The following is a 288,358-nucleotide window of genomic DNA, read 5'->3' as shown; positions in this document are numbered from 1 at the left end:
ATAGATGTCTCTCATTCAGAAGCAATTCTGTCATTGTTTTGCCATTTATAAAATGTGAGTACGTTTGCAGTACCATAGCCACCTTTACTTAACAAGCCATGAAGTTGAAACTTGGCAACATCTATTGGTAGACCGATTAATTCTGACAGTTCTCATTTGTTTTTAAATAATTTTCACTGTATTTACAGAGAAACTGAAATATTTTACAATATTTCGTGCTCCAAATTATAAAGAACATTAAAAGGTATGTTATTAAGATGATTTTAGTTCAATATAATATATTATTATATAAACTTGCGTGCATATAGAAATCCGTCCACTTAAAAATTTTGTCATTTTTAATGTCTTATATTTTCTAAACCTGTTGGCAGATTTAAGTGATTTTTTAATATGTTATAGACTAATTCTTTATCAATACCGCTGTAATAATATTGTTGCTAACCAGTCAAATTTTTATGGTGTACAGGGCATTTATAAAATACTGAAATTAAAACCCAACTATAGACTCCGGTTTTCTTAACACTCTGTTTTTTTGATTAATTCGCTTATGTTTAACAACTAGATTTATTCTTTATCAATTCAGGGTGTTTCGAAATAAGTGCGACAAACTTTAAGGGGAAAGGAACAAAATGAAAAATTTTGACGCGGCTATTTTAAATGTAATCATTTTTATCGAATTCTGAGAAAACTAATAAGTATTTTTGAAAAATTTAGACGCAGAATAAAAGATTACTTTATTACCGAGGGCCGAAAGTCCCTTAGACTGAATAAAAAGTTTTTTTTAATGACATATTTGAAACTAAAAACACACTAAATTTTCTAAGTTTTTCACCCCTGTAACTTATTAAAATAAACATATAAGTTTTCAGGGACTTTGAGCCCTCGGTCCTAACGTAATCTTTCACTCTGCGTTTAAATTTTTGAAAAATACTTATTAGTTTTCTTAGGATTCGAAAAAAATGAATCCCGTTTATATTCTTGTTATTGGTTTTTTTTTGTATAATAAACGTTACTTACAAGGAATTACTTTTAATATTATTTTGTACAAACTTCTAATTAACAATATTTTCTTGTTCGACTCAAAAAATACTATAAATTTTACCAGAATTTGTACTTTAAAATCGTAGTTTCGAAAGCTTTAGTCCGAAAGTCAGACTACCAACGTCATCAATTGCGACGTTGCCTTTTTCTCTTCATGGCTTGTAAAGTAAAGGTGGCTATGGCAGTACATAATATATCTAACCTAGAGCTGTTGAATAAAGTGCCGATATTTTACAGCAAATTTTGTGTTTTGTGAATTTATTTTTTGTAGGTATTAAGAACATTGTTTAAACTTTACGTTAAATAAATAAATCATTTTGATTATTTGAAATTTAGTGGAAAGAACACTACTATGGTTTTGCCCCGCATATATTAGCGGAATGGGACGTTTCATCGCCGCCGGTTCATCGCCGCCGTTTCGATGCCGCCGGTTCATCGCCGCCGTTTCGATGCCGCCGGTTCATCGCCAGTCCATTTCATCGCCGTCATATCTCGCATTTCCTAGAATTCCTAATTAATACTAAAAATAAATAATAATTGTAACTGTCGAAAATTCGGAAATATATCAGATAGCGACTAATTGACTGGCGATGAATCGGCCGGCATCGGCATCGAACTGGCGGCATCGAAACGGCGGCGATGAAACGTCCTAGACCCTATATTAGTACACGGGACAAGTTCGGTGCATGTGGCACGGTAAGATCGGGATTGTGGTTTTTCCAGTCAATTTTAAAGATTTTTTCTGTAAGTAAAATTTAATAAAAAATTTTGGTCTTGGTAAAAGGTATATTATTTTAAAAAGCCCTATAGGGCTACAAACATCGAACAGAACGTTTTCGCTCTAAAAAGAGCATCATCAGTGTTGCAAGAACATGGTGAGCCAACCAAAAAATACGAAGGTCAAAGCCTTTCAAAAATGGACTAAAAGTCACATCAAAATGCTAACATAGCAAATTCCAAAGGATGGATATAATCCCTAAGGTAAAGCATTTTGGTGTGACTTTTAGTCCATTTTTGAAAGGCTTTGACCTTCGTATTTTTTGGTTGGCTCACCATGTTCTTGCAACACTGATGATGCTCTTTTTAGAGCGAAAACGTTCTGTTCGATGTTTGTAGCCCTATAGGGCTTTTTAAAATAATATACCTTTTACCAAGACCAAAATTTTTTATTAAATTTCACTTGTAATTAATGGTATACAGCCAGCTACAGGAAATTCTTCCTAGTGGATTTTTTCTGTACTTTTTATGGGTTCTTGCTCAAATTATTTAATTATAACTTTTTTTAGATCCAAAGTGGTTAGATATTATTTTAGAAAAACGAAACGGAGAGCGCAATCAGCAGAAACAATTAAACAAGCAGTGATAGAAATTCGGGCAGGCGCAAAAATGCCATGCAAAATACCATTCTTTATATTTAAATATACATATAACTTTTAAAATGATCAACTTATTTTAATCTGGCAAAAAGCAATTTATAAATGATGGATTAGTAATTCCAATTTTATTTCATAACATATAAAGATAGATTTCAATGAGGTTTAAATAGTCCAGAGAAATAAGGTTTTTGTCGGGACACTTGAGCAGCTAGGTTGCAAATGGGTTTTTTGGGTACTATATACCTAATACATTATAAATACAAAAATGCCCTTCACAGTTCGGACGAGAAATTTAGTTATAACAGTTTACTAAAATAGAGTCATTTTTGGCTTATAAACAATTTTAATAGCTTTGTTAAAATGACTGTACAGTAAATCAATTTTGGTATTTCAAAAGCTGGTATTTTACACGAATTTTCAAAAAAAAAACTTTTTGCCTAGGTTAATTAGGGTCACAGTTAGCCCCTTTTATTATTTAATTCACAGTTACTCCTATATACATAAAATTCTCCTGTAACAGTGTTAGTTACCATACTACTCCGAAACGACTTGGCCGATTTTTATGAAATTTTACACATATATCCTATAAGCCTGAGAATAGGTTTTTTTTCTATTTGTCATTTTTTTTATTTTTTGGACATAATTACCTACCTTAATTTTATATGATGAAGAAACCAAAAATACAAACAACCCTTAATTTTCACTCCTATTACCAACCCCTATCTGTTAATAGCCATCTATATATTTACATCTATAAAATTCTCCTGTCACAATGTTAGTTGCCATACTTCTCCGAGACAGCTTGACCGATTTTTATAAAATTATATATGTATATTCGGTAGGTCTTAGAAGCAGTTGTAATCTATTTTTCATATCCCTGAGTGATAAGGGGGGTTCCCCCTACCATTTTGTAATGTTAGGTGGGGATGTGTGTACATAACGTACTCTATAACACTACGAGTACATACAAATTAAAAAAATATGATCAAAATCCATCAACAAGCTCTGGCCATATTAATTGCAGCATTTGTTTGAAGAATCAGTTTCATTCTTTGAGTGCACGGATTTAAATACTTCCCCTCCGCCGACCACGAATCCATTTCGTTAGGACGTCATTTTCAAAGCTTTATTAACCACTCTTCTGAGGTTCAAAGTTCACTCAAACTTTTATACATAAACTACATACCTTCAAGTTCAAAATGGCTCTAGTTAGGTTGCTTAATTGGTATAAACAAAGTAGCCGTTAATTAAATAAAAAAAAAGTAGATAATTTTGTACCATAATTATTAACCTAGTCAAAAAGTTTTTTTTGAAAACTCGCGTTAGAAATACCAGTTTTGCAAATCCCATTGTAGTTTTAGCCTACAGTCAATATTAAAAAAGTTATTCAAATTGTATATAAGCCAAAAAGACTTTATTTTAGTAAAATATTTTCGGAGTGATAAAAATGACTTTTTATTAATTTTTTTAAATGCTTTAAAAATATGACAATTCTTCTTTCATTTGGTTTCCACAGAATTGATATATTATTATCATTTTCTGAACAATAACTTTGCGAAAAAAAGCTCTGTGGGATAAACAAATTGAATAAAATTTAAAGTAATTGGCGAATCGTCTTACAATTTTTTGTGCATTATATGGACTGATTACAACTTTTCGTGCAATATGAAAATCTTAAATTCATTTTCGCAAAAGTTATAGCAACTTTTTCATTTTCGAAATTGTAGATTTATTTTGCCATTTTGGAAGCAACAAATCTGACAAAAACGATCGCTCAGTAAACGCTAAAAATATGAAGGGGGACACTAAAAAATCAGTTTTTTCGAATTTTGAGAAATTTCCAGCGAGAAAATGGCAAATCTGTCCCCGCCATTAAAAAGAATGGAAAAAATACACTAAAAATAATTATTTCGCAGCTAGCCAAAAATGATATACATAACCTAAAAAATTTTGAAAAATTCAAAAATTTTCCCTAAGCTCAATTTTGATCAAAAAATTTGAAAAAAATCAGTATGCTTTTGGGCATCACAACCTTTTTTAAGGTTTTTAAAGCAAAGCATCGCTCAAAAAAAATGTTTTCGAAAAAACACATTTTTTGCGATAGGGACACCTGGGGCCACGTAGACAGTTAAAAATTTGGTTAGGGGGGTTTTTAGATATATACTTTCTATTGCCCTATCCCAAGTAAGAATCCAGCCGAGTGCAGAATTTACCATTTTTTCCCGCTATAGTCTTTTGTTAGTTAGTTACATAAATACATTATTTAAAAATGAAAAAATGACTTTTGTTATTTGAGGAAGCTGGAAATATGTATAACATGGGAGTAAAGTGCCTCTTCCTCCCTTGAATGATTACTACAGTAAACTTTATTCTCACTTTCCTCCCTTGTTATACAAATAGCTATTAAATATAAATAAATGTAAATAAGAATAAAGTCGATAATTTCAGAGTATACAACAGAAAACGTTCCATATTGTTTAAATAATAAGAATATATTTACTTAACATGAATTTACTCAAATTAAATGTACAACAACTCTTCAGTATAGTCGACTATGAAATTCACTCCCTCTTTTGATAAAATACACACAAGGCATTTGAATGAATACCTACTTCATTCCCCATGTTGATATTCACTCGGCAACTCCTTTAGCTGATCAGAATAAGTTATTAAACTACATTATCCGGAAACAAAAAACTTTGGCGAAATAAACGAGTTCGAATATGGTTTGTTGAAAATTGTATAGCCCCTAGAGAAAGGCCAATTTGAAACAAAAGAACAAAAGAGTTGTTGTGTTTCCAGTACGAGTAACCTGACAAATTGTAAATAAGGTTAATTTGAATAATAAATTGAATAAAAAAATTATTATGAGTCGGAGTTTTATTAAATGGTTATTTGTGGTAATTTTGCGTTTTATGTCAAAAAAACACTCTCAAGCGAGCTCGAAAAATAAAAGTAACCCTAACAAAATGTTTAAAAGCTTTAATTACTGTCGTGGATGACCAGTGTTTAGCAGTCCTAAAGACAATATTTCAACTTCATGTTTGACAATATTTCTGAAGCTGCGAAATACCCGTATAGTCCAGAGTAATAAGGATTTTCTCGGGACACTCAAAGATACAGGTAGCTGAATACTTTTTCAGTTATTGTAGACCTATAGGAAGGAAACCTACCTGTTTCCTACCTAAAGTTCGCGTCCGTTTTTTAAATATTAACAATTTAGTGCAAAAATCGCGATTTTTTCGATTTTTCTTTACTCCATTCAAAAGCTAAATAGTTGAAAAATTACAAAATTCAGTTTTTTATTGAACATTGAAAAACCTTCAACTAGCCGATTTTTGAAAGTTAAAAAATTAATCTGTTGTTAAGTAAACTGTAAAATAAGTGAAAATTATTATTTGTTAATATCTTTTACTAAAATTACCTTAGAACTTTAGTGTTTCACCCAAAATTTGGGTATCGGCGTACTTAACAAACCTTCCAAATTTGAGACCGATCCATTAATTAGTTTAAGAGATATTCTTTTTGTTTTTCCCAGAGACCTTTATTTTGCAATAAGATAAGACAGAAAATAATAAAGATAATGCAATTCCGAGTATGCCAAATGAAAGTAGAAGAGTAATAGTATCAAAATTTATTAAGAAAGATAAAAAAATACTTAATATAGTCAAAAATCCTAATGCCAAATTTTTGAAATTTTGTAGTTTATAAACGTTTAGAATAAATTTAATAATGTTGTCCGTAGAAACAATTTTTTTATATATTCGAAAAGTTAGTATTTTAACAATAATTTTCAAAAAAAAAAAGTTAGCCTGGGTTCATTTGAAACAAAGTTAGCCATATGTTTTTTACTTCACAACTAATTTGTTTATAATAATTAAGGAATCTCATTATTGTCATTTAAAGAATGGGATTTGTATTTTTTCTTAAAAAATTTGCACAAACATTGAACCTTCACTGCACCGTCTACGATTTTTCAAAAATGTTGTTCAAACGATTACTAGGGGGAACCTAGAAATCCACCGAGTTAAAATACCGAAAAAGCAATTTCAAACGAATATAATTTTCTGTATCTCCGGACCAATTCATTGGATTTTGATTTTCCTTTATTTAATTTGTCTGTAATTTCTACGTACATTACAAATATGCGATTTGTTTATAAATTTATTAATTAATAAACAGTCTAATTTGTTTAAACAATTCTTTAAAAAATATTTTTTACATCTTATTTTTAAATTGTAGGTCATTAATGATCATAGAAAAAGTTAAAGTACACTTTAATAAATAAATGATTTTTATTGGATAATTATTTATTAAAGATATTTTATTTATTAAAGTATACCTTAACTTTTTCTATAATTAATAACAATAGTATGATTAAAATCATGGATTTTTGGGAAAAAATTATTTTTTCAAAATTGGTTTAAACAAATTAGACTGTTTATTAATTAATAAATGTCTAGAAAATTGCATATTTGTAATGTACAGATAAAATAACATACGAATTAAAAAAAGAACGGTTACAATATATTCAGTAGATCCCGAGATATAGAAAATAATAATAGTTTTAAGTTGCCTTTTTTAGTTTTTGAACTCGTGCATTTGTCGGCTCCCAGCTCCCCCTTCACTTACCTAGACTAGTCACCAATTAAACTGCATTTTTAAAAATTCGTGTAAAATACCAGCTTTTCTAATATGTAAAATAATTTTTTCTACGGACAATATTTTTAAAGTTATTCTAAATGTTTATAAACTACAAAATTTCACAAATTTGGCATTAGGTTTTTTGACTATATTAGATAATTATTTTATCGTTTTTAGTACACATTGATAGCATTAGTTTTCTGCTTTGATTTGGCATAAGCAGAATTGCCCTATCTTCATTATTTTCTGTTCTATGTTATTGCAAAATAAAGGTCTCTGGGAAAAGCAATTAGAATAACTCTTAAACTAATTAATAGATCGGTCTCAAATTTTGAGGGTTTGTTAAATACCCTAATACCCAACTTTAGGTGAAACACTAAAGTTCTAAGGTAGTTTTAGTAAAAGTTATTAACAAATAACGATTTTCATTTATTTTGCAGTTTGCGTAACAACAAATTAACTTTTTAAATTTCGACAATCGGCGTTATGAAGGTTTTTCAATTTCTAAAAAACTGAATTTTGTAATTTTATGTCAACTGTTTAGCTTTTTAGCCCGATCAAAGAACAAGCTGACCCCAAAAAAAAAGGAAGGATGAAAATTTGGGAATAGGTAGTTGAAATTGTCTATTATTTTATAAGAAAAAGTTTACAGTTCTACATCCCCTCCATTTTTCAAAAATGGAGGGGAATACCCCCTCTCGAAGGTGCAAAATATGCATTCAAAATAAGTCCGGGATTGGATAAAATGACTAACTCTAAGCAACTTTTGTTCTATAGAGCTTTTTCCCTAAGTCAATATTTTTCGAGTTATTTGCAAGTGAATATTTTCATTTTCAACAGAAAAAAACAAGTTTTTGGACGGTTTTTCGGAGATAACTCAAAAAGTATGTATTTCAGCGAAAAACATATTGTTAGCAAAAATATAGCATATAAAAAACTGAAAAAAATGGTGTATACTTGTGATCTGTAGACCCAATAGAAGCAGAGTTGTAGCTAATGAAAAGTAGGTTGTTCTTCATCAAATTCCAAATCGAATATTTCAATGTGAAATAACCCAAAAATGGAGAACTTTTCGGGGAAACTTCATTTTAACTTTTTTAAAGTGTTTAAAAAAAGGTTTAATTTTGTTTTATAAAAAAATTGTTACATTAAAAGTAAGTGAATTACGCTCAAAATATTGTTGGTCCCTTTTATTTCTTGGTAAAAAATCGCGAAAATCACTCCCTAATTAGCATTACAAATAAATTTTATAATTACTACTTCAGAAGTTACTTTGCGTATGTACTATTTCTACGATCTGTAAGTTTCATCGGTTCAAAGTGCTTATTTTTGAAAAAGCTATAGTTAAAATGGCTTAAACGAGTAGGCCGCACCTACATTGGATCCGATTTTCTCCGATCAGATCATATCCGACGTCGGCCGACGTCGGAATAGAAAATAAACCCATAGTATTAAATGGGGGTGCCTACATTGGATCCATTTTTCTCCGATCCGATCAGATCAGATCAGATCCGACGTCGGCCGACGTCGGAATAAAAAATAAACCCATAGTATTAAATGGGACTGCCTACATTGGATCTGTTTTTCTCCGATCCGATCAGATCAGATCAGATCCGATATCGGCCGACTTCGGGAGTAGCTTCTCCTATTCTCATCGAGAAGTGTTTGGTTTCATTCCGATTGGTTGCAAGTTGAGTTGCAATTTTAGTTGCAAGTTGGTTGCAAGTTGGTTGCAACTTGGTTGCAAGTTGGTTGCAAGTTGGTTGCAAACTGGCTGCAAACTGGTTGCAACCTGGTTGCAAGTTGGTGGCAAGTTGGGGGTTGCAAGCTAACATGTTTAAATAAATTCAATGTCATCATCTCCTTAACACATCTTCATCGGAACTCATTGTCGGTGGTCGGTGGTCGGAAGATTACTGAACCAATGTAGGCACCCTCGCCGGAAAACCGGTCTGATCGGATCTGATCTGATCGGAGAAAGACGGATCCAATAGGGCTTTTCATTCACAGTCATTTGTTTCGAGCTTCTGTCATGTGTCATTTAATATTAATATATCTACGTCATACGTTATTGGTATTGCTAATGATATAAACCAAAGACGTATGACGTAGATATATTAATATTATGTGACACCTGACAGAAGCTCGAAACAAATGACAATCGATGAAAAGCCCTATGTAGGCGCCGCCTGTCGGATCGGATCGGATCTGATCTGATCTGATCGGATCGGAGAAAAACGGATCCAATGTAGGTGCGCACTAACTAATCACGAGTTTAGGCAAATTTTGAACACCCATAGCATAACCAATTTTTGTCTAACAAGAAAAAAAAATGCAAAAATATTCAGAAAAGAAAAACGTACATTTTATTACTCTTTAAGATTTTTGGTATTACTAATAATTTTTAAGTTAATTCCATGAACAATTCCATTTTTTTTTTAAATAAAAAAAATGTTTTATTTTAACACAATTTTTTTCAAAAATTAGCATTTTGAACCAATGAAACTTATAATAGATAATATAAACAATACATAAGTAAAGTAACTTATGAAGTGGTAATGATTAATTTTATTTGGGAAGCTAATTCTGGGGTGATTTTCGCGATTTTTTTAACAAAAAATAAAAGGGCCAACAATATTTTGAGCATAACTCACTTATTTTTAATGTTATAAGTTTTTTAACAAAAATAAACCTTGTTTTAAACACTTTAAAAAAAGTTATAATGAATTTTCCCCGAAAAGTGCTCTGTTTTTTGGTCATGTCACATTGAAATATTCAATTGGGAATTTCACAAAGAAGAACCTACTTTTTATTAGCTACAACTCGGCTTCTACTGGGTCTGCAGACCCCACGCTTACACAATTTTTTTCAATTTTTTATAGGCTATATTTTTCTAAGAATATCTTTTTCTCTAGATTACTTACTTTTTGAGTTATCTGAGAATAACCGTCCAAAAACATTTTTTTTTGTGTTAAAAATTAACTCATTCACTCGCAAATAACTCCAAAAGTATTGCCTTCGTGAAAAAACTCTATAGAACAAAAGTTGCTTAGAATTAGTCATTTTATCTAATTTCGGGCCTATTTTGAACGTATATTTTTTTACTCCCGAGAAAATATTTTTAACCCCTTATTTCACAATTTTTGTAAAATGGAGGGGAGAATTGTAAACTTGTTCTTATATAATTATAGACAATTTCAACTAACTATTCTCAAATTTTCATCCTTCGTTTATTTTTTTGGACGTTTTCGTAAAATTTTGTGTTTCCTGATCGGACTATTTGAATAGAGTGCAAAAAATCGAAAAAATCGCGATTTTTGAACTAAATTGTTAAAAATTGAAAAACGGACGCGAACTCTAGGCAGGAAACAGGTAGGTTTTCTTCCTATAGGTCTACAATAACTAAAACAGTAGTCAGCTACCTGGATCTTTGAGTGTCCCGAACATGGTCTATTTCTAGCTAATTACCCTGGAGTAGTAAAGCAATTTCTCACTTTATGAGAAACTCCAAAGGTAACATAATTCTCGACTTGGATGAAAAAAAGGAAGAATGGATTAACTATATAAAAGAGCTCTTCCTGGATACGAGGCCACCACTTAACACCACAAAGTATACGAATACTGGTCCTGGTATTTTAAAAGCGGAAGTAGAGAAAGCCATCAAACAGAGCAAAAATGGGAAATCTCCAGGCCCTGACCAAATACCATCAGACTGGCTCAAACTTCTGGATGACGATAATGTCTCACAATTAACAAACATTTATAACCATATATACGAGACTGGAATGATGCCACAGATATGGTTGGAGTCTACATTTATTCCACTCCCAAAAAAACCTAATACATCATCATGTAAAGACTTTAGACTAATTAGTCTCATGAGCCACTCTCTCAAGCTACTTCTTAAGATAATTCTTAATAGAATCAAGCAGAAATGTGAAGAGACAATGGGAAACAAACAATTCGGTTTCAGAGAAGGATTGGGAACAAGGGAAGCTTTATTCTCAATGTTAACATTACTTCAACGATCATGGGAAGTACAGAAACCAATTTACGTCTGCTTTATAGATTTTGAGAAGGCGTTTGATAGAGTTCAACATGATAGGTTGTTTGAATATCTAGAACTGATTGGAATAGATGATAAAGATCTGAGACTTTTACAACATCTATATTGGAATCAAGAAGCTTCTATTCTGGTAGACGGCAAGGAAACAGACAAAATTTGCATTCAAAGAGGTGTCAGACAGGGTTGTGTGTTATCCCCAACTTTGTTTAACGTATACTCAGAAATAATTTTTAATGAAGCCTTGGAAGGAGAATGTGGAGTTCGAATCGGGGGAGAAACTATTAGCAACATTAGATATGCAGACGACACATCGATCATGGCTGAAAATATCGAAGATCTTCAATTCCTTATTGATCGAGTCACTAGAGAATGCTCCAATAACGGACTTAACATAAATGCAACAAAGACAAAGTTACTTGTGGTTAGTAAACAAGACGTCGGCCCTATGCAACTAATTGTCAGTGATGAATAAATAACAAAAGTTAACCATTTTAAATACCTAAGATGTTGGATAAACGAGACACTAAATCCGGATGAAGAAATTAAAACTCGTATAGAAATTGCAAGAGGAGCATTTATGAAACTTAGATCTATTCTGAGCAACTCTCAGCTGAATTTACAACTAAGAATCAAGTTCCTAAAATGTTATGTGTATCCTGTATTACTATATGGATGTGAAACCTGGATCATGAAGGTTAACATGATGAACAATTTAGAAGCCTTTGAGATGTGGTCGTATCGTAGAATGCTCAGAATATCTTGGGTTCAACGCATTTCAAACAGAGAAGTCTTAAACAGAGTAGGTCAAGGCGAAGGTGACTTAATGAAGATGATAAAAAAGAGAAAACTTGAATATCTGGGGCATATAATGAGAGGTAGCAGATACAGGATGCTGCAGTTAATACTCAATGGAAAGATCGACGGAAAAAGAGGAATTGGTCGAAAGAAATATTCATGGCTCCGAAACCTTCGTCAATGGACTGGCTTATCAGCAGATCAATTGTTACATGCCGCACAAGATCGAGAACGATATCGGCAAATTGTTATGGAAGCTACCCACGCCTAAAAATTTGGGCACGGTACTTAAAGAAGAAGAAGTAAAGCAATACCATGTCATTCTTCTTCTGCTGGCCATTCATGTCATTCTTTTCCTTCTTGCATTGCTTATCGGTTTATTATTGGCGATAATTATGGCAATTTTTATTTTGTCTACAGGTGCTCGACATATTGAACCAAGTTATTAAGTTATGGAGCCACGAAATACGTCGTCTTTCCGTGCCTCCATACCAAACACTTTTCTTTCAATAAATAATTAAAAACCTTATTTAAACACAATGGTATTAAGCCACAAAATAAGAAAGCTGATATAATGAGGTTTAAAGTTTTTCTCCTTCTTCTTTATCATAATCCTTAGTGTCCTTCAGGACATTGGATGTAGGGTTCCGCCCCTTATCCATTTTTTCCATGCGCTTCTATTGATGGCCAGGTTCTTCATATGTCCTATATTCATGTGTCTCAATTCAACTATATCATGGATATGGTCCTTCCATATTGTAACGTTACAAACGTCACATCTTTGACATGTTATTTTGAAATGATTATTTTACTCTATTTTCTTTAATATTTCATTAACAATAATTTTCCTCTATTTGTTTTACCTGTTTTCTTCGTTAAAAACTCGTTGGCGCCCTCTTTTATTATCCTCTTTTATTATATATTTATTTTATTCTATTTACTATATTTCTTTTCATCTAACATCTAGATGGATGTCAGGCCATGGAGTGGTGTGTTACGTTGTAGAGAATGACGTGCACCCTATCCTTCATGCTATGGTATGCTGGACGAGCCATACAGCCTGTAGTCAACACCCCGAAGTATGAGCGGGAACACAAAGTGTATTAATACTCATACGCTTATGAACTGCACCTAGCGGGTCATAAGGGCCTTCACATTTTACTCTTCTTCAACTGGTCTTGAGTAAAATGTCTTTAATCTTTGCTATCAGCCTCCCTTGGCTAACTCTTGTTTCGTCCGACCCCGTATGGCTATTAGGTTTACGAAGGTAGACGGGTCACTATATTTCCTTCTACTATTTTCTCTAAAACTCACCAACCCGCATGGCAGGCGTGGTGTTTTATTTTTGCCATACCCCCTCAACTAATGTCACATAATGTCAAGATTTAAAAAATTACCCGGGGTGAGTAGGATGAATCCAGAATCTCACACTGATTTATCAGTCTGTCCCAGGAACTCGGATTATGGGGGGGACAAACCTTGACTCAGAGAATATTTAAGATGAATGTCGCAACGTACAATGCTCGAACGCTACTATCGGATGCCAAGATCACTGAAATGGAGATGGAGATGGAAAAGATCAGGTGGGACGTAATTGGGCTCTGCGAGGTAAGAAGACATGGTGAACACCTACAGACACTAAAATCTGGCCATATATTCTATCACGTTGGTGAAGATAACAAATCAGTGGGAGGTGTAGGTTTCCTCATAAATAAACGGCTTTACAGTAGAATCGTTACAATACATGGTATATCCACTAGAGTAATATACACCATTCTAAAGCTAAACGACAGATACAATATCAAAATAATACAGGCTTATGCACCAACCACAGACCACAGCGAAGAGGAAATAGACATTTTCTATGACGAAGTAATGAAAGCCCTGAAAGGAAATCACACCCATTTTTCAATCCTATATGGTGATATGAATGCAAAAATTGGCTTGAAATCCGATCTGTCAGAATTTGCACTTGGAAACTTTGGCAGCGGTGGAAGAAATGAACGCGGACAAACTTTATTAAACTATCTCCTTCAAAACAAATTATATGAAATGAATAGCTTCTTTTACAAAAAACATTATAGAAGGTGGACATGGAGAAGCCCGGATGGGAAAACGCAAAATGAAGTTGACTATATAATTACAGACAAAAAATTTATAGTTAAAGATGTCACTGTCCTAAACAGCTTCACAACAGGAAGTGATCACAGAATGGTTCGCGCTAGAATAGAAATTAACATCGACAAAGAGAGAACTAAACTAATAAGAAAGAAACAAATGAAAGCATGGTCACAACCAAAAAATGAAACAGAGTTTGCAGATCATATTGTACATCTACAAAACAGACCCCCTACAAATGATATAAATCAGCTAAATAAATTAATTACTAATACCATAGCAGAAGCTCAAAGGAAATGTTGTACGGTCAACAAGAGAGAGGAGAGAATCACTGCTAACACCAAACTTAAAATGGAAGAAAGAAGAGAAATGCTAAAAGATAAGAATATAAAACAACAAAGCTTAAATAAAATAAACAAAGAGGTCTCTAAAGCTATTAGAAAGGACATAAGGGCATATAAAAATGAGAAAATCTCGCAGAAAATCGAGCATAACAAGAGCATGAAGATATTAAGAAGGAAATTGACGAACAGCAGAAAAGAAATTATCAGACTCAAGGGAAAAAATAGCAAACTAACGTCCAATAGAGAGGAAATGCTAGAGATAGTGGAAGACTTCTATAAAACACTATATACAAATAAACTTGACCTAAACCCTACAGACCATTCAGAACAAAAAATTATGAACCAAGGTTCAGAGGATATTCCCGAGATAACAACGGCTGAAATCTATCATGCTTTAAAGAAAATGAAAAATAACAAAGCACCAGGAGAGGATGGAGTAGTGGCAGACGCGCTAAAATAAGCATCGGAGGCGCTCTGCTCTCATCAGGGCAATCAAACACATTTTCAATATATGCTTAGAAAACCAAGCAATACCAGCTGAATGGAATAATTCTATAACGCTCCTCATACATAAGAAAGGAGATGAAACAGACCTCGAAAACTATAGGCTAATTAGTCTTCTAAACCACCTGTATAAATTGTTTCCTCGAATAACCACTGCCAGAATTGAGAACAAGCTAGAAACATGCCAACCTAGAGAACAGGCAGGTTTCCGTCCTGGGTATGGTACAAATGACCATCTAACTTGCCTAAAGGTCATAATCGAAAAAACTGTGGAGTACAACCGGCCGCTAGTTCTAGTATTTGTTGACTACAAAAAAGCCTTTGACACTATCGAAATGGTAGCCATATTAAGAGCTCTGAGAGATTGTAGAAAGGACTACCGATATTCCAACATGATTCAACATAAATATGCAAATGCCACAACAGCAATAAACCTCTATAGCCAAACTCAAAAAAAAACTAAAAAGGGGAGTTAGACAAGGAGATAACATGTCACCAAAACTATTCAATGCCGTAATGCAGCATGCATTCCAGATGTTAGAATGGAAAAACAGAGGTTTGAATGTCGATGGCGAAAGGCTGAACCACCTACGATTTGCAGATGATATACTTTTAATAACCGACGATTTAAAGGAAGCCCACGAAATGCTGCAAGAACTACAACGAGTTTCTTAAAAAGTAGGGTTGGAAATAAACTTTGGGAAAACTAAAATGATGACCAATTTAGTACCTAGCGGACCACTGACTCTAGAAAACTGCCATATCGAAACAGTTCACAAATACATCTATCTGGGACACGAAATACAAATAAGTAGAGACAACCAGACATGCGAAGTATCTCGAAGAATAGTTTAGGATGGGCAGCATATGGCAAACTAAGAGACGTGTTCAAGGAAAACATCCCAATAAAGCTAAAAAGAAAAGCATTTAACCAGTGCGTACTTCCGGTGCTTACTTATGGAGCTGAAACACTGACATTGACTAAAACATCAATAAGAAAACTACAAGTAGCGCAACGAAAAATGGAAAGATCCATGCTTGGCCTAACTTTGAGAGACAGAATACGAAATGATGAGTTACGGCGAAGAACTGGAGTGGAAGACATCATAAAGCGCATTACGAAGTTGAAGTGGAAATGGTCAAGACACGTCGCAAGACAAAGAGACAACAGATGGACAAGGAAGATCTTAGAGTGGAGGCCAAGGGCGGACAAACGAAGTCATGGAAGACCACCTACCAGATGAACCGACAATATCAAGAGAATAGCGACAAACTGGATTGCAGCTGCCCAGGACAGAGAAGGGTGGAGACATCTTGAGGAGGCCTATGTCCGACAGTGGACAAATTTGGCTGTGTGATGATGATGATGATGAACATCTAAATCATCAACTAAACATACTGAACGTACCCCGTATATTCTTACTTTTGAAGTAACTGTCTTTCAATACGGAACATGCCTGCTACTTCATAGTACTTGGTCGTCATTTCAAATGTCGTTTTCAATGACAGTGTCACTTCATCCCTACTCCCTGACACAAACTGAAAGGGAAGAATTATTCCTTAAAAAGGCATGTAATTTGAAAATTAGAATTATTTTTTTCATCAACAATAATTATTCTCTTGGGGTGAGTTTTGTATTCTAAGTTTTTTATAGTCTACCTATAACTTTTTATAATATTCTTTATACCTAACCTTCAAATGTTCAACCATGTGTTTGGTTTCTATATTTCTTTTTATCTATTAATATGCACGTGTAAATCAAATTTTTAACTAGAATCAGTATTAATTCCATTTAATTTATCCCTTGCCATCTGCTACTCTTTGAATACTTTTTGGCAAAGGGTACCTTTTCTTCTTGATGTCAAAACTTATACACGCATTATTTTTCTAGTTTTTTGGGAATAAGATCACCGTCCTCCCTCTGGGAGCTTCAAAAAGCCTATCGCCGGCGATGACACTAAGGTTGACAGCAATGGGACCATGACACCTGGACTACAGCACCAAACATATTTAGCTGCAGGGATCTGAGGCCGAACATCTGCCCGAGTCTATAAGAAATCTACAGCAGTACCATTCGACATCTAGAAGTTACCGTCAAATACCAGCTACCAAAAGCCATAAATATAATCCAGAAATTGTTAATTTTTGGCAAGAATTTGAATATATTTGTTAATGCACATAATAAGTCATATTTTTATTATATCTTTATTGAACAATAAACATGATTATTTAAAATACTGTTTTGTTTGCTTTCATTCCGAATTTTTGTAGTTCATTTCTAAGATTAGGAAAAGACGAACACACACCTTGAGAGACTGAGCTAAGCTAAGGGTGTAGCGATGGCTGTCTTGGATGATTGGGGTAATATTTTCGAATATTATTTCAATTAGCAGGGGTAGTCCATCGCCTTTTTTCGTTTCATCTTCTTTGGCCTTTCCTTTTTTCTTTGGTTTCCATTTTGGCTTCATGTACCTTCCATTCGCTCTATGTATCCAAACCAGATTATTTGTTTGTTATATTGTCAAAACAATAAAAATACACACAAAAATGACAAAAATACATAAATACACAATATAAAATATTTACGCAAAGACAATCAAAGCGAAAAATTGAATCTTGTGTCACTTCTAAAAGAGGTAATTTTGAACATTGATTATAGTTTTGAGCATATTTTAAAATTTTTATTAGTGTTACTTTCTGTTATTGTTGTGGTTTAATGTTGCTGTACCCATTCAATAGTTCTTGGTCATGTAGAGAAATGAAAAATACGCGTTAAGATGTTTTATTTTTCTGCATAAAACAGCGCCTCCTACGAAAAATAGACAAGAAAATTTATATACTTAATATCAAACTGTCATTTTTTATGGATAATCATCCCTGGTGTTTGTCGTAGGTATTTATTAACATTTTATATATTAATTAGAAGAATAAAATAATACAAAAAAAATCCAGAACGATATTATTTTATATCAATTGACTAAATCACAATACTATATTATTTTGAACATCAATTAATGAGTGCCTTTTAGTTCTTGTGACATTGTATAAATATATCCATATTATCCATTGTATAAATATCTAGAAAAATATAAAAAAAAAACTCCAGAGCTAGATTATTTTACATCAATATAATAAATCACCATACTATATTATGTGGAACATCAATTAATGGGTGTCTTTTAGTTCTTGTGAGAGTGTATAAATAAACAGAGAAGTTTAATTCTTAAGACCGAAATATATTAATTGTTACACATTATCTCTCTTAGAAAAAAAAAGAAGAAATAAATACGGAACTAAGGAATGATTGATGTCAACTTAATGGCTATTTTAATGCAAACAAGGGGAAACGAAAAAAGTTTTAACGTCCTACTGTTTTTTATTGGAAAAGGGTCAACAAAGTTTCACAAAAATAAATCAAATAGACTTTTAAGAAGAATAAGTTAATTATCGTTGGAAAACTTAGATAACAAGTTCTGGACCAAGCTTAGGATATGTTTTTGTGCTACCAAGGAATAAACAGATTAAAAAGTAATACAGTAAAAAACTGTTCTGTATAGTATTTCATGCATAACTAAGGCTATGAAATTAAATAAGTAAGGCTCATGGGAATACGTTGTTATATGAGTTTTCAAAAATGAAAATAAGTCAAATCTTTATCTCCCTCTCTCTCTCTACTGCCTGTCCTCCTTATGAATTATAGCACGCTCTTGCGTTTCTTAGCCGAATGTGAAAGATTGAAAATGCCTGGTTATATTATTATACAGGGTGTTTCATTGGGAAACGGATATACTTGGATGGTGAATAAAGGTCACTGAGATGGTTCTAGATATACCATATATTATTATGCTCTCTATTTTCTCTCTGTTAAGAGATTGATCAGCATCTTATTAATTCGATTAACCTTCGGATGACCAAGCGGGGGAAATTCTTAAGTTTAATCCATTTCCAACAACTCTCAATAAATATATTAGCTATTTTCGAGGTGGACATTTTTTACTCACCCTTGGGCGTACATGGAACCTATAAAAGGTTGGGCGTTTAAGGGTTAAAGGCTAGAACAATACAATTTTGGAGAAGCTAGTCAAATGACTTTCCGATTTGACTAAAGTATCTCCTGAATAAATTTAAGTAAAGTTTGCAAAACTACTTCTTAGCAATATATTCTTTTAAAAGAAACAAATACTCTTTTCACAAAAATATCTACGAACATATTCGGCCGATGTACTCTAAGTAATCAGACAAAGCGTCTAGTTTATTTTGGAAATAAAGTTGGAATTTTAACTCCAAAGGGCTATAACTTTTTTTATGTGCATATTTGTACTAAGGTAAGTTAGATTCATTCGAACTATTTTTGGTCCCAGAATATGTGATTTAATTTATGATCTGTATTTTTGTTACACCCTGTATATGTTTTATAGACCTGAAAAAGGCTTTCGATTGCATCAAAGTCGAAGACGTCCTACATTTACTGTATAGAAGGAACATACAAATCAATATTATACAAACCATCGAAAACATCTGCTTTCATAGGTAATCGAATACAGGCAAAGCTAAATGGAAAGCTAACGCAGTTTATACCAGTACAAAGCGAAGTCAGACAAGGTAACTCGTTAAGCCCACTGCTTTTTAATATAATAATGGACGAAATAATAGAATCAGTACGTAAAGCTCTTGGTTACAGAAGGGGGAACAAAGAAATCCAATTATTATGTTATGCAGACGACGCCGCATTAATCGCCGAGACAGAAGACGATCTCCAAAGATTACACACATCTTCAATATAACAGCCAAGAAATACAATATGATAATATCAGCAAAAAAACCAAATGTATGACATTTGGTTTGTGGCAAAATGTATTGATAGCGAGTAATTATATAATAAAAAAAAATCAAAATTTCAATATGAAAATTAAAAAAAAATAGTCATCAAACTTACTTCATAAGCAGTTAAACTGTATTGTATTAAAAAGAAAAATTACTCACGAATATGGGTACATGTGTCTATGCATTTGGTCCTGGATTCTGGGCGTCTAACCTCAGCATCTCTATCGATTTAGATATTTCCTGTCGGATGTGGCGTCGAAGCTGCTTCTTCCATCGTCGATACAGTATCCATCCAACGATGATTATGGCCAGGCTGAACGATACAATTCCCAAAACTCCAGGGATTGATAGCTTCTCATTTTCGCCGGTTTCAGCTGTCACACCTCCGCTGTTGCCTGCTTGGTTTATGAAGATCTGTTCCTCTTTTTCTTTGTTCTGGTTGTTTCCCATCTTACGTGTAGAGCTGCATACCTCAATTTATATGCGAACCAGAAAACTCCATTCTTTAACTTAAGGCAGGGTCGCCATGTGAAGTTGGGGGTTGCTGGACGAAGACACTACCCCGAACAAACAAACTTAAACTTTTTTCATAAACTTTATTCTTATAAGGTTAAAGGTACAATTACAATTACGTCGACCGACATTATCGTTATGATAGGTCAAGGTGACCCATATCTCGGTAACTATATCCCCTGACTACGCGCGACAGAGTGCAACGAACGCAAAAGATGTCTCAGGTACTCGAACTTCCTATTTATATCTATTATATTAAAAAAATGCCCATATGTATCACCATATATGGTTATACTATACGTATTTCAATAATGACGTGTGCTTTGTTTGCAGTCCTTCGAATGAGTTGAATACTTTGAACTTTGCTACTCTCGTAATAAATTATACAAATTGCAACTATAATATTGACCTTATTTTTATAACAAATAAATTAGGAAAATTCCGTGAGGGTTGTCGTGTACCATCACAAACATCTAAATACCCACTACGATGTAAAATCGAAATTTATGGGAAAATAATAAAGCAGGAAGCCAGGTTTGATATCTGGGAATAGATATAACCAGTTACGGAGATGTTGTAGAGGAAGTACGACAAGAAGCAAGTAAAGCGGCGGGGTCTCTTAATGACACAATCTGGAGGAACAAACACCTAACACAAGACACAAAAGCAAGAATCTATAAAGCAGAAATTAGACCTATATTGACCTACACGGTGGAGACAAGACCTGACACATTTTAAACGATACGACTACTAGAAACAACAGCGATGAAAATACTCCTACGAATATCACGGAAAAGTCTGTTAAATAGAGAGAGAAGCGAAAACATAAGAAGATCATGCAATGAAGAAAACATAAATGGATGGGTGACAAAACGGAGACAGGAGTGGAACGAACACATTAGTAGAATGGCAGAGGATAGGATAGTACGAATAGCACGAGATAAGTCACCAAATAGACGAAGAGGTATTGGCAGACCAAGAAAAAGATGGTGCAATAACTTAAACAATTTAGGAGGCTAATATTGAAGAAGAAACAGGCTTTAAAGCCTGCATACAAGAAGAAAGAAGAAGAAGTCATACTCAAGAGCCCCCAGTTATAAATTTTTATACATAAATGTCCACAAATGTGAAAGTTGTGAAATAGCGAAAAATAAAATTTTAAATTTTAACCATAACACCCTGTACCTTTCTTAACCTCAATGTGTTATTAAAACAAGTTTGGTAAAATCGTAATATTTTAAAGAGCATTTTTTTGTACTGTTATTTAGAGACCACGCTGTATAACACATAAAATCTGTTGAACCAAATACACTTTGCCGAAATTATACTGTTTTCTTAATGTCGTTTTATATTAATCTAGCCGTTAGTTTAATTTTTGCTTACTACTTATTTTCAGGAAGTATCCATTTCCTTGTAGATGTCTCCGAAACTAACAGACTAATGGATAAAGATCTAGAAAGCGCGTTGGCCATTTAACTGATGTCTCGATTCCACTTTCTATCCAACGAAACGTACTGAATATTCTTGACAGAAAAACGTTCCAACTTTATTTCGAAAATAAACTAGACGCTTGCTTTGTCTGATTACTTAGAGTACATCAGCCGAGTATGTTCGTAGATAATTTTGTGAAAAGAGTATTTGTTTTTTTTTAAAAGAATATATTGCTAAGAAATAGTTTTGCAAACTTTACTTAAATTTATTCAGGAGATACTTTATAGAGTAGTAAGGATCTGTTTTAAGGTGGATGTGAGAGGTGGCATTCAGATTTTTGCGGATAAAGTTAGGTGATAACTTCTATAATAATAATTGATTTATGCTCCTTCTCAAATATGCCCGGAACATTAATAAAAACAATAAAATATTTAAAAATTTCAAAAAATTTCTTTTTTTTTTTCTAATTTTTTTGCTTATAACTTAAAAACTATTCATTTTAGAACAGAATCCTAGAGGAATAAAACAAAAACAATTAAATTTTCTATCAGATGCGATTGGTTAAAAATGTCTTAATTTATCACCCTTGCTTCAAAATAGCAATAAATATAAAATAAGGGGGCAAAACAAGCCTGTCCTTATTCAATGATTTTCCATCATTTAGGTTACACTTGGAACCTTCCTAATTCGCTTAGAAAATTTTTGTAATGTGCTAAAACCGTACACCAAATTTAATTAAAATTGACTTACTAGATTTTGCATAATAATTTTGCAATCTAAACTTTTTTTAAAAAATTAAAATTTTTAAAATCTTGCACAACAAAAACTAGAACATACAAAGATTTGTCAATTTTTTTACATATAAAGAAGTACTCCACCTATCTAATGCACTTTACATAATTGAAATCGGATTATTTAAGCAGCCTCAGCAATGTTTTAAAGTTATAAACAATTTTTTGGCTTATAAACAAATTAATGCTGTGGCCAGGAGGGGGTGCTACGGGCTCCTTTATTTAGATGGACTTACCCAAGTTTTTTTATGTATTTTGATCCGTAGAACACGAATTTTTTGGGTAACAGTTGATCCGGATGTCGATAAGATTGTTATAAACAAAGAACTTGAGGAATTACATAAAATCAATTTTTCGCAAAATAAAATATTTTTTTGTATTTCTTGGGTAATTCTAAGCAAAAAATGTTCTTACAAGTTTTTTCGTAGGATGCATAGTTTTCGAGATAAACGCGGTGGAACTTTCAAAAAATCGAGAAATTGCAATTTTTGAACGCGAATAACGTTTGATTAAAAAATAAAATAGCCATTCTGCTGACAGCATTTGAAAGTTTAAGTCAAATTATACCGGTTTTAATTATTTACATTGCTAAAAATTAATTTTTTTATTATTAAACAAAGCTATTTTTATAAGCCAAAAAATTGTTTACAAATTTAAAACATTGCTGGGGCCCCTTATATAATCCGATTTTAATTCTGTAAAGTGTATTAGATAGGTAGAACACCTCTTTATATGTAAAAGAATTAGCCAACTTCTAAATGGTCTACTTTTTGTTCAGAAAGATTTTAAAAAATTTGAACTTTTTTAAAAACATTTAGATTGCAAATTTATTATGCAAAATTTATTACGTCGATTTTAATGAAATTTGGTACACGATTTAAGTATGTTCCAAAGAATTTCCTAAGTGAATTACTAAGGTTCTAAGTGCCACCAAAGTGGTTAAAAATATTGAATAACAACAGACTTATTTTGTATTTATTGCTATATTGCAGAAAAGGTAATACCTTAAGACATTTTTTACCAGTCGTATATCATACAAAATTCAATTATCTTTATTTTATTTTTCTACGACTTTGTTCCAAAACAAATCGTTTTAAAGTTATAAGCAAAGAAAGCAGAAAAAAATCGATGTTTTTCGAAATTTTTAAATATTTTAATTTTTTTATTAATGTTCCGGACATATTTGAGAAGGAGCATAAGTCAATTATTATTACTGAAGGTGTCACCTAACTTTATCTGCAAAAATCCGAATGCCACCTCTCACATCCAAAAATAGACGTTTCTTCGCAGATCCTTACTGGTCTATTAGTCAAATCGGAAAGTCATTTGACTAGCTCCTCCAAAATTGTATTGTTTTGCCTTTAAGGGGAAAGGCGCAAAATTTCTTCTGCCAAAATTTTCAGTGTGTTTTAAATATACTCATTTTTTTCGAATCCTGAGGAAACTAATAAGTATTTTGAAAAATTTAATCGCAGAATGAAAGATTTAGTTATGATCGAGGGTCTAAAGTCCCTTAGAATAAATAAATAGCTTCTTTTGAATGAAATATTTGCAATTAAAAATCACACTAGATTGTCTCTTTTATTTTCACCCCTGCAACTTATTAACGTAAACATTATAGAAGTTGTTAGGGACCTTTGGCTCTCAGTATTAATGTAGTCTTTCATTTTGCGTTTAAATTATTCAAAAATATTTAATATTTTTCTCAGGATTCGAAAAAATGAATACATTTAAAACAAATTGAAAATTTGGACGGGCGACGTTTTGCGCCTTTCCCCTTAAGCGTGGTCAATATTAGTGTAAATTTAGAATTGCTACCGAATCCCACCTCTGCGGTAGTCGCCATCTTCATATTTTTATACAGGGTACAGCTAGATCTGTGATGCATATATTTATCTATAGTCATCAACACACAAGCTAGGCGCATAGTGCTGAAAATAGAAAGCTAGCTGAGGAGCTAAATGCAGATATTGTAATGGGGCAATCTATCCATGCAACAGCTATGAGATATATGTAGCTTTGTCAATAAATTCAAATATTATACCAGATAAGGAAGACTTCTTCTTTAGGTGCCGTATCCGTAGTCAGACGTTGGCCGTCATCATGATTACAAGTTCCTGAAACCGTTCTCTATCGGCTGCTGCGCGAAATAATTCTTCTACTGTGCAGCCACACCATTGTCTAATATTATGCAACCATGAAAGTTTCTTTCGACCAATCCATCCCATTTTCTCCACTATTTATTGTATTAAAGGCGAAGTAGAGGATATTTAGTATTTAGGTCCTCTAATTATATGGCCGAACTATTCTGTTTTTCTCCTCTATATGATGTCCATGAACAGACGTTCCGAATTCATCATTTGGAGAATATTTTCATTGGAAGTGTGCGAAACACACGATATCTTTAGGATTCGTCGATAGCACCCTAAGTCGAATGATTCTAAATTATTTAGCATTGTGGTTTTTAACGTCCATGTCTCACAACAATACAATAATATAGACCGCACATAAAATTTCAGGACCTTCTTTCGAATATTAATCGACAGGCTTCGGTTACATAAAACTGGTTTCCAGGTCATAAAGGCTTTACGTGATATTTCGATCCTGGTTATTATTAGGGGTCGCCAAATTCTTGAAAATTTCAAGATCTTGTCTTGATCTTGTCTTGATTTCAAGACAAGATCAAGACAAGAAGTAATTTTAGATTTCAAGACAAGACAAGAAATTTTATATCAATACCAAGATTTCTTGTCAAGAAAACAAGAAATCTTGAAATATCTTGACTAATAATGAAAACTCTAAAACGTATTTATTTGTGAAAAAAAAAACATTATTTTAAAATAACATATTTTAATTTATTGAACACTTTTTTGAATAAAACGATTTGCAAAATCGTATATTAAAAATAATAATTAACGATACTACCTAATCCTCTTGAAAATACAATTGCAAACTAGATTTTATTTTAAATAACAAATTTAATACATTTTTAAATCGGAATTGATAAGCCATGATAACAGGCAGATAACATTTCTCATGGAGTAAACGCCTCGCAGATTTCTTGGCTTTCTTATTGTCAAAGCTGCTCTTGAAAATAGCCTTTCCGCAGATACAGATGTTGCTGGCGTTCCGAGAAAATCCTTGGCCATTTTCGATAATGACGGGTAGATATTTTCTTGTTTTCTCCACCAATCAAGTATATTCTCAGACCAGTTATATTCTGACCTAGGCTCATTTATGTATTTTTCAATTTCATAATTCCAAGATTGTAAGTTATCATTGTCAGCGTCCTTAAATAGATAAGCAATATCTAAATCAAATTCGCTATCTTCTTTTTTCCGACTAAGTGCTGTCTCTGGTATTGGATTCTGTAGATCATTCGGGGATTTATTAAAATAGTAAGCTTTAAATATTTCTTCAAATTTTTGTACTACCTCTGATTGTAGAACCTTTCCCCAAGATGAAGAGGAAAATGCCTCTACTTTATGCCGAGGATCCAAAATAAGAACTATACAGTATATCCAATTAGTTTTGTTATAATGTTTGAGTATTTTATCTCTCGCAGCTTGAATGAAGTAAATTAATTACTCGTCGGTAGTGTCTCTATCAATTTAATTATCAAGTTAATGAGCCCAATATTTCCAGTTTGTCTAAAAGTAAGTTTACTCCAATTACCACCAATGGGAGTGTGCAATATTTTCCCCCTTTGAGCCTTCGAGTATTGAAGAAAGTGTTTTAAAGCTTCTCAGATGCTGACAAAATTTACTGATCAGGACCCATTCTTTATCTAATATTTTGCATTTATTTCGATTTTCGATCGGAACTCCCCCCAGTGGCCGTGTTAGCACGCAACGCAATAAAAAGTTCGCTGGGGAATCACCGGACCGGGTAATCAATAAATTTCAAGATCTTGAAATTTCTTGAGTCAAGACAAGATGTAAAATATCAAGAAAACGTCATGACCAGATTTTATTAAATTACTTGATTTTTTCTCAAGACAAGACAAGAAGTTGTTGTCAATACAAAAATTCTTGTCTTGTCGACCCCTAGTTATTATCTCTTCATCACAGTCGCAATTTACATTTAACCAACTGCCAAGGTATTTAAAATGGTTTACTCGTTCTATCTCCTCTCTATCAAGAGAAAGCACACCTTGATCTACATTAATCTTTTTAACTGTCATCCACTTTGTCTTTGAAATCTTGATTTTTAGGCTTCTCCGATAACTTGCTTCACTGACTAGATCTACTAATGTCTGGAAATCTTGTGAATCTGCAAGCATGGCTGTGTCGCCAGCGTATCTTATATTGTTGATTAATTCTCCGCCCAATGTTACTCCCTCTTGTCTGTCGTCCAAAGCCTCACACACAGAGAAGACTGGAAGGAACGTATTCCCATACATGCTGAAACTACCTGGTACACTGATGGCTCAAAATCATGTAGGAGCCGGTGTAGTAGGGACAAAATCAGGGATACATTTACCTGTAAGTATATCTAAGGATGCCACAATTTCTCAGTCGGAAATAACAGCAATCCATCACTGCGTGTAAGAAAAATAGAAAGACATAAAATAAAGTACCGTTCAATTACCACCTTCACAGATAGCCAGGCAGCGCTTAATGCACTCTATTCTGTAGAGGTAAATTTTAATCTAGTTTGGGATAGCGTGGGTGGCCTACATAAACCAGGAGACCGTAATAAGATGACGGTAGCTTGTATACCATGGCACGTGGGTCATAAAGGTAATAAAAAGTAGATGATGATGATATAGCCAAATAAATCTCATTAATATCAGTCATTGGACCTAAACCCTTCCGCGACGCTGCAATAGCAGTGACAAGAACCTCTACAAAGACAGACGAAACAGTTCGTTATAGAAGATTCGCCAAAAATTTGTGCAGATCTAATAAACCTGTGATGACTTATGATGCTGAAACTTTGACATTGACAGCTACAACTTCTAAAATGCTGCAAATAGCTCAGAGGAAAATGGAAAGGTCAATGCTGAGTATATCGCTTCGTGACCGAGTTACAAATGAAGACTTAAGACGAAAAACAGGAGTTACCGATATAATTTCCCGAATTGCCACCCTGAAATGGAACTGGGCCGGACACGTCGCCCGAATCAGTGATGGGAGATGGACGAAGAGATTACTTGAGTGGAGGCCGAGATTAGGCAAAAGAAGTAGAGGAAGACCACCTACTCGTTGGACTGACAATCTCAAGAAAATGTCAAGGAATTGGAGACCAAGTGCTCAAAATAGAGCACAATGAACAAAAATGAGGGAGGTCTATGTCCAGCAGTGGACGCAAAGGGCTGGATGATGAATAAGCAAAGACAGGAAGACAGTCCAAGCCATAATAGGTCGACTAACAGGGCACTGTAAGCTGAATAAACAGTTAATAGGATTGGCAGGTGATGACCTAGACAGATTCTGTCAACTGAGGAATACATTCAGAGCATATTTTGTGTCAGTGCGACAGCCTATCAAATGAATGTACGTAAAGAAAACTGCAGAGAATTATGTTTTATGCAATTTTGATCTATTTAATTTTTTGCTATTTAAGATCGTAGGCTCGTTCTTGTTTCTGGCCTGCTCCTGATGTCTGTTATGACATCAGCGTCTAGGGTTCGTTAATCGCTTGTGTCTTGTTAGGCTTTTCATAGCCTTATGATCTTAAATGTTGGTTGTAGCAAAAAATTCAAAAAAATCAAAATTGTAAAAAATATTATTCTTTAAATTTTTGTTTATGTACATTTATATCGCAAAATTAATAATAAACTAGATAATTCAATAATTATATTTAGTCATTATTTTCCCTCTTAACTCGTAAAATATCGACCGCAGAAAAATTGCAAAAATGAAAGTGTAAGAAATCTCACTTCAAACAATTTTAGTCCTTATCATTTTGTCAAAAAGTTGAAAATCGCCGATATATTGAACAAAAAGAATTCCTATCAAACTAATCACCGCAAAGTCTTACGCTCGCGTCTTTCCCGCATACGACCTCAAATATTGGTTTAGTAAAAAAATTTAAGATCAAAATTGTATAGTCAATAGTATATTACATACCTAGCGGGAAAGTACTCTATTTCAGCCGAGCGGCAAGGTAGTTTACCGAGGTGCGAAGCACCGAGGTAAACTACAGACGCGAGGCTAGAATGAGTTCCCGCGAGGTTTGTATACTATTTTACTCACAATCGGTTAGTAGTTTATGGATTTCTAATACTCACAATCTACCAATAATAATTTCGTTTCAAATATCTGTATCCATTTTCATTATGTGATAAGATGAATTATTTTAAGTAACCTGTGAGATCGTTGCTAGGTAAAAAAACAAGTTTGTTGAATCTGACATTTAGGCGATACACGACGCCATTAATTATACATATAATCAAATTATGTTTATTTTACAAAAAAAAAGTTAATTTTTTGGTGCGATGAACTTTTAAAAATGAAAATAAGTGACCTGGATATTTTAGAAAATCGAATTATAATAGTGATTCCTGTCACAAAAACCTACTCTTCCCGTATTTTATTAATATTACGTCGGCGTCATCATCTATTACGTCGGCGTCCACAGATATGGTTAGAGTCTACATTTATTCCACTCCCAAAAAAACCTAATACATCATCATGTAAAGACTTTAGACTAAGACTCTCAAGCTAGGTACTTCTTAAGATAATTCTTAATAGAATCAAGCAGAAATGTGAAGAGACAATGGGAAACAAACAATTCGGTTTCAGAGAAGGATTGGGAACAAGGGAAGCTTTGTTCTCAATGTTAACATTACTTCAACGATCATGGGAAGTAGAGAAACCAATTTACGTCTACTTTATAGATTTTGAGAAGGCGTTTGATAGAGTTCAACATGATAGGTTGTTTCAATATCTAGAAATGATTGGAATAGATGATAAAGATCTGAGACTTTTACAACATCTATATTGGAATCAAGAAGCTTCTATTCTGGTAGACGGCAAAGAAACAGACAAAATTTGCATTCAAAGAGGTGTCAGACAGGGTTGTGTGTTATCCCCAACTTTGTTTAACGTATACTCAGAAATAATTTTTAATGAAACCTTGGAAGGACAATGTGGAGTTCGAATCGGGGGTGAAACTATTAATAACATCATATATGCAGACGACACCGCGATCATGGCGGAAAACATCGAAGATCTTCAATTCCTTATAGATCGAGTCACTAGAGAATGCTCCAATAACGGACTTAACATAAATGCAACAAAGACAAAGTTACTTGTGGTTAGTAAACAAGACGTCGGCCATATGCAACTAATTGTCAGTGATGAATCAATAACAAAAGTTAACCATTTTAAATACCTAGGATGTTGGATAAACGAGACACTAAATCCGGATGAAGAAATTAAAACTCGTATAGAAATTGCAAGAGGAGCATTTATGAAACTTAGATCTATTCTGAGCAACTCTCAGCTGAACTTACAACTAAGAATCAAGTTCCTAAAATGTTATGTGTATCATGTATTACTATATGGATGTGAAACCTGGATCATGAAGGTTAACATGATGAACAAATTAGAAGCCTTTGAGATGTGGTCATATCGTAGAATGCTCAGAATATCTTGGGTTCAACGGATTTCTAACAGAGAAGTCTTAAACAGAGTAGGTCAAGGCGAAGGTGACTTAATGAAGATGATAAAAAAGAGAAAACTTGAATATCTGGGGCATATAATGAGAGGTAGCAGATACAGGATGCTGCAGTTAATACTCAATGGAAAGATCGACGGAAAAAGAGGAATTGGTCGAAAGAAATATTCATGGCTCCGTAACCTTCGTCAATGGACTGGCTTATCAGCAGATCAATTGTTGCATGCCGCACAAGATCGGGAACCATATCGGCAAATTGTTATGGAAGCTATCCACGCCTAAAAATTTGGGCACGATACTTAAAGAAGAAGAAGTCATCATCTATTTCTGAAACTCATAATTTTGAGCCACACGGTCTTACTTTAACCGTTAATAGTAATCATAATTCCAATGTAACTATTAATATTTATAATTCCAAATAGTTTCCTTTTTGTTATTGTTGTTGTTGTTTCTTAATTATATGAATGTTGAGTGGATTCTATTCTTTCTAAACCATCTTTTAATCAAAATTGACATTTGCAGGTAGAAAAGTGACAGATGCTAGCCGGGAAAGTACTTTCCCGGCTATCTGGGAAAGTAAAGTAAGTAATAAGTCGCTTCCTGATTACTTCAAAAGTTAGAAATCCATAAATTACTAACTGATTGTGAGTAAAATATAATTCTCGACATTTTTTTTCTCCAATTTTATGTCGTTAAGTTAATAATAATAAAAAATTTTGGCTTCAAAACCTGAGAAAGTGGTTTAATACATCGACAACCGGACTATTCAGAATAGCAGCAAGCAAAGTTAGGATAGCCATGCTGGTCGCCAACATCCGGAACGGATAGGCACCTTAAGAAGAAGAAGAAGTTAATAATAAACGAGATATTTCAATAAATAGCACTATCACTTTATCACTATTTTGACTCTTAACACGTTGACGTACAGAAAGTCTGTAGACTTCTAATTTCCATCGATGTAATGTGATACAACATCTATTAGACGAAGCAATAAAGCACTAAAATCTGCCTTACCTCCGAAAAAAAAACGACAAGACGGATCTTAATAATTCTTTTTGCATTCGATTCGTGCATGCGCCAGGAAACTTTGTGACCCAGAGCCATGATATAATATTGAAAAATTGCATACAAAAAATGCATTCTTAAAGTGCATCTCAAACAGACAATAAAAAAATTTAGAACTCGGAAATTATCTGCGGAAATGAGTTCAATTTTGTTACTCGGGGGGTTTTTGCTGTCGCTGAAAACTAATATGACGTCAAAAGTGATCTCCGGAGTACCTGTTGCCAAGGGTATCTACAACTTAGCTCGTCATTAAAATTCATTAAAAAATTAGTCAAAAATAATTACTCGGGGGTTTTTGGGGTCGCTAACGACGAATATGACATCGGAAGCGATCTCCGGAATACCTGGTGCCCAGGGTACCTACTTCTTATGGAGTTTTCGGCAAATTCAGTAAAAAATTAGCAAAAATCATTACTCGGGGGGTTTTTGGGTCTCTGACGACGAATATGACATCGAAAGTGATCTAAGGAGTACTTGGTACCCAGGGTACCTACTATTTACCTCGTTTTCTGGAGTTTTCGGCAAATTCATTAAAAAATTAGTTAAACATAATTAGCTACGAGATAAACAGTAGGTACCCTGGGCACCAGGTACACCGGCGATCATTTCCGATGTCATATTCGTCGTCAAAGGTCCTAAAAACACGTAAGTAATGAACTTTAACTACTTTTTTAATGAATTTACCAAAAACTCCAGAAAACGGAGTAAACAGTAGGTACCCTGGGTACCAAGTACTCCGTAGAGCACTTTCAATGTCATATTCGTCGTCAGAGACCCAAAAAACCCCAAGTTATGACTTTTGGGTAATTTTTTAATGAATTTTCCGAAAACTCCATAAGAAGTAGGTACGCTGGGCATCAGGTATTCCGGAGATCGCTTCCGATGTCATATTCGTCGTTAGCGGCCCCAAAAACCCCATGAGTAATGATTTTTGACTAATTTTTTAATACATTTTTTGCCGAAAACTCCACAAGACGAGGTAAACAGTAGGTACCCTGTGCACCAGGTACTCCGAAAATTACTTCTGATGTCATATTCGTCGTTAGCGGCCCCAAAACCCCCAAGTAATGATTTTTGACTAATTTTTAATGAATTTGCCGAAAACTCCACAAAACGAGGTACACAGGTAGGTACCCTGGGCACCAGATACTCCGGAGATCACTTTTGACGTCGTATTCGTTTTCAGCGACTCCAAAAACCCCCGATTAACAAAATTGAACTCATTTCCGCCGATAATTGACGAGTTCTGAATTTTTTTATTGTCTGTTTGAGATGCACTTTAAGAATGCATTTCTTGTATGCAGTTTTTCAATATTATATCATGGCTCCGGTTCGCAAAGTTTCCTTTTTTTTCGGAGGGTGAGTTGTTTATTGCTTCGACTATATAGGCGTTGCATTTTTCCCTATTCTACTTTACAAAATTGTCACAACACTTGCTTATACAGTTGACGCACTGTCCGTCAACGTGTCAATTCAGAAAATGACGACTGCGCGAAAGAATATTGTAAAAAAAAATTGTGCCTTACCATTTTTGTCGAAAATTTATAAATGGAGAAGATATTGAGCAAAAACATTTCTGGTTTCAATTCAAGATAAATGCGTGAAAATAGATAAACCTTGAAATGATAAAAAGGAAGAAGATGAAATATTACGTTACATTAGCAGTATGTACACAATTGAACATTTTGTGCACAACAACATCATGGTCAATTTTGAAAAACTACAAAATTGTTTTCCTAGTGTATTTTTAATGTAATAATAAGGGTAGTAAACAGTTTATAGGACACTGGGGCAACCTAAAAACGTGACCTCAATGTGTTAAATGCATTCAAGTAAATCTAATATAAAGAATTTCCCATTAAGTGACCGAAGAGAACTTCTGCTACCACTTCCGCATACCAAATGGTTAATGGGAAAATGTTTCAAAGAATTGTATTAACCGACAATGTAAAAGGGTTGTGCTGCGTTATAAAATAAAGTAAATGAAAACTTTGTATGCGGTACTAAAACAAAATACTATTTTAATACCTCAGGCTGTGGGTGAAAAATAGGTCGATTTCAGGATATAATTCAGGAATTTTTGAAACCTATCAGGTGTTGTAAAGGACGATGCCAGGAATAACTTCTACTAAAATGTAACCAAAAATATTGTGCGCTTTTTTTTTATATTGAGATTTTCATTTGTTAAATTTGCAATTTTTATTGATTTTTAATTTTGTAGCTTAGGACATTGATTTTAGAGAAAAACTTTTTAATAGAAAGTTGTAGTAAATTAAAAAACTTACAATCTGAGCTATGGTAAGTTTAATTTCGTTAATTGGTTATTGCAAAACAGCCTGCGAAATGTCCAAAATGGCCGTTTTTTACAATTGCATTATTTATCTTACAAATAATTTTTTTTATTTTTTAAAGCTTTAAAATAAAGATCTTTCAATTCCAAACACAAAAAAAAATTGTAAAGCCAGATTAACGAATTTGTTGCTTAGATATTATAAATTGTTTATCCCAAGAGGTAAAATGTCGAAGGCTCTAACTTTTTGAAAAAAAAATCGTAGAAAGTGAGTGAAACATCCAATCTCCTTCGAAAGATTTATATTTTCATATTCTTATATAAATAAATGCGTAAAACATTTTTAAACCCCTAATTTTTGGGTTTGAAAATAAGGGGGCAAATTTCGTTATAAACATTTAGAGCTGAAGCGGCCCTGTACATCCTATGAGTTTTTAACTTACAAATTATTGTTACTAAAGATGAAACAAAGATTTATAAGAAAATAAAAAATTTCTACGACCAACTGAAGCCGAGATAATTTTTGGGTTTGCAAATAAGGGGGCAAATTTCGTTCTAAACATTTAGAAGTGAAGCGGCCCTGTACATCCTATGAGTTTCTAACTTACAGATTATTGTTGCTGAAGACAAAACGAAGATTTATAAAAAAATAAAAATTTTCTACAAGCAACTGAAGCCGAGATAATTGTTTTTATTTTCTTAAGTCATAGTGCCTTTATTTATAACAATTAAGAAATTATTTTACAGTCATTGACTAAAGAAAGACTTATATTATCTTAAAATAAAAATTATTGTGAAATATAATTACATTTAATTATTAAAAATTATTTTTAAATTCGGTGCTTTTGCGAGCGGCCGAATTTTGCAAATCGGCCGGCTCGCTTCAAATCCGCGCGGTCGGAAAATTTTTACGTAACTTGTATTAAATTTTGACAGAAAACAATTTAATAATATTACCGTTATAATATACAATCTATTTACCACTGTATTTGTTTTTCTTGATAAACTTTTATATGTGAAATTTCATTTCTGAAGAAATAATATTACAAAAATGATACATATATATGAAATATATAACTATATTTTAAATTTTTTCATTGTTATACAAATATAATAATAATAATGTTACTTCTTACTATAATATACAATATAAAACTTTTTCTTCTTGTAGTGACTATTCTTTTTGGATTTCACATATAAATGTTTATCAAGAAAAACAAATACAGTGGTAAATAGACTGTATATTATAATGGAAATATTATTAAATTGTTTTCTGTCATTTATTACAAGTTACGTAAAAATTTTCCGAGCGCGCGGATTTGAAGCGAGCCGGGCGATTTGCAAAATTCGGCCGCTTGCAAATGCACCGATTTAAAAAATTATTTTTAATAATTAAATGTAATTATATTTTATAATAATTTTTATTTTAAGATAATATAAGTCTTTTTTTAGTCAATGTCTGTAAAATAATGTCTTAATTGTTATAAATAAAGGCACTATGATTTAAGAAAAAAACAATTATCTCGGCTTCAGTTGGTTGTAGAAAAATTTAATTTTTTATAAATCTTGGTTTCGTCTTTAGCAACAATAATCTGTAAGTTAGAAACTCATAAGATATACAGGGCCGCTTCAGCTCTAAATGTTTATAACGAAACTTGCCCCCTTATTTTCAAACCCAAAAATTATCTCGGCTTCAGTTGGTCGTAGAATTTTTTTATTTGTTTTATAAATCTTCATTTCATCTTCGGCAACAATAATATGTAAGTTAAAAACTCATAGGATGTACAGGGCCGCTTCAGCTCTAAATGTTTTTAACGAAATTTGCCCCCTTATTTTCAAATCCAAAAATTAGAGGTTTAAAAATGTTTTACGCATTTATTTACATCAGAATATCAAAATATAACTCTTTTCAAGGAGATTGGATGTTTCACCAACTTTCTACGATTTTTTTTTCAAAAAGTTATAGCCTTCGACATTTTACCTCTTGGGATAAACAATTAATAATATCTAAGCAACAAATTCGTTAATCTGGCTTTACAATTTTTTTTTAAGTTTGGAATTGAAAGATCTTTATTTTAAAGCTTTAAAAAAATAAAAAAAAAATTATTTGTACAATAAATAATGCAATTGTAAAAAACGGCCATTTTGGACTTTTCGCAGGCTGTTTTGCAATAACCAATTAACAAAATTAAACTTACCATAGCTCAAATTGTAGGTTTTTTAATTTGCTACAACTTTATTTTAAAAAGTTTTTCACTAAAATCAATATCCTAAGCTACAAAATTAAAAATCAATAAAAATTGCAAGTTTAACAAATGAAAATCGCAATTAAAAAAAAAACGCACAATATTTTTGGTTACATTTTAGTAGAAGTTATTCCTGGCATCGTCCTTTGCAACACCTGATAGGTTTCAAAAATTACTGAATTATATCACGTTTTTTCACCCACAGCCTGGGGTATAATATTTTTGACTTAAACTATGAAAAATTTGCTTTGTATTAAAAATTTTTCATATAGAGTGCTTCCATAAAGTAACGCATAAATTCATTATTACCTAAATAAGCAACATTATTAGAAATTCCCGAAAGAGGTTTTTATTATTTTTAAATTACAATTGTTCTGCATATACCAGGTGTCCCAATAAGAATGGCTCTCGGCCATATCTCAGGAACCGTTTATACTAAAGCTTTGGGAAAAAAAAATTATAACAAAAGTTGCCTCGAGAAAAGCCTGGAAATTATTTTCATAATTGTAAGTCCACCGCTAGAGGGCGTAATTGAATATCAAAAATTAAAAAAAAGAAATTTTACAAAATTTGTCTATTGAAACGGCACTGGAAATCTGATCATCATATTCCTCATACAATTCTGCGTATATTTTATTTCAGAAATTTAAGTCTACCTGTGCAAGTAAGAGGTGGGGGTGAGTGGGAACCTTGTTATGAAAAAATCGCTGTAAGTCCGGTTCTGCTTAATCGATTTTGCAAACTTGATCTTGTTTAAAACAGCTCTTTTTCGTCAATGTAATAGTTATAAGTTAGAGACAGCCTATTACGTCATATGCCGGCTAGGAGGCGCTCTTTATTTTTTTTTAGAAATCTAGTTTTCTTTGGAAAATATTAAATACAAGTATGTGTTTTGTTCCTTGTATTATAAAATTGGACTAAATTAGCAACAGAATACCGAAAACCGCATGTCGATACCTTTTTTTCTATCTCGAGATATCTTAGGAAACGTGTAAATTTTAAACATAACTGTTGCTGTCATATAAGTGGAAATATATAGAAGGAAGTAGTGTGTTATGAAAAAAAACAAAGGAACATTGTCCAGATGTCACCGTATATAATGAATCAAAACAACAATAACACTATAAAATATAACAAAAATTGAGTGTGTGTACTTTGTACGCCCGTAAGAAATTATACTTCTATTATTATGATTTTAACGAAATAAATATTTTTTAAACAGTTTAATTTTATTTTTATTTAAATAGTACACTAATTTTAATGTTTAAAATAATACCAATACTTAGAAACAGCGTTAATATATAAATTTTTATGAATTGTTGCCTCCGCGAAGTTGCGTTTCGTTCGATGAATCGTAGAAGATGTAAAAACGTCAGATTTTCTACGCAAATTTTTAATTTTTATTTCATTATTTTTTAATACTAATCATCTTATTCCTATACTAAGATAAATACATACCTACTATATCCTATCCTAAGATAAATACATGACTGTTAGTGTCACCGGTAAACTAAGTTAAGGAAAATCTACTCTTGAAAGAGCAATCTACTCATCGAAAATGATGGGCAGCAATTTGAACATTTAGGTCATCACTAAGTAGTTGTCTTTATTGTTAACAGAGACAAAAGTGGGTTTATAGTAGTTGTACTGACTTTTTAAATTAAATAGATTTAATATATATTTTTGGACATATTAATATAGAAAAATAGAATTTGTGTATACTTTTTACGCACGTTAGAAGTTACACTTCTATTAAAATTGGGTAGAAAATCTGACGTTTTTTAGATTTTCTACGATTCTACGTATTAACGTTATTTTTAATTTTTGGTAATATTCTAAGTATTAAAATTAGTTTAATAGTTAAATTAAAATACAATTAAACTGAAAATTAAACTAAAATAAATTAATTATATACGGTGACAATTGGAAAACGCTTCTTTGTTTTTTTCCATAGCACACTACTTGCTTCTATATATATTTCCACTTATATGACAGCAACAGTTAAGTTTAAAATTTACAGGTTTCTTAAGATATCTCGAGATAGAAAAAAGATATCGAGATGCGGTTTTCGGTATTCTGTTGCTAATTTGGTCTAATTTTGTAATACAGGAAAAAAATACATACTTGCATTTAATATTTTTCAAAGAAAACTAGATTTCTAAAAAAAAATAAAGAGCGCCTCCTAGCCGGCGGCATATTACGTAATAGGCTGTTTCCAAATTATAACCATTACATTGACGAAAAAGAGCTGTTTTCAACAAGATCAAGTTTGCAAAAATAGATTAAGCAGAACCGGACTTACAGCGATTTTTTCATAACAATGTTCCCATTCACCCCCACCTCTTATTTGCACAGGTAGACTTAAACTTGTGAAATTAAATATGCGCAGAATTTTATGAAGAATACGATGATCGGATTTCCAGTGCCCTTTCATTAGGCAAATTTTGTTGTTTTTTTTTTCCCAAAGTTGTACTATAAACTGTTCCTGAGATATGGCCGAGAGCCATTCTTATTGGGACACCCGGTACATCATACTAGTGACGTCATCAATCTGGGTGGGATGACGTAATCGATGATTTCTTTAAATAGAAATAGGGATCATGTGATAGCTCATTTGAAAGGGTATTTAATTCTCTATTTAGTAATAAAAACATTAACACCATTATTTATAGAGGGTGTCAAAAAAAAACTAATTAAATTAATTGAGATAAAAAAGAGAATTGATGAAATATATTTAATTCAAAGTACGTTTTACGGTCGTCAAAAAAAAGGCAAAACATGTTTATTTGACAAATCGATATTGTATTTCGCTTAAATTCAATGTTAAAATGAATGCATAAAAAATGCCACCCACCTGTTTGAACATTTCATTTAAGCGAAAATCAATGTGTATTTTTCAAATATTTTTTTTTATGTTTTCTGATAGTAGTAAAATATATTTAGAATTAAATAAATTACATACATTCTTCTTTTGTGTCAATTAATTTAATTAAAAGAAAATATTGTACTTGTATATTTTGACACCTTGTATAAATAATTTTGTTAATGTTTATATTACTGAATAGAGAATTAAATACCCTTTTAAATGAGCTATCACATGATCCCTATTCTCGTTTAAAAAAATCATCGATTACGTCATCACGCCCAGATGGATGATGTCACTTGTATGATATATATGCGAAAAAATCGTAATTTAAAAATAAAAATCGCCTTGTTTCGGAAATTTGTTATAGTGTTGTTTATTTTGCTAATAATGAATTTATGCGTTACTTTATGGACGCACTGTATAGTACAGTATATAATAATATGTAGGTGTAAGTAGAAATCAACTATTACTTCCGATTTCGGTTAACCTTCATAGATTTTTATAAAAATTGGTGAGTGGTGAGAGGTTACCTCAAAAAACAAAAGTGACATGGTGGGCACTTGCGCTTTTACCCTGTTGGTGGAAGCCACCCCTTCTCTAGGGTGAAAATTATTTTATTAAAAATAACTCCATGAATCGACAGGGCGATAAATTCTAAGCAAAAATTGTTATAAAAAGTTATTAAATAAATCAATACTTTTTGAGTTATTAAAGATCAAAGATTTAAATTTTTGTGAAAAAATTAATATTTTAAGCCGTTTGTCATAAATAACTCAAAAACTATAAGTTACTTCAAAAATTTTACTATTACCAAAATTAAAGCTAATAAAATATTGAATAAATTCCTTACTAGAAAATCCTTTTACGAATAAGGGGAAAGGCGCAAAATGTGGCCTGTCAAAATTTTCAATGTGTTTTAAATGGATTAATTTTTTTGAATCCTGTGAAAACTAATAAGTATTTTTTTAAAATTCTAACGCAGAATGAAAGATTATGTTATTACCGAGGGCCGAAAGTCCCTTAGAATAAATAAAAAATTTCTTTCGAATGAAATATTTGCAATTAAAAATCACACTAAATTTTCTCTTTAATTTTCACCTCTAACTTATTAAAATAAACATTAAAGAGCTTTTAGGGACTTTCGGCCCTCATTAATTATTTAGCCTTTCATTCTGGGTTTAAGTTTTTCGAAAATATTTATTAGTTTTCTCAGGATTCGAGAAAAATTAATACATCTAAAACACATTGAACATTTTGACAGGCGGCATTTTGCGTCTATGTCCTTAATAATTCAAAGTGAGTTATAGGTAATTGAATGGATTTTTTTTTTCGGTGAGAACTCAATTTTATAAATTCAAGCTTAAATAGCGGGAAAACCATGTATTATAATATAGTTATTTTATTATATTATCTTTGCACAAATATACATACATGAAATTATTCAAGCATTACTTTGTATACTCACAGAAACTAGCATGGCAAAACTAAACGGCTTGACCATAAAAACGACAATAAGTTAAACAAGGATAAACAATACGGAATGTTGGAGACCGGTCCTGCATCGATAACTATAATGTATTCAATGTGGGCTCCGAATATTTTTAATATTAACAAAGTTTAATATATGTTATAAATTGTGAATCTCAGTGATATATTGAAATAAACTGTAAGTGTACAAACTCTTTACATAATATCCAGTTAAACTAGCATTAAAATCAGCAAATTGCAATTATTTGTTATTGTTGTCAATAAACTAATCCAGTTTTACCAGCAAAATAACCGCTTTTAGTAAATACCGATATACCTGTTTTAGCAGGTGTACAGGGTCGGACTTACTTTTCACTTAACGTTTATCGAAATGAATTCAAATATGGAATCACACAACATTTCTACAATACAAGACCATCAAAGTCAAATAAACGCATCACAGTCATACTCTTTGGCAGCGTCGAGAGTGCAATTTCCTTGAAAGTGCCAAGCAATTATCTTTAGTGCCTTCGAAAACACCAAACTTCAAGACTACCTTCTCCCACTTGGAAATATATTTCAACCGAAAAATATAATCTTCTCTTCTAGATTATCTAATAATCGCATGTGTATGTATTTATCCAATAAACAAATAGTGGATGATTCTATGAATAATCATGGTCAAATAGAAATACAAGGTTAGTTACACTAGCGGAACGACGTGTGCTCTCCGGCGTATATCCTTCAATACCGCACGACTTGCTAATCAATGAGTTACAAAAAATCGGCACAGTTCCTGTCTCCCCATGACATTCCTCAAAATTAGTGCTTCTATGCCTGAGTACAATCACATCCTTAGTTTTCGAAGACAAATCTATATCAGTCCTCGCAGTCTAACACTACCAGAGTCAGTTACTCTTGTTTTTGACAACACGATATATAAAATATTCATTTCTCAAGACAGTTTAGTTCGCTTTAGATGCAAGAAGCCAGGTTATATTGCATCACAGTGCTCCACACCACTGGCTCAACTAAACCCCAACCAAGACAATGAAGCATCGGTATCCAGCGCAACAAATATATCTTCGCATGCACCCAATGATACAAACCCTTCTCAGTATGAACAAATGTATATTTATAATGTCCCGGAGATACCGAAAAAGAAGATGCATCAAATAAGGACAGTCACATAATTAATCAACCAAAACGTAACTTTGATGAAAATATTTCCCCTGAAGCAGATTTATCTTCAAAAGAACGTAAACCTAAAGTCCAAGCAAAAACTAAAGAAGCTAAAATTAGTTCAGCAAGCACTTCTGAATGTTCATTTATTTTCTCTCTTACTTGATCCTGCCAAAAACTTCATAGAAAATCACCCTCTACCATTTCCTCTAAACTTTTTTCAACTTAACATGCTCCTAACGAACGTCACGGGATCAAAAGATCCTATAGCCACGATTCAAGAATATACCACAGACCTACCAGCCTTGACCGATATGCTCACTTAAGTTTACCCCCATTGAAAGGAAAGTTCTATAAAACGCAAAATCACATCCTTAAGGAAAAACATTTATAAAGACCTTCATAGTGAGGTATCGGACTGGGAAAGAAGTGACACATCTGAATTAAGTCAACATTAAGATTAAAGTTTCTACTTCAAAAGAATATTGATGGATTTTTTCATCGCCTTGCTATGCTTCTACATCTTTCTTTGAATTCCTGCATCTATACTGCAGAGCTCTTTGGTTTGTTTACAGCCATCAAACATGTATATATTAAAAACCTCCCTTGTTGTTCAGTCCTTTCCGACTCTCTTAGCACAGTCAAAGCTATGCAAAATATATACCATAAACATCCCATTGAGAAAAGAATCAAGGCCGAACTAATGGAAGCTCAAGAAAGTTTCAGAAGAATCCACTTTCTGTGGATACCATCCCACATAGGCATAGAAGGAAATATAAACAATCAGATACTAGTGCGCGTAACGCTATCACTAATGATGCATCAGAAAGAGAGTGTCGGAGTGTCGTTGGCGATCTAAAAGTTCATTTCCAAAATAAAGTGTTAGTGCGTGGAATCCAATTATTGCTCCAAAGGTTTAATTGTCTACAAATGTTAATTCATTTTTACCAATTTTTAATTTAAGATTGTTACAAATGTTACAGAAATGTCGCTAATAACCTTCGGGTGGATGCGACTTTGTCTTTTTTTTTGAATAAAGAAAAAAAACATACAGAATGTTTTTGATACCTTCTTTACTATGAATTTTGCCGTTTATGATTTTCTTTCAGTGACAGTGACATTAGTGCATTTGTTCTGTTTTTTGGAATATATAACTTATATTGCGTTTACTTTGTACAGTTATGTTGTGTTAAATAAATTAAAACATAGTTAGATATAAACGTACAATATAACTTTTTAAAATACGTCCACCGAAAATAACCATTTCCTAATTATTACATTGACCTAGTACATATTATCAATGATAATACGTATCGACGTACGTTGCACTTAATGTTTTGATTTAACTTGTTTACAAATGAATCATGACGTTTGTGCAAAGATAAAATGGAACAACTAAATAACATCTTTTTATTAAGTACATTCTTGCTAAAGCACTCAGACATACCTATCAAATGAGCTCCAAAGAAATTGAGAGCATCAAAATTTATGCTCCAAAAATTTGTCCACAAGAACGTTATTGTTTTTTTAGGCTAACTCCGTTAATTTCCATTATCAAGTTCATCTAAAAATCTTTTATTTTTTTTAAGATAGGGGAAAGGGCTTCGGTTACATGGTTGTCGCAGTATAATTTAAGATTTAAACGTTTCTATCTCGGTTATTATTTATCCTACAAAAAAATAAAAAATCTTTAGATATTAAAAAAAAAACTAATATTTCATTCTGTAAGATTTTTTACGTATATCAAGTATTGTTGGATGTACTATCAAAATGAAATGAATTCTACGAAAATTTGAAAAATTGTGATTTTTTTTAAATAATTTTTTTTAAGTATGCATTCTAAGCCGGCAAAATATTTGAGATTATTACCTATACTAAAATAAAGAAAGTCTGATAGGGATTACTACATATTATTTTTATTTTTGTGGAAGTAGCGTATGTTTTATTTTTCACTTTTTCCTAAAAAATTGGAACGGGTCCTCTAATCTTCGTCATAACTTGCTTAATTTTGATTCTATCGACTTTTTGTGGACCTCGTTTGATAGATATTCATAAGCACTTTGACAAATGTTTGACAACTATATTTCATATCGTTTTCCCGTTAGTTAAGCTTGAATATATTAAATTACCTAAAACTCACTTTATCCAAATTTTTAAAATTGAATAAAGTAGGCCAAAGAAGGCGTGGCATCCTCCCCAGGGTAAAACCGCAACTTGTCACCATGTAACTTTAGGTATCCTCTAACTACTCACCAATTTTCATAAAAATCGATGGAGGTTCAACGAAATCGGAAATCAAACCCTTCAGTGACTATACTAATTATATGTCAACGTTAGTGTAGAGAGGATATTATGGTCCTGTCGCCAGGGGGGTACAACGGCCTCCTTTATTCAGATGGTCTTGCCCAAGTTTTTTTATGTATTTTGACCCGTAGAACACGAATTTTTTGGGTAACAGTAGATCCGCATGCCGATAAGATTGTTATAAACAAAGAACTTGAGGAATTACATAACAGCAATTTCTCGCAAAACAAATCATTTTTTCGTATTTTTTGGGTCATTCTAAGCAAAAACTGTTATAACAAGTTTTTTCGTAGGATGCATAGTTTTCGAGATAAATGCGGTTGAACTTTAAAAAAATCGAAAAATTGCAATTCTTGAACCCGAATAACTTTTGATTAACCGTTATGTCTATACCCAAGTACCTGATACGGTAGTCTATACCCGTACTACCCAGGTACCCGGCATTGTTTCGGTACACTTCGCTCATAGTTTCGACGATAATTCGCTTGACGGTAATTCGTATCCACTTTCTAGAAAAATATATACTGGAAAAAATTCAACTGGACGTGAAACTACTCAAGGTGAATGCGTAGTAAAAGATTTGTGTTACAGATACAAAAATTCTGGACGAAACATAACATTGGATAATTTTTTCACAACTCTTCCACTACCCCATCTCCTGTTGTCTTGGAATTTATCATTAGTTGGTACTAACTAATGATAATAAAAAGAAACAATCCACAAGAAATGCTGCCTTCGCCAGAGCGTGAGCCTGAATCGTCATTATGTGGATTCAGTGCAGTCATGTTACCACTTGTTCATTATGTGCGGCAAAAGGAAAAATCTTATTTTGTTGTCAACAATGCATGACAACGATAATTTAAATGGTTAAAAAAATAAACCTGAAATAATTCAGTACTATAATAAAACTAAAGGAGGCGTAGACAACATGGACAAAATGGTTTCTCAATATTCCACTAAACGCAGAACTTTGCGTTGGCCAGTAGCTTCCTTTTACCATATCCCAGACGTAGCGTGCCTAGCAACCTATAATACAAATCCACAGAGTTCTACTGAAACTAGTAAGCGTAGAATTTTTCTACAAGACTTAGGGAAACAACTAGTGATGCTTGCAATTTATGCTAGATCTAAAGTGTCAAATGTTTTTCATCCAGGTCAGGAATTGAGTGCATGTTAGGAAAACCTCTATCTACAGATTCAAGTAATACAGCAGAGTCATTACCTCCCCCAGATTCCACTGGACGCCTCAAAATTGTTGGAAATTGCTACATTTGCATATCTTTACCGAAAAAAGGCTAAGAAAGACACCAAAATCATGTAATGTTTGTAATCGTCCACTATGTAACAAACACTCAGTAAAAATAAGTAAGTGCGGACAATATGTTTGAAATGTAACTTTTATTTATGTCTCTATATCACTTTTATAAAAGAAAACTAGACACAGCTTAATGATTTACTAAGCATTACTGTTACCCGGGTGCCACGGGTGTGGACTTAATGGTGTAAAAACTTTGACAGGTATTTTTAATATATTATATGCATTTTTTTCTTTGGATTTTATTATAAGTCTCTTCGTTTTGAATAATTTTAGGACTAACTTGAAGCTGGAATAAAAATATTTGTACTATCGCAAATGATTTAGATAAAACAAGTACCAATGATACCCAGGCACCTGGGTATAGACACAAAGGTCAAAAAAGAAAATAGCAAAATTCTGCTTATCGTATTCGAAAGTTCAAGTCAAACTGTATCGGTTTTGATTATTTGCATTGCTAAAAAATCAATTTTTTTATTGTTAAACAAAGCTATAAACACATAGTATTTGAGTGATGTTTTCAGTGATCTCCCATTTAAAATCGAACGAGTAGGTAGAGTAGGTAGAGTAGGTACAATACAAGCAAGGCAATTTCTACGTAGCATGCATTAAAACGCATATATTGTTCACTGGAAACACTATGTGTTTATAGCTTTGTTTAAAAATAAAAAAATAAATTTTTAGCAATGCAAATAATCAAAACCGATATAATTTGACCAGAACTTTCAAATACGATAAGTAGAATTGCTATTTTATTTTTAATCAAAAGTTATTCGGGTTCAAACATTGCAATTTTTCGATTTTTTTTTAAATTCAACCGCGGTTATCTCGAAAACTATGCATCCTACGACAAAACTTGTAAGAACATTTTTTGCTTATAATGACCCAAAAAATACAAAAAAATGATTTGTTTTGAGAGAAATCACTGTTTTGTAATTCCTCAAGTTCTTTGTTTATAGCAATCTTATCGACATCCGGATCCACTTTTACCCAAAAAATTTGTGTTCTACGGGTCAAAATACATAAAAAACTGGGGCAAGTTCATCTGAATAAAGGAGGCCGTTGTACCCCCTTGGCGACAGGACTAATATTTGATAAAATCCGTTTCATCCTTTTTTGCAGATTTGATATTAAAAACCATTGAAGTAAGATTAAACAGTCAAATTACGAAAGGCGGATACAAATAAATTTTACAAATTAAAATGAATTGAACTGAATCGCAATTGAATTATATATACAATTGTAAGCTTGCATCAAAATGATGAAGGGCCTTTTTAGTAAATAAATTTTGCCTTTGTTGTTTGTTAAACTTCAGTAAATTTTATTATTTTCATCAGAAAATCAAAGAGAGATATTAAGCTAGTTATATCATCAACAACTTAATCATTAGCACAGGATATAATTTGTTTATACACTCCTTGCAAAAAAAATCGGAACACCTTAAAAATGGGTCATTTTTTATGCCTCGAATCTTCTAAACCTGTCGTCCGATTCTAGTGATTATTTTAGTATGTAAAATAGCCTTGTTCTTTAAGAATCTCGATGTAGTAATATTGTTGCTGAACATGTAAATACCATTTCATTATACACCGGGTGTAACAATAATACTGTCTTTTTTCCTCAAAGTTCGGAACACCCTGTGAAATATTATAGCATTTAAAAAATATTGAAATTAAAATTCAATTGTAGACTTAGGCCTTCTTAACATTATGTTCTTTGACTCATTCACTTATGTTGAATAATAAAAAAGTTAGGTACTTTAACAATTAGCCATGTTCTTCATCAATACAGGGTGTTTCTAAATAAGTGCGGCTCATTTAAGGGTTAATTCTACATGAAAAAATAATGACAGTTTGCTTTATAAAGTTATGTCCCCAAATACTTCGTTTTCGAAATACGGGATGTGGAATTTTTTCCTACAAACTGACGATTTATTTATTGCTCTAAAACCGGTTGATGTATGCAAATTAAACTTGGTACGTTTTAAGAGTTATTTTACATTTTTTGATATACAACTAAAAATTCTATTTTCACTATTGGCGTGCATACAGGGTATATGACCCGTATGCACGCCAATGGTGAATATAAAATACATAATTGTACGTCAAAAAATGCGCAATAACTACTCATTAAAACCCACCAAATTGAGCAAATATAGAGCAATACATAAATCGTTATTATGAAAGAAAAAATTCAACATCCCGTATCTCGGAAACGAAGCATTTGCAGAGATATGTTCATCAATCAAACAGTCATTATTTTTTCATGCAGAATTGCCCCTTAAAGTTTGTAGCTCTTATTTAGAAACACCCTGTATTGATAAAGAACATGGCTAATTGTCAAATTACCTAACTTTTTTATTACATAGGTAAATGAGTCACAAAGCAGAATGTTGAAAAAAGGGTAAGGCTACAATTGAGTTTTAGTTTCAATATTTTTTAAATGCTAGAATATTCCACAGGGTGTTTCGAACTTTGAAGAAAACACAGTATTATTGTTACAACCGGTATTCAATGACATTTACTTCTACAGCAACACTGTTATTACATCGATATTCATAGAGAATAAGGCTATAACATATTAAAAAAATCACTAAAATCGGACAACAGTTTTCGGAGATTCGAGACATCAAAAATGACCCTTTTTTAAGGTGTCCAGATTTTTTTGGCCAGGAGTGTATTTGCTTTAAAAAATTAAACTGGATTGTCCTTTTCATTGGACTAGTCATCAACGTCATCTGAACTATCTGTTAGATCTATACCTAGTGTTTTCTCTTCGTCGTATGTGACAATGTGACAAGCTTTGCCAATCATCTTATACCAAATTTTCTGTGTTATTTACACAGTTGGCCCAAACTTTTTGTGTTGTTTCACTTACAGCATTGTCTTGTTTCCTGCGTATCTCCGCGAATTTCTTTCAATTTCAAAGGCAGCCTATTCCAATGAGTTTCCCAGCAGTTGAGTGTTAAACGTTTAAAATGACGATTTAGATCTATATCTATTTGAACACTTTCAGGATCACTGGTTGATGATAGTGCTGATACGGCTGTATAAGGCGTCTGCTATTTCATTGCCCTGAATTCCTAAATGGGAGAGTACCCAGATGATTGTCAGGAAGAATCCTTGTGAGACTAGTAAACAATTTAGTTTGCTACAAATAATATCTTATCGAATTTTCTGTAGGGTCGCTACTTTTTCAGATATAGCGCGAAAACCCTTTACACCCGTATTTCCAGGAATAGTGCAGTTACTGAAGGGGTATGAGCTATTACCTCCGATTTCGTTGAACCTCCATCGATTTGTGCGAAAGTTGGTGAGTGGTTAGAGGATATCTCAAGGATCAAAGCACTTAGAAATATCTATTAATCGAGGCACAGAACAAGTTGATAACATTAAAATTTTTACTCCAAAAATTTTTCAGAATTTATTTTTTTTTTAATTTTTCCAAAAAATATTATTGTTTTTTTTTAATAACTCCGTTAATTTTTACAATATCGGGTTCTCTTAAAAACCATTTGAAAGATAAATTCAAAGTTCTATTAAACCACGTTAAAGGACACCGCACACATCTTATGGAAAATATAATGTCACTCAAATTCAATAAAATTTATATGAATAGATTCGTTTTAAATTAACGGTCAATTCTTATCATTGAGCCAACTCTTCATTTTGATTAATTACGGCGCAAATTGAAATTAAAGTTTATCGAAACCACATTTTTGGAGTTCATAAATGTGTCAGTTACAATCACTATTGCTCTGGGTGCTATTCAAAACAGCTTATACCCCGCTGGGCCTAAGCGGATTAGTGAAACTAATCCGCTGATTTATGGAGTACCGATAATTTGGGCATTTTAAAATATTTTTTCTCTCTCTATCTTTTGTACGTACCCATTTGATTTTAGATTTATTTATATTAATTTCTGCTCTTATTATTGAAAATACAGAGTTGGCGCAATGATAAGAATTGACCGGTAATTTGAAACGAATGTATTCATATAAATTTTATTGAATTTGAGTGACACTATATTTTCCATAAGATGTGTGCGGTGTCCTTTAGTCTTTTAGACCCCTTACTTTTTAAAAAAATAAAATGTTAAATGGCCCCGGTTACATGGTTCTCGCAGCAAAATTTAAGCTTTAAACCAGAAGTATCTATATCGGTTATTTTTTACCCTACAGAAGGGAAAGTACTGGTACTAACAGGTAAAATGTTTGATACAGAAAAACCTAAAATTTGCTTATGTACCATTTTTTAGGTATATTATGTATAAAATGTAAAGTAGTGAGTTTTTGCAGGAAATTGACGACAATTAACTTTAACTATATAATTCAGAACTCTGTTTTGGAAAAATGTAATAGCCTCAAAGACTTAGGTGTCATTTTTGACTGCAAGTTAACTTTCAATTTGCATATTGAACAAAAAGTTTCTGAAGCTATGAGAATGTACGGTTTCATTATTAGGAATTGCAGAAACTTCACCAACATAACACCAATAAAATTATTATACTATTCTCTAGTACGTCCAAAATTAGAATATTGCAGTTTAGTTTGGTATCCTATATATAATTGTTATACAAAAGATATTGAAAAAGTACAGAGAAAACTTATAAAATATCTGATATTTAAAATTGATGGAATCTATCCTAACCGTGGATGTGATAATAATACATTATGTTGTAGAGTTGACATGGTTAGTTTAGAATTAAGGAGAGAAATTAGTTCATTAACATTTTTGTATAAATTATTACATAACAGTATTGACTGTAGTGATTTATTAGCACAAATTAATTTCAACGTTCCTCGAGTTAGATCTAGATCAAACTTTTTATTTAAGTGTCCAAGAGCAAGAACAAATATATTAGATAAATCGCCTCTTTTTGTCATGTGTAAGAATTATAATAGTATTTGCAATCATTGTGATATTTTTTCGTGCTCACTTAATGATTTGTTAAAAATGGCTTCTCTTTACTTAGATTAGGTCTCTACTATTACTTTGTAGATGTTATACTAATGAATTATGTGATTTTTTTTTCTGTATTTGTCCTATAAATGGGAAACTGTTGGGCAATAAAGCTATTATTATTATTATTATTATTATTATATTGAATATTTTTGAAGTTATTATCAAAAGAAAACGAAAATTGGATATAATTAAAAGTTCTATTTTTTTTTAAATTATAATTTTTTTTAATATGCGTTCTAAACCGATCAACACTGTTAAAACTATTACTTATGCTAATATGAAGAATTTATTGTAAATGATTACTATAAATTTTAATTTTTGTGGAAATGGCGTATGTTTAATTTTTCATTTTTTCCTAAAAAAATCGAGAGGGCTCTCTTATTTTCTTCATAACTTGCTTAATGTTAATGCTATTAAATTCTTCTGGAACTCATTTGACAGGCATTCTAAAGTACTTTGAAAAACGTTTAGCAGATAGTTTATACAATGCATCGTTGCCCCGTTATATAGGCTTGAATAATTAGATTGGAGTACTCGTCGAAAAAAATATACATTCAATTACCCCCAACTCACTTTGAATTAACATAAGTTTAGTTCTTTAAGTGAGAAGTGTATTCAATTTTTTATTATCTTTAAGTTTGATAATTATAACTTTTTTGTAAAAGCTTACAGTTTTTGAGTTATACGTGAAAAACAGCTTTAAAAATGCATTTTTTTACAAAAAATAAAATCTCTGATCTTTAATAACTCAAAAAGTATTGATTTATATTAATAACTTTATATACCAAATTTTCTTTAAAATTCGTCACTCTATCGATTTATGGTATTATTTTTAATAAAATAATTTTAACCCCCGAGAAGGAGTGGCACCCACCCCCAGGGTAAAAGCGCAAGTTGGCATCATGTCACCTTTGTTTCTTGAGGTATTCTCGAACGACTCACCAATTTTCATGAAAATCGATGGAGGTTCAACGAAATCGGAGGTGAAAACCTTCAGTGACTGCACTAGAAGGCGGCCGGGGGACAAGGGTGACGGCCCCACAAACTTAAGCTTTTACTTAGGTACCTTCCCTATACATAAAGAAATAAAATTGCGTCCTCTAAAAAATATATCCCTATATGAATGTAATTTTCGATGGACTAAATATGTAAAATTCGGTAAACTGAGTTGTCATTGATACAAATGTGACAACTGCGCAATTTAAATTTTCGAATTGAGCTTCTTTTTGGGTATTATTTATTTTGGTAATAATGCAGGCAATTTTTTTGGATTTATGTGAAACGATATTTAAAAAAGATGTTAACCGAAAAAATACTACCTAATTCCCAACGCCCGCTAAAAAATGTAACTAACTTGTAAGTTAATTAACACCAGCAAGAAAATTTGTAAATCCCATTAAAGAAGTATGCTGAGTGATTTATTACCCTCTTGCTATGTGCAGGTCGATATTAGATTCTTAATTCAAAAACAAGCTTAAACTTTCATAAACGTAGTGCTAAAATACACATAAAATGGGGTTTACGACTTTCTATCTCCTTTTTAGCGTATTCCAGTGTGTATTCCACTATCTCAACTTTTTCACTAGCTTTTGTCTTTTTATTATAACTCCTATTTTATTAGTCTGTAATTCCAATAAGAAAATTTGGACATTAAAAAATTAACCGATTTACTATATAAATAAGAAACGACGGAACTTGCTGTATTGTTTTCATAAATGAGGAAGCGAACTTAACTTCTTCTTACTCTTCTTTTTTCTCATAATCCTTCGTGTCCGTCAAGGCGTCGAATGGTTCCGCCTCTTCCCCATTTCTTCCATGCACTTTTGTTGGTGGCCAGGATCTTCATGACTCTTTTAGTCATGTCTCTCTTTTCACTCACATATATCATGGATTTGGTCCATTTCTTCAGTCTTTCCTTTCTTCTTTTGTTTACCATTTTCTTCCCATTTCCGTAGGGAGGTAGGAAAATAGTGTTGAATATCCCTGTTCGAGCCAGCGCGCTTGAACGTAGTGGACAACGGTCAACAGGTATTCTCATTTTCTTTTGTAAATTACTCCGCGATTTAAAAACATATTCCAGTGTGCATCACTTTACAATTTTATAGACAAAATTAAATTGAAAACAACAGTAAACAATACTTTAAACGCGTTTTCTTCAAAACTGCTTTTCTCAAAAGGCCCTATGTAGACATTATAACTCAAAAACTACAGGACTGACCCACCTGAAAGATTGTATATATTTCCTTTGACATTCCTTGAGGAAACGCTGTAGAGATATTTTTGTTTGATGCTTATGTTTTGTTTAGCAAAAATAAGTATATTGATTTTCACCCTTTTTGCAAAAAAAAAATTCGTTGTTTTGACTTCTGAGTGATACCAAAAGGTCAAAAGTCGATAAAACTAAAAAACTCGACAAGCAGCGTTACCTCGACAAACTCGTATGCTGATAAAATATTTTTGAATTTTTTGTTTACCAATGTCCACCAAAAAATTCATTGTTTTTTGAGGCGTCTTTAAAAATTTGCCACCCTTGGCTTATTTTTCAATATTTTTCACAATCAAAAAAAAGGAAGGTGCCATATTTGTCTAAGAAAGAAAGATTGCAAATACCAAAGCAAATGTTCTAAACGTATTAATATTAAAATGTATAAACATTTTCAATTTCTTTGCAACAAAATGCAGCAGCTGCATAATACTCTGGTTAGATCGGAGAGTGCAGGAAGAGTCTATACCGATTTCGGAGGTTTTTATCCTCCTCATCAGTACTCCCATATCCTCTTCTACTGATGAGGCGGAAAAAACCTCCGAAACCGGTATAGACTCTTCCTGCACTCTCCGATTTAACCAGAGTATTATGCAGCTGCTGCATTTTCGTCTTGCAAAGAAATTGAAAAATTTTTACATTTTAATTCATTTACTCTTTTGTTGAGTACTAAGGAATCTTTCTTGTTGGAACTTTTACCACGCTGACCAGATGGGTTGTGAATTATTTAAAATTATCTCATCTTAATTTACTCGGCATTCTGTATGATTTATAATTTTTGAAACTCTCGGGAGGTTGTAACCAAAGAAAGTATTCCACCTGTTGTCAATCTGGTGGTATGGAGACGATATTTGTTGTCGTTTTCTGTGCTACTTCGACTGATGACTTACTTTGTATTAATATTATTTTTCCACCACAGAGCAAGAAACTTGAAACTTAAATTATGCAGTAAATGTGTTACTTCGTTATAATGTTAATCAATGAGACCTATTATTAATATTATATTAATTTAAATATTTTTGAAAAAAAATTATGCTTCATAATGGTTAAATTATTTCTATTAATAGTTAATGGCAAAAATGTCTTAAAAATTATAACATCTTAAAATATTACAGCTTTTATATATTTTTAACAATTATTTTGTATAAACAGTTTTTATTTGCTCTCAATTTGCTGTTGGTAATATCGAAATTTTGCTTTTTGTATTAGCGAAGTTAATTTATTTCTGTATATTTTGTATCTGTTTTTTAGAATAATGTTATTTGGGTCGTTAAGAAGTTCAGTATACATTTTATTTTTTTTATTTACAGAAATTAGCAGTGCGCTTGTTATCCAAGGAGCGATTTTATCACGTTTCCTCCTTAGCTGTTTTTTCTCACTACACGCTTCCAGATTATGTTTCAAGATTCTCATAAATGTATTCGTCGCAACTTCTGGGTCCTGTAAAGAATATATTGAATCCCATTTAATATTTTGAAATGTATAAGTTAACTTTGTTGTAATAATAATATTTCTGAATTTTCGAGCGTTTTTTTTGTATGCTTCCACCAGTTACTAATTGTAGAATTGTTATATAATGATCAGTAACTGAAGATTTCAAGACTAGTGGCAAAACATAGTCCAAATTGTTAACTTCTGTTTTCAAAAAAATATGATCTAAACATGACTTGCTGCTGGCCTGAACCCTAGTAGGTTCATTTATTGTTGAGATATAGCCAAACTCACTTAAAATATTTAAGTACTCGGCAGTGTAGTTATCATCAGGTTGCAACAAGTCAATGTTTATATCTCCCACAAATACAGCATACTCATCTGAATCAGTCTCAGTCTTTTCTAGAAACTCATACAAACTGTGATTAAAATCATTTATGTTAGTACTGGGTGATCTGTACAAAGCAGTCACTTTAATTAATTGACGATTTTCTAGTTTTATCTGAATTTGCAACAAATTTATATTGTTATAAAAAGGAAGTATTTCAAATTTGTACTTTAAAGATGTTTTTATGTATATAACAACACCATCGTTTTGATTGTAATGGCTCTCATTATATACGACATCATATCCCGGAACATGAAATACATTTATATCAATTATTTCCCATGTTTCACATAAGATTATACAGTCAATATCAGAATTAATTTTATTTAATGTTATTAAAAATTCATCTAGATTTTTGTTTATACTGCGAATATTCATATGCAAAATTTTTAAATTTTGATTGTTTTTATTTATTTCTGAAATCTGTGAACATTCTTGTGGTGTGTCCAGAGTGTAAGTTGGTAATGAGTATATTTCAAACTCCCGAATATATTGATCCATTGTTATTAATATTATCACTAATTATGTGTACCGCAAATCGATAAGAATATTACTTCTATACTAACAAATAAACAGTTTACAACACTATAAATTTACATCTAACAACTATCCTATTGATAGCAAGTACCCACTATTTTTTATTTGTGGATCCAAAACGTGTTCTGGATTTTATTTCACTAGTCTTTGATGTCGGATTTGTTGGTTTTGGTACTTTTTCGTTAATATGTGTGTTTTTATCGTACGAATCTATATCTGCAACTGACGATTTTTCGGTTGTGCCTCTTTTGGGGGTGTTGTGAGCGCTGTTTGCCTGTATTTGATTCCTTGTCGCTTCAATTTCTTCAATTTCTAATATGTCTGGAGCAGTAAATACTGTGCTATCAACAAACAGTTTTTCACCTTTAATGTAGCACTTATTCGATGAATTTTTTAATCTTTTTAGATGTCTGCTAAGTATTGCATATGTTTCTCGCTGAGCTGTTGTTTGATCATGTGATATTATAATGTTTGAACCCTTCAATTTAGAACAATTTCTGAGAATTTTTGTTTTATTGATGTTAGATATAAATTCTACTTTTATCGGTGCTTCTGGTGACTTTCCCAGACTATAAACGTTATTAATATGATCGACTTCCAATTGTAAATTCAACAAATTATTTAATTTATTACAAACACTATCCACTGATACATCTGGTATATTTTGTTTAATACCGAATATTACAATATTATTTTTTTTATTTTGTCTTTCTAATAGCTCTACTTTCCCTTTTAATATTAAGTTTTCTTTTTCTAAAGTTTTAATTTCTCTATTTAACTTTTCTTCTATCTTTAATAATATTCGAACTTCACTTGCTTCTACCAAATTTCTTATTTTCTTAATTTCGTCTAATATTTCGGCATTGGTTGGCTGTGACATGTTTTTGTGCATGGACCGCTTTATAATATTTAATGAATGTTTACGGTTCGATTGAGGTTTTTGCGGTTTTTGCCAAAATAGCAACTATGTTAAGTATGTGTTTTGCTTTAGTTTTTCTAATAGTCCATTTTCAAAATATTAGTTGTAGATAAAAATTAAAAAGATATTATGTCTTACAGTTTAGATGCTCATCCACTGATGCACTTGTATACATTTATTTTCCTGTTTTTACCATGTTTTAAAACATTTCACTACGGAGCTCACAAAATACACGTCCGCATTACACGGAACCATACACCGATGCACCGAGTGGATCGGTGCACCGAGAGTGTTTTGGTAAAATAACCATTATTGTTATCAGCGAGTCAAAAAATAAAAAAATTCGTTTATTTCTTACAAAGACAACACTTTTTTAATGAAAACACTTTTTAAAACAATGCTTTGCTGCTATTTGGACATCGGTGGTGCATACCGGTGTCAGACACTAATCGTTGGCCTCACATGAAAAGTGCCTAAGTCCCAAAATAAAAAAAAATAAGATTTCTGCACCGTCTGATTAATATTTATGTTACGCATGCATAGCAAGACAAAAAGTTCAAAAAAGTCAATAGATGTCGCTAGAACCACAAAAAAGAATTTTACCCATCTCCACGGCGTTGGGTGAATCACATGAAACTTGCCAAAGTCCATCATTTTCATTGAGGTTAGATGTACTTTTTCTGCGCTGCTGTGTTATACCTTCAAGAAAAGTATTATAAACTTAATATATCTTAATGGAAATAGTGTAAACTTATTGAAGGTAAGTTCAATTTGATCATATTATTATAGTTTTTGTGTTAACTACATTAAAGTAGCATTATTATCCTTATAACCTCACATTTTTTCGGGTGGGACTTAAGCATTTTTCACAGTTTATTTTTGGCAACTTTTTATGTAGTTACGCATTTTGTTTTCATGATTTTCGTTATTATATGTGCATAACTCCAAAATTTTTTCTTATTTCAAAAATGGAAGTTGCCTAACTCCATTTTTAAAGTAATAATATTTTAAAAATAGACCTATCTTTATGAGAAGGCTAACAGACACACTATTCTAAGTTGACGGACACTATTCTAAGTCATCATCATCATTCTCTTTGCCTTATCCCTATGCGGGGTCGGCTTCCCTAATTGCATTTCTCCGCACAATTTCATCTTGGGTCATATCAATGTCAATCCCATTTACCAACATTTTCTGCCGTATCGTCTTCCCCCAGGTTTTCTTTGCTCTTCCTCTCCTACTCCTTCCAGAAATCTGCACTTCAGCTATTCTTCGTATTGTGTGATTAACGTCTCGACATTGAACATGACCAAACCATCTTAACCTATTCTTTCGCATTTTGGCATCAATTGGTGCCACACCTAGACTTCCCCTAATATACTCATTTCTAATTTTATCCTTTTTTGTCACTCCACTCATCCATCTAAGTATTCTCATTTCCGCCACATGCATTCGTTGTTCCTCTTTCTTCTTCACTGCCCAACATTCAATTTCGTACATCATAGCCGGTCTTATGGCTGTTTTATAGAATTTTTCCTTCAGCTTCATTGGAATTTTTCTGTCACACAACACACCACTCGCTTCTTTCCACTTCATTCTACACATTATTCTAAGTAACTGTGTCAAATAAGATAAAGTTTTAAGTCAAAATCATTCTTTAAATCAGTTTTTTTCATCTCCTGTAAAATTTGTTAATTTGGACTTAGGCACTTTTCATATGAGGCCGGCGCAATGTCTTAGTCTGAAAGGGTACTTACTCATCAATAGCATATACCATTTTTATGGTGAGCGGCCGTGGGTAACGGCATAAACGCTGGCCTCATACGCCAGTAGACGTGGGTTCGATCCCTGCCAAAGACAAACCATTTTCATTTCCAATAATGACACGAGCCGTCTCACCGTGCCTCGGAGAGTACGTTAAGCCGTCGGTCCCCCTGGGCTAATGTACATCGACACTAGTTACTTGAAACAGGGTTAAAGATGTAATTGGCGCTGGAACTATCCGAAAGGATCTCCCCGGCAAAAATGCCATACGATATTATTATTATACCATTTTTTTGAATTATTATTAAATAAAAACGAGAAATGAGAAATCCCAGATCTAAACAATACATCTGAAACTTTTGTGGAACTACTTCCTGGTAACATACTGAATCTCCGCGTTTTACAAATTATAAGGCAATCAGACCTACAATATGCAATTGAAACATGAGCTGTTTTTTTTTATCTTTAATGAATATTGATTATTTTATACATTATACATTAAATAAATGCAATTAATTTATTCTTAGTCGCAGAAAGAACAAAAAAGTTAAGGTGTAATTGTGATATTTGACCAAACTCAACTTCAAGTCTAAACTTATCCGAAAAGTGCCGCGAGAAAAACGTTAACAAAGAGATAAACATTTCTCTCAGGTATCAATTTTCTTTGAACGTACCTTGTATTCTGATGAAGCCGGTGAAATATTATGTTACCTATATTTATATTGACAATAAGATGAACAAAGAGACATAATAATGAGGATTTGCTATTTAAAGATGTATGGCCTCCAAATATTAATTCGAAGTTTATACCTCAAAAAAATTGTTTTACAGTAGACACGTGAAAACCTCGAAATAAAAGTGGAAGGAGCGAGTATTTTTAGTTATTTTTTTGCCAATCCACTTTTATAGTAATATAACGTAACTTTTAATAATACTGTTATACATAAGGCAAATTAGTAAAAAAATGAAAAATGTTTTCTAAAGTTTATGATAGACAAAGGTATGTGGGAATATGTATAATAATACACAAAATAAATATAATGTAAATTGTTAAAAAGTTTTAAATAAGGGATTGATTTGGAGGTCAGAAAAGAATGAAAAAGTTTTTTTTAATTTTCGGATATTTGACATCCTATTTAAAAAATTTCACACAAAAAATTTGTAAATAAAAAAATCTTCAACTTTTATTGTATGTATAAAAATATCTCACTTAAATTCGAAACTAGAATGAAAAATAAACAAAATCGTTTTTTTAGTGTTTCCGTTTTATATTTTTAATTTTAGTAAAAGCTGTTCAAATTTAATTAATCTTGGCGAAGATATACTTTAATATTATCTTCTTAATTATATCGATTAAAAAATTCAAACAATATAAATTTTAAATATTTTCAAGTTTATTATAAGATCTACTATATTTTTTATTTCATCAAAATTAGATGCTATAATAAAAGAAGCCTTAACCGAATTGGAAGAGAAAACATTTCACTATTCAATTTTTTTAAAGCATTAAAATCATCATCAATAAAATTAGAAACTTTTTTGTATAATACAACGAAAATTAATCAAAATATATTTTTTCAGTTAGTAATCAATTTGCTAAGATCATAAACATTCCGAATTCTATAAATAAAATTTTTGAAAAAGAATTTCTTTAACCTGTAAACACAGCTGAAAATGAAACAAAACTAATTGGATATTTGTTACACTTTAATTAAAATGTAATAAATATTAAATCACCTGCTTAGCCAAGCAGAAACAACACTCCGCTTCACCCATTTCAACTTAGTTTAAATAAATATAAACCTCCTCCTACACACTTCTCAGAATGTTTAGAGAAACCTTCCTACATTTATTTCGAATTTAACTCGCCCCAAACAAGGCTAAATGAAAAACAACAAAATTAAAACCTCTTAAATCTTACCTAAAGAAAAATCCCGCTCACTCTCCTCTATCAAAGGACCAACTTCCTTAATCAATTTCAAAGGACCGCCGGGAGCGACTTTCGGAAAATTCCGCTCAATCAAGTTTCCTCAACGAACGACCGAAGCACTACTGAAAATGCAGCCAAGTTTCAGCGGTCTTTAGCCCTGAAGCCTGTTGCTGAAAACTCTTCACGTGCGCATTGAACAGATTGAGGGTTAATACTTTTATTAAATATAAACAGTTGGTATTGATAATGAATAGAAAATGTATAAAAAGGTGTCGTAATCAGAATATTAATAGAAGTTTATAAATAGCTAATTGCATTGTTTTTAAAAATCGATTATGTTTACCGTAGATTTTAACTTTGTAACATTTGATTAACATTTTTATATTTATGTTTATTATTTATTAAGCGCAACAGGCATGTAGGCCTAGGGCTAAAATGTTTACATTTCTGATTACATAAATAATATAATAAATAACTTAGTATAACTTACATAACTTACAAAACTTGTAAATTTTATTTAAATACACTTCAGTCTTTTTATACACTCCTTCACCACCTCTCTCCATCTCTTTCTGTCCAATGCTAGTTCTTTCCATCTCTCAATGTTACTTTTCTTTAAGTCTTCATATACACTGTCCTTCCATCTTTTCCTTGGCCTTCCTTTCCTCCTCTTTTGTATTGGTCTTCGTGAGAGTACCATTTTTGGCATTCGTTTACTTCCCATTCTCTCTATGTGCCCCAAGTATCGTATTCTCTGTGCTTTGATAGTCATCGTAATCGTTGGCTCTTGATATAGTTCTTCCAATTCTTTATTGGTTCTTCTTCTCCACTGACCTTCTATTTTCACACCTTCATATATTGCTCTTTGCATTTTTCTCTCCCATCTTTCTAATAGGTCTGTTTCTGACTTTTTGAGCACCCATGTTTCACTTGCGTATGTTACTGTAGGTCTGATAACAGTCTTATAAATTCTTATTTTTGTTTTTCTTGATACGTATTTGGATTTCAATAGTGTGCGTAATGCTCCATATTTTTTATTTCCTTTAGCTATTCTTGCCTTTATCTCCCCTTCTTCATGACCATCTTCATCTATTTTGGCTCCCAGGTAAATAATTTCTTTGGCTCTTTTGAACGAGTATGTTTTTTCTCCATCTATTTGTACTATGATGTTATTCTCTTTTTCTTTTTGGATCTCTCCCATTATCATATACTTTGTCTTTTCTTCATTTATTTTAAGTCCGAATTTTTTGCCTTCCGTTATTATGTTTTTCATTAACTTTTGTAGTTCTTTTTTGCTTGTTGCTAATAGCGTCAGATCATCTGCAAATGCTATGCATTGGTGGCCGTTTTTAAATATCGTTTCTTGCATGTTTATTCTGCTTTTCCTTATTATTCCTTCCAATTAACATTTTTAGCCAATTAAAACTTGGGCGCGCATAATCCAGTCCTCTTTTTGTGAGTGTGTTCAATCTCAAATATAAACAAACAAATAATAATGGTAGATAATATCGTAATTATACAGAGGAAACTACGATAGGTCGTTTATTATCATTAAATTTTTAATTTCATTAATAAATTCCGTCCCTGAATAATTTTTATTTTATTTAGTAAACACCAATATGCTTAAGAATATTACAATCTAATTAGATAATAATATGATCAATGAGCAACTTTTTTCTAGCCTAAATTACCACTAAAAGCTAAGATTAACTAGTGTCATGTAGGTTCTGTTAATTTATTGCACAAGTATTAACGTGGACCATTAGTTACAATATACTCTCCTTTCCACTTATATAACTCAAAGGATTCCTTCCTTTTGAGTCTTCTAGCCAGATCCGTGTTGTCGAGGAGTTGGCTGGCCTCAACAATGACGTGATGAAACAGTCGTTATTCGTGACTCTTGGCAAATTGTTGAATGGTGTTGTTAACAATATCTATTTCTAGATCCCTGTGAAGGTTGCTAATCCTATTGTACTAAGTGTTGATAATACTCCTTAGCACTTTATTTGGAATTGCTGAATGGTGTCAACATTACTCTTACTATCACAACTCCACAGCTGGATGACATTTGTCCATATAGGACTTAGAATCTGTTTATTCAAAAGTATTTCGGTGTAGATTGGTAAATAAAACACATTTTACAGTGGATTGTCCTCCCAATAGACAATCATTTTTTAGTTAGAATGTTTCGTTTTTTTTTTGAACGTGGGTCCTCCAGCGTAACCTAGTGTCTAATATAATACCCAAATATTTTGCAGTATACGCATAATGGGTATCTGAGTATTATTTAGATTAAGAGGACTGTGTTGTTTTTTCTTGTTTGTAAAATTAATGTGCACTGACTTCATTTCGTTTAATTAATTCGCCAGAATTTAGTACAGTTGTTAAGTTTATTAACAGATGATTGTAATCTTCTTGATTATCAGTATTAATTGCACAAGAGCTCTAAAATTATTGAATTTTTCCCGAGTGACACTTTGACAGTTTTAATTTCACGAGCCGAATTTGAGTGAAATTATGTCAAAGTGTTACGAGGGCAAAATAAAATTTCATGAATAAATATTTCACGAATAAAATATTTCATGAATAAAACTGCTCAAAACCAAAATTTTATCGTAATTTATTTATGTAAGTACAAATTAGTACAATTAAAGACACAGTTGTTATAAATATTTGACGGTTGAAAGTCATCACTTTTATAACCTTTTAAAACATTAATTAATTGTTATTAATGTCACTGAATGTATTTTTTCATAGCAACGAAGGGCATCTGACGTAATATACTTGACGACGGGAAATTATCAAAAATTATCAGTTTAATGTTTATTTATGTAGCTTTCTATTGGTCAGAATCTCCTATGAATGAAATAATCAGAAAAATTATAGTGTTATGATTTATTTTAGGGATATCACTAGTATATATTCGGTACAGGACTGGTCCTCTCACACGACCTTGTGGTACACTTGCACTGATTTCATTTAGTTCCGAGTAGGTTTCTTGTTGCTTAACCCTAAAAACTCTAAGTGATATATAAGATTCCAATCATTCTGTGTATTGTCTTGACAAAATCTTGCTTAATTTGTCCTAATTTTAAGTCCTTTATAGAGAGAATAATCAGTTGTGCTATAATTTGTTGATTCTCAAAATATTTTCGGAAAATTCCGCTCAATCCAGTTTTCTCAACGAACGACCGAAGCACTACTGAAAATGCAGCCAAGTTTCAGCGGTCTTTAGCCCTGAAACCTGTTGCTGAAAATTCTTCACGTGCGCATTTAACAGATTGAGGGTTAATACTTTTATTAAATATAAACAGTTGGTATAATGAATATAGTATTGATAATAAATGAAAACGATGGATGTATAATGTATGTGTATAAAAAAAAGGTGTCGTGATCAGAATATTAATAGAAGTTTATAAATAGGTAATTGCATTGTTTTTAAATATCGATTTTTAACATTTGATTAACATTTTTGACTAAACAAAAGTGAGGCGCACATAATCTAGTACTTCTTCTATGAGTGTGTTTTATCAGTAATATAAACAAATAAAAATGGTAGAGATTATCAGTAGTAATTGCACAAGAGCTCTAAAATTAAATTGTTCCCCAGTGACACTTTGACAGTTTTAAATTATATCAAAAGTGTCATAGTGCAATCACTGAAGGTTTTCACCTTCGATTTCGTTGAACCTCCATCGATTTTCATGAAAATTGGTGAGCAATTAGAAGATACCGCAAGGAACAAAGGTGACATGATGCCCACTTGCGATTTTACCCTGGGGGTGGATGCCACCTCTTCTCGAGAGTGAAAATTATTTTATTAAAAATAATTCCATAAGTCGATAGAGGGACAAATTATCAGCAAAATTTGTTATATAAAGTTATTAAAATAAATCAACACTTTTTGAGTTATTAAAGACAAAAATTTTATTTTTTCGAAAAAAAAAAATGCATCTTTTAAATCGGTTTTTCACGTATAAATCAAAAACTGTAAGCTTTTACAAAAAAGTTATTATTTCTGAAATTGAAGATAATAAAAAATTGAATACATTTCTCACATAAAGAACTAAACTAATGTTAGTTCAAAGTGAGATATTGGCAATTGAATGTGCATTTTTTTCGACGAGTACCTACTCAAATCTAAGTATTTAAGTTTAAATAACGGGAAAACGATGCAATGTATAAAATATTCCTGCTAAACATTTGTCAAAGTACCTCGGAATGCCTTATCAAATGAGTTCCAGAACAAGGTAATAGCGTCAAAATTAAGCAAGTTTTAATGAAAATTAAAGAACCGTTTCGAATTTTTTAGGAAAAAGTGAAAAATAAAACATACGCCATTTCCACAAAAACTAAAATTTGTAGTAATCCATACAAGAACTTCATTATATTAGGATAAGTAATGTTTTCGATAATTCTGAAAAAAAGAGATTATTTAAAAAATCATAATTTTTAAATTCATTGTAATTCTCATATTCTTTTGATAATAACTCCAAAAATACTCAATATACGTAAAAAATTATATAACCAAATTTTAGTTTTTTCTTCGCCAAATGTTTTACCTGTTTTACTATTTCTATGTGGTAAAAATAACCGAGATAGAAACGTTTAAATCTTAAATTTTGCTGCGAGAACCATGCAAACGGGGTTATTTAACATTTTATTTTTAAAAAAGTAAGGGGTTTAAAATATTAGTTTCAACGTGCTTAAATAGCACTTGGAATTAACTTTCAAACAGTTTTTAGATACACCTGATATCGTAAACACGAATGGAGTTATTAAAAAAAAATAATAACATTTTTTGGAAAAATTTTTAAAAGATAAATTTTGAAAAAATTTGGAGCATAAACTTAACGCTATCAACACGATCGAGGGCCAATTTGATAGATATTTTTAAGTACTTTGACAAATATCTAATAAGTTTATGTTATAAAATGCATCAATTTCCCATTATTTCAGCTTTAATACTTAAAGTTTTTTACTCGCCGACAAAAATATACATTCAATTACCTATCACTCACTTTTAGTTAATATTAAAAGATTCTTCTAGTAAGGGGTTTATTCCATTTTTTATTAGCTTTAATTTTGATAATAATAACTTTTTTGTAAAAGCGTACACTTTTTGAGTTATTGATGAAAATTTGGATAAACACATGCATTTCTCTCAAGAAAAATTAAAATATTTGATCTTTAAAACTCAAAAAGGTTTGATTTATTTTAATAACATTATATAACAAATTTTGCTTGAAATTTGTCCCTCTATCGAATTATTGGGTTAATTTTAATAAAATAATTTTCACCCACGAGAAGGGGTGGCATCCACCACCAGGGTAAAAGCGCCAGTTGGCACCATGTCACCTTTGTTCCTTGAGATATCCTCTAACCACTTACCAATTTTCATGCAAATCGACAGAGGTTCAACGAAATCGGAGGTAATAGCTCATATTTACCTTTAGTGACTGCACTATCACGAGGGCAAAAATTCTATATTAGTTTTAGAGATCGATTGCAATTTGTTGCGATTATTTCATAAATAAAACTGTCCAAACCACAATTTTATTGTAATTTATTTATGTAAGTACAAATTAGTACAATTAAACACACACTTGTTATAAATATTTTACGGTTGAAAGTCATCACTTTTATAATTTTTAAAACATTAATTGTCATTAATGTCACTGAATGTATTTTTTCGTAGCAACGAAGGGCATCTGACGTAATATACTTGACGACGGGAAATTATCAAAAATTATCAATTTAATTTAGATTTCTGTAGCTTTCTATTGGTTAGAATCTCCTATTAATGAAATAATCATAATTATATAGAGGAACACCTGGAACACACCTGGAACAGAGGAACACCATTATACTTTCTCTTTCCTGGCGGGGCACCTTATTGTTTCTGACTGGGCACCTTCCATGATGTTTCGTACATTTTGCCACTACTGGTATTTGGTCAGGTTTGAATTTGTTGCTTATTCTTCCATTGCCGGGAATTTTTTTTGTATGTTTATTAAATACTTAAATCTGTTCATTAGCAGGAAGACCGACTTTTACCGTTCCACCTGATCGCGTTGGATCTGTTCTAACTAATAATTCCCATACAGTTCCCATCATGTTGTGAGAGCTGATGATGTTGCTATCCGCTGTAAGCTCGTCGGTAGAGGGGGTTATTTAAAAGTTCGTGAGCGCCAGTAGTGACAAATCAGTGACCGTTTGCTGGAAAATTGACATAAAAATGTCAAAGTGATTAATTTAAAACATTGAAATTAAAAACATGATAGGAAACATATTAGTTGGCATAAGCTGTGGCAATTTTTACCTTAAATATATTTACGTGTTAAATACTCAAATTTGGTTTTTTACATTCTATAATATAAATTAATCTATTAATTTAGCGCCATCTATACGATAATTATGAAAGTATCTGAAGTAGGAGAGAAGGAAACTAGTCAATATAACGTCAAAATGATAAATAAAATTTTAAAAGAATGATCATAATGAATAAAAAATTCTGTACTTACTGATATTAAAGATCGATTAAAATCTAACTACTTCTTGCGTTGCAAATATTACAGGATAAGAATTAGATCAATTTTCCGGCGAAGTTGCACAAGTAATCCGCTAGTTGGCGATACCAGCGAAGCTCACAGCGAATAGTAACCCCTATAAATAAGCACACGGTCGATCTGGTTGCGTGTCCTTCCGTTAACCTTCCGATGACCAACCTTTTTTGTTACACGGATGACCAAGGGGGGGGGGAATGACCCCAGGTCAAAAATGTCAAAAATGACAAATAACAAAAAGATAAAGTTTTTTTTTTAATTTTTTTTTGGCATGGACTTTATGTCATTCAGCCAGTCACAACATAAGTATTAGTATCATGTGTAGTGTGTATGTTGAGTAAGTGTCTTGTTACTTTGCAAAGTCGACGTCATTAGCGTAAAACTAGTTGTAATTACACATAATAGACGCTATTTTACTAAACATCAACTTCAGAATATATTTTTTATTCGTAAAATATAGGGAATTTTTTTTATTTCCAAATATGATATCTAGAATGATATTAAAGTCAAATAAAAAAATAATGAGTTAAAAATTAAAAATACTTTTGAATTTATTAAAGAAAAACATACGCTGGGGTCACAATTTCCCCCGCTTGGTCATCCGAAGGTTAATGGAGCCCAGGGTACCCTTTATGTATCTTTTCTTTGGAAGTGTATAATTTTTACCAGCTGTACCTGTTGGCTACAGCATACTCCTACAATCGTGTTCCATTGTAGTAAGTGGTATCATAACGGCCAATCACTGCCAACGAAAAATGCCGTTAACTGTCATCCATCTGCGCAAAGAACAAAAATTGTTGATGAATTCAGTGATATTGTCACCAAAATGGAACAGAGAGAACAAAGAATTTTTCGCCCAGTGGTCCTAATGATTCGATAGCATTATAGAGTGCCCCAATCATAAAATTATTTTTTACGTACTGTCAAGTTGACAACTAACAACCTAACTAAAACTAGGGTTATGATAGTCCAGAGAAATAAGGTTTTTCTCGTGACACATCCCCCTCCAGGCCGAAACCAAATTTTTTGAGTAGTATGGACGTCTATATTATTAACCTATATGTTTCCTGCAGCCGATTTTGATGATATACATAGTTATAAACAAATGAAGATCGAAAAACGGCAAATTATCGCTTTTTTCGTCTATTACCAAAAAGTTAAGCACTTTAAACAAATTTAAGAGTAAGAAACTCATAAATCGTATAAAAAACTTCAATATGGCATTCGCTGAATATGTCCAACCTTATTGGTTGCTTAGAAAATTGCAAAATAAATCATAAATATTGAGTTTTTATAAATATTCGTAACTTAGGTAAAAATTAACTTAGAATCTTCTTATTACGCGGAATGCCGAGACTTCTTGTACTTAAATTATATTTTAAATTTCAAAGCAATTGGTCAAATATTTTAAAAGTTATTTAATTTATTTTTCCCAAATTCATTTTTTTTGCAACACTATAAGTCAGAAAATTATGAGGTTACAATAATACTTCGGACAGTTTATGAAAGAAGAACATTTATACTATTACCTTAATTAAAAATAAATGACAAAAAATAATTTTAAACAGTGTAAAATTATTTTGCAAAAACATGTCCATTTTTTGCTTACTTATAAACAATTAGAATAACTTTTTAACCGTTACCCGTAGAAAAATTATTTTTTCATATTTAGAAAGACTGAATTTTTATACACATTTAGAAAGAAAAACAACTGTTCTAGGACATTTAGGGACAAAGTTAGCCCCCCCAATTTTTTAATTCACATGTTTTTGCAAAATTATTTTGCAATATCTATAATTATTTTTTGTCATTTTTTTTAAATTAAATTAATACTGTAAATTTTCTTCTTTCATAAACTATCCAAAATATTACTGTAACTTCATCATTTTCTGACTTCGATGTTGCAAAAAAAATTAATTTTGGATAAACAAATTAAATAACTTTTAAACTATTTGACCAATTGCTTTGGAATTTAGGGTGTAATTTAAGCACCATAAGTCTCAGCATTCCATGTAATAAGAAGGTTCTAAGTTAATTTTTACATAAGTTATGAATATTTATAGAAACTCAAAATTTATGATTTATTTGGCAATTTTCTAAGTAACCAATAAGGATAGACATATTCAGCGAACGCCATATTGAAGTTTTTATACGGTTTATGAGATTATTACTCTCAAATTTGTTTAAAATGCCCAATTTTTTAGTAAGAGACGAAAAAAGCGAAAATTTACCGTTTTTTGATCTTCATTTGTTTATAATTATGTATATCATCAAAATCGGCTGCAGGAAACATATAGGTTATTATTATAGATGACCATATTACTCGAAAAATTTGGTTTCAGCCTGGAGGGGGATGTGTCACCAACACGATATTTTTTTTCCTTATTTCTCTGAACTATGATACCACAATTACGTTACAGTTATTAATGTCCGACTGGTATGTTATTTGACAAATACTGACATGATTTCGAAGTCAGTTAAATATGATATAATGCCCTAGAGCGCTATTTTGAAAAATAATGCCCTTGGGCATTAAATTTAAATAACTGGTTAAATACTGTCAAGTTGACAAATAGAAACCTAAGTTCAACTATGGTTACCACAATTACGTTACGACTATTGCTGGTAATGTACATATTTAAAAACTAATTAATTCAAAATTCATTCAAATTTTTTGCATATTAAGAAGAATTTAGTCGGACATTAAACGTTGAAGGCACCACGGGTATTATAGATAAGAACGCTTTCGGTCAACATATATACCTCGGGCCATAGGCCCTCGGTATATACACAATTGACCTCAAGCGTTATTATCCTTATAATACCCTTGGTACCTTAATAACACAGACGTATTCTAAAAATACCATGGACGGCTATGCTGACAAATGTGGCAGTCCTTAAGAGAGCAAATGCTACCCGCGAGCTGCTTGATAACATCAAATATAGAAAGATGGCCTATTTTGGACACGTAGTAAGGGGAGACCGGTATAATATTCTTCAACTTATTATGATGGGTAAAATCGAAGGACGCAGAGGAATTGGTAGAAAGCAGGCCTCTTGGTTGAAGAATATCCGGGAGTGGACAGGAATAAAGAAAGCAGAACACCTATTTAGAATAGCTCGAGACAGAGACAGTTTCGCCATGTTAATCGCCAACGTCAAGGGGACTTGATAGGGCACGTTAAGAAGAAGACCTTAATAACCTTAAGGTACCAAGGGTATTATAAGGATAATAACGCTTGAGGTCAATGTTGTATATACCGAAGGCCTTCGGCCCGAGGGAGATACGTTGACCGAAAGCGTTATTATCTATAATACCCGTGGTGCCTTCAACGTTTAACGTCCGACTAAATTATTCTTTATATGCACAAAACTTGAATGACTTTTGAATTAATTTGTTTTCAAGTAAGTACATTTACCAGCAATACTCGTAACGTAATTGTGGTAACCATAGTTTTACCTAGGTTGATATTTGTCAACTTGACACTATCGAACTAGTTATTTAAATTTAATGCCCTAGGGCGTTATTTTTGAAAATAACGCCCTTGGGCATTATTTCATACTAATCTGACTTCGAAATCATGTCATTATTTTGTTAAATAATATACCAGTCGGACATTAATAGTCCAGAGAAATAAGATTTTTCTCGTGACACATCCCTCTCCAGGCCGAAACCAAATTATTTGAGTAGTATGGACATCTATATTAATAAGCTATATGTTTCCTGCAGCCGATTTTAATGATATACATAGTTATAAACAAATAAGAATCAAATAAAAAAATATGAAAAAAAAATTTAAGAAACGCTTTTCTTTAGTTAGGAGTGACTAAAATTAGAAATATAAAAAATCAACCAAAAAGCAAATAATAAAAAAAAGTGAAAAAATCTAACATATTCGTCAAAGAAAAGCGTGGCACGTGTTCATCGAATAAACGGTTTTCGCCCCACGCTTTTCTTTAACGAATGTGTTAGATTTTTTCAATTTTTTTTTATTATTTGCTTTTTGGTTGATTTTTTTATATTTCTAATTTTAGTCACTCGTAACTAAAAAAACGCATTTCTTAAAATTTTTTTTTCATATTTTTTTATTTTTTACTTTTTAGTCTTACACTTTTCAAACATTAAAATATATCGTCATGTTTATTAAAATATGTATAAAACATATGATGTACTAACATGAAAAGTAGTTGGAATCGGCAAAAAATTTGAAACTTTATTGTTTATTTATGAAGCATAACATAAACAATTAACGTAAAAAAGTGAAATTAACGTATTGTTCATATCATTAGCTACAATCCGTAAAAGTTTCAAGTTTTTACATTGTAAAAAACAAGAGAATTTAAGCATTTTCCAATAAAATTGTTTTTTTTTATTTAAAGAATTAATAAACACGAAAAAAATTTTTTTATTGACTATTCGTGTATTGTTCCCGCGAATGCATATGTCTACAAATTTTCATTCATTTGTATTGAAGAAAAGGTAGTCAAATTAACGTCTAAAGATTTGACGCAAACTATTGAACTAAATAAAAGCGTTTAAAAACGGTAAATTTTTGCTTTTTTCGTCGATTACCAAAAAATTAAGCATTTTAAACAAATTTGAGAGTAAGAAACTCCTAAATCGTATAAAAAACTTCAATATGCCTTTCGCTGAATATGTCTATCCCTATTGGTTGCTTAGAAAATTGCAAAATAAATCATAAATTTTGAGATTTTATAAATCTTCATAACTTATGTAAAAATTAACTTAGAACCTTCTTATTACACGGAATGCTGAGACTTCTTGTGATTAAATTATATTTTAAATTTCAAAGCAAGTGGTCAAACAGTTTAAAAGTTTAATTTAATTTGTTTTTCCCAAATTCATTTTTTTGCAACATTATAAGTCAGAAAATGATGAGGTTATAGTAATACTTCGGACAGTTTATGAAAGAAGAACATTTATACTATTAACTTAATTAAAAATAAATGACAAGAAGTAATTTTAAACAGTGTAAAATTATTTTGCAAAAACATGTCAATGTTTTGCTTACTTAAAACAATTAGAATAACTTTTTAACCGTTACCTGTAGAAAACTTTTTTTTCACATTTAGAAAGACTGAATTTTTATACACATTTAAAAACAAAAACAACTGTCCTAGGACAATTAGGAACGAAGCTTGCCCCCCATTTTTTTTAATTCAAATGTTCTTGGAAAATAATTTTGCAATATTTATAATTATTTTTTGTCATTTTTTTTAATTAAATTAATACTGTAAACTTTCTTCTTTCATAAACTATCCAAGGTATTACTGTAACTTGATCATTTTCTGACTTATAGTGTTGCATAAAAGATTAATTTGAAATTAACAAATTAAATAACTTTTAAACTATTTGACAAGTTGCTTTGAAATTTAGGGTATAATTTAAGCACCATAAGTTTCAGCATTCTATGTAATAAGAAGGTTCTAAGTTAATTTTTACATAAGTTATGAATATTAATAAAAACTAAAAATTTATGATTTATTTTGCAATTTTCTAAGCAACCAATAAGGATAGACATATTCAGCGAACGCCATATTGAAGTTTTTTTATACGATTTATGAGCTTCTTACTCTCAAATTTGTTTAAAAGGCTTAACTTTTTGGTAATAGACGAAAAAAGTGAAAATTTATCGTTTTTTGATTTTCATTTGTTTATAATTATGTATATCACCAAAATCGCCTGCAGGAAACATATAGGTTATTATTATAGATGTCCATACTACTCAAAAAATTTGGTTTCGGCCTGGAGGGGTTGTGTCAACAACATGATATTTTTTCTTTATTTATCCGAACTATAAGACCATTAAGGTAATAGACCTGTATCCCTCGTACCAAAAAAAGTTGATTAATAGTAAGCTGAAAATTTGTTAATAGCTTAACGGTGTCTAGTCGGAAAAACTTTGATATATGGGAACACTGGAACAGGAGAAGTTTTAATTATTGTGGAACAGGTTAAAAATTTGGAACGTCAGACAACGAAATCGTTCCATGTATTTTGTCGGACAGAACTTCCAATTGATTTGTTACCATCTCATTAAACTCTCATGTAAAAATCAGACTGGTGTTTATCACTAACTCGGCATTTTAATGAGTCGAACACGAAGAACCTATCAAATAACAGGAATCGTGGTGGTTAGTAAGAGCAGTCTACTTTTTGCTTGAGAGTTTAATGAAAGGGTAACAAATCAATTGGATATTCTATCCGACAAAATACATGGGGTGTTTTTTTAATCTGATGTTCCAATTTTTTAAATTGTTCCACAATTAAAACTTCCCCTGTTCCAGTGTTTCCGTACATCAAAGTTTGTCCGACTAGACACCGTTAAGCTAATAACAAATTTTCAGCTTGCTATTAATCAAATTTTTGAAGTTATACTTCTTTAACGGCGATATGTGGGTGAATTTTTATATGTTAAAACCTATGACCCCGGCGCATGCGCATTATAACTTTGTTCTGATTGGATGTTTAAATGACATGGCTGTGGCACAGCTGTAGTTAGATTATTTATGGTTGTTGCGTTTTAAAATTTGTGTGAAAAGAAACAACAAACAAAAGTTAGTTAATAGTTATACTGCCTTTTTAAATAGTTTTCATATACCTATATTTTTGGACTTTTGGACTATTTTGGACAAGGAAAACTCATTCTAATTTGTTAAGTAGTTTTTATTATAATCATATTGTAATTATACGTTTGGATTAGGTTGAAATACAGTAGAGCGTCGATTATCCGAACTAATTGGGGGACATAGGTGTTCGGAAAACCGATTTGTTCGGATAATCGAACTTCAATATATTGATACATATTTATAGTCATACATATTTATCCACAAGTGAATAAGAGCCATATTTATATACCTACATATTTATTTATATCTTGATAATGACAACTAGCAACTAAGTAAACAAAAAAGTGCAGTCTTTGCAACAACATAATTATTTTTGGATACAATATTGAAGAAAATTGAAGATATTTTAAGCGTCAACTACTAACGCTTGCTCGGTATTCGAGTGCGGGACGCGGGAGTCGATAGTTCGAATAAGCGGTCGTTCAGTTGATCGACGGTCGGATAATAGACGCTCTACTGTACATTTATTTTCTCAAGAATGGGGATTTTAGAGAGAAATCCCAAATTAGGTCCGATTTTTATTTTTAAATTATGATTTTTTGGCGTAGATTTATTTATCTAGTAGGTATGTAATGCTTTGATTTACATACTTAATTTGATTACCAACAAAAGTTCTACCAATCTTCATCTAATATATTGTTTTCTTACTGTTTTGTTATATTTTAATATTATCTTCCACAAAATTTAAACTACATAATTTAATTATATTCAAAACAACTGTCAAACAGTAAAACGTTCAGTTACCCTGTTTTTCCACATGACAAATAATGTGGAATTGGACGAATGAGTCTAGGCTTCGATTACGAATTAAAGCGCCCCGAAATTCACGGGTTCGATTCCCGATGCAAATTTTTATTTTTTTATGCATTTTATGATTGTAAGTATATTTGTTATATAATTTTTTTTTCAGAAAATGCGTATTTAAAATTTTTGCCAACAATTATTATCGTTCAGAAATCATTTTTTCTTTGTGGCATTTTTCAATGTGTTTGTGTGCGTTTTATTCTTTTATTTTTTTAAAATTTTTGGTATTGTCTTGAAAATCACATATATAGTAGAAGTATAACTTCTTACGCGCGTACAAAGTACACACACATTCTTTTTTTTTTGGTACGCGGGATCCAGGCCTATAAATGCTGGTACTTATTTGAAAACTAATTTGTTCAAAATTCATGTAAACTTTTCTCATATCGCCGGTCCGGAATCAGAATGACGTAACTACAAAAAGCGAAATTTCTCAGGAGACCAAAAAACTATTTTTAAATATTTAAAATAGGGGTTAAATGAGGAGTAATCGTCCAGGAGCATCGGTATGGCGTTTATTCTTACAATGATGGCTTTTATTTTTATCCCTAATGGTTCGAATTTCTTTATCTTAATTTAATCCCCCCATTTCAACTCTTTTTACAGTTGCGTCATTCTTCATCTAAAATTTTTTAAATATTTAAACTAGTGATTAAATAAACAGTAACCGTCTGGAGCATCGATATGGCTTTACTTCTTACGATGATGGCTTTTAGTTTTATCCCCATTGGTTCGAATTGCATTATCTCAATTGAAATCTCCCCATTTTCAACACTATCTACAGTTGCGTCATTCTTGATCTGAAAATTTTTCTGTACCAATAAACTATTTTTAAATATTTATTATGCCATTTATTCTTACAGCGATGGCTTTTATTTTCATCCGTATTGGTCCGAATTTCATTACCTTAATTTAGTCCCCCCATTTTCAACACTAATTACAGTTGCGTCAATCTTCATCTGAAATAAGGTCTAAAATGGTGCGTATTTCAATAACGACGCAACTACCCTGTGGTGGCTCGGCACATAGTTACAGTTCTATAGCTTTTGGATCATCTGTATATAGTCTAGGGCGCATCTGTTTTGAGATGGACGTTGAGAGGTGACTCAAATTTTTTTGCAGAAATTGCTTGAAAATAAATCAAATAATAATATTTGAGTTATCCTCCCGCTCAAAAAGGTCCGGAACATTGTTTAAATAATCAAAATGTCAAAAACTGAAGGAAAAATTCGATTTTTTTCTTCGGTTTTTGATTATAACTTTAAAAGTATTCATTTCCGAGAAAAGTTGTACTGACATTAAAGTTGCGTAATTCAATTTACTACAATATAAAATTATTTAAAAATTTAAAAAATAGTCACCCTAGTTGCAAAATAACAATAATTGCAAAAAAAACATACAAAAACAAGTATTCGCATTTTACGTTTTTAAACCATTTATGCTACACTTAGGACCTTCATATTACACCCAGAAAAACTTTATGATACAGTAAAACAATGTAAATTTCATTAAAATCGGTTCAATAAATTTTGAAAAATAAATTTTGCAATACAGCTTTCGCAAAAAATTCATTTTTTCAAAATGGTACAGGACTGAAAATAAAGCAGATAGCACGTTGAATTTTTTTTGCTTATAGAAGTGTACTGTACCTTTTATTTGCAATTTTCAAAATTAAAATCGAATAATTACCACAGCGTCAGGAAATTTTTTAAATAAACATTAATTTTTTGTGCTACGCGCAGGACAGCGGTGTTCGATTCACACAAGTTGATTTCCACCAAAATGTCTTCCAATCTTTATCTAATATATTATTTTCTTACTCTATATTTTGTTGCATTTTAATATTTTAATTCCACAAAAATCTAACTAATTTTATTATTGTTTGTGAAATATTGTTTAAACAATTGCATATGTTTAAAAATAATAAACTTTTATTATTTAAGTTAAAATATATGAACACAGAAAGTTTTTGTTAATAAAAGTATTATTTCAAAGGATAGAGTATGTGTTTTTATTTTGCAATAAACAAATTTATTTATTTATATCGAAATGTCATAAAAATTAAAATGTATCAATCATTGTCAAAGGTCATTGGAATGCCCAATCAGAGCAAACTATCCGCTGTCCTGCGCGTAGCACCAATAATTAAAGTTTATTTAAAAAAATTCCTGACGCCGTGATGTTAATCGATTTTAATTTTGCAAAATTGCAAATGAAAGGTAAAGTACACTTCTATAGGCAAAAAAATTTTCAACTTGCTATCTGCTTTATTTTCAGTCCTGTAACCTTTTGAAAAAATGAATTTTTTTTACGAAAGCTGGATTGCAAAATTTATTTTGCAAAATCTATTACACCGATCTTAATGAAATTTACAGTATTGTTTTACTGTATCATAGAGTTTTTCAGGGTGAAATACGAAGGTCCTAACTGTAGCATAAATGGTTGAAAAACGTAAAATGCGAATACTTGTTTTTGTATGTTTTTTTCACAATTATTGCTATTTTGCAACAAGGGTGACTATTTTTTTAATATTTAACCAATTCTATGTTGTAGGAAATTTAATTACGCAACTTTTAGGTTAGTACAACTTTTCTAGGAAATGAATACTTTTAAAGTTATAATCAAAAAACCAAGAAAAAAATCGAATTTTTTCTTAATTTTTTGACATTTTGATTATTTAAACAATGTTCCGGACCTTTTTGAGAGGGAGGATAACTCAAATATTATTATTTGATTCATTTTCAAGCAATTTCTGCAAAAAAATTTGTGTCACCTCTCAACGTCCAAATGTACTAATATTTTTACAGATGCGCCCTGGTCTAATACACAGTTACTAGTTTTGATGGGAAATAAGCCATACTTTTACTAAAAAAATGATTTTATTAACGTTTCGACGTCCAAATCGGATACCGTTGTCAAAATACAAAAAATATTAATGAATTAATCAAAAATTTTGTTGCTCAGTAAAAAAATCTTCTAACAATTTATTTAATCTGACTCATTTATATCGGCAATTCAGACATATTATATTATACATTTTAAAGTAGAAGACTTTAAAATGATATTGCCAATATTTATGGGTTGCGTTCCTGGGACGACTTTACTGAAAGATAGTTCATTCGATTACATGAAATCAACCCCAACTCAAGAATATCCTTCACAAAAAAATCATAACATGTGATCTGTCTTTCCTATGATTTACTATGGAATCTCTAACGCAAGAATTTTAGTGTCACCGTTGCATGTGGTTGTCTTTTTAAAGGCAGATCACATGTTATGATTTTTTTGTGACGGATATTCTTGAGTTGGGTTGATTTCATGTAATAGAATGAACTAACTTTCAGTAAAGTCGTCCCAGGAACTCAACTCATAAATATTGGCAATATCATTTTAAAGTCTTCTACTTTAAAATGTATAATATATGTCTGAATTGCCGATATAAATGAGTCAGATTAAATAAATTATTAGAAGAATTTTGTTTTTTACTAAGCAACATTTTTGTTTAATTCATTAATATTTTTTGTATTTTGACAACGGCATCCGATTTGGACGTCCAAACGTTAATAAAATCATTTTTTAGTAAAATTGTGGCTTATTTCCCATCAAAACTAGTATTTATAAAAATGCTACAAAAAAATAGCTTCAGAACAACTGTATACAGTATTTTAGAAGCTAACTACGCAATAAACAGGGATTGACAAAATTTGAAGTTACCTCATTCCTACTCCGGATCGGCGATATAAAGAATATTTCTTCGTCTAGTTATATGACCGTTATTGATCGTTGATCATGTTCACCACCATATTCGCTATCGCGACAGCTCGGGCCAGGGGCCCTCGGATTACCCACCGTTAACCTCCAGCTTTATTATCCTGATTATTTCATTCATAGGCGATTCTGACCAATAGAAAGCTACAGAAATAAAAATTAAAGTGATTATTTCATTCATAGGAGATTCTGACCAATAGAAAGCTGCAGAAATCTAAATTAAATCGATAATTTTTGATAATTTCCCGTCGTCAAGTATTGGGACCGTGCAAGTTCGGCAAAGCGACACCTATTTCTACGCTCTGCAACTCTATTCGCATTTTTAATTATATTGACCAATTATATTAGTCCTGGTTACTAGATAATTGTCAAGGCCATAGTCCAAAAAAATAATAAGAAGAAAAAATAAGATTCAGGTTATGTTATTAAAACTTAAACAATTGTATGGAGTAAATTAAATTAGTTATTAAAATGCAGTACTGCAAGCAAAATACAATTAATTAAATTTACCTTTATATAATAATTGCATATCATATCAATATTGTGGAGCAACATATATTTTTTCTTCTTCATTGACAATAGATATGAAATAAATAAATGTACGTCAATTTTACAATTTCAATTGACAATATGAATTATTTAAGAGAGTTGCAATATTTCTCCGCTATTCGCGCACGATCGTTTCTCAATTCCCTTACAAGTACTTGCACACCGCGAATATTACGTCAGATGCCCTTCGTTGCTACGAAAAAATACATTCAGTGATATAAATGACAATTAATATTTTAAAAGTTATAAAAGTGATGACTTTCAACCGTCAAATTAATATTTATAACACCTGTTTGTTTAATTGTACTAATTTGTACTTACATAAATAAATTACAATAAAATTTTGGTTTTAAACAGTTTTATTCATGAAATAATCGCAACAAATTGCACTCGATCTCTAAAATTGATATAGAATTTTAGAGCTCTTGTGTAATTACTACTGATTATTTTTTGATCATTTTAACTTCCAATCGTATAGTAAGATATTTGATCACGTGTTTAATTCTGTCCAATCAGATTAAAACTATACTGAGATTTATCTACTGTAGAAAATTACCGATAGAATTTTTTTAAGTAGATTGTTTCTGTTTAATGGCAACCAGTTTCCTAGTTTTGACAACTGTCACATTTAAGAAAATATCCATAATATACGTATTGAAAAATAATCTTACGAATATATCACGAGAGTAAGAATAAATAAGAAAATAATGCTTACTTTTTACTCAAATTTGTTGTCATTGGGCAATAGACACTCTCGTGTCTATTGCCAAACAACAAATTTTCGAAAAACTGTCGCATTATTTTCAATTTATTCTCACTCTCTTGTGATATTATACCCGATTATTTTTTAATGATTTTAACTTCCAATCGTACCGTAATATATTTGATCACGTGTTTAATTCTGTCCAATCAGATTTAAATTATATGAGAATTATCTACTGTAGAAAATTACCGATAGAATTTTTTTAGGTAGATTGTTTCTGTTTAATGGCAACTAGTTTCCTAGTTTTGACAACTGTCACACTTAAGAAAATATCCATAATATACGTATTAAAAAATAATCTTACGAATATCACACGACAGTAAGAATAAATAAGAAAATAATGCTTCATTTTTACTCAAATTTGTTGTCATTGGGCAGTAGCCACTCGAGCCTTGCGGGCTCTCGTGTCTATTGCCAGACAACAAATTTTCTAAAAATTGTCGCATTATTTTCAATTTATTCTCACTCTCTTGTGATATTATTATATTATACACCCGATAATTTTGATAATATCCCGTCGTCAAGTAAATTACGCCAGATGCCCTTCGTTGCTACGAAAAAATACATTCAGTGGCATTAATGACAATTAATGTTTTAAAAATTATAAAAGTGATGACTTTCAATCAAATATTTATAACAACTGTGTGTTTAATTGTACAAATTTGTACTTACATAAATAAATTACAATAAAATTTTGGTTTTGAACAGTTTTATTCATGAAATATTCGCAGCAAATTGCACTTGATCTCTAAAATTATTATCGAATTTTTGCCTTCGTGACACTTTGATATAATTTAAAACTGTCAAACTGTCACTCGGGAAAAATTCGACAATTTTACTGCTGTTGTGCAGTTACTACTGATTATTACATTCATAGGAGATTCTGGCCAATAGAAAGCTACATAAATACAAATTAAATTGATAATTTTTGATAATTGCCCGTCGTCAAGTATATTACGTCAGATGCCCTTCGTTGCTATGAAAAAATACATTCAGTGACATTAATGACAATTAATGTTTTAAAAATTATAACAGTGATGACTTTCAACCGCCAAATATTTATAACAACTAACTGTGTGTTTAATTGTACGAATTTGTACTTACAACATAAATAAGTTACAATAAAATTTTGGTTTTGAACATTTTTATTCACGAAATAATCGCAACAAATTGCACTCGATCTCTAAAATTAATATATAATTCTTGCCCTCGTGACACTTTGACATAATTTCACTCGCCTTCGGCTCGTGAAATTAAAACTGTCAAAGTGTCACTCGGGAAAAATTCAATAATTTTAGAGCTCTTGTGCAATTATTACTGATAATACTCTTAATACTTTAATAACTATAATATTTAAATATAACATATTTTATTAATACTGTACGAATCAAAAATATAAAAATCTTGTTGGTGTGTATTCAACTTGATTTGAAGACTTGTTTTCCTTTAAAAGTTTTCCTTTAGAAACACGAATCTCAATCCCATCAATGAAATTGCGCCATTACCTGACGAAGCATTGAACTTCAATTTTCAGAGAATAGTGTATTTTCTTTGGAAATTTAGTACAGAAGATAAGATTATAGTTTTCGGAAATGCTCTACAGTTTTTTTTTGTTTTAAATGAGATAGATAAGAGCAGTCCACAAAATTGAAGAATACTTTAATCTAAGGAAAATGCATGTTTACAAAATGTATGAATAAAAAGCAAATCCTCTGTTTAATTTTCACTGAAAAGGTTAATCAAATTACTTTGTTTATTCAATTAAGTGTGGAAATTAATTCTAGATAAAAGTTGTTGCTCTAGACATGATATTGATTTTTAACATCCAAATAAGTTTTAGATCCACCCGCGAAATTTTCAACGAAAACATTTCGTTTATAAATTCGCAAAAGTGTGTGTGTTATTGCGTTGCCGCTCCTGCAATACTCAGATCAGATTTATCGATGGATTCTTATGTAGTTTTTTCTTCTGAATCCAAATCTGAAAACGGCATTTCGATATTTCTAACCGTTTTCGAGATAATCGACCTCAAAATCTAAAATGCGACGTCATAATCGTTTTATTTTCTTCCGACACACTACACGTCCAGCTGAAATCGTTGCTATTAAGTAAGCTAGTTTTTTAATCTCGATTTGTTAAGCAACGCATAGGTTATTTACATTTGAGTTTGACACTTCGTGAATGTCAAACTAAATTTTAAATTAAGTATTAATAAATCATCAATGACATTTTATAGTGAATTTTTAATTATTATATAAAATAAATAAGATGTTCAAAAACACAATTTGAGTATAGATATTTTAAAAGCAAGAATTTATTAACAGCTTTAAAAAGGTTTATACGAGTATACGGCCTCCCCTTTATGATAAATGGACTGTTGCATTTGCTATGAAATTAAAATATAATCGGTTCGCTAAACTAGACATAACTGGCTAGTGATTTTGGTAGATAATTTTTTTGTTTTTTGCGAATTTTGCCAAAATTAGCAAAATTACTACTTATTGAGTAATTATTAACTAATTAGTAATCATTTTTTTTTGCCCAATTGGCAAAATTATTGACCAAAATCACCAGCCAGTTGTGTCTGGATTTAGCGAACCGGCAGTATATGAAATAATATTGTTTGGTATAAAAAATTATAGTCTGATATATGTGCAATTACATCCTTGTAATGGAAGAAATATTTGAAGATTTTTCTCAAATTATGGATACCAACAACATTTTCATTTATTTTCAATATATCATAATTTCAACTTTTTATTTTTAATTTGACGAAGAAAAGTTATTCTTCATAAAAAGTTCTTCATGTTCTAAGATTTATGATGCAACCATCTAAGATTTATGATGCAATTTTATACGAGGTATATAAAAAATATGAATTTCGATCAAGAGTAAACTACCTTTATACTCCATAACATTTAAATTAGAGTGATATAATTGCACATTAAAACGTATTTATTAATTCTAAACTGCTTTTCATAATAGCCAATTTCCATATTATGAATTAAAATACATAAATACACAAAGTTTTCGTTATGATAATGCTCGCATTTCCATCTTGTTTAATTCTGGAGTATTTTATTTTTTATTTTTTTTTTGTATTTTGGACATAGCTACTATATCAATATACATACAGACAGTTGTGTCTACAAATAATGCTTTTGACTTCTTGAAATTAGGGCTCAGGCCTCATTGGTTGCATTAACCCTTTCCATTTTCTATTGTATTTCATCTATGCTACTGAAAATATTTAAGAGGAGTGTAGGTAAGATACTTTTCTGTAGAACAATTCTTTTGGTCTCCACACTTTTAGTAAGAACATTGACCATTTTTTAACTTTTCTTGTTTGACACCAGTATAGGTTTCCCTTAATTCAAATATGGTTCTCATCAATACCTGTCTTTTGTAGAATATCTATTAGTTCTTCATGGTTGACATTGCCAAATGCTTTTCTGTAATTCTCCAAACACAAATAAACATTATTATGAATTTCTTTACATCGCTGTATAAGCACCTGTAGACCAAAAACTGCTTCTCTAATTCCAAGGGCTTTTCAAAAGCCAAACTGAGATCTATCAATATTTGACACATTATTTATTTATTATATAAGATAAGATATTCTTCTATCAACGCTCCTGGTAAACGCTCGATATGTGATTGTTCAGGCTTATAAGTCGGTAGTTATCGCAGAGTTGGGAATTTGGTTTCGTCGGGATTGTAATAAATAATGTCGACTGCAGTCAGTCTTCTGGGCTTTTTCCACTTCTATACAGGGTGTAACAAAAATACAGGTCATAAATTTAATCACATATTCTGGGACCAAAAATAGTTCGAAAAAACCTAACTTATCTTAGTACAAATATGCACATAAAAAAAGTTATAGCCCTTTGAAGTTACAAAATGAAAATCGATTTTTTCCAATACATATATCGAAAACTGTTAGAGATCTTTTATTGAAAATAGACATGTGGCATTCTTATGGTAGTAGTATCTTAAGAAAAAATTATAGTGAAATTTGGACACCCCATAAAAATTTTATGGGGGTTTTGTTCTTTTAAACCCCCCAAACTTTTGTGTACGTTCCAATTTAATTATTATTGTAGTACCATTAGTTAAACACAATATTTTGAAAACTTTTTGCTTCTTAGTACTTTTTCGAAAAGTCAGTTTTTATCGAGATATTTTGAATATTTGTCAAATCCACCACATATTTGTATATGGCTAAGTACGATTATAGAGACTTGGTAATACAGTGGAACCTCGATAAGTCGGCCCCCAATAACCCGGAAGTCCGGCTAACCCGGACCGATTTTCATCAGGTAAACATTTTGATTTTCAATGTTTTGTATTTTTCAATTTAATTGTGGCTTATTTCCCATCAAAATAGTTAATTATCAGACAAACCTTTCAACAATAAAAATGTATGTAATATAATATTTGAGAGATAATGTGTATGTGTGTAATTTGAACTATACGATATTAAAAATGACTCATAACACACGCCGCAGAAACAACAGCCACCTGTCTGTAGTACCTATTCCTTTTTATTTCAAACTGTCTTAGCATTGTTTAGGAAAGACTATTTAAAAAATTCTTTTATAAACAATGGTCTTTAGTTTTCACTGTTCTTAAATAACATTACATCGTTGTGACTGTATTGTGTGTCTTGTATTGTTCGCTTCCGTTTGCTTACGTTTGTGTTTGGTGTTTTTTTTTAGTAATTTTAATGAGTAGGTACTGTGCAAATTATGGATACCAACAACATTTTCATTTATTTTCAATATATCATAATTTCAACTTTTTATTTTTAATTTGACGAAGAAAAGTTATTCTTCATAAAAAGTTCTTCATGTTCTAAGATTTATGATGCAACCATCTAAGATTTATGATGCAATTTTATACGAGGTATATAAAAAATATGAATTTCGATCAAGAGTAAACTACCTTTATACTCCATAACATTTAAATTAGAGTGATATAATTGCACATTAAAACGTATTTATTAATTCTAAACTGCTTTTCATAATAGCCAATTTCCATATTATGAATTAAAATACATAAATACACAAAGTTTTCGTTATGATAATGCTCGCATTTCCATCTTGTTTAATTCTGGAGTATTTTATTTTTTATTTTTTTTTTGTATTTTGGACATAGCTACTATATCAATATACATACAGACAGTTGTGTCTACAAATAATGCTTTTGACTTCTTGAAATTAGGGCTCAGGCCTCATTGGTTGCATTAACCCTTTCCATTTTCTATTGTATTTCATCTATGCTACTGAAAATATTTAAGAGGAGTGTAGGTAAGATACTTTTCTGTAGAACAATTCTTTTGGTCTCCACACTTTTAGTAAGAACATTGACCATTTTTTAACTTTTCTTGTTTGACACCAGTATAGGTTTCCCTTAATTCAAATATGGTTCTCATCAATACCTGTCTTTTGTAGAATATCTATTAGTTCTTCATGGTTGACATTGCCAAATGCTTTTCTGTAATTCTCCAAACACAAATAAACATTATTATGAATTTCTTTACATCGCTGTATAAGCACCTGTAGACCAAAAACTGCTTCTCTAATTCCAAGGGCTTTTCAAAAGCCAAACTGAGATCTATCAATATTTGACACATTATTTATTTATTATATAAGATAAGATATTCTTCTATCAACGCTCCTGGTAAACGCTCGATATGTGATTGTTCAGGCTTATAAGTCGGTAGTTATCGCAGAGTTGGGAATTTGGTTTCGTCGGGATTGTAATAAATAATGTCGACTGCAGTCAGTCTTCTGGGCTTTTTCCACTTCTATACAGGGTGTAACAAAAATACAGGTCATAAATTTAATCACATATTCTGGGACCAAAAATAGTTCGAAAAAACCTAACTTATCTTAGTACAAATATGCACATAAAAAAAGTTATAGCCCTTTGAAGTTACAAAATGAAAATCGATTTTTTCCAATACATATATCGAAAACTGTTAGAGATCTTTTATTGAAAATAGACATGTGGCATTCTTATGGTAGTAGTATCTTAAGAAAAAATTATAGTGAAATTTGGACACCCCATAAAAATTTTATGGGGGTTTTGTTCTTTTAAACCCCCCAAACTTTTGTGTACGTTCCAATTTAATTATTATTGTAGTACCATTAGTTAAACACAATATTTTGAAAACTTTTTGCTTCTTAGTACTTTTTCGAAAAGTCAGTTTTTATCGAGATATTTTGAATATTTGTCAAATCCACCACATATTTGTATATGGCTAAGTACGATTATAGAGACTTGGTAATACAGTGGAACCTCGATAAGTCGGCCCCCAATAACCCGGAAGTCCGGCTAACCCGGACCGATTTTCATCAGGTAAACATTTTGATTTTCAATGTTTTGTATTTTTCAATTTAATTGTGGCTTATTTCCCATCAAAATAGTTAATTATCAGACAAACCTTTCAACAATAAAAATGTATGTAATATAATATTTGAGAGATAATGTGTATGTGTGTAATTTGAACTATACGATATTAAAAATGACTCATAACACACGCCGCAGAAACAACAGCCACCTGTCTGTAGTACCTATTCCTTTTTATTTCAAACTGTCTTAGCATTGTTTAGGAAAGACTATTTAAAAAATTCTTTTATAAACAATGGTCTTTAGTTTTCACTGTTCTTAAATAACATTACATCGTTGTGACTGTATTGTGTGTCTTGTATTGTTCGCTTCCGTTTGCTTACGTTTGTGTTTGGTGTTTTTTTTTAGTAATTTTAATGAGTAGGTACTGTGCATATTTAATGTATACATACATACATAATGAATTTATCTGTAAGTATACCATGTTTTATTAATTTTTACCATATTCTCCGGCTATCTCGGATTTTCGATAACCCGGATCAGCCGCGGTCCTGATTAATCCGAGTTATCGAGGTTCCACTGTAATATGAAAATTTATTTATGATTTACATTTTTAGGTATATTTTGAACCATATTAAAAAAGAAGTAATATCTCGATAAAAAATGCCTTCTCGAAAAAATACAAAGAGGCAAAAAATTTTAAAAACACTGTGTTTAACCAATGGTACCGCAGTAAAAGTTTAATTGGAACATACACAAACATTTGGGGGGTTTAAAGGAACAAAACCCCCATAAATGTTGTATGTAAACATATTAAAAAAGAAGCCGCAACTCGATAAAAACTACCTTATCGAAAAAATACTAAGAGGCAAATAAGTTTTAGAAATATTAAATTTAACTAATGGTACCACAATAATAATTTAATTGGAACGTACACAAAAGTTTGGGGGGGTTTAAGGGAACAAAACCCCCATCAAATTTTTATGGGGTGCACCAATTTCACTATAATTATTTTTTAAAATATTCCTGCCATAAGCATGCCACTTGTCCATTTTCAGTAAAAAATCTCTAATAGTTTTCGATATATTCGAAAAAATCGATTTTCATTTTGTAACTTCAAAGGGCTGTAACATTTTTTATGTGCATATTTGTACTAAGGTAAATTAGGTTCATTCGAACTATTTATGGTCTCAGAATATGTGATTTAATTTATGACCTGTATTTTCGTTACACCCTTTATGACCTCTATTTTCGTAATGCAGAGCACTTTATAAAGAATGATTTTTTTTCGTAAAAAGAATAATAAAAAAGTTTACCATATGGTTCCAAGTTACGCAGACACACTGTATGACCGAGAACCCAAAATAAAAAGTTTTAAAAGGATAGGAAAATAAAACGTTTTCAAGACCTTTAAACAACAGAGGATGGAACAGACCAAGAATTTTATGAAAACACCAAGTAGAATAAGTCCTAAAATCAATAACTGGCCAAATAGTGCTAGATATAGGACAATATGGAGAAAAATGGTACAACAATCTTTATGCCAGCTAGTTGTTGCGCTACTATTATTGATGACCGTTATAAAGCTTATGTACGTACATATATTATTATATTCTTCTTCTTCTTAACGTGCCTATCAAGTCCCCTTGACGTTGGCGATAAACATGACGAAACTGTCTCTGTCGCGAGCTATTCTAAATAGGTGTTCTGCTTTCTTTATTCCTGTCCATCCCGGATATTCTTCAACCAAGAGGCCTGCTTTCTACCAATTCCTCTGCGTCCTTCAATTTTACCCATCATAATAAGTTGAAGAATATTATACCGGTCTCCCCTTACTACGTGTCCAAAATAGGTCAACTTTTTATATTTGATGTTATCAAGCAGCTCGCGGGTAGCATTTGCTCTCTTAAGGACTGCCACATTTGTCAGCATATCCGTCCATGTTATTTTCAATATACGTCTGTGCAGCTACATTTCACAAAGGCCTCCAAACGGTTAATGGTGGATATTTTTATTGTCCATTCTTCGACACCATACAAGAGGACTGACCAAATGTAGCATTTAATAATGCGCTTTCGAAGTTGAAGCATACAAGGTATCATTACAGAAGAATGACATCATTTTTAAAAATGTCGTGCGGGCTATCTCGATTCTACATTTTATCTCTTTGTCTGGATCTCATTGTTCATTAATATGGCAACCTAGATATTTAAAACTGGGTACTCTTTGAATTATATGACCATCAACATATAACCGTGAATCTTGATGGGCCAAACCGCTAAATACCATGTATTTTGTTTTTGAGCAGTTTATATTTAGGCCAAACTCTCTTCCCACTGTGTCAATGGCATTTAAAAGGTGTTGTAATCCATTCATATCATCACTTAAAATAACTGTATCGTCTGCATATCTGATTGTATTTATCAGAATTCCATTAACTTTCACACCCCATTCCAAATTATGCAGCGCTTCCTTAAATATTCTATCTGAATATAAATTAAATAACAGTGGGGACAGTATATAACCCTGTCTGACACCTCTTTGTATTTTGCACATTTCTGTTGATTTTCCATTTATGCAAGCTGTCGCTGTTTGACGCCAGTATAATTTTTCTATGATTCGTACATCTTGACTATCAACTCATTTATCCTTTAATATTTTAATTAATTTGTAATGTTGTACTCAATCAAAGGCCTTCTTATAGTCAATAAATACAGCAAAGACGTCTTTCCTTTGATCTCGGCATTTCTGCAATAACACATTTAGTGCAAAGAGTGCGTCCCGGGTTCCCAGTCCATTTCTGAAACCAAATTGTGTTTCATCCTGGTCTTCTTCACATTTATCTCTGACTATACTGTGGATGATACGTAGAAATATTTTCAAAGTGTTTCTCATAAGGCTTGTCATTCTATAATCGCTACAGTTTTTCGGACGTTGTTTTTTTGGTAGGGTTAATAATTCGGACTTTAACCAATCTTCAGGGATATCACCAGTCGAATAAACATCATTGAAAAGTTTGACTAGTATTCCAATGTTTTCCTCATTTATGAGCTTTAACATTTCTGTAGGTATGTTGTCGGGACCAACGGCTTTCTTGTTTTTTTTTTTGCCAATTTTATAGCATGTAGTATTTCTGATTTTAGTATGTCTGGTCTTTCACCTTCATCTAAAATCTCCAGTTCTTCGGGTCTATCATCATTATATAGTTCACATATCATTTATCAGTCTATTATCATTTTTCCCCACGAATCGGTTATAGTATGTGGAGTTCTCTTATGATAAAGACCAGCTACTACTCTAACTTTTTAAAACATATTCAACGTATCATGTTTTTCATTAAATTTTTCTAATTCCTTGCATTTATCCTCCATTCATTTTTCTTTAGCTACCTTTATTTTTTGCTTAATTAGTTTCTGTTTTTCTTTGTATTCCATTTTGTTATCTTTCAGTTTTCTTCTCTGCTCCATCAATTCCAGGATTTCATCAGTCATCCAGTGTTGTTTTTTGTGCCTCTGCATCGTTTTGTGCCTCTGCATCGTTATTATATTGCTAATGTTAAAAAAAAATTAAATCAGTCATTGTTAAATAATATATTCTTTATATTCGGTAACATTTTTTATTTTGTAGAATTATACGCTATTAATTTTCATACTAATCCTCGCTAAATTACATTATCTCTTTGAAATACCTTCAGGTATTTACCCTCCGGAATTTTCAGTTTGTTATTCACTCAACTATTTATCAAAGTATTCGGTGACGGACGAACTCAGGTATTGTATTTCTCAAACATCGTAGCTGGAATACGCACAATATCCGCATCATTCGATTTTGTAATGCGATTGAAGCGACAAAGAAGGAGAAACGGTAAAGCCCAAATATCTCCTGAGGACGGAACTTCCACATTAATCGAGATTTATGAAATGGAACAACCCGGAAGATAATAATTCATAGCTTTTTATGATTATTACCAAATTCTTCTTGGTCGGTGTCTCTATAGAAAACTTAAATTGAGTCATTGAAAAACCGACATTATAACTTTTCGTGGAAATATTTTTATGGGCATTTAAATGTCTAGTAATAGCTGTATTTAAGCGATAAAAAACTATTATTAAAAAAGCAGTAACACACCCTTTTATATAAACAGGGTGAGTTGGTGCGAAACTGGTCGATAATTCCAATATGGTGCAAAATATTCAAAAATTTATGTAGAAAAAATGTATATTTATAATCCCTGTTCTTACAACTTCAAGTTTCACACTTACTCCAGGATGTGGGTGAAAAAACGTGATATAATTCAGGAATTTTTGAAACCTATCAGGTGTTGTAAAGGACGATGCCAGGAATAACTTCTACTAAACCAAACCTGTAACCAAAAATATTGTGCGCTTTTTTTTTATTGCAATTTTCATTTGTTAAATTTGCAATTTTTAAAGATTTTTAATTTTGCAGCTTAGGATATTGATTTTAGAGAAAAACTTTTTAATAAAAAGTTGTAGTAAATTAAAAAACCTACAATTTGAGGTATGATAAGTTTAATTTCGTTAATTGGTTATTGCAAAACAGCCTGCGAAATATCCAAAATGGTCGTTTTTTACAATTGCATTATTTATTGTACAAATAATATTTTTTATTTTTTAAAGCTTTAAAATGAAGATCTTTCAATTCCAAACATAAAATAAAATTGTAAAGCCAGATTAACGAATTTGTTGCTTAGATATTATAAATTGTTTATCCCAAGAGGTCAAATGTCGAAGGCTATAACTTTTTGAAAAAAAAATCGTAGAGAGTTAGTGAAACATCCAATCTTCTAAAGAGTTATATTTTCATATTCTGATGTAAATAAATGTGTAAAACATTTTTAAACCTCTAATTTTTGGGTTTGAAAATAAGGGGGCAAATTTCGTTATAAACATTTAGAGCTGAAGCGGCCCTGTACATCCTATGAGTTTTTAACTTACAGACTATTGTTGCTGAAGATGAAACGGAGATTTATAACAAAATAAAAAATTTCTACGACCAACTGAAGCTCAGATAATTTTTGGGTTTGAAAATAAGGGGGCAAATTTCGTTAAAAACATTTAGAGCTGAAGCGGCCCTGTACATCCTATGAGTTTCTAACTTACAGATTATTGTTGCTGAAAATAATAAAAAAGTAAAAAATTTCTACAACCAACTGAAGCCGAGATAATTGTTTTTTTTTTTCTTAAATCGTAGTGCCTTTATTTATAACAATTAAGAAATTATTTTACAGTTATTGACTAAAGAAAGATTTATATTATCTTAAAATAAAAATTATTATAAAATATAATTACATTTAATTATTAAAAATTACTTTTAAAATCGGTGCTTTTGCCAGTGGCCGATTATGCAAATCGCCCGGCTCGCTTCAAATCCGCGCGCTCGGAAAATTTTTACGTAACTTGTATTAAATTTTGACAGAAAACAATTTAATAATATTACCATTATAATATACTGTCTATTTACCACTCTATTTGTTTTTCTTGATAAATTTTTATATGTGAAATCCAAATAACCATGCCAGCCGACTGTTGCGTTTTTTAGTCTAAGAGCTAGTGAACCCTCCGACTAACGGTCATCCTGTAAGGCTTGAAAGTTGTCTAATGATAATTCATAGCACACCAAGGTTAAAAACCATAACCTGGCAGGCCTCAGCGGTGCACGTGTATCTACCAGGTGAATCGAAAAGTGCAAATTTAGGGGTAAAATAAACTTTCTCCTGTAAGGTTGAAATTTAAGTATGTGTTTGAGTAAGTCATTTAGAAGAAATGTGTACAATGACAGGCGATTCTGAAGAGCATAAGACCTTGCCAGGCGAGGGTAAAGATTAGGGGTTTTTGAAGTTATACTTCTTTACCGGCGATAGAGGGTGATTTTTTTATATGTTAAAACCTATCAGCCCGGCGCATGCGCAATAATAACTTTGTTCTGAATGGATGTTCAAATGACATGTCAAAAATTATCCGATATGGCAGCTGTGGTTTGGAGGTAAAGGTAAAGGTAAACAAATGTATAATATATTAGTTTTATTGTTGTGAGGACAGAAACAAAAAAGTTTATAATATTGTAGTGACTTTTAAATAGTTTTTAAAAGCAACAGGTACGTAATAATTGTTAATGTGTCATGGGTATAAACCTACCTATTTGATCTGCCAAAATACATAGTATGTAATACTTTTATTTATATAATTTGATTACCATCAAAATTTCTATCAATATTCACCTAATAAATTGTTTTTTTACTCTATGTTTTGTTGTATTTTTTCAATTCAAAATTAAAATAATTTGATCAATTTTCAAAATATCAAAATATCACAAGTTTAATCCCGTTTAGTTAGTTGATCTTCGTAAATAATGACACATAGTGTCCGTGGCTAAGCGGAGAAGGCGAATGAATTCCAATACCAACCGCTCTTATCAGCGCTGGTTCGAGTCCCAATAGAAACTTTCTTTTTTGTTTTTTTTTAATACATTTTATGATTGTAAGTATATTTATTATATAATTGTATTTTCAGAAAATACGTATTTAGTTAAAAAATTTTTCGACAATTAATGTTCAGACATCATTTGTGGCTTGTTTAACATGTTTGTGTGTGTTTTATTCTTTTATTATTTAAATTTTTGGCACTGTTATAATAAAAATGTTTGAGAAGAGTAAGTATAAATTAGTTTAATATTTAAACAAAATATAAATAAAAAGTATATTAATTTCGTTTAAATCATATAATAGAAGTATAACTTCTTACGTGCGTACAAAGTACACACACATTCTTTTCCTAAAATTATTCTTTTTGCATCAAACAATTTTTTTTTTAGGTTTTTTGAATCATTCCAAACAGAAAAGGTCTTTAGTGATTTTTCTCTTAAGTTAATATTTTTTGTTATATAAGCGATTGAAAATTTTGAAAATTGCGAAATCGGCCATTTTTAACCCTAAATCGGACATTTATCTAAAAATTTCAATGTTGCCAAGGTACGTAGATATTCTTTAAACATTGATTGATGAAATCCCGAAGAGTTTTTTGCAATAAAATATCGAAAACCCCTTTGTTTTTTTTAATTGCTAATCAAACGGACGCGACACTGTAGTATAAGTGAGGACGTTTGAGTTTGCATAAATTCATTATCTCGAGAATGGGCAAATTTCAAGAGAAATCCTCAGACAGGTCAATTTTTATTTTTGAATTAGGACTTTTTGGTATATATATAATACTAATGACGTCATCCATCTGGGCGTTGTGGTATTATAATATCACCCTGTACAAAATATGTTTAAAACTCATTCAAAGTCATTAATCCATGTATTATCTGTTCTTGTATCAATATCCGCAAGTAACATTGAATTGTCATGTTTTGTTATTATTTAAATGTGTATATAAACATTAACTCGGTGGAGAAAGATTATTGTACTTAGTAATTATTATTGTACTAGGTCGTTACTGTTATATGTAAACACGTTGTTATAGTTAGTCATTGATGGACTTGAATGTAAATATAATGTATCTGAACCAAGAAAGAGAGTTTTAATTAGTTTGGACCTAAAAGGCATTATACATCACACTATTTAATACATGGCTGATCCTGCAGATTAGAGGAGGTCTTCTGATAGGAGCAGAGATGGCGGCAACAAATTGGAAACACCGACGGCGGAAAATGGACCAGACCAGGACAGGAAGAATGCAGAGAACCCATTGAAAAAAGACACAAGTGATAAAATGTAAGTAAGAATGTCTATCTTTATTAAAAATGCTTCCCTCGTTTTATATTATTATTGAACATTGAATATTTATCTTTGCTGATTTTTGAATAATTTATGAAGTATCGATTTTTTTTAAGAATATCTATAAATTTTGAAATATGAAGTGATTTTTGAATTGAATATTTTTATAGAAGTTTATTATATATGCTATTCTTGAATTTTTATTGAATTTTGAATTGTTATTAAATTTATTTGAAAAATCTCTATCCGATTTCGACTTTTAGTACGGTTATTTTTAAATATTGTATGGAATATCGAATTTTTTCCAAAAAAAATTCTATCGAATTTTGAGATTTGCACTGATTTTGAATATTTTTATCTAACTTTTGCATAGGCTGTTTTTGAATTTTGAATTGAATTTGTATCGAATATGTATACTATTATTGAATTTTTATTAGCCATTTTGTTTTTATTATTGATATTTATTGATTCTATAGATACATTTTCATCGATTTTGTGTTAAATTTTGTATGAGATGAACCTGAATTAATATTTTTTTGAGTGATAAATGATATTTTTTAATGAATGATTAGTGATGACATACGTTGATATAAGAGCTTTAAGACAAACATTGCTATAAGCAAGAGATATATTTTTAACGAACCGACCTGAAGAGTCGAGATAAAGAATCTGGAGGACTATATAGATAAGAAGAATAACTAACAATATTATAAGCTAAATATTATGAGGCAACTAGAGACAATAAGAAACCCACTGCTCTTGTCAAATTAGGAAGGTACTAATACTAAGTGATTTATAGAAGCTTGAAAGCTTATTAGAGACCCACTCTGTGTTTTGAAGGGTACCTATTTTATTCAGGATTATTCGTGAATAAACAACGGCCTCAAAGCAAGGGATTGAGGTTGTGATATATGTAGAAGAATTTGAACCGCATAAAATACCTATTTCGTGTTTTGAGTTAACTATACCACCTTAATGGTGCGTACAGATCAGGGCGAAAATTCGGGTTAATATTGGCGGAGAACTAAGACATCCGAGTGAAACCTCTTTTATTAAGGTAAAACGAAGGTATCGGAGCTAGTATATGAAGTGATGATTATGATGTTATATGAAATGATATATGAGATAAATGATATATGATTGTTATATGAAATATGTATATGAAGATGAATTATGTACACTGTAGAAGTGTTATTATGTGGAGAAAATTAAGAAATATAGTTGTAGTACCAGACAAGAAGAAGAAGAGAAAAAAGATAATTTTTTTATTAAAATATGTGGGAAAAATGAAAGAAGACACATAAAAATTGCAAGAAAAGAAGCAAAATTAAGAAGATACTAAGCAAATAAGTAGCTAATCATTGAATTATGTCTAAGAATTAAAGTTGTAATTTTTTTCTCTAAAGTAACGTAAACTATAAATAACTCATTTTTAAATGTATATAATGAATTCAGGTTAAATTTTAGCGGAAAATGGAAGTATTTGAATTAAGGATAGACAATATCTTACAATAGTGTTAGTAGATAGTAAGCAAAGGGACACAAAAAGTGAAATTTTTAGACATTCAGAAACATAGATTAAATATTTATTATAGGTACAAGAGAGTTATTAGAAGTTTTTTTAGAGACATATATTAAAAGTTTTAGAGAGATTACATTTCTATTATAGGTACAATATTTTAAAGTTAGTAAGGCGTATATGAATAAATCAAAATAAGACTGAAATAATAAGATGAAATAGTAAAGTAACGTTAAATTCTTTTTTATATACCATTTAATAGAAGTTTAGGTAATATTTAGCTTAGCTTAGGAAGTATTAAAGTCGAGATTTTATTACAATTAGATTAGTTACGGCTGATAGGCACTAAAAGACTATTTAAAAGTTAGGATCAATTTCATTCACTGTGGACACTGTTTTGATGAAGTGAATTAGTGAACGAAAAAAAAAGGACGAAAAGACACGACGTGAAAGTACGTGAACTAGTAATAGGTTATAAAATACCAGTTTTAGTATAGGGAAAATATGAACTTTTGTGTAAAATAGGAAAAAGAATATACATGTTTAGGGAAAAATCGATTGATCTGAAATGTACCATGTTACAGTTAGTTAGGATAGTTAGGAAATTTAATTTTTGAAAATAGTATTAGGTAATCATAAACACTCTGTGAAAGGGAAAGAGGGATATACACTCAGATATTCTTCTTCTCTTCTTAGGACTTTTTTTTTTAAAAAAACGGCGATGATAGACAATCAATCTTATTTTAAAAATATGTAATTTTAACAAAACGGGGAGGTGTGGTATTATAATATCACCCTGTACAAAATATGTTTAAAACTCATTCAAAGTCATTAATCCATGTAGTATCTGTTCTTGTATCAATAACCGCAAGTAACATTGAATTGTCATGTTTTGTTATTATTTAAATGTGTATATAAACATTAACTCGGTGGAGAAAGATTATTGTACTCAGTATTTATTTATTGTACTAGGTCGTTACTGTTATATGTAAACACGTTGTTATAGTTAGTCATTGATGGACTTGAATGTAAATATAATGTATCTGAACCAAGAAAGAGAGTTTTAATTAGTTTGGACCTAAAAGGCATTATACATCACACTATTTAATACAGCGTGATGACGTAATCGATGATTTTTTTAAATAAGAGTAGGGGTTGTGTGATAGCCCATTTGGAAGATTATTTAATTCTCTATTCAGTAGTATAAACATTAACATAATTATTTATACAGGCTGTACAAAAAAAATGTTATTCTATTTGTCAAATTTAATCAAAGTTAATTTAATAAAAAAAAAATTTGTACACCCTGTATAAATAATTATGTTAATTTTTATATTAGTGAATAGAAAATTAAATAAACTTTCAAATGAGCTATCACACAACCCCTACTCTCATTTCAAAAAATCATCGATTACGTTATCATGCTCAGATGGATGACGTCACTAGTGTTATATATATGCCAAAAAGTCCTAATTAAAAAAAATCGACCTGTCTGAGGATTGCTCTTGAAATTTGCCCATTCTCGAGATAATGAATTTATGCCAACTCAAACGTCCTCACTTATACTACAGTGTCGCGCCCGCTTGATTAGCAATTAAAAAACAAAGGGGTTTCCGATATTGTATTGCAAAAAACTCTTTGAGATTTCAAGTCAAGTCAAGTCAAATTTATTCATCACATGCGACATTGTACAAAGTACATGTATGAGACAAGTCAAAGTTTATACAAAAAGTATATAAATTGTAAATACAAAAAGTATATAAAAAAGTATATAAATTAATAAATACGACAAAAAACATACTTAAAAGTTATTTTTAGAATATGGCTCTAGCTCACAAATGTATTGATGTACACACCTCCGAAAGTTTGGCTGATGTAAATTCATTCGTATATCTATTGGCAATTTGTTAAAGAAACTTATGGCTGCATAATGTGTGCTACCTTCCAACAATCAATTGATTTCTTCAATCAATGTTTAGAGAATATCTACCTACCTTGGCAACTTTGAAATTTTTAGATAAATGTCCGATTTAGGGTTAAAAATGGTCGATTTCGCAATTTTCAAAATTGTCAATCGCTTATATAACAAAAACTATTAATTTAAGAGAAAAATCACTTAAGACCTTTTCTTTTTGGAATGATTCAAAAAACTTAAAAAAAGTTGTTCGATGCAAAAAAAATAATTTTAGGAAAAACCCCTAATCTTTCCCCTAGCCTGACAAGGTCTTATGCTCTTCAGAATCGCCTGTCATTGTACAAATTTCTTCTAAATGACTTACTCAAACACATACTTAAATTTAAACCTTACAGGAGAAAGTTTATTTTACCCCCTAAATTTGCACTTTTCGATTCACCTGGTAGATACACGTGCACCGCTGAGGCCTGCCAGGTCATCGGTTTTAGCCTTGGTGTGCTATGAATTATCACTAGAAAAATTTCTAGCCTTACATGACGACCGTTAGTCGGAGGGTTCACTAGCTCTTAGACTATTACACGCTTTGGAGTGGGTTCATCTAGTGCAGTCTACTAGGCTGACAATCGATTAGACTCTGGTGTAAAATTATGGAGCCATATTTCATCCATTGCAATATGTCGATGCAAACATTCGATTTTATTACAATTGAAGGGCTTCAAACACTTTTCAGAATCATCAATTCGTTGTTGTTTTCAAGAAAAAAATTACATTGTTCTCCATATAAGTGAATTTTTACTTTCATAAATTTGAATGACATGGCAACGTAGCCTAGAAGAACTTGCTGTGACTGTGGAAATTTAACCTAATAACCCCTTGTTTATTTACTTTAAGGTGTGATTTTTGGGGTTGTTGACATTGTAGCAGAGCAAATTTTACCACTAGGCCCGTGAGGCACCTTCCTCGGGCCCGCATATTAATGGGACCTGGAAACATCACCAACAAAAGTTTTTATTACAATAACAAAATAATCGACCGAATATTGATAAAATTAGTGAATGTCTTACATAACTGGATAATAATAAAACCAGACATTTGCAAAGTGCAATTTTTTATAAAATGAAAGCTGTTTGCGAAAAAATTATTCGCGTGTGGTAAGTGTACAGTCCTAAATGTAGCCGTGTTTATTGTTACGTTTGTAAACTTATTTCCACGAAAATTATTAATTTTCTAACTTTCGATGGGTATAATGACTGAAAAATACCAATAGGACAGTTATTCAACATGAGTGATCTCCTGAACATATTTCATCAATTGGTTGCCAAGAAAAGTAGTACAGCAGGACAAATTGTAACATTAATGGAAAAAGGTTATTTAGAAGAAAAAATAACATTGAAGAAACGCACTTTAACGAATAATAGCAACCAATTTATATACAGTCGGAAAAATGAAAGAATACCCATGAACAAACATACAAAACACGCTGTATTTTCCTGTCACCGTGACACAAAGAAAATTGTCCAGTGCAAGTACATGTAACAATAATTATTACATGTATTTGCGCTGGCCAATTTTTTGTGTGAGACGGTGACAGGAAAATACAGCGTGTTCTATATGTTCGTTCATGGGTATTCTTTCATTTTTTCTACTGTATGTAGGTACATATTTTAAACGCAGCCTACTGCGACTCCACAAACAGGGTAAATTTTCGATACTTTGCTTCGCGTTAGAGATATCGGAAAAAGTTATTGAAAAAGATGTTCCAAATATTAGTCTAGCTCCACATACCAAATTTCATGACAAAATTTGCACTTTTAGTTTTTTCATTATTTGTACTCAGAATCCTAAAACTTAAAATTAGCTGGCCCGAAATGCATCTCGGGACAGACAAAATTTAGGATCCTGACTACAAATACTGAAAAACCTAAAATAGCTAATTTTGTCATGCAATGTGGTATCCGGGGTTATAGACTAAGAGCCGCTATAGGTGAAATTTCTTAATCATTTTAGGCACGATGGGACCCTATAACTTAAATAGTAGAACCTAAAAGAAAACGTTTGAACACTGTGCCGTCACTTTTCAGTGGCACATGCGTCGACAGTGGCGCATCAAAGTTTCCACTTATGGACGGGATAAATAAATTAAAAGTTAACAGAACTTACCAACAGAATTAAATTTTTTTTTTTTTTTTTAGTTTTATGTGATTAACACATAGGATTCAGCGTGATTTTAACCCACCACCCCCTTCCCCCTGCCCCCACCATCAAAAACTTCATTTTCCGTTTTTATTTTTTTTTTTTGGTGGGATGCAATCAATTTTAAAATTTCAAAAAATTCACACGCATAGCTGAGGCTTTTATAAAACATGCCTATTTTTTATAGACCCATAGGTAGGGTGTACATAACCTCAAAAAATTAAAAGAGATTTTTTTTTCCAAAAAAGCGTATAACTTTTTTTTAGGAATAGCTGCAGGTCTAATTTTTTCTTAATCTTGTGTGTTTAATCAAACACTATATTTTTAATTTTTTTCAGATTTTTCTATAAGTCTCCCCACCTTCAAAAATCCGAAAAACTGTTTTTTGGGGGGTTTTGGGGGATTTTCCCTATTTTATAAACTTCATAATATATGAAATCAATTTTGTTTTTATAGGTTATATGTAACTTGAAGTAACTGATTCCTTTAGAATATTTAAAAATCAGAAAAACACGTTCAAACCCCCCAAAACCCCCTTAAAAAACAGTTTTTTGGGTTTTTAAAGATGACCAGCGTTACAGAAAAATCTGAAAAAAATCAGAAATATAGTGTTTGATAAAATACACAAGACCGAGAAAAAATTAGATCTGCAGATATCCCCAAAAAAAAGTTATATGCTTTTTTCCAAAAAATTTTTTTTTTTAATTTTTTGAGATTATGTACACTCAACCTACAGGTCTACAAAAAATAGACGTGTTTTATAAAAGTCTTAACTATGCGTGTGAATTTTTTGAAATTTTAAAATTGATTGCATCCCACCAAAAAAAAAATAAAATCGAAAAATAAAGTTTTTGATGGTGGGGGCAGGGAGAAGGGGGTGGTGGGTTAAAATTACTATGAATCTTATGTCTTAATCACATAGAACTTAAAAAAATGAAAAAAATTAAATTCTGGTAATGAGTGAGGGTATTTTTTAATTTATTTATCCCGTCCATAAGTGGAAAGTTTGATGCGCCACTGTAGACGCATGTGCCACTGAAAAGTGACGGCACAGTGTTCAAACGTTTTCTTTTAGGTTCTACTATTTAAGTTATAGGGTCCCGTCGTGCCTAAAATGATTAAGAAATTTCACCTATAGCGGCTATATTAATTTCACCTATATTAATTAAATTTATTAAGTTAGTAGGATAAGAATATTATATTCTCTATTAAAATATTTAATTATATATAATTCTATTATTAACAATAAAATATATAATTAAAATTAAAAACAAATATAAATAAATAAATAATGATAAATAAATAATTTAAATTTATTTATTATTAATAAAATTAATTCTTATATAATATAGAATTTATATAACTTTACCTTTTTCCGATATCTCTAACTTGTTAAAAGAGGTCGCTATAGCGTCTAAATGTTAATTATATTTTGTAATTGACATGAATGGCAAAGATATTTATTTTTCGATTCAGAGCATCATTGCATATGCTTTCCTGACGAGAACAAAAGAGTTCGAAATGGTCCATAGAAAGATGGTAATGATCTCTAAATCAAAATTATATATAATGCCTTTTATCTACCCACGGTTTTACTCACGTATCGAGTAGTAGGAATCAGATTTGTTGATCTTTACCTCGGTGAATTGATATGTTGTGGAGTGCAACTATGTAGACTCCCCATGTCTCTACATTCATCACCCTTTTCCTTGCAATTTTTAGAAGGATGGGGAATAGGTATAAGAGAGAATCTGCTTTCGAACCAGGAAATCCAAAGATTTTATTATTTTTAAACATTTATTTGTTTAAAGATGGAGTTTTTTGGGTTTCGACAAGTTGTTAATAGATGTCGCTATAGCGTCTTAATGTTAATTATATTTTGTAATTGACATGAAAGGCAAAGATATTTATTTTTCGATTCAGAGCATTATTGTTTAATTAATTTAAATTTATATTTAAATGAATTTAAATTTATAAATATTTTATATTTAAAATTTTATTTATTTATATAATTTATACAGGGTGGTTCATCTTATTCGCCTCGGTCTCTGTACGGAAAACCACTTGATATTTGAAAAAATTTTCTTCACAGAAATATACAGGGCCTTTAATACTACAACCTAAAAATAATATGAATTATACAGGGTGTTCCAAAAAGGAGTGGTATATCAAAGTTATATTTTTTCTTATGGAATGCCCTATATCTGATGACATTATTGAATTGACCTTAAAAAATAAGCTATACTTTCATAAGGGTTCCCTATACCTAAATACAGGGTGTTTTGATTTATTTCGATTTTTATAAAAATGTAAGGTTTTAGAAAAAAATAAATATCTACGAATCTAAGAAGCAGTAACAAATTCTTTCTTGGATCTTAATAATAGACTATTTAGCATACTTAAACAGATGCTTATTGCAACAAAATTTCTTACAGGGTGGTCAAAATATGAGATTGTTCTATTAACAAATTCAAGCTGTAATAACTTACTTATCTTTAATGGAACACCCTGTATCTTACTAGTCTATCGAGTAGAAAATTTACTTAGCTTTCAATTCTTATTAGGGTTTCCTATACCTATCTAGCTTCATTTTTTAAATATTTAAAGATTTCCTAATTTGTAAGCTTTAAAAATTAGAATTAAGTACCTATGTCGTGGTTATGTACAACACATCACCAACACCGGCAATATACTTAAATATCTTAGTCAAGATAGTTTCATTAATAAAATTCACATTTTTATCATTTAATCACACAGAGTGTTCTTAATTTAAATGACATATTCGATATTCTATTCTTTATAATGGAAGATATTTAAAATCTCTTCAATTCCATGTTAACATTCCCAATACACATGTTATTCTGTAAATATAAATTCCCATGTTATTCTGTAAATACCCATTTTTACATATTTTTGTACAATAGGCTCGTTTTCGTCAAAGTAGCCATTGCATTTTATTGTTTGTAATTGCGATTTAAAGATTCAAACAAAAAGTAGCGCTCTTAAATTTATTTAATAACCGTTGGGTTAAGATATGGAAAATACTTATACGGAATGAAATATAATTTAAATATCTTCCAGAATACGGCATCTAATATAGGGTATGCAGTTTAAAATAAACATAATATTATTCAATTTCACACGTAGGCCAAAATCAACTAAAATAATACAACACTCTGTGTGATTACATGATAACAATGAAAATTTTATTATTAATGACAGTATCTTGTCTAAGTAAATTGCCGGTGTTGGTGATGTGTTGTACATAAAATAAACACGACATAGGTACTTATGTAATTCTAATTTTTAAAGCTTACAAATTAGGAAATCTTTAAATATTAAAAAAATGAAGGGAGATAGGTATAGGAAACCCTAATAAGAATTGAAAGCTAAGTAAACTTTCTACTCGATAGACTAGTAAGCTACAGGGTGTTCCATTTAAGATAAGTAAGTTATTACAGCTTGAATTTGTTAATAGAACAATCTAATATTTTGACCACCCTGTAAAAAGATAGGTATAGGAAACTCTAATACAAATTGAAAGCTAAACAAATTTTCTACGCGATAGACTAGTAAGATACAGGGTGTTCCATTTAAAATAAGTAAGTTATTATAGCTTGAATTTGTTAATAGAACAATCTCATATTTTGACCACGCTGTAAGAAATTTTGTTGCAATAAGCATCTGTTTAAGTATGCTAAATAGTCTATTATTAAGATCCAAGAAAGAATTTGTTAATGCTTCTTAGATTCGTAGATATTTATTTTTTTCTAAAACCTTACATTTTTATAAAAATCGAAATAAATCAAAACACCCTGTATTTAGAAAGAGGGAACCCTTATGAAAGTATAGCTTATTTTTTAAGGTCAATGCAATAATGTCATCAGATATAGGGCATTCCATAAGAAAAAATATAACTTTGATATACCACTCTTTTTTGGAACACCCTGTATAATTCACATTATTTTTAGGTTGTAATATTAAAGGCCCTGTATATTTCTGTGAAGAAATTTTTTTAAAATATCAAGTGGTTTTCCGTACAGAGACCGAGGCGAATAAGATGAACCACCCTGTATATTTATATAATTCATTTAAAAAGTTATTATTATTACTATTAAATCATATTTAGGGGCCCGAAAATTTTGTAATGCCTCGGGCCTGATTTGAAGTAAAATAGGCTCTGCATCGTAGCTCTGCAAAATAATGGATATGAGTTTGGTTGATATTTACATTATCTTACTTACCAGATGCAACTGACCTACAAACCTACTTTTTTAATCTTTACATTTTTGAGTTGCGCGTTGTTGCCAGACTTCAATTTGCATATCAAAATGTATTTTCGTTTTTTGGTCAAGACTTTTTTGCTTTACATTGCGCCTTCTACCTATACTTTTAAGGAACGCACTATTTTCGGGGACACCCTGTATAGGCACAATATATCCAACACGTTTTTTATATGTTTAGAGTCTCAGCTATCTCGAACAACTTCACTTTACAGTCATCCAAAATTATTTTGTGGAGTTTTTTTTGTTTTAGTCGGTAACGCCTTTTTGGGGCCTCCACTGCGTGCATAGTTCTCGATGCTCATGTCCACTCGTTTAAACTTAGCAAACCACTTCTTAACGGTTGATTTTCCTGGTTCAGAGTCCAAATAATGTTGATCAAGCCACTCTTGGCTTCAGCAGTATTTTTGCCCCAAAAAGCAATGCTTTATTTATGGAGATACGAAATTCCTTTGTATGTTTTATTTGTGACCTAACTCAACTTGCTTCAATCAAAATAATGTATCTCATAAACTAATAGTTCGACAGCTCTCAAATTCATACTCAAACAATGTAACAAAATAACAGGCACGTAATAATAATAACTAATGAGCTTTTATGGAAATACGTTTAAAGCAAATTTTCAATATATCCATTCACCTCCATCGTTTATGCCAGTGTGTAACTGATATTCAAATAATCGAGCAACATTTCTTAATATTTGTAAATCAATATTATTTAACGCTTCTTTTATTCTATTTTTCAGATCATCTGCTGTTGTTAGAAGCTTATGGTACACAAGGTTTTTTAATAGCCCGACATGAAAAAATCAATTTTTGACAATAAATCCAGTGATCATGATGGCTAAATCATTGGTCCTCCTTTGCCTATCCAGCCTAAAGGAAAGTTATTATTTGATGATTATGAAAAAGAGCCTCAAAAATTCAGGTATTGTATTTCTCAAATACCGTGGCTGGCACAATATTCGCATCCTTCTATTTCGAAAATGCGATTGGAGCGACAAAGAAGGAGAAACGGTCAAGCCCAAATATCTCCTGAGGACGAAACTTCCACATCAATTGAGATTTATGAAATGGAACAACCCGAAAGACACTAATTCATAGCATTTCACGATTATTAACAAATTCTTCTTGGTGGGTGACTCTGTAAAAAGGTTAAATTGAGTCATTGAAAAACCGACATTTTAACTTTTCGTGAAAATATTTTTATGGACATTTAAATGTTTAGTCAAAGCAGTATTTAAGCGATAAAAATCTACTACTAAAAAAGCAGTAACCCACCCTGTTATATACACAGGGTGAGTTAGTGTAAAATTGGTCGATGATAATTCCATTATGGTACAAAATATCCAAAAAATTTATTTAGAAAAAATGTATTTTAGAATCCCTGTTCTTATAACTTCAATTTTCACACTACTGTAGAGGGTATTTACTAAGTTTTGACAATTTTTATTTCAATATGGCTATGGAATAAACACCCTGTAATTGTGAGAATGGCAAAAATTTATGAGTTGGGCTTCGAATTGCTTTATCATGCATTGCATTCTTCTGACTTGGCTCCGTCCGACTATTATGTGTTTCCAAATATGAAGAAATGGCTGGTAAAAAAATTCACCTCGAAGAAAGAGATAATTGACGAAACAAACACCTATTTTGCAGAACTTCCAGAATAACATCATGCATAAAAGGCATAAAGAAGTTGGAAAATCCTGGAATCTTAGTTGTGTTGAGCTAAAAAGAGACTATATTGAACAAAATAAACAAGAATAAAGAATAAAAAACCGCTAAACGCCGTAAAAACGGATGGCGCATTCAATATTCCAGCTACAAAAGAGCTGATATTAATATTACGAAAATAAAATTCCAGTTTTATTTTAAAAGATTTAAACGATTTAACGATTTAAAAGATTTTTCCATAATATTTGCTAAATTTGAAATAAAACGCGCCACAAAAGGGTAACTTTGTACTCTGGGCTAATTAGCAAAATACAAGGAAAAGTTATTTACCAGCAATTTTATTGCTGGAATCGAATCTTATTATTGTATGTATTAATAATATAGGTATGCAAAGTCCGCAGATAGTGTGCTACTTTTTTTATACACAAAATGGCGCCCGAAAATCGTGTTTTTTTCAATTTTTGCTCTATAAGTCCAAAGATTTTAACTTTACACCAAAAACGCTCAAATAAAAATTCACCGCAATTAAATTCTGCATAGAGACATGTTTTTCCCGATTCACTTCGACGAAAACTTTCCCCGGAACTAAAATTTTAGATAAGTATTTGTTAATCAATAATTAAATAACTTGGTAATGTAAAAGCCCTTTTCATGTAGATTATAATTCCAGAAGCCGATGAAAATTGAATGGACAGTTTAGCAACAATTGAATTGTTAATTAAAAATTTACGGTCGCTATAATAACGACAATAATTGTGATGTATAAGAATAACTATGATATTTTTCATAAAAAGACACTATACCTATCTAATGTACTTTACAGAATTGAAATTGGACTATTTAAGCGGCCTCAGGAATATTTTAAAATTATAAACAATTTTTAGGCTTATAAACAAATAGAATATCTCGGGAAATATTAAACTAAATTAAATTGTGAAAACGGTGTTCGAAAAACAGCAGCACGACGCTTCTTCTAAAAGAAAAACGTTTAATTACGACAAGTGGTTCCTGAGATACAACCTGTGAAAATTGACCGGAATTTACGGCAAAGATATAAACAATAGGATCATAATTTTTAAACCAATACCTTTTTATTTTTGTTTTCTTTCTCCACACCAATTTTCATATCTTTAAAATACTCATAACATATATTATTATAATAAAAACTATCGATAATACGTGTGAAAATTTCCAAAAATAGCAAAATTCCAATCAAAAATTAAGTTGGAGAAAGTGTAACCCTCAAAGTTCAAAATCGGTATGCGTTAAAAAAATGCATTTTCTCGGCTTCCCATGGAGCAATTTCCTTCATTCTTTTTTTGTTCCCTAATAACTCGAGTAGAGCCATCGAACTAACGCATTATTAAATGCCAACCTTGCTTTTGTTTTGTTATAATAGATTAATTTATTTATAAGAACAGAAAACTACATATTTTTTCCAGTTGTAGGCTTTTTTTTAGATAAACTTACTACAAGTGTACCTTTTAAAGTTAAAAACATAAATATTCTCATTTGAAAGCTGTATAATTATTTAAGCAATTTTTAGTTAAACAAATTAAAATTTTGTGTTATAATAAACAAATTAATTTATTATAACAAAAGAAAAGCAAGCCTGACATTTAATAATGCGTTAGTTCGATGGCTCTACTCGAGTTACTTGGAAACAAAAAAAGAATGAAGGAAATTGCTCCATGGGAAGCCGAGAAAATGCATTTTTTAACGTATACCGATTTTGAACTTTGAGGGTTACATTTTCTCCAACCTAATTTTTGATTGGAATTTTGCTATTTTTGGCAATTTTCACACGTATTATCGATAGTTTTTATTATAATAATATATGTTATGAGTGTTTTAATGATATGAAAACTGGTGTGGAGAAAGAGGACAAAAATAAAAAGGCGATGGTTTGAAAATTATGATCCTGTTGTTTATATCTTTGCCGTAAATTCCGGTCAACTTTGACCGGTTGTATCTCAGGAACAACTCATTATAATTAAACGTTTTTTATTTTAAAAGAAGGATCCTACCGCTGTTTTCGAATACCGTTTTTAGAATTTAATTTAGTTTAATATTTCTTGAGATATTCTATTTGTTTATAAGCCAAAAAATTCTTTATAATTTTAAAATATTCCTGAGTCCACTTAAATAGTCCAATTTCAATTCTGTAAAGTACATTAGATAGGTATAGTGTCTTTTTATGAAAAAATCATGGTTATTCTTATGCATGATAATTATTGTCGTTATTATAGCGACCGAAAATTTTTAATTAACAATTCAATTGTTGCTAAACTGTTTATTTAATTTCCATCGGCTTCTGGAATTATAATCTATACAAAAAGGGCTTTTACATTACCAAGTTATTTAATTATTGATTAACAATTACTTATCTAAAAGTTTAGTTGAAAATTAAAGATTTTGTTGGAAAAACCCGCTTTTTCCGGGGAAAGTTTTCGTCGAAGTAAATCGGAAAAAAACACGTCTCTATGCAGAATTTCATTGCGGTGAATTTTTATTTGAGTGTTTTTGGTGTAAAGTTAAAATCTTTGGAGTTATAGAGCAAAAATTGAAAAAATCACGATTTTCGGGCGCCATTTTTTTTATAAAAAAAGTAGCACACTATCTGCGGACTTTGCATACCTATATTATTAATATATACAATCATAAGATTCGATTCCAGCAATAAAATTGCTGGTAAATAACTTTTCCCAAAAATGGCCTATTCTCCGATAATCAGCCCAGACTATTGATACAGTTTGCATTTTGAAGCTCTTGTGGATTCAAATTTGGCAAATATTTTGGAAAAAGCTTTTAAAATAAATCTAGCATTTTATATAACTAACTTGTGATTAAAGGAAAACTGGATATTACTAGGACCAAGGAGAGTAATTTCTGAAATACATAAACACTGAAATATCCCTAAATTAAATTTAAAGAGGAACCAAGCAAGATGGATCTGCACAAATATTACAAAATTACGCTATGCGGAATATATGAATACACTTCATAACTTTGTGTTTGTTCCGTATTTTCTACTTTCGCTTCCATAAATATTTTTCAGCTAACAACAAGTACAGAAACAGCTTAATGTAGCCTGTCACAATTAAATTTATTACGGTCCCAGAACATTCGAATATCTTTTTAATATTCTCATAAGACCAGCTTGGGTAATTGTTTTTATTCAGCGACCGTCGAAATTTAGCACAATGGCAATGGCGCCGATGAATAAAAAAGTTAACACCGTAAAGTATAACATTATATTATTAAGTTCCTAAAAATCTTATTTGAAAAATTTCGTTGGCAGTAATTGGAGTTTGCCAAGAAATTTGCCAAGGAACAAGATGTGCCGTTGATAATTAGTTCTGGGTCGTTTTGTTCACGTAACTTTTTAAAGTTCTTCTTTCTTCTTAAAGTTATGAGCTTTATTTTGTCAATTATTAATAATTTAAACTTTTTGTAATGTGTTAATCCATCTTTTTATTGTAGTATATTGAAAACAAAGCCTTAAGTTAAGACAGAGTTTAAATTTAGACATTTACTTTCAGTTGGAATTGAAAGTAGGCCTATAACACAGAACCGTGTTTTAATTTAATATTTTCTAAAATATATTTATATTTACGCATTTTATTGTTAGATAAACTGACCTTGTAAGATCGTGCGATACAACACCGCTAAAGTGTTTTCTGTGGGGATATGTGAAGTTCCATAAGCCTGAAACGATTGACCACTTGAGGTCAACATTCGCCGCGTTATTGTCGTCAAAAAAAATCGTCAAAAATTGGACCTCTCGATTAGATTACGTCAGAGTCAGCCATGACGTTCATATGGCAGAAATCATATGTTAAGGCTATCGGTACATAAAAACAGCGAAAGATATGGACTACTGCAACTAATCTTGCAAGGAAAAGTGGAGGGAAAACGAGGACCAGGAAGGCGAAGGATTTCCTGGCTGAAGAATCTACGCACATGGTTCAAAACAACAACCACAAGTCTTTTTAGAGCAGCAGTGTGCAAAGTACAGATTGCCATGATGGTCGCCAACATCCGAAACGGATAGACACTACAAGAAGAACACTAGGACACTACTGCAAATTATGTGTAGTAAAATTCACGCTGGTATGGATATGTAAATATTACTAGAATGGCATTCTACTTGACAATGTCATTTAGAGAAACTTTAAAGAGATGGCTTTTGAGTGTTCTTGGATAACTCTTATTTGTATAATTGCAAATTATTAATTCAGGTAATAAATGTGATAATGTTTTCACTAACTAGGTATCCAGTGATTGTAATAATTTATATGTACAACAAAAACTAATTCCCAATCGAGACAAAAGGAAAAATGTTAAAGTGATTTTCTAATAATATATTGTTACTATGGAACGCTTACAATTATTTTAAACATCTTTAACAACAAAATACTTGGATCACAGAATATAATCCTGATATATTCTCTACTAGGATCTTCCATAAATAACAAACAATTAATAACTTTTTATTAAGTTCACGTCTTAAATCAATTATTTATTAAATACATTATCAATATTATTTAACCAACAACTCAAAATATTCCCGGTGCCATGTCAAATATTTAAAATATTTAAAACTCTCACTGCCTTGTCATCACATTCTATTTGACTCAGTGCGTTGTATGACAAAGATAGCGAATGTTCGATTTGAAAAATATCACCACGGACATGGTGTCCATTTTTTTCGAATCCTGAAGACACAAATAAATTTTGTTTTAATTTAAACGCAGAATGAAAGACTAAATTATTATCGAGGGCCGAAAGTCCCTTAGAATAAATAAAAAGTTTCTTTTGAATGAGATATTTGAAATTAAAAATAACACTACATTTTCTCTTAGTTGTTCACCCCTGTAACTTATTAAAATAAACATTATAGAAGTTTTCAGGGACTTTCGGCCCTCGGCAATAACGTAATTTTTCATTGTGCGTTTACACTTTTCAAAAATACTTATTAGTTTCAATCTTTTACTACTAATCTTTTACTACTTTTAGTTTTTTCAAAAATACTTCAAATACATTTGAATAGCATTGCAGCCGAAAATACGTACCCATCCCCTTAATGACAAAAGATTACACAGCCCAACAAAAAAAATTTTTGTCTTGCTGCCGAAAAAAAATCAACTTATTTTCGTTAATTCATCTGTGCTGATTCCAAAAATACAAACCTTTTCTTTGTATCAGCTCTAGTTTTCGAGATATAACATACTTATCAAATACTTAAATATTCTTACATTTCTGTATATTCCACCACTATAATTGCAATATGTTTATAAACAAACTTTACAAATTCTAAGACAAATGGGCAAATGAACAAAATGGCCTATTTTGTTGTTCATTTAGGAGATCAAGATAAATCCTGAGCTCCTAATGTAGTGTGCAAAACTTGTATTGAAAACTTGCGACAGTGGACGAAAGAACAACGAAAATGTTTAAATTTGGTTTTCCAATGGAATGGAGGGAACCAAAAAATCATTTTGACGATTGCTATTTCTGTCTTTTAAATATAAAGGGCATTAATCTAACAATCGACATACGTGAACATATCCTAACCTGGATTCAGCAATAAGACCAATTCCACATCAGCTTGAGCAGATACCCATTCCAATATTTAGCAGTCTACCTATGTTACCAGAGGATAATGCCGAAACGTTATTTGACGAACTGCAGACTAATATATTTGAGGAAGACGACAGTGAGGAAGAGCTAAGCGATCTTATCAGAAATTTGAACCTTCCAAAGGATTCTTCCGAGTTGCTTACCTCCAGACTAAAAGAAAAGAATGTTCTTCACGCAGACACCAAAATTACATACTACCGTAATAGAAATAAAAGATATTTTGCCTTTTTTTCTCAGCAAGATGATATGGTTTTTTATAACAATATTAAAGGACTTTTAGAAGAAATGGGTGTATCGGAGTTTAAAATGTGTCCTTCTACATAATGGCAATAAATATGGAAGTATACCAATTGGGCATTAGAGTGGAATAAATGCTCAACAATTTTAACAAACACGGTTGTCATATGAGTATTAAAATTCATTACCTCCACGGCCACTTAGATCTTTTCCCAGAAAATCTTCACCACGACATCAAAACGATGGAAGAGGGGTATCAGGGAGATGGGGCTATCACATGATGGCGGATTACTGCTGGATTCTTCAAAGGGACCGTCCTTTTAAAGCCTTTGCAAGAAAATCATATAAAAGGACGAATAGGTGACGCCAAATTGGCCGAATAACACATTTTTGTTGCGATGCTGCCGGTTAGGTTAGATGAAAAGTTAAGTTTTTTTGGCAGTAATGTGTGATGATTTTTGTAAGTACATTATTGTACAATAAATATCTTACTTTTTATTCGTACTTGGTTTATTTCATGGGTAACAGCACTACATATATGTAGGTAGTGCTGCGTTAAATTACCCTCTATGTTAGAAATGTGATCTGGTGTCGTATTTTCTGAAAACGATCTGATGGAGCAAATCTGGTGGCATTTTTGGATTCAGCAGACCCAAATTACTTAGAAACAGTAAAAAAATTTCCGGCAGCAAACTATGTGTTTACCAGTGTTATCTTTCGAGTAAAGTCAATTTTTTATTAATTAAAAAAAATCTTTGTTTTATTTAATGTTAAAGTTCTATACCTCTAAAAAACACAAATTAAAAAGCATACTATGATTCAAACAAAGGAGTATAATTTTAAACAAAACAAGGTCGTAATACTACCTACTACCTCAATTGTAACCACATTATAGTCGTTATAGTCGTGTGAAAAGTAATATCTGGTGGATATGTTGAATTTAAACCATGTCTACTTCTAGTTGGAAAGGCTAACACTACATGGCGATCCTGCGAGACCACAGCCACATAATGATTATCTTGAGAGGATAACGCATTATCTGCATTTATCTGCTTTACTTTTAGATATTACTGCTTCACAAAAAGTGTCTTCTCAATATACAGTAAGCACGTAAAGGTTGGAATAAATTAATTTTCTCGAGAATGGACGATTTTGCAAAAAAATCCCGAAACAGGTAAAGTTTTATTTTTAAATTACGACTTTTTGATGTGGCATATATATCATACTAGTGACGTCACCTATCTGGGAGTGATGACGTCATCGATTATTTTTTTAAATGGGAATAGGGAACGTGTGATAGCTCATTTGAAAGGTAATTTAATTCTTTATTAAGTAGTATAAACATTTACATAATTATTTATACAGGGTGTCCAAAAATTTTAATTAAATATATTGACATAAAAAGAAGAATGCATGTAATTTATTTAGTCCAAATACATTCTACTGCTCTCAGAAAACAGAAAAAAAATGTTTATTTGAAAAATAATCATTGCTTTTTGCTTAAATTAAATATTCAAACTGTCAAGACGAAGGTGGGTGGCGGGTTTAATATTGAATTTAAGCAAAATAACAATATTTATTTGTCAAATAAACATTATTTCTTGTTTTCTGATAGCAGTAAAATGTATTTTGAGTTAAATAAATTACACACATTCTTCTTTTTATGTCAATAAATTTAATTCAAAAAAAAATTTTTTGGCACCCTGTATAAATAATTATGTTAATGTTTATATTACTGAATAGAGTTGAATTACCTTTCAAATGAGCTATCACGCGCCCTAATCTTATTTAAAAAAATTATAGATGACATCATCACGCCCAGATGGGTGGCGTCACTAGTATGATACATATGCCAAAAAGTCGCAATTTAAAAATAAAAATTGACCCGTTTCGGGATTTTTTTCCAAAATCGTCCATTCTCGAGAAAATGAATTTATTCCAACCTTTACGTGCTCACTGTATAGATATATTAAATAATAATAAAAACATTTTTCGTCCATGTCCAACTCCTCTCCTGATTTCAATTTCTGGACTGAATTCAATATCTATTAAAATGTGTGCTCTTTGACTCCAGTAATGTTTTTATTATTCTTCAGGCTCTTCTGTCTATGTTTTTGTCTTTAGAGTTTGGACTAATCTTTCATGTCTTACTTTGTCAAATGCTTTTTCAAAATCGAACGTTACAAAATGCAAATCCACATTCATATCTGTGCATTTTTGAGCTATCACAATAAAAGCAAATAAGGCTTCTTTGGTTTCTAATCCGTTTCGGAACATAAAGTGACTATCATCTATTTCTTCTTTCAGTTTTTTATTTATACGACCATGTATTATTTTCAAAAATAAGTTGAGAAGACGGCTTAGTAATGATATTATTCTGTATTAACTACAAACTCTGGCGTTTGTATTTTTAAGAATCACACAAAATATGGAGAGTAGCCATTGTTTTGGCATGTGTCATGTTTTGTACACTGTGAAAGAAGTCTACTATAATGTCTAAGGTTTCATCATATATGCATTTTAATAAGCTTTTATAAGCTTTTTACTGGGATTAGGTCTGAACCTACAGCTTTGCCATTTTTGTTGTTGTTTAATGCCTATTTAATTTCTTCTTAATGTCTTTAAAATAATGTCATCTTCTATTTGTAGTTCCATCTGCTCTGTCCTATGGTCACTATGCAATACGCATTCGTACAAATCAGGCGTTACAGTTTTGAACGTACATTTCAAACACAAAAGATATGAAACCATGCTGTATCATAAATTTAAAATTTTTAATCCAACTCATTCTTTCCGTTAAAGTTAATAACTTGCATAAAAAGTTTTTATTGGCTAAAAGTTTTAATACCTAACATGTCTAGAAACTTTGCTCTTTATCTATGCACAATTTAAAAGTGCTATAATCGTAACGCAGTGTTACATGAGTAATATTTCTACAGCTTTTTATTATCTACTTGTCTTGTTAAAACTTTTATTAGTTATATAAAGAATAGTTATATAAAAGTTTAAATATTATGTTAGTCTAAAATGTTTTTAAAAAACAATGATTAATCGAGAAAAAAATTATATTTAGTTATATTTAATTGTCCTACTATTGTAGTGGAACAGGTATCATAGTAAATATAAAAAAGGAGATCTAGAGGAGTGCAAGAATTAAAGGGCAATATCTTTATTACACCACATAAAATTATAGTAAACATAATACACATGAGACTTAAATTATGCGCTGAACGAATATTAGAAGAATACCAGAACGGATTCAGACCGGGAAGATCGACAAATAATTCCATACGTACAGTGCAACAAAATATTCAAAAATCGAGAGAATACTACAGAAACATGCACCTAATATTCGTGAATTTCGAAAGCGCTTTTGACACAATCAATAGGAAGAAAACGGTGGATTAGCTAGAGAATCTTGGAGTCCCAGAAAAATTAAGACATAAATATGCTAACATTGAGCCTAAAGAACGCCAGAGCAAAGATCAGTTTCAACGGAACAACTTCTAAGGAGATCAGTGAAAACAAATGCGTCAAACAAGGTGATTCTATCTCACCGACACTATTTAACCTGAAATTGGAAGTAATAATAAGAAGGACAAACTTTGCAAACAAAAACATTATTACAGATCAACTTCAACTAGTAGCATCTATGCAGATGGTCTATATCATATTTCAGACATGAGATTAACTGTACGAAGGATACCCCCAATACAAACTAAATAAGAATCTTCTTTACAACTTGTAGGGGATTATCGCTGTTAACTGCTGTGGAATACTGAAGGAGGATTTATTTATAATTATTTCATTCATAGGAGATTCTGACCAATAGAAAGCTACAGAAATCTGAATTAAACTGATAACTTTTTGGAAAATTGCCCGTCGTCAAGCATATTACGTCAGATGCTCTTCGTTGCTACAAAAAAATGCATTCAGTGACATTAATGACAAATGTTTTAAAAATTATAAAAGTGATAACTTTCATCGTCAAATATATAGTCCTGTCGCCAGGGGGGGTACAACGGCCTCCTTAATTCAGATGGACTTACCCAAGTTTTTTTTATGTATTTTGACCCGTAGAATACGAATTTTTTGGGTAACAGTTGATCCGGATGTCGATAAGATTGTTATAGACAAAGAACTTGAGGAATTACATAACAGCGATTTCTCGCAAAACAAAACATCTTTTTGTATTTTTTGGGTCATTTTAAGCAAAAAACATTCCTACAAGTTTTTTCGTAGAATGCATAGTTTTCGAGATAACCGCGGTTGAACTTTCAAAAAATCGAAAAATTGCAATTTTTGAACCCGAATAACTTGTGATTAAAAAATAAAGTAGCAATTCTGCTTACCGCATTTGAAAGTTTAAGTCAAATTATATCGGTTTTAATTATTTGCATTGCTAAAAATTAATTTTTTTATTGTTAAACTAATCTATAAACACATAGTGTTTCCCGTGCCTAATACATGCGTTTTAACGCATGCTACGTAGAAATTGCCTCGCTTACACTCGTAGCTACTCTACCTACTCGTTCGATTTTAAATGCGAAATCATTGAAAACATCACTCACATACTAGGTGTTTATAGCTTTGTTTAACAATAAAATAATAAATTTCTAGCAATGAAAATAATCAAAACCGATATAATTTGACTTAAACTTTCAAATGCGGTAAGCAGAATTGCTACTTTATTTTTTAATCAAAAGTTATTCGGGTTCAAAAATTACAATTTTTCGATTTTTTGAAAGTTCAACCGCGGTTATCTCGAAAACTATGCATTCTACGAAAAAACTTGTAGGAATATTTTTTGCTTAAAATGACCCAAAAAATACAAAAAGATGTTTTGTTTTGCGAGAAATCGCTGTTATGTAATACCTCAAGTTCTTTGTCTATAACAATCTTATCGACATCCGGATCAACTGTTACCCAAAAAAATCGTATTCTGCGGGTCAAAAGATATAAAAAAAACTTGGGTAAGTCCATCTGAATTAAGGAGGCCGTTGTACCCCCCCTGGCGACAGGACTAATATATTTATAACAACTGTGTGTTTAATTGTACTAGTTTGTACTTGCATAAATAAATTACAATAAAATTTTGGTTTTGAACACTTTTATTCATGAAATAATCGCAACAAATTGCACTCGATCTCTAAAATTAATATAGAATTTTAGAGCTCTTGTGCAATTACTACTGATAATTCACTGAATGGAAACCTGCTTGCAATATACAACTGTACTGATTCTAATGTTTTAAAAGGAGAATAGACATCATAGTGAAGACGAAGATGATACTTATAAAAAATTAGAAGAGAAGGCGAAGAAAATAGGGCTAGAGATAACCAGCATAAAACGAAATACATGACGATAGGGAAGTACGGCACAACTCAGAAATATCTAAGAACACAGAACCATAAATTTGCAACTGTAGCCACCTTTAGCTACTTGGAAGTAAAAATAGGGAAAACCGAAAAAAAAAACCAGAAGAGAGGAAAGAATTGTGAAAGGCAAAAAAGCATATTGAATAAATAGAAATCCTCTGAGAAGCAAAATTCTAAGTAAGAAAACAAAGATGAACCTATATAAGACCTTAATAAGACTGTTGTTACAATATAGGATGGAAACAACGACGATTAAGAAGAAATACGAAGAGAGCCTTATGATATTTGGAAGAAAAATAATGAGAACAATATTGGGCCACAATTTAACAGGATATGGAGAAATAAAAATGAAAACAAAAGCCTAAATTGACGAAGAACTAAAGAGAGAAAATATAGTCAGATAAATAAAATCTTTTCGCTTCTAATGGATACGACGTTATACAGAGATGCCCACAATCAGATATGTTGAGAAGAATAACTAACTGGACAACATTATGACAAGGTGTCGAGGAAGACCTAGCAGAAAATAAATGGATGATGTAAAAGAAGACATAAGAGCAATTAATATGTACATTATTGTACAAGAAATATCTTACTTTTTATTCGTACTTGGTTTATTTCATGGGTAGCAGCACTACATATATGTAGGTAGTACTGCGTTAAATTACCCTGTATGTTAGAAATGTGATCTGGTGTCGTTTTTTCTGAAAACGATCTGATGGAGCAAATCTGGTGGCATTTTTGGATTATATAGAATTTTAGAGCTCTTGTGCAATTACTACTGATAATTCACTGAATGGAAACCTGCTTGCAATATACAACTGTACTGATTGTAATGTTTTAGAAGGAGAATAGACATCATAGTGAAGACGAAGATGATACTTATAAAAAATTAGATGAGAAGGCGAAGAAAATAGGGCTAGAGATAACCAGCATAAAACGAAATACATGACGATAGGGAAGTACGGCACAACTCAGAAATATCTAAGAACACAGAACCATAAATTTGCAACTGTAGCCACCTTTAGCTACTTGGAAGTAAAAATAGGGAAAACCGAAAAAAAACCAGAAGAGAGGAAAGAATTGTGAAAGGCAAAAAAGCATATTGAATAAATAGAAATCCTCTGAGAAGCAAAATTCTAAGTAAGAAAACAAAGATGAACCTATATAAGACCTTAATAAGACTGTTGTTACAATATAGGATGGAAACAACGACGATTAAGACGAAATACGAAGAGAGCCTTATGATATTTGGAAGAAAAATAATGAGAACAATATTAGGCCACAATTTACCAGGATATGGAGAAATAGAAATAAAAACAAAAGCCTAAATTGACGAATAATTAAAGAGAGAAAATATAGTCAGATAAATAAAATCTTTTCGCTTCTAATGGATACGACGTTATACAGAGATGCCCACAATCAGATATGTTGAGAAGAATAACTAACTGGACAACATTATGACAAGGTGTCGAGGAAGACCTAGCAGAAAATGGCTGGATGATGTAGAAGAAGACATAAGAGCAATGAATATGTACATTATTGTTCAATAAATATCTTACTTTTTATTCGTACTTGGTTTATTTCATGGGTAGCAGCACTACATATATGTAGGTAGTGCTGCGTTAAATTACCCTGTATGTTAGAAATGTGATCTGGTGTCGTATTTTCTGAAAACGATCTGATGGAGCAAATCTGGTGGCATTTTTGGATTATATAGAATTTTAGAGCTCTTGTGCAATTACTACTGATAATTCACTGAATGGAAACCTGCTTGCAATATACAACTGTACTGATTCTAATGTTTTAAAAGGAGACTAGACATCATAGTGAAGACGAAGATGATACTTATAAAAAATTAGATGAGAAGACGAAGAAAATAGGGCTAGAGATAACCAGCATAAAACGAAATACATGACGATAGGGAAGTACGGCACAACTCAGAAATATCTAAGAACACAGAACCATAAATTTGCAACTGTAGCCACCTTTCGCTACTTGGAAGTAAAAATAGGGAAAACCGAAAAAAAACCAGAAGAGAGGAAAGAATTGTGAAAGGCAAAAAAGCATATTGAATAAATAGAAATTTTCTGAGAAGCAAAGTTCTAAGTAAGAAAACAAAGATGAACCTATATAAGACCTTAATAAGACTGTTGTTACAATATAGGATGGAAACAACGACGATTAAGAAGAAATACGAAGAGAGCCTTATGATATTTGGAAGAAAAATAATGAGAACAATATTGGGCCACAATTTAACAGGATATGGAGAAATAAAAATGAAAACAAAAGCCTAAATTGACGAAGAACTAAAGATAGAAAATATAGTCAGATAAATAAAATCTTTTCGCTTCTAATGGATACGACGTTATACAGAAATGCCCACAATCAGATATGTTGAAAAGAATAACTAACTGGACAACATTATGACCAAGGTGTCGAGGAAGACCTAGAAGAAGATGGCTGGATGATGTAGAAGAAGACATAAGAGCAATGAATATGAAAGTATGGAAAGTTCAGTGCAAGGACAGGAAGAAATGGAAGAGAGCCACGACAGCAGCAAAGACACACACCAAGCTGTAAATGACAGAGGAGTAATCCACCTCACCCAAGAATTGAATTTTGAACGCCGTGGCGTTAGATAAATTCTAGGGATAAGAAAAACCTACAGGTTTTAACCTAAAACCGGTTTTTTTACTTCGCAATAACCTATTATTTTTTTGTCCCGCTTATACCCGGTTTTTTCTTTTTAAACAAAAACCCTGTTATTAGGTTTTTACGGTGATTAGGATTAGGTTGGGTATTAGTTTGGATCCCAATCATAATTATTATTCTCAAGTAATTATTCCAAACAAAACCATAATTCAAATTTTATTGTATAAATACAGAAGCAAACTGAAAGTGTAAACTCACATCAGCCAGAAACAATTAAGTTTTATTATATTATTTCGTTGAAAATGTATTTGTAATCATATTATTTACATATGAAGTGATCTGGCTGAAGTAGACGCAAACATCATCCATTTTTCACACTTGACTCTTGACATTGAAAGTGGGTGAATGACTTTTTCTGATTACCAAAATAATGTTCTGACTATGAATATTGAATTACCTATTACGAATACGAATCTCCAAGGATTTTCCTACGTTTTCAAAACGATACACCTATACAGGAAGTATTAAATGAGTTAAAATATACCTATTATACAAATATACAAACGTGTTAAAAGAAATACATGATAAATTTTTTTGATATTAGTAAAAGTAAAAGATAAATTGCATTATCAGTAGTAATTGTACAAGAGCTCTAAAATTATCCAATTTTTCCCGAGTCACACTTTGAAAGTTTTAATTTCACGACCCGAAGGGGAGTGAAATTATGTTAAAGTGTCACGAGGGCAAAAATTCGATATTAATTTTAGAGATCGAGTGCAATTTGCTGCGATTATTTCATGAATAAAACTGTTCAAAATCAAAATTTTATTGTAATTTATTTATGTAAGTACAAATTACTACAATTAAACACACAGTTGTTATAAATAATTTACGGTTGAAAGTCATCACTTTTATAACTTTTGAAACATTAATTGTCAGTAGTGTCACTGAATGTATTTTTTCGTAGCCACGAAGGGCATGTGACCTAATATACTTAACGACGGGATATTATCAAAAATTATCACTTTAATTATCTGTAGCTTTCTATTGATCAGAATCTCCTATGAATGAAATAATCCAATTTATTTTTAAGTAAAATATTTATGCTAATATTATATTTTTTAAATCCCGTTTGAAAGAGTCTGGGAAATTTTTTATAAGTTGAAATGGTTGGGCTAAATTGTATATTATTGCAATATGTATATATTAATAGTACGCTATATTATATTTAATAATAATCAATAAATATATAATAATAATAATAAAATAATAAATAAATATAATAATTAATAGAATAAGATGGTTTTATAAAAAATTGTGTTTTATTTATATTGATATTGATGTTCTTTCGATAGTACTAATTTTGATCATATTGATATCGAGTATAGAGTCGAGTGGAGTATCGCAAACTAAAGTTCATTGTAAATGTAACATTGTAACCTATTGGATTAAAAAAACAAAAACCGGTTTTTGGAAAAACCGTAAGCAAAAAAAAACGGTATAATCCCTAGGGATTGTAATGCTTAATGAATGAAGGAATGAGTATTACGTGACGTTTAAAATAGATATTTCTTTTGAATTATTAAATATCATAAAAAATCTAAAATTAAATACCAATTTCTAGATTTGTAATGGCCGAATAAGTAGCGTCTTTCAACTTTAATCACACAAGCAAAACACACTTCAGCTTACCAATATAAATAAATAGCTAAAGCGTCAGCGGTCTGCTCTCCCGCCAAGATCAGGGATTATTTTCTCCTTTCCTTTATATAAACGCGTTGCAGTACATTTGTTTTTACTTCTAACACCGTATTAGACGTCGTAAAAATATTTTCTCTAATACGGCATTGCTTATAGGCCTGGATCTCGCGTACCAAAAAAAGTTTATTAATAGCAAGCTGAAAATAGCTTAACGGTGTCTAGTAAGACAAGGCGAAAACAGCGGCTTCGTTGGAAAAAATATTCCCATGAGATTTTTTTACATAATCACATTCGTAAGCCACCCCACAATAAGGTTCAAGAAGTCGCCCTCGCAAAAAGTGGTCCCAATTTGTTTAAACAATTTTTTCAAACAAATTACAAAAATAAATATTTTGGGCCTAAACAATTTTTTGTTGGGCTTTTTTACCATTCTGAACAAAAAAGGTTTCTAGTAATTTTTCTCTAAAGTTGATCGTTTTTGAGTTATAAGCAATGTAAAATTGAAAAAAAAAAAAAACGAAAAATGGCGATTTTCAAGGCCCCAAATCACCAGTAAGAAATATTATTTTTGAGGTTACCAAGTACATTAATTAAAGTTCAAACTTTCTTGTATCCGTCTCCAATGAGTATTTTGGGCTTATTTTATTTTAAACTATTGTTTTTTAAAAATGAATAACCATTTTCAATTTCGTTGCAAAACGAAAATACAGCCGAACCATATTCCAGTCCAATCAGAGAGTGCTGCAAGCACCTCTACCGGTTTCGAAACTTATTAGTCTCTCATCAGGAGGCACATATGCTGCTCTCCCTGATCCAACCAAAACAAACCCCAGCGTGCAGTCCCGAATTGCAACGAACGAAATGGCATAGATGCCCTAGCGGCAACTGCTAGCAAAAGACTAAGTTTTCACTCTAATGGCATATAACATATCCCACCAGAATGAAATATCGAAATTGAAAATGGTTATTCATTTTTGATTTACATTTACTCTGTGTGGAGTATGAAGGGAACCAGTCTCGTTGGAACTTTACCGCGCTGAGCAGATGTGACGTGAATTGTAAATTGTAGAATTCCCTCATCTTCCTTAGTCTCAGCATCCGTATGGCTTGCAAATTGTAGAAGCCTCGGAGGTGTAACCAGAGAAGGTTCCCATTGTTTTCATACGAAATTGAAAATGGTTATTCATTTTTGATTTACATTTACTCTGTGTGGAGTATGAAGGGAACCAGTCTCGTTGGAACTTTACCGCGCTGAGCAGATGTGACGTGAATTGTAAATTGTAGAATTCCCTCATCTTCCTTAGTCTCAGCATCCGTATGGCTTGCAAATTGTAGAAGCCTCGGAGGTGTAACCAGAGAAGGTTCCCATTGTTTTCATTCGAAATTGAAAATGGTTATTCATTTTTGATTTACATTTACTCTGTGTGGAGTATGAAGGGAACCAGTCTCGTTGGAACTTTACCGCGCTGAGCAGATGTGACGTGAATTGTAAATTGTAGAATTCCCTCATCTTCCTTAGTCTCAGCATCCGTATGGCTTGCAAATTGTAGAAGCCTCGGAGGTGTAACCAGAGAAGGTTCCCATTGTTTTCATTCTGGTGGGATATGTTATATGCCATTAGAGTGAAAACTTAGTCTATTGTTTTTTAATTGTTAATGCAGCGCTTATGACAGGGCGGGCGCTCGGGCTGTCGCGCGTCTGGACTATGTAGCTCGGGCGTTCTAGGCGCTTTTTTATACTTGTTAAATATACATACGTTTTTGGTAACCATGTTTTCTAGTTTTTATAAATCGATACGATTTTTTGATGTTTATTATAATTTTTGAAGGTATAAATAACAATTAGAAATATGTACTATTTTAGGAGTGGTTAAATACTTTTGCATATTATTGGCAACACTGAACTGATCAATAAATCGAGTTGATTCGTATACAGGGTGTTTCATTAATAATTGTCCATATAATAACTGGAGAAACTCTAGCACAAAATACGAAGATTTAACCTAAAACACTTAAATAAAATGTGGTTCCTTACTGAGTTACAGGGTGTTTTATCTAAAAATTTAAAAAAATTTTGTTCAGCATTTTAAAACTATTCTACGTATCCTTTTCATACTTGGCAGGTAGCATACATACCATACAAACTACTAAATTATGTTAAAAAAACGTTTCTGGCTATTACCAGAGGCGTACGACGGGGGAAAGTGAATGGTTGACCCTTTCCAAATTCTACACTGGCAAAATTGCTATTTTAGTTCAATTTTTGTATTCTCCAATAATTTCTATGCAAATAATATACTCTTCATTCGTAACAATTAAGTCATTAGTTTTCGAGATTTTTGAAGTTAAAAATGAAACGACACGGTTATTTTGATTAATGTATTGTGTCGCTTCATTTTTAATTTCAAATATCTCGAAAACTAATCATTTTATCGTTACGAATGAAGAGTACATTATTTTCATAAAAAGTATTACAAAATCAAAAAATTACACTAAAATAGCAATTTCCTCAGTGACGTAGAATTTGGGAAGGGTGAACCAGCCACTATCCCTTGTCGTACGCCTCTGGTAGTAGCTAGAAACGTTAATTTATCTTAATTTAGTACGATTCACAGTACCTGTACTTTCTGCCAAGTATGATAAGGATACGCCAAATAGTTTTAAAGTACTGGGTACAAATAATTTTTAAATTTTAATCATATGAATCATATCATAAAATAAATCAAAATAACTGTGCCGTTTCATATTTAACTTAAAATATCTCGAAAACTAATGACTTTATCGTTACCACTGAAGAGTATATTATTTACGTAGAAAGTATTGGAGAATCTAAAAATGTCACTAACATAGTAACTCCTCCAGTGGCGTACAATTTGAGAAGGGTCAACCAGGCACCATCCCCTGTCGTATGCCTCTGGTAGTAGCTAGAAAAGTTTGTTTATCATAATTTAGTAGGGTGTCTAGCAGTCGCACTTTCTGCCAAGTATGGTAGTGATACGTCGAATATTTTCAAAATGCTGAGCATAAATCATTTTTTAAATTTTTAGATAAAACATCCTGTAACTCGGTAAGGAACCACATTTTATTTAAGTGATTTAGGTTAAATCTTCGTATTTTGTGCTAAGGTTTCCCCAGTTACCATATGGACAATTATTAATGAAACACCCTGTATAGTACATTCTTTCAAGGTTTTTGCTCTAAATTTTAAAGAACCGCTTGGGTTGACATGAAATTTGGCATACGCATAGCTTACATGTCAAAGGAAAAAATGATATTGTACCGATGTGTGCTTTTGTCCTGGGGGTGACTTTCATCCCCCTCTTGGGAGTGAAAAAATATATGTCCAAAATAGGTCCGGAAATGGGTAAACTGACTAATTTTAAGTAACTTTTGTTCTATAGGGCCTTTTCGCCAAGTCAACACTTTTCGAGTTATTTGCGAGTGAATATGTTAATTTTTCAACAAAATAACCACATTTTTAGACGGTTTTTCCCAAATAACTCAAAAAGTAAGTACTTTCTCGAAAAAGACCTTCTTAGCAAAAATATGGCCTGTAAAAAAGCAAAAAAAAAAAATGGTGTAAGCGTTAGGTCTCTGTACCTCGCATGACCAGAGTTATAGCCAAAGAAAAATAGATTCATATTCACCAAATTTCAAATAGAATATTTCGACGTGAAATATCCAAAAAATTAAGCACTTTTTGGAGAAAACCCATCATAACTTTTTTAAAGCGTTTAAAAGAAAGCTTTATTACTCTTTTTATAAAAAGATTCTAGCATTAAAAAGCGAGTTACGCTCAAACGAAAGTTTGTCTCTTTTGTTTTGGCAAAACAAATCGGGAAGACCACCCCCTAATTAGCAACTTAAATGAAATTAATCGTTACCGCTCCACAAATTATTTTACTTATATTGTGTTTATATGATCTGTAAGTTTCATCGATTCAAAGTGCTTATTTTTGAAAAAATTTGGTTTTAAAGTAAAATTTTTAAAAATTTTAATTTTGAAAAATATGTTTTTTTCAAAATAACTTAAAAATTGTTAGAGATACCAAATATCTCGAAAAACAAAAAAAAATCAGCATTGCTTTTCTGAAGATCATGTATTTTTTTTGTTTTTCTCTTAGACAAAAATTGATTAAGATTTGGTGTTTCTAAATTTGCATACATTCGTGATCAATGACTCGTTCAACCCCTTTTAACTACAGCCCTTTCAAAAATAAGGACTTTGAACCGATGAAACCTACAGATCATAATATAAACAATACATACACGAGTCAAGAAACTTGTGAAGTCGTAACGATTAAGTTCATTTGAGATACAAATTAGGGATTGATTTTCCCGATGTTTTTACTAAAAAAAAGGGACTAACTTTATTTTGAGCGTAACTTGTTTACTTTTAATGCTAGAATTTTTTTTAAAAACAAAAATGAAGCTTTTTTAAAACACTTTAAATAAGTTGTAACTTAAATGAGTTTTCCCCGAAATGTGCTTCATTTTTGGTTATTTCACGTTAAAGTATTCCATTTGGAATTTGACGAATATGAACTTATTTTTCATTAGCTATAACTCTGCTTCTACTTATAGATATAGAGACGTGATATATACACCATTTTTTTAAATTTTTTACAGGCTATATTTTTGCTAAGAATTTTTTTTCGACAAAATACTTACTATTTGAGTTATTTGCGAAAAACCGTCTAAAAGCGTGGTTATTTTGTTGAAAAAATGAACATATTCACTGGCAAATAACTCGAAAATATTGACTTATTGAAAAAAGTTTATAAAATAAAAGTTACTTAAGATTAGTCAGTTTATCTATTTCCGGACTAACTTTAGACGAATATTTTTTCACCCCCAAGAGGGGGTGAAAACCTCCCCCAGGGCAAAAGCACATATCGGCACAATATCATTCTTTGACGTGTTAGCTATGTGTATGCCAAATTTCATGTCAATCCAAGCGGTTCTTTAAAATTTAGAGGTTTTGCAATATTTTGTCGTTAAATAACGTACTAATACAGTATACACCGCAAAATACAAGCAGGGATCTGTTGAATCGTAGAGATTTAATGCATATCAGCGATTTATTCGAAAACTATGTATAACTAAATAATTAAGTACTCTATTTTTGATATCAGCGATTTTGCATTCAAATTATACTTTAAAATTTTAATCTTAAAAATTTTTAAATCTCAATGACAAAAAGTAAAAAAATTAATTTTGCACATTTGTAAAATTTCGAACATATTATTAGTTTTTCAATCGTTATTTATATTTTCAAAAATTATAATAAACATCAAAAAATCATATCGATTAATAAGCTGTCATAAGCGCTGCATTAAAAATTGAAAAACAATAGTTTAAAATAAAATAAGCCCAAAATACTCATCGGGAGCGGATACAAGAAGGTTTGAACTTTAATTTAGGCACTTGGTCACCTCAAAAATAATATTTTTTAATAGTTTTAAATTGCTTAAAACTCGAAAACGGTCAACTTTAGAGAAAAATTACGACAGACCTTATTTGTTTAGAATGGTCCAAAAAACCTAAAAAAAAAATTTGTCTTGGCCAAAAATATTGATTTTTGAAAAAAAAATTGTTTGAAAAAATTGAATCTTATTCTGGGGTGTCTCACGAATTTGATTATGCAAAAACATCTCATGGGAATAATTTTTCCAACGAAGTCGCCATTTTCGTCTTGTATAAGTCGGACAAACTTTGATGTACGGGAACATTGGGACAGGGCAAGATTTAATTGTGGAATAGGTTACAAGTTTCGAACGTCAGACTACGAAAACGTCCCATGTATTTTGTCGGACAGAACTTCCAATTGATTTGTTACCCTTTCATTTAACTGTTATGCAAAAATGAGACTGCTATTTATCACCAACATAATTCCTGTCGTTTGACATGTTCTACGTGTCGGACTTATTAAGATGCCCAACATATTTATCGGACAAGCATTTTTGCATATATGATATAAAGTTTGCTATTGAATAAACTTAAAGACAACCTGTTAGTTTTCACAATCATAAACTTGTCAGGATGACACGTTCCACAATTAAAATCAGGTTCCACAATTAACACCTCCCCTTTTCCAGTGTTCCCATACATCAAAGTTTGTCCGACTAGAGACCGTTAAGCTATTAACAAATTTTCAGCTTGCTATTAATCAACTTTTTTTTGGTACGCGGGATCCAGGCCTATAAGGCATTGCTGACGGGTCCATTCTGCTACAAAAAGTTGGCTGGGTTAGCTTTAGTGTAATTCAGTATAAAAGTAGAAAAACTTCTGTTGTTGGTCACGAAGAAAAATATATATCTCAGTCAGTCTTTATTATTCCGCGTCCTTTATAAAGTATAATATAAAAAATAATGGTGAAAAAAATGACTCCCAGCTGAAAACTTCATTCGAATAATATGCGGGACAAAAGTTCTAGTGCTAAAGTTTCTCTGGACGTAAAAATACATAGAATGTACGTCGCGTATAAAAAAAACGTCAACAAGTTTTTTTAAAATAGCAGTAGGTTATTTTTTATTCACCAAATAATAATAAGAGGCTTAAAAAAACTTTACAACCTTATCAAATATTGAATTGTTTGAAGGAAAGATTGGAGTTAGGTACATTAGCCCAGTAAATGAACGGGAAATTCGGCGATACCGTGTAATTTTCAGGGGCAACTCCGAATTGCATGAAAATTTGCATTTAGTTTCTACTTACCCTCCACTTCAAAGTTGAAGTTGTGGCGTTGGTTGCTTTTACTTGGGGAGTGACAGTCACCCCTGCTCGTGGGTGAAAAAACATACGTTCAAGATAAGACCGGAAATGCATAAATTGACTGATTTTAAGCAACTTTTGTTCTATAGAGTTTTTTACGTAAGTCAATACTTTTCGAGTTATTTGCCATTGAAAATGTTGATTTTTCGACAAAAAAACTACGTTTTCAGATAGTTTTTCGCAAATAACTCAAAAAGTAAATATTCTATGGAAAAAACATCCTTAGCAAAAGTGTAGCTTATAAAGAACCCAAAAAAACGGTGTATCAGTAAAGTCTATCAATTAAAAAAAAAACAAAGTTGTAGCTCATGAAAAATACGTTCTTATTCGTCTAATTCCAAATCGAATATTTCAAGGTGAAATCACCGAAAAATGTTTTGTTTTTGTTTTAATTGTTAAAAATTTGTTTTAATTGTTAAAGTTTTAGCATTAAAAATAAGCGAATTACGCTCAAAATAAAGTTGGCTCTCTTTTTTTTTTGTAAAAAATCATGAAAATCTCGCCGTGTTTAGCTCCCCAAATGAAATTAATCGCTACCGCTTTACAAACAATTTACTTACCTATCTATTTTTTATATGATCTGTCAGTCTCACCGCTTTAAAGTGTTTATTTTTGAAAGGGTTATAATTGAGAACGCCTGAATGGGTCACTAATCACGACTGTATGCAAATTTTGAACAGCCATATCTTAACCAATTTTTGTCTTACGGAGAAACAAAATGAAACTAGCATATTTATAATAGCAAAACCTACATTTTTTTACTCCTTAAGATTTTTCTTATCACTAATACTTTTTAAGTTATTTTGAAAAAATTAAGTTTTTCAAAAATTTTTAGAAAATTTTTTTTACTATAAAACCAAATGTTTTCAAAAATAAGGACTTCAATCCAATCAAACTTACAGATCATATAAACAATACACATACAGTTAAAATAAATGGTAAAGTTAAACGAATAATTTCATTTAGGGTTCTAAATAGGGGGAGATTTTCACGATTTTTTTTACCAAAAAAAAGGGCCAACTTTTTTTTCAGTGTAACTCGTTTATTTTTGATGCTGTAAACTTTTGTAAAAAACAAATAATAAGTTTTTTTTCGATGCTTTAAAAATGTTAATAAGGATTTCCCGAAAAACGCTTCTTTCTTCGGTGATTTCGCGTTGAATTATTCGATTTGGAATTAGACGAATAAGAACGTATTTGCATGAGCTACAACTTTGCTTCTACTCAATTTGTAGACTTTACTTGTACATCATTTTTTTCGTTTTTTTATAGGCGCCACTTCTGCTAAATATATTTTTTTTCGATAAAATATTTACTTTTTCAGTTATTTGGGAAAAACGGTCTGAAAACGTAGTTTTTTTGTCGAAAAATCAACATTTTAAATCGCGAATAACTCGAAAAGTATTGACTAACGTAAAAAACTTTATACAGCAAAAGATGCTTAAAATAAGTCAATTTATCCATTTCCGGCCTCATTTTAAACATGCGTTTTTCACCCCCCGAGAAGGGGTAAATGTCACCCCCCCAAGTAAAAGCAACCAACGGTACAAATTCAACTTCGAAGTGAATGGGAAGTAGAACCTAAATCCAAATTTTCATGCAATTCGGAGTTGCCCCTGGAAATTACACTCCAAAACGGTCATTTATTGGGCTACATAGTAGCGGATTAAATTTAATAAAAGCTTGTCTTGCCTGTTCGGCACGGTATTTTATTTCTTGTTGAGAATTCCATTGGTCATTTACTATCATTCCCAAGTATTTGAATGTTTGCACTTGTTCTATTGGAGCATTTTATACCTGCAATTGTACCCTTGAAAGTACGCCCTTTTTTACTGCCATGCATTTAGTCTTTCCAGAATTTATCTTCAAGCCATTATGTTTTCGTGCGGTATTTATTTTACTTAGCATCAGCTACATATTATCATGTTCGTAATCTGTGGTTATAGCGGTGTTGTCGGCGGAACGAACTTTATTTATCGGATATCTGTTGATCGTTATACTCAGTTACAACCTTCAGGTGGCTCTGCAAAAACATTATCCACATAGAGGTTGAACAGCACAGGAGACAATATACAACCCTGTCGCACCTCTCTTAAAATTTCAAATTTCTCTTTGTTCGTTGATTTGTTCAGCCTCACTCGTGTTTTTGATTCCAATAGAGACTGAACTCTTATATCTATCTCTTCAATATTAGGATTGCGTATAATTTATCAAACGATCGTAGAATTTATCATTGCATCGTGTTTTGCGGTGTCAAACGCTTCTTCATAATAGAGAAATGTGATGAATATCATTTCGTTGGTCTATGCAGTTTTATTTCATTCATTCAATTCACTGTTAGTCATTTGCGAGTGATTGTTTTGACTCTGGCCTGAAAGCAAAAATGCAAACGTACCAACCCAAAATTCTATATAAATTTTCTACTTAGACTAGAATACGATGACGTATCGGATCAACCTATGGATTAGCAATTCGGCAATAGATGACGGCGTGCTCCTCCATAGATCCTTACAGAGAGAGCATAGGACACAGAGGTGCAACAGGTAATACTGCCAATTCTAAAACAGAATGAGAATATTGTTGTGACACTACTTCTTTGTCACAAAAGGAAGAGAAAGAAAAAAGGGACAGCTCATATTAATTGGTTTGAATGCGTCATTGAAACATTATCAGTTTTGTAATAAAAACATATTCTCACGAAAGCTTAACACAGTCATTAATTTAATTATGATACTCATAAAAATTTTTTAGAATCTCGTTTCTTGATTTATATGTAAAGTTTAACTATTTTTTCGTGGAAAATATATCTCAGTAGTATCACGAATTCATGACCAACCAATAAAACTATAACTGGCTACCTATAGCTACCTATATAAGAAAATGGCAGTCCCATGTATGTACATACTTTTTTACGAAAAAAATATTGTAAAATATTGTTGATGCAGGTAAGAAAACTCTTTTTCACTTTTTCGTAACTATTTGTTATATTTTATTATCCCTTTAACCCTTAACTTTATCCCAAGTTAAAACATTTTCCGTTATTAATTTTTAGGGAAAAATGAAATTGGCTTCATTTTGTATTTTGGCTAGTTTGCTTTCCTTTTCGTCTGCGGTAGTAAGGTATGACAACTATACATTATACAAATTATCACCAAAAACTTCTTATCAACTAAAATTGCTTCAAAACCTACAAGAGTCTAATGAGCATAAATTGGATTTCTGGAGGAATCCATATAAAGTCGGAGTACCTATAGACGTACTGGTTTCGCCCGAAGAAAAATATAAGTTTGAATATGTCATTGGTAAAAGTAATGTAAAGTTTCAAGTCCTTACGAGCAATGTTCAAGAACAAATAGACGAAGAATCCAAAGTAAACAATCTTCGGAGTCTAAAGAAAGGTGAATTGACATGGGATAGATACTATGATTTGGAACATGTAAGTAGACAATATTTTACAATAAAAAAGTATGTGAATGTTGTTGCCAATAATATAAACGGTCACTCAATGATTAATGTCCGATGGGTGGTTCGATAAGTACTTAGCCTCTCTCCCCGATGGCGCACCTACCGGAAGAGAAATATACCATCGTAAAATACATTCTTGTAGACGGCCTATGTCAAAATATTAGCCAAAAAGGAACTCGTAGTTTTGTTTTGGTCGTCTGTCTAAGCGGGCGTGTTTAAGGATTTTAGAAAACTGAAAAAAGGGCAAAACTCCCAGGTGCCCCGAAAAGTCTACCACTGAGGATAACGGGAAAGAAATCCACGTATTAGCAGACCGTCGACTGAAGCTTTGTAAGATAGTTGAGACAGTAGGCATCAGTTGGTCATATCCTACATGAAATTTTGTACATTAGAAAGCTGTCGGCGCAATGGCTGCCGCATTTTATAACTCCGAACAATAAACGCAACCACGCGACCACTTCAGAGCAGTGGCTGATGCTATTTAAGCTTAATCTAAATGTGTTTCTACGTTGTTTCTTAACCGTCGACGAAACATAGTTCCACTGGTACACACCAAAGGTCAAGGAACAGTCGATACAGTGTCCATGACCCCGCGAACGTGCTACGAGGAGGGCGAAAACTGTCCAATAGGCCGGAAAAGTGATGGCCACCATTTTCTGGGATCCACAAGGTGTGATCTCTATCGACTTGCTGGAAAAGGGTAAAACGACCACAGAGCTTTACTATGCCGCATTATTGGGTCGATTTGACGCCGTATTTCAGAAAAATCAGCCCCAATTCGGGAACAAAAAAACTCTTCCACCATGACAACGCTCCGGCTTACACCTCCGCCATGGCCATGGCCATATTAAATTGTTCGAATTTTGCTACAAACTGCTGTTCTATCCAACATATTCTCCTATTTGGCCCCGTATGACTAAGTCACTCACCGGGCAGAAACTTAAGTCTAATAAGAAGCCATAATCTCGGCACGAAAGACTACTTTGCAGACCTCTAGAAAAGGTATCTTTCAGACGGGTTATAAAAGGTGGAGCAACGCTGGGTCACATGTGTCGAGCTAAAAGGAGACACAAGAATCTACAGGTCGAGCAAGTCTCGTAAATTTCACGATTGCGAGCCACGCTTCACGCAACCGTGTTTGCGTACTTGTGTTTCGAGTTGCGTGGTCGTGCGGAGTTATATTTACCAAATTTAAATCCGTTCCCAATGCTGCCAAAATTAAATCAATATGTCAATATGGCTACTGGCGTGGCTACTGGCGTGGCTACTGGCTGTAAAAGATAAATCTTATTCTATCTGTTCTTAATGAGTTTTAGATAATTTTAGTTGTATTTCTTTGTAATTTTGTGTTGTACAAAGATTAATTTAACATTTTCTCTGGAAGTATTAATTTAGAAAGATAATATGCTTCATTGGTGTTGTGTTTTGAAGTGTGAAATGCAAAGTAATTGTGATAAAGTCAAGATAAAGTTCACTTTTAAACTGAACTAAATAAGGTATCTGAGAGACAACAATGGTTAAATGCAATACAATGTACAGGTTTTACTAGCGAAATGAAAATTTTCCTGTCCTGTCTGCTGTAATCATTTTATATCTGGTAAGTTACAATTACAACAGTAACGATTTTTGAAGATGTTAACATTTTAATCTTATAGGAAAACCAGCCGACTTAATCGATAATAACAATCTCCAGATTGGGTTCCTTCAATAAATATGGGCTATAAACACAATGAAATAAGTTCCCCAAAATCTAAAATGGAGTGATATCAAAGGAGAATTAAAGGAAAAAATATTCATATTGAAATTATTTATAAGGCACTGGACTGTCTTAAATTCTACAATAATACTAGGTGGGTAAATGATTTTAGACATTTTTCATTAAGAGTAGATTAAGATTAAGTAGATTTTCATTCAGTAGATTTAAGACTTGTTTACACAGGTAGAGTAATGATGCAAGTACTTGATAGAGTAGAGTAACTCTACCTGTAAAAATGCTCAGCACAGTAGAATAGCTGGTAGAGTGTATAGTTGGAGTTAAAGTAGAGTGACTAGCAACCTACGGCAAAGTAACTACTCTATGACCACCACTACTGCCAAAATGTCTACTCGGCTGCACACTCTACCCATGGAACACGCTCAATTATGGCAGAATAGAGTAGGTAGGAGAGTACATGGGGCGCTGTCATTCTGGCTGGAATTGTGTTTTGTGTAAATAGTGAAAATGAAGTTCACCGAAGATGAAACTTTAAAACTTGTAGAGCTATAATACGGCGAATACCAGTGTTTATGGAATTTAGGTAGTGTATACTACAGAAATAAAAGTTTGCAGTAAGCTGCGGAGGATGAAATCGTCGAAAGAATGGCAAAGGGGGCTTTGGAGTAAACGAGCTTAAGCAAAAAATTAAGAATTTAAGGTGCACTTATAATCAAGAGTGTTTAAAAATACAAAAATTGGTTTCACTATACTAGCATCAGTACTATACTTGTACTCTCCTCATGTGAATGATATCAAGCCATTTTTGGTAGAGTACTACCGCTACTCTACTCTCCTCAAAACTCTACCCATGTAAACAAGTCTTTAGAAACAGTGGAAAATGAGGTAGCTAGTAGAGTAAAATATACTGGTTTAGCAAATTACAATGTTTTAAGGTAATACAGTAGCGATAAACAGGTAGCCAAAACGTGTTCCAAGATTGTCACTGTAATTTTGAATATTTTTTCGAGGCATTTGGCACACATATTCGTAAAATAATAAAGAATGGCGGTACAGAGCCCAATTTGAAAAATATATTAATATGTGGAAATTACTCTGTAATTATACAATATTTAAAAAACGAGCCTGTACGGCCATTAAGAAGAACAAAAAAATACACTTTCTTCAAATAAACTTTTTTATCCGATGCCTAGATTTTGTGTAATTTTGGAACTACTAATGAAATAAAAAATTTTAGTAGTTCCAAAATAACAGAAAATCGGATAAAAAAGTTGTATTTGAAGAAAGTGTATTTTTTTGTTCTTCTTAATGGCGGTACAAGCTTGTTTTTTTTATATTGTATTTAATTACAGAGTAATTTCCACATAATAATATATTTTTCAAATTGGGCTCTGTACCGCCATTCTTTATTATATTACGAATATGTGTGCCAAATATCTTGAAAAATATTCAAAATTACAGCCGCAATCTTGGAACACATTTTCGCTACCTGTTGATCGATACTGTTTCCTCTTAAGATAGTTTTAATAGTTATTTATGATATAAGTATTAAAAGTACAATTTTAAGACGCGCATGTGAAAGTTAACTTGAAAAAATAATTTTATTAATGTTTTGACTTCCACATCAGATGTCATTGTCAAAATACAAAATATTTATTATTATTAGGTTTGTTCTAGCAAACAGTCAAAAACCATCAGCAAACAGTTGGTCAGTAAAAGAACATAATACAGTCACCAGTGCGATCCCCTCTACTCGCGCTGGTCCACTATTCGCTGATGGTTTCAAACTGATGCTAGAACAAACCTATTATTATTATGCATATCATTATCTGTAAATAATATTTCTTCTGATTGTTAATTGTAAAGGATAGAAAAATTACCATTTGTTTCATTTTTTTTAGAATCAGCTGAGAGAAGTGGTCTACAAAAAACCAGGAAGGAAACGGAATATGTGGCTACGAAAGGCAAAAGAAAGGTTTACAAAGCAAATGTGACACATTTTTGTGAAATATTTAGGAATATCAGTAAATTGCATTAAAAAAATGTATGAAAAGATTTTGCTCAATAAAAATGTTTATATTTATCAAGGATGTATTATTTGGTATGGCCACATATCGTCAGTGATGTAATAATACATCCTATCTGTTTTTTCATGAGTTTTGTAAGAGAGACTAAAAACTTGTCTTAGGGTCACCTCCTGTTTTCATATCATATTTTTTGACTTGTTTTGTAGTAAATTAAACTATCTATGAACTAAAAAACAAGTCAAAACTTACATATGAACACAGGAGGTGATCTTAAAACATGTTTTTCCATCTCTCATACAAAACTCATGAAAAAACAGATAGGAGGTATTGTCACATCAGCAAGGATGTACAGTGATAAGTGGCCTAATAACCGGCAAAATATGGGCAACATATTTAGTTGTGAGATAAAAAGAAATGAAACTAGTCGAGCTGGGAAATTTAGCGAAATTAACCTTTAAATTTACGTTATATTGATCCCACCTTTACACATATCGGAGGAGTATGTCAACTAAAACTGTGACAGTGGTAGTTTCCAAACTCGTCTGATACGTCTGAAGGTGGTACACAATCAATACAATCTAAATGTATAAGTTAATATCGCTAAATTTCCCAGCTCAACTAGTTTCATGTCTTTTTATCTCACTACTTAATACATCTTTTGTGCTATTTTGCCGGTTATTAGAGCGCTCATCACTGTATTTCTGGTATATCCAGGGAATGTCTACAAAATATATTTTGAATGTCCAGAGAACATTCGTGGATATTCATGGAATGTTCCAATAAGACATTCAGGTAATGTTTAAAATGCTGACACAGGATTTTCCTGGGATGTTTAGGGAACATGTTTTCGGGGATATTCCAGGAATTTTTCAATGTCTGTGTACCTTCTATGGACCTATATGGAATATTTTGGTGTTATTACCGCCGCACTCCACTTGCGATTTGTAATCAGGAAGATTGAACACATTGTTTCAAATACAAGTCAATCCATTTGTGACTAAATAATCATGGATTGACTTCTATTTGAAAGAATGTGTTCAATCTTCACAACTACAAATCGCAAGTGGAGTCCGGCGCTTAGGGCTACTTCCTCTTCGGTATTATGTATTATACTACAGAAATCAGGAACTTTCCTTCTAAATATATGTATGCATCTTGGCCATCAAACATATTCTTCCAAACATTTTTTTAAGGGGTTACATAGGTCTTGTGGGTAAAAAAAGTGACTTTTTAAAAAAATTATATCTCGAAAACTAAAATTTATTTTTATTTATAATTGGAACATGTAAAAGTATAGTACTTAAGGTAGTCTCAAAAAAAGTTTCAGCCAAAAATATTCATTTTTGTAGAGTTGGCAGCATAACTAGTCTCATCTGAAATCAAAAAGTTTCTTGTAGTTTATACCTCTGGCTAGAATATGAACGAAGGAATTAAAAAAAATGAAATTTGAAGATTTTACATAAGTTTAAACACATTTTTGACCCCAATTTTTCTCATTTTTAAAGTAGTTTTTTTTATAAAACAAAAATGACTTCATCTAATAAAAAATCCTTTGTTCATTCACTAGCCAGAGGTATAAACTACAAGAAACTTTCGATTTCAGATGAGACTGGACTTGTTATGCTGCTCACTGCAAAAAAGGGCTGTTGTCGAAAAATTGCAGTCAATTCTACAAAAATGAATATTTTTGGCTGAAATTTTTTTGAGAGTACTATACTTTTACATGTTTTAATTATAAATAAAAATAATTTTTAGTTTCCAAGATATAATTTTTTTAAAGTCACTTTTTTACCAGCAAGACAACAACTTAACAAATTGTTGATTTCAAATTGTAACAATTGTTTTGCAAAGTATGCTGCCCTCTTGTATTTTCTGTGTTATCTTCATCATACAATTACTTCATCTAAAAACTTTCTGCGATATATTCGCAACAACAAAAACAAACAAAACAAAAAAAATAAAACAAAAGTTTAACCACCTTCACACCACAGAATCAAGTTACACAAATTTTCAAACACCTCACCTGACACAGCGTCTCAAGTACGATTGCGCGAATTGGTAAATATAACTCCGCACGACCACGCAACTCGAAACACAAGTACGCAAACACGGTTGCGTGAAACGTGGCTCGCAATCGTGAAATTTACAAGACTTGCTCGACCTGTAGATTCTTGTAAAGGAGACTACGTTCAGAAATAAATCGTCACTTTTCCAAAATTTTTGTTTTTCTTTTGAAGGCTAAATACTTATCGGACCGCCGTAGTGTTTATACAGGGTGAGTTTTTAGTGCGGGATCGGTCGATAATTCCATTATGGTACACAATATCGAAAAGAGTTATTCAGAAAAAATGCAGGCAATGATATTCTCCAGGCTTGGAAAATATGTCCATTTCTACAGGGTGATCAGTAACTGCGTGGTATATCAAATATATAATTTTTTAAATGGAACAATTTATATATTATTTCATATTTATATCCCTCTCACAATTCCTGTTCATAAAATATAGGGTTTTGCATTACTATACAGAGTATTTAACAAGTTATGACCATTTTTATTTCGAAATCCCTATGAGATTAACACCATGTATATAAAGAACTAATTCATGGACTATAATTTGTTTTCTATAATAATATAAACAATGCACTGTAGTTTGTAAATTAAGTTTAATTGAAATCATTGACGATTATTTGTATACAGGGTGAACTACAAAACCAAATTACGATTTTCTCAATTTTTTTAAATAGATCACCCTATATTTTACTTTTTAGACATATTGTACTTATGATATTCTTTCATTTTTATATAGCGTTCCCTATATCTAAACTCATCACATTCCGAGATATTTTCAGTTATCTTCAAATTTCGGGAACACATTCAATTTTCCTTCTAGAAAAAGTTAGTATTGAGTGATAATATAACAAAATTATTCTTATTCAATAAATAGCTAACAAAAAATATAAATCATAACAATATGCAATGAATGTATCAATAAATGTGATATTAAGGAAAAATCATAATTCCCTATTATACAAGAATCGTAAAATTCCAACAAAAATATGTCTAGTGTATAATAATATAACAAGATTATTTTTATTTAATAAACCACTCACACAAAACGTAAATCAAGACAATATACAACTGATGTAACAGTTTTTAGATATATCAACAGTATTCTAAGCCAAGAAGGTTTTAGTAACACGTTCCTAAACACGTTCCTAATTGCAGATTGTGACGCGCAGTTATTAATACTATAATTTTCAGTACTAATTTGCACAAGAACTCTAAAATTATTGAATTTTTCTCGAGTGACACTTTGACAGTTTTAATTTCACGAGCCGAAGGCGAGTGAAATTATGTCAAAGTGTCACGAGAGCAAAAATTCTATAATAATTTCAGAGGTCGAGTGCAATTTGTTGCGATTATTTCATGAATAAAACTGTTCAAAACCAAAATTTTATTGTAATTTATTTATGTGTATATACACCGTTCTTAGGCGTCAACGCCCTTCGGTAGGGATCTATGGGGGAGTATCACCGAGCCGCAAGCCCTTATCCCTTGCCGTACTGCTCCCTCATAGGTCGATCAGATGCTCGCATATTCAGGTCTAAGCGCCAGATTCATATTTAGAATTTTATACTGACGCGTTAGCCTTTTTGTTTTCCGATGGCCTGGGCTGGGTTTGAACTCTCGTACCTCACGGCGAAGTGAAGTGCGGGTCAGCCGCTAGTCGCACTGAGCTATCCGATCGACATTTATTTATGTAAGTACCATTAAACACACAGTTTTTATAAATATTTGACGATTGAAAGTCATAACTTTTATAATTTTTAAAACATTAATTGTCATTAATGTCACTGAATGTATTTTTTCGTAGCAACGAAGGGCATCTGACGTAATATACTTAACGACGGGAGATTATCAAAAATTATCGATTTAATTCAGATTTCTGTAGCTTTCTATTGGTCAGAATCTCCTATGAATGAAATAATCAGTAGTAATTGCAAAAGAGCTCTGAAATTATTGAATTTTTCCCTAGTGACACTTTGACAGTTTTAATTTATGTTTTATGTGAGTTATTAATTAAATAAAAATAATCTTGTTATATTATTATAAACAAGACAATTTTTTTATATGATTATAATTTCTTAATATCACATTTATTGGTACATTCCCTGCACATTGTTATGGTTTATACTTTGTGTTAGTTATTTATTGAATAAAAATAATTTTGTTTTTTTATCACTTAATACACTAACTTATTTGTACTAGAAAAATTGAATGTATTCCCGAAATTTGAAGAAAACTTAAAATATCTCGGAAACTAATGAGTTTAGGTATAGGGAATGCTATATAAAAATAAAATAGTTTCATAAATACAATATTTTAAAAAAATAAAATATAGGGTGATCCATTTAAAAAAATTGAGAAAATCGTAATTTGGTTTTGTAGTTCACCCTGTATACAAATATTCGTCAATGATTTCAATTATACTTAATTTAAAAACTACAGTATATTGTTTATCTTATTATGTAAAACAAATGATTGTTTATGAATTACTTCTTTATATACATGATGTTGATCTCATATGGATTTCAAAATAAAAATGCTTATAACTTGTTAAATACTGGTATAATAATAATACAAAACCCTATATTATATGAACAAGAATTACTAGAGGAATATAAATATGAAAAAATATATAGGGTGTCCCATTTAAAAAATTATATGTTTGATATACCACGCAGTTACTCATCACCCTGTAGAAATGGACATATTTTCCAAGCCTGGAGAATATCATTGCCTGCATTTTTTCTAAATATCTTTTTTCGATATTCTATACCATAATGGAATTATCGACCGATCCCGCACTAAAAACTCACCCTGTATATCTCAATATACAGGGTGTTTCAAAAAAGTATGTCATAAATTAAATCACGCACTCCGGAGACAAAAATAAATGGATTGAATCAAACTTACCTTAGTACAAAAGTGTACACAAAAAAAGTTACAGCCCTTTGAAGTTACAAAATGAAAATCGGGTTTTTTTCATATATCGAAATCTCTTAGAGATCTTTCATTGAAAATGGACATGTGGCATTATTATGGCAGCAACATCTTAAAAAAAAATGAAAGTAAAATTTGTGCACCAGATAAAAATTTTGTGGGGGTTTTGCTCCCTTAAACCCCCCCCCCCAAACTTTTGTGTACCTTCCAATTAATTCATCATTGTGATACCATTAATTAAACATAACGTTTTTAAAACATTTTTGCCTCTTAGTATTTTTTCGATAAGCCAATTTTTATCGAGATGCAGCTTCTTTTTTAATATGTGTACATAAAAATTCTATGGGGGTTTTGTTCCTTTAAACCCCCCAAATGTTCGTGTACGTTCCAATTAAACTATTATTGTGGTACCATTAGGTATACATAGTGTTTTTAAAACTTTTTTGCCTCCTAGTCTTTTTTTGATAAGTCACATTTCATCTAGATGTGGCTTCTTGTTCAAAATATACCTAAAAATGTAAATTATAAATAAATTTTCAGATTATTGACAGGTATATCATAGGTACTTAACCATATACAAATATGTGGTGGATTCAACAAATATTTAAAATATATCGATAAACACTGGCTTATCGAAAAAATATTAAGAGGCAAAAAATTTGTTTAACTAATGGTGCTACAATAATAATTTAATTGGAACGTACACAAAAGTTTGGGGGGGGGGGTTAAGGGAGCAAAACCCCTATAAAATTTTTATGGGGTGCACAAATTTCACTTTAATTTTTTTTAAGCTGTTGCTGCCATAATAATGCCACATGTCCGTTTTCAATGAAAAATCTCTAAGATATTTCGATATATGAAAAAAAAAAATCGATTTTCATTTTGTAACTTCAAAGGGCTGTAACTTTTTTTGTATACACTTTTGTACTAAGGTAAGTTGGATTCAATCAATTTATTTTTGTCCCCGGAATGCGTGATTTAATTTATGACATACCTTTTTGAAACACCTGTATTACACAAACCTTTGTGCATATACAGGGTGCGGAATTAGTGCGAGGAAGTCCAATTATTCATTTTTCGTAAGAGATATCTACGAAAAAAATAATTTAGGTAAAAGTCGGGAAATAGACAGAATCATAAAAACATTTTCAAATATACAGGGTCACTCGTACTGACAGGATGAAACAAACTAATCTTATTTTTTAATAGATTTATATATTTAATAGATTTAGTATATTTTTACATTTTTGTATTCTCCTCGCAATACTCACTAAGTTTCACATTATTATACGAGGTAGTTTAAAATATAATTACGTTGTTTTATTGATTTCGTAGCAATTTTCACATACTGTAGAATTTTAGTGTTTTGATACCCAAAAATATTTTTATGTCCAAATAATTTTTAATATAGTCACTATTTTTCACCAAGTTCTTTCGCACTTTGTGCTTTCTACTTCTTCCACTAAAAAAAATACACTCCCAACTACATACCATTTGGTTAAAAAAATATTGTTTTGACGACTTTTCGACAAGGCCACATTTGCCATTTTCTAGATTAGTTAGGCGTTTTCGAAGAGTTTTTCTCGAAGGTTATCCTACTGACTGCGCCATGTTTTATGATAATTTATATTTGTTGTATATTTAAACAATAATGATAGACACTTATTTTTATACTTTATTTCAGGACATCTTGACACTAACATTAGTGACACATGACATGAGACAATGACAACTTAGACATAGACAATATTAAACTGACACATGTTCTATGCAAGGAGATACATATTACACAAAAATGGTCTTGCGTTGCGACTTACTCAAGAAAGTTTTATTATTTTAGACCAAGTTTTTTAACATGCTTTTTTGATTTATCAGTATACTATAGTAAAATATATTCCTTTTATCAGATAAACAGCTGGTTGAAAAAATTAGCGAAAGACTATCCAGACAAAGTAACTTTAATTAAAGGAGGAAAATCTTTCGAAAAAAGAGATATTTTGGGTGTAAAAGTAAGTTTTGGAAAACAAAAAGGACGACGAAGTGTTTGGCTTGATTCACAAATACATGCAAGAGAATGGTAAGTTTAAAAACAATACCTATTTATTACCTATAGAAGATATTATGACCAAAAATGGTCACATTGCTCCTGTACTGATCCTTTCCCAAGTTAACAATCAAGTTTTTTAACGACTACACCGTACTGATGATGTCCAAGTAGGCGGAAATACGTATACAGGGTATTTGGTAAAGAATGGGTCATAGTTTAACATTAGATTTCTGATCTTAAAATTGGTCGAAATAAGCTAATTTACCTTAGTACGAAAGTTGATAATAACCGAAATAAAGGGTGTCAAAATTAAAATTTTATTTTACTTATTCTTGAATATTTCCCAACAGGTATGAGATAATAACACAAAATTTGGTAAGCGAGGGTTTTTTGGACAAGAAATTTAAATTCGCCACCAAAAATGATGTATTATCCAGAGGGCGCCGCAAACGCTTTTCAGCGCTCATTTAATAGGTTCAATTTTTTTATTACTCACTCTATATATCTTTTAGACAAAAACTTTTATTCGCTTAATATTTTTACTTAAAAAAGGCATACTAGATTCATCTCGCAAAACTCATACCCTTTTCTACTATACGCATTTTAAGTCTGCGAGGCAAAATAATTTTTTGCATAATATTGTGACGAATTTCTAACTGAGGCCGGCCCTGCCCCTAGTAGTCAACAAACAACAGCTACACGTCATCGACGAGTAATGTCTCCGCTAATCCAGAAGTTTCCCCGATGATAGGCGTGTGACGTGGTACTAGGTCTGGTGGTTGAGCTATTGTGCCCTAAGTGCGGGATGTACAATAATATACCATTTTCACTTTATAAATATATTTGAACTTCACAGCGTTCGTTTAAACAATTAAACAACAGTATATATGTAAACAATAACTAAGGTATTATTGCTTCATCGTGACTAATCGATTGATATGAATGTCTCGTCAATTCTTTGGTTCGTTTATATACAATAAATCATAAGGTCAATACCGGTCAATGCCGAAACATATTTACATTACTATAAACTATACTTATAATATTTTATTCAATGCTAAGGGTTAACGTACTATGTTACATCATCCCCTTTTAGAGAGGAGGGCTTATATCGTCAGATATAAGTCCTCAACTATATTATCACCCTAACTTAACAGAAATCCTATTTTTATCCAAAATATAGCAATAAAATATTTATATTATTCCTTATTCTAATAAATTGGTACCTATTTTATAAGCAGATTAAATCTTATTTACAAATTAAATATATTTTAGTCTTTCTTTCACACTAATTCACTTCTTGTATGAATATAGCCTATTCTTATGAACTTCCTTTATTTTTCCCGGTTTTAACTCAATTTTGCAATTTACTTTACCCATCTCTGATATCCTATATGGACCGTTGTACAATGAATCGAATTTGGTGTTCTCTTCGTTTTTAATTAAGACTAAGTCACCTACTTTGAATTTCTGAGGTGATGCTACGATTTGGCTTTGCCCCTGCCTGTTTATTTTTTGTTGTATTAAAATTTTGCGGGCTCTGGTATGCGCAAACTGAAGTTTATACTTAAGCTCATTATAATATGCGTCTATATTGTAGCATGGTTGGATGTTAGAGGTGAGGTTCTCAGGTATATTTGCTGGCCTCCCATATACTAATTCAAAAGGTGTGTACCCATGGTATGAATTGGGGGTGGTGTTGTAACAGTATGTGAACATTCTACACCACTCATCCCAGTCATCCTTACCTTCGTTGATGAAACACCTGACGTACTCGTTAAGTGTGCGATGTAATTTTTCGCAGCTTCCTATCGATTGAGGGTGGTAAGCTACCGAGAAGTTATGTTGGATGTTGGGCATTTTCGTCAAACTCGACATTATTTCGTTTTTGTATTCCGTCCCTTGATCCGTCCTTATTTGTTTCATTAGCCCGTAAGTGGGTATGAAGTTTTCGAATATACCCCTAGCTATTGTATGCGCCTCCTTGTCCTGCACCGGGATACTTACTGCGTATTTCGTCAGTTCGCAGAGCATTGTTATGCAATACCGATTTCCTTCTCTGCTCCGTGGGAATGGGCCTACCGTGTCAATATACACTATATCCCATGGTTTCTCGGAAGTGTCCGTTACTACGAATTCCTCTGTATGGCCTTTCTTTGGTTTGTTTACTTGACATTTGTGGCAATTCTTGATATACAGTCTTACTTCGTTTTCCATATTTTTCCATTTAAAATTTGCTTTTAGTTTCTTTATTAGTCTATTATTCCCTACATGGCCTCCAATCATCGGGTGGTTATGATAGGTCTCTATTAATTGCTGTTTTTCTTTTTTCTCCGTTATTGTTCTAGGTACTTCGCAAATGCATATTTCTATATTTTTTAATACTTTATTTCCTTTCTCTATAAATTCTGTGATTGTGCAGTTTGTGAAAATAGCGTCATTCGTATATATTTTTATTCTTTTGATTCCTCTAGCCTCCGCAAGCTTATTAAGCTTTCCCAACGCTTGACCTAAATCAAAGTTGGTAAAATTGGTAGGCAGTCTTTCGCAAACCCGTATCCTGTTTCTGATCCGTATGTTCATCTCGAGAGAAATACGGTTATCTACAAAAGACAGGATTGGTAGCTTATGTGCTTCTAAATTATTTAGTACCTTCCTTACAGCTTTTCCTTGACTGTGAGTGTTAATCTTTGCTTGATTCGGGACGGGCTTTCCGCACTCTACCTTAGACCCTGCATTTCTTTTTGCTTGGGCCCTTGTTATTGCCAAGATATGAGTATTATCAATATATAAGTCTTTCAGCTGATCCACGGATATTCTTGAAATACTATCCGCGTAGTTATTATTTCCTGTGATGTAGTGTATGTCAAAGTTGTATTCCTCCAAATCTAGCCTAATTCTTGTGAGTTTAGATGTAGGTTCTGTCATGGAGAACAGATGGCTCAATGGTTTGTGATCTGTTTTAATAATAAATTTCGGTGCCCCATATAGATAGCATTTAAAATGATTTATGCACCAATGTATAGCTAGCAGTTCTTTCATAATTATAGGCTTATTGATTTCACTTTTCTTGAAGGCACGTGATGCATATGCTATGGGTAGATCTATACCATCATAGTTTTGACTCAGAATTGCTGAACATGCTGTATTAGATGCATCCGTTGTCAAAATAAATTGTTTGTTGAAGTCCGGATATTGAAGTATAGGAGGGTTTGTTAATGCCAGTTTTAGCTTCTGAAAAGAATTTTCGCACTCTGTCGACCATTCAAATTTCACTTTTTTCTTTGCCAATCTATTTAGCGGTATACAAATTTCTGCAAATTTCCTAATAAATCGTCTGTAATAATTACAAAAAGCTACAAATCTTTTTGCTTCATCAGCGTTTGTAGGGGTAGGATAATTCTCAATTACCGAATATTTTGCTTTATCTGGTCGTACGCCGTCTTGAGATAAATCATGCCCTAAGTAAGTAACCTCTTTTCGGAAGAATTGGCATTTTTCAGGATTTAGCTTTAGGTTGAATTTCCGGCATGTTTCGAATACCTTTCTTAAGTTAGTTAAGTGATGATTTTCTGATATGCCTATTACAACTATATCGTCCATATATAGGAATGCTTTTTCAGGTGTCAATCCTGAGAATGCTATCGACATCATTCTTGAAAAGCTATTTGGGCTTATGTTTAACCCAAACGGTAATCTTGTGTACTGAAATGATCCTTTCTCTGTACTGAATTAGGTGTATTTTCTTGAGGCTTTTTCTAGTGGGATTTGGTGGAAACCTGACATTAGGTCCAGGACTGAAAACCACCTAGATCTTCCTAATTGATCTAGAATTGCATCTATGCGCGGTAACGGGAATTTATATGTGACTAACTTCTTATTAAGTTGTCTAAAATCAATGCACAATCTCCACGCCTTGCTTCCGTCTATTGATTTTTTAGGTACTAAAACTACTGGACTGTTGTATTCCGACATTGAAGGTTCTACGATACCTTGCTTTAGCATTTTGTTTACCTGCGCGTTGACTTCCGATGTTTGAAAATGTGGGGTACGATAATTTTTAATATATACTGGGGTAGTATCCTTCACCCGTAGCTTCTGTTCGTAAAAATTATTATGTGTTAATATGTCGTCTTTTAATGCAAAGATGTCTGCAAAATCTTCACACAAGGCTACTAGTTTCTCTTTCGCATACTCAGGAACTTCTAGATTCAGTGATTCCTGCAATATTTTCTTCCTGTTTTCCATAACATTATCCACCTTATATATAGGTTCAGCTCCAATGTTTTGATGTCATTTGTATTGATAATCGCACTCTCATAGTTTGTATTCAAAATTTTGATATATGGGTTTTTCCTTGAAATGATCGATCTTGCTATGAAAACTCCTTGTATAATTTCCTGTTGTTCTACGACTATATTCTCATTTATACTTTTAAATCCATTGATTAATCTATAAATTTCGCATCTCGGTGGAATTGCTATGTTGTTCTGATTTGTGTTATCAAGAATAATAAGACTAATGTAATAATCATCGTCAGTTTTTACGTGTAGTTTCAGGTCGGAATAGTCTAACATACATTGATATTTGGTTATGAAGTCTCTCCCGATTATTCCATCTGTGGGTATCGGAAAGTCTTTCCTAACTACCTGGAAGCTATGAAGAAAAGTGTTTCCATTTATGTTTAGTAAAGTGTCTACTCTCCCTAACGTTTGTAATTCTCCTTGCGTAACTCCCTTTATTTTGACTATTGAGTTTCTTTGTATTGCTTGGCGTGGGAAATCATCCTCAATTTTTAATAAGGAAATATCTGCTCCTGTATCCAGTATAAATGTGTGTATTTTATTCGATATTTTTGTGTAAATTTCTACAAAGTTAGAGAGTGTTAAGTCAAAGTTGTAAATATAATGGCTACTTTCTTTTGTGAGACGGTTGGGATTGACCCTAACCCTATTTCCATTTAAAACCCCAACTGCGTTTCCTCAGGCGAATTTTCGCTTGTACTCTCGCTTTCGCAAGTTCTAATATTGGCATTATTTGCTCTGTTAAAATTTGATCTACTGTTTCCCCTATTATAATATTCCTGATTTCTCCTATATCTTGGGTCTCCTCTATATCTAGTACCGTTGTTATTTCGCCATTCTCCTTGCTGTCTCTCATAATTGTTTCTATTCCAATTTCTGTCCTGACCTCTACTACTGTTTCCTCTAAAGTTGGTCTTATAGTTCAGCACTCTATTCTGCTGCTCATCTGACGTGTCTACTGACAAAAATTTTGTCAACGCCTCCTGTGGTGTGTCAAACTTCCCTGCTTCCATTATTATCCTTACCCTTTCCGAACTTGCATTTCGCGTCAATGTATTGACTGTTGCTTCTGCCGCGTATTTTCTAACCAGGTCTCCGGGCATTCCTTCCGCTATATACGCTGTTTTCAGTTGTTCTACCAATTCTTCTATTTCTGTAGCGTATGTTGTCGCGTCCCTATGGGCTTGTTTCTTCCTATTCAGCTTGGCTATTACCAATTTAGGACTATCTCCTTTTATATTTTTCTTTAATGTGTCTATAATTTTCTCGATGGAATCCTCTGTCGTGATTAGACTTCTCGCTTTTCCAATAAGCCTTGATTTTACCAGTGTTATCGCTGTATTTTCGTGCCCTTCTTGTATCGATTTTACGAATTCTAATGCATCCACGAATGCTTGCAACTTCCCGATTTCTCCATCGAATTCTCTGGGCAACACCCTACTCGCTGTAGTTAGAAAGTCGTTCATGTTTAAGGCCATGTTTCCTCAGTTTCGCTGTGGTCCTGTGCTTCCACTATATCTTTTCTTATATGTTATGTAATCGTCTCGGGAACTATTATCCTTGAGTCTAGAGCTTGGAAAGTTCTGATAACCTTATCCCTGATTTTGCAGAAATAATTGCTACAAATAGTACGCTGAGCGTCGTTAAGGATTCCTTCGTTTTTGCTTACCAGTGCAATGAACTCGTTATATGTAGTGATTAGGTTGCTGATTATGTCCAATCGTACTTCTATATTTTTGGGTATTGCTTTTTTCAATGCTCTTTTACTCTGTTTATCACTTTCTTTTAACAGGCTATCTAATTTATTTTCAAAAGTTTCCCAATTAGCCGACATTTAAAGTAAATCTAATCATTGCTCATTATATTAAAAAAATATTATGTTATATTAAGTTAAATCATTAGTAAAATGTCATGTCAATGAATATTAAAGAATATTATATTTTAGAATCCCTATAAAATAATGTCAATACCTTAAACTCGGTCCATCATGATAATAAAAATTTGAAAATAATAATAAAAGTTCGATAAAGGAAGTATAAAAATAGGATAAATTCTTACCTTGTCTCTTTACACCTGGATTGCTTCTTTGGATTGTCCTCTTAAAGTTTCTCCCCTGTGTCGACTTTGGTTCGTTTCTCTATTGGATTGGTTTTACTTCCCATTTCTAGTTTATAACAACTATTTTCTGCGTACTTTCCTTCGGGTCCAAAAGGCTGGAGCTTAGCATGCTTTTCCAATTAGGCAGGTCGCCATGACGTGGTACTAGGTCTGGTGGTTGAGCTATTGTGCCCTAAGTGCGGGATGTATAATAATATACCATTTTCACTTTATAAATATATTTGAACTTCACAGCGTTCGTTTAAACAATTAAACAACAGTATATATGTAAACAATAACTAAGGTATTATTGCTTCATCGTGACTAATCGATTGATCTGAATGTCTCGTCAATTCTTTGGTTCGTTTATATACAATAAATCATAAGGTCAATACCGGTCAATGCCGAAACATATTTACATTACTATAAACTATACTTATAATATTTTATTCAATGCTAAGGGTTAACGTACTATGTTACACGTGGACCCGCCCAGGCCTTCCAAATGTTCTCGAAGCAGAGCCGTATCTATATAAGCGGATGATTTTTAAGCAGCAGTCAGTCAGTTAATATATTCGACGCGATATATTGTTTTATTGTTTGATCGGGTTGCTGAAATGTATGTATTTGTAAAGTAGATAAGTCGTATTTGTAAATAAATTAAATGTTAGAAAGTGTAAAATAAATTAGATATTGTTGTTAAATAAGTGTTAATTGTAAGTGTTATAAATAAACAATTTCAACTAAGTCTTTATTTATTTAATAATAATTAAAAGTCAATTCGCGTAATATTTCCTAAAAAAAAAACGTAACAAAGTGGTGTCAGAAGTGGGATCTGTAAAAATAAATAAAATATAAATCGTAATAAATAAAGTGTGTGATCATGTCTACCTTGTGTAAGCTAAAAATTGCAGACCTGAGACTTGAATTGGAAGAAAGGGATCTAAGTTCTACTGGGAAAAAGGCTGATCTGGTCGAACGTCTAAAGAACGCTCTTCAGGAAGAGGGTCAAGATCCAGAAACCTATTTGTTTGAAGACAAGCATGCTGCTGTGATCTCGTCGATTTCGAAAGTTTCCTCCGATGTTTCTAAAGTTTCGACAGACATTACATCGTTAGAGAGCAAAGTTTCTAGTGAAATCTCCCAAGTTTCGACAGACATTACATCGCTGGAGAACAAAGTTTCAACAGAGATCACATCGTTAGAGAAAAAGGTTTCTGGTGAAATTTCCCAAGTTTCCTCGGATGTTTTGAAAGTTTCGACAGACATTGCATCGTTAGAGAAGAAAGTTTCGGGTGATATTTCATCCCTTGACAGCAAAATGACTAACGAGATCTCTAGGGTCACTTCGGATTTTGACGACAAGATATCGTCCATAAAATCTACTTTTGAAGAAAAGATCAAGGAAATAGAAAAGAAAATGGAGGAAACGGAAAAAGTAGACAAAGGGATGGAACCCATCTTAACAGATATTAAAGATGATGAAACCAAATACAAATTGGAGCCACGGTCGATAGCTGAAGGGAGTGTGGGTCATGCTCGTGTTAAGCTGCCAAATTTCGACGGAAAGTCATCATGGAACAACTACATGAAACAGTTCGAATCGGCGGCCAGAGCGAACGGATGGTCCGAAAAAGAAAAGGCTGTAAACCTCACTATTGCTCTTCGAGGCGACGCTTTGGATGTCCTCCAGACCATAGCCGTAGAGGAGACAGATGACTTCGAGCAGCTTAAAAAGAGACTGAATATGCGATACGGGCACGAACATTTAGAGCATGTCTATCAGTCGCAGTTTAAAAATCGAAGACAAAAGAAAGATCAAGCTCTTCAAGAATACGAGGTCGATATTGCCAGGTTAGTACGGTATGCATATCCAACAGCTCCCGAAGACATGATGGAAAAGTTGGCTGTTCAAACATTCATTGATGGCCTTCGTGATCATGAAATGCAAAGAACACTGCGATTAGCTCGTCACAAGACGCTGGTTGATGCCTTGTCTGCAGCCCTCGAATACGAATCAGCTACCCAGGCATCTGGCGGGTACAGTAAAGTTAGGACTGTGAAAGAGGAAGAGGATGAAGACAAACTGGACCAGATTGTCAATATGATAAAGGGCATTTCATCCAAGAAAACGAAGACCATAAGGTGCTGGAACTGTGGTGAAATGGGACACGTGCGGAGTTCATGTAAGTACCCTAGGTACAATAACAATCAAGAGACTCACCAGCAGGAAAACTAGAACGGGTCGGCCTTAGGGGGGCAGCTTCGACCCGCAACTTTTCCAAAGACCCTCTCATACTAATAGCTTCTTTGAAATGTCGTGAAGATAGTGTATATGTGGATGGAGAAATAAATGGTAAAAAGTATACATTGTTGGTGGATACCGGAGCGACCAGGACCATTATACGACCGTCAGTTTTAAACAGCCGTAAGAAACTCTTACCAACGAGGTTGCGACTGCGGACTGCCACAGGTGAAAACGCCAAAACCCATGGAGAAATCCAGATACAATTAGGGATTGGAGCAGAAAAGTTCGTCCATACTGTCATAGTTGCAGACATCGAAGAAGATGTTATATTAGGAATGGACGTAATGAATTTGCATGGATTTCAATTGGATTTTAAGAATAGGGTAATCAAAGTTGGCAACGAGGAGGTATTTCTTCATCCACACGATGACAGCACTGTGCTAGCAGCCATTAAAGAAGATACAGTTGTGCCTGCGAGGAGTGAAACGATCATCGTAGCGCGGCTACAGGGAATTGTAGAAGAAGGAACACCTGTTATGATGGAGCCATGGAACCACGACGAGGAGGTTGGCCGAGGAATCATAATTGGAAAGGAATTAGTTACTTCTGCGAAAGAAATTCCCGTAAGATTGATTAATGTCAATGACTACCCAGTGACCATCAAGAAGGAGACAAAAATAGGAACTTGTGTACCCGTGACGTCCATAATCCGTCAGACGACAACATCAGATAATTCCAACGACAAGTTCGACCAAATGGTTGCAGTTGCAGGCCAATCTCTAAATCAAATGGAAAAAAGGAAATTAAGGGAATTTCTTCGGCAATATCGTGACATATTCGTACCGAAAGGAGGAAAGACAGGAAGAACGACAGTTGTCAAACATAAAATTGACACTGGTACCGCTAGGCCAATTCGTCAAACAGCTCGACGATTACCACAGGCGAAGAGAGAGGAAGCTGAAAGGATTGTTCAAGAAATGAGGAAAGACGGGGTGATAGAACCTTCTACGAGCCCATGGGTCTCTCCAGTGGTCCTGGTCAAGAAGAAAGATGGAACCACGAGGTTCTGTGTGGACTACCGTTTGTTGAATAATGTTACCAAGAAAGATAGTTATCCTCTGCCTCGGATCGACGACACGTTGGACACATTGGCTGGAAGTAAATTGTTTTCTACGTTGGACTTGAAGTCTGGATATTGGCAGGTAGAAATGGATCCAGTGGACAAGGAGAAGACGGCCTTCACGACAGGAGCTGGATTATGGGAATTCAACGTTATGCCGTTTGGACTCTGTAATGCTCCTGCGACATTTGAGAGGCTTATGGAAAATGTGTTGAGAGGGTTATCTTGGAAAACGTGCCTGGTATATTTAGACGACATAATCTTTTTGGGGGAGACGTTTGAAAACCACCTGAAGAATTTAGAAGACGTTTTTAATCGACTTAAAGCTGCCCAGTTAATGTTAAACCCCAAGAAATGCCAGCTATTTCAAAGTAAAGTCAATTATCTAGGCCATACAGTCAGCAAAGAAGGAGTGGCCGTGGACAAAGGAAAAATCGATTCCATTAAGGAATGGCCTGAACCAACTGATAAACATCAGGTGAGAAGTTTTCTGGGACTATGTACTTACTACCGGAGGTTCATTAAGAAGTTTGCAGATATCGCTAAGCCATTAACGCGACTTACAGAGGAAGCAAGAGATTATTGCTGGGATGGAGACTGCCGAACGGCCTTTGAAACTTTGAAGAGGCATTTAATTACAGCGCCAATATTAGGGTATCCACTGCCCGAAGGAGAGTTCATCTTAGATACGGATGCAAGTAATGTGGGAATTGGAGGAGTGCTGTCGCAGATTCAAGAAGGACAGGAACGAGTCCTTGGATATTTTAGTAAAGTGCTTTCAAAACCTGAACGAAATTATTGCGTCACGAGAAGAGAACTTCTAGCAGTAGTGAAATCAGTAGAACGCTTCTATCAATACCTCTATGGAAGGAAGTTTCTAATCCGAACCGACCATGCCGCCCTTAAATAATTAATGCAGTTTAAGAATCCAGAGGGTCAGATAGCCAGATGGATTGAACGACTTCAGGAATACGATTTCAAGATCGAGCATCGGGCCGGAGTTAGCCATAGGAACGCTGATTCTCTATCTAGAAGACCGTGTCCAGCAGAATGTTCCCATTGCAACAAAACAGAGTCAAAGGAAGCAGCAGTACTAAGAACAACAGTGGTCAACGACGAGTGGACGCCTACCAAGATCAAGGAAGAACAAGAAAAAGATCCAATTTTACAGAAGATTCTAAAATGGAAAGAAGAAAATCGTCGACCATCTTGGCAAGAAATATCAAGCCTAGGCTCAGTAGTTAAGACGTATTGGGCCCAGTGGGACTCATTTATCTTGGAAGACAGCTTGCTTAAACGAGTAATAGAAAATGATGATGGTTCAGTGAGAAGAACACAGTTGGTGATTCCAAAGAGCAGAGTAGCCGAAGTACTTAGTCAGTTACACGACAGTCCATCAGGAGGGCATTTTGGTGTAAAGAAGACCCTTCAGAGAATTCGGGAACGATTTTATTGGATGAATAGTTCCGACGATGTGAAGGACTGGTGTAAGAAATGTACTACCTGTGCTACAAGTAACGGACCCTACCGGAAAAGAAAGGCTCCTATGAGACAGTACAATGTTGGAAGTCCGTTTGAAAGAATAGCTTTGGATATTGCCGGGCCATTTCCAGAAAGTGACAATGGATGCAAATACATGTTGGTGGTAATGGATTACTTCACGAAGTGGGTGGAGATCTACGCAATTCCAGACCAGAAGGCCGCCACTATTGCAGATGTGTTAATCAAACACTGCATCAGCCGATTTGGAGTACCTCTGGAGATCCATAGTGACCAAGGAAGGAACTTTGAGAGCGATCTATTTCAAGGAATCTGTGATAAACTAGGCATGAAGAAGACAAGAACCACGGCCTATCACCCGCAATCGGATGGAATGGTGGAGCGTATGAATAGGACAGTCGGCAAGTATTTGACAAAGATGGTGTCCAATCATCAACGAGACTGGGACCAGTACCTTCCGTTCTTCGCAATGGCCTATAGATCTGCTGTTAATGAATCAACTGGCCAAACACCAGCAAAAGTCCTATTTGGACGTGAGATGCGTCTACCCTGTGATCTAGAGTTTGGATGTCGACCTGGAGAAGATGTTGCTGGTGAGGATTACGTGAATGAATTACGAAGAAGAATGGACGATATACATGAGTTGGTCCGTTCTAATCTTCAGATCGCTAGCGACCGAATGAAGAAACGATACGATACCCAAGCTGAGAAGGGATGTTTCAAGGAGAACGACAAAGTCTGGCTTTATAATCCAAGGAAGCGAACAGGTTGCTCTCCCAAGTTGCACCAGTTCTGGGAAGGTCCGTACCTCATTGTCAAGAAAATCAATGACGTTATCTACCGAATAAGCAAGATTCCTAGGGGAAAGCCGATGATAGTCCACCATAACCGGTTGGCGCCGTACGAGGGAGACCACGACGTAGATGAAGAAGCGGAAGTCAACCAAGTTCGAGAAATACCTGACCTTACCTTTGAAGAGTTCATGGGTGCCTACGGAGGTACCGGTAAAGCAAGACATGGTGTTACCACTGAAGAAAAGCGAGATCTTCTCGCACTTCCCGATGACTATTCGCTGGCCCATACCATCCCGGCCAGTATCAAAGACGCACGAGGGTTGGCATCCGCCTTCCGAAGGAAGTTTGGTCGAGTTGCAGAACTTCAATGCCAACTGCCAGCTCCTGGCAAAGCATTGAAACTCCAAGATGCATCACGTTACCTATTCTATCTGGTAACAAAAGACACTGTCCGTGACCAACCTACCTACCAAGATGTATGGGATGCATTAATTCAATTGAGAGAGCACGTGTTGGAGTCCGACGTGCAAAAGTTAGCCATACCAAAGTTAGAATACAGCCAATTAGACTGGAGAGTTATCCGAAATATGGTAGAAGAAATTTTCCAAGACACCGAGGTCCAGGTGTTAGTCTGTTGCAATCCGCATAGTTACTGGTGCGGAAAGAAGACCGTCCCCTGTCACTTTTATACAACTGGGAGTTGTAAAAGAGGGTCCAGTTGCCGATACCAGCATCCAGTTCCAGTCCTGACAAGGTTCCAGGAGGAACCATCTTTTAATGAGGGGCAATGTGACGAATTTCTAACTGAGGCCGGCCCTGCCCCTAGTAGTCAACAAACAACAGCGACACGTCATCGACGAGTAATGTCTCCGCTAATCCAGAAGTTTCCCCGATGATAGGCGTGGACCCGCCCAGGCCTTCCAAATGTTCTCGAAGCAGAGCCGTATCTATATAAGCGGATGATTTTTAAGCAGCAGTCAGTCAGTTAATATATTCGACGCGATATATTGTTTTATTGTTTGATCGGGTTGCTGAAATGTATGTATTTGTAAAGTAGATAAGTCGTATTTGTAAATAAATTAAATGTTAGAAAGTGTAAAATAAATTAGATATTGTTGTTAAATAAGTGTTAATTGTAAGTGTTATAAATAAACAATTTCAAGTAAGTCTTTATTTATTTAATAATAATTAAAAGTCAATTCGCGTAATATTTCCTAAAAAAAAAAACGTAACAATATCATTGTAGTTACACCCGAAAAATAACAACCATAAAAATTTACAAAAATGTATCGCAAATTTCTTTAAATTGAATTTCTTTATATGGAACATAAATATGAGAACTGCCACAATTATTATTGTTTCAAGCTGGTTTTTCCGGTTTAACTAAATGGTATTATGCAAAAAATTATTTTGTATCGCAGATTTAAAATGCGTTTATCTCGAAAACAGTTAAGCTTAGCGAGATGAATGTGGTATATCTTTTTTAATTAAAAATATTAAGAGAATAAAAGTTTTGATTCAAAAAGTATGTAGAGTGGGGGATAAAAAAAATTAAACGTATTAAATGAGCGCTGAAAATTGTATGTGGCGCCCTCTGGTAATACATCATTTTTGTTAGCGAATTTAGATTTTTCATCCCAAAAAACCTCCTTTTACCAAATTTGGTGTTGTTATCCCATGTTTGTCAGGAAATATTCAAGAATAAACAAAATAAAAGTTTAATTTTTACACCCTGTATTTCGGTTATTATCAACTTTCGTACTAAGTTAAGTTAGCTTAAATCGACCTATTTTAAGCTTAGAAATCTAAGGTTAAGCTATGGCCCATTCTTTACCAAACACCCTGTATATGGTGGCCCCCGATTATTTTATGTTTCCTTTTATATTCATATTGTGTTATCCAATTAAACTTACTTCAAATATTATTCTCATAAGCGTTAATTGTTTTAAGGATTGCCGCTCCCACTACAACATTCATTCTAAATGAAATCTTGCACAGTAAAGATCCTGCCGTTAGAGCTATGGCCGAAAGTCACGATTGGTACATCTTTCCTGTTATAAACCCAGACGGATTTGTGTATTCACACACTGAGGTAACTAATAAACAAAACTAATGTGTTCTCACAATAAAACACTGAAAAACGTTTGTTTTTCTATACTTCCACAAAATTTATTACAACTATGTTATTACTACAGCTGTTTCGGCAAAGTGCCTTTCTCAAGTGATATATTTTACAATGTGTTTGCCTTTTTAAGTCTTTAACTGAAGAGGTTGAGGAGTGGGGAGCTGTTTGTCTCGAGTTGGTCATTCAGAATTATATCTGTATTTTTCAATTTATTAATTTCCATTGATTCTAAAAGTGATAGCTTAAGGCCTTTATTTTGAATATGTAGAATTTGAAACTCTTCATTGAAAGAATGATTATGATCTAGAAGGTGAAGTGCGTATGTAGGCATTTTGCCGAAACAGCTGTAGTAATAACATAGTTGTAATAAATTTTGTGGAAGTATAGAAAAACAAACGTTTTTCAGTGTTTTATTGTGAGATAAAATGAACTTCCATCAAGTAACGGTCGAATCCATCAATTATTTAAAACTAATGTGCTTATAAATATTTAGAATAATAATAATAAGTACTTACTTACTCCGTGGCGTTACAACCCTTCGTGGGTTTTAGCTGACTTGACAACGTGCCTCCACTGTTCACTCCCTTGAGCACCCTCCATCCAATTCTCCACTCCCATAGTTTTCAGCTCTCCTGATATATTATCTCGCCACGGGAGTTGAGAGCGTCCGCGTGGTCTTCTTCCAGTTGGGAGTTGGGACTTCCTTCCACGCCAGTCTTACTGTTCTTTGGTCAGAATGTCTTCTGAGTTGTATTGTCCATTGGAGTCTTATAAAACACCAGAAAAGACACCAGAAAAGAACACCAAAAATAGAAGAACACCAGAAAAGACATGATAATTTCAACACATATAAAAAAATTAAGGAATTAACGCAGATCAACAGAAAAAGAAAACCGGGAATACTAAAAGATACAGATGGGAAACTTGTGTTGAGTACTAACGAAAAATTAAAGAGATGGACAGAATACATAAATGAATTGTTCAAAGACAATAGAACAGAGCAGATGGAAGTCGAAGTAGAAGATGATACGGTTTTGAAGATATTAAAAGAAGAAATTAAATCGGCATTAAAAAACAGCAAAAATGGTAAAGCAGTAGGTCCAGACCAAATCCCAGTAGCAAGCTTAAAATGTATAAATGATGAAACCTTAGACATTATCGTAGACTTGTTTAACACAGTGTACAAAACAGGAAACATACCAAAACAATGGTTACTCTCAACCTTTTGTGCTATCCCTAAAAATACAAACGCTAAAGATTGCAGTGAATACAGAACAATATCATTAATAAGTCACATTCTCAAATTATTCTTGAAAATAATACATGGTCGTATAAACAAAAAACTAGAAGAAGGAATAGATGATAGTCAGTTTGGGTTCAGAAACGGACTAGGAAGCAGAGAGGCGTTATTTGCTTTTAGTGTGTTAGCTCAAAGATGCATGGACATGAATGTGGATGTGCATGTTTGTTACGTTGATTTTGAGAAGGCTTTTGACAAAGTAAGACATGAAAAATTAGTCCAAATTCTAAAGACAAAAAACATAGACAAAAGGGACTTACGAATAATAACAAACCTTTACTGGAATCAAAGAGCACAAATTGTAATAGATAACGAACCCAGTCCAGAAATTGAAATCAGGAGAGGAGTTCGGCAGGTATGTATTATGTCTCCATTACTCTTTAATGCATATAGTGAAGCCATTTTTGAAGAAGCATTGCTATCTCAAAGTGAAGGAATAATAATTAACGGAAGATCTATTAACAACATAAGATATGCAGATGACACCGTGATTATAGCAAGCTCTGCTGAACAACTCCAACTACTACTGAACAAAACAAACAATTTCTGTAAAGAATATGGACTAAAAATGAATATAAAAAAGACCAAATACATGATAATAACTAAGAAAACAAACATACAAACAAGCATACATTTGGGAAATATACCGATAGAAAGGGTTGATAAATACAAATACCTAGGAACCTGGATTTCAGAGAAAAATGATCAAACAACAGAAATAAGGACCAGGATAGAAATAGCAAGAAATGCGTTTGTAAAAATGAAAACAGTTCTCTGCAAAAAAGACCTTAGCTTAGAACTGAGAGCAAGAGATTTGAGATGCTACGTGTTCTCGATACTACAATATGGACTTGAAAGCTGGACATTAAAGCAAGAACACATAAATAAGCTACAGTCATTTGAAATGTGGTGTTACAGAAGAATGCTTAGAATAGCATGGACACAGAGGAAAACGAACACGGAAGTACTGCGAGAAATGGGTAAAGAATGCGAAATAATAAACACAATAAAAATAAGAAAGTTACAATATCTGGGACACGTAATGAGGGGACCGCGATATGAAATGCTAAGACTGATAATACAGGGAAAGATAAGAGGCGGAAGGAGTATAGGAAGAAGGAGAGTGTCATGGTTAAAGAATTTAAGGGACTGGTTTAGATGCAGTTCTATAGAACTCTTTAGAGCAGCGGTGGATAGAGTAAAGATAGTGATGATGATATCCAACCTCCGATTAGGAGACGGCACTTGAAGAAGAAGGACTTTATTTCTTTTATGATGTTGGCGTCTGGGTAAAGTTCTTTGAGCTCTTTTTTAGTTCTTATCCTATATTGTCTCGACGCTTTATCCAGCAGAGGCCCAAAAAACTTCATTAGGATTTTTCTTTCCCAAACACGTAGTCTCTCTTTACTTGCCTTTGTCATTGTCCACGTTTTGCTTCCATACATTACAATGGGTCGTATGGTTGTTTTATACACTTGTATCTTCGTACATACTGTTAGTTGTTTCGATTTTATGAGGTTTTGGAGGGCAAACAGACATCTCTCTTTTTGCAAATAATCAGTATTGGTATCTTTTGTTAATCCTAATCCGAGCAACTCAACTGTAATATCCCCAAAACTCTTCACCTTAGCTCTGGAAGACATCTTTGGAGAACTAGAATTGGAAGACATGGGTATCAACATAAACGAGAAGAATATCAATCACCTCAGATATTGCGATGATGTTGTCCTTATTACAACCAACCAAGAAGAACTAGTCACAATGCTGACTCAACTAGCACACGCATCAGAGAAGATAGGATTAAAAATGAACATAAATAAAACAAAAATCATGACAAATACAAATGACAGAATAAATATTAATATAACTAATGTGAATATTGAAATTTTTGACGAATATATACAGGGTGTCCAAAAACTCTACCGACAAATGAATACAGGTGATTCCTTAGATAGTTTTAAGACAATTTAATTCAATTCACTTAGTCCGAAAATGCTTCCTAAGGGAGCTAGAGCTATTTGAAGATGGCGTCTGGTAATTAGTTTTTTTTAAATACCTCCGGAACGCTTCCATTTATAAGAACAAAAATTGGTATGCGTATTTGTCTTCCAGAGATAAATCGATTCCATCTATTGCAAATTTCTAGTATTGGTCATAAGCGTCCGTTTTAGGTAGGGCAACAGTTACTTTATCGCATAACTTTTTTGTCTTTAACTTTTAAGCATTTTTGATTCTGGATTATTAAATTGTGAGGTATTCTTGTACTAAAAGGTACTCTTGTTTTAAGTCGATAGGATACACCGTTTTCTATAAAAATTGATTTGAAAATTTTTCGTTTTTTAAATAAAAAAAAATTAAAAAAAAAACTGTTTAGAAAAACGAAAACTTGTACGTTTAATTTTATTTTAGAGATGAATCCATTTCATTAATTGCGAATTTCTATCATCGGTCATATGCGTCGGTTTTGGGTAGGTCAACGGTTATTTTATCGCATAACTTTTTTGTCTTTAATTTTTAACCATTTTTGACACTAGATTATTAAATTATGAGGTATTCTAGTAGTAAAAGTTCCTCTTGCTTCAAGTTGATAAAATACACCGTTTTTTTTCAATTTTTTTTCAATTTTTTTTCAAATTCAAGAGACGAAAAATTTTCAAATCGATTTTTCTAGAAAATGGTGTGTCCTACCGACTTAATCAAGAGTACCTTTTAGTACTAGCATACCTCACAATGTAATAATCCAAAGTGAAAGATGCTTAAAATGTAAAGAAAAAAAAATTTATGTAATAAAATAACCGTTGCCCTACCCAAAACGGACGCCTATGACCGGTGCTATAAATTCGCAATAGATGGAATAGATTTATCTCTAGAAAATAAATATGCGTACAAATTTTTGTTTTTCTAACTAGAAGCGTTCTTGAGGTATTTAAGAAAAACTAGTTACAATACGCCATTTTCAAAGAGCTCTAGCTCCCTTAGGGAGCATTTTCGGACTGGGTGAATTTGGTTAAATTGTCTTAAAATTACCTGAGGAATTTCCTGTCTTCGTTTGTCGGTAGAGTTTCTGGACATCCTGTATACCTGGGTCAAATAATCAAAGCTAATAAAGAGATCCAAATAATTGAAGTATAGAGAAGAATCCGATTGGCGTGGGCAGCGTTTGGAAAGTTAAGATGGATACTAAAAAGCACAAAGATACAACAGTACCTAAAAACCCGTGTATATGACCAGTGTATCCTTCGTGTTCTGAGGTATGGCTCAGAAACATGGACATTAACAAAGGCCAACATGAACAAAATAGAAATAACTCAGAGAAAAATATAAAGATACATGTTGTAAATAAAACTACAAGACAGAAAATAGAAAATCAAACAAATGAATAGGAGTGAAAACAAAAGTAAAAAATGTAACTGACCATATAACAAGGTTAAAATGGAGATTTGCAGGCCACAATGCGAGACAGGAAGATAAAAGTTAGAATGCTGAAATACAAAACTGGAGACTGTGGACAGGAAAAATAGGAAGAGGAAGACCTCAGATGCGATGGAAGGACGATATTGTTAAAGCTGCAGGAACTAACTGGAAAAGCGCAGCCAAAGACAGACGGAAATAGAAAGATTTGGGGAAGGCCTATGTCCAAAGTTAGATAGAACTGGGCTAAAGAAAAAAAGGAATCCGAGCAACATATTTTACTTATGTATCCGGGCAATTCGGGTCCGTTTGACCCACTATTGTTCTTGAATGTAGTATTCATATTTACCTATGTGTTTCTCATAATCTTTTCAATTTTTTATTTGAGCTAAATTTAAATTGTTTAGATAAAAAACAATAGATTTATCAATTATTTTTCAGTACTTAATTTCTACTGCATATTTCGTAAATCAGTTTCTGTTTCCTGTCCATTTTTGTTGAATACATGTGATACCTTTTTTTTTTGTTAAAACTGGAGGTTTTAATTAAATGGATCAACTTTCTGTCAGTATTTTTCAGTGCAAATTTGAGGCAACACTAGTTGTTCAGCTGTCGTTCTAAGAAATAATTTTCGCTTTTCATCTTCCGGTTATATACTTCTGGTTTCGTGACGGTCTGTCAGTCTGTCCGCCCGTCCGTCCGCGAATATAACTCATCCGTTATTAATACAGCTAAAATGATAAATGAGGTGTGGAATGAAAGCTTATAACCCAAGGATGGTACTAAAGATGAGAAATTTGACATCGGACTTCCGGTTTTAGAGTTTCAACCGGAAGTACTGTTTTAAAGTCACTGAAATAGTATAAGCGATGTAGTATTCGACGTGTCTCAGCAAGATAAGAACAAATGTATACTTTTGGTTTTTATATAATTTCCGGTTAAAAAGTTCTAACCAGAAGTGCTGTATCATAGTCGCAGAAATAGTACATGTGACCTTGGTATGTGACATATCAATCGAATAGTATTGAAAAAAGTCGAGCGACTCTTTATTACGGGTTTGGAAATCATTTACGTTTAAACAATTATTATGACTGAAAGTTTAGTAAAAATGATTCAAAATTAGTGAAATCTAAATTTGACATCGGACTTCCGGTTTTAGAGTTGCAACTACAAGTACCGTTTTAAAGTCACCTAAATAGTATAAAGCGATATATTATTCGACATGCCTTAACAAGATGAGAACAAAAATGTATATTTTTGGTTTTTATATCATTTTCGGTTAAAAAGTTGTAGTCGGAAGTACAATATTATAGTCACAGAAATAGTATATGGGGCATATTAATCGAAACGTATTGACAAGTCGAGCCTAAATCTTTATTTCCGGTCGTGAAGTCATTTCCGTTTAAACAGTTATGACTTTAGTAAAAATTACTCAACATTAGTGAAATCGTATCTGAATCAAGGCAAAGTTAAACGAAGAGTTCAAATAATTACTTGTATTTTTTACAGCAATCCTTTAATGACTAACTCATTTTTTTCTTATAGGAGCGTCTGTGGAGAAAAACTCGTAGTGATTATGGTACAGGCTGTATAGGTACCGATCCTAACCGTAACTGGGGATACAAATGGAATGAGATGGGAGCAAGTAGCGACCCGTGTGAATCTGATTATGCTGGACCGCATGCTTTCTCTGAGATTGAGGTTAAAAGTTTATCTAAATATATGAGCAAAGTGGCGAACAAAATACTGCTTTATATAACGTTCCATTCACACGGACAATATATACTATTACCTTACGGTCATACTAGGGATCATTTGGATAACTACGATGAAGCTGTAAGTATAATATGTATTTTATAGGTATTTTGTTATATAATTTTCATCTTTGGTAATGGATAAATATATGATTTATTAACTAATGAGCTATCTACATTTTACGAGTATATAGTGTATTGAGTCTTATTCAGTTATGTCATATTGTTGCCATTTCCAGTTTGAGCTTTAAATTTTATCTATTTCGTTGGTGTGCTAGTTAAAGCTATTTTGTAAGTATTAAAATCTTATCTTTGCAGCTGATATATGATCATCTCTTTAACAATATTAAAAATAATGACTTTCAGATTTTGATTAGAAACTTTGTATTCTGTTGCTGGTATGAAATCTTGTTGCAGATTATGGGTCTGAGAAGGAATGGACTCGACTGAACTAAATTCACTTTATTTGACTTTTCACACTTGTTGCTCTTGCTTCGCTGTTGATCGAATGTAGTCCAGAAAGCCACTGCGCATTCGCTAGGAAAAATATTCTAATTCGGATTTTTTGCACAATCATACTCAAAAAGGACTCCTTTTAACAAATTTGCATGTTGCCACGACCAAAAGGTGGTCAAAAATTTTTTAAACGTTTTTTTTTTTTGTTTTTTTCCTAAAATTATCTTTTTTCCATGGAAAAAAGTTTTTTTAGATTTTTTGGGTCATTCTAAACAGAAAAGGTCTTTAGTGACTTTTCTCTCAAAATGATAGTTTTTGACATATAAGCGATTAAAAATTGAAAAATTGCGAAATCAGCCATTTTTAACCCTCAAAAACTATGTGAAAATCTAAAAATTTGAATATTGCCAAGGTAGGTAGATATTCTTTAAACATCGATTGATTAAATCATAAAGAGTTTTTTGCAATACAATATTCAAAACTCCTTTGTTTTTTGATTGCTAATCAAGCGTGCGCGACACTATTTTCCACCGACAGTATGGTGCAAATGAAAGGAATAAATTCGTTCTTTCGTAAACCGGCGACTTTAAGGATTAATCCCGAAACAGGTCGATTTTTATTTTTAAGTTATGATATTGTGGCACATATGGTATACTAGTGACGTCATCCGTCTGAGCGTGATGACGTAATCGATGATTTTTTTAAATAAGAATAGGGGTCGTGTGGTAGCTCATTTGAAAGGTTCTTCAATTCTCTATTTAGTAATGTAAACATTTACATAATTATTTATACAGGGTGTCCTTCTACTTCTTTTTTTGTCAAATAATTTAATTTAATAAAAATTTTTTGGACACCCTGTATCAATAATTATGCAAATGTTTATATTACTGAATATAGAATTGAAGAACCTTTCAAAGAAGCTAGCATATAACCCCTATTCTCATTTAAAAAAGTCATCGATTACGTCATTACGTCCAGACGGATGACGTCACTAGTATACCATATATGCCACAATATCATAACTTAAAAATAAAAATCGAACTGTTTCGGGATTTTTCCTTAAAATCGCCGGTTTACGAAATAACGAATTTATTCCTTTCATTTGAACCATACTTTCGGTGGAAAATAGTGTCGCGCACGCTTGATTAGCAATTAAGAAACAAAGGAGTTTTGAATAATGTATTGCAAAAAACTCTTCGGGATTTCATCAATCGATGTTTAAAGAATATCTACCTACCTTGGCAACATTCAAATTTTCAGGTTTTCACATAGTTTTTGAGGGTTAAAAATGGCCGATTTCGCAATTTTTCAATTTTTAATCGCTTATAGGTCAAAAATTATCATTTTTAGAGAAAAGTCACTAAAGACCTTTTCTGTTTGGAATGATCCAAAAAACCTAAAAAAAATTTTTTTCCATGCAAAAAAACAATTTTAGGAAAAAAACAAAAAAAAAACGTTTAAAAAATTTTTGACCACCTTTTGGTCCTGGCAACATGCAAATTTGTTAAAAGGAGTCCTTTTTGAGTAAGATTGTGCAAAAAATCCGAATTAGAATATTTTTCCTAGCGGATGCGCAGTGGCTTTCTGGACTAATGAGAGTGAGTTTAGCGTTGCTATTATGCACCTAACGGTTGGCGGTGTTGCCATTACAATGTTGCCAGGGCATTTACAAAATACAAATACATGAGTATAAAAATATATCGAACAGATTTGCTTTTTGTATTATCGTCTTAGGGGCATCTAAGAAATACACTATAGGGTGAGGCAGATAACTGGCCTATTAGAACTATCTCGAGAACTAAAGGCAACAGAATCATGAAAATTGGAATAAAGGGGTTTTGAAGGATAATCTATTAAATGAAAATATTTTCACCTCTATAGCTTCCGGTTATACCGGAAGTTGCTTATAACTTCGTTTTTTTAAATGAGACACTCTGTATGTTTTTACATTTTTGGATTCTCCTCAATATCTTCTTTCTTAAAATATGAGGTTTTGTCATATTATGCAGGGTATTTTAAGAGATATTTACGTTTCTTTTATTAATTTCGTAGCAATATTCACACCCTGTAGAATTGTAATAGTTTGACATTAAAAACTGTGCTTAAGTTCAAGTGATTTCTAATATAGTCTACTATTGTTAAGAATCATTAGTATAGTTAATTTTGAAATTTTAGTATACAGGGTTGGTCGAAACCCGGAATGAATATTTTCTGAGTTTTCTTAAATGGAACCCTGTATTTTAGTATTGTAATGAAATGATATTTCATGGTACTTTTTTATTTTATAAGTATTCCCTATACCTAGCTGCTTTAATTTGTGAGTTATTGGTGATTAAACATTAATTTCAACAAAAAATACGTAAAATTTTATTAAGTTGGCCATGAAAATATTCAATCACAAATCATTATTCAGAAATAAATACATATTATTCCAGACTGGTCCTTAAAATTACCAATAATGGTTTAGCTATCAAAATACCTACGTGGTTAAGATTGTTGGTGCGATTAACAATTAAGCACAAATTAAAGCATTTAGGTATAGGGAATCCTTAAGAAATAAAAAAGTACCATAAAATATAATTTCATTACAATACTAAAATACAGGGTGTTCTATTTATGAAAACTCAGAAAATACTCATTCCTAGTTTCGACCAACACTGTATACTAAAATTAAAAACTTAGCTATACTAATGATTCTTAACAATAGTAGACTATATTAAAAATCATTTGAACGTAAGTAGAGTTTCAGATGTCAAACTACTACAATTCTACAGGGTATGAATATTGCTACGAAATTAATAAAAAAACGTAATTATCTTTTAAAATACCCTGTCTAACATTACAAAACCTCATATTTTAAGAAAGAAGACATCGAAGAGAATCCAAAAATGTAAAAATATACAGGGTGCCCCCTTTAAAAAACGAAGTTATAAGCAACTTCCGCTATAACCGGAAGTAGCAAATAGATGAAAATATTTCCATTGAACAGATGACTCTTCAAAATCCCTTATTTCCAATTTTCATGATTCTGTTGCCTTTAGTTCTCGAGATATTTCTAATAGGCCCTTTATTTGCCTCACCCTGTATATATACCTGATACATGTATAGTAAACTATGATATGATACCTGATACGGCCATAAAGTTATTATGAGGGATTTTATGTTGTTCTTGCCGATTTTTCTCCATTTGTCTCGATGTTCCATCAATCTGGCATATTCTGCTAATTGGTACGCCAACGGTTGAGACAATGTTGTTGTGAAAAGTGAGTAATTATTATACGGAGATCCCATTCAAATGTGCTCAGAAATTCATAATATATGCTCGAATATACATAAATTCGAATAACTTAGAAAGTACCGAGTTTTAAAAAATTTATAGATATTCTGTCCCCGAGAAAGGGTGGACTTCGTTTCTTGAGCTATTCCCTAAAAATATCAAGTAAATTGATATAGGTCAATGAGGGTATTTGGCTCCGAATTCCATCCTACTACATCGATTTACTTGATATTTTCACAGTAAGTAGGGAATAGCTCAAGAAACAAAGTCTATCCTATGCTGATGTGCGCTTTTATCTTGGGAGTGGTTTCCACCGCTTCTCGGGGGTGAAAAATTTTTGGTTAAAATAGCCACAGAAGAGGCTAGAGAACCTAATTTTAAGCAAAAACTGATTTATAATTATTTTTTGAAAACTCAATACTTTTTGAGTTATTCGTGGTTGAAAATTGGCCATTTTCATTGAAAAATGACAACTTTTCGGACGGATTTTTGCGAAAACCTTAAAACTATGCATTTAACTAAAAAACTATTTAAAATATTTTTGTAGCTTATAAAAAAACAAAGAGATTCTTTCCTTCGCAAAACTTCTAGTTAAAATACAAAGAGGGATATGGTAGGTAAGAAGAGTTTGTTTTTTGCTACATGCTCAAATCGGTGTATTCAACTTGAAATAACAGAGAAACTGTCGATTTTAGGTGTATAATATTATACAGTCGAACCAGCTTATTAGAATCCCTCTTATAGGAATATCCCGGTTTATGGAATATAAATTCGAGTTCCCGAAACGTTTCCATTTACTCCTTAATAAATTTATCCTTTTATTGGAATAGGCTCTAATTAGATAATACCGCTTATTAGCATATTTTACAAGTCAACGAATATTTTTTTTACAATTTACTACATAAAAATTTAACTTATGTTTGGTATTATGGTCAGTCGTCAAGGGTTTGTAGTGCTGGATTAGATATTATTAGGGTAATAAATATTTATTACTTTGTTACGAGTACAATACCTACCAATTCGATCTAGCCGAAAAATGCATGGGTCATAAAGTAATTTTTATTTGTCTACACAAAGGCACTGTTGCCTGCTATAAAATTCTTAGAAGCAGTTTATTAGAATTCACCCAGAGAGTATTTACCTATTTGCTTGAAAGATGTGAATTATGGCTTTGTTAAATTCATCCATTTCTTGCCGCCAATAAAAGTTCCATTCAACCAATGGATTAAGGATGACCACAGGGATTGACAATAAAAAAACTATAATTACCGATAATTTCTCAAGAAAAAATAAGTAATTTTGTTACATATATGCATTTTAATAAGAATATTTACATATCTACATATTGCATATATTTTATATTAATTACCTACTGCTACTTTATTCATTCAATTACATAATATAATGTAATTTGGTATTCAACACATACATAGATAAGTAGTAGTTACACTACTGTATTATTGACGTAAAAAGACCTAAAAAAATTTACATATACTGATTATGTAGGTACATATATGATATATGTATTGGCATAGTATGTAAAACTACATAATATTGGCATAGTATATAAAACTACACATTGGCATAGTATGTAAATAATATTATTACGTATATTCGGTACACTTATTTCGACTAGCCACCAATGATCGGTTATTAGAATATCCCGGTTATAAGAATATTTTTGCCTGGTACAAAGGCTATTCCAATAAGCGGGTTCGACTGTACTAATAACTTTTGTAGTGCTTGAAAAGACCTTTAAAATGAGCAATACTAAATAGGATAGAATAAAAACATGCTTTATTGTCATGAAAAATTTAACAATTTTATAGACAAAGCTTACAAGAATCATAAATAAAAACAATAACAAATACAATTTACTAAAATTATACAAATCGTCAACATAAATAAAACATAATAAAGACAAATCAAAATCAGTAACAAACTATTGAAAAATTAAAAAAAATTGCAAATTGCGTAATCTACCTTAAGAAATTTAATAAGCAATTTAATAAGTTATGCTGCTGCATATGACACTCAAATATAGATTAAGATTCTACTTATACATAACAATACTGTAATTTCTTAGTTATTGGTTAAGAAACTCTGCTATTGAATAATATGGTGTTTCAGATAAATAGGCTTTAGTCATTTTACGGAACTTGGGGAAAGATGTTGCAGATTTAAGTTGTAGAGGGAGATGGTTGTATAGTTTTTTTGCAGAATATAATATAGATTTCTTTACTAACTCACTGGACGGGATCGGTAAATATATGTCAAAAGTAGAATTTCTGGTGGAATAGTCATGTCTAGGTCTTTCTGGAAAAACATGTAGATGTTTACGAATTAAGCAAACAGTTTCTAAAATATATAAAGAAGGTAATGTTAGAATTCTGTGATCTTTGAAGTAGCTTCTGCAATGTGTTGTTCTTCTGAGGCCAAACAGATATCTGATTGCTCTTTTTTGCAATTTAAAAATAACATCGGATTGGGCAGCTGTACCAAAACCCCAAAAAGGCAGACCATATCGAAGATGGGACTCGAACAATGAAAAGTATGTTATTTTGGAAGAGGCTAAATCCATTTCCTTAGAGACAGATCTTATTGCAAAGCAAGCTGAGGATAGTTTCTTGCTTAACACATCGACATGAAGGGACCATTTAAGGTTGCTATCTAAAAAAATACCAAGAAACTTTACAGAATCAACGATACTGATCTGGCTGTTATGAAGAGGTAAGGGTTGAAGAGTTCCTCTATAGGGTAATGCTACTGTTTTATCTACGTTAAAAGAGAGTAAATTAGAATCTGACCAGGATTTTATTGTGAGTAGATCAGAAGTTATAGTAGCATGAAGAGTTGCGATATTTGAGTTGCTCCAAGTGATACTGGTATCGTCAGCAAAAAGAAAAACTTTTCCATCGATTTTTAAACTAGTGATGTCATTAATAAAGATAAGGAAAAGTAGAGGACCCAATACTGAACCTTGCGGTACCCCACATACAACATTTTTGAGACTAGAGTCTGTATCATTTGCTCTAACCAGTTGTTTCCTATTTTCCAAGTAAGATTGAAACCAATTCGAAGAAATACCTCGAATTCCATAGAAATCTAGTTTTTTTATCAAAATGTCGTGATTTACACAATCAAAAGCTTTGGCATAATCACAAAAAACAGTGGCAGTGTGGAGATTATTGTTTAATGCTTGATAAACCTCATGTAGTACAGAAAACATGGCATCGGTGGTACATTTATTATTTAAAAATCCAAACTGATTTTGTGATAAAATCTTGTTATCAACGAGAAAGGACATAAGTCGGGCTTTTAGGAGTCTTTCAATAATTTTGGAGAGTACCGGTAGTAATGCAATAGGTCTATAATTGCAGGCAATAGATTTTTCACCACCCTTATGAAGAGGAATAATGATGGCCGTCTTTAGGCACTCTGGAAATTTACCTTTCTCAAAAGAATCATTTATTAGAGAGATGAGGACTCCCAACACATTGTCTGGGAGATTTGAGAAAATTTTTATGGAAAGTCCATCGGTACTACAGGAAGATTTGCTTTTGATACTATTGATTGTTTGGATCAGTTCAGATTTACCGACCGGTCTTATAAAGAATGAATTCGAAACCTTTCCTGAATTAGCGAGATAGGAAATGGGATCTTGTTGTGACACAATAGTTGATGTTATATTTTTACTCACATTAACAAAATATTCATTTAGATTTTCTGGGTCTGAAAGGGAAAATGTTTGAGCTGTGTGAGTTTTATTTCGAAGATCGTTTATTATCGACCAAGTTTCTTTTGCAACACTTTTGGGGCTTCTGAGACGATTTTGATAATACAATTTTTTAGCCGATTTTATAAGTTTTAAATAGATTGCCCTGTACTTGGTGATATATTCAGTAACAGAGACGTTGGTAGTAAATTTCTTGATATACAGTAGTGAACGCATGTTTTTGGCTGATATGCGGACACCTTTGGTAGTCCAGGGTTTGCGATGTTTTTGCTTAATTGTGATTAAAGGAAATGCTTCATTGAAGATACAGACCAGCTTATTCAAAAAATCACTGAAATTATAATCGACGTCCATGGAAGGAAAGTGCCACTCAGAGGTTAAGCATAAATTTTGGAATTTACGAAAGTTCCGACCGGAAAAAATCCTGCCTAAACGTCGAGTTTTCGAGGAGGACTTGCTAAAGATGTTAAACTTCGTATAAACCGCTTCATGATCAGATAGTCCCGCATTAACAGTTGTAGCGCAGACATCAAGGGGTGAGAAATCTGAGACAATAAAATCATTTATGGTAGATGAAGTTTTTGTAATCCTTGTAGGAGAATCAACGTGCATTGATAGACCATATGATTCAAATATGTTGACCAGGGATATTTGTGTAACACAAGCAGCAGCATAATTAATGTTGAAGTCCCCGCATAAAATTTTTCTGCTTTTATGGGGCAGGTCATCTAACAAATTAAGCAGGTTCTGAAAAAATAGTTCCACGGAAGAGTCAGGTGATCTATAAATGCAAATAATATAAAGATTAAGGTTCTTACTGTAAACTAAGGAAAACTCAAAAAATGCTTCACTTAACAAAAAGTCATATTTTGTTACCAGAGAAAAATCATTATTTGTAGAAAGAATTAGGGTGCCTCCATGTGCTGAACTTGGACGGTCATACCTAGCAATAGTGGAATATTTTTCTACAAAAAAAGGCTCGTTGACTTCAAGCCAGTGCTCAGTAACCGCAACTATCGGTGGAAACCCTAATTCCTCTAGAAACACAAATAATTCATAAGTTTTATATCTTATAGAACGAATATTAATCAGAACCATGCTAAAGTTGTTATCACTAAAATAATTTGAGGATTATAGTCCCTCAGAACACGTCGTGATGTTTAAAAATTTCGTCCTGGAGAGGCAGCGGAATAGTAGTTTCGGTGGCATTCCCTTGACTTTTGCAGGTGAATAATTCTTTCCGAAGTTAGAAAAGACCTAAAAGCAGCAAGATCAGCGTCTACCTCATTTGCACCAATTCCATAAGCATCATTAAAATCTAGAAGAATTTTTCGTAGATCTTCACTCTTTGTAGGAAGTCCTTCGGAAGCCAGAAACAATTTAACACTTGTGTTGGTATACCCATCATAAAAAACTGATGCAGGTTGGTCGTGTAAATAAGCAAGATGAAGTTTAATGGCCTTTAAGATATCCGGTTCCCTTAATCTGGCTAAAAGATATCGACTATTAGAGTTATTGGTTAATCTAACTCTTGGTGGGGTCAATGGATCGAGATTAGTCGATGGTTCTAAAGTATCTTTCTTAATGAAATTAATATGGGTATGGAACGGATTCTTAGTTTTGCAAATTTCCATGGCCTGTTTGTCTGTTTGTATGTTTGTGCTCTGAACTTCATTTTTGTTGTTGCATAAACTATTTGAATTTTCCAGGCTAATAGGACTTCTGATATTCTTCGGATTCTTATGTGACTCAGATGAAAGCGATGGTTCGGAATATGAAGATTCGATAGACCATTTAATGTTTACACCAGGTGGCCAAATGCCCTTATTAAATAATAGGTTAATAGATGTTCTAGATTTTATACCTATTTTGAATGAAGAACCAGTTGTTGTGTCGGCATCTTTAAGGAGGGCATAACATCTTATATATTCCTTGATACCTAGCTTCTCTTTAATATAGTGAACCACTTGTATAGGGGTGTATATTGGGCTCAAGTTACTAATAACTACAAAGTGACACTTATCTTCTGTAATTTTTGACTTTTGCTCTGCATTTGCTTCGAAATGTTGAGGCTCTTCAGTCTGGGTACTTGAGGTGGCATAACATGTATTTTTCTTCAATACCTCTTTTTTCGTTGGTATGGTAGATAGACTTTTGGTAAGATTGCTCATTTGATTCGCAAATGTCGATTAGATTCAAACTGAGCGAGATATTCTGCAAAAAAGTTTATGACTAATGTATTTTAAGAAAAAAATGATAAGTTTATTTAACCCCTCATCCATCAGAATTAAAATACATCGTCTTCCTTCTGCAATACTTTTTATTATAGTGTTATTTCTATGTTCAAAAAGTTGTACTGGATTAAAATGAATGGTTTTTGAAAAAAATAATATCAAATTATAGAGCGCATTTTTAATTTTCTTAAAAATCTTCCTCATCTTCCATGTAACTCGAAAAAGATAAGAGATACGAAAAAAAGTTACCACACAAAAATATAGGGCTTTTTCAGATAAATATTTCCTTTTTATTTCTCATTACTGTATCTCTTATCATTTTCAAGTTACATGTAGAAAAAACGATTTTTAAGAAAATTTAAAAATGCGCTCTATAATTTGATCTTTTTTTTTAAACCATTCATTTTAAACTTGTCCAACTTTTTGAACATATGAATAATACTATAATAAAAGGTATTGTGGAAGGAAAACGATGCATTAACATTTTGGTGGATGGGCGTTAAAATTACTTCTCATTTTTTCTTAAAATACATTTAGTCGAGGAAATGAAGCATTTTGGCTCGCAATTTTTTCGTCCAGCACGGATTTACTTGAAATTTTCACAGAAGGTAGGGAATAGCCCAAGAATCATTTTCTATATCATGCCGCTGTACGCTAAAACCTTAGGGGTGGTTGCCACCCCATCTCGGGGGCGGGAATTTTGTATTACATTTTAAATATGTAAATCGATGTAAAAGGTTATTCTTAGGTTATTCGATGTAAAAGGTTATTATTAAGGTAAGAAAAAAATATTTTTCGCATTTTCTTCGTAAAACTAATATTTTTCGAGTTATTCGCGCTTGAAAGTAACAGTTTTTCGATGAATAAATCGACTTTTTTAGAGGGTTTTTTGAGAATACCTCGAAAAATATGCATTTAATCAAAACAACTGTAGGTATCGAAATTATATGTTTTAGCAACACAAACCAAAATATTTTTTTGTAATATCTATAAGACCAATACGAACCGAGATACGGCATGCTAAAAGTTAGGTTTTTACGTCAAACGCATAATTTGAAATATTCAAAGTAAAATAACGGAAAAACTTTGCATTTTTCGAGGAAAACTTAAAAAATATTTTTTCAAGTATAGAGTTAGGCCTTTCAAAAAAATAATAAAAAGTTTCTAGTCCGAAAATTAAGTGACTTATGATCAAAGGAAGTTCGGTACCTGATTTTCTCTATGAAAAAATCAGTGAGAGAAACCCCTAACTACCCTCCTGATTAAAAATTGATCTTCACCTTTCTGTAATTCCTTTTATATTTATATTATCAATACACCCAAGAAGTTTGACCTACTTGAAAGGTCTAATTTTAGAAAAATTGGAGTTTAAAGAAAAATTATTTTTTTGGAATTTCCCATTTTTCACCATTTACTTCAAAATATCTCCGAAAATACTCGAGATACGAAAGAAACGATGGACTACTAAATTGTAGCTTATTTAATAGTTAAAATTCTCGTGTCCATAGATTTTTATTAGAGTGAACAGTTAGCGAGATATAGCTGTTTAAAACCTCTATTTACGAGCAAACACGCCCTTATTCGAGCCTTTTAAACCCACCCTAGTTAAAAACTGAGGGATCTTACGGAATTTAGTTTACACAGTCTTGTAACACTACAAAAATCTTACAAAGTCATTTTTGAAAAAACTTTTCACCGCCAAAAATGACGGAGCTATGTTTATAAAACGAATTTTTTTTTGAAAAATTCGGATAGTCCGCTTATGGATAATTTTCAATGTATGTATAATACGACAGACCGGTTCGTATACTGGAAGATGACTAAAAAACTAATAGTATTTGTATTTGTACATATTTGTAAATTCGTATTTTTGTGTAAATAAATGTTTTTGTAATTCTTTAATTCTACTTTTTTTCTGTATAGACCTATTAAAATATCTACTTATAAAAACTGTAATGTTATTAAGGGTGGTTTTTAAGGGTTGAAATATTATGATATTATATCCTACAGTATAAAACAATCATTACTTAACCAATCAAAACCAAATTTTACCCATATTAAAGTTTATAATGTTTTTATATAATTTTTGAAAATAAGAGGTAGTTTACACCCCTAAAAATAATCAACGCCCTTAAGCATGATATACAACATGAAGTACAGGGTGAGATGATCCTAATCCCAAATTTTTATGTAAATCGATGCAATCCGAAATTATCCTTTTAGGATAAGTAAATTTTTTATATATAGCTCCAACAAGGGTGGTTTTAAGGGTTGAAATATTATGATAGTATATCTTAAAGCATAAAACATTCATTATGTAACTAATAAGAACCAAATGTTGACAATATTAAAGTTTCAAATGTTATTTTATAATTTTTTTCCAATTAGGGGTAGTTTTCAACCTTACAACACCAAAAGCGTACAACGGCTCAATATAGAAAATTAACTAGAGGGTGTAATGAGCCTAATCCCAAATTTTTGTACAAATAGATGCTGGACGAAAAAATTGCGAGGTTTTGCCATTTTTTCAGCTCATTGCCTCGACTAATTAGTTATCAATTTTTTTTGCAGCATATCTCGCTTAATTTTAATGTAATAGACCTTTAATATAGCTCATTTTAAAGGTCTTTTCAAAAACTACAAGATGTATTAGTAGCATTATATCGACCGTTTCTCTGTTATTTCAAGTTGAATACACCAATTTGAGAATGTACCAAAAAACAAATGATTTTAACCTACCATATCTCTTTTTGTATTATAACTAGAAGATTTATGAAGGCAAGTATCTCTTTGCTTTCTTATAACCTACAAAAATGTTTAATATAGTCTTTTTAGTTAGATGCATAGTTTTTAAGGTATTTGCAAAAAACCGTTCGAAAAGGTATTATGTTTCAATGAAAATGGCCAATTTTCAACCACGAATATCTCAAAAGTATTGAGTTTTCAAAAAAAAAATTATAGAACAGTTTTTGCTTAGAATTAGGTTCTCCAGCGAATTGGGGTGGAAACCACCCCTAGGATAAAAGCACACATCGGCATAGGGTAGGCTTTGAATTAGGAGATAAGTAGAGGCTAGGCCAAAAATTTCATTAAAATCCATGCAGTAGGATAGAATTCGGACGTAATATCCCTATTCTTGCTCCCATTGACTGGCGTAATATGCAGTAGCATCGAATTCGGAGCCAAATATCCTCATTGGTTGCACTATTATAAAAATTCAATGTTTTGTTTTTTCCACAAACCTAGAAAAAAATAAAATATCTAATAAAATAAAATAAAAAAAATAACATATCATTTTGTATTTTTTATTTCAGTATAAACTAGCAAAGAAAGCTGCCAAATCGTTGGCTGTGAGGTACGGAACTAAATATGATGTTGGAAATATAGGAAAGTTAATGGGTAAGATGAATGATTAATTGATTAATATAATATAATTATGTATAGTTCTTCCACTCTAACTTTTCCCGTGCGTCACGAATCATTTTCAAACAAGTTAAGAGGATCGGTACGTATTTTCGGCTGCAATGCTATTCAAATGGGGATTCATTTTTTTCGAATCCTGAGAAAACTAATAAGTATTTTTGAAAAATTTAAACGCAGAATGAAAGATTACGTTATTAGCGAAGGCCGAAAGTCCCTGAGAACTTCTATAATGTTTATTTAAATAAGTTACAGGGGTGAAAAATTAAGAGAAAATTTAGTGTGATTTTTAATTTCAAATATCTCATTCAAAATAAACTTTTTATTTATTCTAAGGACTTTCGGCCCTCGGTAATAATTTAATCTTTCATCCTGCGTTTCAATTTTTCAAAAATATTTATTGGTTTTTTCAGGATTCGAAAAAAATGAACACAATGCCGTGGTAATATTTTCCAAATCTATCTTTGTCTTACAACGCACTTAGCCGAATATAATATTGTCAGCATATATTGTCAGTCAGACACTGACAATCAGTGACAATTTTAAATATTTGACATTGCATCGGGAATATTTTGAGGTATTGATTAGATATTATTGATATATAGTGTATTTGATAAATAATTGATTTAAGACGTGAACTTAATAAAAAGTTATTTATTGTGTATTATTTGTGGAAGATCCAAGCAGAGAATACATCAGGATAATATATTCTGTGATCCAAGTATTTTGTTGTTAAAGATGTTCAAAATTGTAAGCGTTCCATAAGAATATATTATTAAAAAATCACTTTAACGATTTTCCTCTTTTCTCGATTGAGTATTAGTTTTTGTTGTACAAATAAATTATTACAATCACTGAATACATAGTTAGTAAAAAAATTATCACATTTATTAACTGAATTAATAATTTGCAATTATAAAAATAACAGTTATCCAAGAACATTCAAAAGCCATCTCTTTAAATTAATGATGACATTTTCAAGTAGAATGACATTCTAGTAATGTTTACATATCCATACCAGTGTGAATTTTACTACACGTAATTTGCCGTGTAAAGACAGAAAAAGTAGAGATACACGTAAAATATTTGCGAATTATGTACCCATAGCCTTAAATAAAAAAATAAAGTGAAACGTACGTCGATGTGTAGTTCATTGACACGTACTGTCAGAGTGTCAGTGGTAATAATTAGGAAATGGCTATTATCCCGTGAACGTATTTTAAAAAGTTATTTTATGGAAGTGTTTATCCTTTTTTCACTATTACGGTAGCGATTATGTACTTTAGAAAGGAACTACAACGTTGACGGGTTTTTATTGTTTCATATGGTCGATGAACCTCTAATTATGCAATAAACATGGAGTGCTACTATTTAAAGGGATGCGTTTTTTGAAAAGGGGTGAATTAGTCCCTAGGCTCAAGGTGCCTTAGGGTGAGTTCTATGCATTTTTGGTACAAACACGCCTACAGAAAAATTGTTCCAGATTAAATTTATTGTCGAAATATCACCTTTTAAAGTCAAAAATTCTTTTTTACAAAAACATATTAAAAATAAAAAAAAAACATGAAAGAAAGCAATTTTGTTTTTTGTCCTATATCTTTTTGCTTGCACGGAGATTTAGGTATAGGTATTACTTCACAGAAAAAAAAGAATGTGTGTGTGTACTTTGTACGCACGTAAGAAGTTATACTTCTATTATAATATAATTTCAGCGAAATAAATATACCTACTTAACAGTTACAATACAAAAAATTAACAATAATTACCAAAATTTAATGCCAAATATTAAAAAAAAAACGAAAAAAGTATGAATCGTCCGGGAATTGAACCCGCAACCTCGCGAATTCTCAATCTCTGGTCCAATTCTCTACCAACAAGACCATCAAGGCACATACTATTAAGGTGTCAGATATACATATTTACACATCACGGTGACAAGTGAAATATAAAAATAGATGTTTTGTTATTTTACGCGCAAGGAAGACAAATCCAAAGACACAAAATTATAATAAAAAACCTTTTAAACGACATTTTTCAAATTGCGCAAGTTGTATTATTACTATTAATGTTAATAAATGAAATATAAATATTTTGACATTTCACAATTTGACAATATCATAACAAAATTTGATCAACTATTTTTAAAACACTTACCAGTGTAAGATTCTTTAGCTTTGAATAAGCGAGATCGTAGATCGTCCCGGTTGATTGTTGTTATCTACAGTTCTCTACGCCTTCGAGCTAATAGGTTTTTTATCAGTAATTTTGCGGCACTCATACTAGTCACAGTTTGATGGGCTTTCACATTGACATGCAACAATCATCTCTTCTAAGTTAATAAGTCCAAAAATATAATATGAAGACTATTTAAAAAGGCAGTATAACCATTAACTAACTTTTTGTTTGTTGTTTCTTTTCCTACAAATTTTAAAACGCAACAACCATACATAACCAAACCACAGTCCCACAGCTGTGATACAGCTGCCATATTGGATAATTTTTGTCATGTCATTTGAACATCCAATCAGAACAAAGTTGTAATGCGACTGCGCCGGGATCAAAGGTTTTAATCCCATTAAAAGTCACCCTCGTATCGCGCGTAAAGAAGTATAATTTCAAAAAATTTCCCTCCTTCTTCTTTAAATGACGTTCGGTAGAAATTTCTATGATTTATAGTTTTTGAAGTATGATTTTTTAAATTTCGCCATTCACAGCATTTTGGGCAATTTTTTCCATTATTTTGCAAACATTGTTCTGTAATTTTTTTCTACGCATTTCTAGGTATATGCATACAATGGTACATTTAGTAGGAAGAGAAGTCAATTACCATTAAAATGGTCTATTGTATAAGGTTGTGTGAGTACTTTTAAGCAAATTATGGTTTTATAAAACTTTGATTAAAGTTTTATAGATTTAATGATTTTTGATATTTTTACGATTATTTTTTAAATTTGTTATTAAGATAACTTTTTTTCGTGTACATTTAGGGATATACATTTTACAGTAAAAGAGAAAGCTTATTTTCTTTATATCAAAATCATGTAGGTATGGTAAAAAATTCTAAGACTATTTTTAAACAAGATATCCGTAAGATATCCAAGGGTATGCGTAATTTGAGAAAAATTTTCAATTTTTTTTTTGTCAATTAGGAGAATATAATTGCACATTAGAATAAAAGTTTTAGTTTCAAATAAATTTTCTTAATAACACTTTGCGATGTTGTGAAATATAAAGGTCTTTTTCACTTGAGCGAAATTCATATTTTTTAAACTACACTGTATACTATTGACAAAATTGGATATCTGATGATTACATCTTAGGATTTAGACTATGCAAAAAATTCTATGAAGAATATTTTTGTCGCAAAGTTAAAAATTAATAAGTTTAACATAATATGGCTTTAACGTTGTGGGCCAAAATATTGCATGTGTATATGTCACACTTTGAAAAAGCATAATATCTTGTTAAAAAATGGTCCTAGAATTTTAATTCACCATTTTAAAGCAAATAAAATAAGCAATCTTTTTTATTTAGCATTGTATATTATATTATATACCTAAATGAACAAGAAAAGAAGTTATAATGAAAAATTTAAAAATAATCGTAAAACAATATCAAAAATTGTTAAAAGTATAAAATTTTGAAAAACGATATTTTGCCTAAAAATAGCCACATAACTTTCTACAATAGACCGTTTTAAAGGTAATTGACTCCTCTTCTTATTATATGTACCATTACATACACCTAAAGCTGCGTAGCAAAAAGTTACAGAACAATGTTTGCGAAATAACAATGAACACGGCCCAAAACCTCTGTGAGTGGCGAAGTTTAAAAAATCATATTTCGGAAACTATAACTCTTAGAGACTTCTACCAAGCGTCATTTAAAGAGGAAGGATGAAAATTTTGTCCACGAGACAATGTTTATACCTGTGTCACCGTGGAAAATAGTTATGGGGCAAAAACCAAATTGCTTTCTGTCGTGTTTTTTGTTGCATTTTTTAATATACTTTTGTAAAAAAAATAATTTTAATTTTAAAAGACGATATTTCGATAGTAAATAAAACCTGGAACAATTTTTCTGTAGACATGTTTGTACCAAAAGTACATAAAACTCACCCTCATTCACCCCGTGCCTAGGGACTAATTCCCACTTTCTCATAAACGCACCCATTTAAATGGTAGCATAAAAAACCGCGGTTTTTTCATACGCCACATTAAGCAACACCGTTAACGTTGTAGTTCCTTTTGGCTCTCTTATTTTGAACACAATGGTTGTATAACTCACCAGAAACAACAGAAGTTTCAACAATTTTGCCATAAAAAATAAAAATAAATAAACTATAAAAAAAATTTGTGTGTACTTACTTTATACGCACGTAAGAAGTTATATTGCTATTATATTATTTCAACGAAAAAAATATACTTTAAACAGTTTATTGGTATTTTATTTAAATATTAAACTCATTTTACTACTTACTGTTTTCCAAACACTTTTATTAAAACAGTACCAAAAATTAAAAAAAAAATGAGTCAAGGTAACAACATTAGGTGTACCTAAGCGTTCACCCATCCAAAATACAACCTCGATAAACACTGCGCGGTTATCGGACTTGACTAAGGTTATTGGACGACAACCGTGGTATCAAATTGATACAAAAATAAATCATTTTGATAGACTGTTCAAGTAATATTAAGATTGTTTTTTAATTTTCTTTTCATCATGTTTTACTAAAAGCACCAATATATTTTTTCACACTTTATTTGCACTGATACATACCTTGAAAGATTTACCAACTAACTTCGTACCGTCGGTGTGCACGTCATTTTTGTAAAAATTTACCCCCAACATTTTTCCCAATCGCGCCGAAATAAGTATAACTTCAAAATAATCAGGAAAGTAGGGGACGTTGCCTAGGTACAGTAGGAAAAATGAAAGAATACCCATGAACGAACATATAAAACACGCTGTATTTTCCTGTCACCGTGTCAGACAAAAAATTGGCCAGCGCAAGTACATGTAATAATTATTGTTACATGTAATTGCACTGGACAATTTTCTTTGTGACATGGTGACAGGAAAATACAGCGTGTTTTATATGTTCGTTCATGGGTATTCTTTCATTTTTCCGACTGTATGTACTATAATATTGCTATAAACAACCAAACTTATGAATAATAATACCACCACATACCATAATAAGACAGCCACACTTATGAAACTATATTATGTTGGAAATAAAAGACAATTTAAATAGCCTTACGTTGTAAATTGTTCCACTAAGTAAATTGCTCTCAAATTACAAGTAAAATATTTGTTTTTGGTTTATTACTTCTACAGAAACAATTCTAATAATTTAATTGTATTTGCCTCACTCATATTATTCCTTATACTCTGGGCTAATTAGCAAAATACAAGGAAAAGTTATTTACCAGCAATTTTATTGCTGGAATCGAATCTTATTATTGTATGTATTAATAATATAGGTATGCAAAGTCCGCAGATAGTGTGCTACTTTTTTTATAAACAAAATGGCGCCCAAAAATCGTGTTTTTTCAATTTTTGCTCTATAACTCCAAAGATTTTAACTTTACACCAAAAACACTCAAATAAAAATTCACCTCAATTAAATTCTGCATAGAAACGTGTTTTTTCCGATACATTTCGACGAAAGCTTTCCCCGGAAAAAGCGGGTTTTTCCAACAAAATCTTTAATTTTCAACTAAAATTTTAGATAAGTAATTGTTAATCAATAATTAAATAACTTGGTAATATAAAAGCCATTTTTGCATACATTATAATTCCAGAAGCCGATGGAAATTGAATAAACAGTTTAGCAACAATTGAATTGTTAATTCGAAATTTACGGTCGCTATAATAACGACAATAATTATGGTGCATAAGAATAACTATGATTTTTTCATTAAATGACACTATACCTATCTAATGTACTTTATAGAATTGAAATTGGACTATTTAAGCGGCCTCAGGAATATTTTAAAATTATAAACAATTTTTTGGCTTATAAACAAATAGAATATCTCGAGAAATATTAAACTAAATTAAATTGATAAAACGATATTCGAAAAACAGCGGCAGGATGCTTCTTTTAAAAGAAAAAACATTTAATTATGATGAGTGGTTCCTGAGATACAACCGGTAAAATTTGACCGGCATTTACTTCAAAGATATAAACAATAGGATCATAATTTTCAAACCATCACCTTTTCGTTTTTGTCCTCTATCTCCACACCAATTTTCATATCTTTAAAATACTCATAAAATATATTATTATAATAAAAACTATCGATAATACGTGTGAAAATTGCCAAAAATAGCAAAATTCCGATCAAAAATTAGGTTGGAGAAAATGTAACCTTCAAAGTTCAAAATCGGTATACGTTAAATAAGGCATTTTCTCGGCTTCCCATGCAGCAATTTACTTCATTCTTTTTTTGTTCCCTAATAACTCGAACAGATCCATCGAACTAACGCATTATTAAATGTCAAGCTTGCTTTTGTTTAGTTATAATAGATTAATTTATTTAAAAGAACAGAAAACTACATATTTTTTCCAGTTGTAGGCTTTCTTAGATAAACCTACTACAAGTGTACCTTTTAAAGTTAAAAACATAAATATTCTTATTTGAAAGCTGTATAATTATTTAAACAATTTTTATTTAAACAAATTAAAATTTTGTGTTATAATAAATAAATGAATTTATTATAACAAAACAAAAGCAAGTTAGACATTTAATAATGCGTTAGTTCGACGGCTCTACTCGAGTTACTTGGGAACAAAAAAAGAATGAACGAAATTGCTCCATGGGAAGCCGAGAAAATGCATTTTTTTAACGTATACCGATTTTGAACTTTGAGGGTTACATTTCCTCAAACCTAATTTTTGATTGGAATTTTGCTATTTTTGGCAATTTTCACACGTATTATCGATAGTTTTTATTATAATAATATATGTTATGAGTATTTTAAGGAGATGAAAATTGGTGTGGAGAAAGAAGACAAAAATAAAAAGGTGATGGTTTGAAAATTATGATCCTGTTTTTTATATATTTGCCGTAAATTCCGGTCAACTTTGACCGGTTGTATCTACGGAACTACTTATCATAATTAAACTTTTTCTCTTTTAAAAGAAGCGTCCTGCCGCTGTTTTTCGAATACCGTTTTCTCAATTTAATTTAGTTTAATATTTTCCGAGATATTCTATTTGTTTATAAGCGAAAAAATTCTTTATAATTTTAAAATATTCCTGAGGCCGCTTAAATAGTCCAATTTCAATTCTGTAAAGTACATTAGATAGGTATAGTGTCTTTTTATTAAAAAATCATAGTTATTCTTATGCATCGTAATTATTGTCGTTATTATAGCGACCGTAAATTTTTAATTAACAATTTAATTGTTGCTAAACTGTTCATTAAATTTCCATCGTCTTCTGGAATTATAATCTATACAAAAAGGGCTTTTATATTACCAAGTTATTTAATTATTGATTAACAATTACTGTACTTATCTAAAAGTTTAGTTGAAAATTAAAGATTTTCTTGGAAAACCCGCATTTTCCGGGGAAAGTTTTCGTCGAAGTAAATCGGAAAAAACACGTCTCTATGGAGAATTTAATTGCGGTAAATTTTTATTTGAGTATTTTTGGTGTAAAGTTAAAATCTTTGGAGTTATAGAGCAAAAATTGAAAAAAAAAACACGATTTTCGGGCGCCATTTTGTTTATAAATAAAGTAGCACACTCTCGGCGGACTTTGCATACCTATATTATAAATATATACAATCGTAAGATTCGATTCCAGCAATAAAATTGCTGGTAAATAACTTTTCCCAAAAATGGCTTATTCTCCGATAATCAGCCCAGACTATTAGTTAAGACATACACCATGCGTTTTAAAGAAGGGGACTTTAAAATCATATTGTGAATATTTTTAGGGTGCGTTCCATAGGCGACTTTACTCGGATAGTTATTTTTGTTTTTTTTTTTGTGTTTTGTTTGTGTTTGCTCGTAATTCCAAAACAGATAGGTTATTTATTTCTTGTTTTTAAAACTATTTAACAATGTCCAAAGCAAAAATAAAAAGTACAATGAAAGCGAATTAAAATTGATAATAATTTCTATTAATAGACGGCCCTGACAGTGGCATGATTATACCACGTTTTAAACCGCTCTGATATTTTTCATTATTTAAATGTAAAATACGGAACAAAAATTTTATATTCTTAAATACTATCAATAAATAATAGTGCAGTGTTGATGCCAATCGACTCAACCTGACGTGAGTAACAAAAACCTTTATATAAGATATTAAAGTAGTAAATATAACCTATACAATTCGAATCAAGTTCAACCTACTGGTTTTATCAACTGGTTTTTTGGAACCGTTCGGAACTGATCCAAGTTGGTCCAACACAGGACCAAGCAGTAGTCCTCTCCAGTATCGAAGGCATCAAAATCCACAATTATATCGTAGCATTTGGATCAGTGGTTGGTCCACGTAACGTGTTGTTTGCATCTAGAATTCCAAACAACAGAATATGTATCTAGCTCTCTACCAAAAACACAGTTGATACGCTTCTTCATTCCTACAAATCTATTAATATAAATGAGTCACAAATAGAGATAAGAAGACTAATCACACCAGCACAACGACTTGTCATTTCTAACGCATATCCTTCAATTCCAAACAATATCATTGAAACAGAATTACAAAAATTAGGCATTGCTGCAGTTTCCAAGATGACTTTCCTACGAGTGGGTATGACAGAAACCGAATATAGCCACGTCCTAAGCTTCAGAAGGCAAGTATTTATTTCTCCCTTGGATAATACCTCCATTCCTGACTCCTTCAATGTATTCCACAATACAACTTATCGTTTATTCCTCTCTATCGATGGACTAAACTGCTCTAAGTGCAAAACTATTGGACACAACGATACAGATGGTCCCATCAAAACAACTGCTAACTCCTCAAACATACCCTCAGAAACCTCTCCAAATTCGACACCCGAAACAGAGGAAAGAGATCCTCAAACACAACAAAACATGGAAACGAACGCCACCATAACTGAAACTATAGAAAACATAAGTCAACCCTCCTTACCAAAAGAAACAATATCATCAAATCTAAATAATATTAATAATCCTGCTGAAACTGTAACTCTGCAGCCTTCAGTTGATATTAACAAACAACATACTCTAGTATCTACTCAAGTTAAAAGACAAATCTCATCCTCACCTGACATTGACCAAAATAACCCAGAAACGGACTCACAAATCTTTGCTTCTCCTATCACACATAAACTGAAAAAACCTAAAAAACAAACTAAAACCTCTGATGACGACATTATTTCTTCTCTAGAATTGATAATAGACAAAATTGAAAGCCGATCACCCCCATGCACATTAAATTTTAATGAAATATGCGACTTTCTAGCTAACACTCTTCATGCTAAACATCCTGAAACTATCTCGACGAACTACTCAAATGAACTTTCCGAATTAACCGATATCCTTAACTTTATTCATTGTTACTCTCACAACTCTAAATTAAAAAACCACATCACCAGATTAAAGAAAAAACTTAACCCCACTCACACATCTTCAACGGAAGAGACCGAAAAATCCGATGGATAAATCACTAATTCTTCAATGGAACCCAAATGGGTATTTCGCTCACCTCGAATCACTCAAACTATTAATTCAAAATATTCTCCCCTAATACTGTGTATACAAGAAACTCACTTCAAAGAGGATTCTGTAATAAACTTAAAAAATTATACTCCCTTTCTAAAAAATAGAAGTACAGAACACGCCAGTGGGGGCGTGGCTATCTTTGTCAGAAATGATATTGAAACTAAGCTTATTAATCTAAATACCAATCTCGAAGCCGTTGCAGTTCAGGTCATATACAAAATGAAAATAAACATTTGCAATATATATATTCCACACCCACATGAAAGTCAAATACAAGAGGTAAATAATTTACTACATCAGATACAGCCTCCACTAATCTTACTAGGGGATACAAACTGTCATAACACCACTTGGGGAAGTTCAAAAACAGACAAATGCGAGAACTTATTACAAAACACAATCAATAGGGTTTTTCATCGATTGTCATTTGTTTCGAGCTTCTGTCATATGTTGTATAATCTGTGTATAATATTAATGTACACGGATTATACGACATTTGACAGAAGCTCGAAACAAATGACTGTGAATGAAAAGCCCTATAATTCAAATCTAATACTTATGAATACTGGGGAAACCACCAGGTTTAATTCCTATTATGGGAATCTTTCATCTATTGATATCTCAATATGCAGTCCATCACTGGCAAGTATATTACAATGGAAGACACTAAAATACCTATATGACAGTGATCACTTTCCAATCATAATTGACATCCTAAATGACAAACAAAAAACAACACATCCAATTTACCAGACGTGGAAAATAAAAACCGCTAATTGGGACTTTTTCAGCAGTACATTGATAAAAAACTATGAAATTTCACATTAAAGAAAAATATTGACAAAAACATATGTACATTAAATAATATAATTATACCGGCAGCGCATAAAGCTATCGGTAAAACAAAAACTTGTAATAGGACACCGGTCCCCTGGTGGAATGATCAGATTGCCAAATCATTATCTGCAAGCAAACACGCACTGAATATTCTTAAAAAACATAAAAATGATGCTAATCTACTGGAATTTAAAAAGCTTAGGGCAAAAACTCGATATTTAATTAAAAAAAGCAAAAGGGAGTCTTGGCATAATTATGTTGCCTCAATAAACCCCTCAACTCCTATCGAGACCATCTGAAAAAGATCCGAAACCTTAAAGGATCAAACAACAACATCAATATTAATACTCTTTCTTACAATAATAATCTTATTACCGACAAAAAAAGACATATCTAACGTATTAGCCGATGTGTATCAACTAAATTCTAGTGATAGCAACCTAAACTCAAATTTCATTAAATATAAAAATCATGAAGAATCCTTTAAAATTTTAATCTATGACAGCAAATCGCCCCTAAATGAAAACATAACTCAACAAGAATTTGATTACTCTCTAAATTGCCTTAAAAATACCACTTCCGGCCCAGATGATATTCCACCTATTTTCTTAAAAAATCTTCCAGAATCAGCTAAACTTATCCTCCTAGACTTATTTAACTCAATATTTTTCAATAATATATCTCCCAAGATATGGTGCCATGCAATTATCGTCCCAATTCTTAAACCCAACAAACCTAAAGACGATCCCTTGTCGTATCGTCCAATCTCCTTGGCATGTAGTATGTGTAAACTAATTGAAAAGATTATAAATAACAGACTAGTATGGCATTTAGAACACTCAAAGTTATTATCCCCCTATCAAAGTGCTTTTCGTAAAGGCAGATCCACTACCGACAACTTAGTATCGCTTGAGTCTGAAATCCATGAAGCATTTCTACACAATCAAAAATTACTAGCTGTCTTTATTGATATCAATGAAGCTTTCGACACTGCATGGAAATATAGCATCTTAAAAACATTACAAAAATTTGAAATTGATGGTCACACTCTAGCTTTTATACAAAATTTCTTAACTCATAGACACATTGAAGTAACAGCCAACGGTTATAACTCTAGTCCACGCTCCCTTGAAAATGGAATTCCGCAAGGCTCCATTTTAAGCCCAACATTGTTTCTGATTGCAATAAATAACATCCTGGATGAGATGAGACTACCGATTAAGGCCAATTTATACGCAGACGACTTGATTATTTACCACAAAAGCAGAAGTGTAGAATGTGCGGCTGAAGTAATGCAGAACTTTTTACACACGCTGGAAAAATGGTCACTTAAAACTGGTTTTAACTTTTCTCCTGAAAAAACACAGTACATAATATTCAGCAAACGGAAAAATATAAAGAATATTAATCTAACTTTAAATGGACATACTCTAAAAGAAACAAACGAAATAAATTGCCTGGGGTTAACTCTAGATTGCACCCTAAACTGGAAAAGCCATATAAATACCTTGCAAAGACAATGTCAACCTAGAATTAATCTCCTGAAAATTCTCTCAAACCGTACGTGGGGAGCAGATACAAGAACCCTATTAAACTTATACCAATCACTTATACGTAGCAAATTAGACTACGGTTCAATATGTTATGATACAGCCAAAAAAACTACATTAAAAAAACTAAACTCAATTCAAACAACGTCACTAAGGATTGACCTCGGCGCATTTAGAACTAGCCCAACCAATAGCCTTCAAGTATTAGCTAACGAATTACCTTTACACTTACGAAGGCAACAATTGTCACTAAATTATGCAGCTCGTGTATAATTAAATCATCAAAATCCTTCTAAATTTATCCAAATCCTAAATTTATCATTAATTACAGAAATAAACCTATAAATGCACTCCCTTTTTATGAAAGATTAAAATTCAGTGGTTACGACTGTGAGCAGTTTAGTGCCATCATAAATCCAACCCAAAACTTCCCCTCTTGGTCAACTAGTCCACCAATTGTAAATACATCCCTTACTCGCTATCCCAAAACATCCACTAACCCAACAGTAATACATCAATCATACCATGAAATAATATCCCTACATCCAAATTCTGAACATATCTACACTGATGCATCAAAAACTCAATCAGGACTAGCAGCGGCTTACATACATGGAGCAGACCATTTTAAAATACGACTCCCTCTGAGTTGTAGCATATTTACTGGAGAAGCACTGGCTATTTTAGAGGCACTGAAAGTTTGCAGAAGAAAATCCGCACCTCATTACATTATAATATCTGACTCATTAAGTACACTAAAAGCTTTACAGCAATTGTATCCATCAAATGAAATTATAATGCTAATAAAAAATGAACTTATACTACTATCAACAAAATACATAGAAATAACTTTTTTATGGGTGCCATCACACGTGGGAATCAAGGGAAACGAAGCAGTGGACCAACTTGCGAATGAAGTTGCACTAGAGGAAAGCATCCCTGTGTCAAACATACTAACAAGTAACGACCATAAAGCCTATATCAAAAAACATATTACCAACTTATGGCAGAGTAACTGGAATTCCACATCCAACAAATTAAAAGATGTTATAGAAACTGTCGGCACCACATTACCACTCCCACTCAAACGTTGTGAACAAGTAATAATAACTCGACTTCGATTAGGACATACTATACCAACTCATATTCACTTAATAAATAAAGAAGCCATCCCTTTCTGCCACAACTGCAAGAACCAAATCACTGTGAAACATATTCTGGTAGAATGCAAATCATACACCCAAGAAAGAAGAAAAAATAACCTCTCTACCAACATGAAGGATTTACTAAGCTACCAGTTCAACCAAGTGCTGAAATATTTGAAAGACATTAAATTTTACAGTGTTTAATGGAATATACATATTATTTAAGTAATATACATTGTAAGAAATTGAATACTTGTAATTTGTGTTTGTACCCCTGCTAATAAATCTTAGTAGTTGATGCAGGGTCATTTTTGTTTAAATAAAAAAAAATTCTATTAAATCCGGTAGATACCATTAATATCGCCCAAAAAATAATTTTAGAACCGTCTTAATTCTTCTCGCCTTAATTTACCGCTTATTTTTAGGTCTGATAACAGGATCGAGCATGGATTGGTACAAGAAGAATTACCAGATTCCGTTTGCATATGCGTATGAGCTTCGTGATAAATACAGTTTCGAACTACCACAAGACCAAATTATACCCAATTGTTTGGAAGTACTGGATTCCCTTGTTACCTTGTTGAAAGGAGCCGATGCATTGTACAAAAGTTGATCATATTTTCAAGCGATATATTAAAAAATAGGTGAAATTAACAGAAATATGTATTTTTTCTTTATTTTTTATTTATTCCATAATTATTTTACGACCGTATTTTCCAAACTCTACCAAATCGCTGTTGGGCGTTAAAAAGGGGACAAGTCAATGTAGCTAAAATTGGAAGTTAAATCCCACATAACAATTTCATGTTCTTAGTAGATTCATAGAACATACTTTTCAGAAGAAGTATATACTAAGAATATGCGTAATTACCTTTGCAAATGTGCATAGCACATACTGAGTATATACTACATTACTGTACTTAAACGTTCTATGTATATACTTAGAATGTACTACCGCACTTGGACTTGACTGTTCCAAGGACGTGCTATAAACCTTCTATTTATATATTTAGAACGTACTACCGCACATCTTTTTAGGTTATACTAAGAACGTACTTTTTAGAATATTCCAAGGAAGTGCTATAAACCTTCTATTTATATACTTAGAACGTACTACTGCACATCTTTGTATTATAAGAATATATTTTTAAGGATATTCTAAGCAAGTGCTATGTTGCTCAGAAGTATGTTTTCAGCATCACCTAATCTCATCTTAGGTTCTACTGGTTCTACCAAATACCTATTATATTTTATATTTACATATTTTAATGGCAAATGAGAGTGTAGTTAGTACCTACATTCTACAATATTACTTAAAAAGTAAGTACATATTTATAAATTTTAGTTGTCTATATAAACTATTATATTATAATATTTAGCTAAACTAAACTATGTATGAGTAACTAAAATTTATATACTTATATGTACTTACTTATATGTATTCATTAAATAATATTGAGTTACCAAAATAGATTATACCTATTTTGAAGCCCCGCAAACAAATTTGTTATTTAAATAGAGAGATTATGTATGTTCTTTGGTCCTAGTACTTTATTATCATTCGTCTTCATCCTTAACACTGCCACAAGTGCCACACTGCATAGATCCATATTTTCGATTTCATGTTTTACCGTTGTTTTCTACCCCTGATCCATTCAGTTAAGAAATGGTCAGAATAGAACGGGTTTAGGGGGATATGTAGTATTGTGGAAGTGGAATACGAATAACAACATCGGTGCAGCACCGGTGAGTGTTGCCAAACGGAGGGAAATTTTTTTTTTGCGGGAATTTTCAACATAAAAGGTGATATAGGGAAAAGTTAACTCAAAAGGGAATTTTTGTTCCAGTCCAAATTGTAAAATATTAAAAAAAATCAAAATATTTGAAAATAATTAAACATATCTTCTCAGATTTTGTAAACAGGGGGGAATTTTTTTATAAAAGTGGGAATTTTTAAGGTTGACGGAAAAAGCTTACTCGATGGTTGGCAACACAAAAGCCTTTGGTTGTGGGAGTGGGTTTTGGCATGCTTTGGTTCTGGAATGGCCCGTATCACAGCCTCCCGTATTGAATTGAATGTACACCTAAATTAAAATTCCAACGATGTAAAAATACTCGTGATAAACTCGAAATGGTAAAGTTATTTCAATTATGAAAACGAATTTTTAATAATAAACGTTAATAATTAATGTTTAAACTTTTTTACCATACAACAATTTTGAAATGAAATTCGTCCAATACTACCTACATACATAAATTTTATTAATTATTCTAAAATATAACGAAGTTGATAACCTGTAAGGCTAATATTTTACTTCCTATACATACATATTATTTTTAAGATATTTTAAAAGTATCTACTTATAAGTATGTGTTAAGAATGTACTTATAAGTATGTGCTAGGAATATTCGATAATAGTATATTCTAAGAATAAACTTTTACGAATATTCCGAGTTACTACGTACACGAATGTACTCAGTATATTCGGTACGAGAATATACTTTAAAGTATATGCAAAGAACATGAAATTTAGAATGTTTTTTAAGGTACATGCTATGCTTGTACTGCGCATATACTAAAAAGAATATACTCCGACGAATGTTGGTAGTATATGCTTAGAACATGATACGAACATCATTGTTATGTGGGGTTGATGGTTCCAAAAGATTCACTTACAAAATAATACATAAGTTTAGTGTAAAAAGGGATATGTTAACATATTCCTTTTGGCACTGCCTATATCAGTATATCGATTAGTGAATAATGAGATAACTTGACTTGACCCCTTATATATTGACTTATATTTAAGTTAAAATTTAATTCGCGAAAATTGCCAGGCAACAAACTTTCATACCAGTCAAAAATATTGCCGGCAAAATTTTCTCTCTTGTGATATGATATACGATAAAATTATATAAATCTGTTTATTATATAAAAGGATTATGAACTGTTTATTATATTTAGAAAATACCCTTCAATAATTTGTTGAATAACCTACATATTATATCATGAGCGTTTTCTGCAACTCTGGATTAATCAAAGATGCATAAAAAAGATGAAATGTTAAATTTAAAAAATTCACAAATAATAGATTTTCAGGGAAAGTAGTAGGAAAAGTAATGAGTTAGAGAAAGTAATGGACAATGGAATACCAAGCAAAGTCGGTATAAATGTAATTAAAAAAATAAATAGTTAGTCATCAGTGATTATGTCAATTAAAATACCCGGAAAATTTAGGCACGATAATTGAAGATAAACCAAGGAAATCCAGTGATCGATAAACGAAGTTTAGGTAAAAATAAAAGAAAACCAAAAGTTATATAAAAGCTAGAAATAAATAAAGACAATTATCTAAAAAATTGTATTATAATTTTTTAAGGAAGGAAAGTAAATACATAATAAAATAAAAATGTATACCATTTTTATTCAGTTGCAATGCGAAGGCAAAACAATCTTACTTTTCAATTAGAATACGGAGTGCGGTCCAGTCCCTTGAATCGCGATTTTCGGCTCTTATTGGAGCCTTCATCGGAAGGAACGTAGGCACTGTTCTCCATATTTTAACTGATTCGTATCGAGAGGTTCTCCCACCCATTGCAACTGAAGTGATGATAGTAGGTGGCTAGCGCCATCTGGCATTGAAAGACGTCGTCCGTCTAAATACATAATATGTACCGGAAGCTGAACTAGAAGAGGACGACAATATTATCACCAAAAAGATAGAAACATTGGTATGTAAACTGAATAGAGCTAAATAAATTAACAAAATAAAATAAGTATGATCGGAATGCATGTATCTAAGATAAAAAAAGAGAGATCGAAAAAGGAGAAAGTTACTTAAAGCTACAGGGAGTAAAGTACGCTTGAACATAAGTACCACGATATTCCAATAAAAAAGAAGAATATTACAGACAATAACAGAGACTTAACATTTTGTTGTCGTCTAACTGTTGGTTAAATTCTTCAAGTTCTTTAGTGTTCTCTAGCTCTGTAAACAATTCAGTGATATCCAGCTGTGTCTAGAACCGTTACTGCTTCCATATTTAGTGTCTTGTTATTTGGCATACAAGCAACTACGCTGACCAAACTGATAATGAAAAAGGTGGTCATTTTTGAGATGTGGCTTTACAGAACAATATTATAAATCCCTTCCGCCTACTTCAAGACACATACATTAGGGTGGGCCGAAAAAACTAAAATTATTTTTTTCAAGTCGTAATACCGCGGAAAAGTTGCGAATGTATGACACTAAAAAGGGGTAAGAATTTAAAAAATATCGGTTTATATCTTCCGTTCGCGCATGAGCCATAAAGTTTGCCGAGATTGGTAAAAAACTGATATTTTGCGATAATTTTTAACAGATTAATTTAGCGTGGATACGTTTGTAATAGCTCATTTTCTCATTCTTAATAACCATACTAACTAAATTTAACCGTGTTATTAAAATCTCTTATCATTTTCCGTTCGCGCATAAGGCAAAAAAATAGCCAAAATGTGACAAAATTACATATTTCATACACGTTTAATTTTTCGTAATTAAGAGTTTAGTTGAATGAAAATAATACTCACATATACATTTTGTTAAACTTGTATTTAGAACACTTAAAATAAACACACTTTAAACACATTATTTTCAGAAATTTAGTAGGCTATTATTTAAAAATATTGTTTGTGAATATAGAAAAAACCAAATTTTTTTACGAGATGCAAGTTTTCAATTCGACAATATGGTCCAATGTCCACCAGTCCATTGTCCGTCCAGTCCATCTCGTATTATTTTAACACCTTTTTGCTATTACATAGTAGAAGGCACTTTGAATTGTGATTTCTGTGTAAAGTCCGGCATTGCAGACCTTGATAGCAATGTTGTTCTTATGAAGCCGTCGCGATTCTCGGCTCCGCAAACTTTTCCAGCGGCTTCTGTTACGAGTTATACACATCGTTCTACTGCCTGTGTATGAACAGGAAATGACTTTAATATTATATCCCAGTTAGGGGCTGAATCACTCCGAATAATTAATGTGATTTCATCATCATCTATATCTTTTAATAATGGAGGAGAAGATAAGTCACAGTCTAACCAATGAATTATTTCTGAATAGTCTCGACATTCAATATTTAGTTTTGGCGGTTTGAAAATTCTAATGTTAGATCTTGTTTTATCTAGCTGTCTAGCTTTCAGAATTCTGCGAAGTCCAAGCGCTCTCTTATATATTTTCTGTTATCTTGTGTCATGGCCAACGTCAAATGTTCTGGATGGGCAAAAAAGCATTACGCTCAATAACAGGGTCAACAACATTACGCCATTCTTCAGGCAGGTACCTTGTAGTTTGTATTAATTGGTGTACAAGTTTTGGTCTATCTGTAAAGCTGTTACTATTTTTTATACAAAACCACATGGGCATGTATGTTTTCAATATAAATTGAACGATTTCTTTGAGATCAGAAGTTGGATTCTCTTCACTAAATTATAACCTGAGGGTTCGGTTTGCTGTTGTCAACCACCTAGAATGCGACAAGGGACCAGGATCTCGTATGGACAAGTCTTCTTTACACATCCCTGAATATACTGCAATTGAAATATCAAGCAGATATTGCTGATCCTTGCTTAGTCGACTTCTGTCGATTGTAGGTATCTGGCATTCAATACAATTGAATGCAACTAACTACTGGACATTTTTCACAGTAAATAAGCTTTTCTCCAATCGGTCCTTTAAGGGATTTTGGTCCCGTTGATTTACCATCTAGGTGCTGGAACAAATGCCAAAATGGGAGCTCATTGAAATGAATGAGGCAAATTGCACATTGTAACGGTTTCTCTAAATGTACTTCGATGCGACAAATTACGCCACTTTTCAAACCAGTATTTACAGCAGTGCCATCACATCCAATAACAATTAGTCTATCAAGAGAAATATCACTACTAGACAGATAAGAAACAATACATGTGACATGTGACAATATGTTCAGAATTTCCGGAGGTTGGAGTAACATGTCCGATATATTCTGAACTAGGTTCTTGAATTAACGAGATGTGCTCTTCTTTCTTCATTCTGCGAAATCGTTTGGAATGAGCTACTTCTATCTTTAAAGTGGCGTCCTTCCTCCCATCAAAGTATAGGCCTTGAATTATGCATTTACGCGACTGAATCACAACACAGCGGGGAAGCTACTTTAAGCTAATATGGCACGTTTTGAACTATTAGGTTCAGAAAAACTTTTAATGCGAAAGATTTAACGTGTCTGACATATGCAAATATTTTACATTTTGGCTATCTTTACGGCTTATGCGCGAACGAAAAATGTTAAGCGATTTTAATAACACGGTTAAATTTAGTTAGGATGGTTATTAAGAATAAGAAATTTTTAATTTTTTAACACTTTTTTTTAATTTTTTATGATAATGTTAATTTTTAATGTTAATTGCTTTTGATAATGTTAATTTAGACATTCTTTACAAAAAATGTTGTATATTGGAATCCCTAATTCATTTGCTCTCTTTTTAAAATTTTTATATTCCAACAGATTAACTTATTTAAAAATTAATAATGATGAATTTTCATATCCTCGACAAACTAATATTGGATTGCCACAGAGGAGTATTTTAAGCCCGATTTTATACATCCTGCACAACATAGATCTAGAAGTTAGTATACCCAACAATACAAAAATTATTCAATATGCTGATGATGTTGTTTTATATACAGAAGGAAAATTGTTAAGTAGATGTGAGGATAATTTAAAAGTCGCATTAGAAATCGTAAATCAGTGCTACGAAGAAGTAGGATTATCAATTTTTGACACAAAAACTGAGGTGTGTTACTTTACAAAAAAGCGTAGAGTTCCACAAGGCAATCTTAACGTTGGAAAATTTAATTTTCCAATTAAAAGCTATGTTAAGTATCTTGGTACCTATCTAGACAGGAAATTGTCTTGGAAAGATCACGTTCATCATATTGTTAAAAAATCAGAAAACTCAATAAATATTTTAAGAGCTTTCTGTAAAACAAATTGGGGAACAGACCCAAATATTGCTTTGATGTTTTACCGTAACATGATCAGACCCATTCTCGACTATAGCTGTCATTTATTTGGATCAGCGACCAATACACTTCTAAATAAACTTTTTTTTTCTCTGATTCTGGCTTTGGTTTAGAACTAGAACCTTTAGCCACGTAATTGTATAACTTATCACTAAGTCAGAGGAGTAATGTGTAGTGTGTGTGTTGAGTAAGTGTCTTGTTACTTTGCAAAGTCGACGTCATTGTCTTTGCAAAGAGACGCTAATTGTTTCCGAACGTCTGCGGTCCCTCCGGTGAGTACCGATCCCACAAGGACAGAAACTATTTTTCATTTATTAATTTATAATAAATGAAAAATTTCTGCCCCCGGTAGGATTTCTAAATAAACTTGAAATTAAAAAAAAAATAAATGCTTAAGATTATGCCTAGGTTATTTAAAATACACTCCAGTTCAAATAATGGAAAATGAAGCAGTGGAACCTCCATTGCATTTACGTCGCCAATTTCTCAGTGATAAATTTACAACTCGAATTCTGTCCAAAAAATGTAAATACCTTCAAGATCTACATGAGCTATCAGTTTTAGACCTCACTCATAGGTACTGGAGAACTAAAAAATCTATACCTTTGGTAGAAAGTTATCTAAGTATGGTAAAGTACAGTGAAGTTATCTATAAAAGCCAAATTCCGCCTTACTACAGTGCAATAACAAAAACATTATTTTCTAACAAGGTTAAAACATGTTATTTAAACTCACATTTACCGCCAAATATGTTTGATATACTTATTAGAGAAAAATGGTCAAATTTTCAGTACATATTTACCGATGGGTCAAAAGACGCAAATGGAACGGGCTGTGCAGTATTCCACGAAAATAAAAATTACCATCATCAATATAGCCTACCTATTGAATGCTCAATATACACAGCAGAAATGATAGCAGTATTGTTTGCTGTTCAGTATGTACTACTGAATCCAACTAGCAATTATGTTATATTTACTGACAGTAAAAGCGTGCTGGACAGATTAAGTAACATTCAAACAGTCAAACACATAAACCACATTGAATTGAATATACTTAAAACTCTGTTTGAAATTACACAATTAGGAGTAAATGTAACAATTGCTTGGATTAAGGGTCATTCGGGAATAAAAGGCAATTAAATAGTTGACAATTTTGCTAAATCAGCTTATGTAATCGGAGAAAAAATAAACAAAAATTTAATTCCAGCTTCAGATATTGATACTTTTAGCAGACAAAAACTTAAAAATAATTGGCAATTCCATTACAGAGAATGTAATACTGGCTCAAATTTTGCTCATTGTAACCCTAGGATATTCTCAAAAAGATGGTTTTACACAGAATATAACAGACATTTTATAAAGACCATTAATCGGCTGAGAGCCAATCATGCTCTTACGCCATATTACATGCATAGAATCGGCTTGTCAGATACTCCCAATTGTACTTGTGGCAAAATCGGAGATCTAACACATGGCATATTAGAATGTCATTTAAACATAAATAACATAAACGACCTTTATAAGGAATTAAAAGATTTAAAATGTTTTTTCCGAATAAACCCAATAAACTTTAATATTTACAAATGATATGGAAATTCTTCATCTCATTTATAAACATGTTAAATTATGTAAATACAAGTTGTAAACGTAATATAATAGGCATAATTTGTTAATGTGGTTTGAAAAAATTTAAAAAAAATAATATATAAAAAAACACATAATAAAATAGTAACAAAAAAATAATAAAAAAAAAGAAAAAAAAAATAGAAACAAAAATAAAAAAAGAATAAAAAAAAGAAGTAAAAAAAAAGTGTTTCGCAAAAATTAAAATACATATTAAAAAAACAGTAAAATAATTAAAAAAAACAAAATAAAAAAAAAGCTACACAATGTACCAATGTATCTATAAAAATAATATTGTAGAATGTAATTATGTTTATAAGAAATTTATGACTATGAATCTGCAATCAATCACAAACAAGTCTGGCTAATTGGATCTGCCAAAGCCATTTTTCAAAAAAAAAAAAGAATAAGAAAACGAGCCATTACAAACGTATCCAAGCTAAATTTAATCTGTCAAAAATTATCGCAAAAAATCAGTTTTTTACCAATCTCGGCAAACTTTATGGCTCATGAGCGAACGGAAGATATAAACCGATATTTTTTAAATTCGTACCCCTTTTTATATATATATATATATATATATATATATATATATATATATATATATATATATATATATAAAATATATATATGTATTTTATATTCTCATACATTCGCAACTTTTCCGCGATATTACGACTTGAAAATAATAACTTTAGTTTTTTCGGCCCACCCTAACATACATGCCAAACATCTATAACCAGGTCCATCGTCATCCACGTCCAGCAAGCAATACAACATTGTCCTAAGTATCGTTTAAATCTTTTGTAAAGCTATAGGCATAATTTGCTTGTTGAAGTTAAAATCTTATTTCATTTTATTTTTAATGTAAAATAAATATATGATTGGTTAATTTCATGTTTTATTTGTCCCTGTTAAGACTCATTGTTCACTTTTTCAATTAACCTAAGACGAACTTAAACATGAGTAACTGAGTTAAACTGAGTTTAATTGTTACAAAATATTCCCCAACTTTATGGGGTAGCTCCAATGTTACAACTCAAAATGTTTCATTGAGTTAGGTATATTAAGAATTTTTTTAAAACATTAATTGCATATTTAACATAAATTATGGGGGGTTTATTAAAACAAAAATTAATATTTACCTAGTATTAAAATAGATAGAGATAATAAAAAGACGTATATAAGTCATAGGTATGTATCAATACAATTGTTTGATATACCGACATGATAATTTATGAACTACTTGAGAAGTACCACTTAAGAATGTTGTTATCTTTTATTTAATAATCTCGTTTAAAGGTGAACCATTAATTTGTAATTCTCCTATAAAACCGCATCAGTTTTTGAACAATCTAAGTAGGTTATAAATACTGGTAAGAAAAAAGTTTATAAATTTTATATGAATCCCTCTAGATAGTCGTTTAAGTTAGATCATTTTTTCCGAATGGTTTGTTGCACTAAACAATGTATACAATATCTTCTTTATAGATAAAAAATAAAAGTTTTATTTTTTTAACCGTTAAAATAACATTTTTTTTAATTTAAACATATTATGTTTAAATTTAAAGAAAAATTTTCCGTATCTATTTTAGGCTGCAATAAACCTTATTCTAATTTTTTTTGTATATATTTTAAATAATTTTTCAATAGAAAAATTATGAACGTTGGACAAATTTGCTGACTTCATTTAGATCTGCACATTTAATTCATGGAAAAATCTCAGAAACATAAATTGTTGAATGACCATAATATTTTATTGCGCTCATTTATAAATAGGACGTTGGTACTTCTACATCTACATAAACTACAGCATAATCAAAATGAACAGCATTTTATTCATCATTCTCTTTGCCTTATCCCTATGCGGGGTGGGCTTCCCTAATTGCATTTCTCCTGACAACTCTATCTTGGGTCATAGCAATATTAATCCCCTTTACCAACATGTTCTGCCTTATCGTCTCCCCTCGGGTCTTCTTTGGTCTTCCTCTTCTACTCCTTCCAGGAATCTGCACTTCAGCTATTCTTCGTATTGGGTGATTAACGTCTCGACGTTGGATATGATCAAACCATCTTAACCTATGCTCTCTCATTTTGGCATCAATTGGTGCCCCACCTAGACTTCCCCTAATATACTCATTTTTAATTTTATCCTTCTTTGTCACTCCACTCATCTATCTAAGCATTCTCATTACCGCCACATGCATTCGTTGTTCCTATTTCTTTTTCACTGCCCAACATTCAGTTCCGTGCATCATAGCCGGTCTTATGGCTGTTTTATAGAATTTTCCCTTCAGCTTCATTGGAATTTTTCTGTCACACAACACACCACTCGCTTCTTTCCACTTCATCCATCCAGCCCTAATTCTACTGCATGCATCTCCATCTACTTCTCCATTAGTCTGTAATACCGATCCAAGGTACTTAAAACTATTGCTTTTCACAATCATTTCACCATCCAAAGATACCATTTTATTTGTAGTAACTCCATCTTTAAATGAACATTCCAAATACTCTGTTTTTGTCCTACTAAGTTTTAAACCTTTTTCCTCCAGAGCTTGTCTCCACTGTTCCAGTTTTTGTTCTAAGTCTCTTTCACAATTTCCTATTCACACTACATCGTCAGCATACATTAGGCACTCTAATCCAAAACTAATGAGAATAGGTAAGGACTAAGCACCAATCCATGGTGCAATCCTACTTTCACCTGAAATTTATCAGTCTCTCCCACACCTGTCCTAACACTAGTCTTTCCTCCCTCATACACATCTCTCACAAGCTTTACATATTCGCCAGGGACTCCTTTCTTATTGAGTGCCCACCACAGAATCTCTCGAGGAACTCTAGCATATGCTTTCTCAAGATCAATGAATACCATATGAGCGTTGGTCTCTTTATTCCTGTATTTTTCCATCAGTTGCCTTACAATAAAAATTGCATCTGTTGTTGATCTGCCCTGCATAAAGCCAAATTGATTATCGGATATTTCGGTTTCTTCACGTATCCGTCTATCAATTACTCTCTCCCATATTTTCATGGTGTGGCTAAATAGTTTTATAGTCCTGTAGTTTGTGCATTGTTGTATGTCTCCCTTGTTTTTGTAGACAGGTATTAATATACTGCTTCTCCATCCGTCTGGCATTTGTCCAACTTCCATAATTCTATTAAATAGACCTGCTAGCCAACTTATTCCTGTCTCTCCTAATGCTCTCCATACTTCCCCAGGAATACCATCTGGTCCGACTGCTTTTCCTTTCTTTATGTTTTGAAGCGCTTGAGTCACTTCCTCGTTTGTTATTCTGGTAACCATTGCTGTTACTGTCTCCGTTAACTCCACAGGCTGTCTGTCAAATTCTTCATTTAATAAACTGTCAAAATACTTTCTCCATCTCTTTTTGAAATCCTTTTCGTGAATTAGTATTTTATTATTTTCATCTCAGATACATCTAATCTGATTAAATTCTCTTGCTTTCTTTGCTCTCTGTTTGGTTATTTTATATATTTATCTTTGCTTCGCCTTCCCTGGTATCAAGTTGATTGTATAGGTTTGAATACGCTTCTGCTTTAGCTTTTGCTACTGCTACTTTCGCTTCCATTTTGGCGACCATATAGTTTTGAAGATCTATGTCCGATCTGGTTTCTTGCCAATTTTTATATAATTTTCCCTTCTCTTTTATTTTTCCTTGTACTTCATTTGACCACCACCAAGTCTCTTTATCCTCTAACTTTTTTCCTGACGTTTTCCCAAGTATTTCAATAGCCGTCTCTCTAATAATATTGGGCATTTTTCTCCAAATTGTGTTAGGGCTTCCTTTCATGTTACAACATATTTTTTCCACTATTCTTTCCCTGAATATATATTCCTTCTCATCTTTTAGCATCCACCACTTGATTTTTTGTGGTCCTCTCCGATATTTTTGTTTAGTTTCGCTTTTTACTTCGATGTCCAGAACAAGCAGCTTATGTTGTTGGCTTACTGTCTCACTAATTATTACCTTGCAGTCCTTGCATTCACGTATGTCTTCTTTCCTTATCATGAAGTAGTCTATTTGGGATTGATGTTGTCCACTTTTGTAAGTAATAAGTTGAGTTTCTCTCTTTTTAAAGAATTTGTTAACAATCGCCATATCCAATGCTGTTGCTAATTCTAGCATGTTATCTCCAGCTTCATTTCTAGTTCCAAAGCCTAATCCACCATGTATTGTTTCACATCCTGTCTTGGCTTGGCCCACATGTGCACTGAAATCACCTCCTATTATAACTTTCTCCTCTGCTGGAATATCACTCAGTACGTCTCCTAATTGGTCATAGAAAGCTCCTCTTTCATTCTCACCCAGACCTGTTTTGAGGAGCATACACACACACAACATTCAATACCTCTTTATCAATTACAAATTTCACTGACATCATTCTATCACTGGTTCTTACAACTTCTATTACGTTATCTTTCATTTCACTATCAGCAATTATACCAACTCCATTTCTAGTGTTACTACTCCCTACATACCACAATTTATATCCATCACCTAGTTCTTTCAGCCATTGTCCTTTCCACCTAGTTTCTTGAATACAAGCAATTTGAACTCTTATTCGTTTCAGCGCATCCACTAACTCCAGACTCTTACCTGTAAGACTACCAAGATTTCAAGACCTGATTTTTCTAACCTGTAATGGTTTTCCCCCTGAGATAGTCCTCACCCGGAGATCCGAACGGAGGCTCATTCTACTTCCGGAACATTTTACCTCAGGAGATGCCATCATTTCAGTATAAGTTTTTATTGCGTTTGGAGAAGGTTTTTTCATTATTATGGCCTGAAATTTTTTGGATATTTGATGCCTGAATGCCTTTTCTATCAGCACCATACCCTGCCCTTCTCGTTTAGCCAATACACCACCAATGCAACCAAAGTGCAGTATTACCCCAGACCCGCCTGCATTTTTCTGTATAGGCCAGGATCCCTACTGTAAGGAGTGCCCTATAAGCCAATGTGTAATGAGCAGCATTTCATTATTCAGTTGAATGTCTGTGAAAAAGTCCGTATTTTTTATTCTACACTTGTTTATTGTGATTTGCATAAAAGGTTAAAAACATTTTTTCTACAACCGTGTCAAAAATGCAATTTTTAGCACTCCATATACGAGCGTTAAAAATGCTACTTTAAGGCACTAGTGCTTTAAAACTTTTAGGCATTGCAGTTAAGTTCAAGTACAAGTTTTTGTAGATATTGTCCTGTAATCACGTTTGTAGAAAATAGTATATTAAGTATGGAGAACGGTAAGGGTCTTATACCGATCGAAGACAATTGTTTGGAGGAGGAGCGGAGCGACGACTCCAATTATTGTCTGAGATCGGTTACCCTTAACGTTCGACATGCTTATAACGTTTTTTGCACGATTGATACCATTATAAATTATAAAATTAAACATTTTCGTCATATTGACTAGTTTCATTCATTTTATGAAGATAGATACTTTGGTTGTTAGGTAGTAACTAGGGTGCATAACAACAATGGAGAATTGAGTTTTTATTTAGTTGTCAATAATTTTAAGTAAAATTTTGATTATTATAAATTAAAATATGAGCGAAAGTGAATTTGAAGAAATTGAAAGGGCTTGGGAAGAAGGATGTTCCGCAATTATTCCCGAAAAATCCAAAATCCGTTATCAAAATACCTACCAAAGGCAAGAATTTAAGAATCGAAGAAAAGATTATATTGGCATATTTCGTTCAAAGACATAATATGCAGTTGAAAGCTCATGGAAGCCTCGGGGCAGAATATTCAATGATTAAATCCACCGTTTTTCTTTATGATGTCATTGATATTTCCAAGTTTTCAACTTTGATCGCGTATTTGAAGAGAAAAAATGTTGGATACTACTAATGTATGCGATTCTGCAGGAGTTTCTGTTAGAAGTGAAACCACAGCCCAAACAAGTGGGATTTCATTAAATAATTTAACAAATTGTACCATAAGTTTCAATATTAATAAATAATTCGTTAGTTTTCTTTATTCTTTAAAAAAATAAATTAAAATTAAGAGATTTTTTACCTCGATGGTAAGTGAATTACTTACCGTCGAGTTGGAGTACTTACCGTCGAGTTGGATTACTTACCGTCGAGTTGCTAGTAAATGTCACCTACTGACGTAAAATCTGTCACGGTAAACAGTCAAAAATGATCAATCGTGCAAAAAATATTGTATGATATGCGTGTTAAAAAGTACATTTTTAAGGCACTCATGTGAATGCGTGCCTTAATCGTGTACTTTTAGCATTTATATCATAAATAACTATTAAATATTGGATAATAAATAGAAAAATAAAGTAAATAAAATACTTTTAGAGTAAAAAAGTAAAGTATTATAAATTGAATTAAAGTAAAACAATATATTTTTTGTAAAACAAAATTGTAAAAACTAAACGACTTAAAGCTGATACATATTAAAGCGGATAACTTTACGGAAAAACACTTTCCAATCCAAGGATCCTACTTGAAACTGGAGGTTACATATTATATCGCGATCTGCCTGAGCCTGCCAACTAAGTCATTCACTGATCAATCACTTCTTTTAATACATATTCATCTTCTTCTAGTAGCGGTACAACCCGTTGTGAGTTTTGACCTGCTTAACAATGTTCTTCCATTCTGCCCTGCGAAGGGATCTTTCCATCGTCACTGCCTGATGTTCATGGTTTTAAGATACCTACACTAGGGTGGAACGAAAAAAATGTTATAATTCCAATGTGTAATAGTGATAGAAAGTTGCCTATAGCCATTGTTAAGCCACAAATAAAATATTTTTTTAAACAAAATATTTTTAGAGGTGCCGCAAAAGGGTTGAAAGTTAGAATTTTTGGTTAAATGTTGCGAATTTTGATGACTTTGGTTTGCTATTGTAATGTCTTAATTCCTATTTTAAGTGATAAATACTCACTCTAAAACTACTCTTTCAAAATAATTTTAGTTTAAGCTTACAATAATCCAATATTTATATTTACTAAAACTGGCACAGTTTGAACTTGAATTCCACATTTAAAGAAACATTTAATAGTAAATATTTAAAAGACTAAAACTAAGGTTGAAAAACTTAGTCTTTCATTTAGCAGATGGCGCTACGCACCCTTCACGTCAGTTGCAATGGGGGACTAATATGTCGAAAAAATTTTACCTGGAGTAGAGAAAGCAGCCTCTGCATTCTCTGAAGAGCCTCTAACAAGAGGTGAAATCGTCGATAAGATTGCTGGCTGCACTCTCTAATCTAAGTAAAAATTAAGACGGTTTTGGCTTCGCATTGCAACTGAATAAAAATGGTATACATTTTTATTTTATATTAGTATTACTCCTATAAAGTAACTAGGTCCATTTTCCGTTGGAACTTTACCAAGCTGCAGACGGGAATTGTGAATTGTATAGTGTAGAATTCCTTCCCTTTTGCCTTCACTGCAGCATCCATCTGGCTTGCATATTGTAGAAGCCTTGGAGGTGTCACCAGGAAAATGGGCCAATAAGTTTTTCAATTAAAAATTTTTTAAAAATGTTTTATTTTACAAATATTTTTATTAGGTTGAAAAACTTAGTCTTTCATTTAGCAGATGCCTCTACGCACCTACCACCTTCACGTCAGTTGCAATGTGGGACTAATATGTCGAAACATGTTTAGCTGGAGTAGAGAAAGCAGCCTATGCATTCTCTGAAGAGTCTCTATCAAGAAGTGAAATCGTCGATAATAGTGCTGTCTGCACTGTCTAATCTAAGTAAAAATTAAGACGGTTTTGGCTTCGCATTGCAACTGAATAAAAATGGTATACATTTTTATTTTATAGTAAATATTTACTTTATTCCTTAATATAATTTAACATTCTAACTAAAGTAAAAGAGCACATTTCAATAGTAAAGGAACCTGGATCAACCCTCATAGGGCAAATATCTCCTGCTTCCGGAACATGTGAAGCTATAAAAGGTAGCATAACGGAGCATTTTCAAGGTGACAATCCTTTGAGCATTTCCAATATAACAGCTGTCGGATGTGATGGAAATGCCACTAACACCGGTGTTAACAATGGTGTAATTGCTTTAATAGATAAGAACCTAAATAAGCCGCTGAAGTGGCTGATTTGTTTATTCTATACCAATGAATTGCCTTTGCGTCATTTGTTTTGCACATTTAATGGAAAAACTAAAGGCCCTAACGAATTTGGAGGGCTTTTAGACAAAGCAATTGAAATCTGTAACCAGCTTCCTGTGGTTAATTTCGCCCACATACAAAATAACCCCCCTATTCTAGAGATTAAGGTTGATCTAAGCACAGATTAAAAATACTTACTTGAAATGTGCAAAGCAATCTCCAGTGGTGTATGTCCCTCTGATCTTTCTTTAAAAACCCCTGGGAAATTAGCTCATTTACGATGGCTTACGTTGGCCAATCACCTTCATCGGTTATATGTTGCAACAAAGAATCCTTCAAATAATCTGAAAACTTTAACTATGTATATATATGTGATGAAGGTGTATGACTCAGTCTGGTTTCATAACAAACTGAAACCATTTTGTGTAAATGGATCAAAAGATCTATGGCGAGAAATCAAATTTTAACGTTATCTTTGTAAAGAACATCTCCAAAGAATTGATCTAGTTATTCACACCCTAGACACGAAGCTTCACTGGAAAGCACATGTAAAGAAAAAGAAAGAAGAATTAAATATCAAATATAAAAAATTGTACTGGCTACTGGGAAGATACTCAGGGTTGTCAACGTATAACAAGATGCTAATCTACAAACAAGTTATAAAACCAGTATGAACGTATGGTATCCAACTATGGGGATGTACAAAAAAGACAAACTTAAAAATAATACAGACTTTTCAAAACAAAGTATTAAGGGGCATAGTTAATGCACCCTGGTACATCCGTAATGACGACCTCCACAAGGATCTACGAATGGAGCCCGTCGACAAAGAAATCAGAAAACACGCAGAAAGTCATGAAAAAAGACTTTTTCTCCACTAAAATATTGAGGCCATCCAGCTCCTGGACAAATCAAACCAGAAAAGAAGACTGAAGAGGACCAAACCTCACGAGTTGGTGTAGTGCGACAAAGCTAATAGCGGAGCATTGCGCGACTAGTGTGCAAGCAACGTTTTGGTGCAGTGCGTGATAACGTGAAAAGCAGCACTAAGAAGACATCAAAGGGTGACTCTTAGATATTAAGTAGTTAGTAAGATAGGATAGATAAAAAGTTACTCATTGGTCAAAGACCAGATTGTAGCACTTAGCAAATAAAAAAAAGTTATTCAAAGGAATGGTTACTTCGCTCACCCAGAAAATGTGCTTCTCTCCATGTTATGTGACAAGAGAAAACACATAAGGGAGCTAGGTCTGCGGCGACTTTTGAAGGCAAGACCGGAACTTATAAATTGTGTAAGGAAGTTTGTTGTCCCGAAGCTTAACTTTAATGCCAATGACTACATTGATATAATTAACTGGACGAAAGAAGAAATTACTGAGCCTCCTATGACAAAACATATAACTGACGAGGACTTAAAAAAGTATATAAGTGAAGGAAGGGACCCTAGTTGTCAGTGTGTGGATTTTCCGTGTTTTCCCTGTCATACAGAGGCAGTAAAAAGAGTCATAAAGCTCGTGACTGAGTCATCTCTAAGTGTCTGTGGTCTTGAAGCAAAAATGGCTTTGTTAGAGCAAATATTGCTTTCCAAAAGATTATGCCCAAGTTTGACACAAAAAAACAATTTATTTAAGTATCAAGATAAATATTGTAACTAAATAAATCTTATAGATATAGCAATGACAGCAATATTAACTGTTATTAGAAACAATATTCGACTAAGAAATGTTCGCTACGGCACCAGGTTAAATATACAAAATATTTGAAATTTTCTGTATTTTTTTGTTAAATACCTATCTTTTTATAGCTCTTGCGGCACCTCAAGATGTAAACATAGAACAAAAATATTTTGTAGTTTTATTGTAGACATGATAAGGCAACGTTAGACTGCTATTAAAAAGTTCTTTGAAAAAAAAATTTTTCCTATCCTTTCGTTCCACCCTAACCTACACCTCTACGCCATCTACCCATCTTTTACGGGGCCTTGCTCTTGTTCTACTTTCTTAGGGCTGCCATCTCTGAATTACTGCATTTTTTTTGCAAATGGGAACCAACTATCTTCCTTAGTATTCAAACAGTATTAGCGCTCAAATATTCTCAGTTGATTTTCATCAGTGGTTGAGAAGGTCCACGTTTCACATCCATATGTGACCACTGGTCTAATTACAGTGGAACCTCGATAACTCGGATTAATCGGGACCGCGGCCGATCCGGGTTATCGAAAATCCGGGTTAGCCGAAGAGCATTGTAAAAATTAATAAAATACGGTATACTTATAGATAAAGTCCGTTATAATTAAAATAACATGAAATATATATGCACAATACACATCTAACTTACCTATTATAGTTGTATATTGTATAGAGTATAGTATAGAAGTATAGACAGTATAGATAGAGTATTGTTCACTTCTAGGTAAAAAAAACTCAGTCAGTTTCGGTTGTGTCAATTTCGTCTGCCATCGGAACGATGTTATGTTATTTAAGAACAGTGGCTCTTTCATTGTTTAAAGTGTAAAAGACCATTGTTCTAAAAATAATTTTTTAAAAGACAGTTGAAAATAAATAAAGGAATAAAAGGTGCCTGTTGTTTGCGATAGCCCGATAATGGATAATGAACGTCGCTCTGCCGCCGCTGCCGCCGTGTGTCATGAGTCATTTTTACCGTATAGTTAAAATTACACAAGTACCCATTATCTCTCAAATATTATATTCTCGATACTTTTCGATACTCGAAACTCGATATTTTTAAGACATTCCAGAAGCGGCTACAGATAAAATGTTTTAACATAATACATATAACATTAACATTATACATATTTAACATTATACATTTCTATTGTTGAAATGTTTGTCTGATGAAAATCGGTCCGGGTTAGCCGGACTTCCAGGTTATTGTGGGCCGACTTATCGAGGTTCCACTGTACTGTTTTGTAGATTCTAAGCTTAGACTCACGATTCAGTTTGTCATTAAGTCTTTGTATGCATAAAAACACTCATTACCACTAAGAGTCCGTGCTTGCATTTCTTGACTGTTGCTGTTGTTGTCATATTTATTATTGAGCCAGCGAAAATTGTAGGTATATTCGTAGGTATGGTGTATGGTTGTCTACCGTCAGATTCTCATGTTGCTCCGACTTTGTGCACTCCATACTGGTTTTACTTTCAATTATACATATAATATAGACCTTTTAAGACATTTTTATTTGTGTTGTTCTGAAGCTATTTCCTTGTGGCATTTTTACAATTAAGTATTTTTTATAGGAAATAAGCCATAATTTTACTAAAAAAATGAATTTATTATCGTTTCGAAGCCAAAATCGAGTTTCGTTGTCAAAATACAAAATACTACTAAAATAAACAAAAATGTTGTTGCTAAGTAAAAAAAAAATTCTTCTAATAATTTATTTAATCTGTATAAAAAATGTCTAACGCGAGAATTTTACTATCATCGTTGCATTTGGTTGTCTTTTTAAAGACAGATCACATGCTATGATTTTTTTGCGACGGATATTCTTGAGTTGGGATGATTTCATGTAATCGAATGAACTATCTTTTAGTAAAGTCATCCCAGGAATGCAACTCATAAATATTGGCGATATCATTTTAAAGTCTTCTACTTTAAAATGTATAATATACGTCTGAATTGCGAATATAAATGAGTCAGATTAAATAAATTATTAGAAGAGTTTTTTTTACTTAGCAACAACATTTTTGTTTATTTTAGTGGTATTTTGTATTTTGACAACGAAACCCGATTTGGGCTTCAAAACGTTAATAAATTCATTTTTTTAGTAAAATTGGGGCTTATTTCCCATAAAAAATACTTAATTTTTATTTGTATTTCAATTACTAATTTTTACTGCTTTAGTCTTGTTTGTCTTTAGTCCCCTTCATGTTTTCTCAATATTCTTCTGCTATATTACCTATTCGATTCACCTCTAGAACCAACTTTTCTTATTACAATCGACTCTCGTTAATTCGAAACTCGAGGGACTCTTAAAATATTACGAATTATTTAGTGTTTGAAATATCACATGGTTCGAAATTTGTGAGAGAAAATAAATAAATCTTCGAATTATTAAGTGTTCATCAATTATTATTTATTAACTGCTACTCTATAATGATGACAACAGTTTAGAGGTATTCGTGTTGTACATACATGTATGTATTCATAATGTGACTTAATCAATCTTTCGAAAGAACTGTATTATACTGGTTTGCTTCAAAGCACATTGCTGCTGCTCTGAGTTCTCAATAAGTTTTTTTAAGAGAAAAAAGTTCCTGAAAGGCTTTTTCATCACTTTCGTTTTGTAGACAGAAGGTTTGTAAGGTATAGAATGAGGGTCTTGCTTCCTTAACTGACACCTCTGCCAAAGGTTCTTATGTATCGTACTCATATTCATCGTTAGTTTTTTCATTCGTATCTGTCGCAGATAAAATTTCGCCATCGGTTAGTGAACCTGAGATAGCAACATCTTCATCTACTTGAACAAAGTCAGAAAAACTCCGCTGATGTCAACCAATGGTTCTATTGCTGGTTCTTCATCATCCATAAGTATTGGAAAATTTAACTGATCTTCTTCTAAGAAACCGGATTTTTTGAAGGAGGTACAGAAAAAGAATGTACAGAAGAAAAAGTACAGAAAACTGTACTTACTACAACCTTTCTCTCTGCAACTTTGAATTTTCGAGTGCTGGACGCCGATGAGATCGAATTAACGCGTTGTTTTGGTATGGTAGGGGAGCAAAGTATGCTAAATGTGCAGTCACTCGAGCGCTTTGGGGACCTATTGGGTTGTGATTATTAGGTCCTAAAACCAAAAAAATTTAAGTAAAATTTTCCATTTTAGTGGGGACTTTCCATTTTTTAATTTAATTTTCCATTTCCAACAACCGATTTTTCTGATTATAGCGCCATCTATCCATAATTCGAATAAAAGTTGCTTATCTTTAGGCAAAGAATCCAAATCTGCATTGAAAAATGGGGGCTCCCATTTAAGATTTTAAAGTAACCCCCAACCCCACCTCCGTGGGGGTGGTATTTGATACTATTCGATAGATTTTTCAAAAATATTGAACACGTAGTTTTTAGTTTTTTGATATGACGTTCATTTCGCGAAATATTCGCTTTTTTTTGTGAAACTTTTGACTTACCTATTTCCGTACGCCCCCTCTCAAATCGTAAGATTATTGAAATATACACTCTTTTGCATATACATACTGAACTTACCTTATCTTAATCTGACAACTTCGAGTATTTTTAGGGATAGATTATTTTTTAGGGCCCCCTGAACGAAGTCCCCTGTATTAAGGGCCAATATATGGTAGAGGTACATCTGCAGGGTACCTCGTTTCTCCCCATATGATAATCTGACGCGCTCGAGTAACTGCAAAAATCCCCGCTTGGGCTCCCCTACCATTATATAGCACTGATTTTTTTCGTTCGAATTACCAAGTGCATAAAAATGTACTGATTTAATTCGAAATATTATAAAGAGGTTTTGTAGGGTTTTGTAGTTTTTGTAAGTGATAACTTTGAATTATAGAGAGGTTGGAATTATCGCAGGTTTGAATTAACGCGAGTCGACTGTATTTATTTTTGTTAATTTTGTTTTTCTTATAACAGTTTATAAATTTTAGGTAACATGAAATTTACTTCATTGTATATACTAGCTAGTCTGCTGGTGTTCTCATCAGCAGTAGTTAGATATGACAACTACACATTATACAAAATATATCCAAAGTCTACCAATGATTTAGAATTTCTTCAAAACCTACAAAAGTCCAAAGAATATAAATTGGACTTCTGGAATGAGCCATCTACTTTGAGAAAATTTGTTAATGTGCTTGTTTCTCCAAAAGACAAGTACAGCTTTGAATACATTATCGGTAAAAATAATTTAAATTTTGAAGTTATTACTGACAATATACAAGACAGAATAGATGAGGAATCTAGAGTACACAGTCTTCAAACTGTAAAAGGTGTTGAACTTACTTGGGATAAGTACTATGATTTGGAAGCAGTAAGTAAAATTATTATATTATAATATTATATAAGTATATATAGGATGGACCAAAAGTGTGAAAACTCTTAATTATCTCTTAAATGGATCCTTTAAATTGTTAAAAAAGCGGGATATACCTATTCTGCATTATTGACATTTTAAATTACATACTTGCAATGTTGTTGGATTTACAATTTTTCTGATATCACTAGTCACTCTGTTTTTTTAATACAACACTCTGTACATTCTATTATTGTCGGAATATTCGCTTGCATACGATTTGAACCATATATAACAATTATTGGTATTATATCTAGTCATTCTTCTTCTCCTTGTGGAGCTGTCTCCTTTATTGGAGGTTAGCGACTACACTGGAAAATCTGTCTATATCCAATGTGACACTAAACAAAGATGTTGAATCAAGGCCGGTCCAGTCCCTGATGCTTCTAAGCCATGAAATCTGGTACCTACCGGGACCCTGTTTTCCTTCAATCTTACCCTGGATGATCAAGATCTAGTCATTAAGGTCTAAAATAAATAAAACCTGTCACTGCCAAATAGTTTTGAACTTTTCAGTAAATATACAGGGTGTGTCATTAATAATTATTGTCCATATAGTAACTAGAGAAACCTTATCACCAAATACGAAGATTTAACCTAAAACACTTAAGAGGATGGGCACGTATTTTCGGCTGCAATGCTATTCAAATGGGGATTAATTTTTTTCGAATCCTGAGAGAACTAATAAGTATTTTTGAAAAATTTAAACGCAGAATGAAACATTACGTTATTAGCGGGGGCAGAAAGGCCCTGAGAACTTATATAATATTTATTTTAATAAGTTACAGGGATGAAAAACTAAGAGAAAATTTAGTGTGATTTTTAATTTCAAATATCTCATTCAAAATAAACCTTTTATTCACCCTAAGGAACTTTAGGCCCTCGGTAATAATTTAGTCTTTTATTCTGCGTCTAAATTTTTCAAAAATATTTATTGGTTTTTTCAGGAATCGAAAAAAATAAACACAATATCCGTGGTAATATTTTAGAAAATCTATCTTTGTCTTACAACGCACTCAGTCGAATGGAATATTGTCAGCATACTGTCAGTTAGACAGTGACAATCAGTGACAATTTTAAATATTTGACATGGCATCGGGAATATTTTGAGTTGTTGATTAAATAATACTTATTGATATATAATGTATTTAATAAATAATTGATTTAAGACGTGAACTTAGTAAAAAGTTATTTATTGTATATTATTTGTGGAAGATCCAAGCAGAGAATACATCAGGATAATAATGTATTCTGTGATCCAAGTATTTTGTTGTTAAAAATGTTCAAAATTGTAAGCGTTCCATAGTAACAATATATTATTAAAAAATCACTTTAACACTTTTCCATTTTTCTCGATTGAGTATTAGTTTTTGTTGTACATATAAATTATTGAACACATAGTTAGTGAAACAGTGACTGAACACATAGTTAGTGAAAAAATTATCACATTTATTAACGCAATTAATAATTTGCAATTATACAAATAACAGTTATCCAAGAACATTCAAAAGCCATCTATTTAAGTTAATGATGATATTTTCAAGTAGAATGACCTTCTAGTAATATTTACTTATCCATACCACTGTGAATTTTACTACACGTAATTTGCCGTGTAAAGACAGAAAAGTTAGGGATAGCCGTAAAATATTTGCGAATTATGTACCGATGGCCTTAAATAAAATGTGGTTCCTTACTGAGTTACAGGGTGTTTTATCTAAAAATTTAAGAACTATTTTTGCTCAGCATTTTAAAACTATTCGACGAATCGTTTTCATACTTGGCAGAAAGTGAGACAACTAGACACCCTACTAAATTATGATAAACAAATATTTCTAGCTACTACCAGAGGCGTACGATAAGGGATGGTGAATGGTTGACCCTTCTCAAATTCTACGCCACTGGAGGAATTACTATTTTAGTACCATTTGTAGATTCTCCAATACTTTCTACGTAATATGTTAGGAGATAATAGAAGAAATTATACTTGCTATCAAGTTATAGATAACTTATTTGGCATTCCGGGCTCAAACTCATATAATAGTTCGTTTCTACGTCGTATCCTCACCTGAAATGAAGTTAGCAAACTATACTTTCTATCAAGTTATGGATAACATATTTGGACGTAATTTGGACGTAACGTAAATAATATACTGTTCATTGGTAACGATAAAGTCATTAGTTTTCGAGATATTTGAAGTTAAATATGAAACGGCACAGTTATTTTGATTAATAATTTATGATATGAATAAAATTTAAAAATTATTTGTACCCAGTACATTAATAGTTATTTTCCTAACAAGTGCAGGAAGTCATTCTTTTCCGCACGTGACTGCAGTTTGCCGAACGACGCGAAGCGGGAGTTCGGCAGGCAGTCGAGTGCGGAAAAGAGATTTTCTGCAAGAGCTGGGAACAATATTTTTTCTAAGAGTTTTTAAAAACTTACCAAATCTTAATCAATTAATTTAATTAATATGAAAATACATACACAAATTAATTCTTTGACAAGGTTGTCAAAACCAAACTTTCAATATAATTAGTTAGCATGACGACGATCTTGGTTTCCATGACGATGATTCAAAACGACTGTTATTGTCTACCGAATTGACTTTCGAATATTATGTCAAAATAATTTTATTTCATCGAATTGTCGCGTTAATTTCAGTAAAACAGGAATACAATAAGATATATTTGAAATAAATTAGTAAATAATATTTAAATATTAGTTTATTGCATGTATTACAATTACTTTAAGGCCATATTAACATACCTAAATAACCACGCGTGCGGAAAAATAAAAACCGCATGCGGAAAAGTACCACGCGTGCGGAAAAGTAACACGCGTGCGGAAAAGTGAAACTTTCTAAACTAAAATGAGTGCGCGAAAGTAGACATTTTTGCACGCTCGTAGAAAAAACTATTTGGCGTATTCATATCATACTTGGCAGAAACTGTAGGTACTGTACACAGTACACCCTACTAAATTAAAATAAATAAACGTTTATAGCTACTGCCAGAGACGTACGACAGGGTTAGTGGCTGATTGACCCTTCCCAAATTCTATGCCACTGACGAAATTGCTATTTTAGTGTAATTTTTTGATTTTGCCATACTTGTTATGTAAATAATGTACTCTCCATTTGTAACGATAAAATGATTAGTTCTCGAGATATTTGAAATTAAAAATGAAGCGACACAATGCATTAATCAAAATAGCCGCGTCTTTTCATTTTTAACTTCAAAGATCTCTAAAGCTAATGAATTTATCTCTACGAATGAAGAGTATATTATTTTCATAGGAAGTATTAGATAATCCAAAAATGGAACTAAAATAGCAATTTCGCCAGTGGCGTAGAATTTGGAAAGGGTCAACCATTCACTTTCTACTGTTGTACGCCTCTCGTAATAACCAGAAACGTTTGTTTAACATAATTTTGTATTTTGTATAGTGCCTATACTTCCTGCCAAGTATGAAAAGGATACGTCGAATAGTTTTAAAATGCTAAGCAAAAATAGCTTTTAAATTTTTAGATAAAACACCCTGTAACTCAGTAAGGCACCACATTTTATTTATGTGTTTTAGGTTAAATCTTCGTATTTTGAGCTAAGGTTGCTCTAGTTACTATATGGACAATTATTAATGAAACACCCTGTAGAATTCCTACTGTTATTTTGACATTAATTTTAATATTACTGCTTTAATTGTGAGAAGCTACATCAATCATCATCAACTAGCCTATATTTGTCCACTGCTGAACGTAGGCCTCCCGTAAAAATTTCCACCTATTTCTATCTTGAGCTTCTTGCATCCAATTTGTGGTGATGCGCTTGATATCATCCGTCCATCTAGTCGGTGGTCGTCCTCTGCTTCGATATGCCTCCTGCCTTGGTCGCCATTCCAGAATCTTTTTGGTCCATCTCTCATCCGTCAGTCTGGCAACATGTCCTGCCCAAGCCCATTTAGCCATGGCTATTCTTTCAACTGCCTCCGTGACTCCTGTTCTTCTTCTTATTTCTAGGTTTGGTACTTTATCTCTGATGGTAATACCTAACATTGATCTTTCCATAGCGCGTTGTGTAACTCTTATTTTATTTATTGTTCTTTTTGTCAGAGTTAGTGTTTCTGCACCATATGTAAGAACCGTCAAAACACACTGGTCAAAAACCTTTCTTTTTAAACAAACTGGAATATTAGACTTGAAAATGTTATTTAATCTACCGAAGGCAGCCCATGTGAGACCTATCCTTCTTTGTATTTCAGTTGTCTGGTTATCTCGGCCTAAGCGAATCTCATGCCCTAGATATTTGTAAGCTATTACTTGGTCGATGCTATGACTCTCAATCTGAATTTTATCGCTGACTACAAGGTTGGTCATAAATTTTGTCTTTGAGGTGTTCATTTTAAGACCAATTGTTTTTGACACTTTATAGAGCGTGTGCAGCATTTTTGTAGCTTTATCAACTCTATCAGATATTAAAACGATGTCATCGGAAAATCTTAGGTGGTTCAGATCCTCCCCGTTTATATTGATTCCCATATTATCCTCTCCTTCCATTTGCTTGAACATATATTCAAGAACAGCTGTAAACAATTTCGGGGAGATAGTATCACCCTGTCTAATTCCACGTTCTATTCTAAATTTCTTGGTATCTTCATGAAGTCGAACACAAGCTGTACCAGTTTCGTAGATACTTTTAATCAAGGCGATATATCGGTAGTCAATGCGGCAGTCAGCCAATGCTCGAAGCATTTTATGATGATCTATATTATCGAACGCCTTTTCATAATCCACGAATATAAGAAAGATAGGCTTGTTATACTCTGTGCACTTTTCTATTAGCGTTTTTATAACGTGTAGATGATCGTTTGTTCCGTATCTGGAGCGGAACCCAGCCTGTTCACAAGGTTGGTAATTATCCAGTTTGTTCGCAAGCCGTTTTGTTATTATCTTCATAAATAGTTTGTATGTATGGGAGAGCAAACTAATAGGCCTGTAGTTCTTCAGATCTGAAATGTCACCTTTTTTATGCATTATGGTTATTATTAATGAAACACCCTGTAGAATTCCTACTGTTATTTTGACATTAATTTTAATATTACTGCTTTAATTGTGAGAAGCTACGGCGATAGAAAAATATCTTACAGTGAAGTAGCCAACTTGTTTAACGATACTTTCCCTCATCATTCCTCTATCCATAAGGCGACGGTAGAAAAAATTATAAAGCGCTTTGAGAAAACTGTACAAATAAAATATGGCAATCAAACAGGTAGACCAAAGACTGGTATTTATTACAAAAAAACTTTAAATATTTTATGCAGTCTCGTTGAAGATACACATATATATCCTCAAGCAGAGCTACACAAATACATTCATTTTTTAGTCTGCGTGTACTACATAAGAATCTAAACCCTACAAAATCTAGTTGTTGCAAGAATTAAATAAAAACTATGTTTTTCCGACAAAACAATATTAACACTGTGTGGGAATGTAAATTTATTTGAGTCAGGCAAGCCCACATTACTGGATACGTGAAAATATACCTAAATACCACCAAAATTTAAACCGATGGTCGGGTATACTGGTACTCAGCTAATTGGACCTTTTTTTGTAGAAGGAAGCTTAACAAACGATAATAAATTATAAAACGTAACTTAGAAATGAATTTGCCCTGCCTGAGAAACAAGTTTGGAGCCCATTTTAATGAGATATGTTCCCAGAAAGATAGAGTTCTAGCTCATTTTGGTGTAAATGTTGAGTATTAGAGGAGAGGAGGGAATTATGGAATACCAGTTACATTTTTAAAAATAACTTATTTATTTTTGAATAAAAATTCTCAAAATCATCATGACTCCGTACTACAACTTATTGCAATGAACTATCACCTTAAGAAATAAAATATTTATTTTGTTTTTATAAAAATATTTATAACAAAAAAAAAGGTAAAAATGGAGGTTAATATGAAATAGTCGGGTAATATGGAATACATGTTATAATCATTGAAAAATAAAAGAGTTCATAAAATATTAACCATAAAGAAATATTTTCAACTATAAAAACCATATTTTTAAGTTAAGTATGCTAATCATTATTGCTTCTACTTTATTTACAAAAATTACACACATAATCTTCTTTCTCTGTTCCGGTACAGTGAAGGTGGGCTCACAAACAACAGTTTAAGCATTGAATCAAAATCTCTCCTCGATTATCTTCGAAGAATTTTCCATTACAGAAGATACATTAAAAGTCTTTGTTTTCTTGTTCTTTAGCTAACCATTTTGCTAAAACTACCTACTATTCCATAATAACCGACACGTCATCTTGGAATAATAACCTTTAAACTGATGGACAAAACACTATTAGGCAACAAACGACCAAGCTATGCAAAACTCCACTTCTTTTACATACTTTACATTATGATTAATCTCAATGTTTAGATCAAATGCATAGTTGTTTCGAACAAGATAACTTCTACTTTAGATTAACTTCTTTATCTTGTTCTACTCCTTAATTTGCCAGGTTTCGAAGTAAAAACCAATCAAATTAGGTTAGCTGCCACTAATTAATGAATTAATGGAAACTCAGTCAAATTTCGTTCTTTTTTACAAATTTTCCAACTTTTTTATTCCTTTTATACTGACACTGACAATACTCAATTTTTCTGTATAAATATCTTAATAGGGAGACTTAAAATACTAATTTTGTTTACACATTAGATAGCAACTGAAAAACTACCTAACTTGACATCTGCACTAACTAATTTTCTAATTGTAATTAGTCCAAAGAAATGGTTTAAACATATTGAAACATATTAGATTAAAATGTTTAAAAAATGACCTGCAAAAACATTTGAAGGTCACCAAAACAAACTTTTTTCTGTAGCGCCTTGTACAGCAACAACAAGAGGTCAACTCTGGCTGCATAACATAATGGGATTATTATTCGGTAATTCATAGTATTTTCACACGGTGGCAACACCTAACAGAGCTGTAAACTCAGTATTCCATATTTCCCGACTATTCCATTATACCCTTTTCTCCTCTACCTACTTAGATCAGACTGTTCTCGGACAATGGATTAGTAAATTAGACAGTATTGACTGGCCTCCTCGTTTATCCGATCTGAATCTTTTATAACCGATTATTTTTATTGGGGATACTTGAAAAGTAGAATTTACAAAATTTATCCAACAACTGTTGTAGGTTTACAGGATTGCAGAATTGCCTAAAATCAAAAGTATGATATACGGTTGAACTAGTATTGAAGTGGAGATTTTATTAAAGTTATAAATATATAGGTTGTTATATTTAAAACACCAGAGTGACTAGTGATATCAGAAGAATGGTAAATCTGGCAACATTTCAAGCATCAAATGTCAAATCTTCGTAACGTAATGTTGAAACGGTACTTTAATAATAACAATTTAAACGAATCACTACAATCATCATCATCCAGCTCTTTGCGTCCACTGCTGGACATAGGCTTCCCTCATTTTTGTCCATTGTGCTATATTTTGGGCACTTTGCATTCAATTTCTTGACATTTTCTTGAGGTCGTCAGTTCAACGAGTAGGATCACTGTATCACTACAATACCTTCGTATTAATGAGATATATTAAATGTTAAAAAATTATAAAAATATATTAAAAATTTTTTTTATCAGATAAACCTTTGGTTGAAAAAACTTGCCAGCGAATATCACGATAAAGTTACTCTAATCGAAGGAGGAAAGTCATACGAAGGCCGAGATATACTGGGTGTGAAAGTAAGTTTTGGACCACAAAAAGGCAAACGAAGTGTATGGCTGGATTCACAAATTCACGCAAGGGAATGGTAAGCATTAAAAATTAAATCATTTTTAGTTTATATTTTTACTTTATTTGGAGTACTAAGGGAAGCATTTTTACTGGAAATTTACCGCCTGAGCAGATGGGACCTGAGTTATAAATAGTAAAATTCCCTCATCTTCCTATAGTCTCAGAATAAGCATGGCTTGCATATTTAGAAGCCTCCGATGATGTTACCAGAGAAGGTTTTCCATTGTTTTTAATCTGGCAGGATATAAAAAACATAATTTTCTTTGCTATTAGATTAAAAACTTAAACCTTTTAAATGTTTTAATCCATTTAGTCCGTTCTTTAACGGTAAAATATTGCAAAACCTCTAAATTTTAAAGAACCGCTTGGATTGACATGAAATTTGGCATACACATAGCTAACAAGTCAAAGAAAAAAAGTGATATTGTGCCGATATGTGCTTTTGCCCTGGGGGTGGTTTTCACCCCCTCTTGGGGGTGAAAAAATATTCGTCCAAAGAAAGTCAGGAAATGGATAAACTGGCTAATTTTAAGTAACTTTTGTTCTATAGAGTTTTTTCACTAAGTCAATACTTTTCGAGTTATTTGGCAGTGAATATGTTAGTTTTTTCAACAAAATAATTTTTTAGACGGTTTTTCGCAAATAACTCAAATAGTAGGTATTTTGTCGAAAAAACATTCTGAGAAAAAATATAGCCTGTAAAAAATTTAAAAAAAAAATGGTGTATATATCACGTCTTTACACCTAGTAGAAGCAGAGTTATAGCTAATGAAAAATAGGTTCATATTCGTCAAATTCCAAATGGAATACTTTAACGTAAAATAACCAAAAATGAAGCACATTTCGGGGGAAACTCATTACAACTTATTTAAAGTGTTTAAAAAAGATTCATTTTTGTTTTATAAAAAAAAATTCTAGCATCAAAATTAAACATGTTACGCTCAAAATAAAGTTAGTCCTTTTTGGTTTTGGTAGAAAAATCGAGAAAATCACCCCATAATTAGTATCTTAAATGAACTTAATCGTTACGACTTCACAAGTTTCTTGACTCGTGCATATATTGTTTATATGATCTGTAAGTTTCATCGGTTCAAAGTCCTTATTATTGAAAGGGCTGTAGTTAAAAGGGGTTGAACGAGTCACTAATCACGAATGTATGCAAATTTAGAAACACCAAATCTCAATCAATTTTTGTATAACAGAAAAACAAAAAAATACATGATATTCAGAAAAGAAAATCTGACTTTTTTTTGTTTTTCGAGATTTTTGGTATCTCTAACAATTTTTAAGTTATTTTGAGAAAAAGCATATTTTTCAAAATTTTAATTCTTAAAAATTTTATTTTGAAACCAATTTTTTTCAAAAATAAGCACTTTAAATCGATGTAACTTACAGATCATATAAACAAAACATAAGTACAATAATTTGTGGAGCGGTAACGATTAATTTCATTTAAGTTTCTAATTAGCGGATGGTTTTCCAGATTTTTTTCGCAAAAACAAAAGGAACCAAGATTATTTTGAGCGTAACTTGCTTAAATTTAATGCTAGAAACTTTTTGTAAAAACAGAAATAAAGCTTTTTTCAAATACTTTAAAAAAGTTATAATGGGATTTTTCCAAAAAGTGCTTAATTTTTTGGATATTTCACGTCGAATTATTCTATTTGAAATTTGATGAATATGAATATCTATATTTTTCATTGGCTATAACTCTAGTTCCACGAGATCCAGAGACCTAACGTGTACACCATTTTTCTAACTTTTTTATAGTTAATATATAAACTATAATAGTATATACTTTTTGAGTTATTTGCGAAAAACCGTCTAAAAATGTGGTGATTTTGTTGAAAAATGAACATATTCACTCGCAAATAACTCGAAAAGTATTGACTTGGCGAAAAAGCTCTATAGAACAAAAGTTACTTAAAATCAGTCAGTTTACCCATTTCCGGACTTATTTTGCACATATATTTTTTCACCCACAAGAGGGGGTGAAAGTCACCCCCAGGGCAAAAGCACGCATCGGCACAATATCACTTTTTTTCTTTGACATGTAAGCTATACGTATGCCAAATTTCATGTCAATCCAAGAGGTTCTTTAAAATTTACAGCAAAAACCGTGAAAGAATGGACTAATTCACTTTTTAATCCATACATGTCATGATACTATTTAAATGATAATCACCAGTGGTGATTCACCACTCTAATAAAGGGAGGAGAACAAAAATTGTTATTTGTCACATTTAATGATGTTTGTTATAAACATAACATTTCATGTTCAATAGTTAAATTAATTTATAATTATTATATCCCAGTCAATGGGAGCAAAAATAGGATATTACCTCCGAATTTTATCCTACTGCATGGATTTTAATGAAAGTTTGGGAACATACTCTACTTATCTTCTAATTCAAAGTCTGCCCTATGTCGATGTTCTCTTTTATCTTGGGGGTGGTTCCCACCCCTTCTTGGGAGTGGAAAATTCTTTGGTTAACCCGGCATTGGTCGCTAGGTAGATTGTTACGCGAGTGGTCGCGCGTGAGATTTTCTCTCACATATCTAAATTTTGCCTTTTTTACAAAATAAAGTTTTGAAAACAGCTTTTAACCTTTTTTTGTTAACTAATAATAAGAAAAAAATAATATAACATAATATAGATAATAATATAATAAAATAAAAAGAAATAATCGGAATTAAACAAATATTAATCAATCTCCGTATCTTAATAATTTACGGCACAGCACACAAATATAACAAGAATGCTCTGGAAAAATTAATTGATAACAAGAATTACAATTTTTTTTACACTATTTCAGGTTTTAAGTGCCAAAATATAATTAATTTTTATGTACAGTTCGTAACGCGGGTGGTCGCTTGATGAGAGAATGTCTCACTTGAAGCGCGCTGACTCAACAATAGGGTGATATTAGGTCAACTGAGTCACTATCTAAGCGGACGAGTCTATTAGATTGTCGAGGGAGGATAGTTAGGAGACTAGAAGGAACTACAGAGCGTATAATTTCCCAGAAAAAAAATTCTGTGCAATTTTCTGAAACCGTGAGAGAAAATCTCATATAGCGACCACTGGCGGGTTAAACTAACCACAGAATTGGCTAGAAAACGTAATTCTAAGCAAAAACTGTTGTATATTTTTTTTTGTAAACTCAATACTTTGTGAGTTATTCGTGGTTGAAAATTGGCCATTTTCATTGAAACACAACACCTTTTCGAAATGTTCTTTGCGAATACCTTAAAAACCATGCATCTAACTAAAAAAACTTTGTATAACATTTTTTTAGACTATAAAAAAACAAATAGATTCTTTCCTTCATCAGTCTTCTAGTTATAATAAAAAAAGAGATATGGTAGGTGAAAAGAATATGTTTGTTTGTCGTGTGCTCAAATTGGTGTTTTCAACTTGAAATAAAAGAGAAACGGTCGATTTTAGGTATATAATGCTACCAGTTCCTTTTATAGTACTTGAAAAGACCTTTAAAATGAGCAATCTTGAAGGTCGATTACATTCAAACTAAGCGAGATATTCTGCAAAAAAGTTGATGACTAATGTATTTTAAGAAAAAATGAGAAGTATATGTAAACCCCAGCCACCAGAATTTAAATGCATCGTTTTCCTTCTAACGTCCCTTTTTGTTATAGTGTTATTTCCAAGTTCAAAAAGTTTTTTTTTTATTAATGGCTTTGACAGAGCCAATTAGCCAGACTATTTGTGTTTTTTTGTATGGTATTACAATAACAATTTTAAGTTAATATCTAAGCCTACTTATTATCTAAATTTACAGAGTGTTATACTATCTTAATGGATACATTTTTCAATTTTGTGTGATATTTTTACAAATTTACAGGACGTTACATATTCGTAAAGACATTGTAACGTCTGCTTATTTTTTGGAAAAAGAATTTCGTTTAAATTGACAGGTAAAGGACAATTTAGATCAATTAACTTTTCATACATTACTTTAATATTTTGTCTGTACAGTCCACACTCCAATATGAGGTGCTGTAGATCTCTCATTCCACCACAGGCGCAATATGGGTTATCACTGATACCTATGCTGTGTTTGTATGCTGGGGTTAGTGCGAATTATGAATGTTCTTTGGAAAAACACTTTTTTAAAAAACTAAACTTCACAATTAAAACTTTTATTTCGACAAACAAAGATTTTAGATACAACTCAATAATTTAAAATCAGACTTTACTTTAACATTTAAATTAGACTTTTATTTAGAGATTTTAATCAGACTGAAAAATATTGATTTTTACATGGTGTTTTATAATTTTATAATTGCTGATCTTGCTGTCCAATACGTCGCAATTAGGTCCAGAATGTTCAACGCTGCGACGCGGCGTAGCCTCGTGTTGATTCCACGTGGTAGAATATACTGGATGGTAGCGGTCGTTGTACTATAACTACTCCATCCCCTGAAGAAGTTTTGTAAGGGATGAACAAAACTTTTGGATTGGCATCTCTTGGAATTTCGTTGCTAGAATTTTTTTTTTGTATCTGTAACATATACAAGGCAAATAATTTTAATAAAAATCTATACAGGAGTTAACCAAAAAATGGCTATGGCCATGGTTCCATAATTTTGGGTTATTTCTTCTGGATGTTCTACTTCCTTCGGAGAGTTTATGGAATTTTTCTAAAGGGATGTGGTCTATCCTGAATGGTTTGAATTTCTGTAGTCCTAATTTTTGGGAAGTATTCGCGATTTATCTGGAACGTTTGCTCTTGAATTTATTAACTCTGGATATTTTGAAAGTTAAATTTATTTTTTTCTTTATCATTTTTTGTTGTTGTCTGTTAGTAATCTAAATCCTTGCTTGTCCCAGGTTGAGGGGAATTATTTCTGGTTTGTTTTTCAGTTTCTTTATCTTCAATTTCTTTCCTATCGTCTGGCTGATCTTGTGGGGAAGGTTCCGAATTAGTTTTTGATTTAGGTTGATGTTTTATGTTCTTCTTATGTACTGTAGCTTTTGATGTTTTTACAGTAACTTCGTTATTTTCCTTTATAAGTTTTGCAGAATATCGTGGAAGTAATTTATTCCTAGTGACTGTTTTTCGGGTATAAATTTTTGTACTTGGTTTATACGTAATAGGGTCTTGTCTCGATTTGTTTCTATTTTCGATGACTTTATTTTTATTTTCTTGTATATGCTGATTTACTTCCTTGTATAATTCCTTTGTTATCTCTCTATGATTTTGAATATAATTATTCAGTATTACTTTCTGTATGTCAACGTCAAAGGGATCTTTTGCGTCGATATGGCCGTTTAAGATGTCAATGGGTCGTAACTTCGTTGCGGAATGTATGGAATTATTGTACCCAATTATAGCGTATAGAATTTGTTCTTTTATCGGGAGCTTTGCCTTGGTGTTCCTTAGGATTCGAAGACGTTCGATTAATGTAGAATAAAATCTCTCAATTATCCCGTTGGATTGCGGATTCTCTGGTGTCGTATAGTGGATTGAGATTTTATGAGAGTCTACAAATTCTTGTATTGCTCCATTTTTGAATTCTGTACCATTATATTGTTGGGAATCCATGATGGGTTATAAAAATTAGTAGGGCGTTGAGTACATTGATTGCGTTTCCTCCATTTATTGGATAGGCTTGTCCATACTTCGAAAATGCGTCTATTATGGTTAGAAACTTCTGTCCATCAGCCTGGAATAAATCGATGTGAACTATTTCCAGTGGTTTAGTGGGAGTTGGTGTAACCATAAATTTTGGTTTGGGAGGAAGTCTGTCATATTTATTTTCTTGACATATATCGCAGAAGTTTATGATATCTTCTATGTCTTTCTTCATATTAGGCCAGTAATATTTTCTTCTTATTTGGCTTTCTGTTTCAGCTATTCCTCTATGGTTCGTTTTACCTTCATGATAGTTTTTTATAATTTCCTTTTGTTGTTCTTCTAGGTTAACATCTTCCAATAAAAGATTACATTTTACTAAGTCATATGCGTTGTTTTTAAAAGTTTTTCTGATAATTTCGCAAATTTCTGCAAAAATTTCTTCTTCTGCTTCAAATAAAATTGCATACTTCTTTTTCGGGTTGAGGTGTTCCTTAAAAATTTTTATGGTATCAGCTTTTAGCTGATCTTTCGATAGCTGGATATGGTAACGTCTTTTATTCGGAAAGGTTTGTATAATTGCTGGAGGTCGTGGATTGTAGTTGACGATTTTGACTATAATTTGGTTATTGTAGAAGTTAAGTGGTTTTTCCGAAATAGGTATACCAAGAATTGGGTTTTCTACTGCTGTATGTATTGTTTCATTTCCGTCTTCATCCATGTTTTGATCTTCGTTTTCAACATTGTCTTCTGGGATGTTTTGATCTTCGTTTTCAACAGTGTCTTCTGGGATGTTTTTTTGGGATTAATTCTGTTGCTTTTTCTTCTACAATCGCGTCGATTATTCGATCTGCATCTGGATTACTAGTTGTTGACCATCCATCGTCTTCCATGTCTACTAAGTCGTCAAAGACTTCCTTAATTTGTGAATCGATGTCCTTAGTTTCCTTTGTGTGAATTTCGATTCGAGACAGTGCGTCCGCATTGGTGTTAGCTTTTCCTTTTTTGTAAATTACCTCGTAGTCAAATTCTTCTAATTTTAATCTCCAACGTACTAGTTTGGAGTTGGGTTCCTTTAGGGAAAATAGATATTGCAAGGGACGGTGGTCTGAAAGTATTTTAAATTTCATTCCAAATAGGTAGGGTCAGAAATACTTAGTTGCCCACACCATTGCTAGCATTTCCTTTTCTATTGTTGAGTATTTGGTCTCAGTTTCATTTAGTGTCCTGGAAGCGAAGGCAATTGGTTTATCACTGCCAACTGGTCCTTGGGAAAGTACTGCTCCGATAGCAAAATTGCTGGCATCTGTTGTGAGGTTAAACGGTTTGGAAAAATCTGGATATTGCAATAAAGGCTCATTCATTAATAATTTCCTGCATGTTTCAAAGCATTCTACAAATTCGGGTGTATGTTCGATCTTTGCGTCCTTTTTCAAGCATCTTGTTAGAGGTTTTGTGATTTTTGCGAAGTCTCGAATAAATTTTCTGTAATATCCCAAGAGTCCAAGGAATCCTCTAATTTCTTTTGCTGTTTTCGGTATTGGATATTTTTCTATTGCTTCAATTTTCGCTGGATTCGGTTTTATTCCTTCTTGTGTGACTACGTGTCCCAGAAAATTAACTTGCTTTTTTAAGAATTCGCATTTGTCAACTTGGATTTTTAGTCGGGCTTCTCTCAATCGTTGGAATACTTTTGTGAGATTTACTATGTGTTCCTGTAGTGATGTTGAGTATACTATTACGTCATCCATATAGACGAGACATATTTCTCCTTGAAGTCCCTTCAATACGTTGTCCATCATACGTTGGAACGTGGACGGAGCGTTCTTAAATCCAAATGGCATTCTTAAATATTCATAGTGTCCATTTTCCACATTAAATGCTGTTTTGGGAATGTCTTCTTCAGCCATCTCGATTTGATGAAATCCGGTCGCTAAGTCGAGGGTCGTAAAATATTGACATCTTCCCAATTTGTCCAAAATATCGCTAATGTGAGGAATTCTGTATCGGTCGTCAATTGTCTTCTCGTTAACCTTTCTATAATCTACCACTATCCTCCACTTTATTTTACCGGATGAATCTGGTTTCTTTGCCACAATCCAAATGGGCGAGGACCATGGCGATTGGCTTGGTCGAATGATCCCTTGCTCTAACATTGAAGAGATTTGTTTCTTTACTTCTTCTTTGTGCACATACGGATACCGGTATGATTTCGTATATACAGGCTCTTCATCCTTGGTTCTGATGTGGTGTTTAACTTCGTTAGTAAAGCTGAGAGGAGTGTCTGGTTGGTGGAATATATCGGAGAATTTTCGGCATAGCTGGCGAACTTGATCCTCTTCTTCTTCGTTAAGATGTTCGGTTTTAATTAAGTCGTCGATATCTTGTCTGTAGTCTGGTTCGGAGGTTCTGAATGCTGGAGGGTTTGAATTTTGTCTAAATTGGTTGAAGTTTTGTTGTCGATGTGGTTGTTGAAACTGATTCTGTGGGTAGAATTGCCTGATTGGTTGCTGCAATTGCGGAGGTGCAAAATTTTGCTGTTGATAAAATGGTTTTTGGACAGGTAAAGGCATTTGCTGTCTTTGAGGTCGGCGTTCTTGATAATTTTCGCTTCTTCCTGATTTTGAAGGTTGACTTATTTGATTTTTTTGAAGATGTCTAACATTATTTTCTTCCTGTACGTATTGTATCGCCGTAGCTAAACTTCCTGGTCTCATTGCTCTGATAACAGAGCCCATTGGTTCTCGTAGGCCTGCTAAAAATGTTGTAAGAGCTTGTTGACGGAAAAATTCCTGTTTGCTTCTTTTAATGTCGGCATTTACAGTATGTAATTCTAAGTAATTGTTGATACAGCTTAAAAGTCCCATTATTTTTTCGTAAAAATGCATGATAGATTCTGTTGCTCCTTGTCTTAAATTTACTAGGTCTCTTGTAAGCGAATTTTCGTCTCTTTGGTCTCCAAAATTTTGAATTAATGCATTTTTTATTTCGTCAAAAGTTTCGCATCCATATACAGATATAACTTTTTTGGCTCTACCTGTTAATTTACTTATAATACCATGAAGCAAAAATTTATTTTGGATATTAGCTGCATTTAGTCTATCATAATAATGGTTTAGAAGTGTTGTAGAAACTTTAATAAATTCATGTAATTCATTTGGGTTTCCGTCGAAATTTGGAAGAATGCATAAATTTTTCACGTCAAATTGTGGAACTGCCATATTTAAAAAATTTCAATATATATAGTCAATAGTCAAATACGTATAGTAACTTCAAATATATCAATCTTAAACTGCTTATTATTTATCTATTAATCTCTAGTGTTTATTAATATATAGTATTTATTAAGCTATTCAAATTTTTCTTTAAATAAATTTCTAGATCTGGCTCTAAAGTCAATCTAAGGACTTAGAGGAGATATTTCTAAATTATTTTAATCTTTCTATTAATTTATTCGAATCTTTGTTTTTATCTTCTTAATCTAGCTCTGATTCAATCTAAGGACTCAGAGGAGTCTGATTTAATAATATCTCTTTCAAAAATTAATCTTCTTAATTCTAAGTAATAATAAAAATGGCTTACAGGATAAAGACGATGCCGATGTGCATTCCTTTGCTCCTGAAGGCTCCTAACTTCTATTTCTAACTGCTAATTCCCTTGGGTGAACTCTGCAACGGTTTCCCTGGGGCTGGTTCTTGGAACAGTGGACAAACACTTAAAAGTGACGAGGATCTGTAAAGACTCTTCCACTTCCGTACTGACTCTGCGCTAATTATGAATGTTCTTTGGAAAAACACTTTTTTAAAAAACTAAACTTCACAATTAAAACTTTTATTTCGACAAACAAAGATTTTAGATACAACTCAATAATTTAAAATCAGACTTTACTTTAACATTTAAATTAGACTTTTATTTAGAGATTTTAATCAGACTGAAAAATATTGATTTTTACATGGTGTTTTATAATTTTATAATTGCTGATCTTGCTGTCCAATACGTCGCAATTAGGTCCAGAATGTTCAACGCTGCGACGCGGCGTAGCCTCGTGTTGATTCCACGTGGTAGAATATACTGGATGGTAGCGGTCGTTGTACTATAACTCTGATTTGACCTCATTCTGTTTATTGTTTTTATAAATAGCCTATTTGATTCTTGTTTAAACCATCTCTCATTGGGAATTAGTGGCTGGCAATTTCTAAAATTTATTCCCGTTTTACTTTGGTTATATACACGATGCCAATTTTGTTTGCAATGGTTTTTACTGATATTATCTATATCGGTTACTGGTAGAAGTATGTTGCTTATGTTTTGTTTGGTTAAAGCTGCAGATTTAGCTAATTTGTCGACTTCTTCATTTCCTAATATTCCAGAATGTCCTTTCACCCAACAAATAATAATTGAACTGCCCGAGGAAGTAAAATCATAATATAGACTCTTAATTTCTATCTCAATGTGGTTTAGATTTTTTGTCGACTGGATAGAAGTGAGTTTGTCCACAATACTTCTACAATCGGTGAAAATGATATAATTGTCCATACCAACAGAGGCTATATATTTTAACGCAAGTAATAAAGCTGATAATTCGGCAGTATATATTGAAGCTTCATTAGGCAATCGGCATGATTCTTTGTATTCAGAATTGCAGTGATATATTGCACATCCGGTTTTATTTTGAATTTTGGAGCCGTCAGTAAAAATATATTGAAACATAGGCCACGTGTCTTTAACTATTTTGTTGATAATATTGCCTGGAAGGTTTGAATCCATGTAGTTTGTTTGTATTACCTTGGAAAAGAGAGTTTCAGGAGGTTTAGTGTAAATTAAAGGTATTTTATTTTTGTACATTTGGTTTTCATTCATTGTCAACTTCCTGTAGCTTTCAACCTATATGGGGGTTTTTTTAGTTCACCAATATTTATGGCTTAAATCTAATATATTAAAGTTACGAATAGTCCTTAAGTAGCTGACGTTTTTTGAGATAGCTCTAGCTACAAACTTATCTGTACAAAACTGTCTACGTAGAGTAAGTGGTGGTTCCTTAGCTTCAATCTCAATAATAGTAATAGGAGTATATTTTAAGTAACCGAGACAGAGTTTCAAACATTTATTCCTTTGGATTTCAACTTTATTAAGATATCCTGTTGACGCAGACCCATATTAATGACAACTATAGTCGAAAATTGGTCGAATCATTGAGCGATAGAATAGCAATGCAATTTTCGGGTCAGCTCCCCAACCGGTTCTACAAAAAACTCTAAGGATATTCATAGAATTTTCTGATTTCTTTATAATAAAATGAATTTGATCCTTCCATAACAATTTACGATCCAAATACGTCCCAAGATATTTAACACAATTTTTTATCGGAAATTCTATTCTACCTAATTTGAAGGTGCCTTGAGGAATTTGGCGTTTTTTGGAGAAAAAACAAATTTCATTCTTTGTGGTTGATATGGATAAGCCTAGAGAATGGTAATCATTTTTTACACAATCTAATGTAAATTCAAGTTGACGTCTACAAATGTCTAGGGAAGAATGGGAGGTGTACAACACAACATCATCTGCAAATTGTAAAATATTAGAGTGTGGAGGTACTATAGGTTCTAAATCTATATTGTACAATGAAAAGAGAAGTGGACTTAAAATACTACCCTGTGGTATACCTATACTCGTTAACCTTGGTGGTAAAAGGTTCTCGTTTATTTTTAAGTAAGTCCATCTATTCTTGTACAAGGATACAATGAAATTTGAAATTTTAAGTGGCATTCCAAGATCTACTAATTTTTTATAAAGAATATCTAAATTTATGTTATCAAACGCTGAAGTTACATCTATAAATGCTGCAGCTGTCGACGCCTGATTTGTAAAATTGACCTGTAAAGAAGAGACTAGGGAAGTGAGAGCATCTTGTGTAGACCTGGATTTTCGGAAGCCGTACTGAGATTTGGGAAGGATATCTTCGGACTCAAGCCAGTATTCAAGCAGATTTTTGATTAATCTCTCTTGAGTTTTTAGTATACAGGAACTTAAAGATATAGGTCTGTAAGATTCAACTTTGTTATCTGGCTTTCCTGGCTTTTTTATAGGTAATACAATATAGTCCTTCCATGCTTTGGGAATTAAATTTTTGTTTTGCCATATAGTGTTAAAAATTTGTAGTAACAATATTTTATATTCTGTAGGTAGAAAATATAGCATAGAATATGATATACAGTCCATCCCTGGAGATGAACTCTTATTTTGCTTGAGTCCATGATTTAATTCCCATAATTCAAATGGTTTCTCTAGATTGAAGTTTTCTCTGGGTACGGTAACTGTAGCTTCATTTATCTGACTTGGAACCCAAGGAGGTGAAATCTTGAAATGGAACTCTTCTATCCATGCAGCTTCGGTGTTTATCGGAAGTTGATTGGACTGCTTTCGGTTTTTGTAGCGATTTACTTTCTTCCAGACGTCGCTGATTGGAGTGTTGGAGTTTAAGCTTTCGCAGTAATTTATCCAAGTTTGTTTTTTTCTAATTTTAAAAGTTTTCTTTGCTAAGGCATCTAATTTTTTGTATTCAATTAGATTGTGAAGATTAGGATTTGTTTTATAATGTCTATATGCTGTTTTGTGGTTATTTGCAGCTTATTCGCAGTTATTATCCCACCATGGTTTTGGTATCTTGTTTGTAGGATATTTGTTATTGTTATATGATTTTGGAATTGAAATGGTTGCGCATCGGTTTATTTCGGTAACTAATTCTTCATAAGTTTGTGGTTGTTTTCCCGAATAAAAGTTCGATGAATAAAATTCCAATCTGCTTTATGTAAATTCCATCTTTTGTGTGTATTGTCACCAGGTTGTATTGCTTGTTCCGAGTTTTCCAAGGCTATGATCAAGGGTAGATGATCAGAACCATGTGGATCTTGAATAACAGACCAAGTTAATTTAGATACAATGTCCTGGGTACATATTGTTATATTGATTGCTGATGGGCTGGAAGTTAGTGCAAGAGTTGGAGAACCATCATTTAAGTATAATAGATTACATTGTTCTATCGCCTCTAATAAAACTTTACCGTGAGTATCATTATTTTCGCAACCCCATGCCATGTTGTGAGCGTTGAAGTCCCCTCCAATGATGAATGGAGAAGGAATGTTTTGAAAAAAATTGACCCATTCTTCAACCGTTACTCTAATACCTGGTTCTTTATATACGGATATTATATGTATTGGTTTCTTGATACACGAAATTTTAACAGCCATGCAAGTATAAGTAAAATTATAATTATCCAATAAATTTATCTCTTCTGTAATTATTTTATTTTTAATTAAAATTGCTGTGCCTCCGTACCCATCAGGGCGATCAGACCTAAAGCAATTATATCCTGAGAAGTTATAAAGTTTTTCTGGTTTAAACCATGTTTCTGATAACATGGCCACATATACATTTTTTGAATAAGTAAGGCTTCTAAATTTGGTTTATTAGAAACTACTGAGCGACAGTTCCATTGTAAAAAGTTTAAAGGGTTAGTTGTGTCTGACATGATGTTTGAGATAGTAAGTCTTCTTGTGAGATCGCTGCCGTACTTAAGTATCTATTAATTTGTTGTATAATCTCTGTTTTTGTTTTGTCTAAATTTTCAGTGAGTTTTAATGAACTAATTATATTAAGAACCAATTCTAAAATTACATTATTTAATTGTGATGGTACTCCTTGTGTTTTCAAGTTTGTTGTATGTGTATGCTCTGTATATTTAGACGTATTATAAATACCACCTTTTTGTCTAGGAATATTTTCTTGAGAAAGTATTTCTTTTCTAGCTGATTCCAAAGTATTGGGAGAACTTGGCCGGTGTCGCTTAAAATTTATTTTTTCTGGGTTATTACTGCTGAAGAGCATTTGTGAGGAGAATTTCTTTGCGGATGAAGCTGATTGATTTGGAATTACTTGATAAGATTGCTCATTCTGATTAGAATTGGTTGGCAAGGAAGAACTACTATTTCTGGCAGCAATATTGGCATATGAAACTTTCGGCATTTGTTTACATGCATCAAAGAAATTTAGATTTAATGATGACATCGTATTCTTAATTTGTTTCTGTCTAGAAAATTCAGGACATGAACTTAGGTGTGTAGTCAAATGATTACTTTGACAGCTGAAACAAGTTGGAGTATATTCATTTACTGTACAATCTTTTGTATTATGGAAATCATGACATTTGTTGCACCTGGGATGTGCTTTACAACTAAATCCAAGGTGTCCAAAACGAAGACAAGAGAAACATAATAGAACTTTTTGAACATAGGGTTCAACGTCTTTGATCACTTTATTAATTGTGATATATTTAGGAAGAGTTTGTGCTTTAAAATTAACAATACATGATTTTGTTGGAACTTTGTCTATTATTGTTTTATCTTCGATATATTTCTCTACCTTTCTATTTATTCTTCTAACCGAAACTACTTCGAACTTACAGTGCATATCGTATTGTTTAATTTTATTTTTGATATATTCTTCTGAAGATTCTATATATATGTCCCTAATTATACCCTGTCTATGGAGTATAAACTTCGGAACGTAAACATCTAAATTGTTGTTTGTAAACAATGAGCAAGTTTTTTGATTGATTAAAAAATTAGCTGATTGATAATCTTTAAATTTAATTCTAATTCTATTCTTGCCTATTGAATCAATACTAGTAATTTTGTTATCTAAATTCGAAAAATTAGAGAGTATAATGTCGCCAATTTTGATAGCATTAATCTGACCTTTAAAGTTCGGAGTATTATGTTCTATATATATATATATATATATATATATATATATATATATATATATATATATATATATATATATATATATATATATATATATATATATATATATATATTTAGCATCTCATGACGTCCCCCCATGTTAAACTGTAGTCTCTCGTGGCGTCCAGGTCTTCGTGGACTCCGATATACGGTTGCCACGAGGATTTTCTCTAAAATTTATCGCAGGTGAAAGGTACCACTTCCTACAATGCTTGAACAAAATATTGGCCGGATGTCCTCAGACACGTTATCTGTATAATAATATACACATTACTTGAGGCAGTTGCCGTCAGGCGCGCCACGTTCGCTTGCTGTATATCTAAAATCACTTTAACGGATTTGATGACGTCCAAATATATATTTATTCATTTTAAGGTTGTCGCGGAATCCGTATATTTCAGTTAATGTCCTCATGGCTTCTACTACGCTGTTGCCACCTCAAATGTTGGTATTTAGACTTCGGATATTTTTATAAATGATTATTGTAGTATGTTAAAGCAATTATTGTTGTGACAGATTAATGATATTCTCTTTGTATAATTAACAGTGTATTTTTTTACTGCAAGAATAAAAACAATTAAGAAGTATGTTCATTAAAATTGATGAATTTATCATAACCAGTTGTCGAAACTGGTAGTCTAATTGCTCAATTGTAACATATTATAGAAGTGTTAGAATTTAATTCTTAATTCTTTATTAGGAGATCCAGATTTAGAAATTAGAACAACAAATACATTTAAAGAATATAAATATCTCGAATCTATATTACCTAAAGAAGGCAAAAGAGACATCGAAAACAGAACACAGCAGGGCAAAATAGCGGTAAACATTCTAAGCTCTCTACTATGGTCTAAAGAGATAAGACAAAAAACGACAATCTATCGTACCTTGGTAGAGCCTATTATGACTTATGGAGCAGAAGTTTGGCAGATCACAAAAAAAGATAGAAAGAGAATAGAAGTAGGTAGTAGAAATAGATTATCTAAGGAGAGCGTGTGGTATATAAAAGATCGCATCAGGAAGGAGGACAAAAACTGTATATTCCAGTGTAGATAGAATTGAAACGAGACAACTAGTGTGGTATGGTCACGTCAAACGAATGAATGAAGATAGATGGCCAAAGAAAGCTTTAAATTACATACCACAACAAAGAAGAAAAAGGGGAAGGCCTTCAGTTACCTGGGAAGAAGATGTACAGTACATCATGAGAGATAAAGCCATCAAAGAAGACGAATGGATGGACAGAAAAAGATAGCGGTCGAAATGCGAGAAGTAGCAGAGGCTATAGGAACCTCGCTTATAGATGCATAGATATAATTATTTATTACAATATTTTTAATAATATAATTTTTCTATTCTCATACTATAATATATCAATTATAATGTCACCACCTGTATAATAGATATAATCAGATAGATCATTAGATAGAACTAAAAACGCAGGACGAACTTCTCCAAGAAGTAATTACATAAAATAATGCCCTCTATTCGTAACGGAACATCACAAGAAATATGGGAGACTTTTAAACATTGTGTAACAACACCTAATCCTGTGAAACGGAAACACTGGATAACAGATGGAACCTTTCAAATCATTGAGAATAGAAGAAATCTTTGTCAAAGTGGTATGCATAGTGAAAGGAAAAAAACTAGTTTAAGAAACCTCAATAAAAAAGTAAAGCGAAGATGCAAGGCAGATAAAAAACTGTACTATCAAAGTATATGCAAAGAAATTGAGAGACATGATCAGAATAATCAGCCGAGAGATCTATTTAGAAAAATACGCTACTTAACAAGATACTTCAAAGCCAGAACTTGGGCCATTGAAGACAACACTGGAACTCTGAGAACAATCAGAGAAGATATAGCAGAGACATGGAGATCGTATTGCAGGTACCTATATAAAGATGATTAACACCAAGAACCTGTTAACCAAATCTTTGATGAAGTAGAAGGAGAACCTGATATACTTGAAAATAAAGTAAGACTAGTGATCATTAAGCTTAAATATAATAAAGCACCAGGTCCAGATATGATAACAGCAGAAATACTCAAAGCCACAGAAGAAACTGGCGTAAAATTACTTCATCTACTCTGTAACCAAATATGGCATTCTAAACAATGGCCTGAAGACTGGACAAAATCTACAATAACAACAATTCATAAAAAAGGCAGCTTCCATAAATGCGACAATTATAGAACTATTTCTCTTATATCACATGCCAGTAAAATAATACTAAATATAATCAATGAGAGACTAAAAACATTCCTTCAAAGAGAAATTCCACAAGAGCAACCTGGATTTACCAAAGGTAGAGGTACTCGAGAACACCTGTTGAATATAAGACAGATAATCGAAAAATATAGGGAATTTAATATTCCACTGTACATATGCTTTATAGATTATCGTAAGGCGTTCGACAGGGTCAAGTGGAGACACTTATGGCAAATACTAAAAGAAGTAGGCGTACCCCAACACCTTATTTCGCTTATAACTGAACTATACGAACACACTATTGGACAGTGGCGTAGCTAGCCCCACGGGGGCCCCATATCAAAGTTTGTCGCGGGGCCCTTTTCTCCGCGACAAAAGAAGCAAAAACGCTTGTATAGAATCGAATAGAAATATGCTTTATTGTCACTGAAAATTTTACAATTTTATGGACAAAGCTTACAAAAAGACGGAAAAAAGACAAAAACAAATACATGTTACAGAAATTACATAAATCGTCAATATTAGTACAAAATAAAAGATAATGAAATAAAACAAAACACACAAAACACCCAAATATAGATAATAATAATAAACCTAATAAATTTTAATTAACCAAAGTCGAAAAATAAATTTGAATTGTCGAGACTCATTGTTTGAAAACTGATTCAGCTTTTTCAATCCAAGGATGAATGGGCATTGCAAACGAGCTTAAACAAAGAAGCTCTGTTGTTATGGTATAACGGCGAGCAACAGGCAAATACTCTTCTCCTAGAAATTAACGTATGTATCATCTAAAAATTGGTCATTTTTGATGTCTCGAATTTCCTGAACCTGTTGTATGATTTAAGTGATTTTTAATGTGTTATAGCCTTATTCTTTAACAATGTCATTGTAATAATATTGTTGCTAGACAGATAAATTGTCATTATATACCGGGTGTGCTAATCAAACTGTGATTTTTTCTCTCAAAGTTCGCGTTACCCTGAATTAAAACCCGACTACAGAATTATAGTCTAGTGGTAAAATAAAATTACACTACATGTAAATCAAAATGTAAATTCGTACAGGTTGGAACAAATTTTATATCAAAGTTTAGGTGAGTACAAAAGATATTTTCAAGAAAGTATCCAAATCATATGAGGGGATCATTATTTAAATAATTAAAAAGGGGTCATTTTTGCACCATATTTACTTTTTTAACTGCTGAGGTAATTCACGTTTTAATGAAGGTGTTTAGAATATTTTTCTGCAAAGCTGAAGGGTAAGTCTTTCACCTAAGACTTATTAAATTCAATTTGACTCCCTATTTATTTAAACAATTGTATATTAAACTTTAAAAACAAATTTGCAAAAAATAGTATTTGCGATTTAAATAAGCACTATAAAATATTTTGTTTTATAGGAGAAGTTGCGCTATTTTCCAGTATTGAGCAAAAAAATTGGTCGAAAAATATTTAATAATTTATGAAATATTGAATTTGTTTATTAAATGTCACTATATTTTCAATTGCAAAAACGCGGTTGTTGCCAAAAGATTTTAAACCTGCAAAAGATCTCATTATTTTTATGTATATTTTCAATAAATGTATTGATAAATTCAAATTTTAATTAAACCCCTCCAAAATGGCATTTAAAAATTGTTCTAATTTGTTTATTACTTCTTTTTTAAATAACGTCGCTGAGGATAAAAAATTCAATATCTCATAAATTGTTAAATATTTTTCGACCAATTTTTTTCTGCTTTATAATGGTAACATGAACTTCTCGTATAAAACAAAATATCAAAATATTTTATGGTGCATATTTTATTTGTGTTAAGTTTTGAATATAGTTATTTAAATAAATAGGGGTCAAATTTAATTTAGTAAATCTTAAGTGAAAGCTTTATTCTTCAACTTTGTAGAAAAAAAATCGTATAGACCTTCATAAAAGCGTGAATTACTGCAGAGAAGTGAAAAAAGTAAATATTGTGCAAAAATGACCCCTTTTTAATTATTTAAACAGTGATCCTCTTGAAGAATACAAAAGATACTTTCTTGAAAATATCTTTTGTATTCACCTAAACTTTGATAAAAGGCTGTCCACAATATGTTTGCAACGAATTCTGCAATTCTTTGGTCACGTGGTTCGCAGAGGTGACGACAGTTTGGAGAAATTAATTGTTTCTGGAAACGTTCCGGGAAAAGATCAAGAGGACGATCACCAACAAGATGGTCCGACCCCGATCAAATAAAGAATTCAGCTGGAAATGCATTCTGCGAAGCGGGGAAATCACGATCCCTCAGTAATGGGGAAACGATAAGATAGAGAGAGAGAAACTTTGAAAAAAAATTTAGTTCCAACCTGTATTTAGTACGGAATTACATTTTGATTTTTTTTTTTATTTTATTAGGCTGTTATAGCCAACATTCTGTTGTTTTCCTTCGCTTTTGGTTCATTCATTGTTATGTTGGATAATAAAAAGGTTAGGTACTTTAAAAACTAGCCTTATTTAAAAACACTCTGTATTGACGAAAAACAAGTATGGCAAACTCTAAGGGGTAATTCTGCAAGTCAAAATAATGACAGTTTGCGTTTGCTTTATAAACCTGCTAGTTAAGTGTGCAAATGCTTCGTCTTCGAGATAGGGTTATTAAAATTTTTCTTACAATCTGACGATTTATTTATTGTTCTAAAACCGGTTAAAATATGCAAGTAAAATTTGGTGTCTTTTAAGAGGTAGTTATTGTGCGTTTTTGATATACAATTAGGAATTTATTATTTATCATTGGCGCACATACGGTTAATATAACCCATGTGTGCGCCAATGGTAAACATGAAATTCTATTAAAACCCAACAAATTTCATTTGCATATATCAACCGGTTTTAGAGTAATAAATAAATCGTCAGTTTGTAAGAAAAATGTCAACACCCTCTATCTCGGACATACGTTTATAAAGCAAACTGTCATTATTTTTTCATGCAGAATTAGCCCTTAAAGTTTGCCATACTTTTTATTTAAAAACACCCTGTATCGATGAAAAATAATTCTAGTTGTTAAAGTATTACCTAACTTTTTTACTATCCAACATAAGCGAATGAACCGAAAAACAGAATGTTAAGAACACATGAGGTTATAGTTGGGTTTTAATTTCAGTATTTTATAAATGCAAGAATATTCCACAGGGCGTGGTGACTTTGAGAAAAAATGACTGTTTGATTGGTACACCCGGTATACAATAACAATTTACCTGTCTAGCAACAATATTATTACAACGATATTGTTCAAGAATACGACTATAACATTTAAAAAAATCACTTAAATCGGAAAACAGGTTTAGGAAATATGAGACATAAAAAATGACCAATTTTTAAGGTAGTACGGTAATTTCTTGGAGAAATGTAGATATACATAAATACAATTAAGTATAGATAAAGAACAGATTATACGAACATACGTAACATACCCGAACAATACATACTGTTTCAAATATTCAAAGATAAAGCGATTACAAAAATTGCAATTCGGCATTCTTCAATATACATTATATTACAATAACTCACACAGAGCCAACGGAATTGACAATGAGAGATACCTTGAAAACAATAAAGCTCTGTTCAGAGAGTAGATAATAGGTAAATATGATTTATATAGGTATATAAAGAATCCACTACACCAAAATGTTGATATCCAATCAACATACACTGTTTCAAAGCGTTTTAATAGTGAAATAATTGTAGAATATTTAGTTCAATCTTTGTAAATGGAATTTTGTTTCGACAAGCCGCGATGGGGCCCTTGAATTTCGGGGGCCCCGTATAATTGATACGGTTGATACGGCGGTAGCTACGCCCCTGCTATTGGATCAGTTAAAGTGCTTGACACACTTTCAAAGGAATTTCATCCAGAACAGGGTGTCAGACAGGGATGTATACTATCTCCACGATTATTCAACATATATGAAGAGCATATTATGAGAAGAGCACTTGAAGGATGGGAAAAAGTCATCTCAATAAATAATAAAATAGAATAAATAATAAAATAGAATAAAATAGACAACCTACGTTTCGCAGATGACACAGCCCTTCTTGCAAATAGTCAATCAGAGCTGATTGATCTTACACGACTGGTTGAAAACGAAAATAAAATATTTGGTCTGCAATTAAACATATCAAAGACATGCGTCTTTGAAGTAAGGGTCAAAATAAAGATGAAATTAGCCAAAGACAAAAACCGGAAAGTAAACACAAGAATCGAATTCACAAAAAGATTGAAATTAAACCGAACAGCAGTGTCCCAACATGAGGAAACAGTGGAAGAAATATGGAAGAACTTCAAGGATATTATGCAAAAACTGCAAACGAAATTATAGGGATGAAAAAAAAGAGAAAAGAAATGGATAACCGGAGACACATTGTACTCCAGGGAAATAAGGCAAAAATATACGTTCGGAACACTTGACCGGCCAGGTTGCAAATGGATTTTTTGGATACTATATACCTATTACATTATAAATATAAAAATGTTCGTTACAGTTCGGACGATAATTTTAGTTATTAGCAAATAAGGGTCAAAAATGTCAGTTTTTGAATTTTGGTACGATTATTTGTTGCTTCGAAAGTTGCAAAATAAAACTTAAATTTCAAAAATAAAAAATTTGCTATGTGAAAACCGCATGAAAAAAGAATACTTATGTTTTCAAAGTTTTTAAAAAAATAATAAAAAGTCATTTTTATCATTCCGAAAATATTTTAGTAAAGTAGATTCATTTTTGGCTTATAAACAATTTGAATAACTTTGTTAGTATTGACTGCAAACTAAATTAATCGATTTAGGGATGAGAAAAACCTACCGGTTATAACCTAAAACCGGTTTTTTAATTCGAAATAATCGGTTTTACCGGTTTTTTTTGTCCCGGTTATAACCGGTTTTTTCTTTTTAAAGTAATAACCGGTGAAAAACCGAATAAGTTACCTGTGGAAAAAAAAATTATTTAGAGAAAAATGAAGAAATTTCTATCTATCTTCGATCTCAATCATATGTATTATAAATAATATGCGAAGTAATAAGTAATTAACCCAAACAACCATAATTCAACTTTTATTTACTAATAGAGAACTGGACGAAATTGTCACATCAGCTTTTATGAAACAATTTTGGGAATAGTTATTTAGTTTTAGATGATAATATAGTTACGTAAAAAAGTAAGTGATCTGCTTGAAATCGATATTCCAACCATCATCTAAAAATTGTTTATACTTGAGTACTTGACTTGTATGAAATGTGAATACCGAAATACGATTAGGAATCTCCAATATGTAATTTTTAAATATTAGGAAATAAAAGGTAGGTATTACAAACGTATTAAAAAATATAACCTACTGAAATTTTTTGATGGCAATAGAGAAGTAAATAATGAATTGGTTTATCGAATTTATTTTTAAGTAAAATATAAGTCATTTGGATATTTTTCTAAACTTGCTAGATCTAAGGGACATTCGGTAGATCGGGTAGGATCATCATTTTTGAGAATATCCCAATTATTGACAACGCACTATACGCCGAAGCCGTCTACAACGAGCGACGAATCAGAGATTGGGGTACTTTCGCCCATTTTTAGGGTAATTTGAGAGCGCCTAGGAAAATTTTTATAGGTTGAATTGGTTGGGAAATTTTTCGGGAGGAAAATTGAGCAAACTAAAGTGCAATATAAATGTAACATTATAACCTATTTGCTTTTGATTAAAAAAACGAAAACCGGTTTTTGGAACAACCGGTTATTTGACCGGTTATAACCGCCAGGTTAAACCGTAAGTAAAAAAAACGGTATAACCGAAACCCGGCTTTTTGTTCAACAACCGCCATGCACCATCCCTAGACTTTAGGATTTAAAAAGCTGGTACTTTTACATTATTATTGTATTATCGGTTTATAACCTTCTCCGTTTTCCGATACCCGTTCGTTCGCCGTTCGCCATTCCTCTCTGTCCGCACATTGATCTACTTACAGACCTCTTTCATCCATGGCTTTGTTTATTCCTGCCTGCCAACTTTTTCTCGGTCTACCTCTTCTTCTTCTACCTTGCGGTTTCTAGTTTTGCACTTGTTTTGTGATTCTATCTTCATGCATTCTTTGTACGTGACCCAACCATCGTAGTTTATTTCGTTGATTTAGTCATTTATTGTATGTGTGACCTTCATTATTTCTCGTATCCGTTCATTGGTGACATGTTCTCTTCTTGATCTTCCTGCAGCTCTTCACCAAAAATCCATTTCAGTGACATCTAACATTTGTTTTGATTTTTCCTTGATATGCCATACTTCGCAGCTGTATGCTATAATGCTTTTCACTACGGCGTTATAGATTTTTTCTTGTTTTGGTTGTTTATCTGCTTGTCCCAGAGTACTGAGTTTAGGAGCCTAATTGCTTTCCTGCCCTGAGTATTTCGTTCTTTAATGGCTCCGTCCAGTGTTCCATCATTCGTGATTTCCATACCCAGGTATTTATATTCGTTACATTTACTGATTGTTTCTCCTTCTTCTATAGTCGAGAAAATGAAGCATTTTGGCTCGCAATTTTTTCGTCCAGCATGGATTTACTTGAAATTTTCACAGAGGGTAGGGAATAGTCCAAGGATCATTTTCTATATCATGCCGCTGTACGCTAAAAGCTTGGGGTGGTTGCCACCCCATCTCGGGGACGGGAATTTTTTATTATATTTTAACCACGTAAATCGATGTAAAAATGAATTCTAAGAAAAAAATGTTTTTTACATTTTCTTCGTAAAACTAGTATTTTTCGAGATATTCGCGCTTGAAAGTAACAGTTTTTCGACGAAAAAATCGACTTTTTTAGATGGTTTTTTGAGAATACCTCGAAAAATATGGATTTAATCAAAAAAACTGTAGATATCAAAAATGCATGATAGACCTTTCAAAAAATAATAATATCAAGCTCCTAGCATGAAAATTAAGCGACTTATGATCAAAAAATGTCGGTACCTGCTATTCTCTATGAAAAAATCAGTGAAAACAACCCCCTAACTACCCTACTGATTAAAAATTGGTCTTCACCTTTCTGTAATTCCCTTTATATTCGTATTATCAATACACCCAAGAAGTTTGACCTATTTAAAAGGCCTAATTTTAGAAAAATTGGACTTTAAAGAAAAATTGATTTTTTGCAATTTCCTATGTCACCTTTTACTTCAAAATATCTCCGAAAATACTGGAGATACGAAAAAATTATGGACTATTAAATTGTAGCTTATTATTTAATAAGTAAAATTCTCTTGTGCATGGATTTTCATTACAGTGAACAGATAGCGAGATACTATGGCTATTTGAAACCTGTATTTACGAGCAGACACCCCCTTATTCGAGTCTTTTAAACTCACCCCAATTAAAAACTAAGGGATCTTACAGAATTTAGTTTTCACGGTCTTAGAACTCTTCAAAAATCCTACAGAATTATTTTTGAAAAAACTTTTTATCGTCAAAAATGAAGGAGCCATGTTTAGAAAACGATTTTTTTTAAATATCGAATAGGCTGCTTATGGATAATTTTCAATGTATGTATAATACCACAGAACCGGTTGATATACTGGAAGATGAATAAAAAACTATTTGTATTTGTACATATTTGTAAATTCGTATTTTTTTGTAAATAAATGTTTTTGTAATTCTTTAATTCTACTTTTTTTCTGTATAGATCTATTAAACTATCTACTTATAAAAATTGTGATGTTATTAAGGGTGGTTTTTAAGGGTTGAAATATGATATTTTATCCTAAAGTATAAAACAATCATTATTTAACCAATCAAAACCAAATTTTACCCATATTAAAATTTACAATGTTTTTATATATTTTTGTCAATAAGGGGTAGGTTACACCCCTAAAATAATCAACGCCCTTAAGCATGATCTAGAATATGAAGTACAGGGTGATATGATCCTAATCCCAAATTTTTATGTAAATCGATGCAAGCCGAAATGATTCTTTTAGGATAAGTAATTTTTTTATATATAGCTTCAACAAGGGTGGTTTTAAGGGTTGAAATATTATGATAGTATATCTTAAAGCATAAAACAATCATTATGTACCTAATAAAAACCAAATGTTGACAATATTAAAGTTAAAAATGTTGTTTTATAATTTTTTACAGTTAGGGGTAATTTTCACTTTTCACATTTCTATGTTTATATTTGTATTCTCCATTGCCTCCCATAACTTTACCGAAGGTACACTGTCGTATGCCTTTTTCAGATCAATATAATATACGAAATGAATCTCTTGGTTAATCGCTGTTTTCTTTTCCATGACTTGTGCGATTGCAAAAAGGTGATCAATTGTAGATCTTCCGGCTCTAAATCCTGCTTGTTCTTCTGCTTCCATTTTCTTGTATTCGTCTCTATTCGGTTTTTTAAGATCCTTCCGTATATTTTGCTGATTGTTGGTGTACAGGAAATACCCATGTAGTTATCACATTGTTTTCGATGTGTACTTTTACATAAATGTTAAAAAAAACATTCACCTTGGTTAATTACGGTCAAAGTTAGCCACTTTTTTTTATTAAGAAAGCTAACTAGCGCTAGTTTGAAGTTCAAGGTATGTATATAGTTTATATGTAAAAGTTTGAGTAAACTTGAACAGAGTGGTTAATATATCTTTAAAAATAACGCCCTAACGAAATCGACTCGTGGTCAGTGGAGGGGAATTATTAAAATCCGTGCACTCAAAAAATGAAATTTATTTTTCAAAGATATGTTGCTCTTTATATCTCCAGAGATAGTTGATGGATTTTGATCATTATTTTTTTAAAATTTATATATATTTCTTGTAGTCTTGTAGAGTATGTTATGTACACATATACCTACCTAACAATACAAAATGTTATGGGGCCGATAATTATGATTCTAAGACCTTCGAGTATACATATATAATTTCATAAAAATCGTTCAAGCGGTATCGGAGGATTATGGCAACTAACATTACGACAGGAGAATTTTATAGATGTAAATAAATAGATGGCTATTAAAAAATAGGGTCCTAGTGATAGAAGGGTGAAAATTAGGGGTTGTATATATATTGTTAATGTTACATACTATAAAATTAAGGTAGACAATTTTTTCTAAAACAATAAAAAAAGTGGCAGAGGGTAACCCCCTTATAACTTATGGGTATAAATAATAGATTACAATCTATTTTCAATCCTACAGAATATATGTGTAAAATTTCATAAAAATCTGCCAAGCCGTTTCGGAGGAATATGATAACTAACACTGTTACAGGAGACTTTTATGTATATAGAAGTAACTGTAAATTAAATAAGTAATAAAAGTGGCTTAATTTGCTCGTAATTAACCTAGGCGAAAAGTTTATTTTTTTAAATTCGTGTCAAAATATCAGCTTTTCAAATCCCAACGCAGATTTAGTCAATATGTTAATATGGTTATTCAAATTGTTTATAAGCCAAAAATGATTCTACTTTCGTAAAATGTTTTCAGAATGGTAAAAATGACTTCTTATTGATTTTTTAAATAAGTTGAAAATGTAAGTATTCTTCTTTTCTGTGGTTTCCACAGAATTGCTGTATCATTATTATTTTCTGAACAACAACATTGCAAAAAAGTTCTGTGTGATAAACAAATCGAATGCAATTTAAACTAATTGACAAATCGTCTTGCATTTTTTTATGCATTATGTGGACTGTTTGACTCAACATTTCATGCAATATCAAAGTCTTAAGTTCATTTTTGCAAAAGTTATAGCAATTTCTTTATTTTCGAAATTTAGTTTTATTTTGCAATTTCCGAAGTAACAAATAATCAGAACAAAACTCAAAAACTTCCATTTTAAACCTTTGCTTATCTACTAAAAGATGAATAATCTAAATAAGATATTTAATTACGTTATTTTTACCTGTAGCCATTTAAACGAAAAAATTGTCATATTTGACCCTTATTTGTTAATAATTAAAACTCTCGTCCGAACTGTGACGGGCATTGTTGTATTTATAATGTAATAGGTATAACTCTAAAAGAACTATTTGCTACCTGGCTGGTCAAGTGTCCTGACAAAAACCTTATTTTAAGGAAAAGTAGTAGAAAGGAAATACAAAGAAAAATATAGCGGTTAAAAAGCAAGCCAGAAAAGACAAAAGATACTACGTAAATCATATGGTAAAAATGTCAGAAAAAGTTGCGCAAGAAAACGACCAATATCATACATCAAGAAAATACAGTACAATATCATCCGAAATTTGACAGGGAAAACACTAAACAGTAATAAACAAATCAAAGATGAACAAGGAAATAATATAATTAAATCAGAACATAAAATAATACAAAGATGAAAAGAACCCTGCGAGGAAATATATTCCAAACACCACATATAGACGGAGATAATGTAATACAGGAAATAAACATTAGAACAGTTGAAATTACCAAAGAAGAAATACAAAACACACTGAATCAACTAAAAAAATGGCAAAGCCGCTGAAAGCGACAAACTACCGATAGATTTAATAAAGGCGGACCCAAACGAATCAGTACAAATGTTACACAAATTCTTTAACAAGATATGGGCCGACCAGGAGCTCCCACAGAAATGGAACGTGGGTTTAACCATTAAGATACCAAAAAAGGGTGATTTAAATAAATGCGAGAATTGGCGAGAAATAACACTGCTAAGTGCCACATTCAAAATAATGTCAAATATCATATTGAATAGACTGAAGCCAGAAATAGACAAGAAACTAAGACTAAGAAACAACCAAGAAGGTTTTCGCGCAAAACGCTCCACTATCGACCACATTTGTATTATATCTGTACCTACCTCTGTATCTTGTCCCTGTACCTCTGTATCTCTTGTACTCTATAATTATCTTGGAACAAGCTGGTGAATGGCAAAAAAATATAAACATGTTTACTTTCACTTTGACTTTGAAAAGGCCTTCGATGGTATAAACAGAGAACAAATGTGGAAGATTCTAAAACTATATGGACTACCGATAAAATAAATCAACTTAATCAGACTATTTTACAGGAAATATAGAGCCAGACTAGAACATGCGGGAAAAATGGTAGTAGATATAGCTATACAAAGCGGAGTTAAACAAAAATGTGTGCTATCCCCGACAATATTTATAATAAAAGCGGACTGAATCATGCAGAAAATAAGCGATAATAAAACAGGTATTAGATGGAAATTGCATAACTAGTTGGACGATTTGTAGTTCGCAGATGACATTTGTCCCCTAATCGAACATAGCAGCCATAAGCAAAAGAAGATCGACAAGCTTGCAAAATACTCCCAAGATAATGGGCCTGAAGATAAAGACAAAAAAAACCAAACTTAAAAAAAAAACAGCAACCAAGAAACTAAAATTAAAATACAAGGAAGACAAATACAGGAGGTATGTAGACAACTTTACATATCTGGGATCGATCATGGAAAATGGCGCTAGTAGAGCAGTTGTAGAAAAAAGGATAGTAAAGGCACAATATGCACTCATTATATAATCATATAATACATTAAGGTGATACAGTAGCGATCAACAAGTAGCCAAAACGCGTTCCAAGATTGCGGCTCCAATTTTGAATATTTTTTCGAGATATTTGGCACACGTATTCGTAATATAATAAAGAATGGCGGTACAGAGCCCAATTTGAAAAATATATTAATATGTGGAAATTACTCTGTAATTAAATACAATATTAAAAAAACCAGCCTGTACCGCCATTAAAAAGAACAAAAAAATACACTTTCTTCAAATAAACTTTTTTTCCGATGCCTAGATTTTGTGTCATTTTGGAACTACTAATGAAATAAAAAATTTTAGTAGTTCCAAAATTACACAAAATCTAGGCATCGGATAAAGAAGTTTATTTGAAGGAAGCGTATTTTTTTGTTCTTCTTAATGGCAGTACAGGCTCGTTTTTTTAATATTGTATTTAATTACAGAGTAATTTCTACATATTAATATATTTTTCAAATTGGGCTCTGTACCGCCATTCTTTATTATATTACGAATACGTGTGCCAAATATTTCGAAAAAATATTCAAAATTACAGCCGCAATCTTGGAACGCATTTTCGCTACCTGTTGATCGCTACTGTTTCCTCTTAAGGAAAATCTGGAACACAGGCGATATATCACAGTTAACCAAAATCTAAATATTAATAGCTGGAGAAGAACTGTTGCAAGAGATCATGAAAGAATTGGCGTTGAGATGAAGAGAAGTCAAACAAAGAGCGAGAAACAGAGAGCAATGGAAAATACTTGTATAGCAAATTTCGAAAGAATAAAACAGAAAAGAATGCGCTAATCCTGCGAATCAGCCATCTTTGATTTTTGGCTAAGAAACGCAAGAGCGCCGAATACTTCATAATAAGGGAAGGTATTACAGGGAGAGGGAGGGAGAGAGAGAGAGAGGGAGAGAGAAATAGAGAGAGAGAGAGAGAGAGAGAAACAATACTGATTATTTATCAAAATAAAATTTAAGGTAAACCTAACCTAACCTATCGAAAGGCTCATCAAACAATTATTAACTAAAAAAAAAAACATTTGTCAAGGGTATATAGTGGTATTAGGTATATTACATTATAACTTATTCCATCGAAATCTTCCGAAATCCATAATCTTCCATCGAAATAAAATAGAAAATTTTAAAGTCTAGAAAATACATTATTCATAACTACACCCAAGAAATAAGTTTTTCTAACCTGATTTAAGAGTATAAAACGAAAACAAAGAATTTACAGCAAATCTTTATCGTATATCCGAGCAAACCACCTAGTTGGCAAAAGTTATAAATAGAATTTGTCTGGGTTCTTCAACTAAATTCTCACGTAAACACGACCAAGGTTAAATATTTTACTTGATATTATAAGTACATTGTTGCCAGTATAACGGATGCCAAAGCGAGCGCTAACTGTATGGAATCATTCTTGTTAATATACACGCTGTATATTGATCGGAAGTCACGAAGAGTCAAAACTATACAGAAGCCACGAGGGACGCAAATGCAATATATATATATATATATATATATATATATATATATATATATATATATATATATATATATATATATATATATATATATTGATGCACGTTAAGTTGTGACTTCCGGTATACAGAAGAGGCTGTCCGACTTCCACCTTTTCTACTAGGAATTATTTTTTAAAAATTGTGTATTTGGTAAAAGGGGGGCTTATAAAATGGGTCTACCTATTGAGGGGAAAGGATTTACCAAAATAAATTTTGTATATATATACGTATATACCGAAGCGTACAGCATACGTTATGGCTTCCATATATAGGGTAGTTCAAGGTGCGTTGTCACTTCCAGCGGTGTTGTCATATTTTGGAAGTCACAACGACTCGTCTGCTGATTTACCTCTTACTTTAAGCGTAATGTGTGATCTTTTGAAACTTTTACTGTGAATACAGTTGTGAATGCAGTTCTATGTTTTAAAGTTGTCTATTTAAATTAAAAGATTGATATGCTTTTGATTAAACAGGTTTACAAAAAAAATACATTTCGAAATATTTGACGAAACCATATGACTAGGGGGTTTTTGGGGTCGCTGGTCACGAATCCGGGGTCAGCTGACCTCTATCACGTCAGGTAATGGTAATCTCAAGGTCAAATCAAGATAAACCGACAGTCGCTCTGAAAAAGTATATTAGGGGGTTTTTGTGGTCGCTGATGACGAATTTGTGTCCGCTGACCTCTATCACGTCTAGCTTAAGGTCATTTCGAGGTCAAATCAAGATAAATGGACACGATCGCTCTGAAAAAGTATATTAGGGGGTTTTTGGGGTCGCTGATCACAAAACTGGGGTCCGTTGAGCTCAACCGCGACAGGTAAAGGTCATTTCAAGGTCAAATCAGTTTTGTGGACTTGTCCTGATTTGGCCTTGAAATGACCATTACCTTACGTGGTAGAGCTCAACGGACCGCAGTTTTCATGATCAGTGACTCCAAAACCCCTATATTTTCAGAGCGATTGTGTCGATTTATGTTGATTTGACCTTGAACTAGACGTGATAGAGGTCAGCGGACTAATGATTCGTCATCAGCGACACCAAAAACGCCCTAATATACTTTCTCAGAGCGACTGTCGATTTATCTTGATTTGACCTTGAAATGACCTTTACCTGGCGTGAAAGAGGTGAGCGGACCCCGGATTCGTGATCAGCCACCCCAAAAACCCCCTTGTAACATGGTTTCGTCAAATAGTCCGAAATTTAGTTTTTTTTTTGTAAACCTGTATTATTTATGATATGATTGATATTTATTTTACAAATACTAATATTTTATTATTGCTGCAAAATAGATTTTTTGGAATTAATTAAAAAAGTGTTATTAGTAAGTAATTTATTTATGAAAATTATATCAAAAATTTTAATAAATAAATTTGAACTTATAGGAAATTTTAATATTTATTATTTTTCTTGATTAAATTTTGAATTTTAGATTTTATTACAGGCACCGTCCTTTTAATTTTTGATGTACCAATAATAATGTGTAATAAGAAAATTAAATGGCTAAATACACCAGGTGGGGTTGAGCTGCTAAAAAGCTATCTAGATCCATCTTTTTAGAGCAGATTAGTCCCAGTCTGCTACTCGATACTATTGACTGTGCTTCTCCAGTTCTTTCTATCCTCTGTCTTTTTCTGCTAGTCTCTAATTCCTGCCCTATATAAATTTTCCTTTACTTCCTGTAACCATTTATTCTAGTTCCTCCGCGTCTCCTTCTAACTCCGGGTTTCCATTGTAAAATTGAGTTTATAGTTGTTACGCTACCTGCTCTCCATATATGCCCCAACCATCTAACACTGTGCTGAAATCTGAAAATCTGGAATAATATCTACCCGGGTCGAAACATTTTTTTTTATATATGAAAATAGTTATTTATGAAACAGTTCGTGCAGTATGCTTTTTACGAATGCACGTGATGTTTAGAGCACAAGCGACAACGGAGCGAGTGCTATACATCGCTTAAGTTCGCAAAAAGTACTTCACGCACAGTTTCATACAATATTTTATCTACGATAAACAAATAAAAAAACTGTAACTCTTCATCACTGGAATTCATTCCTATTCTACAATTTTTAGAACTTATTTAAACATTCTAATTTCTTTCAAACCACAAAACTGTCAAATTTTTTTTTTGTAATTTATTGCTCATTATGTTATTACCATGACAACGCGAAAGTTAAGGATATTTGATTATATGAAAGTGTATCAAAAACAGTGCGAAAAAGTAAATCCCGTTTAAAATACATTGTTACTTCACGCACACGTTATCCATTAAATAGATCGATGCAGATCGGCCTTATATCGGATCCTCTACTATTAGTCCGTTCGCTGACGGTAAAATATTGCAAAACCCATAAATTTTAAAAAACCGCTTAGATCAGGGGTGGGCAATTACTTTTAAGCGCGGGCCAAAATGAAAGTTTCAAAATGTCTCTCGGGCCGGAGGACTATACCGGATATGTACGCTGTGCCCACGCGAATTTTTTTGGTGTAGTTTATTCCCTGCCCAAGAAATAAATACTATAAGTATTATTTTAAAGCATTTGGACAAAGAAAGACTGTTAATAATTAGAAAATGGTAATAATAAATTGTCCTACTTGGGAATACATGCGAAAAACTTGTGCCCAGTAAAATATGTCACGTAATTGAAAAAAAAATGGTCATTATATTAAATCATAAGAAGATCCAGAAAAAGAACCAGATAAAAAATGAAGATATTGAGCAAGTGGACAAAATGAAATACTTACTTAGGAGTCTGGATTACGGAAGATTTAAATTCGAAATCATAAATTCGATCAAGAATAGAGCAATTGAGGGTAGACTTTTTGAAGATGAGGACATTTCTGAGTCACCAAAGACTCAATCTGCAAATCTGATATTAGTTGATAAAATGTTGTATATCCACTCTATTCTTTTTTATGGTGCCGAAGCTTGGATTGTTAATGCTGACTTAATGAGAAAGCCGGAAGCTTTTGAGATGTGGCTTTTTGGGAGAATTTAGAAAATACCATGGACCGATCATATACGAACAAAATGATGTTGCACGAAATGGAAAGAGACAGAGAACTTTTGACCTCCATTAAAAGGAGACAGACAGCATATTTACGGCACATGCTCAGAAATGATATGTACGAGTTGTTCGAAGGAAAAAGGGGTCCTGGTAGACGACAAATATTCTGACTGAAAACATTTGAGACTGGACCGGGTTAAACACACAGACGCTTTTAAGAAAAGAAGAAAATAGAGACGAATTTGCAATGGTGTTTTAGCCAACCTTCATTAGTGGAGTCGGCGTTAGAAGAATAATAATAAATTAATGGTAATTAAATAAATCAGTTATTGAAAGATTTTATTTTCTTATTTATTTATATTTTAACGATACAAATTAATTTATATTGATACATATTTTGTAAATACACCTAATATTAAATAAAATTATAAAAAAAAGCAAACATTAAACGTTAAAATTAATAGAATACTCATTATAAGTATAACTTCTATAATAGTTAATGCGAAACGTGAAATCGCGAATGTTCATGTGATATTATTTCTTCAAAATTGGGATCCAAATCACTTGTAGCAATCCTTAATACCGATTGTAGATTTTCGTCAGTAATTTGTGATCGATATTTATTTTTCGTGGAAACCATCAACGAAAAAGTTCTTTCACAAATATATGTCGAACCAAATAAAACTAGGTATTTTTGAACATAGTTTAAAAAATGTTTAAAATGTTCTGTATTCAAAGCACCGTAGAAAGCACTCAATTCGTTTGATTGAACATTTTCTTTTAATAAATTATTTGCCTGTAAGTCAATTAATTCTAGCTGAATTTCAACAGGAGCTTCTTGCACATCGAAATTGAAAGGTTGACTAATTAATGACAAAGGTTTTTCAATAGCTTTGAAATCTTGAAATCTTCTTTGGAATTCAGTATGCAGGTCTTGTGTTACTGAACTATATTTAAGAAAATCAGAATTTTTCAATAATTCTCGTCGTGTTTGTAATGATGGGAAGTGGTTTAATATTTTTTTATTAAAGTTCTCAGCAAATAAGTTTAGTTTTATCATAAATGCTTTGACATTTGAGTGCATATTGAAAGCGAACTGGTTTTTCCCTTGTAAATTTACATTAAGTTCATTTAAATATTTTACAATATCTACAGAAAACGACAAATCGTTTAGCCATGCCTCATTTTGCAATTCAGGAAAATCATGTAGTTTTTCTTTTATCGACAAGAAGGATACTATTTCATCAAGCAAATATTGAAATCTGTCCAAAACGTTACCGATGCTAAGCCATCTCACCTCAGTGTAGTAAGGAATTTCGTAAAAGTCACTTTCAATTTCTTTCAAAAATTCAACAAACTGTCGATGATTTAAGGCACGTTCCCGGATAAAATTTACAACTTTTGTCAAAACAGTAACGACGTGATTCAATTTTAAAACTTTTCTACATAACACTTCTTGATGAATAATGCAGTGTAAAAATAATATGTCTTGTTCTGGCTGCAACTGTTTTACTTTGTCGCTGATTCGTTTTAGTAAGCCCACATTTTTCCCTGTTAAACTAGGACAGCCATCCGTAGTGATGCTTACTATTTTGTTCCAAGGTAAATTTACTTTAACTAAACACTCTTCAACAGCGTTAAAGAAGTCTTCACCGGTAGTTGTATCTTTCATTGGATGCACACTAAGAAGTTCCTCGCGAATTTCACATTTTTTGTTAATGCCCCGAATAAATATTAATAATTGACTTGTGTCAGTAATATCGCAGGACTCATCCAACGCCAGAGAACAATATGTAAAATCAGCAATTATTGTTTTTGGCTGGTCGAGTTTTCCTGAAATATTTTCGATCCGTCGTACTATTGTTCTCCTTGACAGGCTTAAATTTTCAAAAATATGTTTTTTTTCAGGACAACATATCTCCGACACTTCTACCATGCACTGTTTAACAAATTCTGCTTCAGAAAAAGGTTTACATAACTTAGCAATTTTGTGTGCAATAACATAACTTGCTTGTGTGGTAGATTTCTCGATGTTACTTTGTTTGCTAAAAATATTTTGTTGTTTATTTAAGTTTTTTGCTAAGTTGTCTGCAGCATTTTTAAGTTCTTCTAAAGAAAACGATGCATATTTTGGATGTTTTGATGTAAAAAGCCTCTTTAAATTATATTCCTTGAAAACAGCAATGGTTTAATGGCAAACTAAACAAATTGCTTTCTTACCAATGTTCGTAAAAAGGTATTTTTCTGTCCATGCTTCATTAAAATTTCTGCATTCCAAATCAACTTTTCTTTTTTTAGATTGTATCATTTTGCAAATGCTTACAAATAAATATTTTAATACAATAAAATAAAAACAATGTTTTCAAATTTTACTTACAAAATGTCCTCCACTTTTTCAATTTATTATATATTTGCAAAATAACACACTGTATCAAAAGAAATATGAGGAGTAATAGGAAATACGACCAGTGCTAAATCAAAATAAACTTATACGCGTCTTTCGAAGTAGTTGTAAAACTTCGGCAAAAATCGGTAACAATGAATTTTATGCTGAAGTAGGTATTCCAAACAACCATACTTAATTCAGATTTAATAAATAAAGAATCATATTATTGGGACCAAAGTGCTGAGGTATTTAGATCATAAACTGTCAGTGATATGGTTGAAATAGATACCCAAACACCGAGTGCTTGTCTTGAGACCTTGAGAGTTAAATACGATTATTAATACCGAATAAACAATTATGAATCTCTGGGGATTTCCCTATATTTTAAAAGAAATTTAAAGTAAATAGTTACAATTAAACAGTTTTTAAAAATATAGTTAGCTAAGGCTGTTCGTAATTATAATACTCTCTATTATTTATATATTTAATAATTTATGTGAACACTATGCAAACTATTACTGTTGATTTCAACAAAATCACATAAAAGGGATTAAAAAGATTAGGTACTTGCGGGGTTTTTCAACGGGCCGGACAAAATAAGCGAAAGGGCCGGACCCGGCCCGCGGGCCGGCTTTTGCCCACCCCTGTGCTATAGCCTTATTCTTTAACTATATCGCTGTAATAACATTGTTTCTAGACAGGTAAATTATCATTGTATACTGGGCGTACCAATCAAACTGGTTTTTTTTTCAATTTTCACAACACCCTGTGGAATATTCTAGCCTTTATACAATATTGAAATTAAAACCCAACTATAGCCCCAGGTTTTCTTAACGTTCTGTTTGTTATTCATTCGCTTATGTTGGATAATAAAAAAGTTAGGGACTTTAACAACTAAACATGTTCTTTATCAATACATGGTGTTTCTAAATAAGTGCGACAAACTTTAAGGGGTAATTCTGCATGAAAAAATAATGATCGTTTACTTGATAAAGCTATGTCCGCAAATGCTTGCAAATATAAAATTCTTTTGCCAAACGATCATTATTTTTTCATGCAGAAATTACCCCTTAAAGTTTGTCGCACTTATATTTAGAAACACCTGTATCGATAAAGAACATGGCTAGTTGTTAAAGTCCTTAACTTTTTATTATCCAACGTAAGCGAATGAATAAAAAAACAGAATGTTAATAAAACCTGGAGCTATAGTTAGGCTTTGATTTAAATATTTTATAAAGGCTAGAATATTCCACAGGGTGTTGTGAAAATTGAGAAAAAAAACCCAGTTTGATTGGTACACCCGGTATACAATGAAAATTTACCTGTCTATCAACAATATTATCATAGCTATTTTGTTAAAAAATAAGGCTATAACATAATAAAAAAAATTACTTAAATCGGACAACAGGTTTGGGAGATACGAGACATCAAAAATTACCCATTTTTTTGGGGTGCCCGTTTTTCGTGCCGGTGAGTGTAGATTAAATTAGAAGTTCATTGTAAAAAAGGAAGTAAACAAAAACACGAGAAAAATGAATTTATATAAGTAAATAGGTAAGTAAATATTATAGATTAAAATAAGTACAGAAAATATATAATTATAGAGATATATAATCACTTATTGTACCTTCATTTAAGGCTAACTTTAAAAGTAAAGCAGATATGCTATTATTCATGTTTAAAAACAAAAGGCACACAAAACACTAAGTACGATTAGGACCGCGAATCTACAACAGATAAATGTCTGGAAACCGTTACACAGGGTTGCCAAAAAACGGAAGTCACACCGAGCGGTGTGGTATACGGAAGACGCTACGCGTTGTGTACATAGCCTGTATAGTAGCACGGGAGCGACACTAGCGCTGGTGATATACCGTCGAACTAAAATCTGATCTTATGAGTATGTTAGATACGATATGACTTCCAGCGAAATTTTTAATATAAGCCTTCTGATACCATCTAGTAGCCAAATTCGTAAAAATATAGGCAAAACGTTGTGACTTCCGAAATCGGAAGTCATAACGGTATATATGAAGTAACAACGTATTACGAGAATCTACTTTGGAAGTCACATGGATACATGTATCAATATATATATATATATATATATATATATATATATATATATATATATATATATATATATATATATATATATATATTGTTGTGATCTTGATTATTGATATGAGATAATATTTTTATATGTCATTTAATTTAATCAATGCATGAATAATAATCTAATTAATTTACCAGATCACATATCAATGTGTTTTCAATCTCAGGGCTTTTTATAAAATTAAGTACTTACATACGTGGCTTCTAAGTATTTCTTAATGGTTCCTAATCGGGATAGGAAAGAAAAGAGTAAAATAATAACACATATGGGTTACAATTGTAATCAAAATATTGTTTATTTTATTTAAATGGCAATCACTGCTTAATATTTGCTATATCTTATTATTCTTAAACATAACATTTACCTGGGAATCTTATTTCCTTTTGATTTCCAAATTGAAAGTTTTTATTAACATTTAACTATTATGATTTATCAGCAACAATTCTATTTAAGTTTGATGACTTTTCTGATATTATTGATTATGTTTTTTCAATTTTAAATGTGGTATTTACTACGAAAAACCCATACATTCATGTCCAAACAAATGAGACTGACCTTTTTCTGGTGCACTGAGAATGTCTTCACACAAGACCCGTTTCCTGCTATCCTTGGCTGCAATCAAAACCTCGTCCTGGCTTCCAGTAATGTTCTCCTCCGAAACTAGCTCGTATAGCTCTCGTTTCCTGCTTCTGTCGTGATGCTGTGTTCTACCTTTTTCGAAACTGCAATCAGCTACCGGGAACTCTTGGCTCAAGGAGGTTCTTTTACTCTCAACTTGGCCTACCTCTCGTTCTACGATAGATACTCCACACTCACGGAACTACACCAGCTTTCTCACTCTCCGTACACTACCGTCTATGACTCGACTTCACTTCTCGACAGTTCAAAACATTCTGCCCTCTATTTCTCATTCATTCCCCTACTTTCTAAATATCCCTTCCAGATTCACAAATCAAAATTCCACCACCAACTCTCATTCGCAGTATTCCTCAAAACCAATTTTTAAACTTTCTAAATATGCTTAATGGATTTCAAAGAAAATAGTTAATTCCCATTCTAAAATTACTTTCTACTAATTACAAAATTTAATGATCTATTATCTACTTTCACTAAGTCTTCTTTAGCATCGGCTAATGATTGAACCTTCCGCGAACAACGATAATGACCTATTTTCGATTTCACTTTAGTTTTATTTTAAGCGCATTGTTCCGAGTATCGTTTAATCACTTCTTAAAATTAAATATAACAATTTGTTGTATACAGGTTGTTCTAAATTTATATGCCCGTGGTTGAGAAAATTAAAAATATTTTATATTAAAGTGAATTTTGTTTATAATTATCAAATTTTAATTTTTATATCAAATAGAAATATAACAAATCCCCGCCTTGTATTCGATAAAATTTATCTGCATTTTTAAATAAATTTTCTCGAGGCAAAACCAACTCCCTGTATATTTCCTTACTTTAATCTACGTCTTATATCCTAACTTACTATCTACTTCATGTAATTCTGTCTTTCATTCGTGATATTTGTATACATCGTGAATATTATAAATTCCTCGGATCTTTTCCGAGTTCCTGTGCCTCAACTCATAACTATTTATCCCATTTTCATTATTCACGATGTACGGGCCTTCGAAAACAGGCATCAACTTTGCGCAAATGCCCCCAGGAAGATTTGATACTCGTAATGCCCTCACGAGTACTTTTTCACCCTTTTGGAAAGTCACTGGTCTTCTTTTTCTATTTTGTTCCTGTCTTTGGATATATTTTTCGTTGCTTCGCCGTAATCTTCTCTGTACGGTTTCAATCACCTGTTGATATTCTTTTGGCTCTTGGTCTTCCCATGGCCTTATCGGCAGTACACCCTTCATGATGTATTCTGGGGTCTCTTTTGTTACTGTGCTCGGAATTGTATTTAGATACCTTTCTATTTCCGCCATTTTCCTGTCCCAGTGGCGATGTTGACCATCTGTTGCAATGCGAAGAAATTTCGTCACTTCCTGTATGAATCGTTCCGAAGGATTACTCTGTGGATGCCTGATGCTGACAAAATTTGTCTCTATTCCTCGTTCTCGAAGTTGTCCCTTGAAACGATCATTTCGGAAATACGTTGCATTGTCCAGTAGAATCTTTTTTGGTGTTCCTACTATGGCTATAAAATTGTCGATTTTTCTTAATATTTCCTCCCCCTTTGTGGTGCGGCAACTATATAATTTTACGTATTTTGAAAACACATCCACCATTACCAGAATATGTTTGTTCCTTTTAGTGGTCATAATTAGATCGCTTAACATATCTATTGCTACAATGTCTAGTTTGTTTCGGGCTTCAATATTTTTGGCAACATTTTCGTTTTTGAAATTCCGACTCTTATATTTTTGACATACATCGCACTTTTGGGTAATTTCCTTTGCAATGCGGTAATCCTGTCGGCTGATGTAATTTTCCCTAAAAACGAGCCAAACTTTTCTGCTACCGATATGCCCATTGTCCTCATGTAATTTCTTTATTATCTTTTCGGCCAATGTCTGTGTCACTAAATATAGTTCCTTTCCGTCTATTCTCTTAAAATATATGTCATTTTCTATTTCCGCTCTTCTTTTCTCTCTTTCCTCTAGGTCTTCTTGGTTTGTCCTTATCTCATTTAACGAATATATCCCTTCTTCTTGTATTAATCTATTTAGTCCCACCTGTAGAGTAATTGTTTCCTTTTTTCCGGTGTCCTCATCCCGTGTTAGAGCGTCGGCTATTATGTTGTCTTTTCCTTTTATATATCGGAACTCAAAATCATACTCCTGTAATAATAGAATGCCTCTATGTATTCTATTATTTACTAATCTATTCTTCATGATATGTACTAAAGCTGCATGGTCTGTTTCGATTGTGAATTTTGCTCCCAATAAGTAAAACCTCAATTTGTTTACGCAATATAGTACACTGGCAAACTCCAATTCTGTAACACTATATTTTCTCTCATGTGTTTTAGTCACTCGCGATATAAAACATATCGGCACTTCTTGGTCGTTTTGTATTTGAGACAGAACTCCTGCAAATTTTTGTATGGACGCATCAGTTCGGAGTATAAAAGGTAAATTGTAAATGGGGTGGTATATTTTCGTTCCTTTTGCGAATTCTCGTTTTAATGTTTCGAAAGCTTCCTCCTGTTCTTCTTTCCAATTCCATTTTATTCCTTTTTTAAGCAATTTTATCAGAGGGATTTCCTTTTGGCTCAAATCGGGAATCAGTTTTTTAAAATAATTAATCGTGCCAAGAAAACCTCTCAATGTTTTCAAATTCGTTGGTCTTGGGTATTCATCTATGAGCTTGACTCTGTCTTCGGATAATCTTACTGTTTTGGTGTCCAATTGAAAACCCAAATAAATGACTTCTTTTTGAAAAAATTGACATTTTTCAATGTTTAATTTCAATCCCGCTGTGTCCAATTCTTCCAGAATTATTTCTATGTGTTTCAGATGACTCTGAGTATCTTGTGAAAAAATTAATAAATCATCGATATAATGAACTATGAAATCTTCGTGGCGATTCAAAATGGTATGTAGAGCTCGGACGAGTGCAGCACAAGCACTCTGCAATCCAAACGGCACTACCTTAAACCGGTAGACAATACCATCAATAGAAAAAGCGGTGTAGTTTCTACACTTTTCAGCTAACGGTATCAACCAAAAACTGTGTTTTAAGTCAATTTTCGAAAATATGTGTGACCCGGTGATTCTTCCAAAAATGGCCTCGATGTTTAGAGGTGATTCATATTGTGATACAGTGTGCTGGTTGATATTCCTGGCATCTAAACATAATCTCAATTCTCCACTGCTTTTCTTTACTATCACAATCGGGTTAACATATGGTGAATCACATCTTTCGATGATTTGATCTTCCAACATTTTATTTATTTCTTCTTTCACCTCTTGTCGATACTTGTATGGAATCGGGTAAGTCTTTGATCGAAAATTTCCCAAGTTTTTCACCTCAAATGAATGTTCGTACTTTTTAGCCACTCTGTTTTCCTCATTGATCAAATTTTCGTAGTTTCGTAACATCAACCGCAATTCTTTTTCTTTCCCTTCTCCACATATCAATTTTCTGTCTTTTTTCTCAGATTCTTCACACATGTTTACCGTGCATTCTGCATCCTCGTTTGCATATACCTCCTCTTCAAATACCACTGTTTCAATCATATTCTTTTCACTTTCATTTTTTAGCTTTATTTCTTCTTCTCCTGAGCCCGTCTCTTCTTTTGAGGAATCCCAGGTTTCCTTTGTTTCTGATACTCTCAAATTTTCTTCTTCTGGGCTCAACTCTTCTTTTGAGGAGCCACAGGTTTCATTTTCTTTTATCTTTTTCTGACCTTTTCTCCTTTTTCTTCTTTGTCCTTGCTTCGCTGCCAAATTCATTTCCACTGTTTGTTCTTTACCTGATTCGTCCGTATTTTGTTTCTCATGTTCCTTGTCCTGTTCTTTTTCTTTTTCTTCTGTTAGTTTCATCGTATTATTTTTAAAATCTATCACTACATGTTTTTCTGCCAATTCGTCCACTCCTACTATCATGTCATGTGACATGTTTGGCATTATTACACATTGTAGTGCATACATATTCTTGCCCAGTCGTACCATTACTCGTATGCCTTCATTTATAGTTGCCAATGTCCGTTTGTTTGCGCCCACTAAATTTACCCTAGGTATTTTATAAATTAAATTCGTTAAGTTAACTTCTTCTATTAGTTTTCTGTTGACCAATGTTATTTCAGATCCAGTGTCTATCATAATTTTAATTGGTTTCTCGTTGATAAATCCATCCACAAATTTTAAATTAACTCCATTTTTCTTTTCGTTGTTTCCTGCCAATTTAATAAACTCCTTGGGGTGACAAAAGATTCCTGTTTGATTTTTGGTTTTTAGTGAGCGCCGTCGTGAAAAGAACGCCGGTTGCTCATCGTTGTTTATATTTTCGTCATAATGTCTCTCTCCGTCATATTCATCTGTCTGGGTATTATTTACTTCTCTTCTATTTTCGCTTGGTCTGTCGGATCTGTTTCGGTTTTCTCGATATCCCTGTTCATTTTGTCTACCATTATTTCTGTTTTCTTGATTTGAGCGTGTGGTGTTTCTATTCTGGTATTCTCGATTTCTGTCCTCATTCCATTGCCTATTTCTTTGTTCATAATTTCCTCTTCCGTTGTCTCTATTTTCGTTTTCCCTTCTGGGATTAAAATCTCGTCTTGTATAGTCCCTCCTATTTTGATTTCTATCTCTGTAATCTTGTGTTTCTCGGGGCCTGTAATCTTCTCGCGACCTTCTTGATTTTCTTTCTCTTAGACGTGATTCTCTTATTTGTAGGAATTGGCATAAACTATCTATGTCTTTGTAATTTTGCAATGTGATATGGTCTTCCAGCGTTTCCTCGAAATGTCTTGCAATCAGTTCGACTAATTGTTCCGATGAGTAATTATATTGTAAATGTTTTGCATTATTGTAAATTTGCAAAGCATATGTCCTTTCTGATACACCCATCCTATCATTGTATTTCCCATTTTGCAATTCCTTGTTAATTTCCAATTGTTGGACCTTTCCCCAGAAATAATTCAAAAATTTTTGTTCAAATTGTTGCCAATTGCCGAATTCTTCTTCTTTACTATCGAACCATAGGCTTGCTTCATATTTGAGATGGTTTCTGATAGTTTCTTTTGCTGTTTCGAAATTTCCGATGTGTTGTATTTTCTTTTTCAGGCTATTTATGAACGGCACTGGGTGTAATCTTCTTACATCCCCTCCAAACCTTATCTTCACGTCATCTGTGCTATGTATAACCATTTCTCTTCTTTCTCCTACATTTTGTTGAGTATTGATTTCCGCAATCTTTCTTTCCACTTCTTCTATGTCTGCTTGAATAGCGTTTTGCAACTTGTTTTCCAAACTTTCTATTTCCTTTTTCTGGCAATTCGTTATTTCCTTTATTTTGCTTTTGATTTCTTTAATCTCTGTCTCTTGTTGTCTCATATCGTTCTTGATTATTGTCAAACATCCTTTTACTTCCTTTTCATACTTTCCTATGCGTTCCTCCATTTTCTTGTTGTTCTCTTCTATTGCTTGTTTCATTTTTTGTTGTGTTTCATCCATTTTTTGATCCATTTTTTGTTGTGTTTCATCTATTTTTTTATCCACTTTATCCATTTTCTTTGATGTTTCTTCCCGATTTTTATCCATTTTTTGTTGTGTTTCATCCATTTTCTTTGATGTTTCTTCCATGGCTTGTTTCGTTTCACGTTGATTTTCATCCAGTTTTTGTTCCATTCTTTGTGACTGGAGTTGCATCATTTGTAATATTTTATCTATTCCTGATAATTCTTGCTGTTCTGATGCCATGATTGTCGTGTCTAAAATGTCTTCTTGGTCTGAATTATTCTCTTGATTTGAATGTTCTTTTTGTTTTTTTTGTTGTCTTTGCTTTGGCTTCTTGTCACAGACATTTGTTTTCAAGAAGTATTATCCCCGCCAAATATGAAATTTTACTAGTATGTTACCAAGACGACTTTTTCTCACCCAAATATTATAAATTGTCAATAAATATATCAAATGTAAATATCGTAAAAATAAAATATTAAATCAGTTATGTAAAATTTGTACCTAAAGAGATCTAAAATTTTATGTTATCAAATGTAAGTATCTCACTTTTTACCACAGGCATATAAATTTTCAAATACCGGCTTTACTCTTTCTATCCTTCAAATTTGCCACTAGAAATACTTTTCAAATGCCCTCCACGTTGGACGACAGTTGTTGTGATCTTGATTATTGATATGAGATAATATTTTTATATGTCATTTAATTTAATCAATGCATGAATAATAATCTAATTAATTTACCAGATCACATATCAATGTGTTTTCAATCTCAGGGCTTTTTATAAAATTAAGTACTTACATACGTGGCTTCTAAGTATTTCTTAATGGTTCCTAATCGGGATAGGAAAGAAAAGAGTAAAATAATAACACATATGGGTTACAATTGTAATCAAAATATTGTTTATTTTATTTAAATGGCAATCACTGCTTAATATTTGCTATATCTTATTATTCTTAAACATAACATTTACCTGGGAATCTTATTTCCTTTTGATTTCCAAATTGAAAGTTTTTATTAACATTTAACTATTATGATTTATCAGCAACAATTCTATTTAAGTTTGATGACTTTTCTGATATTATTGATTATGTTTTTTCAATTTTAAATGTGGTATTTACTACGAAAAACCCATACATTCATGTCCAAACAAATGAGACTGACCTTTTTCTGGTGCACTGAGAATGTCTTCACACAAGACCCGTTTCCTGCTATCCTTGGCTGCAATCAAAACCTCGTCCTGGCTTCCAGTAATGTTCTCCTCCGAAACTAGCTCGTATAGCTCTCGTTTCCTGCTTCTGTCGTGATGCTGTGTTCTACCTTTTTCGAAACTGCAATCAGCTACCGGGAACTCTTGGCTCAAGGAGGTTCTTTTACTCTCAACTTGGCCTACCTCTCGTTCTACGATAGATACTCCACACTCACGGAACTACACCAGCTTTCTCACTCTCCGTACACTACCGTCTATGACTCGACTTCACTTCTCGACAGTTCAAAACATTCTGCCCTCTATTTCTCATTCATTCCCCTACTTTCTAAATATCCCTTCCAGATTCACAAATCAAAATTCCACCACCAACTCTCATTCGCAGTATTCCTCAAAACCAATTTTTAAACTTTCTAAATATGCTTAATGGATTTCAAAGAAAATAGTTAATTCCCATTCTAAAATTACTTTCTACTAATTACAAAATTTAATGATCTATTATCTACTTTCACTAAGTCTTCTTTAGCATCGGCTAATGATTGAACCTTCCGCGAACAACGATAATGACCTATTTTCGATTTCACTTTAGTTTTATTTTAAGCGCATTGTTCCGAGTATCGTTTAATCACTTCTTAAAATTAAATATAACAATTTGTTGTATACAGGTTGTTCTAAATTTATATGCCCGTGGTTGAGAAAATTAAAAATATTTTATATTAAAGTGAATTTTGTTTATAATTATCAAATTTTAATTTTTATATCAAATAGAAATATAACAATATATATATATATATATATGGAAAGGTCCTACGTCACTGCTCTGATATAGGAAATGTTCTCTTATATTGTCTGTAGAAATATCAGATTTATTACTTAAAGTTTCTCCTTTATTTTTTGATTTACCGTCCCATGTGTTATTTATATTGATGTTACTTTTCTCTATATTATCATCTTGATCCATCCTGTTAATATCTGGAAGTTTATCTGGAGGTTTCCCTGCATAGTCCATATTAAATTTTAAAGTTTCTAATAACTGAACACTTTGTCACTTCCAATTATTGACGTCTCCAAACGGAAACCCCAAATGGGGTAAAATAAATTCAAATACAATTAACTTCTAGGTTTTTCTTGGTCACGGGGAATAAAAAACTATTAAGGATGTAATAGATCGAGTTTTACAATCCCAAAATATATTATTTCACTATTTAAATAGTAATTTTCAGGAGCTGTTTTTTATATGACTGTAATTGACGTCTATAAAAGTCAAAGTGTAGTACCTAGTTATTGTTGGAAATACTCTGTGGGAATTAAAAGAGTTTTTTTTATATGTACCCCCTGGAAAACCTTTCTGGCAAAAGGTTAGTATAAGATCTTCTATTGTTTTCTTATTTATTGATTGATATGTTCAAAAAGTTGAACGGGTTCAAAATGAATGGTTTTTGAAAAAAAAATAAGATCCAATTATAGGGCGCATTTTAAAATTTTCTTAAATTTCTTCCTTTTTCTCCATGTAACTTGAAAATTATAAGAGATACAGTAATGAAAAAAAAAAAAATTGTTTATCTAACAAACTCTACATTTTTGTGTAGTATCTTTATTTGGTATCTCTTATCATTTTCGAGTTACATGGAGAAAAGAGAAGATTTTTAAGAAAATTTAAATATAATGTAATCTTATTTTTTTCAAAAACCATTCATTTTAAACTAGTCCAACTTTTCAAACTTAGAAATAACATTATAACAAAAATTATTATAATAAAAATAAATTTATATAAAAGGAAAACGATGCATTTAAATTTTGATGTATGAGGGGTTAAATATACTTCTCAGTCCTTCTTAAAATACATTAGTCTTCATTTTTTTTTGCAGCAGATCTCGCTTAGTATGCATAAAATGAACATTTAACATTGTTAATTTTCAAGGTCTTTTCAAGCACTACAAAAGGAATTGGTAGCATTATACACCTAAAATCGACCGTTTCTCTATTATTTCAAGTTGAAAACACCAATTTGAGCATGCACCAAAAAACATACGCTTTTCACCTACCATATCTCTTTTTCTATTTTAACTAGAAGGTATATGAAGGAACGAGTCTCTTTATTTTTTTATAAGCTACAAAAATGTTATATTTATAGTTTTTTAGTTAGATGCAGTTTTTAAGGTATTCGCACAGAACCGTTTAAAAAGGTGTTATTTCAATGAAAATGGCCAATTTTCAACCATGAATAGGTAACTCAAAAATTATTGAGTTCTCAAGAAAAAATTATAGAACAGTTTTTGCTTAGAATTAGGTTTTCTAGCCACTTTAGTGGCTATTTTAACCAAAAAAATGTTCCACCACCGAGAAGGGGTCGGAACCAACCCCAAGATAAAAGCGCACATCCGCATAGGGTAGACTTTGTTTCTGTAGCTATTCTCTACTTACTGTGAAAATAGAAATTAAATTGATGTAGTAGGATGGAATTCGGAGCCAAATACCCTCATTGACTGCCTTTTTATAGACAATCGAAAAAATACTTACAAAAATACAACGCCTAGTTTTTTACAATATTGAAATCAATGGAAAAAGTCGCCATTTTTGCTTAAATGTTAATAAAAAATTATGACGCAGTAGTAAAACTTTTGTTACCCACGAGATGTTACCCCTTTTCTGTTGAATTTTCCCAAATATTACAATTAAAAATACCGGCCCGTAATTTTTCATTTTTTCGGTGCTATCGGCTTCGTTTAATGCGAGTAAAATGATTGTATGGCCTATTTGTACGTACTAATTCCACGTGTCTCAAATAAATAACATTATTGTTTATTATCCCGTTTTTTATAGCGTTATCCGCCTTCCGGCTCCTAGTTTCCAGCTTAGTTGGTCGTTCCATTTGCCAGAGGTTCATTTCCGACAGTGCCTTCTGAATAGTGATGTTGATTATATTTACTTTCGAGTATTCGTTACGTCCCAGTTCTGTGGGGTATAACGCAGACCCCTGCCCAGGGATACGGGTGAAGACCACAACGGCGGAGACGGCGTAGAAGAGGATCTTCGGTTCGGCGTCAATGGCGGAAGTGGCAGGTCTGTTTTTTTCGGCATACCACTGCAGAATCGGATCTAAAATGGGCGGTTGTGGATTCTGGTTGGCGAAGAAACATCGACGGCGAAAGAAAAGGAGCAGATTGGGCTCTTTAGTCCTGTAAGACAACCAATCTAAGGGAAGAAAACCTTGATTACAAATTACCAGGTCCTCCAGGTAGGGGGTTAAGACGTCAGGCCGGTTCCCTGTCACTTGTAAAAATTAGAAAAATACCAAAAAGCCTAAAGATTGCCTCGGAATCTCGGACGGATTAAATAATAAACGACTTCGGCGACGGAAAAGGATTATGAACATTGGCACCTGGAATGTGCAGAGATTCAGCGGAAAGATGGAAGAAATAACTGAAGAAATTAAAAAACTAGATATGGATATAGTTGTCTTAACCGAAACAAAGAAGAAAGGACTAGGTATAGAAAAAGTAAACAATTATGTACATATATTCAGCGGAGTTTCAAAACACGAGAGAGCGAAAAGAGGAGTATCCGTTCTAATACACAAAAAACAAACATAAAATCACTGACTTTGAAGCAATAGACGAAAATATAATAAGAGTAAACATAACGATAAAAGAAACACCTATTATGATACTTGGGATTTATGCAATCAGTGATGATGAACCTTACACAAACAAAGATGAGTTCTTTGCTAAAGTTAACGACGAAATTACGAAAATTGGAAATAGAAGAGAATTGATAGTTATGGGAGACCTGAACAGTAGAGTAGGTCGTAAAGTAGGTAATAAGGTGGTAGGTCCCTACGGAGAAATAAACCAGAATGATAATGGTGAGAGGCTAATTGAAATATGTGAAAACCATCAATTAAAAATAACCAATGGATTTTTTAAACATAGAGATGTACACAAGTACACCTGGACCCAAACTACAAGAAATTTAAAATCAAATAGACTATGTCATCATAAAACAAAATACTAATATGCAAGTACAGGACACAAGAGCATACAGAGGAATAACATGTGGTTCAGATCATTATGTCGTAAAATCAAAAGTAACCTCTCCATTTAGATATAAAACAACACATAATCAAACAAATTGTCAACCCCAACAAGAAGAAACTTTGGAAAAAAGAAGGTATAATTTGGATAGTTTGACCCAAGAAAGTACAAGAATACTATATCAACAAAGACTGGATGGCAAACTAATGAATATAACTGAAACATCAACAGTAGAGGAGGTATATAGGAACGTAGTCGTTAGCGGTAAAAAAGCTGCAGAAGAAGCACTCGGCTTTAACACTCAAAGACAAAGTGAAAAACTATGGTGGAACAAAGAAATAGAAGCACTCGTAGAAGAGAAAAAGCAAGCGTATATCAGATGGCGGAGCAGTAAACAACAAAAAGATAGAGATGAATACCTGGAACTCAAAAGAATAACAAGAAGAACAACAGTAAAAGCAAAAAGAGAAATGTGGGATAAGAAGTGCTAGAAAATTAATACCTACCTGGGAGGCAGAAAGTGTACAGAAACATGGAAGTTCCTCAATAAAATAAGAACTAACGAAAGGAAGAGCACAAACATTCAATTAATATCCACACAAAAATGGGAAAAGTACTATGGGGAACTCCTGACAGAAAATAGGGACGAATACTTAACTCAATCACCAACATAGGTTAACATTGAAGGAGAAGATATAACAATACAAGTGACAGAAATTAGAAAAGCTATAAAAGAACTGAAAAACGGTAGGTCTCCAGGACCAGGGGATATCCCAGCCGAAATAATAAAATGTGGATCACAAAAATTGTTTGAAACCGTCACTTGGTGCATAAATCAATTTTTAAATGGTTCTCCCGTACCCGACGAGTGGAAAATTGCTTATATTTCGTCGATACATAAGAAAGGAGATAAGCTTAAATGTGAAAACTATAGAGGGATATCAGTGACTAGTACATTCAGCCGTTTGTATGGACGAATAATTAGAGACCGCATTGAGAAGGAGTACAAAGACCAAGAGGAAGAAGAACAATCCGGTTTTCGAACAGGAAGAAGCTGTACTGATAATATCTTCTGCCTCAAACAACTAATAGAAAAAAAATTAAGCACAAATCAAGAAACCCACCTCATGTTTATTGACTTGCAGAAGGCGTACGATACAGTTCCTGTAAACAAACTCTGGAACGTGTTACGACAGACGAATATTAGTGTCACCTTAATAAAAGCCTTAAGAAATTTGTATGAAGGGTCAACATCACAAATAAAAACTGGAAACAGATTATCGCAAAGCTTCCTGGTTAATAAAGGTCTACGTCAGGGGTGTTGTGTATCACCGACCTTATTTAAAATATATGTTGCAAAAGCATTGAAAGAGTGGAAACGAAAATGCAGAGGCATGGGCGTAGACCTTGGAGAGATTTGCTTATATACATTGCAGTTTGCTGATGACCAGGTTGTTATAGCAAACGATAAAGATGATTTAGAGTACATGGCAAGGAAATTACAAGAAGAATATAGAAAGTGGGGACTAGAAATTAATACAGAAAAAACAAAATACCTGCCAATAGGTACCGAACTATCGAACATCACATTAGAAAATAATGAAATCATCATGCCCTGCGACCATTACACATATCTAGGAATCGTTTTTGACACAACGGGGAAAGATGATGAAGAAATAAAGAGAAGAATAACACAATCCATAAAATCAATAGGTTGTCTAAACAGCGTACTGTGGAATCATGAAATAGGAAAAAGAAGAAAACACAATATCTACGAATCTCTTATTAAAAGCAGTCTATTGTACGGAGCACAAACTTGGCGGATAACCGAAAACAACAGAAGAAAACTGGAGGCAGTAGAAATGGACGCTTTTAGAAGATCAGTAGGAGTGTCATGCAGAGAGAGAATACGTAATGATGAGATAAGGCAGCGAATGGGGGTTGACGGCTCTCTAACAACAGACATAGAAAGAAAACAGCTGATATGGTACGGACACGTCCAGAGGGTGGATAACTCAAGACTCCATAAAATAATTATGCAATGGGTACCACCAAACCGCAGAAAGAGAGGAAGACCCAAGAAATCTTGGAGAGAGGGATTAACGAAGGCGATGAGCGCAAGAGATCTTAGAGAGGGCCAATGGGATGATAGAGTGTCATGGAAATTAGGCATCGGACAACGTCGCAAGACGTTTTAAACCGATTGATATACGAGTATTCGTTACAAATCGTTACTTTTGTATAAAGTAATCATTTACAGTATTCGTTACTATGATTACTTTGATTACTTTTGTTACTTTTGTATTTGAGTACCGGTAATCATATCGAGAATCGCATTTCTCAGTATTTCGTATAAATATACGATCCGATAACAACGACCTTCACCGATCTATTTAATGGATAGAAATTCTGGATAATGGATTTATTATGTTAAAAATTATTAAAAACAAGGGGTGCCCGACATAATTTTGTCCAGACAAATTAATAATTAAAAATTATTTTAAAAAAAAACTACTAATTTTTTGGCACGGGCAGATATTATTTTAGGTTTATTGGATCATAACAATAAAATACACATATAGTCCAATTAATGAAGCTTAAAATAGGACAAAACCTCACAATTTTTACAGAATGGGTCGATTTGCTTGAAAATTTGAGAATAAGTAGTGGATAGTTCAAGGATCAAAATCTATATGATGCCAAAAGGCGCTTTTACCATGGGGGTGGTTGCCACCCCATGTCGGGGGTGAAAATTTTTTATTATATTTTAACCGCAAAAGTTGGTAAAACATTCAATCTAAGCAAAAAATGTTCTATACATTTTTTTGATAAAATTAATAGTTTTCTATTTATTCGCTATCGAAAGTGTTAGTTTTATATTAAAAAAATTAATGTTTTTAATCAGTTTTCTGCAAATAACTCAAAAAGTTTTTGTTTTATCAAAACAACTTTGCTTAACAAAAATGTACCTTCTGAAAAAATCAACAAAACCGTTTTTTTAAATTTTCTTTAAGACCAATAGTAATCGAGCTATACTTTATTATATGTTAGGTCTTCTTTGGCAAATGTTAAATATTGTAGTTTCAAAGTCAAAAGACGGGAAAACTATGCATTTTTCGAGGATCACTTGTTTAAACTAATTTGAAGTATTTAAAAATATATATCTTCAGAAATAAAAAAAGTCTTTAGCTCAAAAATTAGGTGGCTTATAATGAAAAGAATGTCAGACCGTATATTTTTCAGCGAAAAAGTGATCGAAAGCAAACCCCTAATCACCACCCTGATTAAAATTAGTCATTAGCCTTATTTCGTCTTCTTTACTTATGTATTATTAATAGGTTCTAGAAGTTTAACTGGTTTAGAATGATTAGAGTTAAAAAAAATGGAGTCAAAAGCAAATATCGAATTTTTGAAGTTTGGTAAAAAATTCCATTTCTTCCGAATAGAAAGATTATCATCAGAGATACAAAAAAATATTTAAATATAAAATTGTAGCTTATTTAATTTCCAAGAACATGGTTTACTGGTAATATGGTAATAACATGCAAAAATCACCTTTACCAACCCATTCAAAGTCACCACTTTTTGCGACTGAGTATTTTAAAAGGATTTGGTATTAACAGTCTTATAGATCTTGTAAAAACCTACAAAATTAGTTTTTAACAAACTTTCTAAGGTAAAAATTAAAAAGGTTACGGTTAAAAAATCAATATATTTTTTTCAAAAAAAAAAGGAAATCCAATTGGAAGCATAATAATGTAAGGTAGCTTTGCTTTTAGTCATTGGCCTTATTAATTCTCCTTTATTTATGTACTACTAATAGATTTTAAAAGTTTGACTGGTTTAGAATGATTAGTTTTTAAAAAACTAGAGTTAATAGCGAATAACGACTTTTTGTAGTTTGGTAAAAAATGCCATTTTCTTCAAAATAGAAAGATTAGCATCAGATATACGAAAAAATGTTTTTATATGAAATTGTTGGTTATTTAATTACCAAGAACTTGGTTTGAAAAAATTTTTTCTACGGCAAAAATTGAGTGAATGGTAAATGAGTATATATCGAAAAACATTGATTTTTCTATATAAAACTAACATTTTCGATAGCGAATAAATCGAAAAGTATTAATTTCATCAAAAAAATGTATAGAACGTTTTTTGCTTAGACTGAATGTTTTTATCAACTTTAGCAGTCAAAATATAATAAAAAATTTCCACACCTAAGATGGGGTGGCAACCGACCCCATGGTAAAAGCGCCTTTCGGTATCATATAGATTTTGATCCTTGAACTATCCACTACTTATTCTCAAATTTTCATGCAAATCGATCCATTCTGTAAAAATTGCGAGGTGAAATGCTTCGGTTCCTGGACTAATAGACCAAGAAAATTAGAAAAAAATAAATTATTTGTAGGGAGATAGTGAAACAGGAAAAAGTTTTCAATAGAAAAATGGGTGGAAATGCATTTTTATTTTCAAAGGAACTAAGACCTGTGAAATTGTGTGAATTATCTACCTCGACAAATCGTATGTATAGACATCTAATCTGTTTCTGGGTGCAGGCTTTGATAAATGATATACCTCCCTCTGTTTCAGCTACTTATCAGCGCTACCTGTAATCCTGTAAAACTCTTCATAGCCTTCGCCCTTCATAGATAAAATTTTAGTTAACTGTACTGATACCGAACACTCGTGGAATACCGGTCCGATTCCGATATCAACCGATTGTTGTAGATACAACACTCAAAATAGGTACTCACTCTGATACGCACTGGCGTAGCGTAGTGGGGGCGGGAGGGGCGGCCCGCCCCGGGCGGCTCTTTTTAGGGGGCGGCAAAACTTAACAATAAATAATAAAAATATTTTGTAAATATTTGAAGCATTTTATATTTTTATCGCAACTACAAATTCGGACCAATTGAAAGGAGCACATAATTTTTCTTTACTTATTTTGTGACCCTTTTCTTTGAATATTTTGTAGCGACTGGCAACAACGTCTATACTGACTTGTGGGAATTCCCCGTTTATGACTAACAATCAGCACAACTTTTTCGGCACTTAAGAACGTTGCTCTTCTTTTTTTTTTTTCTCATCGACACATCGTTGGGAAGTTCTGATAGCAGCTACAGGCAAAAGAAGGATTAAATACACGCGGTGGAGTGCAAGAAACGATGCCGTAAATGTGACATAGCAGCATTACAAAGACATTCTCGTCACTTTGGAAAAATTGACAGAGGCATGTGAAAGCTTAAACACTAGGACAGATGCAGGTGCTTTACTAGTTTCGATACAGTCATTTTCATTTCTTTGTTTTTTGGGCCTGTGGCAACCGGTGCTACATGAAGTGAATGATGCACAAAAATATTTACAAACAAGGGGACTTGACATAAGATTGTGAGCTCAGAAAGTAAATGATTTGCAGATGATATTGACAGAGAAAAAGAGAGAAATGAGCAAATGGCGCTGTAGGTTATGTAAAAATATGTGTGACGAACTTGGAATTTCCATAAAACCTCGGAGCCACATAACAAGAAAGCATATTTTTGATGACGGAACTAGAGGTGCTAACTTGTCTTGTGAAAATGAGTTGAGACGAAAGCTGTTTTCTTCGTTAGATAGAGTTATTGTAGAAATTCGTGAGCGTTTTCAACAGCTACAGAATTTAACGTATAAGTTTGTTTATCTAACGTCGGCTATATTATTAGATCCAGACAACACTGAATGTAGAAATTTAATGTAGACTACGCATCTGACGAAATTGACGAGCAGGGTTTCAAGCTATAAAAACTTCGACTGCGGACTTTCGTTCCTGCTGCAGGCAACGAAATTGATTAATGCAGATTCACTTGAATTATTTAAATTTATTGTTAAATCCAAGCTGGAAGGTACTCTGCCCAATATTTTAATAATATTCCGAATATTTTTCACAGTTGCTGTAAGCAATGCCAGCTGTGATAGGAGTTTTTCAAAATTGAAATTGATTAAAAATTATTTAAGATCGACAATGAGTACTCTAAGACTAACTAACTTGGCTATTTTGTCTATTGAGCAAGAGGTGTGTGATGCGATAGACATTGACAGTGCAATAAAAACCTTTGCTCTTAAAAAAAGTAAACGTATAAATTTTTAATTGAAGACTTAAGTTTTGTTTTTAACTCCAACAAGTACTCATATTGCTTTTCAGTAAAGATAAAAATATAACATTATAGTACCGTTCTAGTTCTAATTAACAATTGATTTTATTTAACGTTGTCGATCGTCAAGGTGTAGGTACCTATTCTTATGCTACTAATAAGTTATATCAATGTACTGTTATAATACCTAAGTTATATCAATGTATCTAATTGGTCAAAGTAAAAGGATTTTTGTATTAATAAACGTGATGGTCAAACTTAGATAAACTTTTTTATTTAAGATCCAACCTGTATAATGCAAAATAATGATGACTGTTCCCGCCGAAAAGTTCTCTATAATTGTATGTATTGTATCGTATACATTATATAATAAATTAAAATACCTAAATAAAAGGGCGGCAAAATTGTCTTCCGCCCCGGGCGGCCGACACTCACGCTACGTCACTGCTGATACGATTGGTACGAAGTAACGAAGTAATCAGAGTAATCAAAATAATCAAAGTAACGATTTGCCTCTCTGTATAGTAATCGTTACTTTGAGTATTCGTAAGTAACGAGTACTTTGTAACGAATAGTTACTTTTCAACATCACTACTTCTGAATGCCGGCTGGCTAGAATTATTTTGGCCTTCCTCGCTTCCTTCTTTCCCTTGGTGTCCATTTTAAAATTTGTTTTGGCAGTCTGGGACGTCCATTCTTTCTACATGACCATACCAGATCAGTTGCCTTTTTTAAATTTCATCTATTATAGTTGAATTGACTCCTGATTTGGTCATTTTGTAATCTTTCAAGCCATGCCTTGATTTTTTAACTTAGCTGATCTTCTCGAGAAGTCCACTTCCAATACAAGTAGGCGTCGCCGTCGTTCCAGGGATTTAGTTTCCATGTGTCGCATCTATAGAGCACTATACTTTTAAAAATGGAGTTAAAGATGAGATGTTTTCTTTGATTTGAAAATTCTTTTCACCATCTCATAGCATCGGGTTTAGGCATCCAATCAACAATAAATTATATGACAAAATGATATATACTATCAAACTATTTTAGGATATCCGGTGCTACGACAACATACATTCTTAATGAGATATTGCGCAGTGACGATTCCAGAATCCGAGATATAGCTGAAAGCCATGATTGGTATATCTTCCCAGTTATTAATCCAGACGGATTTGAATTTACTCATACCACGGTAAGGAAATTGTCATATTTTATTAATAGCTTCGGTTTGTTCTTAATATTTGATCCATTCAGCTGCGATAAATATTAGTAGTACCCTGTCCTGTTTTCGATAATACTAAATATGACTATGAATTAAAATATGACTATGAATTAAAAATAATACTTTAGATCTATAAGATTATATTGACCAGACGGGAAACTATTTATTTATAAAGCAGTCAATGAGGGTATGTAGCTCCGAATTCTATCCTACTATATCGATTTACGTGATATTTTCATAGTAAGTAGGGAATATCTCAAGAAACAAAGTTTACCCTATACCGATGTGTGGTTTTGTCTTGGTGGCGGTTCCCACCCCTTCTCGGGGGTGGAAAATTTTTTGCTTAAATAACTACGGAAGTTCCTAGAAAACCTAATAATAAGCAAAAACTGTTCTATAATTTTTTTTCGAAACCTAAATACTTTTTGAGTTATTCCTGCTTGAAAATTGGCCATTTTCATTGAAACAACACCTTTTCAAACGGATTTTTGCGAATACCTAAAAACTATGCATCTAACTAAAAAAACTGTATAAGACATTTTTGTAGCTTACAAAATAACAAAGATATTCTTTCCTTTATGAATCTTCTAATTATAACACAAAAAGAGATATGGTAAGTGAAAATAACTTGTTTTCTTGGTGCATGCTCAAAGCAGTGTATTTAACTTGAAATAACAGAAAAATAGTTGATTTTAGGTGTATAATGCTACCAATAACTTTTATTGTGCATGAAAAAACCTTTAAAATAGGCAATATTAAATGTCGATTACATTCAAACTATGCGAGATAAACTGTAAAAATTTGATGACTAACGTATTTTTAAAAAAATCGGTCGATTTTATGTATATAATGCTACCAATACCTTTTATTGTGCTTGAAAAGTCCTTTCAAATAAGCAATATTAAATGTCCATTACATTCAAACTAAGCGAGATATGCTGCAAAAAATTGATGACTAACGACTTTTAAGAAAAAAATTGAGAAATATATTTAACCCCTCATCCACAAGAATGGCATGCATCTTATTTTTTATAACAGTATCTCTTATCATTTTCAAGTTACATGGAGAAAAAGAAGATTTTTAAGAAAATTTAAATATGCGCTCTATAATTTGATATTATTTTTTTCAAAAACCTTTCTTTTTAAACCTGCTCAACTTTTTGAACATAAAAATGACACTGTAGTAAAATGTATTGTAGAAGGAAAACGATGCATTTAAATTCTTGTGGGTGAGGGGTTAAATACACTTCTCAATTTTTTTCTTAAAAGTCGTTAGTCATCAAGTTTTTGCAGCATATCTCGCTTAGTTTGTATGTAATCGACATTTAATATTGCTTATTTGAAAGGACTTTTCAAGCACAATAAAAGGTATTGGTAGCATTATGCATATACCTAAAATCGACCGTTTCTCTGTTATTTCAAGTTGAATACACTGCTTTGAGCATGCACCAGAAAAACAAACTCTTTTTACCTACCATATCTCTTTTTGTGTTATATCTAGAAGATTGAAGAAGGAACGATTCTCTTTGTTTTTTTATGAGCTACCAAAATGTTTTATATAATTTTTTTAGTTAGATGCATTGTTTTTAAGGTATTCGCGAAAAACCGTTTGAAAAGGTGTTATATTTCAATGAAAATGGCCAATTTTCAACCACGAATAACTCAAAAAGTATTGAGTTTTCAAAAAAAAATTATAGAACAGTTTTTGCTTAGAATTGATTTCTCTAGCAACTTCCGTAGTTGTTAAACCAAAAAAATTTCCACCCTCGATAAGGGGTGGGAACCGCCCCCACGACAAAAGCACACATCGGCATAGGGTAAACTTTAAATAAGGAGATATTTTCAGGCTATTCCTAAAATTTCATTAAAATCCATGCAGTGGGATAGAATTCGGAGGTAATAACCTGTTATTGCTCTCATTGACTGCCCTATTAGGCAAATCTTGTGAGATGTTATGAGCCATATATTCGTACGAGTGGTTAGGTTTCATCCGTCCACCCAGTCCGATATTTATTTTGACTGTGTTACGTGTTACGCCAACAACAGGTTCTGATCTTATGAATGTTTATTTTCCCTACCCTGAAAAGTAAGTCCACTTTTTCGTTTCCTTCAATACCATTATGTCCATGAACCCAGAGTAAACTTACATTGTTAGTGTTACTGATTCGAATGAGATTCTCAATGGGACGGTCCCAAGCTATCAAAAATAATTTTTATATATTTGTCCGTGACGTTCTTTATAATTAGTTCATGCAGGTACATTTCTATTGCATAGATTTCGTCTTGGAAAATAGTATAGGCACCATCTAGGCTTTCGCTAAGGCTTAGCCTCGGTTTCTCTCCGTATACCCTAGCTCCAACACGTTCTGCGCTTATAGAGCCATCTGTATACGAACCTTGATATATCATTATAAATTTCGTTTTAACCAACTCCTATTCTCCCCTTTCTGAAAAGCTGCTTTTCTAAATTATATTTAGGTTGCATTGGATCTGTTACCAAATTTTAGAACTCTGGATGATTTTTAATTATTTTTCATGATTTGATTCTGATATTCTTTTGTCCTGCTATCTGGCACATTATCTGATTTCTGAACGCTTCTACCTTTTACATAGGTATTTGGAATAAAATAATCTTGCGTCATATTTTGGAATTATAATTCTGACAAAATTCTTATATAGCCACATCGGTTTGTGTATTAAACGCCATGTTTTTCCACATATATTTCGACATGCCCAAAGGAAAAACTTTACTTTATTGGAGATTCTTACCAAATGGACATTCACCTCTTTGACAGTATCTCCATAAAAGGCGAACATCTAGATGTTAAATAAGTTATGACTCCTTGTGAAGAAGCCAGACTGAAGACGTTCATATATTGATACTTCATACAGCACAAGTAAAAACTTCGTTTGTACAATGGTATAAAAAGTTTATTGAAAAACTATTAAAGAGTCATCCAAAAGGATTCGAAAAACGTTTTCGATTTAGATCAGATCATCTTCAGTGCCTGGAATTTGCGAATCGTTTTGGATGACTTTTTAATAGTTTTTCAATAAACTTTTTATACCATTGTACAAACGAAGTTTTTATCCCAGCTACTGGGATTTTTCCATTGATTTTTTTTTTTGTATTGATACTTATTTCTTTGTAGAACCGTATGTGGAGAAAAACACGTACTGATTATGGGCAAGGAGAAGAATGTAGAGGTGCTGATCCCAACAGAAACTGGGATTACAAATGGAATGAAGGCGGATCAACTGACGATCCATGCGATGAAATTTATGCTGGGCCTAAAGCATTCTCCGAAATTGAAACTAGAACCTTATCTGAGTATATGAGCACAGTGGTGGACGAACTATTACTTTTTATAACATTCCATTCGTTTTCCGAATTAATCCTTTTACCTTATGGTTACACTGACGAACATTTAGACAATTACAATGTAACCGTAAGTATATTAGATATACTTACTCAAAAAGAATATAAAATTACAACAACGTGGAATGAAGTAAACACTTCTGTTGTATGTAGGCATATCGCACCCTCAGTGCAAGACTGCAGTAACTCAACATTTTATGAAAATGAAGTAATCATGGAATTCGATTGTAAACATGCATATCTATCCCCTGTAAAACTTTAGTAACTTTCAAATGCTTAATGGGCTAAATATTACAACAACAACAGTTTAACTATTTTCCGTTTTTGAACATAAGTTCCGTGCAAAACTGTTGTAACTCTAATTTAACAGAGTTACAACAGTTTCGCACGGAACATTGCAACGGATTCGATAACAAGCAATGAAAAAATAAGATATTTGTTATTTTAATATCTATATCTGTGGTGTTTAATTTTAATATACAGAGCGTCTACGTAATCCATTAACGGCTGAGACAATAAACAAAGATTTTCGAGACCAATCTATTGATGTAAATTTTATGTCCTTTGTGTAATACAGTAAAACCTGTCAATAACGGTCACTAAAAATGACAGAACTATTGGCCGATATAAAAAGGTGGCCGCTAATACCAGGTTTTGTAGTCCAAAAATTTTGGTTTGGGGAACTTTGAAGCTGGCCGGCTAGTTCAGGTGACCGGTTTTGACAGGTGGCCGTTAACACAGGTTTTACTGTATTATATTTATTTTCCATAAGATTTTAAAAGGAAAAACAGTTATCTTAAAACTTGTGTATTGACAATACTGAGAGGTCAAAAATATCCTCAGAAAACTTGCCAAAGAACAGCCAAAAATTCAAATGGCCAAAAAAAAAAATTTGGTATACTTATGCCATTCGGATATGATACGAGAAGCCCACCATAGTTTTTATAAAAATATTTTGGCACAAGATGATGTACGAGAAGAGGACAACTACGGTAAAACCTGTCAGCAACGGCAACTAAAAATGAAAGAACTATTGGCCGATATAAAAAGGTGGCCGCTAATACCAGGTTTTGTAGTCCAAAAATTTTGGTTTGGGGAACTTTGAAGCTGGCCGGCTAGTTCAGGTGGCCGGTCTTGACAGGTGGCCGTTAACACAGGTTTTACTGTACATAATTGGTTTGGGTAATTTTTAAACTGGCCGTTAGTACAGGTGGCCGTTGTTGGCAGGTGGCCGGTAACACAGGTTTTACTGTAAAAGTAAATGTGTCTACGCTTTTTACAATTTTCTCCGTGCAAAAGTGTTGTAACTTTGAAATTCCAAATTTTTTTTGCGTTAATATTATTTTATTTAAATTTCTATTTTTGGTTAATGTAATATAGGCTGAAAAGCATGCAAAATCATAATTAAATGTTAATTTTTCTTAAAATTTGTGTCTTATTTCACCGATATTAGCACGAAAATAAACAAAATCGTCTTTATCTCGAAACTTACTTATTTTGACTTACTGCAGTCTTGCACTGAGGGTGCGATATGAATTTATTAAAAATCTCAGAGTTGGTTGGTAACTTCTCACTTGAACACAAGTATGTACTTACTTGTGCAATTTTCGAGCAAGGATGAAATACATTCTCATGTGATCTGTAAAATCTTAAGACATCGACTTAATAATGTCGACTACTTTTTAATATAGAATGTAACAATAACGTAATTTAGAGGTTTTTATACCTATTGAAATGACTAGTTACAATTACTTGTACACTGGACGTTTACACTGATGATGGTCAGTTTAACCGAAAACGTTTTGTACTTCCACTCCCTTGTGGATAAATTTTAATGATTTGTAATAAATTTATATGCCTACATACAACAGAAGTGTTTACTTCATTCCACGTTTTTATATTGAACTATACAGCCAACTACAGTGTTTACTTCCTTTTTAAAGTTTTAAAATTACAAATTATTTCTCTTTTCGTTCAGAGCAGACTATATACCTCTTCGATGATCCCTAGTGAAGGTGAAACGTACGTAAGAGGTTGATGTTTTTTTCCTTCTGGAAGCCCTCCCCGTATGCACCCCGAATACACTGCAGCCTTTTGACTTATACATAGTGCTTTCTCCATTTGTTCTCATAATACGCAATCCAATATAATAGTGCCCTTCACTAACCTGTAAAGGTCCAGGTTGATGTTTTTTTCCTTCTGGAAGCTCTCCCCGTATGCACCCCGAATACACTGCAGCCTTTTGGCTTATACATAGTGCTTTCTTCCATTTGTTCTCATAATACGCAATCCAATATAATAGTGCCCTTCACTAGCCTGTAAAGGTCCATTGGGTTGGTGCCATATACTTTCGGAATTGGTCTGCAATCTCCATATTATATGGCTTGTCTCTTGCAGTCCGGATCCTCGCAATCACACAATATATGTTTGACTGTCTCGGTGTCCCTATTGTATAGTCTGCAACTGAGATCTGCCTTAAATTTATAGTCCTATCGTGTGTAGATATCCTTTTACTGGAGAGTGTCCTGTCCAGTTAGGAAACCTATAGTGATTTTGAGCAGATTTTTGTTCATTCTGAGCTGCTCTTCAGTTCTTTTTGCGCATGTCTGAGGTACAAATCTCTTCGCATGCTTTTACGTGGGAATTTTTTCCAAGTATTGTTTGTGTTGTCTTCCTATCCAGCCTCTTTATCGGTCTCTGATTGTACTTTTCGGCAATCCCAGTGTCGATTCTTGACCGAAGTATCTTGTTGCTTATCCTCGTCTAGGAAGTTAGTCAGCTTTCTCATTGCCAGCGATCCCTTCACGTCCAGGCACCCAAATTAGTTTTACCTCATTATGTTCCACCAGGGTGTCAAGTTCTTCGCAGCATTCCCATACAATCATTGAGGTTATCCTTGGGTTCTTTAAAGCCCTCAAGATCACTTGGCTATCTGAATAGATATTGATTCCCTTATTAGTAAAATTCCTCAATCTGTTTATCCGTGCAGAGCGCAGGATTGCATATACCTCTGCCTGAAATACAGAGGTATGTTCTCCTAGTGAAATGAGACCGTTATAGTCCCTATCCTCACTACGTACTTATGATTCCGAATCATCTTCTGTCTTGAACCCATCTGTACACCAGATGTGGCTCTCATGCTTCAGATGTCTGCCAGGATCTTCCCATACCTCCCTGGAGAGTATTTCCAGCCACCTTAAAAGGTATTTCCATTTTATTGTTTGGGGATTGAATGGTTTGTTATCATCTCCCATATCGTATCCCGCATATACTCTTGATGCTGCAGTGTCCTTTGCCCACTGCAATTTTGCTTTTATTTTCCTGCAGTCTATGTAAACCCATCCTTACCTCGCCCTTCACTATGATGTGTAAGGTAGGAAGGTCTAGTAAAGCATCCATTGTTGCAGTTGGTGTGCCTTTCATTGCACATGTTATGCTGAGATAGACAAGCCTTTGTGTCTTGCCCACCTTCTCTATAGCATTTCCCTGCTACCTCTTTGGCCACCAGACGAATGCTGGCTGCCCACGTTATTGTGGGCTTTACCATCATGTTATATATCCAATACCTCATGGCTCGATTAAGTCCCCATGTTATGCCATATGTGCGTCTGGTCACTATTAAAGTGGCCATCAGTCTTTTGGTTATTCGTTGTAGGTGTTGATTCCAGGTAAGTCTCGAGTCTATTATGACTCGGAGGTATTTTACATCCCTCTCTACCTTTAGGGAAATCCCCATGAGATTCACAGGTCCTATTCCCTCTAAATTTCTCCTTCTGATGAAGGCTACTCTTTTGGATTAGTGAGGACTTACGGGCAATCCTACCTCACTTGTCCATTTTGATACTACGTTCAGGGCTTGTTGCATATTATCCCTGACCGTTGTATTAAACTTTTCCTGTGCCAGAATGACGAAATCATCTGCAAAGCCCAGGATATTATATCTTTTCCTATTGAGCGTTCCAATCAGCCCGTCGATAACCAGATTCCACATGAAGAGGCTGTTGATACTCTCTGAACGAATTGAAATATAAGACCATTTTCATTTCAATATATATTTATCTATTTTAGTATCCAGTAGCATTAAAGGCTGCTGAAGCATTGGCTGAAAGATACGGAACTGAATATACTGTAGGGGATATTGTTGAGACAGGTATTGGTAAGTATTCACGATAAAATAATTAAATTTTAGAATTGTTTTATTTGCCAATTTTAGAATATACTCTAAAATATATTTCACACCCTGACTTCAATAGCACGATAACCATAAAAAAATGGAAAATCTGTCTTTTCCTTAACTTGTTCCTTTAGGCGTTGTTTTCATTGTGGAATAATGTCATACACTTTAGTTATCTTAGAATCTGCATAGTGCGCCTGTGTCGTTATTAAAATTTCCAGTTTTGGCTCTTTCAGCGTTAGCAAGAGCGCTAAATCCGCTGGCTAAAGGCAGTTTACCTAACGCTGTGGTCGAGAGCAGATGTGTGATGAACACTGTTAATTTTTAAATTTTGCCCCAACATATGATAATGCATTTGTTAGCCACGAAAAATTACTCAATGTACTAGTATACTTTAGAAAACCAAAAACAATCATTTTTTACAAGAATTTTTTCTCAGAACCTTTTTTAAAAATGAACATAAAATTTTTTACATATCAATATCTAACTCTTAGACAGTACAAGAAAAATATATCTTTTTTCTATTTATGGACGTACACTAATATTGTAAAAGGCACAAAATTCGAGACCCCGAAAAATGATGGTGGACATTAATTGGGATATCAGATAATATGACCTGAGAATTGGGATATCTGAAACAAAAAATTCGTCCTACGTTTAAAAAAGGAAGGTTTCTTACGTGATAATTTACCACAGTTTCGCCAAAAAATAAAAACTAAATATTTTTTAACCATGAAAAACTGAAGAAAAACGAGCGATTTTTTTACAACAATTTTTCGAATTTCCGTAAAATCTCTCTTTTGCGGAATTTTTCACTAATGGTAGTAAACTGTCACGTAAGAAACCTTCCTTTTTCAAATGCCGTACGATTTTTTTGTCTCAGAGATCCCAATCCTGAGATTAACTCTCCGCCATCGGAACTACTTCTTTTCGAGGCCTCTATTTTTGTGCCCTCTACAATATTAGTTTACGTACATAAATGACAAAAGATATATTTTTTGTATTCTCTAAGAGTTAAATATTGATATGTAAAAAGTTTTATGTTCATTTTTAGTAAAGGTTCTGAGAAAAAAAATATTGAAAAAATGCTTATATATTTTTGGTCTTCTAAAGTGTACTAGTACCTCAAATAGAACCTGTGTTAAGGCAGGTGCATACACCCTAATCCTCAAATTTGCAGAACAGATTCCTTATCAATAGCGCTTTATCGTATTTTATTTTAAGGGTGAATTTCAGAATAAAGCAATATCAATAACTGAAAATAAATACCAGCATTAGAAAGATACACACATAGTCAACATGACTTCAAAATTTGGTTATATTGGAAAAGGAAGTTGTGGAGAAAAAAAATTAAGAGTTCACATAACATCTTGGTTTTTGCTCTCCTGAAATTATTGCGATCTCAGGATTATGGCACTAATGAAGTCGGAGTGCGATTTAGTTAAATATAGATAATATATCTTACTTTTTTTTTTATTTAGAAAAGATAAAGTCGCATCCACCCGAAGGTTATTAGCGACATTTCTGTAACATTTGTAACAATATTAAATAAAAAATTGGTAAAAACTAATTACAATTTTTAAACAATTAAACCTTTGGAGCAATAATTGGATTCCACGCACTAACACTTTATTTTTGAAATGAACTTTCTGATCGCTAGCGACACTCCGACACTCTCTTTCTGATACGTCATTAGTGATAACCTTACGCGCACTAATATTCTGCTTGTTCATATTTCCTTCTATGCCTATGTGGGATGGTATCCACAGGAAGTGGATTTTTCTGAAACTTTCTTGAGCTTCCATTAGTTCGGCCTTGATTCTTTTCTCAATGGGGTGTTTATGGTATATATTTTGCATAGCTTTGACTATGCTTAGAGAGTCGGAAAGGACTAGACAACAAGGGAGGTTTTTAATATTTACACGTTTGATGGCTTTAAACACACCAAAGAGCTCTGCAGTATATATGCTGGAATTTAGAGAAAGATGTTGGAGCATAGCAAAGCGATGGAAAAATCCATCAATATTCTTTGAAGTAGAAACTTGAATCTTAATGTTGACTTAATTGAGATGTGTCACTTTGCCAGTCCGATGCCTCACTACCAAGGTGTTTATAAAGGTTTTTCCTTAAGGACGTGAATTTGCGTTTTATAGATCTTTCCTTTAAATGGGGGTAAACTTCAGTGAGCATATCGGTCAAGGCTGGTAGGTCTGTGGTATATTCTTGAATCGTGGCTATAAGATCTGTTGATCCCGTTACATTCGTTAGGAGCATGTTAAGTTGATCAAAGTTTAGAGGGAAAGGTAGAGGGTGATTTTCTATGAAGTTTTTGGCAGGGTCAAGTAAGAGAGAATATGAGCGTTCAGAAGTGCTTGCTAAACTAAGTTTAGCTTTTTTAGATTTTGCTTGGACTTTAGGTGGTGGAAAAACGATAAGTTCTTTTGGAGATGGATCTGCTTCAGTTGCAATTATGTTACTGTCTTTATTTGATTTATCTACTTTGTTCGGTACCTCCGGGACATTATAAATAGACATTTGTTCACACTGAGAAGGGTTTGTATCATTGGGTGCTTGTGAAGATGTATTTGTTGCGCTGGATACCTATGCTTCATTATTTTGACTAAGGTTTAGTTAAGCTAGTGGTTTGGAGCACTGTGATGCAATGTGACCTGGTTTCTTACATCTAAAGCAAACTAAACTGTCTTGAGAAATGAATATTCTATATATAGTGTTGTCAAAGACAAGAGTAAATGACTCTGGTAGTGTTAGACTGTGGGGACTGATATAGATTTGCCTTCGAAATCTAAGGATGTGATTGTACTCAGGCATAGAAGCACTAATTTTGAGGAATGTCATGGGGGAGACAGGAAATATGCCGATTTTTTGTAACTCATTGATTAGCACGGCGTGCGGCATTGAAGGACATACGCCGGAGAGCACAAGTCGTTCCGCTGGTGTAACTAACCTTCTTGCTCTGACAATTTCACCTTGTATTTCTATTTGACCATGATTATTCATAAAATCATCCACTATTTGTTTATTGGATAAATATATACATATGCGATTATTAGATAATCTAGAAGAGAATATTATATTTTTCGGTTGAATTATAATTCCAAGTGGGAGAAGGTAGTCTTGAAGTTTGGTGTTTTCTAAGGCACTAAAGATAATTACTTGTGACTTTAAACGAAATTGGACTCTCGACGCTGCCAAAGAGTATGACTGTGATGCGTTTATTTGACTTTGATGGTCTTGTATTGTAGAACTGTTGTGTGATTCCATGTTTGAATTAATTTCGATAAACGTTAAGTGAAAAGTAAGTCCGACCCTGTACACCTGCTAAAACAGGTATATAGGTCTTTACTAAAAGCGGTTATTCTGCTGGTAAAACTAGATTTGTTTATTGACAACAATAAAAAATAATTGTAATTTGCTAAGTTTAATGCTAATTTAACTGGATATTAGGTAAAGAATTTGTACACTTACAGTTTATTTCAATATATCACTGAGATTCACAATTTATAACTTATATTAAACTTTGTTAATATTAAAAATATTCGGAGCCCACATTGAATACAACATTATGGTTATCGATGCAGGACCGGTCTCTCTATCTTACTTTTTCTTCTTCCTTAGTTACCGTCTTCTCTAAGGAGGTTGGTAATCGTCACGGCTATTTTCATTTTTGAGATTGCAGCTCTGAACTGCAATTATCCCACTTTCTCAGTTTGTTGAGCCGGGAGATACGTCTTCTTTCAATACTTCGTTTTCCCTGTATTTTCCCCGCATTATGGTTTGTAGCAACAAAATTTTTATCCCCTCTCATAACGTGGCCGAGATATTGTAACTTTCTTATCTTCATCATATTCCTGATTTTCTTTTCCATTTTCATCTTTCTGAGGACCTCAACATTTATTATTCTCTCTACCTAACTTATTTTTAATATTCTTCGGTAGGTCTGCATCTCGAATGCTTCAAGTCGATCGCTTATTTCTTTCTTTGCGGTCCAGTTCTGCACCCCATACAGCAGCACCGAAAACACATGAACGTAATATTCTTATTTACAGGTAAAAGCTAAGGTCTCTACTGCATTATACTTTTCTCATCTTGTTAAATGTTGCTCTATCTTGTTCAATTCTCATTTTTATTTCTTCTGTATACTTATTATTTTCATTAATGATTGTACCAAGATGTATTTTTTAACTTTTTCTATTAGCACCCCTCTTATGTTTAAAATGTCTTGTGATTGTGTTTTGGAAATTGTCATAAATTTTGTTTTATTAGCGTTAAGCGTTAGTCCGCTTTCCTCACTAACATTTACTACATATTAACTAATAGTGCATGTAGGTCTTGTATATTATCTGCAATTAGCTTAGTATCTTCGGAATATCTTACATTGTTATTGGGTCAGCCTTTGTCTTTTATTCTAATTGTTACATCTTCGAGTAATTTTTTAATTATTTCTTTGGAATATAGATTGAACAATAAGGGGGAGAGTATGCAAAACCTTGGCTTATGCCTCTTTTTATCTCTACTTCCTCCGAAAGTTCTGTACCTACTCTAACTTTTGGTGTTTGGTTAAAGTAGAAATGAGTTATTATTTTTAAGTCTTTTTATCAATGTGTTTATCTTTAAGCAACTGTATAAGATGGTGGTGTCGGACCTTATCGATTGCCTTATTGTAATCAATAAAACAAACATAGAATGGTTAGTTTACATCACGACATCTTTGCATTAGAACGTTAAATCCCAAGAATACCTCTCGTGTACCCATGGCCTTCCTAAATCCATATTGGATTTCAGTAATGTTTTAATCCACTTTTCTGAAAATTCTTAAATGGATAATTTTTAAGAATATTTTTTGTGTGTGACTCATTAGACTAATAATTATACGATGATCATTACATTCGCTTACATTCGTTTTTTTTTGGTAGTGTAATAAATATTGATTTCTTCCAAAAATGTTACTCTTCGTTAAATGGTTCAAAAACATTAACTACTTTATTTGCTTTATTAACATTATCTATATAATATTAAATATTTTTAAGGCATAGCCACAGGATCAAATATGGATTGGGTTAAAGGAGTTTACCAAGTACCATTCGCATATGCATATGAACTTCGTGATCAAGGAGAATATGGATTTATTCTACCACCAGAACAGATTATACCCAACTGCTTGGAAGTACTAGATTCCCTTCTCACTATTTTAGAAGAAGCTGATAAAATATACCAAAGTTAAAGATTATACATGATGTAAATAAAAATATTTTAAATTATTTTATTTTTTATTATTTTTTTTTTAGTACGATTCTTACTTTAGAATAAAATAATTTACCAGCAGAACGTTAAGACGTATTCTAAGAATGGTTTTTTATAACTCGTTTTTGGAGTTTTCGCAGAACTGGATTAGCCTGTATAGATCAGTATCGGTAAAAAATATATAAAAATTTTTTATTAAAAACTCCTTTATTCTTCCGATGACCAACCTTTTTTTGTTACACGGATGACCCAGCGGGGGGAATGACCCCAGGTCAAAAATGTCAAAAATGACAATTATTAACAAAAAAATGAAGTTTTTTTTATGGCATGGACTTTATGTCATTCAGCCAGTCACAACATGAGTATAAGTGTCATGTGTAGTGTGTATGTTTAGTAAATGACTTGTTACTTTGCAAAGTCGACGTCATTAGGGTAAAACTACTTGGAATTACGCATAATAGACGGTATTTTACTAAACATCAACTTCAGAATATATTTTTTATTTGTAAAATATAGGGAATTTTTTTTATTTTAAAATATGAGGATATCTAGAATGATATGAAAGTAAAATAAAAAAATCATGAGTTGAAAATTGAAAATACTTTTGGATTTATTAAAGAGAAACATACGCTGGGGTCACAATTTCCCCCGCTTAGTCATCCGAAGGTTATAAAAGGTACGGTAGGGGAGCAAAATATGCTAAATGTGCAGTCACTCGAGCGTTATGCGGACCTATTGGGATGTGAAGAGTAGGTCCTAAAACCAAAAAAAAGTAAGTAAAGTTTTCCATTTTAGTGGGAACTTTCCGTTTTACATTTAATTTTCCATGTCAAACAATCGTTTTTTGTAGATTATAGCGCCATCTATCCATAATCCGAAAAAATGTCTCGAATAAAAGTTACTTGTTTTTACGTAAGGAATCCAAATCTGCAATAAAAAATGGGGCATCCCATTTAAAATTTTAAAGTAACCCCCCGCCCACCTCCTTTGGGGGTCGTGTTTGGTGCCATTCAATAGATTTTTCAACAATTTTGAATAAGTGTATCTTTCAGTTTATCGATCTGATGTCCATTTCGATCTGATGTGGGAAGTCGTGTTTGGTATCATTCGATAAATTTTTGAAAAATATAGAGCATGTATTTTTTAGTTTTTCGATCTGTTATTCATTTCGCGAAATATTCGCTTTTTTCTTTTGAAACTTTGAGACTCACCCATTTCCTTACACCCCACCCCGCTCAAATCGTCAGATTTTTGAAATATACACTGTTTTGCATGTACTTAACTTGCCTTATCTTGATCTGACGATTTCGAGTATTTTTAAGGATAGATTTTTTCGGCCCCCCTTAACGAACTCCCCTGCATTAAGAGCCAATATATGGTAGAGGTACATTTTCAGGGTACAAGGTTTCTCCCCATGTACTAATCTGAAGCGCTCGAGTAACTGCAAAAATCCCCGCTTGGGCTCCCCTACCAGTATATTTATTTAAAAGAATCCTTTCCGGCCTACATCACAGAACTTTGTCAGAATATTC

The 288,358-nt window shown here is 32.4% G+C and overlaps 1 protein-coding gene and 1 long non-coding RNA gene across 2 annotated transcripts; both read left to right on the top strand.

Moving 5' to 3' along the window:
• The first annotated feature begins 128,965 nt into the window (after positions 1-128,965).
• LOC126888498 (uncharacterized) lies at positions 128,966-286,843 on the top strand. The gene is made up of 14 exons (XM_050656835.1): positions 128,966-129,114; positions 129,222-129,605; positions 140,288-140,457; positions 154,441-154,582; positions 160,872-161,162; positions 174,098-174,182; positions 187,875-188,059; positions 197,482-197,494; positions 209,884-210,266; positions 217,967-218,136; positions 273,841-273,982; positions 277,164-277,460; positions 281,459-281,546; positions 286,613-286,843. Exons 1-14 carry the CDS (start codon positions 129,061-129,063, stop codon positions 286,804-286,806), a joined length of 2,598 nt encoding a protein of 865 aa, XP_050512792.1. The 5' UTR covers positions 128,966-129,060; the 3' UTR covers positions 286,807-286,843.
• On the top strand, positions 129,612-133,431 carry LOC126888334 (uncharacterized). The gene is made up of 3 exons (XR_007699519.1): positions 129,612-131,231; positions 131,290-131,484; positions 133,250-133,431. It is a non-coding gene; the product is annotated as an uncharacterized LOC126888334 (long non-coding RNA).
• Positions 286,844-288,358: the final 1,515 nt, after the last annotated feature.

This window comes from Diabrotica virgifera, chromosome 7 (genome assembly GCF_917563875.1).
Source record: "Diabrotica virgifera virgifera chromosome 7, PGI_DIABVI_V3a".
Lineage (NCBI taxonomy): Eukaryota > Metazoa > Arthropoda > Insecta > Coleoptera > Chrysomelidae > Diabrotica > Diabrotica virgifera.
This window is presented reverse-complemented; position numbering and strand designations above follow the sequence as displayed.

Coding starts and splice junctions, on each gene's coding strand:
- LOC126888498 (XM_050656835.1), top strand. CDS start 129,061: ATGTATGTACATACTTTTTTACGAAAAAAATATTGTAAAATATTGTTG. Junction 129,606..140,287: donor GATACTATGATTTGGAACAT/GTAAGTAGACAA, acceptor TCCTTTTATCAG/ATAAACAGCTGGTTGAAAAA. Junction 140,458..154,440: donor CAAATACATGCAAGAGAATG/GTAAGTTTAAAA, acceptor AATTGTTTTAAG/GATTGCCGCTCCCACTACAA.